This window comes from Bombina bombina, chromosome 7, assembly GCF_027579735.1.
Source record: "Bombina bombina isolate aBomBom1 chromosome 7, aBomBom1.pri, whole genome shotgun sequence".
NCBI lineage: Eukaryota > Metazoa > Chordata > Amphibia > Anura > Bombinatoridae > Bombina > Bombina bombina.
This window is the reverse complement of record NC_069505.1, coordinates 629,492,746-629,717,957: the sequence shown is the minus strand read 5'-3', so window position 1 is coordinate 629,717,957 and position 225,212 is coordinate 629,492,746. Positions and strand designations below refer to the sequence as shown.

General features: G+C 39.5%; 3 protein-coding genes across 9 annotated transcripts in view; 1 reads left to right on the top strand and 2 right to left on the bottom strand.

Moving 5' to 3' along the window:
* Positions 1–15,613: 15,613 nt before the first annotated feature.
* Positions 15,614–125,516, bottom strand: LOC128635655 (oocyte zinc finger protein XlCOF22). Of its 3 annotated transcripts, none has more exons than XM_053688746.1 (10): positions 125,406–125,516; positions 105,062–105,174; positions 104,807–104,925; positions 78,357–78,479; positions 75,207–75,266; positions 54,660–54,801; positions 53,331–53,438; positions 52,639–52,746; positions 28,067–28,174; positions 15,614–17,035 (listed from the first exon to the last, which is right to left on the bottom strand). In XM_053688746.1, exons 3-10 carry the CDS (start codon positions 104,891–104,893, stop codon positions 15,819–15,821), a joined length of 1,953 nt encoding a protein of 650 aa, XP_053544721.1. In that variant the 5' UTR covers positions 104,894–104,925; positions 105,062–105,174; positions 125,406–125,516; the 3' UTR covers positions 15,614–15,818. The 3 variants fall into 3 exon arrangements, with proteins under 3 accessions (XP_053544721.1, XP_053544723.1, XP_053544722.1); XM_053688748.1 differs by having other exon boundaries at positions 15,614–17,032; XM_053688747.1 differs by lacking the exon at positions 125,406–125,516 and adding an exon at positions 125,338–125,390.
* A 123-nt stretch (positions 125,517–125,639) lies between these two features.
* On the top strand, positions 125,640–161,013 carry LOC128635653 (gastrula zinc finger protein XlCGF26.1-like). The gene is made up of 4 exons (XM_053688740.1): positions 125,640–125,927; positions 136,636–137,147; positions 137,517–137,624; positions 159,340–161,013. The coding sequence occupies exons 2-4, from the start codon at positions 137,027–137,029 to the stop codon at positions 160,587–160,589; spliced, it is 1,479 nt and encodes a 492-aa protein (XP_053544715.1). The 5' UTR covers positions 125,640–125,927; positions 136,636–137,026; the 3' UTR covers positions 160,590–161,013.
* Positions 161,014–179,399: 18,386 nt separating this feature from the next.
* The window catches only part of LOC128635654 (zinc finger protein OZF), a 65,577-nt gene continuing 19,764 nt past the window's right edge, over positions 179,400–225,212 (bottom strand). For 4 of the 5 annotated variants that reach the window (XM_053688742.1, XM_053688743.1, XM_053688741.1 and 1 more), the window contains 5 exons: positions 219,210–219,320; positions 198,044–198,170; positions 195,998–196,124; positions 183,934–184,047; positions 179,400–180,798 (listed from right to left, as the gene is read on the bottom strand). In XM_053688742.1, coding sequence (XP_053544717.1) covers positions 179,687–180,798; positions 183,934–184,047; positions 195,998–196,124; positions 198,044–198,094 — 1,404 coding nt within the window. In that variant the 5' untranslated portion in view covers positions 198,095–198,170; positions 219,210–219,320 and the 3' untranslated portion in view covers positions 179,400–179,686. Of the gene's footprint in view, positions 180,799–183,933; positions 184,048–195,997; positions 196,125–198,043; positions 199,720–219,209; positions 219,321–225,212 lie in introns of those variants that run through there. The other variant, XM_053688745.1, reaches the window with a different exon arrangement.

Here is a 225,212-nt window from a genome sequence, read left to right as displayed (position 1 = left end):
CCTCAGTTCGAAGGAGGACATGCGGTGTAGCCATATTGATTAATAAATCTCTTGATTATAAGATTTTACAGGTAGAGGTAGATTCTGCCTCAAGGTTTATTATATTACATATTCTTATAAATACCACCAAATTTATTCTCTGTAATATCTATGGGCCAAATAAATTTAGCAATGAGTTCTGGGAGAATATTAAGGTTAAACTTTTTCCTTATATTAAAGCGAATCTGATGCTCTGATCAGATTTCAACATGACCATTATGTCCAGAACTGGACAGATTCTCACATAAAAATATTCCAGAGAACAAGAGAAGCTCAAAGTATTTTTCCAGATTCTGTAAAAAATGACAGGTTATTGATATCTGGCGCAGGTTAAACCCTGATGTGCAATGTTTCATGTGTGAATCTAAAGCTCATAGAACATTCTCCCGGATAGATTTATTCCTTATCTCTGAATCATTGTCGATCTGTAAATCGGAGGCTGGAATTGGGGAGATCTTGATCTCAGACCACTCTATTATATCTTTAGCCTTTTATCTACAGGATAGGTGTAAACCAAAAACATCCATATTCTATTATCCTCAATATCTATATAACAATCCTAGGTTCATATTATGGATAAAACAAAAATGGAAGGATTACTGTACTCATAATATATTATATCTTCACAAAATAGGGATCTTTTGGGAGGCGTCCAAAACAGTTCTACGTGGGTATATCAGTCTTATCTTGATGTTCGAAAAAAGAAAAAACGGGCCTGTGATATACAATTAACCAATCAGGTAAAAAATGCTCTTAAAAATTATCATAATACCCATTCAATTCTTAATTGGAATAAATATATTGACCAAAGGAAGGAAAGAGATGCTTTCCTATTACAAAGACATCAGGAAGAAGAGACTAAAATTAACTTATATTTTAGGAGCTTTCATGGCTGTTCAGCCAGAAATCTGGCTAGATTGGTCAAAGCTAGAAAAAAGTAAATTTATGCTTACCTGATAAATTAATTTCTTTTACGATATGACGAGTCCACGCATTTCATCCTTACTTGTGGGATATTAACCTCCTAACAGGAAGTGGCAAAGAGCACCACAGCAGAGCTGTATATATAGCCCCTCCCCTTTCCCTCCACCCTCAGTCATTCGGCCGAAGGTATAGGAAGAGAAAAAGGAAAGGCTAAAAGGTGCAGAGGTGACTGAAGTTTACAAAAATAAAATAAATCTGTCTTAAAATAACAGGGTGGGCCGTGGATTCGTCATATCGTAAAAGAAATTAATTTATCAGGTAAGCATAAATTTAGTTTTCTTTTACAAAGATATGAGTCCACGGATTTCATCCTTACTTGTGGGAAACCAATACCAAAGCAATAGGACACGGATGAAAGGGAGGGACAAGACAGGAACCTAAACAGAAGGCACCACTGCTTGAAGAACCTTTCTCCCAAAAATAGCCTCAGAAGAAGCAAAAGTATCAAATTTGTAAAATTTGGAAAAAGTATGAAGGGACGACCAAGTCGCAGCCTTACAAATCTGTTCAACAGATGCATCGTTTTTAAAAGCCCATGTGGAAGCCACAGCCCTAGTAGAATGAGCCGTAATTCTTTCAGGAGGCTGCTGTCCAGCAGTCTCATATGCCAGGCGGATGATACTTCTCAGCCAAAAAGAAAGAGAGATAGCCGTAGCTTTCTGACCCCTAAGCTTTCCAGAATAAACAATGAATAATGAAGATGATTGACAGAAATCCTTAGTTGCCTGTAAGTAAAACTTTAAGGCACGGACCACATCCAAATTAAGCAACATACGCTCCTTCTTTGAAGAAGCGTTAGGACATAAGGAAGGAACTACAATTTCCTGATTAATATTCTTATTTGAAACAACCTTAGGAAGGAATCCAGGTTTGGTATGTAACACCATCTTATCAGAATGAAAAATGAGATAAGGAGAATCACACTGTAGCGCTGAAAGCTCAGAAACTCTTCGAAATAGCAACTAAAAACAGAACTTTCCAAGATAACAATTTGATATCCATGGAATGCATGGGTTCAAACGGAACCCCTTGAAGAACTCGAAGAACTAAATTCAAACTCCAGGGAGGAGTAATTGGTCTAAATACAGGCTTAATTCTGGTTAAAGCCTGAGAAAAAGACTGAACATCTGGCAGATCTGCCAAACGTTTGTTAAACTAAATTGACAATGCAGAAATTTGTCACTTTAAGGAACTCGCTGATAAGCCTTTCTCCAATCCTTCTTGGAGAAAGGACAAAATCCTAGGAATCCTAACTTTACTCCATGAGTAACCCTTGGATTCACACCAATAAAGATATTTACACCATATCTTACGATAGATCTTTCTAGTGACAGGCTTTCTGGCCTGTATTAAAGTACTGATAACCGAATCAGAGAATCCTCGCTTCGATAAAATCAAGCGTTCAATCTCCACGCAGTCAGCTGCTGAGAAATTAGATTTGGTTGTTGGAGAGGACCTTGAATGAGAAGGTCCTGTCTCAAAGGAAGTTTCCACGGTGGCAGAGAGGACGTGTCCACTAGATCCGCATACCAAGTCCTGCATGGCCACGCAGGCGCTATCAGGATCACTGAAGCTCTCTCCTGTTTGATTCGAGCAATCACGCGTGGAAAGAGAGGAAACGGTGGAAACACATAAGCTAGGCTTAACAACCAAGACACTGCCAAGACATCTATCAATTCGGCCTGGGGATCCCTTGACCTGGATCCGTATTTTGGAAGCTTGGCATTCTGTCGAGATGCCATCAGATCCAATTCCGGTCTGTCCCATCGGAGAATCAATGAGGCAAATACCTCCGGGTGAAGTTCCCAATCCCCCGGATGAAAAGTCTGTCGACTAAGAAAATCCGCTTCCCAGTTCTCTACTCTTGGGATATAGATCACTGACAGATGACAAGAGTGGGCCTCCGCCCAACGGATTATCTTGGATACTTCTATCATCACTAAGGAACTCCTTGTTCCCCCCTGATGATTGATATATGCTACAGTCGTGATGTTGTCCGACTGGAATCTGATGAATTTGGTCGAAGCCAACTGAGGCCACGCCTGAAGCGCATTGAATATTGCTCTCAGTTCCAGAATATTGATTGGAAGTAGAGACTCCACTTGAGTCCAAACACCCTGAGCCTTCAGGGAGTTCCAAACTGCACCCCAGCCCAGAAGGCTGGCATCTGTTGTCACTATCACCCACAAGGGTCTGCGGAAACAAGTCCCTTGGGACAGATGATCCGGCGACAACCACCAAAGAAGAGAGATTCTGGTCTCTTGATCTAGATTTATCTGAGGAGATAAATCCGCATAATCCCCATTCCACTGTCCGAGCATGCACAGTTGCAGTGGTCCGAGATGAAAGCGAGCAAACGGAACGATGTCCATTGCCGCTACCATTAATCCAATTACCTCCATACACTGAGCCACTGATGGCCGAGGAATTGACTGAAGTGCTCGGCAAGTATTTAGAATCTTTCGCCTAGATTTAGAGTTCTGCGTTAGCCGTCAAAACCAGCGTTAGGGGGCCCTAACGCTGGTTTTGTCCTACCACTGGTATTTAGAGTCGTGTAGGTAAGGGTCTAACGCTCACTTTCCAGTCGCGACTTTTCCATACCGCAGATCCCCCTACGCCATTTGCGTATCCTATCTTTTCAATGGGATCTTTCTAACTCCGGTATTTAGAGTCTTGGCTGAAGTGAGCGTTAGAAATCTAATGACAAAACTCCAGCCGCAGAAAAAAGCCAGGAGTTAAGAGCTTTCTGGGCTAACGCCGGTTCATAAAGCGCTTAACTACTGTGCTCTAAAGTGCACTAACACCCATAAACCGAGGTCCCCCCACATCGCCGCCACTCTATTAATTTTTTTTAACCCCTAATCTTCCGACCGCAAACCGCCGCCACCTACGTTATCCCTATGTACCCCTAATCTGCTGCCCCGAACACCGCCGACCCCTATATTATATTTATTAACCCCTAATCTGCCCCCCACAACGTCGCCGCCAGCTACCTACAATAATTAACCCCTAATCTGCCGACCGGACCTCACCGCTACTATAATAAATGTATTAACCCCTAATCCGCCTCACTCCCGCCTCAATAACACTATAATAAATAGTATTAACCCCTAATCTGCCCTCCCTAACATCACCGACACCTAACTTCAAGTATTAACCCCTAATCTGCCGACCGGACCTCGCCGCTACTCTATTAAATTTATTAACCCCTAAAGCTAAGTCTAACCCTAACACTAACACCCCCCTAAGTTAAATATAATTTTTATCTAACGAAATAAATTAACTCTTATTAAATAAATTAATCCTATTTAAAGCTAAATACTTACCTGTAAAATAAACCCTAATATAGCTACAATATAACTAATAATTAATGCAGCCCCGGATCATGGACCTCTTCAGCTCCCGCTTGGATCAAGACTTCAGCCGGATCATAGACATCTTCAGCCCCCGCTTGGGCCAAGACTTCAGCCGGATCATGGACATCTTCAGCCCCCGCTTGGGTTTGGATGAAGACTTCGGAGCCTGGACCGATCGGTGATACCCGGCGTGGTGAAGATAAGGTAGGATGATCTTCAGGGGCTTAGTGTTAGGTTTATTTAAGGGGGGTTTGGGTTAGATTAGGGGTATGTGGGTGGTAGGTTGTAATGTTGGGGGGGGTATTGTATGTTTTTTTTTACAGGCAAAAGAGCTGTTTTCTTTGGGGCATGTCCCGCTAAAGGCCCTTTTAAGGGCTGGTAAGGTAAAAGAGCTTTTCTATTTTAATTTTAGAATAGGGTAGGGCATTTGTTTTATTTTGGGGGGCTTTGTTATTTTATTAGGGGGCTTAGAGTAGGTGTAATTAGCTTAAAATTGTTGTAATATTTTTCTAATGTTTGTAAATTATTTTTTTATTTTTTGTACTTTAGTTACTTTATTTAATTGTATTTATTTGTAGGTATTTTATGTAATTAATTTATTGATAGTGTAGTGTTAGGTTTAATTGTAACTTAGGTTAGGATTTATTTTACAGGTAATTTTGTAATTATTTTAACTAGGTAGCTATTAAATAGTTATTAACTATTTAATAGCTATTGTACCTGGTTAAAATAATTACAAAGTTGCCTGTAAAATAAATATTAATCCTAAAATAGCTACAATATAATTATTAGTTATATTATAGCTATATTAGGGTTTATTTTACAGGTATTTATTTAGCTTTAAATAGGATTAATTTATTTAATAAGAGTTAATTTATTTAGTTAGATAAAAATTATATTTAACTTAGGGGGGTGTTAGGTTTAGACTTAGCTTTAGGGGTTAAAACATTTATTAGAGTAGCGGCGAGGTCCGGTCGCCAGATTAGGGGTTAATACTTGAAGTTAGGTGTCGGTGATGTTAGGGAGGGCAGATTAGGGGTTAATACTATTTATTATAGGGTTATTGAGGCGGGAGTGAGGCGGATTAGGGGTTAATACATTTATTATAGTAGCGGTGAGGTCCGGTCGGCAGATTAGAGGTTAATTATTGTAGGTAGCTGGCGGCGACGTTGTGGGGGGCAGATTAGGGGTTAATAAATATAATATAGGGGTCGGCGGTGTTGGGGGCAGCAGATTAGGGGTACATAGGTATAATGTAGGTTGCGGCGGTGTACGGAGCGGCAGATTAGGGGTTAAAAAAATATGCAGGTGTCAGCGATAGCGGGGGCGGCAGATTAGGGGTTAATAAGTGTAAGGTTAGGGGTGTTTAGACTCGGGGTACATTTTAGAGTGTTAGGTGCAGATTTAGGAAGTGTTTCCCCATAGGAAACAATGGGGCTGCGTTAGGAGCTGAACGCTGCTTTTTTGCAGGTGTTAGGTTTTTTTTCAGCTCAAACTGCCCCATTGTTTCCTATGGGGGAATCGTGCACGAGCATGTGGCCGCGTCCGTAAGCACCGCTGGTATTGAGAGTTGCAGTGTCGGTAAATTATGCTCTACGCTCCTTTTTTGGAGCCTAACGCAGCCATTCTGTGAACTCTAAATACCAGCGGTATTTAAAAGGTGCGGGGGGAAAAAACCCAGCGTTAGCTACGCGGGTCGTTACCGTCAAAACTCTAAATCTAGCCGTTTGATTTTCTAACCTCCGTCAGAAATATTTTCATGGCTACCGAGTCTATCAGAGTTCCCAAGAAAGGAACCCTTGTCTGTGGGACAAGTGAACTCTTCTGAGAACTCATGGCTGGATGGTGAACATAGAGAAAAGACAACACTGTGTCCGTGTGAGATTTTGTCAGATGATATGTTGACGCCTGGATCAGAATATCGTCCAGATAAGGCACCACCGCTATGCCTCGTGGTCTGAGAACTGCCAAAAAAAAAAACCTAGAACCTTTGTGAAGATTCTGGGTGCTGTGGCCAACCCGAAGGGAAGAGCCACGAACTGATAATGTTTGTTCAAGAAGGCAAACCTTAGAAACTGATGATGATCCTTGTGGATAGGAATATGAAGGTAAGCATCCTTCAAGTCCACGCTAGTCATATATTGACCCTCCTGGATCATTGGTAAAATTGTTCGCATTGTCTCCATCTTGAATGATGGAACTCTTAGAAATTTGTTTAGACACTTGAGGTCTAAGATGGGTCTGAACGTTCCCTCTTTTTTGGGAACCACAAATAGGTTTGAGTAAAACCCCTGTCCCAATTCTGGAACTGGACAAATTACTCCCATAGTAAAAAGGTCTTTTACACAGCATAAGAACGCCTCTCTTTTTATCTGGTTTGCAGATAACTTTGAAAGATGAAATCTCCCTCTTGGGAGAAAGTCCTTGAATTCCAATTGATAACCGTGGGTCACTATTTCTAGTGCCCAGGGGTCCTGAATATCTCTTGCCCAAGCCTGGGCAAAGAAAGAGAGTCTGCCCCCTACTAGATCCGGTCCCGGATCGGGGGCCGCCCTTCATGCTGTCTTAGGAGCAGCAGCGGGCTTTTTGGATTGTTTACCCTTATTCCAGTTCTGATAGGGTCTCCAGACTGACTTAGATTGGGTAAAATTCCCTTCCTGCTTTGTGGAAGAAGAAGAAGCGGCGGGTCCTCCTTTAAAGTTTCAAAAGGAACAAAAAATATTCTGTTTACCCCTCATTTTAACCGACTTATCCTGAGGTAGGGCATGGCCTTTACCTCCTGTAATGTCAGAAATGATTTCCTTCAATTCTGGCCCGAAAAGGGTCTTACCTTTAAAGGGAATAGCTAAAAGCTTATGTTTTGATGACACATCAGCAGACCAAGATTTGAGCCACAATGCTCTACGTGCTAAAATAGCAAATCCTGCAATCTTTGCCCCTAATTTAGCAATTTGAAAAGCGGCATCAGTAATAAAAGAATTAGCTAGCTTGAGAGCCTTAATTCTATCTAAGATGTCATCTAATGGAGTCTCAACTTTAAGAGACTCTTCTAGAGCCTCAAACGAAAAAGCTGCTGCAGTAGTTACTGGAACAATGCAAGCCGTAGGTTGTAAAAGAAACCCCTGATTAACAAATAATTTCTTTAGTAGACCCTCTAATTTGTTATCCATAGGGTCTTTAAAAGCACAACTATCCTCAATGGGTATAGTAGTACGCTTAGCTAGGGTAGATATAGCTCCCTCTACCTTAGGGACCGTTTGCCATGAGTCCTGAATAGTATCTGAAATAGGAAACATTTTCTTAAAATTAGGAGGGGGAGAAAACGGTATACCTGGTCTATCCCATTCCTTTCTTATAATTTCCAAAATTCTCTTAGGAACCGGAAAAACATCAGTGTAAGTAGGTACTTCCAGATATTTATCCATTTTTTTTTTTAAACTTTTATTTATATCCAACAATACAGACATACATAAAAACATGATATTGTACCACGCAGGGTAGAAAAAGAAAACCGGTACATTACACAAGATGCAAATTGAGATATTTGAGGTTTCAATAAAGCTATGTTCATATGGCAATCATGTAAAATTTCAGTCTTCATTATGACTCTGCTTAGTGTCTTAAATATCTACATTGTTGGGGATTTTCTTTTTTAAACATATTAGGTATTCCTACAACCTAAACTAACTAAATAAAAGTAAATGTTAACAATTGGGCATCAACTTCTATATATTATGCAAGTGGATAAAGTTTAAAGCTATGGAGTCACAACAACCTTATAGCTGTGCTTTACTTGATATCTTGGGTATATAAGTAGGCTATAAAATTAGTTAATATTGCCTAGGTGGAGACCTTGGGTCCTGTTAAAGATTCACAGGACATGTTATGTTGGGTATACTTTGCGGAGTAATAATACTACCAACAATAAAATCACATTTGTCACCTAATGTGTGATATAAATTATAAAATAAATACTAAAGGTAAGGAAATATTTATGCATAATATCTAAGTAAGTGTGGTAACACTCTCAACGAATATAGACAAAACTTCTATTGGTTATGCAAGTAAATACATTCTGCTGGAAACTATGGAGTCACAATAACCTTGTAACTATGCACCACCCGATAATCTGGATATATAAGTGGGATATGAAGTGACCTAATATTGCCTAGGTGGAGACATAAGGCCCTGGGTCCTGTTATAGATTCGCTGGACATTTATGTTAGTTATACGTCACAGAATAACAGTAGTATAAACATTTACGTCTCCTAATATATGGTACAAGAGAAATACTGGAGGTAAAGAAATCTTCATGCATCGTTTCTGAATATGAGTGGTGACACTATCAAAGAGTATATAGGCAAAGCTTCTATTGGTTATTCAAGTAAATACATTTTGTTGGGAGCAATGAAATCACAATATCCGTAGAGCTATGCTCCACTCGATATTCTGGATATGTAAGTGGGATATGAAATGACTTAATATTGCCTAAGTGGGTACATATAGTCTTGGGTCTCATTAAAGATTTTCTGGACATTTTGTGTTGGGTATACCATGCAGAATAATAATAAAACAAACAATAGAGTCACATTTGTCTCCTAGTGTATGATACAAGATAAATACTGAAGGTAGAGAAATATTTATGCGTCATATCTGAATATGTGCAATGCCCCTATCAACGAATATAGACAGTCAAAAACTTGAGGATTCTGGCTTAAGGATAAGCTAGTAGCTGACTAGGGATAGTCTACCTAGAGACATAGAACTGGAGATCCCAATAAAGATTTACTTTGTCACATGGTGTTCAGATCCATTAGCTGTTCTTTGATATAAATGGTGGCCTATATAAGAAATGTACAATTTGCAGCATAATAGCACTACTTGCATGAAACATGTGAATTCCAAAAGTAAAAAAATAATAATAACATACATGCCCCATGACTGAGTATGTTGCCCAGCACTAATAAGAAAAAATAAAAATAAAATAACCCCCCCCCCAAAAAAAAATAATAATAATTACATAACTAAGTAAAGAACAAGGAAATAAAGCTTAGCACATTCTACAAATATGGACAGATTGTTAAATAACAGTATTAGTTGCTGTGTGAAGCACTTTTTTTGTCCAGTTCTACTGTTCAAAATACTATTATGCAGAGTTTTCAGTGATAGTCTCTTCTGTATGGAGACAACTTTATGTATAAGGGCACTTGTAGCAGAATGTGGTCCGGTGTACTTAGCAACTTCACTCTGTAAGATGCCATCTGCAAATGGGGTTTCTCTCACAGCTTAGCCAACCCCCATGCGTTCATAGTAGTGTGAAGATATTAATACATGAAAAATTTGCAGGATCCGATGAGTAATGCCCTCTTTAGATTGCTGCATAGTGGTTGTTGTGAATCGCTGAGGTTCTGTTATTTTAAGCGGGGTTAATCCTTGCCAAGATGAGAGTCTCTGCGTTATACTGCGCCAGAGTTGCAGCAGATCTTCTGCGATCAGCAGGGTAGCCTTGTTCTGGGTGTATTTGGATGAGTGACTGTGTCCATAACGGCCAGGGTAGCGCCACTGCGGTTCAGAGTGTCCAGAGAACAGGGAGAACAGGGATTACAAGAAAATCCAGGACCATATTTCATCTGGTATGTGAGCCGTGGTGCTGGATTGTATACTCCTTTATCATCTATAGAGTCAATCTTAATCGTTTGCAGGGGAACATACAATGGCGCTCCACGAGGAGCCGCAAGTTCTCTCATCGTCCGTTGATTTGATTGTTTCACTTCACACTGGAGAGCTTCAAATTGCTGCATGAGAGAATCGAGCGATGGCATCAAAATATTCACTGAATCTGAAATTTCACCCTCAGACAGTAATTCCCTCAGAACACTGTGAGGGTACATCGGAAATAGCTAATAAAGCATCAGAGGATTCAGTATTTACATTAATACCTGACCTACTGCGTTTACCCTGCAACACTGTTAATTTAGATAATACCTCAGTAAGGGTAGTTGACATAACTGCAGCCATCTCCTGCAGAGTAAGAGAATTAGACGCACTAGAAGTACTTGGCGTCGCTTGTGTGGGCGTAAGAGGTTGTGACACTTGGGGAGAATTGGATGGCATATCCTGATTCTCTTCAGACTGAGAATCATCCTTAGGCACACTTTCTTGACCTAATATATGGTCTTTACAATGTAAGGCTCTTTCAGTACAAGAGTTACACAATGTTAGAGGGGGTTGCACAAAAGCTTCTAAACACATAGAACAATGAGATTCCTCAATGTCAGACATGTTGAACAGACTAGTAATACCACAAAAATCGTTTAAGCACTTATTTATTGCATAAAATAAACATTTGAAAAAACGTGTACTGTGCCTTTAAGAAAAAGTGGACAATTTTTCCAAAATGCTCAATTAACGTTAAATTAATTCTAAATTTAACTTAAGATCGTTGGTTAATCCAAAAATTACTGCACCCAGAAGCAAGGGCAGAAATAAGGCTCTAAAGTACTTATATCAACAACTAGTCATTTTATAGACAAAAATACCCTCTGCACAAGTTTCCAACACTTCAGACCAGCTTGCACAATCCAGGAGCCACCAGAGTTACTGCTTGCTGCTGCTTAGCCTGAAGGAAGTGCGCATCTGAGCGCACGAAAATAAGCCCCGCCCCTTAAGGTCAATGCCGGCGTAGGCCCAAACACAACCGCATGGGAATGCGGTTTTGTACCAAAGTTATGCACAACACAGTATATAACCCCTCAAACCATAAAACAAATAAGTTTAAATGCCAAGAATAAAAAACGTAATACATCGTTTTTCATTGTCTCCCATGTCACATAATGCCCAAATAAAGTCAACCATTGATAAATATAATATAGGGACCCCAGTAATACCCCTCTTATAAAATAGGATTACTGCTTACCCCATTCCCATACAGGGAAATAAATGCCAGCCAGTTCTGATATACCAAGTCTCCTCAGAAAAAAGGCTGCACATACCTTAATGCTGCTTGTAGCATGAAACCGGTCTCCACACTGAAGATGTCTCATGGTTACCTTCAGAAGTCTTATGGGAACCAGCTTGGATCTTAGTTACAACTGCTAAGATAGTCAACCTCAGGGCAGAAATCTTCTTCCATATTTCCCTGAGGGAAATAGTACACACTGGTACCATTTAAAATAAAAAAACTTCTTGATTGAAGAAACTAAAACTAACACCTCACTTTACCATGTCTTCCTAGTATAACACAGGGAAAGAGAATGACTGAGGGTGGAGGGGAAGGGGAGGGGCTATATATACAGCTCTGCTGTGGTGCTCTTTGCCACTTCCTGTTAGCAGGAGGTTAATATCCGTGGACTCGTCATATCTTTGTAAAAGAAAAGAAGAACTTCAGACCTGTTATACAGTCTGGTGTTAACCGGTATACGGACACAGAAGAGATATGTGGATTTTTTTTTAAATATTATCAGCAGTTATATTCAGAAGGTGAGTTTAATCGTCTCAACCAAGAGAAGTTTTGGTCTCAGATTATCCTACCTAGGATACAGATCTAGAATTGCTTAATGCCCCAATTACAGTAGAATAAATTGGTAAAGCAATAGATCTATCTAAACTTAATAAAGCAGCTGGCCCAGACGGGTTTCCAAACAAATTTTATAAAAGTTTGGCTGAAGAAGTAATTCCAGTACTAGAAAAATTGTATAATAGCTATTATATATCTGACAATTCAATATCTCCTTAATTTAAAAAAAAAGGTAAGAACCCTGAAGATCCAGCCTCCTATAGGCCCCTTTCAGTACTCAATGCTGATTATAAAATCTTATCCTCTATTATAGCTCGAAGATTAATGTACTGTCGAGATAAACTCATCCACCCTGACCAGGCTGGTTTCATGAAAGCGCGCAGCCCTTCCAAAAATATTCGGAAATTAATTACCCTGGTGGACTATATTTGGAATTGTGATCAATTTAAAGATAAAAGTGACCTTAAAGATATAGCTGTTCTTACCTTAGATGCTGTCAAAGCTTTTGACAGCATCTCTTGGACGCATCTTTTTACAAAGCTCGCCAAATTTGGCTTTTTGGATAACTTCGTTCAATTTATAAAAAAAAAAAATCTATCGGAATCCGGTGTCATTCCTTCTTGTTAACCGTACACTATCGCTGAAAATAACTCTTCAGAGGGGAACAAGACAGGGTTGTCCCCTCTCACCTCTCTTGTTCAATATTGCTCTTGAGCCCCTGGCAGCAATGTTGAGAGAGGTGCTGCCAGGGATCCCAGTCGGCAGTCAAATACTTAAACTATTGCTTTACGCAGATGACATTTTAATATTTTTGAATAATACTGTGACCACAATCCCTAAGGTAATATACACGCTTAATGAATTTAGAGCTTTTGCAGGTTATAAAATTAATATGGAGAAGAGCAAACTAATGTGGCTTGGGAAACAAGACACAGAACATCCTAATATTATGTTCCGTATAGTCAATGCCATTAAATACCTTGGCTTAGAAATCCATAAAAACCATAAACACTGGCACCAGGCAAACTATGGATCTCTCCTTCAAAAGATCAAAGAGGATCTTGAGCTGTGGGCGACCTTCCCCTTATCCGTTACAGCTTCTATTAATTTAATCAAAACTATAATCTTTCCTCAAATCTTATATCCGCTGCAAAACCTGCCATTAATCATTCCTAATAAAGATGTGAGCAAGCTGACCTTATGGTTTTCCAAATTTATTTGGAAATCTAAAAAAGCGCATATATCTATTAGTAGATTGTCACAAAAATATTCTGATGCTGGTCTAGCCCTTCCCAAAATTAAACTTTATAATTGGGCCACGCTGCTTAAACTAGCTATTGATTGGATTGCCCAAACTAACTTGGTTACTTCCTTCGAGATGGAGTCATAGTTGGTTACTCCATGGTCCCTGAAGGCCCTTCTACATTGTCCATTGCATACTCTTCCTCTGAAAGTCTGCACTCTTCAGTCATTTAGAAATATAATCCTGGTGTTGTAAAAGTTTTGCCATCTCTTAAGAATTGATTTCTCTTTTTCCGAGTTTTTGCCCATCAGGGGTAATCCACTATTCTTACCCAGAATAGACCAAAAAAATATTCCTAGATTGGCAGCATAAAGGTCTTAGAGATATTTATCAAATGCTGAATAGTCAATACCAGGTACTTCCGTGGGAGACTATCGTTCAGCAATTTTCTCTACCTAGGTTGAATCGGTTTGCGTATTTTCAAATACGCCACTTTATTTGCTCTCAAAAATGGTATTTGTCTACTAGGTCTGAGTGGTCCGAGGTCAAGATCTGTATCCAAAAATATATAGCTGGGGATGCTTCGATCTCTTTAATTTATGATTATATCATGCTCACCAAACAAAGTATACTGCTGGGTGATAAAATAGTTAACTTTAGGTCATCTTTTATTCCCACAGTTGATTGAGAAAAGATTTCTAATAGTCTCTCTACCGTGGGCAGATACCCCCCATCCCGGTTAAATGGAAAGAATCGCATCTGAAATTATTAAATAATTACTATATTTCACCATCTAAATTTTTAATAAAGTGTCTGGGTGTGCTCGTTGTTCATATGCCAGAGCAGAGCTTTCCGCATATGCTATGGTTTTGTCCCAAAATGTCAATTATGGCAGAAAATCAAATACTGGTTTAATAGAGTTTATGAAGGGGCTTTCTCTTTTTCCCTGGAAGATATAGTTTTCCTAGCACCCAACCCTAGGGCTTGTTAAAAAGTATGAGTGTTAAATACCATTATATTGATAGTGAGATACAACATTTTAAAAAATTGGATTGCTAAGCGCCCACCTAGTTTGGTCCAAATCTTTAAGGATATTCAATCTCACATTATATATGAATCTTTCCATCTTCACCAGGTATCTGAGAAAAGAATCCAAAAATTCTTGATTGGATGGGCGCCTATTATTAAGACATATCCTATCCAATTACAAGGACAGATTCTGTCTCCATTTGTGTCCACTACTAGTTTTGCTGAAATGGTTTTGCTTCAGGTATTCCCACACAATTGGATCAGAAGTTTCAGAGAAATCAAATAAAGTTGGAGTTAAGAATCCTTTTGTTGGGGCTTGATTATCGACTCGTGTGGACCCTGGGGGGACATTCTTACCTCTCTTCCTCCTCTTTTTTTTTTCTTCTACTTTTTTTCAGTCTGTGTTTATATTTTTTTTAGGGTTATAGGATAAATATTAGCCAAAACTTGTTTTCAGCTTTCATAAGCATGGAAATCAGCCAAGGTTTTTCAGGATAGAAATGTGTATAATTGGTTTTCTTTTTTTTTTTGTATTGTTTCTGTTCCATGGATAAGATATTTTCTAACCAATTTTTCTTTCTTTTTCATCTGTATGTACTGATACTATAAAGGTTTAGATACATATCCGTCCTGCGTGAAGTCAACTGTTTTGATTCTCGAATTCTGTTTTATTGTTGGCTATGTATAATAAATATATTTAAAAAAAAAAAAAAGAACAATTTGGATTATTTTGAGTTTAAAGGAACAGTGACAGTCTATTTAATGTATTTATTGTTTAAAAATATTATCTCTTTATTACCCATTCCCCAGTTTTGCATAACCAACACAGGTTATATTAATATACTGTTTACCTCTATGATTATGTTGTATCTAAACATCTGCAGACTGCCCCCTTATTTCAGCTCTTTTGACACACTTGCATTTTAGACAATCAGTGCTGGGTCCTGCATAACTCCACGGGAGTGAGCACAATGTTACCTATATGGCACACTTGAACTAGCACTGTCTGGCTGTAGTCCACGGGAGTGAGCACATTATCATCTATATGGCACACATGAACTAGCACTGTCAGGCTGTAGTGCATGGGTGTGAGCACAATATTACCTATATGGCACACATGAACTAGCACTGCCTAGCTGTAGTGCACGGGAGTGAGCACAATGTTATCTATATGGCACACATGAACTAGCACTGTCAGGCTGTAAAAAGCACTGAAATAAGAGGTAGACTAGACTACATAGGCTTAGAAACAGGCACATTTTGAGATTATAAAAGTATATTACTATAACAATGCTGGTTATGCAAGACCAGAGAATATGTAATAAAAAGGAGTTATCTATCTTTTTAAACAAAAAATCAAGTAGACTGTCAGTTCAGTTTTCAGACATTGTATTGTTTTACATATTTCATGTTTTTGAGTTTATCTAAAGGACTAAATACAACAGCTGTCAAAAAGAATATTTTTATTCCTGGCATATACATAACTAAGCACAAACAAATACAAAAAATGGGTATATTACATTAATATTTATGGATAAATTGTATTACTTTTTTTGTTAGTGTCATAGTGAAACTACTGCAAGTATTAACAGATTCTACAGTTGGAACCATTCAAAACTAGAGGCAAAAACGTACAACAATTTGTTACTACTCATGAATCATCCTGTGTCTGTAGCTTATTGTCAGTGTGTGTTCGCAGATGTACACAAAGATTAGATTTGCTGGCAAAATGTCTCCCACATTCGTTGCACGTATGAGGCTTCTCTCCCGTGTGCGTCCGCTGATGTATAATAAGTAAATATTGATAAGCAAAGGATTTTCCGCATTCATCACATGGGTAAGGCTTTTCCCCTTTGTGCGATTTCTGATGTGCGATTAGATTCGATCTATCGGCAAAGTGCCTGCCACATTCGTTGCACACATGAGGTTTCTCCCCTGTGTGAGTTCTCTCATGTGTAATCAGATAATATTTGTAAGCAAAATTTTTCCCGCATACCGTGCAGCTATGAGGTTTTAACCCTGAGTGGGATTTCTGATGGGATATAAGGTTGGATCTATCTGCAAAGTGTTTTCCGCACTCTTTACACATATGCGGTTTCTCTCCCGAGTGCGTTCTTTGATGAACAGTAAGGTAAGACTTACTAGCAAAGCATTTTCCACATTCGTTACATGCAAACGGTTTCACACCAGCGTGGATTTTCCTATGCGCAAGAAGATTCGATCTAGAATGAAAGTCTCTGTCACATATGTTACACTGAAATGATTTCTCAGTTGAGTGCGATCGCAGATGTACAGTAAGACTACACTTGTAGGCAAACTGTATGCCGCACTCACTGCATGTATAATTATTTTCCCTTGTGTGTATTCTTTTATGAGACGCAAGATTTGATTTGTCAGCAAAGTGTTTGCCGCACACGTTACAGCTGTGAGGCTTCTCTCCTGTGTGTGATCTTTGATGTACTATAAGACGAGACCGATACTCAAATCGCTTTCCACATTCATCGCACTGATGCCGTTTTTCTCGATGAGCTCCTAGACGTTTTTTATAGCCTGTTTTTTTGTTACGTTTTTTAGTGCATTTTAATTTCTTTGGCGCCTTAATTTGCATTTTTTGCTTCAATGCATCATTGTTGTTAAGTGTATCACTTAGTGCAGACATTGTATGCTCCCAATAATATGATAATGAACTACGAATGGAATTTCTATTTGTATCAAGGTCAGATTCATTGCAGGAATTTACTCTGTCGCCTTGAAATCCTAGAAAAGGACTGACATTTTCAGCTATGATTTCCTCTGATGCCCGAGCAATTGTGCAAGAATCTTCCAAAATATTATAGCTCACAGATCCGTTTGTTGGGAAATAATCTTCTGTGGGCAGAAATAAAAGTTTATTTTATTATTTTCCAAATTTTAATCTGCACACACTTTAAATAATCTAAATATTATATATATATATGCAAATATACCAACATTCCTATTTATTTATTTTTTCCTTAAAGTGATGGCAAATAAAGGGGACTGTCAGTCATGAAGTATAAAATACTTCATGCTAAAGTTTATTTGTCTGCAGCGTTCCCGCGCTGAGCTTCTCAGGCCGCCCGCAGCAGGACGCTATTTTGTAAATGAGGTGACATTTCCACCGCTTAGCTAATAGCCGTGCGGGCCAGCTGACACCATGCGAGATAGCTAACATGCTATTGGCTAAGAAAACCTCACTGCAAAATAGTGTTCTGCTGTGTGCTGCCTGAGGCGCTCAGCGCGACAAATGCTACAGACAAAGGAACTTTCGGCATGAAGTATTCCTAAACACTAGGATTTACTATCACTTTAAACAAAGACATTTCTGGATAGACATTTTTTCTAAACTTTTCTTTATAGTTGTGTATAGAAAAAAAATTCAAAAGAGAACCAAAACTAAAGAGAGAGAGAAAGAGAGAGACAAAAGGCAGAAATAGTGAAACGTGTTACTAGTGAATAGCTTTCAGTTTAAGTGTTGAAAGAAAAAAAATAAACAACAAAATCGAAAAAAAAAGGCAGAGGCAGCAAGAGAAAAAGAGCGCGAGACAATTAAAAAGATCTTAGGAAAAAAGGAAATGTATGCTTACCTGATAAATTTATTTCTTTTACGATATGACGAGTCCACGGATTTCATCCTTACTTATGGGATATCGCCTCCTGGTCAGCAGGAGGAGGCAAAGAGCTCCACAGCAGAGCTGTATATATAGCTCCTCCCTTCCCTCCCACTCCAGTCATTCAATCAAAGTTAGGAAGAGAAAGGAAAAGCTAAGGAGCAGAGGTGACTGAAGTTTAACAAAAATAAAGACCTGTCTTAGAAAATGACAGGGTGGGCCGTGGACTCGTCATATCATAAAAGAAATAAATTTATCAGGTAAGCATAAATTTCCTTTTCTTTTACAAGATATGACGAGTCCACGGATTTCATCCTTACTTATGAGATACAATACCAAAGCTATAGGAGACGGATAAAAGGGAGGGACAAGACAGGAACCTAAACGGAAGGCACCACTGCTTGAAGAACCTTTCTCCCAAAAACCGCCTCAGACAAGGCAAAAGTATCAAATTTTGAAAATTTTGAAAAAGTGTGAAGAGACGACCAAGCTGCAGCCTTGCAAATCTGTTCAACAGAAGCATCGTTCTTAAATGCCCATGAGGAAGCCACAGCTCTAGTAGAATGAGCCGTAATTCGTTCAGGAGGCTGCTGCTGTCCAGCAGTCTCATAGGCAACACGGATGATACTCTTCAGCCAAAGAGAAAGAGAGGTAGCCGTAGCCTTCTGACCCCTGCGCTTCCCAGCAAACACAACAAATAATGAAGATGTTTGATGAAAATCCTTAGTTGCCTGCAAGTAGCACTTCAAGGCAATGACTACATCCAAATTATGTAACAAACGCTCCTTCTTAGAGGAAGGGTTAGGACATAAGGAAGGAACAACAATTTCCTGATTAATATTCTTGTTAGAAACAACCTTGTGAAGAAAACCAGGTTTGGTGCGTAAAACCACCTTATCAGCATGAAAAATAAGATAAGGTGAATCACATTGTAATGTCGAAAGCTCAGAAACTCTGCGAGCAGAAGAAATGGCAACCAAAAATAAAACTTTCCAAGATAATAGCTTGATATCTACGGAATGCATGGGTTCAAACGGAACCCCTTGAAGAACTCGAACTAAATTCAAACTCCAAGGAGGAGCAATTGGTCTAAACACAGGCCTGATTAGAGTCAGAGCCTGACAAAAAGATTGAACATCTGGAACATCTGCCAGACGCTTGTGTAGCAAAATAGACAAAGCAGAAATCTGTCCCTTTAAGGAACTTGCTGACAACCCTTTCTCCAATCCTTCTCGGAGAAAAGATAAAATCCTAGGAATCCTCACTCTACTCCATGAGTAGCCCTTGGATTCGCACCAATAAAGATATTTACTCCATATCCTATGGTAAATCTTTCTAGTAACAGGCTTACGTGCTTGAATCAAAGTATCAATGACCGCATCAGAGAACCCCTGCTTAGCTAAAATCAAGCGTTCAATCTCTAAGCAGTCAGCTGTAGAGAAAGTAGATTCGGATGATGGAAGGGTCCCTGAAGAAGAACGTCCTGCCTCAATGGAAGCTTCCAGGGTGGCAGAGATGACATGTCCACCAGATCGACATACCAAGTCCTGCGAGGCCACGCAGGAGCGATTAGAATCACCGATGCCCTCTCCTGTTTGATCCGAGCAATCACCCGGGGAAGGAGGGCAAATGGTGGAAACCCATAAGCTAGGTTGAACGACCAAGGCACTGCCAAGGCATCTATCAGTTCGGCCTGAGGATCCCTGGACCTGGATCCGTATCTTGGAAGCTTGGCATTCTGACGAGACGCCATCAAATCCAATTCCGCTCTGCCCCACCTGAGAATTAGGGATGCAAAGACCTCCTGGTGGAGTTCCCACTCCCCCGGATGAAACGTCTGTTGGCTCAAAAAATCCACTTCCCAGTTGTCCACTCCTGGGATGTAGATTGCTGTCAGATAACAAGAGTGAGCCTCCGCCCACCAAATTATCTTGGATACTTCTGTCATCGCTAAGGAACTCCTTGTTCCTCCCTGATGATTGATGTAAGCCAGTCGTGATGTTGTCCGACTGAAATCGGATGAATTTGGCCGAAGCCAACTGAGGCCAGGCCTGAAGAGCATTGAATATTGCTCTTAACTCCAGAATATTGATGGGCAGTAGAGACTCCGACCGAGTCCACACACCCTGAGCCCTCAGGGAATTCCAGACTGCACCCCATCCCAGTAGACTGGCGTCTGTTGTTACTGTCTCCCATGAAGGTCTGTGGAAGCACGTCCCTTGGGACAGATGATCCAGCGACAACCACCAAAGAAGAGAGTCTCTTGTCTCCTGATCCAGATCTATCTGAGGAGACAAATCTGCATAATCTCCATTCCACTGTCTGAGTATGCTCAGTTGGAGAGGTCTGAGATGAAAACGAACACACGGAATGATGTCATTTGCCACCATCATCAATCCAATTACCTCCATGCACTGAGCCACTGATGGCCGAGGATTGGACTGAAGGGTTCGGCATGTACTTAGAATCTTTAACTTTCTGACTTCCATCAAGAAGATTTTCATGGACATAGAATCATTAGAGTTCCTAGGAAAGGAACCCTTGTCTGTGGAATTAGTGAACTCTTTTCTAGATTCACCTTCCACCCATGAGTCCTTAGAAAGGACAGAACCATGTCGGTATGAGACATTGTCAGTTGGTAAGACGACGCCTGGATTAGAATATCATCCAGATAAGGCGCCACTGCAATTCCCCGCGGTCTGAGAACTAGCAAAGACCCTAGAACCTTTGTGAAGATCCTGGGTGCCGTGGCCAACCCGAAGGGAAGAGCCACGAACTGAAAATGTTTGTCCAGGAAGGCAAACCTTAGAAATTGGTGATGATCTCTGTGGATAGGAATGTGAAGATATGCATCCTTTCACGGTAGTCAAATATTGACCCTCCTGGATCAATGGAAGAATTGCCCGAATCGTCTCCATCTTGAAGGATGGAACTCTGAGAAACTTATTTAGACTCTTGAGATCCAAGATGGGTCTGAACGTTCCCTCTTTCTTGGGAACCAAGAAAAGATTTGAGTAAAACCCCTGCCCCTGTATTGGGACGGGATGAATTACCCCCATAGAGGAAAGGTCTTTTACACAACATAAGAACGCCTCTCCTTTTGTCTGGTCTACAGACAATCGTGAAAGAAGGAAAATTCCCCTTGGAATGGAATTTTTGAACTCCAGTCGATACACCTTGGATACTATTTCTAGTGTCCAGGGATCCTGAACATCTCTTATCCAAGCCTGGACAAAGAGAGAAAGTCTGCCCCCTACTAGATCTGGTCCCAGATCGGGGGCCGCCCCTTCATGCTGTCTTGGGAGCAGCAGCGGGCTTCTTGGTTTGTTTACCTTTGTTTCAAGCCTGGTTGGGTCTCCAAGTGGACTTGGCTTGTGCAAAGCTCCCTTCCTGCTTAGCTGAAGAGGAGGAAGGGATTCACTTGAAATTTTGAAAGGAACGAAAATTACTCTGTCTCCTTTGTTTAGAAGTCTTATCCTGAGGGAGGAGGTGGCCCTTCCCTCCCGTAATATCAGAAATGATCTCTTTTAATTAAGGCCCAAACAGGGTCTTTCCTTTGAAAGGGATGGTCAACAGCTTGGATTTGGACTAAACATCCACAGACCAAGACTTCAACCATAAGGCTCTGCGAGCTAAAATGGAAAAACTTGCATTCTTAGCCAACTTGGCGATCAAAAAAGCAGCATTCGTAACAAACGAATTGGCCAGTTTAAGGGCCTTAATTCTATCCAATATTTCTTCCAAAGGAGTCTCAGTCTTAAGAGCTTCCTCTAGGGCGTCAAACCAAAAGGCGGCCGCAGTTGTGACTGGTACTATGCAAGCCGTCGGTTGCAATAGAAACCCTTGATGAACAAATAACTTCTTTAGAAGACCCTCCAGCTTTTTATCTATAGGGTCTATCCCCTCAATAGGGATAGTCGTACGCTTAGCCAGGGTAGAAATAGCTCCCTTCACCTTAGGAATCGTCTGCCAAGAGTCCAGGACGGTGGAAGGTAAAGGGTACATTTTCTTAAAAATAGGCGAAGGAGAGAACGGTATACCCGGTCTCTCCCACTCCTTAGAAATAATTTCCGAAATTCTCTTAGGAATTGGAAAAACGTCGGAATAAGATGGGATTTCTAAATACCTGTCCATCTTGCACAATTTTTCTGGAGGGACTACAATAGAGTCACAGTCATCCAGAGTTAGCAGAACCTCACGCAATAACAGGCAAAGGTGTTCAAGCTTAAATCTAAAAGACATCACGTCCGAATCTGTCTTGGGAACTGCACTACCTGAGTCAGACAATTCCCCTTTCAACAGAACCGCCCTATCCCCCCCCTCAGATTCCTGGGAGGGGACATCGGAGATTGCCATCAAGGAATCAGAAGTTGCTTGCACTACTTGGGTCTCTTTTCTACAACGTTTACCCTGTAGCACTGGCAACTTAGATAATACTTATGTAAGAGTTGATGACATAACTGCAGCCATATCCTGCATAGTAAATGACGCAGACGCCGATGAGGAGCATGGCGTTACCTGCGTGGGCATTATGGGCTGAGACGCTTGAGGAGAAGATTGTGGTTTATCCCGAGTCTCCTCAGTCTGAGGATAATCATCAGTATCATTATCTAATAAAATTTGTTCTTTACACTGCAATGCCCTATTAATACATGAAGGGCAAAGAGTAACAGGGGCTTCCACAATAGCATTTAGGCACATAAGGCATGAATGTTGATAGTCATCCATTGTAATAAATTGACAAAAACCAAACAAGCTTGTCTAATTCCACTGAGAATAGAAAAATTAGCTCACAAACTTGTTATATAGAGGTTACTGTATCTTTAATAGAAAAAAACCCTGCACCGTACAATTTAAAAGTTGCTGTCTGCAATTATAGTAATCCCAATCTAGTCTAACTCCGAGAAAAATTTAGTCACCTCGCCGCAGCTCTGCTGCGGCTCCTACCAGCTCCCGAAACCAGACTCAGCAGACACAACTCGGTGCACCTAAGACGCTTGCAAATATCTCCCAAGCCGACTTAGGAACCGAGGTAAAACTAAGCCAACCGGAACCGCCAAAGTAACAACGCTGTCAAAGCGTGCGAGTAACAAGCCCCGCCCTTCTTGGGCGTAAACCTCAAAACACTATGCAGCCATGAACACGGAGCTTATTACAAGTCAAATATACCATGTAATATCACATAAATAGTCCTCCGCGTCAGCCAGCCCTAAGGAAAACTCAAAGTTAACCCCACACAGAATGACCCAGTGCTCCCCTAATCAATGCCTGAGTGCCTGGATATAAAAAACGCCCCCACACATTATCTCCTTGTTTGGAAAAATAAATATAACGTTTTCTGTGTTCATATCCCAGCGCTTCTGGATTTAACAAACTGCCAGAGTGTCTGAGTCACATATGATAAAGGGTCATCAATATTAACCCCCAACATCATAGCAGCAGTACAGTTAATCTGAGTATATCTTGTGTCCCAGAATAAAACAACTGCACCTACCTCCATGCTGAGGAACAGCATGACACATCACAGTATCAAGAGGTCCACTCTTCCTACTGTCAAGGTATATGTGAGATTAATAAATATATATATTTTAATCATATATTTTAAGGTTCATTCAGAAAAACTGACTTCAGCCATGTTCAGTTCTCCCCCCACTTAGTATGCAAAGTTATTCTAAACACACAAGTGAGGACAATAGAACACTTGGTTTATTTAACTTTAACAGCCATTTCAAGAAACCATATGTGTTACTGCCTGAAAATGTGTGATACAAATCTCTTACCCCTCACAAACGTTGCATAAAAGTCTGACCTAGGCGAGATATTTTGTGAGAAAAATGGATTCTCAAATATAGCTATAGGTTTCAACATTGGACCAAGATCCAGTCAAGTTGCAGAACTAACTGCTGTTCTAAAAACCATTGAAATGGCTATTGAACATGATATTCATGAATTTGTGATCATAACTGACTCAAATTATGTGCGTGACAGTTTTGTTGAATACCTGCCAACTTGGAAAAGAAATGGCATGCAGAAAAGTAACAACAAACCAGTCAAGCATGGCAAGTTGTTCTGCGAGATTGATAATCTGGTGGTATCCAATGATTTAACCATACACTGGAAAAAGACCAAGGGTCATTCCAGGGTTCTAGGCCCAGATAAGGAAGGCAATGATCTTGTGGATTCATTAGCCAAACAAGGAGCCATAACTGGAGAACTCCTTAATATTGACCACTTAATGGGTGCAATTCAGGTAGAAGCCATTACCAGAAACCAGGCAAAACAACAGAGTGAGCCTAACCTGGTGCAATGGAGTCAGGATTCTCCTAGCGAGGACCTGATCACTAGTCAAAAAGAAGACCCCATTGTAGGCATCTTCTATAAACACATAGAAGATCCCGAAAGCAACCCCATCTCAAAAGATGATTGTATTGGCAAAGAAGATCTTAGAATCTTAATGAAATCCCGATCACAATTCAAGTTACAGGAGGGTTTGTTAATTAGAACCTCCAAAACTGGCATCCAGCAATGGGAAGTACCCACCAAGTTCAGAGGTCTAATGCTCCAACATGCACATGATGCTCGCACATCTGGTCATCGTGGTGCCAAACTCACGTATGAAATATTGCGTGACTATGTTTTTTGGCCACAAAACATTCACAACATTTGAAATATGTTCAAACCTACTGTCAAGGTTGTTTAATCTGTCCACAGTTCCAACCAACTGCGCCAACGCATAGAGCGCCATTGCAGAAAAGGGGGATGGTAATGCCATGGTCAGATATACAAATTGATTTTATTGGTCCAGTAACAAGGTCATCAAGAGGTAACAAATACATGTTAACAGTGACATGCCTGTTCACTAAATGGGTAGATTACATTAGTGCACCTAACAATAGTGCTGAAACATGTGCAGCATTGCTCATCAACCACGTATTTTCCAGATTTGGTTTACCCCAAAGAATCGAATCAGATCGGGGGAACCCACTTCACTAGCGAAGTGATGACAAAAATGTGGAAAATACTAGGGGTAAAAAGAAAGCTCCATATTGCTTATAGAGCTGCCTCAAGTGGTGGTGTAGAGTGTTACAACCAGTCTATTGTTAAAATCCTCAAAAGGTTTGTGAGTGAAACGGGTAAAGACTGGGATGTAAAACTACATCTAGTCCCAATGGCATTAAGAACAACTCCAAGTAGTGCTACCAAGATGTCACCTTTTGAACTGATGACTGGTAGGAGAATGGTTCTACCTCAGCATCTGCTGTACCGTACATCAGACCAAAACTTGATAAACGCTGCCAATACACATCAATACGTGGAGAACCTAAGAAAGCACCTGCAATATGCCTTTGCATTTGCTCAAAGGAATTTAGAAAGAGCCGCAACTGCCACTAAAACCTATTATGATCTCAAAATGTCCAAAAAGGAATATAAAATAAATGATAAAGTTTATCTTTATAACTTTGGAAGAGATCAGGTTAGGGAGAATAAATTTCTTCCCTCATGGAAAGGTCCTTTTGTCATTACTGAGAAAATATCTCCAGTGGCCTATAAAATACAGATCCCCAAAAATGAAAGTTTCATAGATAAATGGGTCCATAACAATCAATTGTGAGCGTGTCATCCTAGGTCCCAACTACAAGTCATAGAGGGAGAATGAAGTGTCATATCCCTAAATGCACTAAACACATACTATAGTTTAAAGATGCCTAGCCGATGAACATGAAAGCTCAAAATTGACAGACTTTCTACATAGAAGACTGTCTATGATGTGTACGGTCAACATCCTCACCAAATACCATTGACTTTAAGCCAATTTAAATACATGTGTCCTACATCTATTTAAAATTGGAAAGGGGATTTATGTCAAGGTATATGTGAGGTTAATAAATATATATATTTTAATCATATATTTTAAGGTTCATTCAGAAAAACTGACTTCAGCCATGTTCAGTTCTCCCCCCACTTAGTATGCAAAGTTATTCTAAACACACAAGTGAGGACAATAGAGCACTTGGTTTATTTAACTGTAACAGCCATTTCAAGAAACCATATGTGTTACTGCCTGAAAATGTGTGATACAAATCTCTTACCCCTCACAAACGTTGCCTAAAAGTCTGACCTAGGTGAGATATTTTGTGAGAAAGTAACTATATACATTTCAAATGCAAATGGACCCATGCTGTGTAAGTGGGGCAATGAAAACCTGGCCAGCAAGACATATGTCATAGTGTAACTTTGAAATTTACTAAAAATACAACAAATAAACATATTTGAATGTATGTTTCAGAATGTATTAAATATAGAAATTTGGGAGATTGTCAAATTTTAAAATATTACATGAGTAGTTGCTAAGCTTGATATATATTTTGAAAGCATAAAATGTCTTAGCATCTGTATTATTTTAAGAATATTTATGGACCTAAAAAGAAAAAAAAGAAATGATTAATAACACTTATTTTTATTTCAGATGGACCATGGAGAAATTCATACATGCAGAATTTGTAGAACATGCTGTAATTGTGTGAATACATATATCTATCAGATATATAAATGCCATTAGTTTTAGAATAATTAGCAGTATTAATTGCTTTAATATAGTATAATGCTAAAGGCACATGATGTTTCATATCAAAATAATCAGAAAATTGATATGATACTACCCCATCTACAATTAATATTGTAATTTATTGATGCAATGTTATAATATTGTTTAAAATAATCATTGTATGGGATAACTGTTTAGAAATGATTAAATGTATTGCTGTGTTGTGCTGCCTGCTGCCCCTGATGGACAAGGTCCGGTGTTGCGATACAGATATTGCAGCCAGGAGACGATTGGTTGTTGCAAGAATGCATCTCCTTGGCAGATGAGAAGGGACAAGCACGTGGGTGTAACCAAACAAGATCTCCAATGATTATATAAAAGGAAAGTTAAATGTAAGAGGATAGTTTTTTGTGATTTGCTTAGACTGGTGATTGATAACTGGCGGCCATACTTGGAACACAGTCACTTAAAGCAAGGAGCTAAAACTAACCTTGATCTATGCAAAATAACTTTCCTTCAAATGAGGAGATCTAAAGATATTTGGAAAAGACTGAAATACAATTTGGTTCAAACTGGTGATGTATGATTGTCCTAACTTTTAATATTTTAAACAAAGGTTATTGGTAATATCATAATCAAATTGTAATTAACAGATTTAAATGAACACTCAGTATTTTAAAGCTAGTATTTCATAGCCTGTGTATTGTTAAACTAATCCTAAATTTTAAATTGTTTATCTGTGCAAATATATAGTTATAACTCAGAATTGGGTTTTGCATAAATAATATATTCAATTTCTGATGTTTTAAATTAGAATTGTGTTAGAATAAATTGTGGTTAAATAACTAAGTGTATTGCTTGAATGTTAGCAGCTAAATATCTTAGAATATCATTGTGTTAACTGAATGAAAGGCTATTTGTAAATAAGGCTGGTTTTAAAGGTAAACTTTTATGGGCTTTGTAAGAAGTATAGCATATCTTAATAGTTTTTAAACGTGTATAATATTGTTTCCTATTCTGGTATTACAAATATATTCCAATGTGTTCATAGATATTAACTAATAAAAAGAATTTGGGTATTTATATTAATTTTATGGTTTCTAGTAGATGCATATTGATTGAGGGTTTATGTTAAAGGATAATTATTCAAATATATTGTGTTACAACCCTGCCACAGACTAACATATTATTTGGAGAGCACTACTGAGATTCTTATAAATATACTGACACTCCTGAGGTCCTGTGAACGAAACAGGGTCTTAGTTAGCATACTCTAAGACCATCCACATAGAAGCAGCACAAGCGTGGGAGGCGCAGTGAAGACAAAACTCCACTAGTTCCCATAGCCAAAGGGCTAACACTCCAAATGCTGCCCTATAATAAAATAGTACACTTTGGTACCATTATTAAAATAATAAACTCTTGATTGAAGTATCTAAACTAACAACTCACTTTACCTCTTCCTATCACTAACACAGGCAAAGAGAATGACTAGAGTGGGAGGGAAGGGAGGAGCTATATATGCAGCTCTGCTGTAGAGCTCTTTGCCTCCTCCTGCTGACCAGGAGGCGATATCCCATAAGTAAGGATGAAATCCGTGGACTCGTCATATCTTGTAAAAGAAAATATTACAGTAACTCATGAGTAAGATAAACAGTGTTACACTTTTTCTGTAAATGTGACCTTCTCAAATAAATATGTGACAAGTATATGACTGTCGCTCACCTGTCACCGGCTCGGATTTGATTTCCACCCGCATAACGTCTCTTCTGCCTTTTTCATTCCCTTCTTCCTCACTTACTGAAATTATCTCTCTAGTGTCCTCTTGCAGATCTGTAAAATGTCAAAACACTTTGTAGTTATTAAATGTATAAACTCTGTGTCTAATATTGTTTATGCTATATCTGTAATCACTGCCAAGATCAAAGTCTTGGGTGAAGTAAGCAACACACGAAATGCGTCAGCCTGCTGATGTTTTCCCTCTTTTGTATGTGGACTGTTTAACCATTTGCAATTGCAAACTGTGAATGTTATTTTTCTCTTCAGTTCAAGCTGTAGTTTTTAGGACAGAATTAAATGGGATCATTTGGATTTCTTACATCTATAAAATCTGTTTCCATTTCCTTTATGAATGAAAAAAGGAACTATACTGATTTAACAATGTTACTAAATTTGTCAACATATATTCTTAAAGGGATAGTCTAGTTCAAAATAAACGTTCATGATTCAGATAGGGAATGTCAATTTACTTTTATCACCAATTTTGCTTTGTTCTCTTGGTATTCTTAGTTGAAAGCTAAACCTAGGAGGTTCATATGCTAATTTCTAAGCCCTTGAAGGCCGCCTCTTCTCTCAGCGCATTTTGACAGTTTTTCATAACTAGAGGGTGCTAGTTCATGTGTGTCATATAGATAACACTGTGCTCACGCACGTGGAGTTCCAGTGAGCCAGCTCTGACTGGCTAAAATGGATGTCTGTCAAAAGAACTGAAATAAGGGGGGAGTTTGCAGAAGTTTAGATACAAGGTAATCACAGAGGTAAAAAGTGTATTTATTTTATGTAAGTGGCAAGAGTCTATGAGCTAGTGACGTATGGGATACATTCCTACCAGGAGGGGGCAGTTTCCCAAAGCTCAAAATGCCTATAAATACACCTCCCACCTCACTCATACCTCAGCAAGTCGTGCTTGATTTCTTCTGTGATAGGCGCTTCTAAGCATATTGAAGCCCAGTTCCTCTCTAAGTACAGAGTTTGTCTGAGGGATGTGATGACACCATGTTTTCACCTATGGAAATCTATTCTAAGGCTCTCTGTAAATCGGTCGCAGGGATTCATCTGCCACCTCCCTTTACAGATCGACAATATACTCTAGTACCATTACCTCTGTTGATATGTTTCAGTACTGGTTTAGCTGTCTGCTATATACTCTTGTACCATTACCTCTGCCGATATGTTTCAGTACTGGTTTAGCTGTCTGCTATATACTCTTGTACCATTACCTCTGCTGATAAGTTTCAGTACTGGTTTAGCTGTCTGCTATATACAGGTAGCCCTCAGTTTACGCCGGGGTTAGGTTCCAGAAGGAATGGTTGTAAATTGAAACCGTTGTAAATTGAAACCCAGTTTATAATGTAAGTCAATGGGAAGTGAGGGAGATAGGTTCCAGGCCCCTCTCAAAATTGTCATAAGTAACACCTAATACATTATTTTTAAAGCTTTGAAATGAAGACTTTAAATGCTAGACAGCATTATAAATCTAATAAAATAATCACACAACACAGACTTCACTTGCATTTTTCTGCAAACAATTCTTTCTATGCATTCCAATCTGGACTGAGTTATAGACAGGAAGATCTTGTTCCTTTGAAATCTGCTCGATAGCTCAGGTCTAGTTAAACTGATTAATTTCAGCTTGCTTGGCTTTGCTGCAAAACAATCGGACAGCTCCACCTACTAGCTATTTTAATAAATGCACTGCTTATCAATGCTTTTCAATAGCAGTCACATGACTGGAAAAAAAGGTTGTTATTCTGAAACGGTGTAAATTGAACCGTTGTAAAATGAGGGCCACCTGTACTCGTGTACCATTAGCTCTGCTGATATGTTTCAGTACTGGTTTAGCTGTCTGCTATATACTCTTGTACCATTACCTCTGCTGATAAGTTTCAGTACTGGTTTAGCCGTCTGCTGTATACTCGTGTACCATTACCTCTGCTGATATGTTTCAGTACTGGTTTAGCTGTCTGCTATATACTCTTGAAACATATCAGCAGAGGTAATGGTACAAGAGTATATAGCAGACAGCCAAACCAGTATTGAAACATATCAGCAGAGGTAATGGTACAATACTGGTTTGGCTGTCTGCTATATACTCTTGTACCATTACCTCTGCTGATATGTTTCAGTACTAGTTTAGCTGTCTGCTATATACTCTTGTACCATTACCTCTGCTGATATGTTTCAGTACTGGTTTGGCTGTCTGCTATATACTCCTCTGCCATTACCTCTGCTGATATGTTTCAGTACTGGTTTAGCCGTCTGCTATATGTAGATGGGTGTCTTCTGGTAAGTATATATCATTTTTTAAGACGCTCTCAGCTATGTTTTGCACTTTATCTTATAAAGTTTTAAATGTATATTGTATACATTTGCCATGAGTCAGGACTGTGTATTTTGCAGTCTAACAGTTTCAGCATGGAAATTATGTTTATGGGAGTTTTTTAGGCTTACCTGAGGTTGCAGTCAGTTATAACGGAGTATATTTTTTTCAACATTTTCATGGGCTTAGGCTCGCGATGACGCAGAATGTTACTTTTTATTGCAACATTTTTGGCATAAATTTTTTTTGGCGCGAAGTCGCGTCATGGGAGTCGCAAAATTTCTTGACGCAAATTTTTTTTGGCACAAAGTTGCGCCCGTTATGACGCGAGTCGCGTCATTTAATTTGTTAATTTTTGGCACCAAAAATTTTTTTCTCTGCATTTGCGCCATTTTTGGCATCAAAATGTGTTATTTTAAGTCTCTCCCTCATTTGCTCTCTGCTCTCATTTGATTCATAGAGGGCTAGGTTGCTTGCTTTTGATTTTACTTTTGTATACATTTTTTTTTATCATAAGCATTTTTCCCCATTCCTGAAACTGCTATTTTGAGGAAATTGGATATTTTGTTTAAATGTTATTTTTTCTTTTTTGTTACATTTTACAAGATGTCTCAGACTGATCCTGCCCCTGTTACTGTAGGAACTAAGCTGCCTGAACACAATTCTACCAAAGCTAATTGTGTATGTTGTAAATTAGCTGATCCTACTTCTTCAGCTGAAATATGTGGCACTTGTTATGAAAAATTATTACATGCTGATAATGTTTATATAAGTACAAATACATCTACTGTTAAACCTTCACAGTTTAATGTACATGATATTCCTGTAGATTTGAAAAATGATATTGCTGCAGCCATAGAGAGGGCTATAACGGCTATTCCGCCTACAAATAAACATAAAAGGTCTCTCCTAACTTCTCATAAATCTGATGAAGTTTGTATTGATCGACAGCATACTAAAGTATTTTCTGCTGATGAGGATTTCTCTGGCTCAGAGGATCCTACTTCAGAAACTGAAATTGATAAATCAACCTTTCTTTTCAAGATTGAATATATTCGTACTTTGGGTATTGAGGAATCTAGTCCTCTTGATAACAAGCATAGCAAATGTTTGAATTCTGTTTCTAAAACTTCTGAGGTTACTCCTGAAGTTTTTCCTATTCCAAATGCAATCTCTCATATGTTTACTAAGGAATGGTCTAAACTTTGTGCTTCTTTTAACCCTTCTTCTAGGTTTAAAAAGCTATATCCTTTACCTGTGGCTAATTTAGAGTTTTGGAAAAAAGTCTCTAAGTTTGATGGGCTATTTCTACTCTTGCCAAATATACTACTATTCCTATGAAAGATAGTACTTCCTTTAAGGATCCTTTAGATAGGAAGATTGAATCCTATTTTAGAAAAGCATATTTACATTCTGGCTATATTCTTAGACCTGCCATTTCTATGGCTGATGTTGTTGCTGCTTCAACTTTTTGGTTGGACAGTTTAGCTCAACAGTTAATAGATCGTGAATTGTCTAGCATTGTTCTTTTACTTCAACATGCTAATCATTTCATTTGTGATGCTATATTTGATGTCAGTAAGATTGATATTAAATCTATGTCTTTAGCTATTCTTACTAGAAGAGCTTTATGGCTTAAATCTTGGAATGCTGATATGGTGTCTAAATCTAGATTACTATCTTTATCATTTCAGGGTAGTAATTTATTTGGTTCTCAATTGGATTCTATTATCTCCACTATCACCGGGGGAAAGGGCGTTTTTCTGCCCCAAGATAAGAAATCTAAGGGTAAATTTAAAGCTCCCAATCGTTTTTGCTCCTTTTGTCAGAATGGAGAACAAAAGACCTCTGCTTCCCCTAAAACCTCTGGCTCTAATTGGAGACCATCTCCAAATTGGAATAAATCCAAGCCTTATAAAAAAACAAATCCATCACCTAAGACTGCATGTGCTGCGGCCCTCAAACCAGTTCAACTGGTGGGGGGCAGATTGAAATTATTTCAACACATTTGGACAGTTTCTGTTCAAAATCAGTGGATTCAGAAAATTGTTTCCCAGGGGTATCAAATAGGTTTCAGAATAAGACCTCCAATGGGAAGATTTCTTTCTTTATCATGTTCCAACAAACCCTGTGAAGGCTCAGGCTTTTCGGAAATGTGTTTCAGACCATGTCATACTCTGCAAGGGAGCAGGTTCAGGTGTTGGGAGCTGTTGTGTAAAGGTATCAGGTTATGGGGTTAAAGTTGTGTTTTGTCTGCCTGAGTCTTTCCTTTTTGGCATAATTAAACAGATACAGGGGTTTTAGAAAATAAAGGTGAAGGTTTTATTGATAGATGAATTAGCAATGCAGAGAGATGCAAACTAGATACAAGGCAAAGTCTCTGTATAGACAAGAATACAAAGTAACTTGGTTTAGACAAAAATGTAAATAAACTGTAGACAAGACTTGGCAATAACAGGCAGGATACGTAGATATACTGTAGACCAAAACTTGGTAGTAAGAGGCAGGATATGAAGAGATGCTGTAATCAGGTAACTTATAATAACAGGCAGGATACTTGCATATGCTGTAGACTGGAACTCTGTAGTAACAGACAGGAATGCAGATCTTTGTAATAACAGGCAGGGTACTTGCATATGCTGTAGACTGGAACTCTGTAGTAACAGACAGGAATTCAGATCTTTGTAATAACAGGCAGGATACTTGCATATGCTGTAGAATGGAACACTATAGTAACAGACAGGAATGCAGATCTTTGTAATAACAGGTAGGGCACTTGCATATGCTGTAGACTGGAACAATATGCTGTAGACTGGAACTCTGTAGTAACAGACAGGAATGCAGATCTTTGTAATAACAGGCAGGATACTTGCATATGCTGTAGACTGGAACAATATGCTGTAGACTGGAACTCTGCAGCAACAGGCAGGAATACAGATCCTTGTAATAACAGACAGGAAACTTGCATAGACTGCAAACTGGAACTCTGTAGTAACAGGTAACAAGCAGGCAAAAGTACCTGAGGCAGTCCTTAGGAAATATCAGGGGATTAGCCAAGATCAATTGCCAGGAAATCAGCCCAGAAACGGAACACAGTGCCAAGGGAAAATCAAGAAGAGCAGTCTGTAAATGAAGCAGGAATCAGGCACCAGGAAATCCAACAAATCTGTATTCACACAGGAATCAGGACCAGAGGCTCTGTCAGAGTGCAACACTCAATGTCAAGGCCCAGAACTGAAAGCAAACCTCCCAGATATAGGAGGCTGCTGATTATTTGATTTGTTTCAGCTGGTAAGCAGGTGGAGCCAGAGAGCCAAAGTTGCAGCAAACAGAAAACCCAATATTCTTAGCCTGTGATCAAGCCATCTGGTGGCAAAGTGGTAAAACAACAGGCTGGGGAAGAACAGCAGCAGAAATAGAGACAGGTCCCAGGTTCAATTCTAGGCTGGATCATGACAGACCTAGAGCTTTCAGGGGTGATTGCTCCAGTTCCTCTGCAGGAACGGGGTTTGGGTTTTTATTCAAATCTATTCATTGTCCCAAAGAAAGAAGATTCGTTCAGACCAATTCTGGATCTGAAATTTTTAAATCGTTTTGTAAGAGTCCCAACTTTCAAGATGGTGACCAAGGATTATTCTGCATGTTGTTCAGCGAGGTCATTTCATGTCCACAATAGACTTACAGGACGCTTATCTTCACATTCCAATTCATCCAGACCACTATCGTTTTCTGAGATTCTCTTTTCAAGACAAGCATTACCAATTTGTCAATCTTCCGTTTGGCCTAGAGGCAGCTCCGAGGATCTTTTCAAAGATTCTCGGTGACCGACTTTCTGTAATCAGAAAGCAGGGTATTGCGGTATTTCCTTATTTGGACGATATTTTGGTACTAGCTCAATCTTTTCATTTAGCAGAATCTCACACAAAACAACTAGTGTGGTTTCTTCAAAACCATGGTTGGAGGATCAATTTACAAAAGAGTTTCTTGATTCCTCAGACAAGGGTCACCTTTTTAGGTTTCCAGATAGATTCAGTGTCCATGACTCCTCCTCTGACAGACAAGAGACAATTGAAGTTAGTTTTAGCTTGTCTAAACCTTCAGTCTCTATCATTCCCTTCAGTGGCTATGTGCATGGAGGTTTTAGGTCTCATGACTGCAGCATCGGACGCGATCCCCTTTGCTCGTTTTCATATGAGGCCTCTACAGCTTTGCATGTTGCACCAATGGTGCAGGGATTATACTCAGATATCACAACTGATATACTTAAATCGCAACACTCAACTTTCTCTGACTTGGTGGTTAGACCATCACTTATTGTTCAAGGGGCCTCATTTGTTCATCCTACCTGGACTGTGATCACAACAGATGCAAGTCTTACAGGTGGGGAGCTGGCTGGGGGGTCTCTGACAGCACAAGGGGTTTATAATCCTCAAGAGGCGAGGTTACCAATCAATATTTTAGAACTCTGTGCTATTTTCAGAGCCCTTAAGGCGTGGCCTCTGTTGAAGAGAGAACTTTCCATTTGTTTTCAAACAGACAATATCACAACAGTGGCATATGTCAATCAAAAAGGAGGGACTCGCAGTCCTTCAGCAATGAAGGAAGTGTCTTGGATACTTTCTTAGGTAGAATCCAACTCTTGTCAAATTTCTGCGAATTCATATCCCAGGTTTAGACAATTGGAAAGCGGATTATCTCAGCCGTCAGACTTTACATCCGGGGGAGTGGTCTCTTCATCCAGATGTGTTTTTTCATCTTGCACAGATGTGGGGTCTTCCAGAAATAGATTTGATGGCCTCTCGTCAAAACAAGAAGCTTCCCAGATACCTTTCCAGGTCCAGGGATCCTCAGGCGGAGATAGTGGATGCTTTAGCAGTTCCTTGGTTTTACCAACCTGCTTATATTTTTCCGCCTCTGGTTCTTCTTCCAAGGGTGATCTCCAAGATCATAATGGAATAATCTCATGTGTTTCTGATAGCACCAGCATGGTCTCACAGGTTTTGGTATATGGATCTTGTCCGGATGTCCAGTTGCCAGCCTTGGCCACTTCCTTTAAGGCCAGGCCGTCTGTCTCAAGGGCCGTTTTTCCATCAGGATCTCAAATCTCTACATTTGAAGGCATGGAAATTGAATGCTTAGTGCTTAGTCATAGAGGTTTCTCTTACTCAGTGAAAGGCACTATGACACAGGCTCGTAAGTCTGTTTCAAGGAAATTATATCATCGGGTTTAGAAAACCTATATTTCATGGTGTTCCACTAATAATTATTCTTGGCATTCTATTAAAATTCCTAGGATTATACAGTTTCTTCAGGATGGTTTGGATAAGGGTTTGTCTGCAAATACTTTGAAAGGACACATTTCTGCTCTGTCTTATTTCATAGAAAGATTGCTAAACTTCCTGATATTCACTGTTTTGTTCAGGCTTTGAATCGTATCAAACCTGTTATTAAATCTATTTCTTCTCCTTGGAGTCTCAATCTGGTTTTGAAGATTTTACAGGTTCCTCCTTTTGAGCCTATGCATTCTCTGGATATTAAATTACTTTCTTGGAAAGTGTTATTTCTTTTGGCTATCTCTTCTGCTAGAAGAGTTTCTGGATTGTCTGCTCTCTCTCTTGTAAGTCTCCTTATCAGATTTTCCTTCAAGATAAAGCTGTTTTGCGGACTTCATTCAAATTTTAGCCTACAGTTGTGAATTCTAAGAACATCAATAGGGAAATTGTTGTGCCTTCCTTGTGTCTTAATTCTAAGAATACTCTTGAAAGGTCTTTACATTCTTTGGATGTGGTAAGAACTTTGAAATATTATGTTGAGGCTACTAAAGATTTAAGAAAGACTTCTAGTCTATTTGTTATTTTCTCTGGCTCCAGGAAAGGTCAGAAAGCTTCTGCTATTTCTCTGGCATCTTGGTTGAAACTTTTGATTCACAAAGCTTATTTTGAGGCGGGGCAGTCTCCACCTCAGAGAATTACAGCTCATTCTACTAGATCAGTTGCCACTTCTTGGGCTTTCAAGAATGAAGCTTCAGTTGATCAAATTTGCATAGCGCAACTTGGTCTTCTTTGCATACTTTTACTAAATTTTACCATTTTGATGTGTTTGCTTCTTCGGAAGCAGCCTTTGGTAGAAAGGTTCTTCAGACAGTTGTCTCAGTTTGATTCTAGTGCCTTTGATTTGAGTTTTTTTTTAATTTTTAAAGAAAACGATTATTTTTTTGGATTAATTTTTTCAGCGGATTTAGCTGTTATTTTATCCCTCCCTCTCTAGTGACTCGTGGATTTCCACATCTTGGGTATTATATCCCATACGTCACTAGCTCATGGACTCTTGCCACTTACATGAAAGAAAACATAAATTTATGTAAGAACTTACCTGTTAAATTAATTTCTTTCATAGTGGCAAGAGTCCATGAGGCCCACCCTATTTTTTGTAGTTATGATTTTTTGTATAAAGCACTTTATTTTTTCCCAGTTCCTGTTTTTGTAAGCTTTTTACTCCTTTTTTACACCTCACTTCTTGGCTACACGTTAAACTAAGGTATGAGTGAGGTGGGAGGTGTATTTATAGGCATTTTGAGATTTGGGAAACTTTGGCCCCTCCTGGTAGGAATGTATATCCCATACGTCACTAGCTCATGGACTCTTGCTACTATGAAAGAAATCAATTTATCAGGTAAGTTCTTACATAAATTATGTTTTATATAACTGTGTTGGTTATGCAGAACTGGGGAACGGGTAATAAAGGGATTATCTATCTTTTTAAACACAAATCCATTCAATAACTAGTGGGAATTCAACTCCTGGCAACCAGGGGAAAGCAAAGAACTCCCAACAGAACTGTTAAGTATCACTCCTACTTCCCATAACTCCATCATTCGGCTGAAGGAATATGGAAAGAGAAGACAACACAAGGGTATAGAGGTGCCTGAGGTATAAAGACAACCACCGTCTTAAAATTAAATTAAGGGCGGGTCGTAGACTCTCCATACCAAGAAAGAAAATAATTTATCAAGTAAGCATACATTTTGTTTTCTTTCCAATGGCATGGAGAGTCCACAAACCCATTCAATTACTAGTGGGAACCAATACCGAAGCTAGAGGACACAGAATGGAAGGGAGGGAGAACAAGACAGGCAGACCTAAATCGAAGGCACCATCGCTTGAAGAACTTTCCACTCAAAAGCTGCCTTTTTTTTTTTATATAATCTAAAAAGAAGCAACAAGGACTCAGTGGACCGTGCAAAACTGTTCCACAGAGGCCTTATCTTTAAGGCCCATGAAGAGGAGACAGCCCTAGAGGAGAAAACCAGAGATTCTTTCAGAAGGCTGTTGTCCAGCTGACTCATAAGCCAACCGAAGAACACTTCTCAACCAAAAGAATACTAAAAGAAGTAATCTACTGGCTCCTATGATAACCAGAGAAAAAAAACAATCCTTAGATGCCTGCAAATAAAATATCAGGGCATGCACAACATCCAGCTTGTGAAAACAAAGTTTCTTCAGATAAGAAGAATTAGGACAGAATGAAGGCACGACAAGTTCCTGAGAATTATTGAAGACCGATAGCATCTTAGGAAGAAAACCTAATTTGGATCGAAGGGTAGCCTTATCCGCATGAACAACAAAGAAGGCGTATCTGCAAAATTCCCAAGATAAAACTTAACATCAACAGATTACAGAAGCTCAAAACGGAGCCTGCTGCAGAACCCTAAGAACAAGAATACGGTTCCATGGAAGAGCAACCAAATAGATACAGGCCTGATCCTGATCAAAGCCTGAACAAGGGATAGAATATCTGGCAATCCGCCAGACGTAGAATCGAAAGGACAGAAACCCGACTTTCAGATAACTGATTGACAAGTCCTTCTCCAGGCCCTCCAGAAGAAAAAACTGAATGTGGGGAAAACCAGCACTTTGGCGACCCTAGCATCTACCCACCTAGGCCAAAGGCAGGAAGACCCTATTTCCACCAGAAGCCGTGGAAATGACTCAGCCAGAATAAGACCAAATACAGTTTAGCTGTAAGCCACCAGGTCTTGCTCTTAATAAACCTATTAATATCCTTGAGTAAGCTACATGAAAATATACAGTTCACAGACATTTGCAAATGTCACCTCAATAAGAGGGAATAAAAATAGTTATAAATAAAACCATATTAATAAATATAAATTAGTGTCCTAAGAGCACTAAGAGAGTATAATACGGAATCCATACAAGTTCCAGACAAGAACAATAATCACCTCAAAATGATGGCTATGGAAAAAAGAATAATTAAATTTGTGTTGTAAAAAACACTAAGATTATGATACATGAGACCATACATGTTGAAATAAGATCCCTACAGAAAATGGGATAATAAACATGAAATGGAAGATAAAAAAAATAAATAGGGAAAAAGTCATCAAAAGACAATAAATCCCTAATATCCTCTTATGCATATTAGACAAAGAAAAGATGATAAAATCTCCAGAATACGCTCTACTGAAAAGAAGGGGGATAGAAATCTTATTAAATACTGCCAAGATAAAACATCCAGCATATAACTAGACAAAAAATGATTTCCATGATTAAAGAAAGAAAAATATCCTCAGTAGAGAAGCTACTGTAAACGGTGACTAGATGGCACCTTAAACCAGGGAAAAACAAATCCTGAAAATATCGAAAAAAAGTTTCTAGGAAATAAACACTGAGAACACCAAAATGTGCGGCAATATAGATCAGCACATCTATTTGATATATATAAGCTTGAACTTACAAAACAACCAATCCACAATTAGGGAAACACTGCACTAAAATTAGACCAGCCTCTCTAAAGGACTGGATACGATAGAACGTGCAGACCATACAGATAAAAATGATGGGGGCGTCCCAAAAAACTCAGAGGGAAAAGATATAAAGCGAGAAATACCAACAGATAAGGCAATAGGTCTTAGAAGACAATCTGCTCATAAAAGAGAGATAGGATTATCGACTCAAAGTATAGGCAAGAAAAATCATGTACCGGGAAAAAGGTACTATAAATAAATACAGTCTGTATCAACTCAAAAACTCTTTCAATAAGAGATTCTGAAAGGCATAGACCCCAAAATTAGGCACAGCCTAATCTGGATATAAGACACAGAATACTGTGCCTGAAGATGACCCGGGGACCTCTGGTCCCTGTCCAGTTGCCTTTTGTCTGAGCCAGAGATTTGTAGACCACTAACCTTCAGCTTGCTAGGCAGCTAAGATAATCAGTGGACCACTTCTGCAGGCTATCTAAGAAGGCCCCCCTGCAAGAAAAACGTGCTGGAAATTCCTCCTAGAAGGAAGACTCAGTAAAAACAAACATATGTACAATACAGAGAACAAAACATGCCCTCGTACAGAGAGTATCGAATCTGAAAGACAGAATTAAAAACGCTACTCACAATAAGAGAAAAATTCATTGCATCTATATATACATAAAATATATAAGGCAAATATATATATATATATATATATATATATATATATATATATATATATATACACACAGTATATATATATATATATATATATATATACTGGTGTCCAAAAAGACACCAATAAATTAAATTGCATATAATAAAATAGATGCAGGAGTCAAAAACAGAGAGCAAATTATCTATGACAAGTATTATATTATTACTCCTACATACTTAATACAGAAGGAGAAAATAATGTTATTAGCAACCAAACATACAGCAAAGACAAGAAAATCTTAACAGAATATATATATATATATATACATACTGATAAGGTCTGAAAATCTACTCATTAAGAGATAGAGCCAATATCAAAAATATGAAATATACTAAACCTGTGCTGAGGATTGGACCTGGGACTCTAAGTTTACAGTCTGTTGCTATCTCTTACATCATCTACAGATGCAGACGAAAGAGAAAAAACCTTACTAATAGAGAGATAATATAATATCCTAATGCTAAAATAGCATCACAGACAGAAAAATATCCCCTCAGAATAAGAGACATAACATACAGGGATCCCAAAGATATTAGGCAAGAAACAAATTATTATAAAATAATTATATTGCACAACACAAATAGATTAAATAACAGCAACCACCACCTAAGACCAATTTTAGGAACGTATTTGTAATTTTGGTTTTAATATCAATTTCGATATAAAGTTTAATGTTTTAAAATTGCCTTGTGATTAGTCTGTTTAATGAAGCCTCAGATTTGGGCAATTTATAATAATATATCTATGACATCATTTTAGTTTAGTCATTTTGTACATAATTCTTTAGTTAAGCCTCAAACAAGAGGGACTGTAAACACGGACACATATTCACTTTGTCCTTATATATGCAGGACATATAACTGTAAAACACTGTCACATATTATATTGATTTTCTGGTTTTAAGTGCCACACCAATTTTCAACAAATTCTATTAGGGAGATTTTAGTAACCCTTTTAATTATTGTATTTTTTATGAGTGCTATACACTATTATGTCACTATGAAAAATAGAGTGTTATAAAGCGCATATATAAAAAAATATACTCTTTTCACTTATACCTTAAGCTAAATCTTAGCGCACCTACTAATCTCTTTTTACTATACACCACAAGATGTCGCCAAACATCAAGGATACTTGGAAAACTAAGATATTATAAGTCTACTATAGAATATAAATATAGGTACAAACTAATTCCTTAGCATGAAAGAGGAAAAGAAAAGTACCCTTTTATATTATAAAACATAATAAAAAATATTATGGGGGGCGGAGCTAGCCACTGATCTGACTAGACGTGTGCACACTGAGCTCCGTGAAATAACTTTCTAAAAGAGACTTATAAAGCATTAATTTCGGTTTAACCCAAAGATAAAATCATCCATTCTGCTGCTGGACATTACTGTAATGCAGAGTGACCTCTTTTATACACCCTGGTAGCAGCCGAAAACCATCGCAGAAGGGGACGAGTGGTCCCGCTACCCGCTAAGGAGAGTGCAGACGGGTGTTAACGACAACTTGAGGAGTCTATGGTTCCCTCACCGGACTTTCTGCAGTTATCCGGACTAGCCTGATTAGATACAACTCTGCCTCTGCTGCCACCCGTTTGTGAACCGTGGTCCACACAGCAACCCCTCACCTCTGGCGGCAGCCGTTTCCTAACTCCGGAGGGTCGGGGCTCCGCTCCGGAGTTGCGGCCTTCCCTCACACCAGCTAGCATCGAACACCTGCCGTCGCCGACTGACTTCGCTCCGGAGGGCCGGTGACCCGCTCCGGAGCACTCAGCTGTAGCCAATTCCTGCGGGAGGAAGAACGGAATACTAGCCTCGGGACTTACCTGGAAGTCTTGAGATACATACCCGCATACCTCCAGTGCCAGTCGGATTCAAGAGAGAGCTCAAAACGCCTAGATTCTCAGCGGCCAACAAGTTCTTGCCGTGCGGTGGATCCGGTAGCCACCTTGGAAGACTGCCCATTACCGGAGCTGGTGTTACTCACGTCTTGGCCCCTACTGTGACCCGGGGGACCCGGGAACGGCCCTCACAGGCCGCTTCATCTAAGTTCCGATTTGGCACGAAAGATCGCCATTTTGAGGCCTATGTGGAGGACTCACCAGTGTTCTACGCCTGGCCACAACTCCATACACTGCTCGCATAAGCATAGCTAGTCCGTGGATGGTTAGGACATAAACGGCTCCATTGCAAGCATAATTTTTGGTACAAGCAAGCTGCAGGCAGGTCTGAATAAAGTAATCTGTATCTTCACTACATGTGGGTGTTACCAGCTGGATCTACTGAATAAAACTCTGACACTAGCTCTGATATTTAATATTTAACATTTGCTTCCTTTGCCTATAAGCCCACAGAGCTAGATTTAACTAACTTGCTGTCAAGGCAGGGTACTGACACCCCTCCATATCTTACATAACATTCTGCCATCTAGCAGACAGATTACCTAACAGTAACTGAACTCAAGCCTGCATTCAGAGCAATAACTTGGGACACTAAGTGATATTTTCATACAGCTGCTGCGTCAGCCAAATGTTCTCTGTTACAAACAGAGTGGAGTGTAACTTTCTTCAGTGTATTGCTGTATATGTGTGCTGTCTCTGCTTATGGTTTAAGAGTACTGATTATGTACAATAGTCTCACTACACACCTTCTCCTTTTTAAACTCTAAGATACCCCTCACAACTGGTACAACATACTGACAACCTTTTAGAGCCCGCACTACACTCCCCCTACTGTAAAAGACCTTCTGCAATCTTATATCCAGAAGAACATCATCTTCACCTACACTCCTGAACTAACAATCTAAGGACTCAATAGCAGGGTACCTTATCCACCCCTGTCTGTTAATTCTCTCTGGCACCTCTCCCTTTCCGGTCCAGCCAGTCTGGGCTGGTCACTTCCTTTCTCCCTTTTCCCTTCTATATAGTCGTATCCCACCACTCCCTGGGGTGCCAGTGACTCACATACTTGCATTTACATGTTGGGACCGAAGGGTTCAATTACTACCTACTATTTGATGTTGTAACAAAATGTCATAAATATAGAAAGTGTTATTGACCCCTGCTCCGCAGTCTAGCAATACATAACAGACCTAGTAAACTTTACTGTACGGTGCTTTATACTTTTCAGATTGTTTTCAGAGCGCTCTATAACAGAAGGTTGGTGTTAATTTTTAACCTATAGACATACCTAACAGTCTTAACACAATGCCCCATGGGCCCAGACGTCAGGGGAAACCCTCCACTAACACTCAGAAGACTGTTTATGATCATTTTACTCAATCAGGAAAGGAATCTAACCCTGTCACCAACGAGGAGATGAGCGACCCTGAGTCGATCGATGCTGAATCTCATTCCAGTGTGCGCTCAGAAGCGCCATCACATCATTACATTACTAAGGCTACCCTACAACATATGTTGGCCAGTCAAACACGCTCTATCACCCAGGAAATTCAACGGTCCCCTGCGGAACTGAAAAAGGAAATCTCAGAGATTGGAGAAAGAGTTGAAGCACTAGAGCGGAAACAGGATGATCTAGCAGTAGATCAATCAAACCTGCTCACTTACTCTGAAACCCTAGCGGATCAGATGACTCAACTTGAATTTAAAATGGCAGACATTGAAGACAGATCTCGCAGAAATAATATCCGGTTTAGGGGCATCCCAGAAACCGTGGAAAATACTCATCTCCAACCCTACCTTAAGGAGCTGTTTACAGTACTCGTGGGCACCCCAGATGGACACACTGATACAATGGAGAGAGCCCATAGAGCTTTAAGATCACGACTTACTCCTGCCGATAAACCAAGAGATGTAATTGTCTGCTTCCACAGCTACATATATAAAGACAAACTTATGCAAGCAGCCTTCAAAAGACCGCCTATGCCAGAAAAATTCAAGGATGTTCAACTCCTGCCTGACCTCTCAACTCATACACTACAGTACCGTAAAACCTTTCAACAAATTACTCTGACACTCAGGAAGGCTAATATTAAATACAGGTGGGGCCACCCCACAAACCTAGTGGTCACCAGAAATAACCAGAGCCACACAATTAACTCCATACCTCAAGGTATGGCTCTCCTGGCCACATGGGGCCTACACCAGGAACAACCTCCACCGTTACAGCCAACTTACCCAAAGCTGAGAGCTTCGGCTCCCGAATGGTCTATTAAAGAGCAAAGAGCCAAGAAACCTAAAACTAACCCACCGTAAAAACACGTCTAGTAGCCTTTAACGGAACTTACCTAGACTCTATTTAACCTGGAAGTTTGACCTGTCTCCAACAGATCATAACTGAGACTGAGCTAAAGTTTAAAAAGTTTACTACTAGATAGTACAATTAAGTTATGTGTTTGATTGTTATTTTAAGGTTGTTGTCTTAATTTAAGTATTGCACATATGTAATAGCAAGTTAATTTACAATGATTACTGCGGAGCAGGGTCCATTCCAAAGACCCCTGTTTCTATTAGCTTCTCGCCCCCCCACGGGCAGCCCACACTAGGGCTCCACCATAGCGAACTATTTTCGCTAACTTTTCTTTACTCTATCTGTTGTCTATTTCCCTCCCCCTATCCTCCCCACCTACACTAACTCTCATTGGTAAAGGACCTGACCTACTTCCAATACTTCCCCATGCCACCCCTCAAAATACTAACCCATAATGTAAGAGGCCTAAACTCCCCACATAAGCGTAGCCTTTTAGCTAGATCACTCAAATTCCATAACCCTGACGTAGCATTCCTTCAGGAGACACATTGGTCGTCAGACAATCCTCCTTGCACAATATCTAAAGACTACACTGTCCTCGAATACACCTCTTTTTCAAAAAAAGCCAGAGGTACGGCAATTTTAATACATAAAAGAATAGCTTATGAACCAATCCAAGTTCTAAAAGACCCCCAATCTAGATTTCTCATACTAACATGTAAGCTGGACCATATTGATCATACCTTAGTTTCTATCTATCTACCTAACTCACATCAGCCTAGATACCTCAAACGGATCCTACACACAGTTGACCGGATAAAAATAGGTAGAGTCTTGCTAGCGGGGGACTTCAACATGACTTGGGATCCAGCACTGGACAGAAAAAGAACTACCCGGACAAAACACACCACCCCTCCTGCTCAACTCTCCCAAAAGTTCAGACAAATTATTACCCACTTCTGCTACTTCGATGTATGGCGTTCACTCCATACTAGAGATAGAGACTACACTCACTTCTCATTCCCTCATAAAACATACTCCAGACTTGATTATGTTTTTTGCTCAGCAGAAACCCTTGACCAAGTCAAACATTCTAACATCTCCCTATGCCCATGGTCAGATCATGACCTAGTTTCAGTAACTCTCCGCTCAGCGGAGCGACACCATGTGAAGCCTTCATGGCGCCTCCCACATGACATCCTACAGGATGCTGCATTTAAGGAAACCTTGAGAAAAGACATAACCTTCTACTGCCAAACTAATGATAATAATCAGGTCAGAGATGACACGCTATGGGGGGCGGCAAAGGCCACCTTTAGAGGTCTCATAATTAAAAAGCAAGCTCATCTTAAAAAACTATCTGGCCTACCCCTTTCCAAATCTCATATTGAATTGCGTCGACTAGAACTCCTAAATAGAAGTACACCCTCAGATGAAACCACAGCTCAAATTACACTGATTAAAAACCATATTAACCAACTAGAGCTAAAACGCACCCAGGCTAACTTATTTAAACTGAAACAGATTACTTACCATAAGAGTAACAAAGCAGATACACTACTAGCAAATAAACTTAAAAACAGGGCGGGTACCTCAAGAATTCACCAGATTCAATTTGAGAACCAGACATACCGCAAACCCTCAGACATTGGTACTTGTTTTGAGAAATTCTACTCAAACCTGTACAATCTAGAAAAAAATGCAAGCGACAAACTAACTCCTGTTGACAAAATATGCTCCTTCCTTCGCAGCTTAAATCTCCCCTCATTGTCGCCTGACGACCAAGAAACACTCTCATCCCCCTTCACCTCTATGGAAATCAAACACGTAATAAAGCATCTAAAGCCTTTCAAAACTCCGGGTCCAGATGGCTACTCAGCAGCCTTCTACAAAACATACACAAACGAACTAACCCCACTACTCCTAAGATTTTTTAACCACGCTAGAGATCAGGGTAGGTTTAGTCAGGAATTCTTGGAAGCAACGGTGATTACTATTCCTAAGCCCCAAAAAGACCCATCCTTATGCTCCAATTACAGGCCAATCTCCCTGATTAATTTAGACATTAAAATTTATGCTAAATTATTTGCTACACGCATCTCTAAATTACTCCCGAAACTCATAAACTTAGATCAAGTAGGATTTATCCCTCACCGCGAGGGACCAGACAATACTAGACGTCTCCTAAACATCTGCACTGAATCCACCAGACTAAATAGGCCATTCTCTGTCATCTCATTGGATGCAGAGAAGGCTTTTGACCGCGTTAGATGGTCCTACTTATGGGAAGCTCTTAAAATCTTTGGTTTCCCAGATCAAATTATCAAAGCGATACAGGCTCTTTACTCCACTCCCACAGCAGTAGTTAGAGGCCTAGGCTTTGCCTCACCCCCCTTCCCAATATCTAATGGCACCAGACAAGGATGTCCACTCTCACCCCTTCTCTTTGCCCTGGCAATCGAGCCACTAGCAGAACAAATCAGACAAGATAAAAAAATTGATGGCATTCGCCTACATGGCACTATTCACAAAATTGCACTCTTTGCAGACGACATTACTATATTTTCAGCAGACCCCCTATCTTCATTCCCGAGACTGATAGAAATTTTAAACTCCTTTGGAGACATGTCACTCTACAAATTAAATCTAGATAAAACAGAAATCTTTACCTGGGGAATTCCACAGAACACAGTAGACACCCTCAGGGTCCAATACAGAGTACATTGCGTCAATAACTTCATCTCCCACTTAGGTGTTAAGATATCGAATAATATCCCTCAGATGATCAAAGACAACTACCTGCCCCTTTTAACCGAACTGCGTACCCTGAAAGACAAATGGGACTATACTCACATCTCATGGATAGGTAGGTTAACAGCCCTTAAGATGTCTTTTCTACCTAAAATTACTTATCTATTTAGATGTCTTCCTCTCCGCATCCCGGGATATCTCCTTCACCAATTTCAGAGTGAATTTACAAAATATATATGGCAGCACAAACCCCCCAGAGTGGCGCACAAAATCCTTCAAAGCCCCCTTAGTAGAGGAGGTATAGCCTCCCCATCAATAACTAGGTATTATGAAGGAGCCATGCTCACCCACATCTCACAATGGGGTGCTAAAGACTCCCCTAGCAAATGGAAAACCATAGAACAAGCCTCCCTCCCAAATCAGATATTTTTACCCGACTTAATTTGGATTCCTGCCCACCTAAGACGTACCACAGACATCAGAAATGACATAATACGAGAATGCCTCGCCATGTGGGACAAGCTTAGACACTATCCACACATCGCCCCACACCCTTCACCTATTACTCCCTTGACAGGTCTCCTACGAGGCTTACCTGACTCTCATCCTTATGGCTGGACTAGATTTGGAATACAAACAGTAGCTGACCTTTGGGTTACTTCACCAACCCCGCGCTTCATGACACTTTCAGAAATAAAGGCTGGCTCCAATTTACCCAGATACATGACATACGAATACACAAGACTAAAGAGCTTTCTTACTAGTTGGGGATTTCAACCTGAGTTACACCGACCCCGTACACTCTGGGAAACGACTTGGCAACAAGGTAACAAACTACACAGACCGTTATCAATGCATTACACCTTAATAGGAAACACAGACCCTGAGAATAAACTTCCTCACTTACTCACTTGGGAATCAGTTCTAAACCTGACTCTACCCCCACAAGTATGGCAACATGTAATTTCCCTCACTAAAAAAGCACTGCACTGTGTCACACTCTTCGAAACATATTACAAACTCTTAACGAACTGGTACCTTACCCCTGCGAGACTTAATAAAATGTTTGTCTCTACCTCTCCCCTATGCTGGCGTAATTGTGGCAAAAAAGGAGACTCTCTACACATATGGTGGGAATGCCCCAAGTTAAAACCCTTATGGAGTACCTGCTTCCGTACGCTAGGGAGATTAGGCATAATACTTCCTGCAACTCCCTCTAATGCCCTCTTACACATAGGCATTACTAAATTACCTAAACACCAAGCATTTCTAGCAATTTATTTGCTAACCGCTACTAAAGCGACAATAGCCAAGGCATGGAAAACTGAGACGCCCCCAAAATGGTCATGCATCCTAAACTATATGGCATACATCTACAATATGGAGAAACCTATCTTTTACTCTCTAAATAATTCAGATCTATTTGAATTAGTGTGGGCAGATTGGCAATCTAACCACACCACTACTTGGGCCCCGTACACTAGAGCAAACACACACTAGGTAACCCTCTCCAAGTACCACCCGCATACGAACCAAAGCTCTGCCTCTAACAACTACCCTTCCTTTCCTCTCTCCCCAGTCCCTTCCCCCCACCCCAGTTAACCCACCCCATCTGACTTGAGATATATTTTGTTCACCTTTTCATTTTAGGAACACATTCTAACCTGACATATTTTTAATGTTCCAATTTTTCTGTTCATACTTTCTGTAGGAGCCTACGTGCTCCAAATCATCTAATATGTCATTGTTGTATTTGAGAAATCTTTACCAATAAAAATTTGAAACTTTAAAAAAAAAAAAAAAATAATAAAAAAAAAATATTATGTTTACATATAAATTACCACCAAATGGTGGCAATTTCCAGTGCTTAAATAGATCCCATCCCCAGGATTAACCTCTAAACGAGAGAATGATATCCTATCTGTGGGGCATCAGAGAAGGAATAATTATATAACTTATTCTTCCTAAGATATCTGTAGTAGTCAAAATACCATGAACTGGCACAAGATGGCAGCAAAGGCTAAGAGATCCTAGAAATATTCAAGATTTTTGAAAGGTACAGAAAATTAACTGTACACATATAAAATCATAAACACCTAAAAGTGCACCAACAGTCCCGAAGCCAGGGAAACCACCCACCAGACCGGAGAACTACTGACCCATTTCACTCCTGAACTCAGACGTGAAAATTTATGCCAAGACCCTGGCTAATAGGCTGAACCCTTTACTAAAGCAACTGGTCCATACGGACCAGGTCGGTTTTATCCCAGGGAGGGAAGACAGGGATAACACCCTGAAAGTAACACAATTGATATCATACTCCCGAAATAAACATATCCCACTGGGAATAATTTCCACTGATGCCGAGAAGGCGTTTGATAGGGTGGACTGGAGATTTCTCAGAGCCACCCTGTCTGCCATGAATGTAGGGGATGGATTCATTGGAAGGGTTTTTGCCCTGTATTCATGCCCAACAGCCAGAGTTAGGGTTAATGGCCATCTCTCGGAACCCTTTAAAATCTCCAACGGAACACGACAGGGATGCCCCCTATCCCCTTTACTATTCGCCCTCACTATAGAAATATTGGCACATAAGATTAGATGCAACCAACAGATCCGGGGAATCACAGTAAACAACACGGAATATAAAACGGCCCTTTGTGCCGATGACGTGCTGCTGACCCTGACTGACATAGATGAATCTGTGCCAGCCCTGCTTAGGGAATTACAAACATATGGTAGAGTTTCCAACTTCCTCCTCAATCTGGCAAAATCCGAGATACTCAATGTAAATATACCTCACCCGGTCATGGAGAGGGTTACCTCCCACTGCCCCCTCAAAATTCAACCCAGATTTAGGAGTTTTTCTTACAGCTGACCCAGCGGACATGACAGAGCCTAACTATATTCTCATTCAAAATTAAATTATAAATGACCTCTCCAGATGGCGCTGAAAAACATTCCTTCTCAGTGACACTGCCCTTAAAACCTGACATTGTTATTTCACTCTCTGCCTAAAATAGAAGACACTGCCACACAACTGCTCCTTACGATTTTCCTGAATAGCGCTAAAACCCTTATCCCCCAGATGTGGAAGTCGGCATTGATGCCCACACTAGAGCAGTGGAAGGCTCAGGTGACACTCATTCTTAACTTAGACAGGCGGCATTACTGGGATTCAGGCAGAGCAGTGACACATGAGTTAATGATGATTAAATGGAAAGAAGCTGTGGGGGGGCGACGCCGGACATGGTGTACAGACATAGATGATTGGTTGAACAGTGGCGGGGGGTCGTGCCGGCGCGTTCCCGTTCCCCTTTATCTCTCCTCCTCACCTAAATCTCCCTCCCTCTCTTACCTTTTTTTTTTTCCTTCTCTTCCCCTCCCTCCACCTCATCCATCGCCTACCCCTTCCCTTATTCCTACTCTCTTGGCATTTACTGCACTACTATAATACACGGCCCAAGGGTCCACTGTATGGTTACAATTCAAACTTTGAGCTTTGGGCCATTCCTTTAAATCTGTTCGTTATTATTGTTAACATATTCTTGCAAATGTTCCAGGTTTACCCTGTTCTAAATAATACTGTTAATGAATGAAACAAAGAAAACAGGGAAGAAGAGAAAAAGAAAAAGAAAAGAGAAGATTACATAAAGTACAGATGGACTTAGTTGCAAACATTATATAACTGTCATGAGCATTGTATCTTAGCTAAATTTTGACTTTGTAACTTCTTGAAAGTCCTAAACCTGTTGTATCTTGTACTTTTTGTTAATACCTCAATAAAGCTCTTTTGAGAAAAAAAAAAAAAAGTGCACCAACAGATTTGATGCCTATTTAGGATAAAAACAAAATAAACATAGTTCATAAAACTAAAGATCACCAAACACACAAATTACGGCTGAAAAGACAGACCGCAAATAAATTAAAATGGCGGCTATAGTCTGACGTACTGAGGAAGAAAAACCTGATAATCTGACCTCTATATTTGCGTTGCAATATTAACCCACTTTGAAATGCTGGAGGAGAGGCCAACAGTTGGAAAATATTTTCAGCCCGCTTTACATCACCGGCCGTTTTCTATTAGAGGTATCTCTTACCTCCTCCTCCACAGTGGCGTCAACTCTTAGGAGCGATCCGAGAAAGAACAGCTGTTATGGAGAAACTACTGAAAAAAGAGGTCATTAGATAGTTAAGGTCCTCTTACGGATCGCTCCCTTAGATCAAGTATAGAGATCATTAGGAACTGCTTACCACTCTAGGACTGCGCCAATACCACGTAGGTGAAATTAAAACTGCAAATAAACTTCCCAACATGTCTTGAATAGGGATATTAGTAACCACACTTAAAAGGTTGATGTAAATGATTTTCGGGTTGTGTAAAACAGTGGCGCAATCCTAGGGTAGCTATAAAGGATAAATTGCAGTGATAAGGAACCCTGACTGCTCAGGGAACCGCGCTACGGTCCGTGTAAAAAAGCCCTTAGATCTAAAAAGGCATCATAATGAGGACTTAAATAAATCCCATCTGAAAAGATTATAGCAGACTCCTCTACCGGTGAGCTTAGTCTCCATTTTAGACAGTTGCCGGCATAGGGGGATTGTACACTTTTAGCCCCTAGAAAGGGCCCTCAATGTCCACCCACACAGAGTATAATAGGAAAAAGTCTCTTACCCTCATCAGCCCTATTAGACAACAAGCCATGAGGGCAGGGTACAGGACTCGCGGTTAGAAGTCTTCTTTCTTCTACACCAGCTTCTGGTCTTTCAGTTTCGCCGGCTTCTGACAGTGACACTGGAACTTCAGCTATGGGCAGACATTTAATCCAGGGTGTGACAGAATCATACAACTTCTGACAGGGACCTGGAGAATAAGAAAAAACAGAGTAACCAACCCTGGTTTTCTATATATGGGTAGCATAATTGTTGGAAGGTAGGCAAGGACTACCTCGCCATCTTCCAACTGCTAAAAGCCGCCAATACTCTTATTAAAGAGATTGAAATGGACACAGCATAGCCCCAATCCTTGCTTGCACAGAAAATTACCCATTATAGGATTAAAAGTTGATTTCTTCAGACACAATCTTCACACACCCCATACGATGTACGAAGCAAAGAATGACTGGGAGTTATGGGAAGTGAGAGTGATATTTAACAGTTCTGTTGGGTGTTCTTTGCTTCCCCCTGGTGGTCAGGAGTTGAATTCCCACTAGTAATTGAATGGATTCGTGGACTCTTCATGCCATTGGAAAGAAATGTAAATTTAATGCAGTATTTAGGAGACAAAAAAAGTTAAAAAGGACATACTTGAAATCCCAGGACATACTTGAAAACGAGAGAAATCTCAATGTATCCTTCCTGGTAAAATATTTTATAAATAAATATATGGGTTTAATTAAAGTACACTGCCTGGCATGTCACTTTAACATGTACCAGATAGTGGGCTTGCAGGGCTAAGTATGTTAAATTACCATGCAATAAAAAGTAGCTGAACACTTCTCCTTGCAACTCAGAAAAGGTGCTGAGAACACTGTACTGTGTAGAGTAGGGATCAGACCCAAACAGCCCCAATACCTTTTTTTTATTTTAAACACTATCTAAATATCTCTCTTCTCCCCTCAATAGATCGATCCCATCAAGGTACCCCTGGTACTGAAGCGGTTAATAATCAAGGATGTGCAATTTAACTGTACGGTGCAATTATTAGAATTATCCCATTTAAAACATTTCCACTGTCAAGTTAATCATTACCTGCCCATGGTTCGGATTTGATTTGCACCTGCAAGATATCCTTTTGGCCTTCGCCATTTTCTTCATCGTCGCTTATTGATATAACGTCATGGCGTTCAGCTTCCTGCTCTGTATATTCCAGAGTAGAAAAATAAAATAAATAGGGCTGATGTACCTCAATTATATTTCTAACTGTAATAAAAGTCATGATAGTTCTACAATAGTGGAGCTTTATGATTAAATTCAACACCACAACTGAAATTCGTCAGGATGTTATTGTCAGACTATGGGGACTATTTATCAAATGTCTGTCCGAAATGATCCGATCAGCGGATCATGTACGACAGACATCGCTGAATGCGGACAGCATTACGCTCTCCGCATTGCACCAGCAGTTCTTGTGAACTGCTGGTGAAATGCCACCCTCTAGCCGGGGGTGTCAATCAACCCGATCGTATTCGATCGGGTTGATTTCCTGCAATGTCTGTCCGCCTCCTCAGAGCAGGCGGACAGGTTATGGAGCAGCGGTCTTTAGACTTCATAACTGAAGGCTCGCCATAAACACGGGCCTTTAAGCTCAGAACGGAGCTTGATAAACCGGCCCCTATATGTAGACTCAATCCTTTAACATTATTTATAAGTATTTACATAAAGTTCTTTTTTATTTCAGTGCACAACATGTGGGTTAAAGGTTTATCATAAATATTACGCACCTGCACACGGTTCAGTTTTGATTTTCACCTGGATAATATCCTTTTCATTTCTTTCACCAACTCTTTCTTCAGTAATTGACACAGTCTTAAGAGATTCGTCTTGGTTACCTTAGATTTCCAAACAAATGAAGCAAAAAAAAACAAAAAAAAACGAAAAATTGAGAAAGAAAGAAAAACCCAAATTGAAAACGCATTAGAGTTTAGCTTTCAGATCTTTTATTTTTTTTCTTTCTTTCTTTAATAATGCTCAAAATGAAGATACAACAATGATATTACTAAATGTTAAAGTGTTATGTAGCAGATCTTTTTACAATTGTGCATACGAGTAATCGTGCTCTCTCAACTCTGAGCCTATTTATATGTATGAGCAATATAATAACAAGGGGGTTGGGGGGGGATGGGTCTCCCATTATTCTTTTTTAAAGTTTTATTCTTCCTGCGCTAAAGGTCTGAGACTAGTTCTGACCTTTAGCGCAGGAAGAATAAAAACCTTTCTAGTATTCCTCTGGGGACTATTAATATCATCCTGTTTTCCTTTTTGGTGTGGTCTTTCCCTCTCTGCTTTCAGCGCTCTCTCATCTCTCTCCCATTATTCTTGCATAGGTGAATGAGGTAGTGGTATGGTAGTCTGGAATTTGGGGTATTAGAGATAGTGGGAGAGGAAAGGGTTAACAACAAGGTTAGGGGTATGTTAGGGACTACTTGCCAAGGTGCCGTAATCACCCAGCTTTACTTTGGTAAATGTCTGAGGTGAGTTTAGCTTTCAGCTTTTATTTATTTTCAGATGTTTGATCACAAGACACAGTTTTAAGGGACACTGTAATATAAAAAGGATATGCTATAAATCACTAGCAGTACTAACATTAGGTAATAAAGTTTAACCCCAGCAAACACATGAAAGGCAAAAATAATAGCAAATTTAGCAAGACAGGTCTCTGTTATTTAAATAAATGTGTAACTGTAACAGAGAACTGAGGCTCTGCCAAATGAAATAGCAACTTCACTTATATTTTATATTACACTGTTGAACGTTAATATTTTCTATATAAACTGTATGTACTGTACCCCAATATCTAGTTTTTATTTGCCTTTCTGTATATATTGCAATATTTGCCAACGTGTCCATAAATAATCTTAAAAAACGATTTAAAAAATTAAAAGAGTTTTTCTTAATATATGGGTTAGGCTCAAACTGAGTTACTATAAAGTCCTGAGACGCCACCTAAAAGCTTTACTTCTGGTTCCTATTAAACTAAAATCCTTTGTGTTTATATATAAATATATGGAGAATAGGCAAATTATTCTTTATAGGGAGTTGTGTAGTTTTACCTAGGTTCTCATTTGCTGGGACTTCCAAACTATTAACAGTCTGATCTTCCATAACATTTTTGTACAGTTCCTTGTGTCCATCTATATATTTCCACTCCTCCACTGAGAAATAAACGGCAAGATTATCACCCTTTTTAGGGACCTGAAACATAAACATCACATTCAGTTCTAACACAGCGACTCGCTTAAACGGACATAGCTAGAACATGCAAAGACAAACAGATCACATGAAATCTGGCTAAAACAATTACAAGAAGAAATAAACTACAAAATGGTAGCATTGTAGGTTTAGTTCCTTTACCAGCTGATGGATCAAGATAAAAGATTTTCCTTTAATAAATAGTTACCCTACATTTCCAAAGCAATAGGGGGTGGAAAAACAATGACTAAAGAAGGGCGGAAATCCAAGTAAAGCTGCCGTAGGCTAGAGTCAAAGAGATCATACGCTGCATATGAAAACAGTTGTTGTGCAAACCATAAAAACATCAGTTTTGTATTTTGTCATTTATTCTGATCTTAGATTCTCTCTCAATGTGCCACACCCTATTTGACCTATTTCTGGAGCCACCAGACAAAGCTTCCGTCACGTCATTAGCAACAGATTTGTGCTTTCATACGGTTTATGAATAGCAACTCCAGACAATATGGTTGCACAAGGTGTGAAAACTAGCAACAGGCAAAGCGTCATGTATGTCATACTTCTGTTGTCATTTCCAATAACGTGACACTATTTCATACAGGTTTTACTTGGATGTAACAATACTAGAGGCAAAGCGTCATGTATGTCATATTTCTGTTGTCATTTCCAATAACGTGACACTATTTCATACAGATTTTACTTTTATGTAACAATACTAGAGGCAAAGCGTCATGTATGTCATACTTCTGTTGTCATTTCCAATAACGTGACACTATTTCATACAGGTTTTACTTGGATGTAACAATACTAGAGGCAAAGCGTCATGTATGTCATACTTCTGTTGTCATTTCCAATAACGTGACACTATTTCATACAGGTTTTACTTGGATGTAACAATACTAGAGGCAAAGCGTCATGTATGTCATACTTCTGTTGTCATTTTCAATAACGTGACACTATTTCATACAGGTTTTACTTGGATGTAACAATACTAGAGGCAAAGCGTCATGTATGTCATACTTCTGTTGTCATTTCCAATAACGTGACACTATTTCATACAGATTTTACTTTTATGTAACAATACTAGAGGCAAAGCGTCATGTATGTCATACTTCTGTTGTCATTTCCAATAACGTGACACCATTTCATACAGGTTTTACTTGGATGTAACAATACTAGAGGCAAAGCGTCATGTATGTCATACTTCTGTTGTCATTTCCAATAACGTGACACCATTTCATACAGGTTTTACTTGGATGTAACAATACTAGAGGCAAAGCGTCATGTATGTCATACTTCTGTTGTCATTTCCAATAACGTGACACTATTTCATACAGATTTTACTTTTATGTAACAATACTAGAGGCAAAGCGTCATGTATGTCATACTTCTGTTGTCATTTCGAATAACGTGACACTATTTCATACAGGTTTTACTTGGATGTAACAATACTAGAGGCAAAGCGTCATGTATGTCATACTTCTGTTGTCATTTCCAATAACGTGACACTATTTCATACAGGTTTTACTTTTATGTAACAATACTAGAGGGAAAGCGTCATGTATGTGATACTTCTGTTGTCATTTCCAATAACGTGACACTATTTCATACAGGTTTTACTTGGATGTAACAATACTAGAGGGAAAGCGTCATGTATGTCATACTTCTGTTGTCATTTCCAATAACGTGACACTATTTCATACAGGTTTTACTTGGATGTAACAATACTAGAGGGAAAGCGTCATGTATGTGATACTTCTGTTGTCATTTCCAATAACGTGACACTATTTCATACAGGTTTTACTTGGATGTAACAATACTAGAGGCAAAGCGTCATGAATGTGATACTTCTGTTGTCATTTCCAATAACGTGACACTATTTCATACAGGTTTTACTTGGATGTAACAATACTAGAGGCAAAGCGTCATGTATGTCATACTTCTGTTGTCATTTCCAATAACGTGACACTATTTCATACAGATTTTACTTTTATGTAACAATACTAGAGGCAAAGCGTCATGTATGTCATACTTCTGTTGTCATTTCCAATAACGTGACACTATTTCATACAGATTTCACTTGGATGTAACAATACTAGAGGGAAAGCGTCATGTATGTCATACTTCTGTTGTCATTTCCAATAACGTGACACTATTTCATACAGGTTTTACTTTTATGTAACAATACTAGAGGCAAAGCGTCATGTATGTCATACTTCTGTTGTCATTTCCAATAACGTGACACTATTTCATACAGGTTTTACTTTTATGTAACAATACTAGAGGCAAAGCGTCATGTATGTCATACTTCTGTTGTCATTTTCAATAACGTGACACTATTTCATACAGGTTTTACTTTTATGTAACAATACTAGAGGCAAAGCGTCATGTATGTGATACTTCTGTTGTCATTTCCAATAACGTGACACTATTTCATACAGGTTTTACTTTTATGTAACAATACTAGAGGCAAAGCGTCATGAATGTGATACTTCTGTTGTCATTTCCAATAACGTGACACCATTTCATACAGGTTTTACTTTTATGTAACAATACTAGAGGCAAAGCGTCATGAATGTGATACTTCTGTTGTCATTTCCAATAACGTGACACTATTTCACACAGGTTTTACTTTTATGTAACAATACTAGAGGCAAAGCGTCATGTATGTCATACTTCTGTTGTCATTTCCAATAACGTGACACTATTTCATACAGGTTTTACTTTTATGTAACAATACTAGAGGCAAAGCGTCATGAATGTGATACTTCTGTTGTCATTTTCAATAACGTGACACTATTTCATACAGGTTTTACTTTTATGTAACAATACTAGAGGCAAAGCGTCATGTATGTGATACTTCTGTTGTCATTTTCAATAACGTGACACTATTTCATACAGATTTTACTTTTATGTAACAATACTAGAGGCAAAGCGTCATGAATGTCATACTTCTGTTGTCATTTCCAATAACGTGACACTATTTCATACAGGTTTTACTTTTATGTAACAATACTAGAGGCAAAGCGTCATGTATGTCATACTTCTGTTGTCATTTTCAATAACGTGACACTATTTCATACAGATTTTACTTGGATGTAACAATACTAGAGGCAAAGCGTCATGTATGTCATACTTCTGTTGTCATTTCCAATAACGTGACACTATTTCATACAGGTTTTACTTGGATGTAACAATACTAGAGGCAAAGCGTCATGAATGTGATACTTCTGTTGTCATTTCCAATAACGTGACACTATTTCATACAGGTTTTACTTGGATGTAACAATACTAGAGGCAAAGCGTCATGAATGTGATACTTCTGTTGTCATTTCCAATAACGTGACACTATTTCATACAGATTTCACTTGGATGTAACAATACTAGAGGCAAAGCATCATGTATGTCATACTTCTGTTGTCATTTTCAATAACGTGACACTATTTCATACAGATTTTACTTTTATGTAACAATACTAGAGGGAAAGCGTCATGCATGTGATACTTCTGTTGTCATTTTCAATAACGTGACACTATTTCATACAGATTTTACTTTTATGTAACAATACTAGAGGCAAAGCGTCATGTATGTCATACTTCTGTTGTCATTTCCAATAACGTGACACTATTTCATACAGGTTTTACTTTTATGTAACAATACTAGAGGGAAAGCGTCATGCATGTGATACTTCTGTTGTCATTTTCAATAACGTGACACTATTTCATACAGATTTTACTTTTATGTAACAATACTAGAGGCAAACCGTCATGTATGTCATACTTCTGTTGTCATTTCCAATAACGTGACACTATTTCATACAGATTTCACTTGGATGTAACAATACTAGAGGCAAAGCGTCATGTATGTGATACTTCTGTTGTCATTTTCAATAACGTGACACTATTACATACAGATTTTACTTGGATGTAACAATACTAGAGGCAAAGCGTCATGTATGTCATACTTCTGTTGTCATTTTCAATAACGTGACACTATTTCATACAGATTTTACTTGGATGTAACAATACTAGAGGCAAAGCGTCATGTATGTCATACTTCTGTTGTCATTTCCAATAACGTGACACTATTTCATACAGATTTTATTTGGATGTAACAATACTAGAGGCAAAGCGTCATGTATGTCATACTTCTGTTGTCATTTTCAATCACGTGACACTATTTCATACAGATTTTACTTTTATGTAACAATACTAGAGGCAAAGCATCATGTATGTCATACTTCTGTTGTCATTTTCAATAACGTGACACTATTTCATACAGGTTTTACTTTTATGTAACAATACTAGAGGCAAAGCGTCATGAATGTGATACTTCTGTTGTCATTTTCAATAACGTGACACTATTTCATACAGATTTTACTTTTATGTAACAATACTAGAGGCAAAGCGTCATGTATGTCATACTTCTGTTGTCATTTTCAATAAAGTGACACTATTTCATACAGATTTTACTTGGATGTAACAATACTAGAGGCAAAGCGTCATGAATGTCATACTTCTGTTGTTATTTCCAATAACGTGACACTATTTCATACAGGTTTTACTTTTATGTAACAATACTAGAGGCAAAGCGTCATGTATGTCATACTTCTGTTGTCATTTCCAATAACGTGACACTATTTCATACAGATTTTACTTTTATGTAACAATACTAGAGGCAAAGCGTCATGTATGTCATACTTCTGTTGTCATTTCCAATAACGTGACACTATTTCATACAGGTTTTACTTGGATGTAACAATACTAGAGGCAAAGCGTCATGAATGTGATACTTCTGTTGTCATTTCCAATAACGTGACACTATTTCATACAGGTTTTACTTGGATGTAACAATACTAGAGGCAAAGCGTCATGTATGTCATACTTCTGTTGTCATTTTCAATAACGTGACACTATTTCATACAGATTTTACTTTTATGTAACAATACTAGAGGCAAAGCGTCATGAATGTCATACTTCTGTTGTTATTTCCAATAACGTGACACTATTTCATACAGGTTTTACTTTTATGTAACAATACTAGAGGCAAAGCGTCATGTATGTCATACTTCAGTTGTCATTTCCAATAACGTGACACTATTTCATACAGATTTTACTTTTATGTAACAATACTAGAGGCAAAGCGTCATGTATGTCATACTTCTGTTGTCATTTCCAATAACGTGACACTATTTCATACAGGTTTTACTTGGATGTAACAATACTAGAGGCAAAGCGTCATGAATGTGATACTTCTGTTGTCATTTCCAATAACGTGACACTATTTCATACAGGTTTTACTTGGATGTAACAATACTAGAGGCAAAGCGTCATGAATGTGATACTTCTGTTGTCATTTCCAATAACGTGACACTATTTCATACAGATTTCACTTGGATGTAACAATACTAGAGGCAAAGCATCATGTATATCATACTTCTGTTGTCATTTTCAATAACGTGACACTATTTAATACAGATTTTACTTTTATGTAACAATACTAGAGGGAAAGAGTCATGCATGTGATACTTCTGCTGTCATTTTCAATAACGTGACACTATTTCATACAGATTTTACTTTTATGTAACAATACTAGAGGCAAAGCGTCATGTATGTCATACTTCTGTTGTCATTTCCAATAACGTGACACTATTTCATACAGGTTTTACTTTTATGTAACAATACTAGAGGGAAAGCGTCATGCATGTGATACTTCTGTTGTCATTTTCAATAACGTGACACTATTTCATACAGATTTTACTTTTATGTAACAATACTAGAGGCAAACCGTCATGTATGTCATACTTCTGTTGTCATTTCCAATAACGTGACACTATTTCATACAGATTTCACTTGGATGTAACAATACTAGAGGCAAAGCGTCATGTATGTCATACTTCTGTTGTCATTTTCAATAACGTGACACTATTTCATACAGATTTCACTTGGATGTAACAATACTAGAGGCAAAGCGTCATGTATGTGATACTTCTGTTGTCATTTTCAATAACGTGACACTATTTCATACAGGTTTTACTTTTATGTAACAATACTAGAGGCAAAGCGTCATGTATGTGATACTTCTGTTGTCATTTTCAATAACGTGACACTATTTCATACAGGTTTTACTTGGATGTAACAATACTAGAGGCAAAGCGTCATGTATGTCATACTTCTGTTGTCATTTCCAATAACGTGACACTATTTCATACAGATTTTACTTGGATGTAACAATACTAGAGGAAAAGCGTCATGAATGTCATACTTCTGTTGTCATTTTCAATAACGTGACACTATTTCATACAGGTTTTACTTTTATGTAACAATACTAGAGGCAAAGCGTCATGAAAGTGATACTTCTGTTGTCATTTTCAATAACGTGACACTATTTCATACAGGTTTTACTTTTATGTAACAATACTAGAGGCAAAGCGTCATGAATGTGATACTTCTGTTGTCATTTTCAATAACGTGACACTATTTCATACAGATTTCACTTGGATGTAACAATAATAGAGGCAAAGCGTCATGTATGTCATACTTCTGTTGTCATTTTCAATAACGTGACACTATTTCATACAGGTTTTACTTGGATGTAACAATACTAGAGGCAAAGCGTCATCTATGTGATACTTCTGTTGTCATTTTCAATAACGTGACACTATTTCATACAGATTTCACTTGGATGTAACAAAACTAGAGGCAAAGCGTCATGTATGTCATACTTCTGTTGTCATTTCCAATAACGTGACACTATTTCATACAGATTTTACTTGGATGTAACAATACTAGAGGCAAAGCGTCATGTATGTCATACTTCTGTTGTCATTTCCAATAACGTGACACTATTTCATACAGATTTCACTTGGATGTAACAATACTAGAGGCAAAGCGTCATGTATGTCATACTTCTGTTGTCATTTCCAATAACGTGACACTATTTCATACAGATTTTACTTTTATGTAACAATACTAGAGGCAAAGCGTCATGTATGTCATACTTCTGTTGTCATTTTCAATAACGTGACACTATTTCATACAGGTTTTACTTGGATGTAACAATACTAGAGGCAAAGCGTCATGAATGTGATACTTCTGTTGTCATTTCCAATAACGTGACACTATTTCATACAGGTTTTACTTGGATGTAACAATTCTAGAGGCAAAGCGTCATGAATGTGATACTTCTGTTGTCATTTCCAATAACGTGACACTATTTCATACAGATTTTACTTGGATGTAACAATACTAGAGGCAAAGCGTCATGTATGTGATACTTCTGTTGTCATTTTCAATAACGTGACACTATTTCATACAGATTTTACTTGGATGTAACAATACTAGAGGCAAAGCGTCATGTATGTCATACTTCTGTTGTCATTTTCAATAACGTGACACTATTTCATACAGATTTTACTTGGATGTAACAATACTAGAGGCAAAGCGTCATGTATGTCATACTTCTGTTGTCATTTTCAATAACGTGACACTATTTCATACAGATTTTACTTTTAAGTAACAATACTAGAGGCAAAGCGTCATGAATGTGATACTTCTGTTGTCATTTTCAATAACGTGACACTATTTCATACAGATTTTACTTTTATGTAACAATACTAGAGGCAAAGCGTCATGTATGTCATACTTCTGTTGTCATTTTCAATAACGTGACACTATTTCATACAGATTTTACTTGGATGTAACAATACTAGAGGCAAAGCGTCATGTATGTCATACTTCTGTTGTCATTTTCAATAACGTGACACTATTTCATACAGATTTCACTTGGATGTAACAATACTAGAGGCAAAACAAGAGCCATGACATTTGCACAATAATGCAATTTTGTTTATTTTAGGCCCTTGAGATGATCCCACAGTTATTTTAAATGATTGGAATAGACACCATTATTTCCCTCTAATAACTAATAGCAGGTCCTTGGTTTTGTCTGTGATCTACGCACCTCATGGTATTTTGTGCCATTTTCTCTGTATACAAATCTACCTACAGAATTTACTTCTAGATAAATCATAAAACAGTTTGTCATGAGCTATAAAAACATAATTTATGTAAGAACTTACCTGATAAATTCATTTCTTTCATATTAGCAAGAGTCCATGAGCTAGTGACGTATGGGATATACATTCCTACCAGGAGGGGCAAAGTTTCCCAAACCTCAAAATGCCTATAAATACACCCCTCACCACACCCACAATTCAGTTTAACGAATAGCCAAGAAGTGGGGTGATAAAAAAGTGCGAAAGCATATAAAATAAGGAATTGGAATAATTGTGCTTTATACAAAAATCATAACCACCACAAAAAAAGGGCGGGCCTCATGGACTCTTGCTAATATGAAAGAAATGAATTTATCAGGTAAGTTCTTACATAAATTATGTTTTCTTTCATGTAATTAGCAAGAGTCCATGAGCTAGTGACGTATGGGATAATGACTACCCAAGATGTGGATCTTTCCACACAAGAGTCACTAGAGAGGGAGGGATAAAATAAAGACAGCCAATTCCTGCTGAAAATAATCCACACCCAAAATAAAGTTTAATGAAAAACATAAGCAGAAGATTCAAACTGAAACCGCTGCCTGAAGTACTTTTCTACCAAAAACTGCTTCAGAAGAAGAAAATACATCAAAATGGTAGAATTTAGTAAAGGTATGCAAAGAGGACCAAGTTGCTGCTTTGCAAATCTGATCAATCGAAGCTTCATTCCTAAACGCCCAGGAAGTAGAAACTGACCTAGTAGAATGAGCTGTGATCCTCTGAGGCAGAGTTTTACCCGACTCAACATAGGCAAGATGAATTAAAGATTTCAACCAAGATGCCAAAGAAATGGCAGAAGCTTTCTGGCCTTTTCTAGAACCGGAAAAGATGACAAATAAACTAGAAGTCTTTCGGAAAGACTTAGTAGCTTCAACATAATATTTCAAAGCTCTAACATCCAAAGAATGCAACGATTTCTCCTTAGAATTCTTAGGATTAGGACATAATGAAGGAACCACAATTTCTCTACTAATGTTGTTGGAATTCACAACTTTAGGTAAAAATTCAAAAGAAGTTCGCAACACCGCCTTATCCTGATGAAAAATCAGAAAAGGAGACTCACAAGAAAGAGCAGATAATTCAGAAACTCTTCTGGCAGAAGAGATTGCCAAAAGGAACAAAACTTTCCAAGAAAGTAATTTAATGTCCAATGAATGCATAGGTTCAAACGGAGGAGCTTGAAGAGCCCCCAGAACCAAATTCAAACTCCAAGGAGGAGAAATTGACTTAATGACAGGTTTTATACGAACCAAAGCTTGTACAAAACAATGAATATCAGGAAGAATAGCAATCTTTCTGTGAAAAAGAACAGAAAGAGCAGAGATTTGACCTTTCAAGGAACTTGCGGACAAACCCTTATCTAAACCATCCTGAAGAAACTGTAAAATTCTCGGTATTCTAAAAGAATGCCAAGAAAAATGATGAGAAAGACACCAAGAAATATAGGTCTTCCAGACTCTATAATATATCTCTCTAGATACAGATTTACGCGCCTGTAACATAGTATTAATCACAGAGTCAGAGAAACCTCTTTGACCAAGAATCAAGCGTTCAATCTCCATACCTTTAAATTTAAGGATTTCAGATCCTGATGGAAAAAAGGACCTTGCGACAGAAGGTCTGGTCTTAACGGAAGAGTCCACGGTTGGCAAGAGGCCATCCGGACAAGATCCGCATACCAAAACCTGTGAGGCCATGCCGGAGCTACCAGCAGAACAAACGAGCATTCCTTCAGAATCTTGGAGATTACTCTTGGAAGAAGAACTAGAGGCGGAAAGATATAGGCAGGATGATACTTCCAAGGAAGTGATAATGCATCCACTGCCTCCGCCTGAGGATCCCGGGATCTGGACAGATACCTGGGAAGTTTCTTGTTTAGATGAGACGCCATCAGATCTATTTCTGGAAGTTCCCACAGTTGAACAATCTGAAGAAATACCTCTGGGTGAAGAGACCATTCGCCCGGATGCAACGTTTGGCGACTGAGATAATCCGCTTCCCAATTGTCTATACCTGGGATATGAACCGCAGAGATTAGACAGGAGCTGGATTCCGCCCAAACCAGAATTCGAGATACTTCTTTCATAGCCAGAGGACTGTGAGTCCCTCCTTGATGATTGATGTATGCCACAGTTGTGACATTGTCTGTCTGAAAACAAATTAACGATTCTCTCTTCAGAAGAGGCCAAAACTGAAGAGCTCTGAAAATTGCACGGAGTTCCAAAATATTGATCGGTAATCTCACCTCCTGAGATTCCCAAACTCCTTGTGCTATCAGAGATCCCCACACTGCTCCCCAACCTGTGAGACTTGCATCTGTTGAAATTACAGTCCAGGTCGGAAGCACAAAAGAAGCCCCCTGAATTAAACGATGGTGATCTGTCCACCACGTTAGAGAGTGTCGTACAATCGGTTTTAAAGATATTAATTGAGATATCTTTGTGTAATCCTTGCACCATTGATTCAGCATACAGAGCTGAAGAGGTCGCATGTGAAAACGAGCAAAGGGGATCGCGTCCGATGCAGCAGTCATAAGACCTAGAATTTCCATGCATAAGGCTACCGAAGGGAATGATTGTGACTGAAGATTTCGACAAGCTGAAATCAATTTTAGACGTCTCTTGTCTGTTAAAGACAGAGTCATGGACACTGAATCTATCTGGAAACCCAGAAAGGTTACCCTTGTCTGAGGAATCTATGAACTTTTTGGTAAATTGATCCTCCAACCATGATCTTGAAGAAACAACACAAGTCGATTCGTATGAGATTCTGCTAAATGTAAAGACTGAGCAAGTACCAAGATATCGTCCAAATAAGGAAATACCACAATACCCTGTTCTCTGATTACAGACAGAAGGGCACCGAGAACCTTTGTAAAAATTCTTGGAGCTGTAGCTAGGCCAAACGGCAGAGCCACAAACTGGTAATGCTTGTCCAGAAAAGAGAATCTCAGGAACTGATAATGATCTGGATGAATCGGAATATGCAGATATGCATCCTGTAAATCTATTGTGGACATATAATGCCCTTGCTGAACAAAAGGCAAGATAGTCCTTACAGTTACCATTTTGAACGTTGGTATCCTTACATAACGATTCAATATTTTTAGATCCAGAACTGGTCTGAAGGAATTCTCCTTCTTTGGTACAATGAAGAGATTTGAATAAAACCCCATCCCCTGTTCCGAAACTGGAACTGGCATAATTACTCCAGCCAACTCTAGATCTGAAACACAATTCAGAAATGCTTGAGCTTTCACTGGATTTACTGGGACACGGGAAAGAAAAAATCTCTTTGCAGGAGGTCTCATCTTGAAACCAATTCTGTACCCTTCTGAAACAATGTTCTGAATCCAAAGATTGTGAACAGAATTGATCCAAATTTCTTTGAAAAAACGTAACCTGCCCCCTACCAGCTGAGCTGGAATGAGGGCCGCACCTTCATGTGGACTTAGAAGCAGGCTTTGCCTTTCTAGAAGGCTTGGATTTATTCCAGACTGGAGATGGTTTCCAAACTGAAACTGCTCCTGAGGATGAAGGATCAGGCTTTTGTTCTTTGTTGAAACGAAAGGAACGAAAAACGATTATTAGCCCTGTTTTTACCCTTAGATTTTTTATCCTGTGGTAAAAAAGTTCCTTTCCCACCAGTAACAGTTGAGATAATAGAATCCAACTGAGAACCAAATAATTTGTTACCCTGGAAAGAAATGGAAAGTAGAGTTGATTTAGAAGCCATATCAGCATTCCAAGTCTTAAGCCATAAAGCTCTTCTAGCTAAAATAGCTAGAGACATAAACCTGACATCAACTCTGATAATATCAAAAATGGCATCACAGATAAAATTATTAGCATGCTGAAGAAGAATAATAATATTATGAGAATCATGATCCGTTACTTGTTGCGCTAAAGTTTCCAACCAAAAAGTTGAAGCTGCAGCAACATCAGCCAATGATATAGCAGGTCTAAGAAGATTACCTGAACACAGATAAGCTTTTCTTAGAAAGGATTCAATTTTCCTATCTAAAGGATCCTTAAACGAAGTACCATCTGACGTAGGAATAGTAGTACGTTTAGCAAGGGTAGAAATAGCCCCATCAACTCTAGGGATTTTGTCCCAAAATTCTAATCTGTCAGACGGCACAGGATATAATTGCTTAAAACGTTTAGAAGGAGTAAATTAATTACCCAATTTATCCCATTCTTTAGAAATTACTTCAGAAATAGCATTAGGAACAGGAAAAACTTCTGGAATAACCACAGGAGATTTAAATACCTTATCTAAACGTTTAGAATTAGTATCAAGAGGACCAGAATCCTCTATTTCTAAAGCAATTAGTACTTCTTTAAGTAAAGAACGAATAAATTCCATTTTAAATAAATATGAAGATTTATCAGCATCAATCTCTGAGACAGAATCCTCTGAACCAGAAGAGTCATCAGAATCAGAATGATGATGTTCATTTAAAAATTCATCTGTAGGGAGAGAAGTTTTAAAAGATTTTTTATGTTTTCTAGAAGGAGAAATAACAGACATAGCCTTCTTGATGGATTCAGAAACAAAATCTCTTATGTTATCAGGAACATTCTGCACCTTAGATGTTGAAGGAACTGCAACAGGCAATGGTACATTACTAAAGGAAATATTATCTGCATTAACAAGTTTGTCATGACAATTAATACAAACAACAGCCGGAGGAATAGCTACCAAAAGTTTACAGCAGATACACTTAGCTTTGGTAGTTCCAGCACTAGACAGCGATTTTCCTGAAGTATCTTCCGACTCAGATGCAACGTGAGACATCTTGCAATATGTAAGAGAAAAAACAACATATAAAGCAAAATTGATCAAATTCCTTAAATGACAGTTTCAGGAATGGGAAAAAATGCCATAGAACAAGCTTCTAGCAACCAGAAGCAATGAAAAATGAGACTTAAATAATGTGGAGACAAAAGCGACGCCCCCATATTTTTTAGCGCCAAATAAGACGCCCACATTATTTGGCGCCTAAATGCTTTTGGCGCCAAAAATGACGCCACATCCGGAACGCCGACATTTTTGGCGCAAAAGAACGTAAAAAAATGACGCAACTTCCGGCGACACGTATGACGCCGGAAACGGAAAAGATTTTTTGCGCCAAGAATGACGCAATAAAATGAAGCCTTTTCAGCCCCCGCGAGCCTAACAGCCCACAGGGAAAAAAAGAGTCAAATTTTTAAGGTAAGAAAAAATGTTTGATTCAAATGCATTATCCCAAATATGAAACTGACTGTCTGAAAATAAGGAATGTTGAACATTCTGAGTCAAGGCAAATAAATGTTTGAATACATATATTTAGAACTTTATAAACAAAGTGCCCAACCATAGCTTAGAGTGTCACAGAAAAACATAATTTATGTAAGAACTTACCTGATAAATTCATTTCTTTCATATTAGCAAGAGTCCATGAGCTAGTGACGTATGGGATATACATTCCTACCAGGAGGGGCAAAGTTTCCCAAACCTTAAAATGCCTATAAATACACCCCTCACCACACCCACAATTCAGTTTAACGAATAGCCAAGAAGTGGGGTGATAAGAAAAAAGTGCGAAAGCATATAAAATAAGGAATTGGAATAATTGTGCTTTATACAAAAAAATCAAAACCACCACAAAAAAGGGCGGGCCTCATGGACTCTTGCTAATATGAAAGAAATGAATTTATCAGGTAAGTTCTTACATAAATTATGTTTTCTTTCATGTAATTAGCAAGAGTCCATGAGCTAGTGACGTATGGGATAATGATTACCCAAGATGTGGATCTTTCCACGCAAGAGTCACTAGAGAGGGAGGGATAAAATAAAGACAGCCAATTCCTGCTGAAAATAATCCACACCCAGAATAAAATTTTAATGAAAAAACATAAGCAGAAGATTCAAACTGAAAACACTGCCTGAAGTACGTTTCTACCAAAAACTGCTTCAAAAGAAGAAAACACATCAAAATGGTAGAATTTAGTAAAATTATGCAAAGAGGACCAAGTTGCTGCTTTGCAAATCTGATCAACCGAAGCTTCATTCCTAAACGCCCAGGAAGTAGAACTGACCTAGTAGAATGAGCTGTAATCCTTTGAGGCGGAGTGTTACCCGACTCAACATAGGCATGATGAAATAAAGATTTCAACCAAGATGCCAAAGAAATGGCAGAAGCTTTCTGGCCTTTTCTAGAACCGGAAAAGATGACAAATAGACTAGAAGTCTTTCGGAAAGACTTAGTAGCTTCAACATAATATTACAAAGCTCTAACAGCATCCAAAGAATGCAATGATTTCTCCTTAGAATTCATAGGATCAGGACATAATGAAGGAACCACAATTTCTCTACTAATGTTGTTAGAATTCACAACCTTAGGTAAAAAATTCAAAAAAAGTTCGCAGCACCGCCTTATCCTGATGCAAAATCAGAAAAGGAGACTCACAAAAAAGAGTAGATAATTCAGAGACTCTTCTGGCAGAAGAGATGGCCAAAAGAAACAAAACTTTCCAAGAAAGTAATATAACGACCAAAGAATGCATGGGTTCAAAAGGAGGAGCTTGAAGAGCCCCCAGAACCAAATTCAAACTCCAAGGAGGAGAAATTGACTTAAAGACAGGTTTTATACGAACCAAAGGTTGTACAAAACAATAAATATCAGGAAGATTAGCAAACCTTCTGTGAAAAAGAACAGAAAGAGCAGAGATTTGTCTTTCAAGGAACTTGCGGACAAACCTTTATTTAAACCATTCTGAAGAAACTGTAAAATTCTCGGTATTCAAAAAGAATGCCAAGAAAAAAGATGAGAAAGACACTAAGAAATATAAGTCTTCCAGACTCTATAATATATCTCTCTAGATACAAATTTACGAGCCTGTCACATAGTATCAATCACAGAGTCAGAGAAACCTCTTTGACCAAGAATCAAGCGTTCAAACTCCATACCTTAAAATTAAGGTTTTGAGACAGAAAGACTGGTCTTAACGGAAGAGTCCACAGCTGGCAAAAGGCCATCCGGACAAGATCCGCATACCAAAACCTGTGAGGCCATGCTGGAGCTACCAGCAGGACAAACGAGCATTCCTTTAGAATATTGGAGAATACCCTTGGAAGAAGAACTAGAGGCGGAAAGATATAGGCAGGATGACACTTGTAAGGAAGAAAATAATGCATCCACTGCCTCCGCCCGAGGATCCCGGGATCCGGACAGATACCAGGGAAGTTTCTTGTTTAGATGAGAAGCCATCAGATCTATTTCTGGGAGTTCCCACATTGAACAATCTGAGGAAATACCTCTGGGTGAAGAGACCATTCGCCCAGGTGCAACGTTTGGCAACTGAGATAATCCGCTTTCCAATTGTCCATACCTGGGATATGAACCGCAGAGATTAGACAGGAGCTGGATTCCGCTCAAACCAAAATTCGAGATACTTCTTTCATAACCAGAGGACTGTGAGTCCCTCCTTGATGATTGATGTATGCCACAGTTGTGACATTGTCTATCTGAAAACAAATGAACAACTCTCTCTTCAGAAGAGGCCAAGACTGGAAAGCTCTGAAAATTGCACGGAGTTCCAAAATATTGATCGGAAATCTCACCTCCTGAGATTCCCAAACCCCTTGTGCCGTCAGATACCCCCACACAGCTCCCCAACCTGTAAGACTTGCATCTGTTGAGATTATAGTCCAGGTTGGAAGAACAAGAAGCCCCCTGAACTAAACGATGGTGATCTGTCCACCATGTCAGAGAGTGTCGTATAATCGGTTTAAAGATATTAATTGAGATATCTTTGAGTAATCCCTGCACCATTGGTTCAGCATACAGAGCTGAAGAGGTCGCATGTGAAAACGAGCAAAGGAGATCGCATCTGATGCGGCAGTCCTAAGACCTAAAATTTCCATGCATAAGGCTACCAAAGGGAATGATTGTGACTGAAGGTTTTGACAAGCTGATATCAATGTTAAACTTCTCTTGTCTGACAAGGACAGAGTCATAGACACTGAATCTATCTAGAAACCTAAAAAGGTTACCCTTGTCTGAGGAATCAATGAACTGATTGGTAAATTGAACCTCCAACCATGAACTTGAAGAAACAACACAAGTCGATTCGTATGAGATTCTTCGAAAATGAGAAGACTGAGCAAATACCAAGATATCGTCCAAATAAGGAAATACCAAAACCCTGTTCTCTGATTACAGAAAGAAGGGCACCGAGAACCTTTGAAAAAAATTCTTGGAACTGAGGCTAGGCCAAACGGTAGAGCCAAAAAACTGGTAATGCTCGTCTAAAAAGAGAATCTCAGACACTAAAAGTGATCTGGATGAATCGGAATATGCAGATACACATCCTGTAAATCTATTGTAGACATATAATGCCCTTGCTAAACAAAAAGCAGGATAGTCCTACAGTAACCATCTTGAATGTTGGTATCCTTACATAACGATTCAATATTGATAGATCCGGAACTGGTCTGAAGGAATTGACCTTCTTTGGTACAATGAAGAGATAAAATAAAACCCCAGCCCCTGTTCCAGAACAGGAACTGGCATAATTACTCCAACCAACTCTAGATCTGAAACACATTTCAGAAATGCTGAGCCTTTGCTGTGTTAACTGGGACACGGGAAAGAAAAAAAAAATCTCTTAGCAGGAGGCCTTAACTTGAAGCCAATTCTGTACCTTTCTGAAACAATGTTCTGAAACCAGAGATTGAGAACGGAATTGATCCAAATTTCTTTGAAGAAAACGTAATCTGCCCCATACCAGCTGAGCTGGAATAAGGGCCGCACCTTCATGGGTACTTAGGAGCTGGCTATAGATTTCTATAAGGCTTGGATATATTCCAAACTGGAAATGGTTTCCAAACTGATACTGCTCCTGAGGATGAAGGATCAGGCTTTTGTTCCTTGTTGTGAGGAAAGGAACGAAAAAGACTATTAGACCTAAATTTACCTTAGATTTTTTATCCTTTGGTAAAAAAAAGTTCCCTTCCTTCCAGAAACAATTGAGATAATAATTTAATACCCTGGAAAGAAAGGGAAAGCAAAGTTGACTTAGAAGACATATCAGCATTCCAAGTTTAATCCATAAAGCTTTTCTAGCTAAAATAGCTAGAGACATATACCTGACATCAACTCTAATGATATCAAAGATGGTATCACCAATAAAATTATTAGCATGTTATAGAATAATAATAATGCTATAAATTATGATCTGTTACTTGTTGCGCTAAAGCTTCTAACCAAAAAGTTGAAGCTGCAGCAACATCCGCTAAAAATATAGCAGGTCTAAGAAGATTACCTGAACATAAGTAAGCTTTTCTTAGAAAGAATTCAATTTTCCTTAAATAAAGTACTATCTGCCGTAGGAACAGTAGTACATTTAGCAGGAGTAGAGACAGCCCCATAACCTTAGGGATTTTGTCCCAAAAAAACTCTAATCTGTCAGATGGCACAGGATATAATTGCTTAAACGTTTAGAAGGAGTAAAAGAATTACCCAAATTATTCCATTCCCTGGAAATTACTTCAGAAATAGCATCAGGGAGATTAAACACTTCTGGAATAACTACAGGAGATTTAGAAACCTTATTTAAACGTTTAGATTTAGTATCAAGAGGACCAGAATCCTCTATTTCTAATGCAATTAATACTTCTTTAAATAAAGAACGAATAAATTCCATCTTGAACAAAGACAAAGATTTATCAGTATCAGAATGATGATGTTCATTTAAAAATTCATCTGAAAAAAGAGAAGTTTTAAAAGACTTTTATGTAAACTAGAAGGAGAAATAACAGACATAGCCTTCTTAATGGATTTAAAAAATAAAATCTCATATGTTTATCAGAAACACTCTGAAAATTAGATGTTGACGGAACAGCAACAGGTAATGTAACAGTACTAAAGGAAATCTTATCTGCATTAATAAGTTTGTCATGACATGCAATACAAACAACAGCTGGAGAAACAGATACCAAAAATTATAGCAGATACACTTAGCTTGGTAGCTCCAGCACTAGACAGCGATTTTCCTGTAGTATCTTCTGACTCAGATGCAACGTGAGACATCTTGCAATATGTAAGACAAAAAAAAAAAACAACATATAAAGCAAAATTGATCAAATTCCTTAAATGACAGTTTCAGGAATGGGAAAAAAATGCCAAAGAACAAGCTTCTAGCAACCAGAAGCAATGAAAAATGAGACTAAAATAATGTGGAGACAAAAGCGACGCCCATATTTTTTAGCGCCAAATCAGACGCCCACATTATTTGGCGCCTAAAATGCTTTTGGCGCCAAAAATGACGCCACATCCGGAACGCCGACATTTTTGGCGCAAAATAACGTCAAAAAAATGACGCAACTTCCGGCGACACGTATGACGCCGGAAACGGAAAAGAATTTTTGCGCCAAAAAAGTCTGCGCCAAGAATGACGCAATAAAATGAAGCATTTTCAGCCCCCGCGAGCCTAACAGCCCACAGGGAAAAAAGAGTCAAATTTTTGAAGGTAAGAAAAAAATGATTAATTCAAATGCATTATCCCAAATATGAAACTGACTGTCTGAAAAATAAGGAAAGTTGAACATTCTGAGTCAAGGCAAATAAATGTTTGAATACATATATTTAGAACTTTATAAACAAAGTGCCCAACCATAGCTTAGAGTGTCACAGAAAATAAGATTTACTTACCCCAGGACACTCATCTACATGTTTGTAGAAAGCCAAACCAGTACTGAAACGAGAATCAGCAGAGGTAATGGTATATATAAGAGTATATCGTCGATCTGAAAAGGGAGGTAAGAGATGAATCTCTACGACCGATAACAGAGAACCTATGAAATAGACCCCGTAGAAGGAGATCACTGCATTCAAATAGGCAATACTCTCCTCACATCCCTCTGACATTCACTGCACGCTGAGAGGAAAACCGGGCTCCAACTTGCTGCGGAGCGCATATCAACGTAGAATCTAGCACAAACTTACTTCACCACCTCCATCGGAGGCAAAGTTTGTAAAACTGAATTGTGGGTGTGGTGAGGGGTGTATTTATAGGCATTTTAAGGTTTGGGAAACTTTGCCCCTCCTGGTAGGAATGTATATCCCATACGTCACTAGCTCATGGACTCTTGCTAATTACATGAAAGAAACATTGTTTTCTATAACTGAATGGCTTCATATCCAGACTTATATCACCACTATATTAGCTAGCCACTATCCAAAATGGTATAGGCACAGGACAACGTCAAGCTCTCTTCCTCCCTGGGTCTCTAATCTACAGTCACACAAAATGCAATTCTAATACAAACAAGTGTAGCACAGGCCTGTTGTAATTTCCCTAGACACACATAAAACACGGAAATGGACTACACTCTCAAACCGGACTGGGTACACATCCCATATATTTAAAGCAAACAGGATCAGCAATTTGGCTACCTGTATTTTGAAATGTTTGATTAGTGAAATAGCCCATCCCATTAACAGGTGATTGGTTACCTTTTTAGACATCTACCCTATATAATGTGTGTTAATACCCTTGTTGGTTAGCTTGAGAAAGGGGCAGGAACCCCGAAACGTTGCTCGTCTAAATAAAGGTTTGCTTGCGTATCAGTGTGCCACCTTCATCTCTTCATTTGATGGGTACACATCCCATGACCCTGCAAAACTCACAGCCCTGTACAGCTTGTGGCAACTCAGGCAGTCAACCCCAGACCAGCCTGGGTGCAAAGCCCAGAGGGAAAATTACAAAAGAAAAATAACAATACATAGATAGGTACCCAGTCCAGTTTGAGAGTGCAGCCAATTTCTGTGTTTTGTATGTATCTGTATAGGCTGCTGAGATTGGCCTGTTTACATGCCTGTGGTGACAATCTTGCAGTTAAAAAAAAAAAAAAACAACTAAACAAAGTTGTTTATAAAAGTTTGTTTAGGATATGGAGCAAGAAAATACCCTGTATTAGAGTATCAGTTTAACCTCATAGTAAAACAGTCTGAATTATTTTATATAAACACATTTAAAACTGTTCTTTGCTTCAGCCAATCAGATGCCAAATCTAAATGAGATTGTGCACTGTTCTACAGAATCACTGTGTAGGATGTAGCAACGTCAAGACATGCAGCATACTTGAGTATGCATTATACACTCTCCTACAATTAGTAGACATGAATTACAGGAAAATTAGGCAAAACAAACAATGAATGTACACTGCAGTATTATACCAATCTTAAATATTTTATGGGGGTTCTACGTTTTAGTTTTATGCCCCTTGCTGATTCACACTGAAGCACAATTTGAATTATACTTTATAATCTCACACAAAGCGATGTAATGTGACTAACTCATACCTCTTCAGACAGCAGGCGAAGGTTCTGGTCAACAGAACATTTACTGGCAATGATGGGTTCCTAAAGGAGACAGAGACAGAAAACGTTATATAGCAATAGTGTTAGACTGACCTCATGAACAGCCTTATGGGAAATCATTTAAAGCGAAATTATGATGGACGATTACATTATGTCAGTCATTAGATCATGTAGTATTTACATTACTGACCCTGGATAACTGTGTTTAAAGGGTCACTAAAGTCATTATTCAGATAGAAAACACTGTTTTAAAACATTTTCCAGTTTTTATTTTCATTATTAAAATGTGCACAGTATTGTTATATACACACACTGTCTGAGGCACCAGTTACTACTGAGCATGTGCAAGAGATCACAGTGTATACGTATATGAGTCTGTAATTAGCTGATGGCTGTCACATGATACAGTTATCTGCACACTGTCTGAGGCACCAGTTACTACTGAGCATGTGCAAGAGATCACAGTGTATACGTATATGAGTCTGTGATTAGCTGATGGCTGTCATATGCACACTGTCTGAGGCACCAGCTTCTACTGAGCATGTGCAAGAGATCACAGTGTATACGTATATGAGTCTGATTAGCTGATGGCTGTTATATGCTACAGTTATATGCACACTTACTGATGCACCAGTTACTACTGAGCATGTGCAAGAGATCACAGTGTATACGTATATGAGTCTGTGATTAGCTGATGGCTGTCACATGATACAGTTATATGCACACTTACTGAGGCACCGGTTACTACTGAGCATGTGCAAGAGATCACAGTGTATACGTATATGAGTCTGTGATTAGCTGATGGCTGTCACATGATACAGTTATATGCACACTGTATGAGGCACCAGTTACTACTGAGCATGTGCAAGAGATCACAGTGTATACGTATAGGAGTCTGTGATTAGCTGATGGCTGTCACATGATACAGTTATATGCACACTGTCTGAGGCACCAGTTACTACTGAGCATGTGCTAGAGATCACAGTGTATACGTATATGAGTCTGTGATTAGCTGATGGCTGTCACATGATACAGTTATATGCACACTGTCTGAGGCACCAGTTACTACTGAGCATGTGCAAGAGATCAGTGTATACGTATATAAGTCTGTGATTAGCTGATGGCTGTCACATGATACAGTTATATGCACACTGTCTGAGGCACCAGTTACTACTGAGCATGTGCAAGAGATCACAGTGTATACGTATATAAGTCTGTGATTAGCTGATGGCTGTCACATGATACAGTTATATGCACACTGTCTGAGGCACCAGTTACTACTGAGCATGTGCAAGAGATCACAGTGTATACGTATATGAGTCTGTGATTAGCTGATGGCTGTCACATGATACAGTTATATACACACTGTATGAGGCACCAGTTACTACTGAGCATGTGCTAGAGATCACAGTGTATACGTATATGAGTCTGTGATTAGCTGATGGCTGTCACATGATACAGTTATATGCACACTGTCTGAGGCACCAGTTACTACTGAGCATGTGCAAGAGATCACAGTGTATACGTATATGAGTCTGTGATTAGCTGATGGCTGTCACATGATACAGTTATATGCACACTTACTGAGGCATCAGTTACTACTGAGCATTTGCAAGAGATCACAGTGTATACGTATATGAGCCTGTGATTAGCTGATGGCTGTCACATGATACAGTTATCTGCACACTGTCTGAGGCACCAGTTACTACTGAGCATGTGCAAAAGATCACAGTGTATACGTATAGGAGTCTGTGATTAGCTGATGGCTGTCACATAATACAGTTATATGCACACTGTCTGAGGCACCAGTTACTACTGAGCATGTGCAAGAGATCACAGTGTATCTGTATATAAGTCTGTGATTGGCTGATGGCTGTCACATGATACAGTTATATGCACACTTTCTGAGATCACAGTGTATCTGTATATATGAGCTGGTGGCTATCTCATGATACAGGGTAGTAAATTAAAACTAAATTCTGACTAAGTGCTATTGCATTGTGCACTTGTTGTTTACACAACTCTATAGTATTTAATGGGCCTTCAATTGTTCTTATACGTATAGCAGACTTAATGACCTTTAGTCTGGTGTGTGATTCTCACCTGTACCTACACTGATGGAGTAAGAGAATTGATGTAACAGCTCACCATACTATACCAGGTACCTTTTCCCAACTAAGCAATAGTCAACCAACCTTCTCTGTGTCAGACACAAAGTACAATTATTCCACCACAGTGTAGAAACTACATTGACCACGGAATGATCTCACCTATCCAAATAGCCCCACTGATCTGCAGTAATGTATTTTCACAACAAATCACACACACAACCATTTAAAAAGGGACGTGAAATTCAAAACAAAACACTTTCATTAGTCAGAAAAGTTCCAGATTAATTATTTTATCAAAACCACCCCTTTCTTAGTATCCTTTGAAGAAATGTAGCATGTTTGCATACTGAGGTAGACCTGTTAGTGTGCACATGTCTTCATCACTATACAATGGATCCATAAACCGCTGCAATATAGTGCTCCAGTCACATGAACACTCCTGAGCCTACCACAGTATGCTCTCATGGAAAGAAACCAAGTGTCAACAAAAGGAGACCAAGATATAGGTAAATCTGGTAAAAAGTTAATTGTTATGTTTTGTTAAATTTGCATACAATCTGGCTGATTTTACTGACCACCCACCTGAAATTTAAGATGATATTGAGCTAAAATTTGTAAATATGAAATGTTTATTGCACAAATTATTGTTAAATCAATTTATGTTTAATTATGCAATTAAATTGTGCTTTGGATAGCTTAGGTAACAATTATAAATAACAGGAAATGTTACATTACACCTGGTCACTTCCTAATGCCACCAGCTGGCAAAGGTATTTGTGGAAAACACTGATCATAAAAGGTTAATTCTGACTTCTATGTCACTTAAATGTCCAGTAGTTTTCTAAATCTACCATTATAATGGCAAGTGAATAGTAACGTATATTCTCATTCTTTACCACATCATTTGTTTTGTCTTGTGACTGTTAAAAGTTAGCGGGTGTGAGTTACCAGTCACTGTTGTACATAAATACAAAACATGCGCCACAGTGCAGGACGTGTGACGTTCTCCAGCAGGTCTCACCTCTCCTGTCAGCAAGCGGATGATCTCCCGAGCATGAGTTAAGATCCTCTCTGCTATTTTCTTGCCGTCCTTTTTCATGACGTTCTTCATTGTGGATTGATTTAGATTATGCAACTGTGAAACCTAAGAGATCGGGATAAAGGTCAGACGTAATATGGTAGAACACGGTACAGTCTACATGTACTGACACAGGGTGGGATAAAGGTCAGACGTAATATGGTGGAACACGGTACAGTCTACATGTACTGACACAGGGTGGGATAAAGGTCAGACGTAATATGGTGGTACACGGTACAATCTACATGTACTGACACAGGGTGGGATAAAGGTCAGACGTAATATGGTAGAACACGGTACAGTCTACATGTACTGACACAGGGTGGGATAAAGGTCAGACGTAATATGGTGGAACACGGTACAGTCTACATGTACTGACACAGGGTGGGATAAAGGTCAGACGTAATATGGTGGAACACGGTACAGTCTACATGTACTGACACAGGGTGGGATAAAGGTCAGACGTAATATGGTGGTACACGGTACAATCTACATGTACTGACACAGGGTGGGATAAAGGTCAGACGTAATATGGTAGAGCACGGTACAATCTACATGTACTGACACAGGGTGGGATAAAAGGTCAGACGTAATATGGTGGAGCACAGTACAGTCTACATGTACTGACACAGGGTGGGATAAAGGTCAGACGTAATATGGTAGAGCACGGTACAATCTACATGTACTGACACAGGGTGGGATAAAGGTCAGACGTAATATGGTAGAACACGGTACAGTCTACATGTACTGACACAGGGTGGGATAAAGGTCAGACGTAATATGGTAGAACACGGTACAGTCTACATGTACTGACACAGGGTGGGATAAAGGTCAGACGTAATATGGTAGAGCACGGTACAATCTACATGTACTGACACAGGGTGGGATAAAGGTCAGACGTAATATGGTGGAACACGGTACAATCTACATGTACTGACACAGGGTGGGATAAAGGTCAGACGTAATATGGTAGAGCACGGTACAATCTACATGTACTGACACAGGGTGGGATAAAGGTCAGACGTAATATGGTGGAACACGGTACAGTCTACATGTACTGACAAAGGGTGGGATAAAGGTCAGACGTAATATGGTAGAGCACAGTACAGTCTACATGTACTGACACAGGGTGGGATAAAAGGTCAGACGTAATATGGTGGAACACGGTACAGTCTACATGTACTGACACAGGGTGGGATAAAGGTCAGACGTAATATGGTAGAGCACGGTACAGTCTACATGTACTGACACAGGGTGGGATAAAGGTCAGACTTAATATGGTAGAACACGGTACAGTCTACATGTACTGACACAGGGTGGGATAAAGGTCAGACGTAATATGGTAGAGCACGGTACAATCTACATGTACTGACACAGGGTGGGATAAAGGTCAGACGTAATATGGTAGAACACGGTACAGTCTACATGTACTGACACAGGGTGGGATAAAGGTCAGACGTAATATGGTAGAGCACGGTACAGTCTACATGTACTGACACAGGGTGGGATAAAGGTCAGACTTAATATGGTAGAACACGGTACAGTCTACATGTACTGACACAGGGTGGGATAAAGGTCAGACGTAATATGGTAGAGCACGGTACAGTCTACATGTACTAACACAGGGTGGGATAAAGGTCAGACGTAATATGGTAGAACACGGTACAGTCTACATGTACTGACACAGGGTGGGATAAAGGTCAGACGTAATATGGTAGAACACGGTACAGTCTACATGTACTGACACAGGGTGGGATAAAGGTCAGACGTAATATGGTAGAACACGGTACAGTCTACATGTACTGACACAGGGTGGGATAAAGGTCAGACGTAATATGGTAGAGCACGGTACAGTCTACATGTACTAACACAGGGTGGGATAAAGGTCAGACGTAATATGGTAGAGCACGGTACAATCTACATGTACTGACACAGGGTGGGATAAAGGTCAGACGTAATATGGTAGAACACGGTACAGTCTACATGTACTGACACAGGGTGGGATAAAGGTCAGACGTAATATGGTGGAGCACGGTACAGTCTACATGTACTGACACAGGGTGGGATAAAGGTCAGACGTAATATGGTGGAGCACAATACAGTCTACATGTACTGACACAGGGTGGGATAAAGGTCAGACGTAATATGGTGGAGCACAATACAGTCTACATGTACTGACACAGGGTGGGATAAAGGTCAGACTTAATATGGTAGAACACGGTACAGTCTACATGTACTAACACAGGGTGGGATAAAGGTCAGACGTAATATGGTAGAACACGGTACAGTCTACATGTACTGACACAGGGTGGGATAAAGGTCAGACGTAATATGGTAGAACACGGTACAGTCTACATGTACTGACACAGGGTGGGATAAAGGTCAGACGTAATATGGTAGAGCACAGTACAGTCTACATGTACTGACACAGGGTGGGATAAAGGTCAGACGTAATATGGTAGAGCACGGTACAGTCTACATGTACTGACACAGGGTGGGATAAAGGTCAGACGTAATATGGTAGAACACGGTACAGTCTACATGTACTAACACAGGGTGGGATAAAGGTCAGACTTAATATGGTAGAGCACGGTACAGTCTACATGTACTGACACAGGGTGGGATAAAGGTCAGACGTAATATGGTGGAGCTGTCAGACACAGGGTGGGATAAAGGTCAGACGTAATATGTAGAACACGGTACAGTCTACATGTACTGACACAGGGTGGGATAAAGGTCAGACGTAATATGGTAGAGCACAGTACAGTCTACATGTACTGACACAGGGTGGGATAAAGGTCAGACGTAATATGGTAGAGCACGGTACAGTCTACATGTACTGACACAGGGTGGGATAAAGGTCAGACGTAATATGTAGAACACGGTACAGTCTACATGTACTAACACAGGGTGGGATAAAGGTCAGACTTAATATGGTAGAGCACGGTACAGTCTACATGTACTGACACAGGGTGGGATAAAGGTCAGACGTAATATGGTGGAGCACGGTACAGTCTACATGTACTGACACAGGGTGGGATAAAGGTCAGACGTAATATGGTGGAGCACAATACAGTCTACATGTACTGACACAGGGTGGGATAAAGGTCAGACGTAATATGGTGGAGCACAATACAGTCTACATGTACTGACACAGGGTGGGATAAAGGTCAGACGTAATATGGTGGAACACGGTACAGTCTACATGTACTGACACAGGGTGGGATAAAGGTCAGACGTAATATGGTGGAGCACAATACAGTCTACATGTACTGACACAGGGTGGGATAAAGGTCAGGCGTAATATGGTGGAACACGGTACAGTCTACATGTACTGACACAGGGTGGGATAAAGGTCAGACGTAATATGGTAGAGCACGGTACAGTCTACATGTACTGACACAGGGTGGAATAAAGGTCAGACGTAATATAGTGGAGCACGGTACAATCTACATGTACTGACACAGGGTGGAATAAAGGTCAGACGTAATATGGTGGAGCACGGTACAGTCTACATGTACTGACACAGGGTGGGATAAAGGTCAGACGTAATATGGTGGAACACGGTACAGTCTACATGTACTGACAAAGGGTGGGATAAAGGTCAGACGTAATATGGTAGAGCACAGTACAGTCTACATGTACTGACACAGGGTGGGATAAAAGGTCAGACGTAATATGGTGGAGCACAGTACAGTTTACATGTACTGACACAGGGTGGGATAAAGGTCAGACGTAATATGGTGGAGCACGGTACAGTTTACATGTACTGACACAGGGTGGGATAAAGGTCAGACGTAATATGGTAGAGCACGGTACAGTCTACATGTACTGACACAGGGTGGGATAAAGGTCAGACGTAATATGGTAGAGCACGGTACAGTCTACATGTACTGACACAGGGTGGAATAAAGGTCAGACGTAATATGGTGGAGCACGGTACAATCTACATGTACTGACACAGGGTGGAATAAAGGTCAGACGTAATATGGTGGAGCACGGTACAGTCTACATGTACTGACACAGGGTGGGATAAAGGTCAGACGTAGTATGGTGGAACAAGGTACAGTCTACATGTACTGACACAGGGTGGGATAAAGGTCAGACGTAATATGGTGGAGCACGGTACAGTCTACATGTACTGACACAGGGTGGGATAAAGGCAAGACATAATATGGTGGAGTACGGTACAGTCTACATGTACTGACACAGATTGGGGAAAAAGGTCAGACGTAATATGGTGGAGCACGGTACAGTCTACATGTACTGACACAGGGTGGGATAAAGTCCAGACGTAATATGGTAGAACACGGTACAGTCTATATGTACTGACACAGGGTGGGATAAAGGTCAGGCGTAATATGGTGGAGCACGGTACAGTCTACATGTACTGACACAGGATGGGATAAAGGCTAGATGTAATATGGTGGAGCACGGTACAGTCTATATGTACTGACACAGGGTGGGATAAAGGCCAGACGTAATATGGTGGAGCACGGTACAGTCTATATGTACTGACACAGGGTGGGATAAAGGCCAGACGTAATATGGTGGAGCACGGTACAGTCTACATGTACTAAAGGCCAGACGTAATATGGTGGAGCACAGTACAGTCTACATGTACTGACACAGGGTGGTATAAAGGTCAGACGTAATATGGTAGAGCACGGTACAGTCTACATGTACTGACACAGGGTGGGATAAAGGTCAGACGTAATATGGTGGAACACGGTACAGTCTACATGTAGTGACACATGGTAGGATAAAGGCCAGAAGTAATATGGTGGAGTACGGTACAGTCTACATGTACTGCCACAGGGTGGGATAAAGGCCAGACGTAATATGGTGGAGCACGGTACAGTCTACATGTACTGACACAGGGTGGGATAAAGGTCAGACGTAATATGGTAGAGCACAGTACAGTCTAGATGTACTGACACAGGGTGGGATAAAGGTCAGACGTAATATGGTGGAACACGGTACAGTCTACATGTACTGACACAGGGTGGGATAAAGGTCAGACGTAATATGGTAAAACACGGTACAGTCTACATGTACTGACACAGGGTGGGATAAAGGTCAGACGTAATATGGTGGAACACGGTACAGTCTACATGTACTGACAAAGGGTGGGATAAAGGTCAGACGTAATATGGTAGAGCACAGTACAGTCTACATGTACTGACACAGGGTGGGATAAAGGTCAGACTTAATATGGTAGAGCACAGTACAGTCTACATGTACTGACACAGGGTGGGATAAAGGTCAGACGTAATATGGTGGAACACGGTACAGTCTACATGTACTGACACAGGGTGGGATAAAGGTCAGACGTAATATGGTAGAGCACAGTACAGTCTACATGTACTGACACAGGGTGGGATAAAGGTCAGACGTAATATGGTGGAACACGGTACAGTCTACATGTACTGACACAGGGTGGGATAAAGGTCAGACGTAATATGGTGGAGCACGGTACAGTCTACATGTACTGACACAGGGTGGGATAAAGGTCAGACGTAATATGGTAAAGCACGGTACAGTCTACATGTACTGACACAGGGTGGAATAAAGGTCAGACGTAATATGGTAGAGCACGGTACAGTCTACATGTACTGACACACGTAATATGGTAGAGCACGGTACAATCTACATGTACTGCCACAGGGTGGGATAAAGGCCAGACGTAATATGGTAGAGCACGGTACAGTCTACATGTACTGACACAGGGTGGGATAAAGGTCAGACGTAATATGGTGGAACACGGTACAGTCTACATGTACTGACACAGGGTGGGATAAAGGTCAGACGTAATATGGTGGAAAACGGTACAGTCTACATGTACTGACACAGGGTGGGATAAAGGTCAGACGTAATATGGTGGAAAACGGTACAGTCTACATGTACTGACACAGGGTGGGATAAAGGTCAGGCGTAATATGGTAGAGCATGGTACAGTCTACATGTACTGACACAGGGTGGGATAAAAGGTCAGACGTATTATGGTGGAACACGGTACAGTCTACATGTACTGACACAGGGTGGAATAAAGGTCAGACGTAATATGGTGGAAAACGGTACAGTCTACATGTACTGACACAGGGTGGTATAAAGGTCAGACGTAATATGGTAGAGCACGGTACAATCTACATGTACTGACACAGGGTGGGATAAAGGTCAGACGTAATATGGTAGAACACAGTACAGTCTACATGTACTGACACAGGGTGTGATAAAGGTCAGACGTAATATGGTAGAGCACGGTACAGTCTACATGTACTGACACAGGGTGGTATAAAGGTCAGACGTAATATGGTAGAGCACGGTACAGTCTACATGTACTGACACAGGGTGGGTTTAAGGTGAGACGTAATATGGTGGAACACGGTACAGTCTACATGAACTGACACAGGGTGGTATAAAGGTCAGACGTAATATGGTAGAGCACGGTACAATCTACATGTACTGACACAGGGTGTGATAAAGGTCAGACGTAATATGGTGGAAAACGGTACAGTCTACATGTACTGACACAGGGTGGGATAAAGGTCAGACGTAATATGGTGGAAAACGGTACAGTCTACATGTACTGACACAGGGTGGGATAAAGGTCAGACGTAATATGGTAGAGCACGGTACAATCTACATGTACTGACACAGGGTGGGATAAAGGTCAGACGTAATATGGTAGAGCACGGTACAGTCTACATGTACTGACACAGGGTGGGATAAAGGTCAGACGTAATATGGTGGAACAAGGTACAGTCTACATGTACTGACACAGGGTGGGATAAAGGTCAGACGTAATATGGTAAAACACGGTACAGTCTACATGTACTGACACAGGGTGGGATAAAGGTCAGACTTAATATGGTAGAGCACGGTACAGTCTACATGTACTGACACAGGGTGGGATAAAGGTCAGACGTAATATGGTGGAAAACGGTACAGTCTACATGTACTGACACAGGGTGGGATAAAGGTCAGACGTAATATGGTGGAAAACGGTACAATCTACATGTACTGACACAGGGTGGGATAAAGGTCAGACGTAATATGGTAGAGCACGGTACAATCTACATGTACTGACACAGGGTGGGATAAAGGTCAGACGTAATATGGTAGAGCACGGTACAGTCTACATGTACTGACACAGGGTGGGATAAAGGTCAGACGTAATATGGTGGAAAACGGTACAATCTACATGTACTGACACAGGGTGGGATAAAGGTCAGACGTAATATGGTAGAGCACGGTACAATCTACATGTACTGACACAGGGTGGGATAAAGGTCAGACGTAATATGGTAGAGCACGGTACAGTCTACATGTACTGACACAGGGTGGGATAAAGGTCAGACGTAATATGGTGGAACAAGGTACAGTCTACATGTACTGACACAGGGTGGGATAAAGGTCAGACGTAATATGGTAGAGCACAGTACAGTCTACATGTACTGACACAGGGTGGGATAAAGGTCAGACGTAATATGGTGGAACAAGGTACAGTCTACATGTACTGACACAGGGTGGGATAAAGGTCAGACGTAATATGGTAGAGCACGGTACAATCTACATGTACTGACACAGGGTGGGATAAAAGGTCAGACGTAATATGGTAGAGCACGGTACAGTCTACATGTACTGACACAGGGTGGGATCACAGGACACTCCTTATGCACAAATCAACCTCTGTGTTAATTAAGATCAGATATAAAGAAGAAATGTTTATTTGTAATATACAGTGACCCCTCCTCTATATAAGTTAAACAAGTTCCCCTTGACAGCTATACCAGAGTTAGTATTTCAGACTGTTCTTGGTAACCACCAAATAAGCAGAATCAATACATACCCCTTAACAACATTACATACCCTGTACGTTATGTGTCATTAAGGGTGTTTTTTTAACCCAGTAATAGCACAGGTCTCAATTCCCGTAGCGAGAAGCACTTTTTCTTCTCGTCTCACTCCAGGAGGCATTTAGTTTTAGTGAGGTTTCCCCCATTGGTGGGCGAGACCCGCACTAATTAACCACTTAGATTAAAAACGACAGCAAGGTATGGTATATCAGCTGTTGTTAAGGGGTTAATAGAACATTAGAGAAAAAAACAACTAAACACTGAAACGCACATACAGTAAATATATTTCAGTTTTGAACAGAAACATAAATGATTGAAACAGCTTCTAGTAAAGTTTACCGCTATTTCATGAACAGCTTTGTCACTGCGTATGTGCCCTGTGCACTCATTTACACACGGTCTGATCAGAGAGCGTATATTGTATCGGCAGTTTGTAGAATTGCTGAGGAATACGTCACTGCTGTCTTGTGTTTGCACGAGGCTTGTGTATATATACTCTGTGCACAGTAATAAAACAGTAATGTTTACTGCAGTATTTACCTTACACAATTACATTTTTATTTGTATGTCCCTTTAACTTTAATGCATCACTTCAACGTCCCTAGATCATCAGTATATAGAAGCATTTAAAGGGACTTTAAACCAAAATAAAATCTTTGTGATTCAGATACAATAAAAAAAATCCTATTTACTTCTCTTGGTATCCTTTGCTGAAAGGCAGCAAACTATCTAGCTAGGCTCAGAAGCGTTCACATGTCTGGAACACTAAATGGCAGTAGTTTTGCAAGAAAGTTTTTAAAGGACAATTAAACTTGACATTTGCAATATACATTCATTATTTATTTTGCAGCCTTTTGTTATAAAATACATCTAAAAATTGTGTTTGTTTCACTTTCTCCCAAGGAGGTTTGGGTTAATGCTTGTAGGCAATTTCTGTGAGCTTTTGTTTACTTTCCACCCCTACCTAAGCTTCTGTGGTGTCACATGTTTTCACAAGGTGAATTCTCCGTGTTGCATAAGCAAATCATTCTTTGCAATAGTAACTAAGCTGAATCAGTGCTAAACCACTTAAGGGAATAGCAGAGGCCAGGCTAGCCCAGTCTGCACATGTGCAGAGTTTGTGCTATATCTGAATATTAGTGTGTGATTGGTTAGCAGGGGGTCTTTTGTTCCGGGGGGACAGGAAAATCAGTGAAAAGAATGAATATAAAACAATATACTCATGTGACAAAATAAAGCTGTAGTTTTCATTGCAACATTACTCTTAAACATGAAGGTTTATAAATCATGTAGTTTACATTTTGTGCTTAGCGTCCCTTTAACGGTTATACATTGTGAGAACGCTGCTGCCATCTAGTGTTGACCAACACCCGCGTGTGGCGATGACCAACACCCGCGTGTGGCGATGACCAACACCCGCGTGTGGCGATGACCAACACCCGCGTGTGGCGATGACCAACACCCGCGTGTGGCGATGACCAACACCCGCGTGTGGCGATGACCAACACCCGCGTGTGGCGATGACCAACACCCGCACACTGTGCACACGCAATGCTAGCGTTTCATGAATCAGACAGAACACACAATTTTAAACAATTGTTAAATTTACTTCTGTTATTAAATTTTGTTCCATTCTCTTGGTATCCTTTGTTGAAAGAGCAGCAATGCATTAATGGGGGCTAATTCCTATGCCTACTTAGGTATGCTTTTCAACAAAGGATACCAAAAGAATGAAGCCAATCCGATAATAAAAGTAAACTGGAAACTTGTTTAAGATTGTATGCTCCATCTGAATTATGAAAAAGTTTAGGGGGTTTGTGTCCCTTTAACCCCTTCCAGCTGTTAGGACGTTCCATGCCGTACTAATTGCGCTGGGTTTCCTAGGAAGGAAACTCTTGTGAGGGGGGAGAGAGAACTCTTTTTGATGTTCACCTTCCACCCGTGAGACCTCAGAAAGGCCAATACAATTTCCGTGTGAGACTTGGCTCTTTGGAAAGTCGACGCCTGAATTAAGATGTCGTCTAGATAAGGCGCAACTGCTATGCCCCGAGGTCTTAGAACCGCCAGGAGGGACCCTAGCACCTTTGTGAAAATTCTGGGAGCAGTGGCCAACCCGAAAGGAAGAGACACAAACTGGTAATGCTTGTCCAGAAAAGCGAACCTGAGAAACTGGTGATGATCTTTGTGGATAGGAATGTGCAGATACGCATCCTTTAAATCCACTGTGGTCATATATTGACCCTCCTGGATCATTGGTAAGATTGTCCGAATGGTCTCCATCTTGAATGATGGGACTCTGAGGAATTTGTTTAGAATTTTTAGATCCAGGATTGGTCTGAAAGTTCCTTCTTTCTTTGGAACCACAAACAGGTTTGAGTAAAAACCCAGCCCTTGTTCCGCAATTGGAACTGGGTGGATCACTCCCATTGTATGTAGGTCTTCTACACAGCGTAAGAACGCCTCTTTCTTTGTCTGGTCTGAAGACAGACGAGAAATATGGAACCTTCCCCTGGGAAGGGAGTCCTTGAATTCTAGAAGATATCCCTGGGATACAATCTCTAAGGCCCAGGGATCGTGTACATCTCTTGCCCAGGCCTGAGCGAAGAGAGAGAGTCTGCCCCCTACTAGATCCGGTCCCGGATCTGGGGCTACCCCATCATGCTGTCTTGGAGGCAGCTGCAGGCTTCTTGGCCTGTTTACCCTTGTTCCAGCCCTGGTAAGGTTTCCAGGCTGCCCTTGGTTGTGAAGTGTTACCCTCTTGCTTTGCAACAGGGGAGGATGAAGCGAGACCGCTCCTGAAATTCCAAAAGGAACGAAAATTATTTTGTTTATTCTTTGTCTTGAAGGACTTGTCCTGGGGGAGAGCATGGCCTTTTCCCCCAGTGATTTCTGAAATAATCTCTTTCAATTCAGGCCCGAAGAGGGTCTTTCCTTTGAAAGGGATGCTCAATAGTTTGGATTTTGACGACACATCGGCCGACCAGGACTTTAGCCATAGCGCCCTGCGCGCCAAAATGGCGAAACCTGAATTTTTTGCCGCTAACTTAGCTAGTTGGAAAGCGGCATCTGTGATAAAAGAATTAGCCAGCTTAAGAGCCTTAATTCTGTCCATAATGTCCTCATATGAGGTCTCCGTCTGGAGCGCATCTTCCAGCTCCTCGAACCAGAAAGCAGCTGCAGTGGTTACAGGAACAATGCACGCAATAGGTTGGAGAAGAAAACATTGTTGAACAAAAATTTTCTTAAGTAAACCCTCTCATTTTTTATCCATAGGGTCTTTGAAAGCCCAACTGTCTTCTATAGGTATAGTTGTGCGTTTAGCAAGTGAAGAAACAGCCCCCTCCACCTTAGGGACCGTCTGCCACGAGTCCCGTATGGGGTTAGATATGGGGAACATTTTCTTAAAAACAGGAGGGGGAACGAAGGGAATACCTGGTTTATCCCACTCCCTAGTAACGATATCCGCAATCCTCTTAGGGACCGGGAACACATCAGTGTAAACAGGAACTTCTAGGTACTTGTCTATTTTACACAATTTCTCTGGAACCACCATAGGGTCGCAGTCATCCAGAGTAACTAATACCTCCCTGAGCAATAAGCGGAGGTGTTCTAGTTTAAATTTAAAAGCCAACGTATCTGAATCTGTCTGAGGAGAAACCTTTCCCAAATTGGAAATTTCTCCCTCAGACAGCACATCCCTCGCCCCCATTTCAGAGCGTTGTGAGGGTATATCGGATATGGCTACTAAAGCGTCAGAATGCTCATTATCTGTTCTTAAAACAGAGCTATCACGCTTTGCAGGTAACACGGGCAGTTTAGATAAGAACACTGAGAGTGTATTATTCATAACTGCCGCCAAGTCTTGCAAGGTAAAAGAGTTAGACGCACTAGAGGTGCTAGGCGTCGCTTGAGCGGGCGTAACTAGTTGTGACACTTGGGGAGAGGTTGACGGGCTAACCTCGTTACCTTCTGTCTGAGAATCATCTTGGGCCACATTTTTAAGTGCAACAATATGTTCTTTAAAGTGTATAGACATATCAGTACAAGTGGGACACATTCTGAGAGGGGGTTCCACCATGGCTTCTAAACACATTTAACAAGGACTTTCCTTGGTGTCAAACATGTTTAACAGACTAGTAGTAATATAAACAGGCTTGGAAATCACTTTACTCAAGTAAAAACACACTTTGAAAAAAACGGTACTGTGCCTTTAAGAAATAAAAAATGCACACAATTTTGCAAAAACAGTGAAAAAATGCAGCAAACTTTTCAAAATTTTTACAGTATGTACCTAAAGCATTAGTAAGATTGCACCACTAGCAATATAAACGATTAACCCCTTAATGCCCAAACCGGATCGACAGTAGTCAAAAAAACGGTTAAAGAAACTTCAGCACCTTGCCACAGCTCTGCTGTGGCCCTAACTGCACCCTTAGGACCAGATTTGTGGGGGAAAAGCTTCTTATAGGCCCTCAAACTGCAGCAGGACCCTCCATGTGAAACAGCCTGAACTTCTAGTCAAAATAACTGCGCATCTGAGGCGCGAAATTAGGCCCCTCCCACCTCACTCCGGTGCTTGTGAGGCCTAAAGAAACACTCCCAAGTGTTTTAGTAATAGCCATGTGGGTAATAACCACTGAAAGAAACCCAAAGGAACCTTCAAAGTGTCTAAAAAAACGATAATTTCAATAAAAACCGTTTGCCCTGAAGTAGTGTCAACCAGCATAAACTAGCCCTGTTATGTAAGCTTGAAATTCCATACTTAGTCTCTGAATACAGCTTACCCTTCCCTCATGGGGATATTAACAGTCTTTTCTAGCATTATCACAGTCTTGTCTAGAAATAAATGACTGAACATACCTTATTGCAGCCTAACCTGCAAACCGTTCCCCAACTGAAGTTCTCTTGTACTCCTCAGTCCTGTGTGGGAACAGCAGTGGATTTTAGTTACAACATGCTAAAATCATCTTCCTCCCTGCAGAAATCTTCATTCCCTTTCTGCTAGAGAGTAAATAGTACACACCGGTACCATTTAAAATAACAAACTCTTACTTGTAGAAAATAAAAACTACAATTCTAACACCACATTCACTTTACCCTTCCGATTGCTTAGAGCCGGCAAAGAGAATGACTGGGGGGTGGAGCTAGAGGGGGAGCTATATGGACAGCTCTGCTGTGTGCTCTCTTTGCCACTTCCTGTTGGGAAGGAGAATATCCCACAAGTAAAGGATGAATCCGTGGACTCGATACATCTTACAAGAGAAACATAAATGATTGAAAATGCTTCTAGTAAAGTTTACCGCTATTTCATGAACAGCTTTGTTACTGCGTATGTGCCCTGTGCACTCTCATTTACACACAGTCTGTATATTGTATCGGCAGTTTGTAGAATTGCTGAGGAATACGTCACTGCTGTCTTGTGTTTGCACGAGGCTTGTGTATATATACTCTGTGCATAGTAATAAAACAGTAATAATATTTACTGCAGTATTTACCTTACACAATTACATTTTTATTTGTATGTCCCTTTAACTTTAATGCATCACTTCAACGTCCCTAGATCATCAGTATATAGAAGCATTTAAAAGGGACTTTAAACCAAAATAAAATCTTTGTGATTCAGATACAATAAAAATTTCACTTTCTCCCAAGGAGGTTTGGGTTAATGCTTGTAGGCAATTTATGTGAGCTTTTGTTTACTTTCCACCCCTACCTAAGCTTCTGTGGTGTCACATGTTTTCACAAGGTGAATTCTCCGTGTTGCATAAGCAAATCATTCTTTGCAATAGTAACTAAGCTGAATCAGTGCTAAACCACTTAAGGGAATAGCAGAGGCCAGGCTAGCCCAGTCTGCACATGTGCAGAGTTTGTGCTATATCTGAATATTAGTGTGTGATTGGTTAGCAGGGGGTCTTTTGTTCCGGGGGGACAGGAAAATCAGTGAAAAGAATGAATATAAAACAATATACTCATGTGACAAAATAAAGCTGTAGTTTTCATTGCAACATTACTCTTAAACATGAAGGTTTATAAATCATGTTGTTTACATTTTGTGTTTAGCGTCCCTTTAACGGTTATACATTGTGAGAACACTGCTGCCATCTAGTGTTAAAAATGTATAACATTATAAAAAGCTAAATAGTGCCCTAGACCAGGGCTTTGTAAAACCTTTTTCACATTGGAAAATGTATTGCGACCCCCATTATAATAATATAGTTCAAAACAAAGCCCTTGTCAGATGGACACATTGTTTTTATAGATCACTGTACCACACAGGTGAGGGGAAGATAAGTTTATTCTACTCTAGTGGTCATTGCTAAACACTTACAATAAGACTACTTGTCTAACTCCCTGTAGGCTTCTCCCCTGCATGTGGCGATGACCAACACCCGCGTGTGGCGATGACCAACACCCGCGTGTGGCGATGACCAACACCCGCGTGTGGCGATGACCAACACCCGCACACTGTGCACACTCAATGCTAGCGTTTCATGAATCAGACAGAACACACAATTTTAAACAATTGTTAAATTTACTTCTGTTATTAAATTTTGTTCCATTCTCTTGGTATACTTTGTTGAAAGAGCAGCAATGCATTAATGGGGGCTAATTCCTATGCCTACCTAGGTATGCTTTTCAACAAAGGATACCAAAAGAATGAAGCCAATCCGATAATAAAAGTAAACTGGAAACTTGTTTAAGATTGTATGCTCCATCTGAATCATGAAAAAGTTTAGGGGGTTTGTGTCCCTTTAACCCCTTCCAGCTGTTAGGACGTTCCATGCCGTACTAATTGCGCTGGGCTTTAGAGCCTATATGACGTCATGGAACCCCCTAGCCGTTTGGCTATCCTGAAGCCTCTGCAGCTTATTTAAATGGGATCGTGGTCTGGAGGGCGTGCCTAGCGTCACTCCCCCCTGACCCAATCATATAACTGAAATCACGTGATCGCATGAATGATCACGTTGATTTAAATTTTTACTTATTTGTTTATATTGGAACTGTGGTCCAATGTAAATAAGTCCAGGCGGAAAGGGGATAAGCAAAATACTGAAAAAAAACAACCATACTCATACACAAACACTCACTCACATAAACACAAACTCACATACACAAACACATATACACAAACACACACTCACACACACAAACTCACATACACAAATTACACACACATATACACAAACACACACTCACACACACAGACACACACAAACTCACATACACATATACACAAACACATATACACAAATTACACACACATATACACAAACACTCACTCATATATACACAAACACTCACACACATATACACAAACACTCACTCATATATACACAAACACTCACTCATATATACACAAACACTCACATATACATAAAGCCCGGGTGTCCCATGACATTAATACAAATAAATGCATCTGCATTAATTCTGCTTTATGAACAAGGCTGTGTAACAAGACATTTAGCTAAATAAAAATGTACTCGCTCTAAAACAAACACTCAGATATACACAAACACTTAATCACATATACACAAATCACACACACACATATACACAAACACTCACATATACACAAATCACACACACATATATACACAAACACTCACTCACATATACACAAACACTCACTCACATATACACAAATCACACACACACATATATACACAAACACTCACTCACATATACACAAACACTCACTCACATATACACAAATCACACACACATATACACAAACACTCACTCACATATACACAAATTACACACACATATACACAAACACTCACATATACACAAACACTCACATATACATAAAGCCCTAATGTAGCATGACTTTAATACAAATAAATGTATCTGCATTAACTCTGCTATATGAACAAGGCTATGTAACGAGACATTTAGCTAAATATAAACATACTCGCTCATGCACAAACAGTCACACATACAAAAAGACTCACTCACACATACACATACACTCAGTCATATACAGGGAGTGCAGAATTATTAGGCAAATGAGTATTTTGACCACATCATCCTCTTTATGCATGTTGTCTTACTCCAAGCTGTATAGGCTCGAAAGCCTACTACCAATTAAGCATATTAGGTGATGTGCATCTCTGTAATGAGAAGGGGTGTGGTCTAATGACATCAACACCCTATATCAGGTGTGCATAATTATTAGGCAACTTCCTTTCCTTTGGCAAAATGGGTCAAAAGAAGGACTTGACAGGCTCAGAAAAGTCAAAATAGTGAGATATCTTGCAGAGGGATGCAGCACTCTTAAAATTGCAAAGCTTCTGAAGCGTGATCATCGAACAATCAAGCGTTTCATTCAAAATAGTCAACAGGGTCGCAAGAAGCGTGTGGAAAAACCAAGGTGCAAAATAACTGCCCATGAACTGAGAAAAGTCAAGCGTGCAGCTGCCAAGATGCCACTTGCCACCAGTTTGGCCATATTTCATGGTGAACAGATCAAAACACTGACAGAATCCATGGATGGCAGGCTTTTGAGTGTCCTTGCAAAGAAAGGTGGCTATATTGGTCACTGATTTGTTTTTGTTTTGTTTTTGAATGTCAGAAATGTATATTTGTGAATGTTGAGATGTTATATTGGTTTCACTGGTAAAAATAAATAATTGAAATGGGTATATATTTGTTTTTTGTTAAGTTGCCTAATAATTATGCACAGTAATAGTCACCTGCGCACACAGATATCCCCCTAAAATAGCTATAACTAAAAACAAACTAAAAACTACTTCCAAAAATATTCAGCTTTGATATTAATGAGTTTTTTTAGGTTCATTGAGAACATGGTTGTTGTTCAATAATAAAATTAATCCTCAAAAATACAACTTGCCTAATAATTCTGCACTCCGGGGGGCGGAGCCGACTGCCGAGCTGAGCGGATGCAACTAGAAGGAGCTCCTGAGAGAAATATCAATTAATTAAGATAAACGGCATATATTTTAGTTAATAAGGTGATTTTAAGGGACCCCTAACACCCTTACTCCTACTTCAGCACTTAAGTGAAAGTTTCCTGCCTAAATGGAGGACAGCCGTTTACAATTTGGGCACTAGATTGGAGGTGACCGACGGAGAACTTCTGAGCGCCTAGTACAGCAGCATCAGCCCACGCAAGTAACACCGCTTGCAGAGTCAATCAATCTGAGGTGTTTTAACCTGCTCCGGAGGGTCGGGGATCCGCTCCGGAGCCTTGCAGGACTGATCTCAGCACCAGCAGTGGGAACCGCTAAGGAGACCTTGCGCCAGTACAGACCGGAAGGTTAAAGTAAGTGACAACCGGACAATTACGAGCCAATAGTCCCATATACTCGGACATAACCACCTACATATACAATTTGGGCAAGTGACTGATCCGCAATTGCAGAGGTTAATAGACTTTGGAGACTCAGTGTGCAGAACCTGCTTTGGCGCGCGCCGCCATTTTTCATAAGCGCCACAGTTTCATAGTGCAGTTTGTTATCTGGCCCTGATCCACCCAAAACCCTGGTCGCTTTAACAGAAGAGACATGTGAAGAGGGGCCTTGCTTATTTTTACTGAAATAAACAAGCACAACCTAGATCTGGAGCGCTAGTGTTTAATTGCCATACAGCCTCGCTTCACTCCCCAACTCCGCTGCCCACGTGGAGTCTGTATTACCTAGGATTTTGCTCTCTGGCAGTAAAGAGAGTCCTGGCACTCAATTTAAACCCATTCGACCGCCTGAGAGACCCTACATATTGACAGACTTGCAGCTATTAGCTCTCAGACATACATTTAGGCCAATATAGCACACTGTGCTGTCCGCAGGGTACTACAAGCCGCAGACACCGGGAGCAAGCATAATTATAATTATACTATTATTACTGAGAAACCCTTCGCTGTAGTTTGCCTGAAAGATTAGCACTTGTGATTGAGTGATTAGCCCAGACATAAGCATAGGGCTGTAGACATCTGCAGCAGACCCTACACAGGCTTGCACCATAACACATTCTGTCAGTACCATTTGCAAAGATAAAGAAGTTTCACCAACTAATCAATTTGACATAGACTTTAAACGAGGGACACAGTTGAAATCCATCACCTGCAGGAGATAAGATATTCGGCCCCAAGCCTTTAAGAATAAACTGTCCTCATTTGAATACTTCTTTCTCTCTGTGGGGATCAGCCTATGACAGCATGTAATTAGACCCTAAGTGTCTATAACCCCACCGGCCAATGTACCCCCATTAACATAAGTGAAATATACATCTCCATATAAAATAAGGCACCAGATATAAAGACTCCCAGATTAAGCTGCCCTCACCAGAGTGCCCTCTTCATTTGGAGGAAACAGAACATAACAGCATGTAATTGAACACTAGCTGTCCGTGGCCCCGCCGCCAAATGGGTTCATAATAGCATATGCAAAATAAAGAAGCAAGCTCTCAACAGTAGCTCACATATATCACTTGATAGTCTTGCATCCCCTTATTGTGAGATGTCGCAGGCCCAGAAAAGGAGACAAAAGACCCAAGCTACACCAAAAAGAACTGTGGTAGATCACTTTCAACACCGCTCTAATATGGCCCAGGTGAGATCAGAGGATGAATACTCAGACACAGGGAGTGCCTCAGACACCCAGACCGGTTCAACCTTAAAGCAAAAGGCCTCACAGGCCCTGAAGATATCTAATAGTACTGACAACAATATGATAGAAACCATCCAATCCCTATTAACCTCACATCATGATTCCTTGACTAAGAGATTTGATCGATCGCATGCCGACTTGAAGAGAGATATCGGTCTCATAGGAGAGAGAACTGATGCACTGGAGCGCAAACAAGAGGACTTGGCAATAGATCACACCAACCTTCTCAGCTATTCCCAATCCCTGGCCATTCAGATTACTGATTTGGAATTGAAGCTGGCAGATCTAGAAGATAGGTCGCGCCGCAACAATATACGCATCAAAGGCGTGCCAGAATCAGTTGTACCACAGGACCTTGAGAAATACCTGCATGGCCTATTTGAAGCTATACTGGGGTCAGCGACAGGAGATGAGAATCTCATAGACAGAGTACACAGAGCCCTTAGGGCACGGACAGCGGATGGTGGTCAACCAAGAGATGTGATAGCGAGGCTTCACTACTATACCTACAGAGAAAAAATTGTCAGAGCTTTAGCCAGAAACAAACTATTACCTGAAGAATATGCAGGTTTACAAATTTACCCAGATCTTTCTACCCACACGCTACAGATCCGCAGACACTTCCAGCCTTATACCAAAATACTAAGAGAGAGAGATCTGAAATACAGATGGGGGTTCCCAGTAAGGCTCTTTATCACCAAGGACAGTCACCAATACATGGCCTCTACCCCTCAGCAGGCACGTGAGTTACTGCAAAAGTGGAACTTGCTCCCTCCGGATAGAGAAGATCGAGCCCCCGACATGGAAATAAGCAATGGACTGAGGGCATCAGCCCCGCCATGGAAGCCACTACCACAAAGATCTTCTGGTACCTCTGGAACATCTAATGAAGCCTTTAAGAAGTGCAGAGATTCTACTGATCCTCAACGAGATGCAGACAAATAGAGAGCTTGTCTGCCTTTCTTTCCCTCTTGTTCTACTTGTATTACTTGTTTTGCTCTTTCTATTTGCTGGACCCTCTGAAAGAAGAAGATGACTCACCATAGGAGGGACTGCTCTACAATGCTTAAGGACTGTCATGCTGACTAAGCAAGATGAAGATGGGTGAGATCTAAGCAATTATATATTATAGTTTGTTTGCTTGCTTGCCCAGGTGATGGACATTTGCCATAATCCTTAAACATTTCTGTTTTCTTGCTTTGCTTACATTTCAACAATTGTTTTGTTGTATTGAGTAATTGACCACATACATGTTAGCAATTTATTACACAGTTCTATATATTTAGGCAACTGAGCACCCATAAGTTTATTTATACTACTCCCTTACATTGAGAGCATAGAGGCGTCTAACTTAACTTAAATGCGGCCATCTCACCAGGTGAATAACCTGTCCTTACCGATACTCCTAGCTGTAAGTTCCTAACTCCTAAGACACATAGATCCACAGTTAGTATCCTAAAAGATTAGGGATAATTTTATGTCCTGTAGTGATCCACCCTCGTTAGACATAAACCACCACCTTAAGTAATGTCTACATCGATTAATGACCCAGCTATCTGTCATATAGAGGATCCTGAGATATAACCCTAATCCCCCCTCAGCTAGTTCAGCTGCGATAAGACGCAGGTCAGGTTCCTAACGAGAGTAGGAGTATATAATCAATAGAGCTCTATATAAGGTACAGGGAGTTAAGTAATACCTAGAAAAGCAAAGGAAGCTAATATGCCGCCAATCATTCTATGAAGTATCGCCTAGTTTTATTCATGATTCCTCCTATTGATGTTGAGGTTAATGTTTATATTATGAGAGTTACAGCATTGAATGTTTTATTTTATATGAAGTACATATGCAATATATATGCTTTTTCACTCCACAGACTTATAACCCGTTTTTTAAGTCGGCGGGGCCAAGGACCCCTCTCCGCTTAGCTCCCCCCCACTACATTAGTTGTGCCCCACTGGCAAAGACCGGTTGGTGCACTCATTGCGAAAGTGTACACTTATCACTTTTATCCAGTCATAGTGATTTCCTTTTATAAATACTTCTCAGTTAATACATATCACGTTTTCCTAGCCCCCACAGCATCGGACTGATTTGTCACACTTGACTGCTAGACTGATTTTTCACCCCAAGTAACCCGGGCATCCCCCCGCCACCCCCAAAATGACCCCGATACGTATAGCTACGCTAAATGCGCAAGGCTTAAACTCCCCCACTAAGAGGAAATTGTTACAGCGATATCTCCTAACACATAAAATACATATCATGTTCCTACAGGAGACACACTGGATGGGGGAACCCCGACTCTCTGGAATTTCCCGATACTTCCCAGTATGTGAAACTGCCTCCAATCCTGAGGGCAAGACTAAAGGAGTTGCCCTCTTGGTTAGTAGAGACTTGCCCTATACCATGGAGTATATTGAAAGAGATAGTGAAGGTAGGTACCTGATACTTATCTGTACACTTAACAACACACTGTTCACACTAGTCTCATTATATGCACCTAACTCCAAACAAGTCCCCTTCCTCCGCAAACTATTAGCACACGTAGAACAGATCAAAAGAGGACACCTAATCATTGGGGGAGATTTCAATATGGTCTGGGACCCAGCCAAAGACAAGAAATCCACCATCACGACACACTCCGACAGGAACATCTCCTCTACTTCCAACGCTTTCCGGAAACTCATATACCAACACAACCTCTATGACGCTTGGAGATGCTTAGCACCTTCCGAGAAAGACTTTACACACTACTCAAAAGCCCACAATTCATATTCCAGACTTGATCATATATTCTGTGACTCGTGGTCTCTGGACCAACTTGCCAACCCTTCCATCAGGCCGTGTACGTGGTCAGACCATGACATGGTCTGCTTAGATTTCACTCAGCTACAAGCCCTGACTAATAGGCCGCCATGGCGGCTTCCTGAGCAATGGCTCTCTGATATAGAACTTCCAGCACTCCAGAAGGTTGTGAAGGAGTTTGTCACATAATGACACAGGAGCCACTGATATTGACATGGTTTGGGCCGCTCTTAAAGCATTCCTACGGGGTCACTTTATTAAGAAAATGGCCCGACTGCGTAAAGAGAATAGCCAGCCATTAGCAAAACTATATGGGGATCTTCGCGCTCTTGAGCAGACAAACAAAACGAGCCCTAGTGTTCAGGTCGCCAGCCAAATTGGACTTATTAGGGAAGAAATCTCCAAGAGAGATCTAACCCGGGTCCAGGAAACTCTACGTAATCTCAAACAATTGTATTATCACAAAGGCAATAGGGCAGACAAACTTCTAGCTAACAAACTGCGCATGCGCACATTGCAGAAAAGGATACCTCACATAGCGACTTGCAATGGTGTGGTACATTCTCCTAAAGAAATAGGCGCTGCGTTTGCTAGTTATTACTCTTCCCTATACAATCTTGGGCAATCTGAAGCAGCTGGCAGACCTGGCCATGGTGACATCCTCAAATTCTTAGAAACCCTACCTATACCCACACTAACTGAGGAATCTAGAACCGAATTGCAGCGACAGTTCACATTAGAAGAGGTTAAAACAGCAATAGAGGACCTCGCACCTCACAAGGCTCCTGGGCCAGATGGGTTCACGACAAAGTTCTATCGAACACTTAGCCCGATCATAACACCGATACTGCTCCGACTATTCCATAAAGTAGCAACCACAGGCGCCTTCCTAGCAGAATTCCTGGAAGCAAACATTACTACAATTCATAAGGAGGGTAAAGACCCACTACTGTGTTCTAGCTACAGACCCATCTCACTCATTAATGTAGATGCAAAAATCTACGCTAAAATATTAGCTAATAGGCTAGGGAAGCACCTACAGACATTTATACACCTAGATCAGGTGGGCTTTGTACAAGGAAGACAGGGTTCCGATAATACTCGGCGCCTCTTAAATATCTTCTCAGAGGCCGCAGATATGGGACTTCCGGTACTCACCCTGTCATTTGATGCCGAAAAGGCCTTCGACAGGGTGAGATGGGACTACCTATTTCAAACTCTATCAGCATTTGGAATACCAGATTCCTTCATCACAGCGACCAAGGCGCTGTACTCGGCCCCCACTGCGGTTGTTAGAGGATTAGGATTCTGCTCTCCCAAGATCACGATTAGTAACGGAACTAGACAGGGATGCCCCCTCTCCCCTCTGCTGTTTGTCTTGGCTATTGAGCCCCTGGCGATCGCAATTAGAGAATCGAAACAGATTCATGGAGTGCAGATGCATGACACCCCCCAGAAGCTCGCGCTATTTGCCGACGATCTTACGTTTTTTCTTTCCGACCCAACTGACTCTATCCCCCCATTAATGGCCCTTTTCGCACAATTCGGAGAAATCTCATATTACAAACTCAATGTGACCAAGACGGAGGCCTATTCCATTAATATTCCGCAGCATGAACGGGAAGAGATCCAGCTTGCCTACTCTTTCAAGTGGTCTTGCAAAGCAGTTCGCCACCTAGGAGTTTTTCTCTCCCATAAAAAGTCAGTGGTGATCAAGGAAAACTTTGAAAAACTACTAACAGCCGTCACATCGGAGCTTCACTCTAAAAGATACAGTGAAATATCCTGGATGGGTAGAATAGCGGCTCTTAAAATGATGATCTTACCAAAGATCACTTACCTGTTCCGCTGCATTCCGATGCCAGTCCCATACACATTGATTAGAAAGTTTCAGACCCTCTTTAATTCATACACTTGGCAAGATAAAAGACCCAGAGTAGCTGCACACATCCTGCAGATGCCGATAGAGAAAGGAGGCCTTGGTCTCCCTAGCATTCGGAAGTATTATGAAGCGGCAATGCCAACTCATGCTACAGCGTGGGGTAAAGATCTCCCCCCAACGAGGTGGAGAGATTTAGAGCAGGCCTCACTACCAGCTTACATCTATCTCGAAGATTTGCTTTGGCTACCCCCACACTGGCAAACCAAAGTACACGTCGCTAACAATATAGTGAAAGGGTGCCAAGAAGCTTGGTACAAGCTACGCCATAACAAATTGGTGTCCCCGCACCCCTCACCAATACACCCAATAAGGGCCCTTTTGGTGGGGCTACTCAATACACATCCTAGCACATGGGCTACTACGGGTATAAACACAGTGGGCGACTTTTACTGTAACAGACAATTAAGAACACAGAGACATGCTGAGCCTCCCTACGCTAACTCCCAAACACCAATTTGACTTACTGAGACTCCGTACATTGTTGAAATCCTGGGGCTTCTTAGGCGAACCATTGAGAGATCTGACTATCTGGGAGACAAGGTGGACAACCAATACCCAACAACATAAACCCCTCACAGTACACTATCACTGTCTAATTGAAGAAGAGACTATTCCAAAAACAATTCATATGGCCGCATGGGAGAGAGATTTACAGGCCATATTCCCACCAGATGCCTGGGGCAAGGCCATTAGCTTAACGAAAAAAGCAACCCATTGTGTCACTCTCTATGAGTTATACTTCAAAATAATCACCAGATGGCACTTAGTACCCACAAAACTACAGAAGCTTTTTCCTGACCACCCACAACAATGCTGGAGGGAGTGCGGAGAGTCGGGGTCCCCCATCCACGTCTGGTGGACCTGTCCTAAACTGACGACTTATTGGCAGAAAATCAAAAAGATCTGTACAGACCTAGAGCTAACGCCAACCTTGAGCCCAGCCCTGGCCATACTACACCTAGGTGTGGACAAGCTCCCCAAATCCAAACAAAAGCTTTTGGTATATATCCTCATCTCTGCTAAATTACTAATAGCTAGGAATTGGAAAAAAAGAGCCAACCCCCCAGGATACAGAGTGTAATTGAGGGAGTGAACTATATCAAAAATATGGAAAACTATGTAGCCAGGGAACAAGGGCAGTTACACAACTACTGCCTGATTTGGGAACCGTGGGAAACCATGCTGACTCGCCTCACCCCCACTTGAACACTCAGAAATAGGAAGATAAATAGGAATACGCCTCTTCCAACTACCTCAACCTCCAACCCCTACATATGCCCTTTTCCCCCACACCTTCCCAGAACCCGAGACGGAAGCCCAATATTCCCACTAGCAGATAATGAGTGGAGAGGGGTCTGAGGGCCCTCCATATCTATAGGAAACTGTGATGTAACATAACAGTTAAAACCACACTACTCAATTACTTCCATTGACTGGATTGTTGTTCTAAGATTAACACCTTTGTAGAATGATGATATACGATGGTATACTCATGAAAGTTTACTATATATGTACAAAAGGTGACCTCTGTAAAAACGAGGACTCCCTTGCAGGGAGAAATTTACACTATCATTGATATTCTGCAGTTACTGAACCTTGCACATGTAAATGTACTTTTTATGCTTTATTGATTTTTGATGTTATATATACCTCTACTTGAGAAAAGTACTCTGTTAACAATATGTCCTCAATAAAAAACGTTTTATAAAAGAATTCTGCACTCCCTGTATACACAAACACTCAGTCATATATACACAAACACTTAGTCATATATACACTCACACACATATACACAAACACTCACACACATATACACAAACACTCACACACATATACACATACACTCACACACATATATGCAAACACTCACACACATATACGCAAACACTCACACACATATACGCAAACACTCACACACATATACACAAAGCCCGGGTGTCCCATAACATTTTTACAAATAAATGTATCTGCATTAACTCTGCTTTATGAACAAGGCTATGTAATTAGAGATTTAGCTAAATAAAAACCTACTTGCTCATGCACAAACACTCACTCACATATACACAAGAGATTACATAGGTGTGAGGGTTTATTTTCGCTGAGGTACAATTTCAGAATCCCTCCTCATATATTCCACTAAATGTCGTGTCTTACCACTCAGAAGATCTTTGACCCAGGGAATCAAATGACCCTTCAATTGAAAGAGGAGATTTTCCTTATCTCCTATAAGGGATTATAGGCCCCACTAGCTTGTACTGTGGCCCATTTAAAGCTTATTGAAATGTGTCAATGTGGGGGAAGGGGGTCATTTTAATTTATTTTCAACCTCCTGTGGATGCTCGAGAGTGTTAATGGCAGCCAACTGTTTAAATCACTAAGCTATGTCTTACTGAAAGCCAAAGGGTTAAATCACTAAGATGTGAGTGTAGCTGGCAATCATCAGGTTAAATTACTGGTCTGTTTGTTACTGAACATGTTTCCTGTATGTGTCATTTTAAATAACGATTATAAACTAATATGTCACACCCTGGCACAGTCATTCCCAGGGGACTAGAAACCATAAGGATTAAAGGAAATGAGGCGAAAAACATTCTAGAAAGATATATTAAAACATTTCTGTTGCTCCTATTTTTAATATTAAAGGGGCAGTCTAGTCAAAATTAAACTTTAATGATTCAGATAGGGCTTGTAATTTTAAACAACTTTCCAATTTAGTTCTATTATCTAATTTGCTCAATTCTTTAGATATCCTTTGTTGAAGAAATAGCAATGCACGTGTGAGCCAATCACACAAGGCCTCTATGTGCAGCAACCAATCAGCAGCTACTGAGCATATCTAGATATGCTTTCAGCAAGTGATATCAAGAGAATGAAGCAAATGAGATAATAGAAGTAAATTAGAAAGTTGTTTAAAATGACATGCTCATTCTAAATCGCGAAAGAAAAAAATTGGGTTTCATGTCCCTTTAAACTGATCTCACTTTTATCTCTATATAACCCCTTAGATGCTGTATAAGCAATAAAACGGAGGTCTGGTAAGATCTGCCAAACAGCTTATATCACTGTACATTTACAAGTTGTTTCCCCTACATACACCTGTACACAAGCAAACCTATGTATATTCGGTATCAATATATATTGTACAGGAGCTCTCACCTCCTCAGTCAATAAGTAGACGATCGCCAGAGCGTGGTTCAGTAGCTTTTCACTTAGATTATTTTTCTCCTTACTGGACTTATCCATGATCTGTTATGAAGAAGTTGAAAGGCTGCAACCTACAAGGAAACATATAATAGGTGTATTTACATTTGATCAGAAGAAGGGTTCTATTTGTAGGTACAGACATTATAGGTTCAGCAAGAGGAGGAGAGGGGAAGATATAAACAATATTGCACGTCTGCTGAATTATACCCTTCATTTTTCTATCTCTGGTTTGTTCTTGCACCGAATATTAAATGTATGTGTGTCAATGATGGTCTATGGTCAACACTCTCCACAGTGGTGGTATTGTTGTAAAGAATCACCTAAATAGGGAAGAGAAAAAAGGTTATTTTCTACAACACATATACATATATATCTATATATCTATATATCTATATATATATATATATATATATATATATATATATATATATATATATATATATATATATATATACATACATATATACACACACACACAGGGAGTGCAGAATTATTAGGCAAATGAGTATTTTGACCCCATCATCCTCTTTATGCATGTTGTCTTACTCCAAGCTGTATAGGCTCGAAAGCCTACTACCAATTAAGCATATTAGGTGATGTGCATCTCTGTAATGAGAAGGGGTGTGGTCTAATGACATCAACACCCTATATCAGGTGTGCATAATTATTAGGCAACTTCCTTTCCTTTGGCAAAATGGGTCAAAAGAAGGACTTGACAGGCTCAGAAAAGTCAAAAATAGTGAGATATCTTGCAGAGGGATGCAGTACTCTTAAAATTGCAAAGCTTCTGAAGCGTGATCATCGAACAATCAAGCGTTTCATTCAAAATAGTCAACAGGGTCGCAAGAAGCGTGTGGAAAAACCAAGGCGCAAAATAACTGCCCATGAACTGAGAAAAGCCAAGCGTGCAGCTGCCAAGATGCCACTTGCCACCAGTTTGGCCATATTTCAGAGCTGCAACATCACTGGAGTGCCCAAAAGCACAAGGTGTGCAATACTCAGAGACATGGCCAAGGTAAGAAAGGCTGAAAGACGACCACCACTGAACAAGACACACAAGCTGAAACGTCAAGACTGGGCCAAGAAATATCTGATTTTTCTAAGGTTTTATGGACTGAATAAATGAGAGTGAGTCTTGATGGGCCAGATGGATGGGCCCGTGGCTGGATTGGTAAAGGGCAGAGAGCTCCAGTCCGACTCAGACGCCAGCAAGGTGGAGGTGGAGTACTGGTTTGGGCTGGTATCATCAAAGATGAGCTTGTGGGGCCTTTTCGGGTTGAGGATGGAGTCAAGCTCAACTCCCAGTCCTACTGCCAGTTTCTGGAAGACACCTTCTTCAAGCAGTGGTACAGGAAGAAGTCTGCATCCTTCAAGAAAAACATGATTTTCATGCAGGACAATGCTCCATCACATGCGTCCAAGTACTCCACAGCGTGGCTGGCAAGAAAGGGTATAAAAGAAGAAAATCTAATGACATGGCCTCCTTGTTCACCTGATCTGAACCCCATTGAGAACCTGTGGTCCATCATCAAATGTGAGATTTACAAGGAGGGAAAACAGTACACCTCTCTGAACAGTGTCTGGGAGGCTGTGGTTGCTGCTGCACGCAATGTTGATGGTGAACAGATCAAAACACTGACAGAATCCATGGATGGCAGGCTTTTGAGTGTCCTTGCAAAGAAAGGTGGCTATATTGGTCACTGATTTGTTTTTGTTTTGTTTTTGAATGTCAGAAATGTATATTTGTGAATGTTGAGATGTTACATTGGTTTCACTGGTAAAAATAAATAATTGAAATGGGTATATATTTGTTTTTTGTTAAGTTGCCTAATAATTATGCACAGTAATAGTCACCTGCACACACAGATATCCCCCTAAAATAGCTAAAACTAAAAACAAACTAAAAACGACTTCCAAAAATATTCAGCTTTGATATTAATGCGTTTTTTGGGTTCATTGAGAACATGGTTGTTGTTCAATAATAAAATTAATCCTCAAAAATACAACTTGCCTAATAATTCTGCACTCCCTGTGTATATATATATATACAAATACAACAAATACATGTGTGCCCCTCATGCACAATACATAAGTATGCCCTCATATAACAGTGCACCCCAAATACACAAAATATAAATATACCCTCATATTACACACACTGTACCCCTCATACACAATATATAAATATACCCTCATATTACACACACTGTACCCCTCATACACAATATATAAATATACCCTCATATCACACACACTGTACCCTCATACACAATATATAAATATACCCTCATATTACACACACACTGTACCCCTCATACACAATATATAAATATACCCTCATATTACACACACAGTACCCATCATACACAATATATAAATATACCCTCATATTACACACACACTGTACCCCTCATACACAATATATAAATATACCCTCATATTACACACACAGTACCCATCATACACAATATATAAATATACCCTCATATTACACACACTGTACCCCTCATACACAATATATAAATATACCCTCATATTACACACACTGTACCCCTCATACACAATATATAAATATACCCTCATATTACACACACTGTACCCCTCAAACACAATATATAAATATACCCTCATATTACACACACTGTACCCCTCATACACAATATATAAATATACCCTCATATTACACACACTGTACCCCTCATACACAATATATAAATATACCCTCATATTACACACACTGTACCCCTCATACACAATATGTAAATATACCCTCATATTACACACACACTGTACCCCTCATACACAATATATAAATATACCCTCATATTACACACACTGTACCCCTCATACACAATATGTAAATATACCCTCATATTACACACACACTGTACCCCTCATACACAATATATAAATATACCCTCATATTACACACACTGTACCCCTCATATACAAAATATAAATATACCCTCATATTACACACACTGCACCCCCCCCCCATACACAATATATAAATATACCCTCATATTACACACACACTGTACCCCTCATACACAATATATAAATATACCCTCATATTACACACACAGTACCCATCATACACAATATATAAATATACCCTCATATTACACACACTGTACCCCTCATACACAATATATAAATATACCCTCATATTACACACAGTGTATCCCTCATACACAATATATAAATATACCCTCATATTACACATACTGTGCCCCTCATACACAATATATATATATACCCTCATATTACACACACTGTACCCCTCATACACAATATATAAATATACCCTCATATCACACACACTGTACCCCTCATACACAATATATATATATATATATATATATATATATATATATATATATATACCCTCATATCACACACGCAATATATAAATATACCCTCATATCACACACACTGTACCCCTCATACACAATATATAAATATACCCTCATATTACACACACTGTACCCCTTATACACAATATATAAATATACCCTCATATTACACACACGTGTACCCCTCATACACAATATATAAATATACCCTCATATTACACACACTGTACCCCTCATACACAATATATAAATATACCCTCATATTACACACACAGTACCCCTCATACACAATATATAAATATACCCTCATATTACACACACAGTACCCCTCATACACAATATATAAATATACCCTCATATTACACACAGAGTGCCCCTCATACACAATATATAAATATACCCTCATATTACACACAGTGTGCCCCTCATACACAATATATAAATATACCCTCATATTACACACACTGTACCCCTCATACACAATATATAAATATACCCTCATATTACACACACTGTACCCCTCATACACAATATATAAAATATACCCTCATATTACACACACTGTACCCCTCATACACAATATATAAATATACCTTCATATTACACACACACAGTACCCTCATACACAATATATAAATATACCCTCATATTACACACACTGTACCCTCATACACAATATATAAATATACCCTCATATTACACACACAGTACCCCTCATACACAATATATAAAATATACCCTCATATTACACACACTGTACCCCTCATACACAATATATAAATATACCTTCATATTACACACACACAGTGTACCCCTCATACACAATATATAAATATACCCTCATATTACACACAGTACCCCTCATACACAATATATAAATATACCCTCATATTACACACACTGTACCCCTCATACACAATATATAAATATACCCTCATATTACACACTGTACCCTCATACACAATATATAAATATACCCTCATATTACACACACTGTACCCTCATACACAATATATAAATATACCCTCATATTACACACACAGTACCCCTCATACACAATATATAAATATACCCTCATATTACACACACTGTACCCTCATACACAATATATAAATATATCCTCATATTACACACACTGTACCCCCCATACACAATATATAAATATACCCTCATATTACACACACAGTACCCCTCATACACAATATATAAATATACCCTCATATTACACACACACTGTACCCCTCATACACTATATAAATATACCCTCATATTACACACACACACTGTACCCCCCATACACAATATATAAATATACCCTCATATTACACACACTGTACCCCTCATACACAATATATAAATATACCCTCATATTACACACAGTGTGCCCCTCATACACAATATATAAATATACCCTCATATTACACACACACTGTACCCCTCATACACAATATATAAATATACCCTCATATTACACACACGCTGTACCCCTCATACACAATATATAAATATACCCTCATATTACACACACGCTGTACCCCTCATACACAATATATAAATATACCCTCATATTACACACACACTGTACCCCCCATACACAATATATAAATATACCCTCATATTACACACACTGTACCCCTCATACACAATATATAAAATATACCCTCATAATACACACAGTGTGCCCCTCATACACAATAGTATAAATATACCCTCATATTACACACACACTGTACCCCTCATACACAATATATAAATATACCCTCATATTACACACACACTGTACCCCTCATACACAATATATAAATATACCCTGATATTACACAAAGTGTACCCCTCATACACAATATATAAATATACCCTCATATTACACACACTGTACTCTCATACACAATATATAAATATACCCTCATATTACACACACTGTACCCCTCATATACAATATATAAATATACCCTCATATTACACACAGTGTACCCCTCATACACAATATATAAATATACCCTCATATTACACACACTGTACCCCCATACACAATATATAAATATACCCTCATATTACACACACAATATATAAATATACCCTCATATTACACCACAACTGTACCCTCATACATAATATATAAATAGTACCCTCATATACACACACTGTACCCCTCATACACAATATATAAATATACCCTCATATTACACACAGTGTGCCCTCCTACACAATATATAAATAGATCCTCATATTACACACACTGTACCCCCATACACAATATATAAATAGATCCTCATATTACACACTGTACCCCTCATACACAATATATAAATATACCCTCATATTACACACACTGTACCCCTCATACACAATATATAAATATACCCTCATATTACACACACTGTACCCCTCATACACAATATGTTAAATATACCCTCATATTACACACACACTGTACCCCTCATACACAATATATAAATATACCCTCATATTACACACACTGTACCCCTCATATACAAAATATAAATATACCCTCATATTACACACACTGCACCCCCCCCATACACAATATATAAATATACCCTCATATTACACACACTGTACCCCTCATACACAATATATAAATATACCCTCATATCACACACGCAATATATAAATATACCCTCATATCACACACACTGTACCCCTCATACACAATATATAAATATACCCTCATATTACACACACTGTACCCCTCATACACAATATATAAATATACCCTCATATTACACACACTGTACCCCTCATACACAATATATAAATATACCCTCATATTACACACTGTACCCTCATACACAATATATAAATATACCCTCATATTACACACACTGTACCCCTCATACACAATATATAAATATACCCTCATATTACACACACAGTACCCCTCATACACAATATATAAATATACCCTCATATTACACACACTGTACCCCTCATACACAATATATAAATATATCCTCATATTACACACACTGTACCCCTCATACACAATATATAAATATACCCTCATATTACACACACAGTACCCCTCATACACAATATATAAATATACCCTCATATTACACACACACTGTACCCCTCATACACAATATATAAATATACCCTCATATTACACACACACTGTACCCCTCATACACAATATATAAATATACCCTCATATTACACACACTGTACCCCTCATACACAATATATAAATATACCCTCATATTACACACAGTGTGCCCCTCATACACAATATATAAATATACCCTCATATTACACACACACTGTACCCCTCATACACAATATATAAATATACCCTCATATTACACACACGCTGTACCCCTCATACACAATATATAAATATACCCTCATATTACACACACGCTGTACCCCTCATACACAATATATAAATATACCCTCATATTACACACACACTGTACCCCCCATACACAATATATAAATATACCCTCATATTACACACACTGTACCCCTCATACACAATATATAAATATACCCTCATATTACACACAGTGTGCCCCTCATACACAATATATAAATATACCCTCATATTACACACACACTGTACCCCTCATACACAATATATAAATATACCCTGATATTACACAAAGTGTACCCCTCATACACAATATATAAATATACCCTCATATTACACACACTGTACTCTCATACACAATATATAAATATACCCTCATATTACACACACTGTACCCCTCATATACAATATATAAATATACCCTCATATTACACACAGTGTACCCCTCATACACAATATATAAATATACCCTCATATTACACACACTGTACCCCCATACACAATATATAAATATACCCTCATATTACACACACTGTACCCCTCATACACAATATATAAATATACCCTCATATTACACACACTGTACCCTCATACACAATATATAAATATACCCTCATATTACACACACTGTACCCCTCATACACAATATATAAATATACCCTCATATTACACACAGTGTGCCCTCCTACACAATATATAAATATACCCTCATATTACACACACTGTACCCTCATACACAATATATAAATATACCCTCATATTACACACTGTACCCCTCATACACAATATATAAATATACCCTCATATTACACACACTGTACCCTCATACACAATATATAAACCCTAATATTACAAACACAGTACCCCTCATACACAATATAAAATATACCCTCATATTACACACACTGTACCCTCATACACATTATATAATATACCCTCATAGTACACACACTCGTATCCCCTCCATACACAATATATAATATACCCTCATATTACACACAATGTATCCCTCATACACAATATATAATTATACCCTCATATTAACACGACACGTACCCCTCATACAGCCAATATATAAATATACCCTCATATTACACAAAACACTGTACCCCCATACACAATATATAAATATACCCCTCATATTCTCACACACTGTTACACCTCAGTACACAATATATAAATAATACACTCATATTTACAAACACTGTACCCCTCACTACACATTATATAAATAATAACCCTCATATTACACACACTGTACCACCTCATACACAATATTTAAATATACCCTCATATTACACCACACTGTACCTTCCCTCATCACAGCAATTATACTAAATATACCCTCATATTACACACACTGTACCCCTCATACACAATATATAAATATACCCTCATATTACTCACACCGTAACCCCTCATACACAATATATAAATATACCCTCATATTACACACACTGTACCCCTCATACACAATATATAAATATACCCTCATATTACACACACTGTACCCCTCATACACAATATATAAATATACCCTCATATTACACACACTGTACCCCTCATACACAATATATAAATATACCCTCATATTACACACACTGTACCCCTCATACACAATATATAAATATACCCTCATATTACACACACTGTACCCCTCATACACAATATATAAATATACCCTCATATTACACACACTGTACCCCTCATACACAATATATAAATATACCCTCATATTACACACACTGTACCCCTCATACACAATATATAAATATACCCTCATATTACACACACTGTACCCCTCATACACAATATATAAATATACCCTCATATTACACACACTGTACCCTCATACACAATATATAAATATACCCTCATATTACACACACTGTACCCCTCATACACAATATATAAATATACCCTCATATTACACACACAGTACCCCTCATACACAATATATAAATATACCCTCATATTACACACACTGTACCCCTCATACACAATATATAAATATACCCTCATATTACACACACTGTACCCCTCATACACAATATATAAATATACCCTCATATTACACACACAGTACCCCTCATACACAATATATAAATATACCCTCATATTACACACACTGTACCCCTCATACACAATATATAAATATACCCTCATATTACACACACTGTACCCCTCATACACAATATATAAATATACCCTCATATTACACACACTGTACCCCTCATACACAATATATAAATATACCCTCATATTACACACAGTGTACCCCTCATACACAATATATAAATATACCCTCATATTACACACACTGTACCCCTCATACACAATATATAAATATACCCTCATATTACACACACTGTACCCCTCATACACAATATATAAATATACCCTCATATTACACAGTGTACCCCTCATACACAATATATAAATATACCCTCATATTACACACACACTGTACCCCTCATACACAATATATAAATATACCCTCATATTACACACACTGTACCCCTCATACACAATATATAAATATACCCTCATATAACAGTGTACCCCTCATACACAATATATAAATATACCCTCATATTACACACACACTGTACCCCTCATACACAATATATAAATATACCCTCATATTACACACACACTGTACCCCTCATACACAATATATAAATATACCCTCATATTACACACACTGTACCCCTCATACACAATATATAAATATACCCTCATATTACACACACTGTACTCCTCATACACAATATATAAATATACCCTCATATTACACACACTGTACCCCTCATACACAATATATAAATATACCCTCATATTACACAGTGTACCCCTCATACACAATATATAAATATACCCTCATATTACACACACTGTACCCCCATACACAATATATAAATATACCCTCATATTACACACACAATATATAAATATACCCTCATATTACACACACTGTACCCTCATACATAATATATAAATATACCCTCATATTACACACACTGTACCCCTCATACACAATATATAAATATACCCTCATATTACACACAGTGTGCCCTCCTACACAATATATAAATAGATCCTCATATTACACACACTGTACCCCCATACACAATATATAAATATACCCTCATATTACACACACTGTACCCCTCATACACAATATATAAATATACCCTCATATTACACACACTGTACCCCTCATACACAATATATAAATATACCCTCATATTACACACACTGTACCCCTCATACACAATATGTAAATATACCCTCATATTACACACACACTGTACCCCTCATACACAATATATAAATATACCCTCATATTACACACACTGTACCCCTCATATACAAAATATAAATATACCCTCATATTACACACACTGCACCCCCCCCCATACACAATATATAAATATACCCTCATATTACACACACTGTACCCCTCATACACAATATATAAATATACCCTCATATCACACACGCAATATATAAATATACCCTCATATCACACACACTGTACCCCTCATACACAATATATAAATATACCCTCATATTACACACACTGTACCCCTTATACACAATATATAAATATACCCTCATATTACACACACTGTACCCCTCATACACAATATATAAATATACCCTCATATTACACACTGTACCCTCATACACAATATATAAATATACCCTCATATTACACACACTGTACCCCTCATACACAATATATAAATATACCCTCATATTACACCCACAGTACCCCTCATACACAATATATAAATATACCCTCATATTACACACACTGTACCCTCATACACAATATATAAATATATCCTCATATTACACACACTGTACCCCCCATACACAATATATAAATATACCCTCATATTACACACACAGTACCCCTCATACACAATATATAAATATACCCTCATATTACACACACACTGTACCCCTCATACACAATATATAAATATACCCTCATATTACACACACTGTACCCCCCATACACAATATATAAATATACCCTCATATTACACACACTGTACCCCTCATACACAATATATAAATATACCCTCATATTACACACAGTGTGCCCCTCATACACAATATATAAATATACCCTCATATTACACACACACTGTACCCCTCATACACAATATATAAATATACCCTCATATTACACACACGCTGTACCCCTCATACACAATATATAAATATACCCTCATATTACACACACGCTGTACCCCTCATACACAATATATAAATATACCCTCATATTACACACACACTGTACCCCCCATACACAATATATAAATATACCCTCATATTACACACACTGTACCCCTCATACACAATATATAAATATACCCTCATATTACACACAGTGTGCCCCTCATACACAATATATAATATACCCTCATATTACACACACACTGTACCCCTCATACACAATATATAAATATACCCTGATATTACACAAAGTGTACCCCTCATACACAATATATAAATATACCCTCATATTACACACACTGTACTCTCATACACAATATATAAATATACCCTCATATTACACACACTGTACCCCTCATATACAATATATAAATATACCCTCATATTACACACAGTGTACCCCTCATACACAATATATAAATATACCCTCATATTACACACACTGTACCCCCATACACAATATATAAATATACCCTCATATTACACACACTGTACCCCCATACACAATATATAAATATACCCTCATATTACACACACTGTACCCTCATACACAATATATAAATATACCCTCATATTACACACACTGTACCCCTCATACACAATATATAAATATACCCTCATATTACACACAGTGTGCCCTCCTACACAATATATAAATAGATCCTCATATTACACACAATGATGATAAAATAATATCCCACATATTACACACACTGTACCCCCTCATACACAATATATAACTATACCCTCATATTACACACACTGTACCCCTCATACACAATATATAAATATACTCCTCATATTACAACACACTGTACCCCCATACACAATTTATAAATATACCCTCATATTACACACACTGTACCCCTCATACACAATATATAAATTATACCCTCATATTACACACACAGTACCCCCTCATACACAATAAAGTATATAAATATACCCTCATATTATCACACTGTGCCCCTCATACACAATATATTAAAATATACCCTCATATTACACACACTGTACCCCTCATACACAATATATAAATATACCCTCATATTACACACACAGTAGCCCCTCATACACAATATATAAACTGTACCTTCATATTACACACACACACAGTGGTACCCCTCATACACAATATATAAATATACCCTCATATTATACACACTGTACCCCTCATACACAATATATAAATATACCCTCATATTACACACACAATATATAAATATACCCTCATATTGCACACACACAATATATAAATATACCCTCATATTACACACAGTGTATCCCTCATACACAATATATAAATATACCCTCATATTACACACACTGTACCCCCCATACACAATATATAAATATACCCTCATATTACACACACTGTACCACCCATACACAATATATAAATATACCCTCATATTACAAACAATGTACCCCTCATACACAATATATAAATATACCCTCATATTACACACAGTCTGCCCCTCATACACAATATATAAATGTACCCTAATATTACACACACAGTACCCCTCATACACAATATATAAATATACCCTCATATTATACACACTGTACCCTCATACACAATATATAAATATACCCTCATATTACACACACAATATATAAATATACCCTCATATTGCACACACACTGTACCCCCCATACACAATATATAAATATACCCTCATATTACACACAGTGTATCCCTCATACACAATATATAAATATACCCTCATATTACACACACTGTACCCCCCATACACAATATATAAATATACCCTCATATTACACACACTGTACCCCCATACACAATATATAAATATACTCTCATATTACACACACACTGTACCCCATACACAATACATAAATATACCCTCATATTACACACACTGTACCCCATACACAATATATAAATATACCCTCATATTACACACACTGTACCCCCATACACAATATATAAATATACCCTCATATTACACACACAGTACTCCTCATACACAATATATAAATATACCCTCATATTATACACACTGTACCCTCATACACAATATATAAATATACCCTCATATTACACACACTGTACCCCTCATACACAATATATAAATATACCCTCATATTACACACAGTCTGCCCCTCATACACAATATATAAATGTACCCTAATATTACACACACAGTACCCCTCATACACAATATATAAATATACCCTCATATTATACACACTGTACCCTCATACACAATATATAAATATACCCTCATATTACACACACACTGTACCCCCATACACAATATATAAATATACCCTCATATTACACACAGTGTATCCCTCATACACAATATATAAATATACCCTCATATTACACACACTGTACCCCCCATACACAATATATAAATATACCCTCATATTACACACACTGTACCCCCCATACACAATATATAAATATACCCTCATATTACACACACTGTACCACCCATACACAATATATAAATATACCCTCATATTACAAACAATGTACCCCTCATACACAATATATAAATATACCCTCATATTACACACACTGTACCCCCCATACACAATATATAAATATACCCTCATATTACACACACTGAATCCCTCATACACAATATATAAATATACCCTCATATTACACACACTGAACCCCTCATACACAATATATAAATATACCCTCATATCACACACACACTGTACCCCTCATACACAATATATAAATATACCCTCATATTACACACACTGTACCCCCATACACAATATATAAATATACCCTCATATTACACACACACTGTACCCCTCATACACAATATATAAATATACCCTCATATTACACACACTGTACCCCTCATACACAATATATAAATATACCCTCATATTACACACACAGTACCCCTCATACACAATATATAAATATACCCTCATATTACACACACACTGTACCCCTCATACACAATATATAAATATACCCTCATATTACACACACACTGTACCCCTCATACACAATATATAAATATACCCTCATATTACACACACTGTACCCCTCATACACAATATATAAATATACCCTCATATTACACACACTGTACCCCTCATACACAATATATAAATATACCCTCATATTACACACACTGTACCCCTCATACACAATATATAAATATACCCTCATATTACACACAGTTCATCCCTCATACACAATATATAAATATACCCTCATATCACACACACAGTACCCCTCATACACAATATATAAATATACCCTCATATTACACACACTGTGCCCCTCATACACAATATATAAATATACCCTCATATTACACACACTGTACCCCTCATACACAATATATAAATATACCCTCATATTACACATACTGTGCCCCTCATACACAATATATAAATATACCCTCATATTACACACACAGTACCCCTCATACACAATATATAAATATACCCTCATATTACACACACTGTACCCCCATACACAATATATAAATATACCCTCATATTACACACACTGTACCCCCATACAAAATATATAAATATACTCTCATATTACACACACTGTACCCCTCATACACAATATATAAATATACCCTCATATTACACACACAGTACCCCTCATACACAATATATAAATATACACTCATATTACACACACTGTACCCCTCATACACAATATATAAATATACCCTCATATTACACATACAGTACCCCTCATACACAATATATAAATATACCTTCATATTACACACACAGTGTACCCCTCATACACAATATATAAATATACCCTCATATTACACACACTGTACCCCTCATACACAATATATAAATATACCCTCATATTATACACACTGTACCCTCATACACAATATATAAATATACCCTCATATTACACACACTGTACCCCTCATACACAATATATAAATATACCCTCATATTACACACACACTGTACCCCTCATACATAATATATAAATATACCCTCATATTACACACAGTTCATCCCTCATACACAATATATAAATATACCCTCATATTACACACACACTGTACCCCTCATACATAATATATAAATATACCCTCATATTACACACAGTTCATCCCTCATACACAATATATAAATATACCCCTCATATCACACACACAGTACCCCTCATACACAATATATAAATATACCCTCATATTACACACACTGTGCCCCTCATACACAATATATAAATATACCCTCATATTACACACACTGTACCCCTCATACACAATATATAAATATACCCTCATATTACACATACTGTGCCCCTCATACACAATATATAAATATACCCTCATATTACACACACAGTACCCCTCATACACAATATATAAATATACCCTCATATTACACACACTGTACCCCCATACACAATATATAAATATACCCTCATATTACACACACTGTACCCCCATACAAAATATATAAATATACTCTCATATTACACACACTGTACCCCTCATACACAATATATAAATATACCCTCATATTACACACACAGTACCCCTCATACACAATATATAAATATACACTCATATTACACACACTGTACCCCTCATACACAATATATAAATATACCCTCATATTACACATACAGTACCCCTCATACACAATATATAAATATACCTTCATATTACACACACAGTGTACCCCTCATACACAATATATAAATATACCCTCATATTACACACACTGTACCCCTCATACACAATATATAAATATACCCTCATATTATACACACTGTACCCTCATACACAATATATAAATATACCCTCATATTACACACACTGTACCCCTCATACACAATATATAAATATACCCTCATATTACACACACACTGTACCCCTCATACATAATATATAAATATACCCTCATATTACACACAGTTCATCCCTCATACACAATATATAAATATACCCTCATATTACACACACACTGTACCCCTCATACATAATATATAAATATACCCTCATATTACACACAGTTCATCCCTCATACACAATATATAAATATACCCTCATATCACACACACAGTACCCCTCATACACAATATATAAATATACCCTCATATTACACACACTGTGCCCCTCATACACAATATATAAATATACCCTCATATTACACACACTGTACCCCTCATACACAATATATAAATATACCCTCATATTACACATACTGTGCCCCTCATACACAATATATAAATATACCCTCATATTACACACACAGTACCCCTCATACACAATATATAAATATACCCTCATATTACACACACTGTACCCCCATACACAATATATAAATATACCCTCATATTACACACACTGTACCCCCATACAAAATATATAAATATACTCTCATATTACACACACTGTACCCCTCATACACAATATATAAATATACCCTCATATTACACACACAGTACCCCTCATACACAATATATAAATATACACTCATATTACACACACTGTACCCCTCATACACAATATATAAATATACCCTCATATTACACATACAGTACCCCTCATACACAATATATAAATATACCTTCATATTACACACACAGTGTACCCCTCATACACAATATATAAATATACCCTCATATTACACACACTGTACCCCTCATACACAATATATAAATATACCCTCATATTATACACACTGTACCCTCATACACAATATATAAATATACCCTCATATTACACACACTGTACCCCTCATACACAATATATAAATATACCCTCATATTACACACACTGTACCCCTCATACACAATATATAAATATACCCTCATATTACACACACTGCACCCCCCATACACAATATATAAATATACCCTCATATTACACACACTGTACCCCCATACACAATATATAAATATACTCTCATATTACACATACTGTACCCTCATACACAATACAGTATATAAATATACCCTCATATTACACACATTGACCCCCATACACAATATACCCTCATATTACACACAATATAACCTCATATAACACACAGTGTACCCCTCATACACAATATACTCTCATATAACACAGTGTACCCCTCATACACAATATATAAATATACCCTCATATTACACACATTGACCCCCATACACAATATACCCTCATATTACACACAATATAACCTCATATAACACACAGTGTACCCCTCATACACAATATACTCTCATATAACACAGTGTACCCCTCATACACAATATATAAATATACCCTCATATTACACACATTGACCCCCATACACAATATACCCTCATATTACACACAATATAACCTCATATAACACACAGTGTACCCCTCATACACAATATACTCTCATATAACACAGTGTACCCCTCATACACAATATATAAATATACCCTCATATTACAGTGTGCCCCTCATACACAATATATAAATATACCCTTATATTACACACATTGACCACCATACACAATATACCCTCATATTACACACAATAGACCCTCATATAACACACAGTGTACCCCTCATACACAATATAACCTCATATTACACACAGTGTACCCCTCATACACAATATATAAATATACCCTCATATTACACAATATATAAATATACCCTCATATTACACACACAGTACCCCTCATACACAATATATAAATATACCCTCATATTACACACACTGTACCCCTCATACACAATATATAAATATACCCTCATATTACACACACTGTACCCCCATACACAATATATAAATATACCCTCATATTACACACACTGTACCCCTCATACACAATATATAAATATACCCTCATATTACACACACAGTACCCCTCATACACAATAAAGTATATAAATATACCCTCATATTACACAGTGTGCCCCTCATACACAATATATAAATATAGCCTCATATTACACACACTGTACCCCTCATACACAATATATAAATATACCCTCATATTACACACACAGTACCCCTCATACACAATATATAAACATACCTTCATATTACACACACACACAGTGTACCCCTCATACACAATATATAAATATACCCTCATATTATACACACTGTACCCTCATACACAATATATAAATATTCCCTCATATTACACACACAGTACCCCTCATACACAATATATAAATATACCCTCATATTACACACACACACTGTACCCCTCATACATAAATATATAAATATACCCTCATATTACACACAGTTCATCCCTCATACACAATATATAAATATACCCTCATATCACACACACTGTACCCCTCATACACAATATATAAATATACCCTCATATTACACACACACTGTACCCCTCATACACAATATATAAATATACCCTCATATTACACACACTGTACCCCTCATACACAATATATAAATATACCCTCATATTACACACACTGCACCCCCCATACACAATATATAAATATACCCTCATATTACACACACTGTACCCCCATACACAATATATAAATATACTCTCATATTACACATAGTGTACCCTCATACACAATACAGTATATAAATATACCCTCATATTACACACATTGACCCCCATACACAATATACCCTCATATTACACACAATATAACCTCATATAACACACAGTGTACCCCTCATACACAATATACTCTCATATAACACAGTGTACCCCTCATACACAATATATAAATATACCCTCATATTACAGTGTGCCCCTCATACACAATATATAAATATACCCTCATATTACACACATTGACCACCATACACAATATACCCTCATATTACACACAATATAACCTCATATAACACACAGTGTACCCCTCATACACAATATACTCTCATATAACACAGTGTACCCCTCATACACAATATATAAATATACCCTCATATTACAGTGTGCCCCTCATACACAATATATAAATATACCCTTATATTACACACATTGACCCCATAAACAATATACCCTCATATTACACACAATAGACCCTCATATAACACACAGTGTACCCCTCATACACAATATAACTTCATATTACACACAGTGTACCTCTCATACACAATATATAAATATACCCTCATATTACACAATATATAAATATACCCTCATATTACACACACAGTACCCCTCACACACAATATATAAATATACCCTCATATTACACAGTGTTCCCCTCATACACAATATACCCTCATATTACACACAATATACCCTCATATTACACACAGTGTACCCCTCATATTACACACAGTGTACCCCTCATACACAATATATAAATATACCCTATTACACAATATATAAATATATCCTCATATTACACACACAGTATCCCTCATACACAATATATAAATATATCCTCATATTACACACACTGTACCCCTCATACACAATATATAAATATACCCTCATATTACACACAGTGTGCCCCTCATACACAATATATAAATATACCCTCATATTACACACAGTGTGCCCCTCATATACAATATATAAGTATACCCTCATAATACACACACTGTACCCCCATACACAATATACCCTCATATTGCACACACTGTACCCCCATACACAATATACCCTCATATTGCATACACTGTACCCAATACACAATATACCCTCATATTGCACACACTGTACCCCCATACACAATATACCCTCATATTGCACACACTGTACCCCCATACACAAAAGACCCTCATATAACACACAGTGTACCCCTCATACACAATATACCCTAATATTACACACAATATACCCTCATATAACACACAATATACCCCCATACACAATATACCCTCATATTACACAGAATATACCCTCATATAACACACTGTACCCCCATACACAATATACCCTCATATAACACACAGTGTACCCCTCATACACAATATACCCTAATATTACACACAATATACCTCATATAACACACACTGTACCCCAATACACAATATACCCTCATATAACACACAGTGTACCCCTTATACACAATATACCCTCATATTACACACAATATACCCTCATATAACACACACTGTACCCCCATACACAATATACCCTCATATTATACAGAATATACCCTCATATAACACACTGTACCCTCATATAACACAGTCAGACTGTACCCCCATACACAATATACCCTCATATTACACACAATATACCCTCATATAACACACAGTGTACCCCTCATACACAATATACCCTAATATTACACACAATATACCCTCATATAACACACACTGTACCCCCATACACAATATATCCTCATATTACACAGAATATACCCTCATATAACACACTGTACCCCCATACACAATATACCCTCATATAACACAGTGTACCCCCATACACAATATACCCTCATATAACACAGTGTACCCCTCATACACAATATACCCTAATATTACACACAATATACCCTCATATAAAACACACTGTACCCCCATACACAATATACCCTCATATTACACAGAATATACCCTCATATAACACACTATACCCCCATACAACACAGTCAGTCTGTACCCCCATACATACCTACCTAGCACATACATGAGCCCCCACCCTGTATAACAATGTCCTCCTATTACACAGATACCCGCCCCTTACCTGCTCCCTATGAGACAGCTGTTCCCCTTGTGGTATCTGCAGTATCCGCCTCTAACATCCCCTGATTGGCTCCGTCTATAATCCCTAGACTAATCACATTCTTGCTCCAGGTCACATGGGCAGAAGCTCAGCCCCGCTTACAGTGAACGTGTAATATGTGAGTGGGGCGGTGCTACGTGTGTCACGAGGGAGATCGTGAGGGCTGTGAGAGGAGACACATACCCTGCACAGTCCTGCCCTCTATGTCACTGGTGTGAGATCGCCACACGCTGTAGTGGGAAAAGCTGGTCTGCAAGTCTTTCTATTGTGCACGTGTCTGCCATCTTGGTGGTTGGCGAAGCAGGAAATCTAAAGTCAAAATCAATAAATATAGATTGCCCAAAACAAAAATGGCCTCCAACGTGTTTCTTTTGCAGACATATGCCCTTAACAAAGATGGCAGACTCTGGGCTGTCATTTCCTGTCTGCCAACCACAAACATGGCTGCCACAGCTAACTGCTTTATATATACACTAACCTGAGGTAAGGGAGAAATAATGTTACTATATGGTGTACAGTGATGTATTACTGTCTATTACATGACTGATATAACTGCTTTATATATATACTAACCTGAGGTAAGGGAGAAATAATGTTACTATATGGTGTACAATGATGTATTACTGTCTATTACATGACTGATATAACTGCTTTATATATACTAGTAACCTGAGGTAAGGGATAAATAATGTTACTATATGGTGTACAGTGATGTATTACTGTCTATTACATGACTGATATAACTGCTTTATATATACACTAGCCTGAGGTAAGGGAGAAATAATGTTACTATATGGTGTACAATGATGTATTACTGTATATTACATTACTGATATAACTGCTTTATATATAACCTGAGGTAAGGGAGAAATAATGTTACTATATGGTGTACAATGATGTATTACTGTCTATTACATGACTGATATAACTGCTTTATATATACACTAACCTGAGGTAAGGGAGAAATAATGTTACTATATGGTGTACAATGATGTATTACTGTCTATTACATGACTGATATAACTGCTTTATATATACACTAACCTGAGGTAAGGGAGAAATAATGTTACTATATGGTGTACAATGATGTATTACTGTCTATTACATTACTGATATAACTGCTTTATATATACTAACCTGAGGTAAGGGAGAAACAATGTTACTATATGGTGTACAATGATGTATTACTGTCTATTACATTACTGATATAACTGCTTTATATATACTAACCTGAGGTAAGGGAGAAATAATGTTACTATATGGTGTACAATGATGTATTACTGTCTATTACATGACTGATATAACTGCTTTATATATAACCTGAGGTAAGGGAGAAATAATGCTACTATATGGTGTACAATGATGTATTAGTCTATTTCATGACTGATATAACTGCTTTACATATTCACTAACCTGAGGTAAGGGATAAATAATGTTACTATATGGTGTACAATGATGCATTACTGTCTATTACCTGACTGATGTAACTGCTTTATATATAACCTGAGGTAAGGGAGAAATTATGTTACTATATGGTGTACAATGATGTATTACTGTCTATTACCTGACTGATGTAACTGCTTTATATATAACCTGAGGTAAGGGAGAAATAATGTTACTATATGGTGTACAATGATGCATTACTGTCTATTACATGACTGATGTAACTGCTTTATATATAACCTGAGGTAAGGGAGAAATAATGTTACTATATGGTGTACAATGATGTATTACTGTCTATTACATGACTGATATAACTGCTTTATATATAACCTGAGGTAAAGGAGAAATAATGTTACTATATGGTGTACAATGATGTATTACTGTCTATTACATGACTGATATAACTGCTTTATATATAACCTGAGGTAAAGGAGAAATAATGTTACTATATGGTGTACAATGATGTATTACTGTCTATTACGTTACTGATATAACTGCTTTATATATACTAACCTGAGGTAAGGGAGAAATAATGTTACTATATGGTGTACAGTGATGTATTACTGTCTATTACATGACTGATATAACTGCTTTATATATAACCTGAGGTAAGGGAGAAATATTGTTACTATATGGTGTACAATGATGTATTACTGTCTATTATATGACTGATATAACTGCTTTATATATAACCTGAGGTAAGGGAGAAATAATGTTACTATATGGTGTACAATGATGTATTACTGTCTATTATATGACTGATATAACTGCTTTATATATATATATACTAGTAACCTGAGGTAAGGGAGAAATAATGTTACTATATGGTGTACAATGATGTATTACTGTCTATTACATGACTGATATAACTGCTTTATATATATATATACTAGTAACCTGAGGTAAGGGAGAAATAATGTTACTATATGGTGTACAATGATGTATTACTGTCTATTACATGACTGATATAACTGCTTTATATATATATATATATACTAGTAACCTGAGGTAAGGGAGAAATAATGTTACTATATGGTGTACAATGATGTATTACTGTCTATTACATGACTGATATAACTGCTTTATATATATATATATACTAGTAACCTGAGGTAAGGGAGAAATAATGTTTCTATATGGTGTACAATGATGTATTACTGTCTATTACATGACTGATATAACTGCTTTATATATACTAACCTGAGGTAAGGGAGAAATAATGTTACTATATGGTGTACAATGATGTATTACTGTCTATTACATGACTGATATAACTGCTTTATATATACACTAACCTGAGGTAAGGGAGAAATAATGTTACTATATGGTGTACAATGATGTATTACTGTCTATTACATGACTGATATAACTGCTTTATATATACACTAACCTGAGGTAAGGGAGAAATAATGTTACTATATGGTGTACAATGATGTATTACTGTCTATTACATGACTGATATAACTGCTTTATATATACACTAACCTGAGGTAAGGGAGAAATAATGTTACTATATGGTGTACAATGATGTATATTACATTACTGATATAACTGCTTTATATATACAGGTAGTCCCCAGGTTACGAACAAGATAGGTTCTGTAGGTTTGTTCTTAAGTTGGAACAGGCACTTTATTTAGGTGAAACTCTAGCCAAACATTTTTTTAGTTTTGGAAAGCATAGGGAAAAGTTTGTTTTGCTATCTGTGCCCCTGTTCAGAAAATTTCACATCACTTTCTGTCCTTGTGACAATTGGATTTTGAGTATTTTGGTTTATCCTGTAAAGAAGGATTGGCAATAAAGCTCTATTTTCTCTGTTTGTAAGTATGAGTTGTACTTAAGTCGGATGTCTGTAACCCGGGGACTGCCTGTACTAACCTGAGGTAAGGGAGAAATAATGTTACTATATGGTGTACAATGATGTATTACTGTCTATTACATGACTGATATAACTGCTTTATCTATAACCTGAGCTAAGGGAGAAATAATGTTACTATATGGTGTACAATGATGTATTACTGTCTATTACATGACTGATATAGCTGCTTTATCTATAACCTGAGGTAAGGGAGAAATAATGTTACTATATGGTGTACAATGATGTATTACTGTCTATTACATGACTGATATAGCTGCTTTATCTATAACCTGAGGTAAGGGAGAAATAATGTTACTATATGGTGTACAATGATGTATTACTGTCTATTACATGACTGATGTAACTGCTTTATATATAACCTGAGGTAATGGAGAAATAATGTTACTATATGGTGTACAATGATGCATTACTGTCTATTACATGACTGATGTAACTGCTTTATATATAACCTGAGGTAAGGGAGAAATAATGTTACTATATGGTGTACAATGATGTATTACTGTCTATTATATGACTGATATAACTGCTTTATATATAACCTGAGGTAAGGGAGAAATAATGTTACTATATGGTGTACAATGATGTATTACTGTCTATTACATGACTGATATAACTGCTTTATATATAACCTGAGGTAAGGGAGAAATAATGTTACTATATGGTGTACAATGATGTATTACTGTCTATTACATGACTGTTATAACTGCTTTATCTATAACCTGAGGTAAGGGAGAAATAATGTTACTATATGGTGTACAATGATGTATTACTGTCTATTACATTACTGATATAACTGCTTTATATATACTAACCTGAGGTAAGGGAGAAATAATGTTACTATATGGTGTACAATGATGTATTACTGTCTATTACATGACTGATGTAACTGCTTTATATATAACCTGAGGTAAGGGAGAAATAATGTTACTATATGGTGTACAATGATGTATTACTGTCTATTACATGACTGATATAACTGCTTTATATATACTAACCTGAGGTAAGGGAGAAATAATGTTACTATATGGTGTACAATTATGTATTACTGTCTATTACATGACTGATATAACTGCTTTATATATACTAACCTGAGGTAAGGGAGAAATAATGTTACTATATGGTGTACAGTGATGTATTACTGTCTATTCCATGACTGATATAACTGCTTTATATATACACTAACCTGATGTAAGGGAGAAATAATGTTACTATATGGTGTACAGTGATGTATTACTGTCTATTACATGACTGATATAACTGCTTTATATATAACCTGAGGTAAGGGAGAAATAATGTTACTATATGGTGTACAATGATGTATTACTGTATATTACATTACTGATATAACTGCTTTATATATATATACTAACCTGAGGTAAGGGAGAAATAATGTTACTATATGGTGTACAATGATGTATTACTGTCTATTACATGACTGACACTCATGTTTTATAGTTTATTGTGGTCATTTTGCGGTTTATTAATCAGGGGGTTGGAGAGCAAGCTGATTCTGAGCAGGTGGAGGAGGGATAGAATTCGTTAGGGAATAGGTAAGAATGGGGAAGAGTGCGAGATAAGTGGTTGCATTGAAAGGGTTAATGTGGGGACTGCACAGTGAGGAGCATAAATGGTGACTGCACGGAATGGGGATAAATTAGAGATGACGCAGGAGAAAGATGGTTCTTAATTTGCTAAGGAAAGGGTTAATTTAGGAAATGTAGTTAAAGGGAGGGATGGGGAGAAAAGGGGTTAATGTAGTTCTTGCAGGGTGACTAATATTAGCATTGCATGGGTTTAAAGACTACACTGGAGAAATATACATAGTTTGCTGAAAGGAAAGGGTTAATGTAGCAAATTTACTTATAGTGATGGGTAAGGGAGAAGGAGAGGTTAATATGGGACAGATAGACTAATATTGTCATTGCAGGGGTTAATAGGAAAAGGGGTTAATAACTAATGGCATTGCAGGGGTTAATGGCAAAAAGGATTGCATTCAGTATGTTAATAAGCTGCAAATCAGCAATGATCAGCAGTACCTGATAATTTACAACACTTGGGTACATTGCATGACCCTAATATAATGGAATTGTATTTTAAGAAAAAATAAAGTGCTACTGAAGCGGGTTCCCTACACTACAGAAAAAAACAAACAAATACATATTAAAAAAAAAAATCACACAAGAGAGTGAGGATTGATCTCTACACTACAGGAAAAAAAATACATATTAAAAAAAAAAGCACATAAGAGCGTGAGGATTGATCTCTACACTACAGAAAAAAACAACAAATACATATTAAAAAAGCACACAAAATATATACGTTTGTTCTTGGCTGAATCAGAGGCTGAAAATGAACACATTTTGAGATTGTTTTTCTATAGTTAGAAAGCTACGGCTACTTTTACTTTTTTACTATTGGTAATTTTACAATAATTTCTTAATACTGTGAATAAATAGCTACAATGAAAAAGAACACTATACTGCTCTAAATTATAAGCATGCCCTAGGTTGAATGAAGACTTGTAGCCGGACTGAGGATTAAATATGTTTATTATAGCTAAAAACTCATTAGAAACTTAGGGTACACATTACACACTGAAAGGACTTAATTGCTAGAGTCCCAACTGCTTAAAGGCCGCTATAATGTAAATACCGAATACGGTTCCAATAAAGCTTTAATGTTCAGGACCCAATATGGGATAGTGTCCACAACAAGCAGTGAGATGTATTCACCCAATAGCCCTTCAACACGTGTTTCATTGCTGTTATAGCTTTTTCAATGATGTCTAACGCCCTTGGTATACAGATTAGTTAACCCCCCAAAAAAACATACGCCATGCTTAGAATATAGTGCTCTATTACACGTGAATACTCATATGGCTTCTTTCCAGTCACCATCTTGTTATATTAACAGAATTACACTATTTTGTGTCTTCTCTTTTTATTCAGAGGATACATTTAAAGGGACACTGAACCCAAATGTTTTCTTTCATGATTCAGATAGAGCATGACATTTTAAGCAACTTTCTAATTTAATCCTTTTATCAAATTTTCTTAATTCTCTTGGTATCTTTATTTGAAATGCAAGAATGTAAGTTTAGATGCCGGCCCATTTTTAGTGAACAACCTGGGTTGTCGTTGCTGATTGGTGGATAAATTCATCCACCAATAAAAAAGTGCTGTCCAGAGGTCTAAACCAAAAAAAAGCTTAGATACCTTCTTTTTCAGATAGAGATAGCAAGAGAATGAAGAAAAAATTATAATAGGAGTAAATTTAGAAAGTTGCTTAAAATTGCATGCTCTATCTGAATCACAAAAGAAAACATTTGGGTTCAGTGTCCCTTTAAGGATTTTCTTTAAAAGGATAGGAAACTCAAAATTAAACTTGCATGATTCAGATAAAGCATGAAATTATAAGACACTTACAAATGTGCTTGGTTCTCCTGATATCCTCCACTAGTGGGAGCTAGCTGGTGATTGGTACCTGCACACATTTGTCTTTTGTTATTTGCTATTTGTCTAACTAGATGTGTTCAGCTTGCTGCCAGTAGTGCAATGTTGTTCCTTCAGCAAAGGATAACTAGAGAATGAAGCATATTTGATAATAGAAGTAAATTTGAAAGTTGTTTAAAATCGCATGCTCTATCCAAATTATAAAGGAATGTTTGGTGTTTCCTGTCCCTTTAAGGGACTACAGCTTGTAATTCAATATCCTTTAGAATAAATAGCTAGTTGAAACTGTCATCCCCTGAAAGCTATTTTTATGCCCAAAATAATGTGTGTGTGTGTATGTGTGTTTGTATGTGTGTATGTGTATATATATATATATATATATATATATATATATATATATATATATATATATATATATATATATATATATATATATATATACACAAAATCTCCCCTTTTAAGATACGAGCCAGGGTTTTCATAATCGATTAATCAGCCGATTATTTTTTCGACTAATCGGATAAAAAATAAATAACTTTTTCCTGTATTTAAAGTAAAATCCACATACTGCGTGTTATAAATATAAACTTCAGACTAAAACTTTACAACTTTACTTTAACACAACTGTTGGTCTAATAATAAGAGGTAGACTACAACTGTTTATAATATTCTGTTATTCAATATTTCAGAAACTTTGCATTGAAATGCAAAAATGTCAACGTGTCCACATGCTGTCGGCATTCAGCGATGTCGGGCGGATATTATTGCTTCAGCGCATCATGTCCGTCCGACAGTAAATCGGCCCCTATATATCAGTAACAGGACACAGCCTTACACATTTATCTATATAGAGAACATATAATCAGCAACAGCAAGCAATCCACTAAAAACTGTGCAAACAGGTGATAGCGACCAGTGGCGTAGCGTGGGGGGGGGCAACAGGGGCGGTTGCCCCGGGCGCATAATTCTGAGGGGCGCTTCCAGCATCAACTTAGCAAAGGGAAGAAGGGAGGCTAAAAATTCTGACAGTCCCCCAGCTCTGTTCTGCGACCCGTCAGGAATGTGGTGATGACGTGACTAAGGTAAGGTATCAGGACCAGACTTACTTATAGCCCTGTTTTTGCCTGATACTAGCAACACGCAAAATGCAGCTTAATTACGGTTCTATTATTACCCAACAAGTAAGTTCCCTTCCAACAAAGGACCCAGAGCCAGAATGCCATGCATTGCCTGGGACACTTTTTAAGGATCTCTAAGCAGAGGTGGGGGGGAGGAATCCTTAAAAAGTGCAATAAATCTCTTTCAAACCTGTGGCACTGGTGGCAGCATGGCTGGGCTCTGCCTTTCTGTTAACCCCAGTTACCTAGTTAGTGGGATGGTGGGGTGATCAGAGTCCATACTTTCATGTTTGGCCGGATTCTGATTACAACTTATGCCATCTTGTCCTTGCACAAAAAAAGTATATTTGTAACAGTTGACAAAAATGAGACCTTGTTTCCTGTATTTGATTTTTCCCCTCCATGATCTTCCTAGGGCAGAAGTAGATTTAGGGATTTGTGTGCTGTCTGGCACCAGGATTGTGCTGCTCACCAGGCATTTCACTGTGTTTTTCTCCTATCAAAGAAGTCCTATGAATTCACTATCTTGAATCTATTTCTTGCTGGACTCCTGAGGTGTGGACTTTTACCGATTTTTAGGGTTTGGGTGCTCATTGCCTTTTTTATTTACATTAAACCCACCCTTACTGCATTTAAAGTTAAAAAAAATAACTATATAACTATAATTTGTGTTAGTAAATAAATTTAACAGCACCCCCCTAAATACCATACACCCTCCCCCCATATATGTATGTAATGCTGGGTTGTCTGTCCCATGCCCCTTTTATATTGATTACTTACAATTGTTATATTTATTAAGGTAGAATATATACCCCACTTTTATATGCCATTGGCACCCAAAAGACAGTCTGCCCAGCAGGGACAACCTTATGTAACAGCTGCCAACCTGTGTGTCCCCTTTTCCTCTTTTTAACGACTTACCAAAAACCTATTGCACCACATATACAATATGGGTTGCTGCAATGTGGGGGTGGGTGCACCCTGTGGTCTGCAGTATTTGTACCATGAAGTTTTACAGATCAGGACATGTCACCACCAGATGGGGGTTAAGGGGGGCTTTCCCCCATGTGTAAAACGAGAATAAATCTTAAAATGTAATATTGTATATATTTGCCCAGCTCTGGAGAGCTGCAGACAGGGTTTGATCACAGGGGGATAGCGCATAATGCTTGCAGGCTTCACCCACTGCCTCTTGTATTGCCAATATATTATTTTCATGGCTTTGTTTGTAAGGCGCTACTGATTAGCAGCTGCTTATGACAAGGGACATATTTTGGGGATAATGGGTATCATCAGCAATAACTGTTAGTTATCCAGTAAAGATGGTTAAGGGAGCATTTTGTGGGAGAGGAGACAGTGTCCCTTGCTTTATGTGATCTACCAGGCTTGGGTCTTTGCTTGGTTTCTCCCAAATGTAAGAAGAAGCAGCATATCTAAAATGGGGTTGGGGGGGCGCAATACTTGCCTTGCCCTGGGCACTGACAACCCACGCTACGCCACTGATAGCGACATCAATTCATATAACATGCCATCAATCTAGGGCTAGGTATAAATAACAAGCTTGGCACTATATCGTGTAAAGCATAGTCCCAAATCACCTGATTTAATATAAACAATCCAAATTATGACTCCTATTTTATTTTGGGTTGTTGTAAACTTAAAAAGAAACTTAGTGTCCTGAAAAAGTAAAATGTCTGTAGATGTCCTTTAGGCTAAGGGCATAACCATAAAACACAATACCATGTGCAGGAGCTCATTGGAGTAAAGCAGCTGGTGCTGTGCACAGACCAACTAATTGCAAACCAACTAATCGATTATAAGATTCGTTGACAACTATTTTCATTTTCGATTATTATCGATTATGCCAATTAGTTGTTGCAGCTCTAGCTATTACGATAAACTAATGCAGTTAAAATATCCCTGCAGTGCCCCCTACAGACAGAAATCAGTTTTTATTTGCATTTTGAGAATTGTACTCTCAGTATTTGAATTGTATTCAAGCACTTGCTTATCTTCTGTATACAGTAATTGCAGTGATTTGATACTTTACACTGTATACAAATATAACTGATCTTCATTTGTTCAATGTCCTGAAAGCTTGCTATGTTATCCACTATTAGTATCACATTGCTGTTGTTATTTTCTTGCAAAATGATTTCTGATTTGCCATCTATGTCTAAAGGAAGCATTTAAAGGGTCATTATTGTGAAAAAAATTACATTTTCAGTTTCTTTAGAGCATATCATTTTATCACTTTCGATCCTATAAAGTACTGCTGGCAAAGTCAAGAACGCTCTCCGGAAAGTATAATTGTCAAAATACATCCATCATGAAAGTAAATGCAGAGGTTTTATCACAAGGTGCAATATAAAGCTAAGCATCAAAAATAGTCCGGATTAGACTTTGCCAGAAAACATATAAAAAGCCTGACCAGTCCTGGAACAATATTCTTTAGACCAACCTGTACCAGAATGAAGAGAAGAGTATGGAGAAGGGAAGGAGCGGCTCATGATCTGACGCATACCACATTAGCTGTAATACATGATAGAGGCAGTGTTATGGCATGGGCATGTATGGCTGCCAATGGAACTGCCTCACTAGTTTTATTGGTTATATAACTGACAGAAGTAAAAGGGTTAATTCTGTAGTGTATAGGCCTATGCTGTTTGCTCAGACTAAGCCCAATGTTTCAAAAGTGAAAGGGCGGCACTTCACAGATGAACAATGACCCAAAGCATAAAGTAAAAGAAATAAAAAGCTCTTTGAAGAAAAAAAGTGAAATATTCTTCTCACCTGACCTCAACCTAACTGAACATGCATTGCACTTACTGAACACAAACAAGCAGCAATGTAAGACAGCTGTAGTATAGACCCGGTAAAACCCAGAACCTGATCATGTCTATAGGTTCCAGACTTCAGGCTGTCATTTACTGCAATTGATGCTTCAACCAAGTATGAAGAGCGTTCATTTTAATTATAATTATGTTATTTTGTCCAATTGCTTTTGAGCCCCTGAAAATGGGGGGGACTGTATGACTATTGCCCCAATTCGTAACGGTTTGCACAATATTTTTGTTAAACCTATTGACTTGAAGCTGAACGTCTGCACTTTAATAATCGCATGTTGATTGCTTTATTTCAAATGCTCTGTGGTAGTGTACAGAGAAAAAATTCTGAAAATTGTATCACTGTCCTAATACATATGGACCTAACTGTGTGTGTGTGTCTGTATGGATATATATTTATAGGTGTATATGTTATCTCCCTATATAACTGATATACCCTTCTCTCTCTTTATAGGTGTATACGCATTAGAAGATATTGGGCAATCGCCAAATGCAATCATCAATTCTTGAAGTATTTGGTAAATAAACTTTGATGACGAAGACTTTGCTAAATCAAACATCTGAGGTCTGCACAAGGTCTAATAATTCTTTAAATAATGTTCTTATGTGTACAGTTAAGTATTGAGCTTGGTGATATCTCAAGAAACGATCTATAGTGACCACTGGTTATTAACTATAAATAAATATCTCTGAGAGCCCATGGACACACTCACCCACATGACCAGAAAAAGGTCCCTGGAGCAAAAGTGTTTTTTTCATTTTACAGGTCAATTTATGTCCTTCGTTGGCACTGTATTTATGTAAATAAAAATTCTAGGCCAAAATTATATCGTCCTAAGGAAGAAATGGAATTTGATGACATCGCAATTTACTTCTTCAAGGAGGAGTGGGAGTGTTTAAGCGCACAGCAGAAGGAACTTTACAAGGATGTGATGCTGGAGAATTATGAAAACCTCCGATCTTTAGGTAACACTTATTCAGACTAATTGTAATATAAGAAATGTGTCGGACAACAAACAGTATATCAATAGTTTTATTGCTTCTTATGGAAACAACATTCTAGTTTGGTTACAGCTTAATATGTTACCCCTATTTGTTATTCTCAATGTTAGCTACTTAGGTTTTATTTGTGCCACAACTTTTTAAAAATATCTTACAACGTAGTAAAAAACATTTAGACCTGGATCACCTAAATGTTTCCTCTGCATGTCCTCCGTATAATACAGGGTTTGTAATCCCTTTTACATCATCTTTCAATTGTTTGATGTATGAGTTATTGCAAACAACTTCCATTTGTGTATATAACTGAGAAAGCCTTGCAATATATCTGTACAGGTCATGTGAAATTGAAGCCTTCACTTGTTTCAAAGATAGAACAAGGTGAAGAGCCGTATGTGACGCGCCATCTAACAGAAGAGAAGCCTTCTCTGGATACGTACAAAGGTAAATATCTCATTTCCATATCTACCCAGAAAGAAAGATCTCAAATATTGGTACTTTTTGTTCCCAGTCTCCAGATACATATATAATCAATCAAAACATTAAATCCTCCTAGTTCCATCCAAAATGTGACATAAAAGGCAAACGTGAAGTAATGTCAACTACGTATAAAACAGATAAGGGGGCTCCCAAAACCTGAAAGCCTAATGTATTTAAGGTCAATGAATCCCAAAGATTAGGCAGCTCCTCTAGAGACATGGGATATTGTATAAAAAAAGAATAAAACTAATTACCAAGCCAAGAGAAAGGGTGTACAGGGAGAAAGCTAATCACCCAGAGATAGTCTCAGGATTCCTCAATCTGTCCATGATTTGCTACCACCAAGACGTCAGGAAGATACAATATACCTCTAATGGCAACATTTTAAAAAACGTTCAAAGACCCATAAAACCCTCCAGAAAGCTCAACTTTCTTTGTCTGTGCCTCCATTCTCTCTCACTATAACTATCACTTTCTTTGTCTGTGCCTCCATTCTCTCTCACTATAACTATCACTTTCTTTGTCTGTGCCTCCATTCTCTCTCACTATAACTATAACTATCACTTTCTTTGTCTGTGCCTCCATTCTCTATCACTATCACTTTCTTTGTCTGTGCCTCCATTCTCTATCACTATCACTTTCTTTGTCTGTGCCTCCATTCTCTCTCACTGTAACTATAACTATCACTTTCTTTGTCTGTGCCTCCATTCTCTCTCACTATAACTATAACTATCACTTTCTTTGTCTGTGCCTCCATTCTCTATCACTATCACTTTTTGTCTGTGCCTCCATTCTCTATCACTATCACTTTCTTTGTCTGTGCCTCCATTCTCTCTCACTATAACTATAACTATCACTTTCTTTGTCTGTGCCTCCATTCTCTCTCACTATAACTGTAACTATCACTTTCTTTGTCTGTGCCTCCATTCTCTATCACTATCACTTTCTTTGTCTGTGCCTCCATTCTCTCTCACTATCACTTTCTTTGTCTGTGCCTCCATTCTCTCTCACTATCTTTTTAATTTCACCAAAACTTACATAAAGGGACATAAAGGTCAAAATAACTTGTATGATTCAGATAGAGCAGGTCATTTTAACCTTTTTTTTTTTTTAACTTTCCAATTTACTTCTATTCTCATTTGCTTTGTTCTCTTGGCATCATTTGTTGAAAAGCATATTTAGGTAGGTTTAAGAGTAGCAATGCACTACTGGGGACTAGCTGCTGATTGGTGGCTGCACATATATGCCTCTTGTCATTGGCTCACTCAATGTGTTCAGCTAGCTCCCAGTAGTGTATTGCTGCTGCTTCAATAAAATATACCAAGAGAATTAAGCACATTGAATAATAGAAGTAAACTAGGAGCTTGTTTAAAACTGTATTTTCTATCTGAATCATTAAACACAATGAGGTGGTAATATAAAATGATAAACTGTATATATAAAAAAAACTCTGCAAAATACTTTCATTATTTATTTTGTTCCCTTTTCCTGTAATTCCATTCTGACATTGTGAGCTTTTCAGCTCCTGTTAGAAATGGAACTGCAGAACACTGTTATATTCCACACAGCCATTGGCTGCACACTCCAGTGACCTATTTATAACTGTCCCTAATTGGCCACAGCAGAGAAGGTAACCTAAGTTATAACATGGCCGCTCCCATTGTTTTATAGACACTAAAACTTACACTTATTTTGTCACTATTTAAACAGCTAAGGAAACTTTATAAATACAGCTACAGGTTATTCTCAGACTAATCTTTTCTTTGAATGCATCATTCTATCTAGTATTTATTTAGTGTTTAATGTCCCATTAAAGGGACATGAAACCCATTTTTTTTTCTTTTATGATTCAGATAGAGAATACTATTTATTTATTTTTTATTGTTTATTTATATCCATCAATGTGTACAATCAAATAATTTCAACCTTTTTATGCCACGCAGGGCCAGGTACAACAAAATACAATACAAGTCAAAAAAAATGCCAAAACATCAAGTTTTACTTTCTCTTAATGATTCAATAATGCCCTTTTATGTGATATATGTACATATAGTTGGATTTTTTATATTTTTCTTCTTTTTTTTATATACATGACACACTTTAAACTTTCGTTAACTAAACAGAAACAAAGCAGGGTAAGAAAGATAAAAGAAAGGAAGAGAGGGAGAAAAGAAAAAAAAAAAGGAGGGGAGGGGGGGGGGGGGAGAAAAAAAAAAGGGGACAAGAAACTCAACTTTTGGCTGTGGAGGATCACCACATTCCTAGGAGGACCAATTCCGAGTCTCTAAATGGGTAGATTAAATATTCAACCTCACTAGGGGGGAGGCTTTTGATAAAATTCGACCACTTGGAGAAGAAAGTCTTCACTTCTTGATTATCTCGGGGTTCCTTTCAACTTCCATTTTTTCAGAATCAAATATCTAACTGCTAGTATTACTAAGGTGACTAGTTTTAGTTTATCCTGGGGGAGGCCAAGGTCTGTGACAGGGAAAATTATGTTTGAAGGGGATAAGATCAAAGAGGGAATGCACACTGTGTTATTTAACCAGTATTGGATCTTTAACCAAAAAATTCTCACTTTTGGACAGTGCCAAAACATATGTATGAGGCTGGCCGACGTAAAAGAGCATTTTGGACATTTATTAAAGCTAGGGTTCCGACCTTTAGTTCCTTTCTCTGGAGAAAAATGTCATATGCACTAGTTTAACATGTGCCTCCCGCCAGGAGGCGGCGAGGGTAGCATTCAAAATCACTTGAAATGATGAGGTTATCACAGAAGCCTCCAGTGAGGTATCCTCTAAAGCTGCTGCCCATTTAGCCTGTAGTTCTTCTATTGTAACTGGGCCTTTAAAAGAAATTAATTTTTGGTAGATATATGAAATTGAGGTTATACCACTTTTAACTAAATTAAGCCAATTTTCAAGAATACCTAGAGACCACACCCAACCATAATCATTTATTAATTTAAAAGCATAGGGCTCCATGTACTAAAGCATCAATTTTTTCGCCGACAACGTGTCTTCTCGACTCGCTTGAACTCGCAGCTAGCGAGATGTTGCCCGCCCGCCATATGTACTAAAAACTATCCAAAAAAAAGGCGCGTCTAATCCGCATCGAGCACTGGCGAATGATTCATACATATGACGCCTCGCTATTTGCGAATGTACTATTAATCGCTTACAACCTGTCAGTCATGTTTGTCCCACGTGACTGCAAGGTGTCAGAAACGTCAGCTTTGTCGCGGGAACATATTGCAGCACTATATAAACTCGATTTAATAAAGTTTTTCAGACTGCATATTTCAAGAACTTGAAGCTTTACTGACTGTTATTCTTATCGATAAATTAAGTATGGCTACTTCTCGATCTGATTCACAGTCCAAATCGAAGAATCCCCACTTTTCACATCAGCAGAACCTGGTTCTTGTCGATATGGTGCTAGACTCGTATGACTATTTATTTGGTTGTCGTGCGAAGCAAACTTCTAGTATCCGTAAAAAAAGTATATGGACCCGGATAAGTGATGCTGTCAGTGCTCAGGGACCTGGGAAAAAGGACGTTGACCAAATCAAAAAACGGTACAACGACATCAAACGATTTGCAAAAGCCAAATTGGCAAAAGAAAAAAATTCAACTCGTGCTACCGGAGGTGGAACAGCTTATGTCGCTGATCTTAATGATTACGAGCAGAGACTGGTGCAGCATCTAGGCCCAGAAGTAATCGTCGGAATCACAGATGATTGTGATAGCGACCTAAGAGGTAAAACATTTATCGAATTACTATTATTTAAATTGAATGTTGATCATATTGTAATTATCCATTAGAGTTGGTTTATCCAAATATCTATCTTGTAAAGATATTTTGTCAAATCAATTTTTTGGTGCGTCAATTTTGATTACGTTAAAGCAATGCAGATTACTGCTAGATTTTTGTATAGCTTAACCAATAACGTATGTAATGTAATATTCATGATCACAGATGATTGTGATAGCGACCGAAGATGTAAAACATTAATATAATTACTATTTTTTAAATTGACTGATGATCATATTGTAATTTTCCAGTGGAGTCGGTTCATTTGCATCAGACGAATAATATAAAGTTGAAGAAGTGTCTCCATAATGGCTAACAGGATCAAAAGTGAGTAACCATTCAATTGTATACCTCTTTTAAATCAGTTGTAGGCGTTGATCTGATAGACCCTATTGTTTATTATGGTGCTCGCCACCTATTAGCTGGCGAGGGATTTTTAACGAGGTAGGTGCGGATAAATTCACGAGCGTATAAATAGATAGTTTAGTAATTACTGTTTTGTGCGAGATTTATGTCGAGCGAGTATTTTCTAGCTACAAAAAAGACGAGAATTCAATTTTTGCGGGCAAGTTCGCTCGACGTTTGTTAATATAAGGTTTTCAATGGATTTGTGGGATAGTACATACGGTTATTGATCCGCACGCAGAAATTTAGACGGAAATAGTGACGAAGACCTCGCAGACAGCTTAGTACATGGAGCCCATAGTGTAGGTAGGCATAGAAATTTTTGTTGGAAAGGTGAAATTCCTCTTTAAGAGAGTTAAATGTTCTAATACATCTTCTCTCAGTATCTAATAGCTGAGAGACATTTATAAGGCCCAAAGATTCCCATTTAATAAAGAGGGCAGATTGTATCCCAGCTTGAAATTGTGGGTTATTTGTGAGTGGTACATACCTTGAAATCCTTGATTCAATATGTAAAAGAGAACATAATTTCTTCCACATCAGAATTGGGTTATAAATAGATTTTAACTTTTTTATTTCAGAAGGAATTATATTATTGTTGCAGTGTAATAAAGCTATAAGGGAGGATAGGCCATGTTGTTTTCCAATTCATAATTTGTTACATAATTAGAATTAGTTAGCCAATCCATAACCACTCTGGCTTGAAACACTACATTATACATTCGAATGTCTGGTAGACAAAAGTCCCCCGTACTCTGAGGGGAGCGCTAATTTGGACAATGAGATCCGAGGTTTCCTGTTCTGCCAGATGAAAGAGCGAAGTGCTGAATTAAACGATAAAATGTCTTTTGTTTTCAAAACAATTGGGGTGTTCTGGAGCATGTATAAAATTTTAGGAAGCAGGGACATTTTGTAAAGAGCTATACGTCCTGATAGAGAGGGAGTTTCTGCCAATTTTTAAGGGCTTCCGTAACTTTCTTGAAAACAGGTAAAACATTCAAGTCGTACCATGCCTTAGGATCAGGAGAGATCCAGATACCTAAGTACCTGAATGCTTCCTGTACTATCGAAAACGGTATATTTTCACATGAATCTTTGGTTTGTTTAAGCCAGCATAGTTCAGATTTTAATATATTTACTTTGTAGCCCGAAAAAGAGCTGAATTGATCTATAATTTTGAGAAGTTTGGGGATATTCCTAGCTGTATTCGATATATAGACCAAAACGTCATCCGCATATAATGTGATTTGTAGTACTTTTTCTTTTACCTTGATCCCTTCCAGTTGGTGTCTAATTTGTAAAGCCAGAGGCTCGATGGCCAAGTCAAAGAGGAGAGGAGAGAGAGGACACCCCTGCCTTGTCCCTCTTCCGAGACTTATGTCGTGGGTCATATCACCATTTACCAGAATTTTCGTGGAAGCGTAACTATATAAGTTATTAAAGAGACGTAAAAAATTACCTTTAATACCGAACTGCTGTAATGTGAAAAACAAATGATCGTGATGTACCGAATCAAACGCCTTTTCAGCATCTATTGATATAATCGCCCTGTCGGGAGTGTCCTCCCTCTCCCGTCCCTCCGGTTCCTCCATCTTTTTAGAATATTCTATAGTCAGAAATACCTCTCTGATTTTAGCTGCTGAGTTTCGCTTCAAAAGGAAACCCGCTTGGTCTTTGTGGATAATGGTGGGGAGAAGGGATTGAAGTCTGTGTGCTAAAATTGCTGTAAAGAGTTTGTAATCTGTGTTTAAAAGCGCAATAGGCCTATATGACTCTTTTCTGTTCGGTTCTTTGCCTGGCTTGAGTATAAGAGTTGTGTATGACGTGACAAATTCCTTGGTGGGAATGCTTCCGGAAATATAAATGTCATTGAAGTAAATGTCATTGAAGTAAGCCAATAAAATTCAAAAATTGGCTTACCTGGAAGTAAGCCAATTTTTGAATTTTAAATCGGTTGCTAAGAACCGTGGGAAGGAAAATCCAATATTCCTATTCCTTAAAGGATTTAATTGAAAGTCAAGGGTAATCGGGGCATGATCTGAGATAGTGATGGGTAAAATCCCGGCCGTAATTTTCGTTTTACATACTCTTTCATCTAGCAGAATCAGGTCTATTCTTGAAAGGGTTTTCTGTGCCCTAGAATAACATGTAAATTCCCTGAGATCAGGGTTTTGGACCCTCCAGATATCGCAAAGTTTCCGGTTCTGGAGCAATTTTGTAAATAACTTTGATTCTAGATTATCTCTCTTAGTTTTATATGGGACAGGGCTCTGCCTGAGTCTATCAACCGGGTACTGAGGGGCCATATTAAAATCACCTCCAAGTATTAAATAACCTTCTGAAAATAAAAGAAGCTTGTTTTGTAAAGTTTCCCAAAAGGGAAGACTGAAAACATTGGGAGCATAAACGTTACAAAGTGTATATATTGTTTTTAATACTTTAATTTTGACCATTAAATATCTCCCCTCATGGTCTGTATCTATCTGAATGACTTCATAAGAGAGTTTCTTCCCCAAGAGGATCGCAACTCCACTTTTCCTTTTTGTAGTAGAGGAAAATAGGACTTCTTTAACCCAAGAAGCTTTAAGTTTTAGTACCTCCTCTGGTTTCAAATGTGTCTCTTGTAAAAAGGCTATGTCCGTTTTAATTTTTCTTAGTTGAGAGAGTATTGTCTTTCGTTTTATGGGGGAGGTTAGACCACCTATGTTCCATGAGGTCAATTTAAGGTTATCCTCCACAGCCATTTTCTAAAGAACAGAGAAAACGTAAAATGAGGAAAAAAAAAAAGAAAGGGAAAGAACAAAAAAATTTCCCATTTTGCAACCTTGTGTACCCATAAATAGCAACCATATAACAAGGTCTTATCTTCACCTCTTATTTTTTCACTAACTATAATCAGTTTTTTCATTTTAATTCAATCTAGCTACATGCTTAATCTAAATATATTTTTACTTCCCACAGTTTCTTTTTATTCTGTGGGGAAGGATTCAGAATAAAATTTTGCTGCCTCGCTGGCTGTTTAAAAAAAATGTACACGTCCATCTATTGTGAGTTTCAACCTAGCTGGGTAAAACAAGGTTGCTTGGACCCCTTTTTTGATCAAATTTGTGCAGTGTGGGGCTAACTCTCGTCTTTTTGTGGCGGTGCCCGCTGAATAATCTTGAAACAAGAAGATCTTTGCTTCCCCTAAAAAAATGGGTTGGTGTTTACGAAAAGCTTGGAGTAAAGTAACTTTGTGTTGAAAATTTAACAGTTTAGCAATAATTGGTCTTGGCCTTGTATTGGTTCTATGTGTATCCATTATGCCAACCCTGTGAGCCCTTTCAATAATGATGGGTGGGTAGGTTTCTGGTATCTGCATTAGACGAGGGAGTGTGACAGATATTAATTTGTATATATCTTCAAATTGCCTCTCTTCGGGGACCCCTTTTATTCTGAGGTTATTCCTCCTTGATCTGTCCTCAAGATCTTCAATTTTATTTTGCATTTTCAATATGATATTATTTGTGGACTCAAGGTTGACTTTATAGTTTACGGTCAAATCCTCAAGATCAGAGATTCTTTGTTCCGCCTCAGATATTCTAGAGGCGAACTGTTTAACTTCATTAGATAGGGCAGCAATGTCTTGTTTAATTTCCAGTTTTAAGATGTCAAATTTGGGTGTTAAAGCCTCTGAGATGCTTGAAACTAGTGTGTGAATATCTAACGGATCAGAGCTACCTTGAAGAGAAGAGATGGGTGAATGTGCATCAGTTGATGTTTCCAGAACATTTTTGTTCTTTTTCTCTCTTTGTCTCCCTGTCATAGTTGCGGGAGAAGTTTTAGAGTGCCTGTGTAAGTATTTATCCATATACAATTATGTGACTTAGAAAATCTTCTGGAATATTCACCAGAGAGTGGGAAGGCGTGAGTGAAAGCGTGCAACGTATGTGAGTTAATTAATAAAGGGTATTATTTACCCAATAGAGATCTGTGCAGGGGAGGGGGGTGAATAGAAAGAAGAAGAAGAAAAAAAAAAACTAAAATTAAATCAAGAAGATATTGGTGAATTCCGTGCCGTGAAGTTGTGTAATATTAGGAAAAAGGAGAGAAAGAGAAAAAAAAAGAAAAAGAATTTTAGTTGTGAAGGTTTTATATATATTCTCCTTAATAACTATGGGAGGAAGCGCCGAGAGAAGGGGAAATAGAAAAAGAGATTTCCTTCCCTTAATTCTATTTTAGATGAATAGAAAAAAAAAAGCTGGGTAGCTATATTTTACTAAGTAGGTTAATACTACTTAATGTGAATGGAGGCTTGTTTAAAGATAAGTTAGATACTTAATAGACTAAATAGGATTTGCTGTTTTTTTTAAAAAAGAAAAAACTAAGTTAATTTGTCTATACAGTGTATGTGTTTTTCCTTGAGGAAATAAGAATTTGAGCACTCTACAATATTACTGCAAATACCTGTAGATATTCAGGGGCTATACTATTTAAGGGGCCCCAAGAATGTAATTATTAATACATCTGTAACAATTTAATTTGCAGCAGTTCTATAGATTTTTTAACTTTATTAACTTTCTAGTGTTTATGGACACAGAGAAGGCACAGAGCTATAATTTCCCTAACAGAATATAGTTAGCTTAAACTTATTTGTGTTATTCAAGGCTTTAGCTTAGTTAAGACCAGGGAGGAAAAGAGGCCCTTTCAAGAAAACCCATTTTCCCCCGCTTTTAAGACAGAGATATCTAATATTAGGCAGCACGAAGTAAAAATAGAGGACCGGTTTGAAATCTGGTTTCAGCACTTATTCAAACAGCCTCTTAATTATTTTACTTAACAATTATCAGCTTATTATTTCTATTTAGCCCTAATATATTTAGAGATAGTATTGTTTATCAAGAATTTATATATTAGCTTACTCATCTAACTTCTAAACTAGAAATGTTGATTTTCACAGTTCTCCTTTCCAGATACTTTGCTCTTGAAAGACAGTGATTTCACTATATTTGTTAAAAAGACATAAACTCTGAACACATTATGCTGTATGTTCCAGTAATGTATCCAATCCTATATAATTGGGCATTACATTTTGTGTTTCACCAAACATACAAAAGTAAACCTGATTAGAACATAACCTCCTAGCACACTTTATACTTGAATTAGATTTTGTTAGTGGAGTTAACCAGCATAGTGTGAAAGGGAGGTGATTAGTATCAAGGTGCAACAGTATGAGATGAGCCTGTAGTGTAAAGGTTTATGTAAACAGGATTGCAAATTGAGTATGTTGATTAGTTCTTAAGTGCCTTTTAGCTTTTTTCTGTTTACTCTCCAGAAGGTATAATAAAGCCAGTATGCTAAAGGCAAAAAAGCTAATGACTCAGAAAAATATATAGACTATATAGAACAATAATTCAGGGTATAACAGTTGAAATTTAAAAAAATCTTAATACATGTATAAAATGAAAAAAAAGTGAAAAGAACACTGCTTTCTGTAACTAAAGTCTCTGATATTTGAAACGAATACAGCCTATTAAGCAGTTATACTTTGTATAGATAGGTTAGATCAAGTATTCCACAGCTAGGAGAGTCCTTTAAATTAATTTTATGAGACCAGGCAATGGGGGGAAAAAAAAAAAAGTCCAGAAATCACTTATTGAAAAACAAATGAAAACAGTCACTCAGTCCTGTTGTTTCTCTTGTAAGGTGTATCCAGTCCACGGATCATCCATTACTTGTGGGATATTCTCATTCCCAACAGGAAGTTGCAAGAGGACACCCACAGCAGAGCTGTAATATAGCTCCTCCCCTAACTGTCATACCCAGTCATTCTCTTGCAACTCTCAACAAGCAAGGACGTTGTAGGAGAGAGTGGTTAAATATAGCTAGTTTATTTTCTTCAATCAAAAGTTTGTTATTTTTAAATAGTACCGGAGTTGTGCTATTTTATCTCAGGCAGTAAATAGAAGAAGAATCTGCCTGAGGTTTCTATGATCTTAGCAGGTTGTAACTAAGATCCCTTGCTGTTCTCACATATGTCTGAGGGGATTACACAGATGAGGTAACTTCAGCAAGAGAATGGCGTGCAGTTTATTCTGCTATCAGGTATGTGCAGTTATAATTTTTTCTAGAGATGGAAAACACTAGAAAATGCTGCCGATACCGGATTAATGTAAGTTAAGCCTGAATACAGTGATTTAATAACGACTGGTATCATGCTTACTCCCAGGGGTAATACCCTTATGATATTGCAATATAAAACGTTTGCAGGCATGTTTAATCGTTTTTATATATGCTTTGGTGATAAAACTTTATTGGGGCCTAGTTTTTTCCACATGGCTGGCTTAAATTTTGACTAGAAACAATTTCCACTGTTGTAGTATAAAAGTTACAGTTGGTGCAGTTAAAATTACAAACTGTGACATCCAGCTTCCCTCAAAGGCCCTCTGAATGCTATAGGACATCTCTAAAGGGCCCAAAGGCTTTCCAAAGTCGTTTATTGGGAAAGGTAGGGCGACAGTTTGCTGTGGCAGTTGGTTGTGACTGTTAAAAAAACGTCTATTTCGTTTTTTTATCCGTTTTTTTGAACTAAGGGGTTAATCATCCATTTGCAAGTGGGTGCAATGCTCTGTTAGCCTATTATACACACTGTAAAAATTTCGTTTGATTTACTGCATTTTTTCACTGTTTTTCAAATTCTGACAATTTGTTTCTCTTAAAGGCACAGTACCGTTTTTTATATTTGCTTGTTAACTTGATGTAAAGTGTTTTCCAAGCTTGCTAGTCTCATTGCTATTCTGTATAAACATGTCTGACATAGAAGAAACTCCTTGTTTATTATGTTTAAAAGCCATGGTGGAACCCCCTCTTAGAATGTGTACCAAATGTACTGATTTCATTTTATGCAATAAAGATCATTTTCTGTCTTTAAAAAATTTATCACCAGTGGAATCTGACGAGGGGGAAGTTATGCAGGTCCAAATCTAGGGCCAAACAGTCTAATTTTCGTGCCTTTCAAAACTTCAAGGCAGGTGCGGCATCAACTTCCTCTAATAATAAATAAGAGGGAACTTTTGCTCAATCCAAGACGGTCTGGAGACCAAACCTGACCTGGAAAAAAGGTAAGCAGGTAAAAAAGCCTGCTGCTGCCTCTAAGACAGCATGAAGGAACGGCCCCCTATCCGGGAACGGATCTAGTAGGGGGCAGACTTTCACTCTTTGCCCAGGCGTGGGCAAGAGATGTTAAGGATCCCTGGGCGTTGGAAATTATATCCCAGGGATATCTTCTGGACTTCAAAGCTTCCCCCCCAAAAGGGAAATTTCACCTTTCACAATTATCTGCACACCAGATAAAGAGAGAGGCATTCTTACACTGTGTACGAGACCTCCTAGTTATGGGAGTGATCCATCCAGTTCCAAAGGAGGAACAGGGACAGGGTTTTTACTCAAATCTGTTTGTGGTTCCCAAAAAAGAGGGAACCTTCAGACCGATTTTGGATCTAAAGATCTTAAACAAATTCCTCAAAGTTCCGTCGTTCAAGATTGAAACTATTCGTACCATCCTACCACTGATCCAGGAGGGTCAATATATGACTACAGTGGATCTAAAGAATGCTTATCTTCACATTCCGATACACAAAGATCATCATCAGTTTCTCAGGTTTGCCTTTCAAGACAGGCATTACCAGTTGTAGCTCTTCCCTTGGGATTAGCTACAGCCCCAAGAATCTTTACAAAGGTTCTAGGGTCGCTTATGGCGGTCCTAAGGCCGCGGGGCATAGCAGCAGCCCCTTATTTAGACGACATCCTGATACAGGCGTCAAACTTCCAAATTGCCAAGTCTCATACGGACGTAGTACTGGCATTTCTGTGGTTGCATTGGTGGAAAGTGAACGAGGAAAAGAGTTCTCTATCCCCACTCACAAGAGTTTCCTTTCTAGGGACTCTGATAGATTCTGTAGAAATGAAAATTCACCTGACGGAGTCCAGGTTATCAAAGCTTCTAAATTCCTGCCGGGTTCTTCATTCCATTCCGCGCCCTTCGGTGGTTCAGTGTATGGAAGTAATCGGCTTAATGGTAGCGGCAATGGACATAGTGCCATTTGCACGCTTACATCTCAGACCGCTGCAACTATGCATGCTCAGTCAGTGGAACGGGGATTACACAGATTTGTCCCCTCTACTAAATCTGGATCAAGAGACCAGGGATTCTCTTCTCTGGTGGCTATCTCGGGTCCATCTGTCCAAAGGTATGACCTTTCGCAGGCCAGATTGGTCAATTGTTACGACAGATGCCAGCCTTCTAGGTTGGGGTGCAGTCTGGAACTCCCTGAAGGCTCAGGGATCGTGGACTCAGGAGGAGTCTCTCCTTCCATTAAATATTCTGGAACTAAGAGCGATATTCAAGGCTCTTCAGGCTTGGCCTCAGTTAGCAACTCTGAGGTACATCAGATTTCAGTCGGACAACATCACGACTGTAGCTTACATCAACCATCAAGGGGGAACGAGAAGTTCCCTAGAGATGTTAGAAGTTTCAAAAATAATTCGCTGGGCAGAGATTCACTCTTGCCACCTATCAGCTATCCATATCCCAGGTCTAGAGCACTGGGAGGCGGATTTTCTAAGTCGTCAGACTTTTCATCCGGGAGAGTGGGAACTCCATCTGGAGGTATTTGCACAACTGATTCATCGTTGGGGCAAACCAGAACTGGATCTCATGGCGTCTCGCCAGAACGCCAAGCTTCCGTGTTACGGATCCAGGTCCAGGGATCCCAAGGCGACACTGATAGATGCTCTAGCAGCGCCCTGGTCTTTCAACCTGGCTTATGTGTTTCCACCGTTTCCTCTGCTCCCTCAACTGATTGCCAAGATCAAGCAGGAGAGAGCATCAGTGATTCTGATAGCACCTGCGTGGCCACGCAGGACCTGGTATGCAGATCTAGTGGACATGTCATCCTTTCCACCATGGTCTCTGCCTCTGAAACAGGACCTTCTACTTCAGGGTCCTTTCAACCATCCAAATCTAATTTCTCTGAGGCTGACTGCCTGGAGATTGAACGCTTGATTTTATCAAAGCGTGGCTTCTCCGAGTCAGTTATTGATACCTTAAGACAGGCACGAAAGCCTGTCACCAGGAAAATTTACCATAAGGTATGGCGTAGATATCTTTATTGGTGTGAATCCAAGGGTTACTCATGGAGTAAGGTCAGGATTCCTAGGATATTATCTTTTCTCCAAGAAGGTTTGGAAAAAGGATTGTCAGCTAGTTAAGCGTCTGGCAGATGTTCCAGACGTTCAGGCATTTTGTCAGGCTTTAGTTAGAATCAAGCCTGTGTTTAAACCTGTTGCTCCACCATGGAGCTTAAACTTGGTTCTTAAGGTTCTTCAAGGAGTTCCGTTTGAACCTCTTCATTCCATAGATATCAAGCTTTTATCTTGGAAAGTTCTTTTTTTGGTAGCTATTTCCTCGGCTCGTAGAGTCTCTGAGCTATCTGCCTTACAATGTGATTCTCCTTATCTGATTTTTCATACGTAGTCCTGCGTACCAAACCTGGGTTCTTACCTAAGGTGGTATCTAACAAGAATATCAATCAAGAGATTGTTGTTCCATCCTTGTGTTACACAATCTGGACGTGGTCTGTGCTTTAAAGTTTTACTTACAAGCTACTAAAGATTTTCGTCAAACATCTGCTTTGTTTGTTGTCTACTCTGGACAGAGGAGAGGTCAAAAGGCTTCGGCAACCTCTTTTTCTTTTTGACTAAGAAGCTTAATCCGCTTGGCCTATGAGACTGCTGGACAGCAGCCTCCTGAAAGGATTACAGCTCATTCCACTAGAGCTGTGGCTTCCACTTGGGCCTTTAAAAATGAGGCTTCTTTTGATCAGATTTGCAAGGCGACAACTTGGTCTTCGCTTCATATTTTTTCAAAATTTTACAAATTTTATACTTTTGCTTCTTCGGAGGCTATATTTGGGAGAAAGGTTTTTACGGGCAGTGGTTCCTGCCTTGTCCCTCCCTTCATCCGTGTACTTTAGCTTTGGTATTGGTATCCCACAAGTAATGGATGATCCGTGGACTGGATACACCTTACAAGAGAAAACACAATTTATGCTTACCTGATAAATTTATTTCTCTTGTGGTGTATCCAGTCCACGGCCCGCCCTGTCATTTTAAGGCAGGTAATTTTTCAATTTAAACTACAGTAACCACTGCACCCTATGTCTCCTCCTTTCTCGGCTTGTTTTCGGTCGAATGACTGGCTATGACAGTTAGGGGAGGAGCTATATTACAGCTCTGCTGTGGGTGTCCTCTTGCAACTTCCTGTTGGGAATGAGAATATCCCACAAGTAATGGATGATCCGTGGACTGGATACACCACAAGAGAAATAAATTTATCAGGTAAGCATAAATTGTGTTTTTATAGAAAGAAGCAGTTAGGGGTTACCTGCTATGAACATTTAACATCCGTAGCCAGCACAGACCAAGGCAGCTCTCCCTCACACAGCACCGGTGAGGGAAAGCGTCCATTCAGGGGAGTAAAGGAAAGGAGCTGGCTTCAGTTTATCCTTAAAGACAGGCCCATCCGTGGAACCTGCAGCAGACCATGGAGGCAGACAACCGAGGATCCGGAGAGGCACACCAAGGTGCTGTGTCAGCTCTCTCCCCTCACGCAACACCAGTGGGAGGGGGGAGCGAGAGAAACAAAGCCGGACCACACAGGCTCCTCAGCTGAAGCCGATTGTATTCAGGCACTTCGGCACGTCAGCCAGCATCGCTCACCCAGCTAAGGGACCAAACAGGCGCACCAGGGCGCCAGCGCAAACCTCACCCCTCGCGCAGCACCGGTGGGAGGGGGAGGGAGAGAAAACAGGACCGAGTTACCCAAGCTCTTTCAGGTATGTTCCCTTGTGCAGAGGTTGGAAGGTATAGGCACCGGTAACACCCCAGATGGTTCAAATATATTCAGCTGCTCACTTCTGTTGCAAACCAGGATGCTAATAGCGAAGGTGACCGGGAGTTAGCCTGAGTTATTAGAGTATGCCGGACCAAGGTTAGTAAGCTTCTCCTGTCTTAGCACAGTCAGCAAGGTTACTTTAACGCTGGGGGAATGTACGTTTTTAGGCAGGTTCCCGGTATCAAAGACAGAGGCAAAAAGTATTAAGCTTAGGCAGGCTCCTAATAATCATCAATTAGCGTTTAAGGCAGGATACCTTATGTACTCAGGTTAATGTGAGATGAAAAACTGGTGTAGCAGTGAATAGCCATAATTTGTCCGTGTTATAGGCAACATTAGTGCATTGTTGTGGCACTATTGGGATTCCAGCAGCGGTAGTTTTTTGCTTCAAGCCGCCCAGTGTCAAAGGGTTTAGGCGCGAATCTCGCCAGCAGCTTGTGGGAAAGGTAAGATCAGCACAGGTGCAGCCCCTGACCACACACCTGTGCTCCTCCTCCGGAACCCAGAGAATACCTAGAGCCAGAGAATACTATTTTAAACAACTTTCTAATTTTACTTCTATTATCTAATTTGTTTTATTATCTTGGTATCTGTTGAAGGTGCAGCAATGCACTAATGGTTTCTAACTGAACTCATAAGTCAGCCAATCACAATCGATATATATATATATGCAGCAACCAATCAACAGCTAGAACCTAGGTTATCTGCTGCTCATGAGCTTGCCTAGATAAACATTTCAGCAAAGGATAACAAGAGAAGGAAGCAAATTAAATAATAGAAGTAAATTGCAAAGTTATTTAAAATTGTATTCTCTATCTGAATCATGAAATACAATTTTTAGCTTCCATGTCCCTTTAACTTCCTCTTTGTACTGGCACTTACAATTATAGCAAAGGCCAGCAGAGTGCACTCTTCAGATACGTTTGTCAAATTCAATTCTAAACGTTAAAGTGCCATAAAACAGGTTGAGATCTGTGCATATCCTAAAAGGGCTAATTCATTTTAAAATAGTCTGCATACAAAAATTGTTTAAAAATTGCTGGCAAGTATTTTAAAATAATTTTCAAAAATAAGCAAAATTAGTTACATAGCTAAGCCGCCTGGAGCAGCTAACTTCACCCCTCTTATCAGTGTTTAGACACAGACAATGGCCTCTAGTTATCAACGTGTCTACTTACCTGCCTTCGCCGGCCCCAATACGCCCGCCTAAGCTCGCCTCACATCGCCGCCGCGGACCTGAATACGTTCGCCAAAGTTATAAAAAAAGCTGTCAAAAAGCCGCGCACCAAGTACGGGGCGATGAGCAGCGGACTGTGATAGTTATCACTTATCCGATCTCGCTGCTCTTCGGCTTTTTCCCAGCTTTATTGATAAGCTGTCACTAAGCACCCACACTAAACTACACTGTTTTACCCCCTATACCGCCCCCCCACAACTAAATAAAGTTATTAACCCCTAGACCCCTCCGCAACTATAATAAATGTATTAACCCCTAAACTGCCGCTCCCCGCCGCCACCTACATAATACCTATTAACCCCTATAATGCCCTCCCATACCACCGCCACCTATAATAAATTTATTAACCCTTATCCTGCGGATCCCGGACTCCGCCGCAACTAAATAAATTGTTTAACCCCTAAACCGCTGCTACCTATATTAAACTTATTAACCGCTAATCTGCCCCCCCCCACACTGTCGCCACCTATAATAAAATTATTAACCCCTAAACCTAAGTCTAACACTAACCCTAACACCCCCCTAACTTAAATATTAAATAAATCTAAATAAATACTACTCTTATTAAATTAATTATTCCTATTTAAAACTAAATACTTACCTGTAAAATAAACCCTAAGATAGCTACAATGTAATTAATAATTACATTGTAGCTATTTTAGGATTTATATTTATTTTACAGGTAACTTTGTATTTATTTTAACTAGGTACAATAGTTATTAAATAGTTATTAACTATTTAATAACTATTGTACCTAGTTAAAATAAATCCTAACCTAAGTTACAATTAAACCTAACACTACACTATCATTAAATAAATTAAATTAATTAACTACAATTACCTACAATTAAATAAACTAACTAAAGTACAAAAAATAAAAAACTAAGTTACAAAAAATAAAAAAAGATTACAAGATTTTTAAGATAGTTACATCTAATCTAAGGCCCCTAACAAAATAGCAAAGCCCCCCAAAATAAAAAAATGCCCTACCCTATTCTAAATTACAAAAGTTAACAGCTCTTTTACCAGCCCTTAAAAGGGCCTTTTGTGGGGCATGCTCCAAAGTAAACAGCTCTTTTGCATGTAACAAAAAATACAACCCCCCCAACATTAAAACCCACCACCCACATACCCCTACTCTAACCCAAACCCCCCTTAAATAAACCTAACACTACCCTTCTGAAGATCACCCTACCTTGAGACGTCTTCACCCAGCCGGGCACCAGTGGTCATCCGATCCGTCCAGTAGTCTTCATCCGATGGGCCAGAAGAGGACATCCAGACCGGCAGAAGTCTTCATCCTATCCGGGCAGAAGAGGACATCCGGACCAGCAGACATCTTCATCCATCCGACGAGGAGCGGCTTCATCTTCAAGACCTCCGGCGCGGAGCATCCTTCCAGACCGACGACTAACGACGAATGAAGGTTCCTTTAAGGGACGTCATCCAAGATGGCGTCCCTCGAATTCCGATTGGCTGATAGGATTCTATCAGCCAATCGGAATTAAGGTAGGAAAAATCTGATTGGCTGATGCTATCAGCCAATCAGATTGAAGTTCAATCCGATTGGCTGATCCAATGAGCCAATCGGATTGAACTTCAATCTGATTGGCTGATAGCAGATTTTTCCTACCTTAATTCCGATTGGCTGATAGAATCCTATCAGCCAATCGGAATTCGAGGGACGCCATCTTGGATGACGTCCCTTAAAGGAACCTTCATTCGTCAGTCATCGGTCTGGAAGGATGCTCCGCGCCGGAGGTCTTGAAGATGAAGCCGCTCCTCGTCGGATGGATGAAGATAGAAGATGTCGCTTGGATGAAGATGTCTGCCGGTCCGGATGTCCTCTTCTGCCCGGATAGGATGAAGACTTCTGCCGGTCTGGATATCCTCTTCTGGCCCATCGGATGAAGACTACTGGACGGATCAGATGACCACTGGAGCCCGGCTGGGTGAAGACGTCTCAAGGTAAGGTGATCTTCAGGGGGGTAGTGTTAGGTTTATTTAAGGGGGGTTTGGGTTAGAGTAGTATTTTTTGTTACATGCAAAGGAGCTGTTTACTTTGGGGCATACCCTGCAAAAGGCCCTTTTAAGGGCTGGTAAAAGAGCTGTTAACTTTTGTCATTTTGAATAGGGTAGGGCATTTTTTTATTTTGGGGGGCTTTGTTATTTTATTAGGGGCTTAGATTAGGTGTAATTAGCTTAAAAATCTTGTAATCTTTTATTTTTTATCTTTTTGTAACTTAGTTTTTTTTATTTTTTGTACTTTAGTTAGTTTATTTAATTTATTTTATTTGTAGGTAATTGTAGTTAATTAATTTAATTTATTTAATGATCGTGTACTGTTAGCTTTAATTGTAACTTAGGTTAGGATTTATTTCACAGCTAATTTTGTATTTCTTTTAGCTAGGTCGTTATTAAATAGTTAATAACTAATAACTATTGTACCTAGTTAAAATAAATACAAAGTTACCTGTAAAATAAATATGAATCCTAAAATAGCTACGATGTAATTATTAATTACATTGTAGCTATCTTAGGGTTTATTTTACAGGTAAGTATTTAGTTTTAAATAGGAATAATTAATTTAATAAGAGTAATATTTATTTAGATTAATTTAATTAATATTTAAGTTAGGGGGTGTTAGGGTTAGTGTTAGACTTAGGTTTAGGGGTTAATCATTTTATTATAGGTTGCGGCGGTGTAGGGGGGGCAGGATAGGGGTTAATAACTTTATTATAGGTGGTGGCGGTATAGGGGGGCAGGATAGGGGTTAATAGGTATTATGTAGGTGGCGGCGGGTCCGGGAGCGGCGGTTTAGGGGTTAATCAGTTTATTATAGTTGCGGCGGGGTCCGGGAGCGGCGGTTTAGGGGGTAATACATTTATTTAGTTGCCGTGGTGTGGGGGGGGCAGATTGGGGGTGTTTAGACTCGGGGTACATGTTAGGGTGTTAGGTGCAGACATCTCCCATAGGAATCAATGGGATGTCGGGCAGCAGCGAACATGAACTTTTGATATGGTCAGACTCCCATTGATTCCTATGGGATCCGCCTCCTCCAGGGCGGCGGATTGAAAACTAGGTACGCTGGGCCGGAAAAGTGCCGAGCGTACCTGCTAGTTTTTTGATAACTAGCAAAAGTAGTCAGATTGTGCCGAACTTGTGTTCGGAACATCTGGAGTGACGTAAGAATCGATCTGTGTCGGACTGAGTCCGGCGGATCGAAGCTTACGTCACTATATTCTACTTTTGCCGGTCTGTAGGGCTTGATAACTAAGGCGAATCAGCCTCGCCACAAATACGCTGTGGAATTCCAGCATATTTGAGGTTGACTGCTTGATAACTAGAGGCCAATGTATTTCAACTGAGTTTACAGCTTCTAAGCAGCTCCAACAGATAATACCTATTCACTTCTGCATTTTACCAAAACAACAAAATATATGGGTACAGCCATCAAAGGAATTGTGTGGGGGGGAGTTAGAGCTTTACAATTCAGAAACTAAAAAGAAAGGGTTAATGGCGAGGCACTGCAGTATGAATTTGCAGGTAAAGACACTACTATAAAGAATAATATGCACAGATACTGATATAAAAATCCAGTATAAAACCGTTTAAAAACTTACTTAGAAGCTCCCAGTTTAGCACTTTTGATTTGGTTGACTGAAACACTCACTGAAAGTAGACACTCCCCCCTCCCCTTCCTCGGCATATCAAAAGACCCCTTACACAAACAGGAATAGGTATATGTCAGTATTCTCCTAAAACTTTGGGGCTTGGTTAGGAGTCTTGAAATCAGCACAATGTTATTTAAACATAAGCAAAACTATACATTTTTACAAAAACACTCCCAGACGTGCTATATAAATATATCCTCTACAAAACATTTATGCAAAGAAAAATCTAGTGTATAATGTCCCTTTAGCCCCATGAGTGCTAATGACGGCTCTGAGCCATCACAAATTGTCTCAGTCAGGTGCTAATGACGGCTCAGAGCCGTCGCTAGCACTCTTCCACTTTGAGGGAGATCTGGGGGCTCCCACCGGCTCCTACCCTGGCGATAGTGACAGTGTTAATTATAGGAGCCGGGGGCATGCTGCTTAGAAGCCTGTATCTCCGGCATCTAAGCAGCTACAGACCCCCAAGACCCACCGTTAGAAAGGTAATCGCCTAACCTTTCCAACAGTCTTGAGGATCTGAAATAATTAAAAAAAAAAAAAGTTTAAAAAAAATATATTTTTAAAAACTTAAATAAAAAAACCTTAGCACCCAGGTAGTAAAGTGTTTAGCACTCAAACGGTTAAAGTAACACAAAACTCAATTTTGCCCTTTCATGAGACAGAGCAGCAATTTTAAATAACTTTTCAATTTACTTCTATTTAATTTTTTTGGTCTCTTGCTATCCTTTGTTGAAAGGGACACCTAGGTAGATTCAACTGCTTCTGATTGGTGGCTGCACATATGTCTCATATTATTGGCTTACCCAGAACATTCAGCTAGCTCTGAGTAGTGCATTGCTGCTTCTTCAACAAAGGATACCAAGAGTGATCCAAATTAGATAATTATATTCTCAGTTTAATTAATGAAATAAAAAATTTTGGGGTGTCACGTCTCTTTAATATATATAGCTTAGAGTCGAGAAAGGGATTTAATAATACTGAGGCTAAAAGCATTTGTCACAAAAATAGCAACACTGGAACAAGAGTCTACAATCTCAGGTTTATGGTTGTAAGTTGATTTGTGGAATAGGTTTCTAGTAGTGGTGGTAAGGACAATGACTGTAAGGGAATTCAAGAATGCCTGGGATATGTATAAGGATATCCTAAGAATGATCCATACTCTGCAGAAGGAAATAAGCACAGGCTTGATGGGCCTTCTGGTTCTTATCTACCATCAGCAGCTATGTTTCTACAAATTCTCGAGCCACCTGTCCCTGCAGCCACCACATGTAAGTTTAGTGAGCTTTAAAAATTAAAATGCTGGTATACTGAATCATCATTTGTCTTTCTCTCTCCCTCTCTTTTTTTTTGTATCTTTCCCTTCCTCTTTCGTTCCTCCTTTCTGTTTTACTACCTCCTTGTTCATTATCCTTTCTACCACTACACAGTGTACTCAAATTACCTCGTTACTAGACCCGAGGGATCTGAAGTGCGACCTATTTTATTGATGCAATATAAACACAAGATAAACAATTAGATTCCTAAAAACTGTAATAATTTTAATTCAACACAAATATCAGAAGAAGAAAAAATAGACATTTAACACTGTTTAATGCTATATGTATTTTCTTTTAGTAGGTGGCTCAGCAACGTGGGAAGCTGATATGGCTATTAAGAAATGTGTTCAAGAATCCAGTGAATTGTCAGACTGTCACAAAACCATAAATGTGATGCCGCATTATTACAGAGAGTATAAGTCACAACAGGTTGCACAGGAGAATGTTTATGCAGAAGAGAACACATTGACATGTTATGAATGTGGAAAATGTTTTACTCGAAAGACAAATCTTCGTGCACATATGATCATTCATACAGGAGGGAAGCCATTTACATGTTCTGTATGTGGAAAATGTTTTAAGAATAAATCATATGTTCTTAGACATCAGCGCATTCATTCAGGGGCAAAACCCTATACATGCTATGAATGTGGGAAATGTTTTAGATTGAAGGAATATCTTCTTGTTCATCAAGTGAACCATACTTTAGAAAAACCATTCTTATGTTCAGAATGTGGAAAATGTTTTACAGATAAAAGATCCTTTCATAAACATAAAAGATTTCATACTGGAGAACGATTACATTCCTGTTCTGAATGTGGAAAACTTTTTACCAGCAACTCTGCTCTCATTGTACATCAGAAGATCCATACAGGAGAGAGACCCTTTGCATGTGTGGTATGTGGGAAATGTTTTAGAGTGGAACATTCTCGTGATTATCATCAATCGACCCATGCAGGAGCAAAACCTTTTTCTTGTTTAGAATGTGGTAAATGTTTTAGAGTTAAGAAATCGCTCCTCAACCATCAAACAATCCATACAGGAATGAAACCGTTTTCATGTTCAGAATGTGGACAATCATTCACTGTAAAACAATCGCTTCTTCATCATAAAAGATTGCATACTGGAATGAAGCCATATTCATGTTCTGAATGTGGGAAAGGCTTCACAGTGAAAAAGTCTCTTGTTGAACATAAAAGAATTCACACAGGAGAGAAACCATTTTGTTGTTCTGAATGTGGGAAATGTTTCACGGTAAAACGATCTCTTGTTAAACACACAAAAATCCATATGGAACTTGACCTGTTTGAATGTTTTGAATGTGGAAAACACTTTAATAGTAGGTTATCTCTTGTTCTGCATCAGAAAAATCACAGAAAGGACAATTTACTTAGCTGTAGTGAATGTGGGAAATGTTTTTTTAAAAATACAAAACTTGTTATTCATCAGAAACTCCACACAGAGAAAAAACTATTTGAATGTATGGAATGTGGGAAATGTTTTAAATTAAAAAATTATCTTACTAAACACCAGAAGGTTCATTTATAAGTACACTTTAGGGAATGTTTTATTTAAAAACATCATGTTGTCTTGTATATAATAATTTATTATAACGTGAACCCTTTTACTAAGATGTAAGGACAAGGAAATAATAGACTATATTTAAAGGGATATGAAACTCAATTTTTTTTCTTTCATGATTAAGAAAGAACATGCAATTTTTAAACAACTTTACAATTTACCTTTATTATCTAATTTGCTTCATTCTCTTGATATCCTTTGTTGAAAAGCATATCTAAATAAGAACAGAAGCTGCTGATTGGTTGCTGCACATAGATGCCACGTGTGATTGGCTCACCCATGTGATTTGCTATTTCTTCAACAAATGATAGTTGAAAAATGAAGCAAAGTAAATTAGAATTTCTTTCATGTAATTAGCAAGAGTCCATGAGCTAGTGACGTATGGGATATACATTCCTACCAGGAGGGGCAAAGTTTCCCAAACCTCAAAATGCCTATAAATACACCCCTCACCGCACCCACAAATCAGTTTTACAAACTTTGCCTCCTGTGGAGGTGGTGAAGTAAGTTTGTGCTAGATTCTACGTTGATATGCGCTCCGCAGCAGGTTGGAGCCCGGTTTTCCTCTCAGCGTGCAGTGAATGTCAGAGGGATGTGAAGGGAGTATTGCCTATTTGAATTCAATGATCTCCTTCTACGGGGTCTATTTCATAGGTTCTCTGTTATCGGTCGTAGAGATTCATCTCTTACCTCCCTTTTCAGATCGACGATATACTCTTATATATACCATTACCTCTACTGATTCTCGTTTCAGTACTGGTTTGGCTTTCTACTACATGTAGATGAGTGTCCTGGGGTAAGTAAGTCTTATTTTCTGTGACACTCTAAGCTATGGTTGGGCACTTTTATATAAAGTTCTAAATATATGTGTTTAAACATTTATTTGCCTTGATTCAGGATGTTCAACGTTCCTTATTTTCAGACAGTCAGTTTCATATTTGGGATAATGCATATGAATAATTCAATTTTTTCTTACCTTAAAATTTGACTTTTTTTCCTGTGGGCTGTTAGGCTCGCGGGGGCTGAAAATGCTTCATTTTATTGCGTCATTCTTGGCGCGGACTTTCTTGGCGCAAAAATTTTCTTGTCATTTCCGGCGTCATACGTGTCGCCGGAAGTTGCGTCATTTTTTTGATGTTTTTGCGCCACAAAATGTTGGCGTTACCGGATGTGGCACCATTTTTGGCGCCAAAAGCATTTAGGCGCCAAATAATGTGGGCGGCTTTTTTGGCGCTAAAAAATTCGAGCGTCATTGTTGTCTCCACAATATTTAAGTCTCATTGTTTATTGCTTCTGGTTGCTAGAAGCTTGTTCATTGGCATTTTTTTCCCATTCCTGAAACTGTCATTTAAGGAATTTGATCAATTTTGCTTTATATGTTGTTTTTTCTTTTTCATATTGCAAGATGTCTCAAATGGACTCTGAATCAGAAGCCACTTTTGGAAAAACGCTTAACTGAGTTTCAGTTCTACCAAAGCTAAGTTCATTTATTTTAAATGTTATAAATGTTTATCTTTAGCTATGGTTTGTAATAAGATATTATGTTATACTTTTACATGCGGAATCAATTAGTATTTATGCTTTATATATTTTCTTTTCTTACAAGAAATATTTAGAAGACTTATAAGAAATATTTTTCTGATTCTATGTTAAAGGCTTTGTCTGACTTCGTGCCTTCTAATAAAATTTTTAGGTCTTTTTCACTTCTTTTTTAATTATTGAAGTTTCAAATGACCAACAACATACTGATTTATCCTTCTCTGATGATGTTTTTTTCAGAAATTTTCTTCATCAGATATTGACACTAACAAATCTACTTTTTTATTATTTTTCAATTATTAAAGTACATTTGTTCTTTGTTGAAAAGGTGTTGATTATTTTGGATATTAAGGTAACTAGTTCTTTAAGACTAGCTGACATTATTTCTGCCTATTTATTTCTTTAGAGGTTTTCTTTCCAATTCCCTATACTAGGGAATGGAATAGGCTGAGAATTTTCTTTTTCCTTCTTCAAAGGTTTTAAACTATATTCTTTGCCAGCAGTTAAATTCAATTTGGAGGGTTCTCCAATTTATTGGGGCTATCTCTAATTCTACTAATTATGCTATTGTTTCTATAGCAAAATAGTATTTATTTTCCTTTAGATAGTTGTATCTTATTTATGGAACATTATTTAGTTTCAGGTACTTTTCTTGGTCCTGTGATTTATTTGGATATTGCAATTGCTTCATTTTCTCTGTTTACTTTAAGATCAAGTATCAGATTATGATTTATTTTAGCATTGTTAAAGGGACAACATTTACTAGACTAGGTGCTGTTGCATTTGTCTTGTTGTTTTGCATTTATTGATTATGCAAGTCCACTGTATTGGCTGGTCCTTTAAACCGGACTATCATGCTAATAATTTCATTTGTGTCTTCATTTTATTGAATATTTTCGCAAATGAGGGTTAATCTATGTCTTTAGCTTTTTTAGCTAGAAGAATTTTGTGATTTTTAAAAAAAAAATAATCCATATTTCCTTTGTTCTAAGATAATCAATTATTTGTTTTATAATTGGATTCAATTCTTAACTGTTACTCTGAGCTTCAAGGTTGAGTTCTAAGACTAAAACTTTAAGCTTATACTAGTTTGGTTGTTCTTATTAAGGAACGAATTCCTGAGTTCTTTCCCAAGTAACATGTCTATAATTGGAGTTCGAAATCAGCTCCCTAATTTTGCAATGTAAGTGCCGTATTCCAGCTTGGCTGGTAAGGGGCAGGTTAAGGCTTCTTTGAAATTTATTTTGTCCAAAATTTCTTTGATTTTATTCCAGCAAGGCTAACACTTTCTTTAACTGTGTTTCTGTCCTATATATTTTGGGTACTGTTGAAGCATGGCTGGGCACCCATGGGGTTCAAGCGCTGCTCAGACCTGGAATCTTCTGGGGTATTTCTTCCAGTTTCTTTTGAGGAACCGGGTTTTGGAGTTTTATTCAAACTATTTTGCCTTTTTATGGTCTTTGATAGCATTATTTGTTTTCATTAGATACAATAAATGCATATTTTCATTTTTCTGTTTTCATTCAGATTATTTTCTGAGGATGCGGAATCTCATATGATTCACTTACTCTTCAGGACATAGTTAGAGGATCTTCTTTTCTAAAGCTCTTGATCCCTCACACAAGGGTCACCTTTTTTAGCTTTCCAGATAGTTTGTGTCACTGTCTTTGTCTCTATCAGACAAGGGATAATGTTATTGGGTTCCGTCTATCGGTACCTTTAGTCTCTATTATTTCCTTCAGTTGCTATATATGCATAGAAGTTTTAGGTCTTATGGCCACAGCATTGGATTCAATTCCCTTTGCTCATTTTCTCTAGAAAGAACCTTTTCAGTCTTTTATAAGTGTTGTTTCTTCAAGAACATGGTTGGAGGATCAATTTACCAAAAAGTTTGTTTGATTCCTCAGACAAGGGTAACCTTTTTAGGTTTCCTGATGGATTCAGTGTTCTTGATTCTGTCTCTGACGGACAAGAGGCGTCTGAAATTGGTTTCAGCTTATCGAAACCTTCAGTCTCAATCATTCCCTTCGGTAGCCTTATGCATGGAAATTCTAGGTCTTATGACTGCTGCATTGGATGCGATTCCCTTTGCTCGTTTTCACATGCGACCTCTTCAGCTCTGTATGCTGAACCAGTGGTGCAGGGATTATACAAAGATATCTAAATTAATATCTTTAAAACCGATTGTTCGACACTCTCTGACGTGGTGGACAGATCACCATCGTTTAGTTCAGGGGGCTTCTTTTTGTTCCTCCAACCTAGACTGTGATCTCAACAGATGCAAATCTGACAGGTTGGGGAGCTGTATGGGGGTTTCTGACAGCACAAGGGGTTTGGGAATCTCAGGAGGTGAGAGTACCAATTAACATTTTTGGAACTCCGTGCAATTTTCAGAGCTCTTCAGTCGTGGCCTCTTCTAAAGAGAGAGTCGTTCATTTGTTTCTAGACGGACGATGTCACAACCGTGGCATATGTCAATCATCAAGGAGGAACTCACAGTCCTCTGGCTATGAAAGAAGTCTCTCGAATACTTGTATGGGCGGAATCCAGCTCCTGTCTAATTTCTGCGTTTCATATCCCAGGTATAGACAATTGGGAAGCGGATTATCTCAGTCGCCAAACACTTCATCCGGGCGAATGGTTTCTTCACCCAGAGGTATTTCTTCAGATTGTTCAAATATGGGGACTTCCAGAAATAGATCTGATGGCTTCTCATCTAAACAAGAAGCTTCCCAGGTATCTGTCCAGATCCAGGGATCCTCAGGCGGAAGTAGTGGATGCATTGTCACTTCCTTGGAAGTATCATCCTGCTTATATCTTTCCGCCTATAGTTCTTTTTCCAAGATTCTAAGGAACGTTCGTTTATTCTGCTGGTGGCTCCAGCATGGCCTCACAGGTTTTGGTATGCGGATCTTGTCCGGATGGCCACTTGCCAACCGTGGACTCTTCCGTTAAGACCAGACCTTCTATCGCAAGGTCCTTTTTTCCATCAGCTTCTCAAATCCTTCAATTTGAAGGTATGGAGATTGAACGCTTGATTCTCAATCATAGAGGTTTCTCTGACTCTGTGATTAATACTATGTTACAGGCTCGTAAAACTGTATCTAGGAAGATATATTATCGAGTCTGGAAGATTTTCATTTCTTGGTGTTTTTCTCATCTTTTTTCTTGGCATTCTTTTAGAATTCCTAGAATTTTACAGTTTCTTCAGGATGGTTTGGATAAGGTTTGTCTGCAAGTTCCTTGAAAGGTCAAATCTCTGCTCTTTCTGTTCTTTTTTTCACAGAAAGATTGCTAGTCTTCCTGATATTCATTGTTTTGTACAAGCTTTGGCTCGTATAAAACCTGTTATTAAGTCAATCTCTCCTCATTGGAGTTTGAATTTGGTTCTGGGGGCTGTTCAAGCTCCTCCGTTTGAACCTATGCATTCGCTAGACATTAAATTACTTTCTTGGAAAGTTTTTTGTTTCTTTTGGCCATCTCTTCTGCTAAGAAGAGTTTCTGAATTATCTGCTCTTTCTTGTGAGTCTCCTTTTCTGATTTTTCATCAGGATAAGGCGGTGTTGCGAACTTCTTTTAAATTTTTACCTAAGGTTGTGAATTCTAACAACATTAGTAGAGAAATTGTGGTTCCTTCATTATGTCCTAATCCTAAGAATTCTAAGGAAAACTCGTTGCATTCTTTGGATGTAGTTAGAGCTTTGAAATATTATGTTGAAGCTACTAAGGATTTCCGAAAGACTTCTAGTCTATTTGTTATCTTTTCCGGTTCTAGGAAAGGTCAGAAGGCTTCTGCCATTTCTTTGGCATCTTGGTTAAAATCTTTGTTTCATCATGCCTATGTCGAGTCGGGTAAAACTCTGCCTCAAAGGATTACAGCTCATTCTACTAGGTCAGTTTCTACTTCCTGGGCGTATAGGAATGAAGCTTCAGTTGATCATATTTGCAAAGCAGCCACTTGTTCTTCTTTGCATACTTTTACTAAATTCTACCATTTTGATGTGTTTTCTTCTTCTGAAGCAGTTTTTGGTAGAAAAGTACTTCAGGCAGCTGTTTCAGTTTGATTCTTCTGCTTATAATTTCAGTTTTTTTCATTATAAGATTTAAACTTTATTTTGGGTGTGGATTATTTTCAGCGGAATTGGCTGTCTTTATTTTATCCCTCCCTCTCTAGTGACTCTTGCGTGGAAGATCCACATCTTGGGTAGTCATTATCCCATACGTCACTAGCTCATGGACTCTTGCTAATTACATGAAAGAAAACATAATTTATGTAAGAACTTACCTGATAAATTCATTTCTTTCATATTAGCAAGAGTCCATGAGGCCCACCCTTTTGTGGTGGTTATGATTTTTTGTATAAAGCACAATTATTCCAATTCCTTATTTTTTATGCTTTCGCACTTTTTTCTTATCACCCCACTTCTTGGCTATACGTTAAACTGATTTGTGGGTGTGGTGAGGGGTGTATTTATAGGCATTTTGAGGTTTGGGAAACTTTGCCCCTCCTGGTAGGAATGTATATCCCATACGTCACTAGCTCATGGACTCTTGCTAATATGAAAGAAATTAATTTATCAGGTAAGTTCAAAAATTATGTTTTTGTTTAAAATTGTATTCTCTATCTGAATCATTAAAGAAAATGTTTGGGTTTTATGTCCATTTACAAACACATGAACAGTCTCAATAATCTTGTAGCTTAAAGGGACAGTCTACACAAAAACTTGTTTAAAACGATAGATGATGCCTTTACTATCCATTCCCCAGCTTTGCACAACCAACATTGTTAGAATAATATACTATATAACATTTAAACCTCTAAATTTCTGCCTGTTCAAAGGATCTATTAACAGCCTCTTAATCACATGCTATTTTATTTGCTTTTCACTACAGCAGACTGATAGTTCACGTGGGCCATATAGATAACAATGTGTTCACGCCCGTTAAGTTATTTAAGATTTAGCACAACACAATACTAAATGCAACTCAATAGATAATAAACAGTCACAGTCATGTGATTAGGGGGCTGTCAGAAGATGCTTAGATAGGTTAGCACAGAGGTAAAAATAACTGTGTTGGGGAATGGGTAATAAAGGAATAATCTATCTTTTTAAAACAATAAAAATTCTGTTGTAGACTGTCCCTTTATGCTTTCCACTAAGAACTTTCTTGACATATATCAGTCTAATCTTACCTAAAAAGAGGACGGTTGAGCCTTAAACATACCAGGCAATTCTACTTTGAAGGAGGGACAAAGACATAAAGATTGGCCTACTGTAGGCCAAGACAGAAAGGTGCAAAATGTATTTATTGGGATATGGTTTCACATTTATCTCAGCACTGTGGATTTATGTTATCACAATCTTATTCACTGGCCAAGTAAAGATGACTTAGACCTCTCCCGTCTCAATAGAACAAAAATGTCCTTGAAAAGAAGACACTTTAGGAAAGGTGTAGGGTGACTATTAGACAGCATTCTCCATTTTTCAACTCCTAGTCATATAGATCCTTATAAGGAAGAGAGAACAAAGGCTGGACATGATTAATGGGGATACTGGTTTGATCTACTTTGATTTGGAGGTCACAGTTGTTCAGGAGAGGATCTGTGTTTTGTACTGGGTAGTCCTTGATTTACAAATGTGTATTAGCAGATACAATGACTAAGAAAGACTTTCTGTGGAGTCCAATAAATAATTGTCCACAATACAAAACAATAGTTTAAAGTTTATTTACTTTTTCTGCAAGATATAGACCGGTCAATGTCTTCTACCTAATGGATGAAGAACTCTGTAGTGGAAAATATATGTTGGTGTATTTATGTGGTGAACACACAGAACAAGCCTGTTGTGATAGATTTCCTATTATGTAGACTTGTTAAAATGAGTTATTTATGTGATTCATTGTTAGAATATATATATTGTATTGTTGTTCAATAAATGTTAGATCTTGGTAAATCACAAACTGTATATTCCTAATACACTATTGCTCAGAAAACATTTATTACAACCTAAAACATACACAGCAATGTAGTTAGATCTCAGTTAGTATGATGCAAACATGAGCAGAGCTGGCAATAAAATAAATAAGTGAGACGTAGCTAAGTAGAAGAAATGCATGATGGTCTATCAAGGCAAGATCTAAATTAGTAACAGATGGTGAATTTCCTATCCATTCTATTTACCTAAAGGTAAAAGAGATGAGTATTATTATTATCGGTTATTTGTAGAGCGCCAATAGATTCCGCAGCGCTATTGAGTAAGAATTAAATAGGAACGTTAATAGCTATTGAAATTGAAATGTTCAGTCTAGGTGATAGTTTCAACATGCAAAAGCAGCTATTTCAAATGAAAAAATAAAGGTGAAGGATAGATTTGTAAATTGCAGCAATATCCAGAATGCCGTGCAGCCATAGTCCTAACTCTAAGCAATAATGTCACCTATCTAGATACTGGTGACTTGCATCATTGATGTTATAAGTAGTTTAAGTGAGCTCTCAAAGCTTAACAATACAACAGACTACAACTAGGGTTGCCTCTGCTTTTGTTAGGGCCAGAGAAACTTGCCTTGTACCTTAATGAAAGAATTGATGTGGTCAGAATATCTCTTACACACTGTTTGATCAAATGCTATGTTATATCCTATTGACCAACCTTACCCAGTACAGCAAATGTAAATATGAAAACAGTATCCAGAAGCAGAAACCTCCACATCTCCTCTAATGTATTAATCTATGTTCAGTCTTGTTTTCATGATATATTTATTGTACCCTTGTACAAAGCTTTGTGTTTGAAATAAATAAAGTATATGTGTTTTGTAATATGCATCTTGAATCTCCTATTTTGTTACACATAGAGTTTTTATGTAATATTTACTGGATATGCATATTGTCTAGTTCATTTAGTCTTCTCTGTGTAGTCCAAGGATTCACAGGTTGATTTATTATCAGTTTTTTTTAGAGCGCCAACATGTTCCGCAGCGCTAAAGACATGGGTCTAATATGCAAGGTGACAGTTATGAGAGACAAATGGATGTAGGGCCTTACCAAGAGTTTCACTGTTGTAAATCATCTCTCATGAAAGTGATCCACAAAGCAGATAGGCTCATAGGCTTATAGGCTAAGGGGGTTCAATAGGAAAATGTTAGTGTATATTATATGCATCCCTAAACAGTAGTGTCTTTAAGGAGCGCTTGAAAGTTTGAAAACTAGGGGAGAGTTGTGTAAAGTGAGACAGTGAGTTCCACAAAATCAGACCTCCTTGAGGGTATCTTCCAAAGCTAGTCAACTAAAGGCCAAAGACATGTAAACATGAATGCGCTAATAGATGAAAGAAGCCTCCTAGCTTTAGCTAGAACACAACGTTAACAGTAACCGGGCAAGGTAATGGGCTAGCAGTTACTATAGGCAGATAATGGCTAAATATGCAGTAAGCAAACAGTGGACCTAGAGGAACCATCAACTGATGACTGTTGCTGTTCTGCTCGTTGCCTAGGGGGGAATTGGCTCCTCTCTGCATGCGGCAGTGACGTCATCGTTGCATGCTTCCTCTGCGCCTATGTAAGTTACTCACTTACGCTACCTATCACTGCCCAAATAAAGGTGTTACTTAGTGTTCTCCTGGGTGTTATTATTGCTGTATGCTGAACTGCTATATTGTTGCTGACCTCTGCTTGTCTAACCTCTCTGCCTGTTAACCCCTAAACTGCTGGATTGATTTACTGTTGCCAAACCCTGCCTGCCTGACCATCCTTGTGGCTTACCTCTGGACTGCTTTACCGTTGCCAAACCCAGCCTGCCGGACCATTCTAGTGGTTTACCTTTGAACTGCTGATTCCCTGCCTGTTGCCACCGAAGACTATCCTGCCTGTTGTGAGTGCCGCTTACCTCAACTTGCGAACTTTCTCTGCTCTGGGATATTCCCTATCATTTTGTCTTGACACCGGGATAAGAAGACTACTGGCTGGTCTGATAGTGGAGTATTCCACGAGCTTTGCAATGACAGGTAAGCAGATACAGTGTTCAGGACACAAATTAGCAGGTACGATGGACATGTAACAGGCCAATCAGAAAGCTAGCTGAATGCTACCAATGATGCCTGCTGCACAGATGATCAAAGTGTTGTGTAAATACAGGGATCCCTTTTATAGGAAAACATGATGATGAATGTACAGAGAAGGAAGAGGGAGCTCTATGCCATGAGCTTATTCTAAGAGATAGAAAAAGGGCTGATGAATCAGTTTGCCAGTTTTTCTGGAACAACAGACACTTTCAGGTGGTTTGAGGATAACTAAACTAGATCTCCAGCTTATAAGCTGGGCCCAGGCACAGTGACATTATTGGATGTTTTGAAACTAATGGCTTCTTTGTTGGTCAGATTCTCGTGTGAGTCGGCAACAGACCAAAAGATTAGATGTCAGACCTAGAAATTATTATGGAGTAAATATGGGAAGCTCAGAGAAAGTGTCTGTTGCCAGGGAAATACAGGAACAGGTTCTAATGTGCTGTTAAGAAACCAGAATTTCACAGGATGTACCACACTAGGAGCAAAAACAGAAAACAGGAGAAATTGAGAAGAGAATCCATAATCACATTCAAGTCTAGAGGATGGAAGCCATAATCACATTCAAGTCTAGAGGATGGAAGCCATAATCACATTCAAGTCTAGAGGATGGAAGCCATAATCACATTCAAGTCTAGAGGATGGAAGCCATAATCACATTCAAGTCTAGAGGATGGAATCCATAATCACATTCAAGTCTAGAGGATGGAAGCCATAATCACATTCAAGTCTAGAGGATGGAAGCCATAATCACATTCAAGTCTAGAGGATGGAAGCCATAATCACATTCAAGTCTAGAGGATGGAATCCATAATCACATTCAAGTCTAGAGGATGGAATCCATAATCACATTCAAGTCTAGAGGATGGAAGCCATAATCACATTCAAGTCTAGAGGATGGAATCCATAATCACATTCAAGTCTAGAGGATGGAAGCCATAATCACATTCAAGTCTAGAGGATGGAAGCCATAATCACATTCAAGTCTAGAGGATGGAATCCATAATCACATTCAAGTCTAGAGGATGGAATCCATAATCACATTCAAGTCTAGAGGATGGAAGCCATAATCACATTCAAGTCTAGAGGATGGAAGCCATAATCACATTCAAGTCTAGAGGATGGAAGCCATAATCACATTCAAGTCTAGAGGATGGAAGCCATAATCACATTCAAGTCTAGAGGATGGACACTTTTCATGGCAACATTCTCTGATGGTCTATTTGTATCACATCAGCCAAAACGATCAGTGCCCCAGTTATGATTAGGTAATTAAACGGAAACTGAACCCCACAAAATGCTGTCATGATTCAGATAGAGCAGCCATTTTAAGCAACTTTTTAGTTTACTCCTATTATCAAATTGTCTTTGTTGTTTATTTGAAAGGCAGGGATGTAAGCTTAGGAGCCAGCCCATTTTTGGTTCAAAAATCGGCCAGCTCCTAAGCTTACATTTCTGCTTCTTAAATAAAGATACCAAGAGAACAAAGAAAAAATTGATAATAGGAGTAAATTAGAAAGTTGCTTAAAATTGCTGCCTTTTCTGAATCATGAAAGGAAAATGTGGTTTTCATATCCCTTTAAGACAGATGAATCAATCTATACCCAAGTCCTTGATGTTATCCAGCAGTTGGTACAATTAGCGAGTACTGGATAAAGTGCCATAGTATACTTGAGTACAGATATTTTACTGATCACATGCTGTGCCTCTGACACTATTTAGCCGGTCATGAAGGATCTAAGCTAGCTCACCATACATCAGCATTGCCGTAAAGAATACTGGTTCTCACCAGGTTCCTTTTGTGCATAGCCAGATGAACCAATATTGCTAAATTACGCAATCTGATCAGGTGAAACAAAAATTCTCTGGCTTAATTGTGATTTAAAGGAACTCGCTATTGCACAAAGAAATCTGGTGATTTTGTTTTACTTATACGGACTGTTTTAGGGAAGATTAATCTACACTTATATTCACAATAAACGTGTATATGTGAAGTCAGTTTTGGGAACTGGTCACTTTCATTGTATGATGGTGGTTTAGTAATGTACAAAATGTTTATTCAGTGTCTGAGTGCACCTTTACTGGTCTTAAAAAGGTAACTAGCTGTGATAAAAAAAAAATATCAAACCCACAACTTACAAAAAAAGATGTTTTTACCAGATGGGAAGGAAAACAGATGATGGGACCTTTGTCTATAATTCCGGCAGAGTTCTGTGAATATCTATAGTCATCTAAAGGATATTAAGGGACACACTGACGCCTGAGACATGACATAAAGATCTAGCATACTTTATTAAATAATATATCAGAATATATATTATACAAGCAATGGAAGCATACATAACTCAATAAGATGGTAGTTCTTTTTGGCCAGTGTTTAGTAGGGCTACGTTAGAAGGTACCAGCTTACTAATGAAGCTTTAGTGATAAGTTGGTGGCTGAGACCAAGAGCTATAATAAGGAGCAGAGAGGGGCAGGAGATGGTGATAGCAGTCCCATGCTCTGAAATTATTTCTATATCAGTAAACATAATTCTCTGCTAGGACTGTGTGTGAATGTTTTGAGAAAATACAATTTTATAACGTTCCTCTTAAAGGTTATGCAGAAGTAAAAAAAAAAAATATAGACAACATACAATTATGAAACACTTTCCAATTTACTTCTTTTTGCAAAGTCCTTCTCTCTCATGGTATCCTTTGTTAAACATGAGATCATACTGAGAAAAAAAATAATACTGACCATTTAACCCACAGGTTTAAGAGCATAAAGTGTTTAAAGGGGCCGTGTACTGTAAAATTGTTTTCCCCTAATGTGTCTACAATGAATTGCTATACAAGCTGCAGAGTATAAAATGGGAACTTGCTCCTTTATTTTTATTTTTGTATATGAAATAATTGTCGGGTAATTGAAACCACAACCTCATTAAATAGTCTGAGCTTACAGAGAGAGCAGACCTCATTTGCTTCTCTCTATATATGTACACACAAAATCCTCCATATCTGTCTATACACAGTGAACCTAATACTTAGAACAATGGAAGATAATCATTTTATTATCACTCTGTCCTACCACCCACTAGGAGTGTGATTACTTCTAAACCTTCTTGTTTACATATCTTTTCTTTAACCAGAACATAAGTATTGAAAGATTCAGTATAGCTGCAGATACAACAGGAAAAGCTAGTTATTTCACATGACAAAATAAAGGTAAAAAGAGCTACATGTAAACAATTTAATACACTCCAGCTGGCATATAGGTTCATCGGAAACACATTAAATGGGAAGGGAACAAAGTACACTTTCCCTTTAAGAATATAATGCTCCTTGAAATTACATTGTAAAGTCTGGGGTTGGCTGTTTTACATGTTTGGAGATATTATGCACCTTATAGGATCAGACTTGTATATTACAGAAGATTACTCTGTAACAAATAAGACTAGTATATTACAGAAGATTACTCAGTAACAAATAAGACTAGTATATTACAGAAGATTACTCTGTAAAGGATCTGACTTGTATATTACAGAAGATTACTCAGTAAGAAATAAGACTTGTATATTACAGAAGATTACTCAGTAACAAATAAGACTAGTATATTATAGAAGATTACTCAGTAACAAATAAGACTTGTATATTACAGAAGATTACTCAGTAACAAATAAGACTTGTATATTACAGAAGATTACTCAGTAACAAATAAGACTTGTATATTACAGAAGATTACTCAGTAACAAATAAGACTTGTATATTACAGAATATTACTCAGTAACAAATAAGACTTGTATATTACAGAAGATTACTCTGTAAAGGATCAGACTTGTATATTACAGAAGATTACTCTGTAAAGGATCAGACTTGTATATTACAGAAGATTACTCAGTAACAAATAAGACTTATATATTACAGAAGATTACTCTGTAAAGGATCAGACTTGTATATTACAAAAGATTATTCTGTAAAGGATCAGACTTGTATATTACAGAAGATTACTCTGTAAAGGATCAGACTAGTATATTACAGAAGATTACTCTGTAAAGGATCAGACTTGTATATTACAGAAGATTACTCTGTAAAGGATCAGACTAGTATATTACAGAAGATTACTCTGTAAAGGATCAGACTTGTATATTACAGAAGATTACTCTGTAAAGGATCAGACTAGTATATCACAGAAGACTACTTACTCTGTAAAGGATCAGACTTGTATATTACAGAAGATTACTCTGTAAAGGATCAGACTTGTATATTACAGAAGATTACTCTGTAAAGGATCAGACTTGTATATTACAGAAGATTACTCTGTAAAGGATCAGACTAGTATATTACAGAAGACTACTTACTCTGTAAAGGATCAGACTAGTATATTACAGAAGACTACTTACTCTGTAAAGGATCAGACTTGTATATTACAGAAGATTACTCTGTAAAGGATCAGACTTGTATATTACAGAAGATTACTCTATAAAGGATCAGACTTGTATATTACAGAAGATTACTCAGTAACAAATCAGACTTGTATATTACAGAAGATTACTCTATAAAGCAGGGGTGGGCAAGAGGTAGATCACAGTCTACCAGTGGACCGCGAGTGAATTTTGAGGTGACCCCCTAGAAGATTTCAAAAGTCTGCATAAGAGAAACATTATCAGACTTGTATATTACAGAAGATTACTCAGTAACAAATCAGACTTGTATATTACAGAAGATTACTCTGTAAAGGATCTGACTTGTATATTACAGAAGATTACTCAGTAAGAAATAAGACTTGTATATTACAGAAGATTACTCAGTAACAAATAAGACTAGTATATTATAGAAGATTACTCAGTAACAAATAAGACTTGTATATTACAGAATATTACTCAGTAACAAATAAGACTTGTATATTACAGAAGATTACTCTGTAAAGGATCAGACTTGTATATTACAGAAGATTACTCAGTAACAAATAAGACTTGTATATTACAGAAGATTACTCTGTAAAGGATCAGACTTGTATATTACAAAAGATTATTCTGTAAAGGATCAGACTTGTATATTACAGAAGATTACTCTGTAAAGGATCAGACTAGTATATTACAGAAGATTACTCTGTAAAGGATCAGACTTGTATATTACAGAAGATTACTCTGTAAAGGATCAGACTAGTATATCACAGAAGACTACTTACTCTGTAAAGGATCAGACTTGTATATTACAGAAGATTACTCTGTAAAGGATCAGACTTGTATATTACAGAAGATTACTCTGTAAAGGATCAGACTAGTATATTACAGAAGATTACTCTGTAAAGGATCAGACTTGTATATTACAGGGGTGGGCAAGAGGTAGATCACAGTCTACCAGTGGACCGCGAGTGAATTTTGAGGTGACCCCCTAGAAGATTTCAAAAGTCTGCATAAGAGAAACATTTGTCACACAACTAGATTCTGAGTGAAGAGCCTCACCACCGTATGTATGAGAAATGTATCTCTTATGCAGACTTTTGAAATCGGCTATGAGTCTATGACAGCGGTATGTTTACTTCAGCATGCACGACGCGACTGTAGCTGAACCCGCTGCCCCAGCTTTGGTTACTGCCTGTCCCAAACTCTCCTACTTTTTGTCTCAAGAGCAGTCAGTCCATAGTACAGACTCTTCATGCGCCAGGCTGAGATGCTGCTCGGTATCCCTGGGTTTGGCAGTTTCAGGTCCTGCTCTGTCTGATATTCTGCTGCTACTTCTAGTTCTGTCCTCCGTTACTGTCACCAGGCTCTGCTCTGTCTGATATTCTGCTGCTACTTTCTAGTTCTCTCCTCCGTTACTTGTCACTAGGTTCTGCTCTGTCTGATATTCTGCTGCTACTTTCTAGTTCTCTCCTCCGTTACTTGTCACCAGGTCCTGCTCTCTGATATTCTGCTGCTACTTTCTAGTTCTCTCCTCCGTTACTTGTCAGCAGGCTCTGCTATTCTGCTGCTACTTTCTAGTTCTCTCCTCCGTTATTTGTCACCAGGTTCTGCTCTGTCTGATATTCTGCTGCTACTTTCTAGTTCTGTCCTCCGTTACTTGTCACCAGGTCCTGCTCTGTCTGATATTCTGCTGCTACTTTCTAGTTCTCTCCTCCGTTACTTGTCAGCAGGTCCTGCTCTGTCTGATATTCTGCTGCTACTTTCTAGTTCTGTCCTCCGTTACTTGTCAGCAGGCTCTGCTCTGTCTGATATTCTGCTGCTACTTTCTAGTTCTCTCCTCCGTTACTTGTCACCAGGTCCTGCTCTGTCTGATATTCTGCTGCTACTTTCTAGTTCTCTCCTCCGTTATTTGTCACCAGGTTCTGCTCTGTCTGATATTCTGCTGCTACTTTCTAGTTCTCTCCTCCGTTACTTGTCAGCAGGCTCTGCTGGGTGAATGGTCTGGTGTTGTTTTTTCCCCCCAGGGTCTGTTACTCCCCCTCAGATTCTTTTACTTACTCTGTACCCCGATGCTGCTCTGATACTTTCTCTGACACACTAATATTAGCTATACTTTGTGATAGTTTCTGCAGCTTTCTGTCCCCAGAATTTGTTGTCACCAAATTGTGCAGATCAGTGCTGTTGCTGCTATACCAGTCTCTGGTGGCTGTTTAAGGTGGTACAGAGCCTGCAGGTCCTGCCGCTGTCACTGTCCCAACTATTGGAAGTAGTCTTCAGATAGTAGCGGACAGATGGAGAGCAGCCAACAGAACCTGCCCACCAAATCAACCTGACATGGTGTCCAGCCAATAAAATTACATTGTAGAGTGAGTCTGTCTATGATTGGCTGAGAATAGTTCATTGTCATTGTTGTACCATTGTACCTGAGCTGTGGGTTTCCCATGTGTTCCAGCCTTGACTATTTCGCTAGCCCTAGACTCTAACCATCTTAATTGCGAGACTACTTATTTATACGCAGTCGCGGTACACAGATAAGGTTGCTTGATGATCCCAGCATGACGTAAAGAGAGAGCTCTTGCAGTAAGTAAAGAGAGCGGCTGTATTTATTATTAAAGAGTGTGGATGATTTTTAAAGCTGTATTATCTGTGGCAAAAATGCAATTTTCAGCCAGCAGGTCCTATTTGTGGCAAAAATACAATTTTCAGTCACTGACTGGTGTTTTGTTTTGTTTTTTAGTTAGGTGACCTGGTCACTTGGAATAAAATTAGAGGTAGCCCTTGCCTTACAAATGTCTGCCCACACCTGCTATAAAGGATCAGACTTGTATATTACAGAAGATTACTCTGTAAAGGATCAGACTAGTATATTACAGAAGATTACTCTGTAAAGGATCAGACTAGTATATTACAGAAGATAACTCTGTAAAGGATCAGACTTGTATATTACAGAAGATTACTCTGTAAAGGATCAGACTTGTATATTACAGAAGATTACTCTGTAAAGGATCAGGCTTGTATATTACAGAAGATTACTCTGTAAAGGATTAGACTTGTATATTACAGAAGATTACTCTGTAAAGGATCAGACTTGTATATTACAGAAGATTACTCTGTAAAGGATCAGACTTGTATATTACAGAAGATTACTCTGTAAAGGATCAGACTTGTATATTACAGAAGATTACTCTGTAAAGGATCAGACTAGTATATTACAGAAGATTACTCTGTAAAGGATCAGACTTGTATATTACAGAAGATTACTCTGTAAAGGATCAGACTAGTATATTACAGAAGATTACTCTGTAAAGGACCAGACTTGTATATTACAGAAGATTACTCTGTAAAGGATCAGACTAGTATATTACAGAAGATGACTCTGTAAAGGATCAGACTTGTATATTACAGAAGATTACTCTGTAAAGGATCAGACTTGTATATTACAGAAGATTACTCTGTAAAGGATCAGACTTGTATATTACAGAAGATTACTCTGTAAAGGATCAGACTAGTATATTACAGAAGATTACTCTGTAAAGGATCAGACTTGTATATTACAGAAGATTACTCTGTAAAGGATCAGACTAGTATATTACAGAAGATTACTCTGTAAAGGATCAGACTTGTATATTACAGAAGATTACTCTGTAAAGGATCAGACTAGTATATTACAAAAGTCTCTTTACAGTAGGGTGTGAATACTTAGGAAATGTTGAGGTAAATATTGTCCTTTTTTACATATAGATGATCTATTTGTGCCATCTGTGTATCAATTTCTAGTCAGCTTTTTACAGATATGCTGCATCACTTTCATGTGCTTCATCATTTGGGTTTCACGTCCCTTTAAACATTAGTAGCCAGGGCAGCCAATCAGAGGTTGTATTGTCAACCAATTTTCGGAAAAAGAAAATTGTACTCTCACTAACGGCTGGATACAACTACAGTACCAGGTTACTATTTTAATTATGTGTATGCAACTCTTTTAAAAGCCATTCCCTTAATTTAACCCTTTACAAGTGCTGGTTGTTGAATCTCTGAATCTTCTCCTTGGGTGCCACCATCTTTGAGTTTACGTATTCTTGCACACTTTGAAAGAAGCAGTGTCAAAAAGCCAGAAACGTCACAGATCAGTGCGTTGCTTCTATCAAAGGATACACCAATACGCCTGTTACAAGATAAAGATACCCGCAATAAAGATGCAGAGCTTTACCAACTGGCTTCCATAATGGGTTAAAATACGAGAAGACTTTAAAGAGAGCCGCAGGCTCAGTAGGAAAAACTATCACAGTGAGTAGTAATTTTATTTACATTTTCTAGTAATAAGAACTAGAATAAGATACCCCTTATAAGCACACAGGGTCCCGATAGTATGTGTTTACAACAAAAAAACTTTATGGTGTCATTAAATAAAAAACTATTGCAAAGAAAATAACTCTATGTATGATTAATCTGGGCTAATGAGTTATTTCTATCTCTGTAGGAGTAAATAATCTCTTGGTGGTTCAGACACTACAACTAACCCTGATACTGTATTTGTACCCACCAGTTTAATGTACCTTTAAGCAGTTATGCACATCAAATTTCTAAATAAGAGGTACAGCATTGTGATATCTGTTTCTTCAATAGGGCAGGCCGCAAGGCAGTTATTAGTACCAGAGGAATTTCACGGAAAAGACCACCCATTTACACTCTTCATTTGTGCTGGTTCAAGGGTTCCGTCACCTGTTCTGAGGATATAGATAGATATAATTCAGTCATGTTATTTTACTAGCACAGAAAAATATCCTCAAGTCGATACCTATTTGCAGAGGATTTATTTTTTAACACCATCTACATTTTGAAAATGTAATAAAATGTTATATCAAAACTTATACATATTAGCATGCAGAAGAAACTTTCTTGCATAAATATTCTTATGCTGAACAAATTGTTTTCAGTATATAAAAAAAGTTTACCTCCTGGGGGTATATGTTAAGGGATACACTTAATATGAGGGGCAATGAAGGACATTTTCACCATTTACAATATGTACATATTATAGTGATCCAAAAGTCTTGCATTACTTGTAAAATATTTCTCATATCCTAAACAGAAGAATCATTATCATCTGTCTGATATGTAAGAAGCGATGAGCTGGAGTTAAAATGTTCCTCGCTATCAGAAGACACTAAAGGGTTTTGTGCTAAATGTATTTTTTTATGTTGATTTAGAGACCGTTTAGCTGCAAAACATTTCCCACATACAGGACAAGCAAATGGTTTCTCTCCAGTGTGGGTTAACTGATGCTGAACTAAAGTTTGTTTCACTGTGAAACTTTTGCCACATTCAGAACAGGAATATGGTTTCTCTCCTGTGTGAATTCTTTTATGTTCAATAAGGGATTGCTTCACAGTGAATGATTTCCCACATTCGGCACATGAATAACGAGAAGCTCCTGTATGGATTGTTTGATGATCGGCAAGAGAACGCTTCATTCTAAAACATTTACCACAATCTGTGCATGAATATGGTTTTGCGCCAGTATGTATTGTTTGATGATCAACAAGCGATCGTTTCTCTCTAAACGATTTACCACAATCTGAACATGTAAATGGTTTCTCTTCTATATGAGTCCTCTGATGTTTAACAAGATATGCGTTACTGGTAAAGCATTTTCCACATTCATTACAAGTAAATGGTTTGTCACCAGTATGCATCTTCTGATGTATAGCAAGAGACGTGTTGCTAGTAAACGTTTTACCACAATCAGAACATATCAATAGGTTCTCTGCTGTATGATTTCTCATATGTTGCATGAGAGAGCGTTTCGCTGTAAAACTTTTTCCACATTCAGAACAAACAAATTGCTTTTCTTCTTTATGAGTTAACTGATGAGCAGTGAGATTTGATTTTCTAGCAAAACACCTCCCACATTCATAACATGGAAATGGTTTCTCACCCGTATGTGTTCTCTGATGCGCAACAAGTTCAGAATGGTAAGTATAACATTTCCTACATACAGAACACAGATAGGGTTTCTCTCCTGAAATGATGTGCCATTGTGCTTTCTCTTGTGGTTGATACTCTTTGTAGTAACACTGCATTACTGTTAAAAATTCTTGAAAGTTTGACATTGTAGTGGTTTCTTTACAACATTTTGTGATAGAAGTTACTACATTTTGGTCTTGTCCAGAGATATTTGCCCTCATTGATCCATCTGTCGAAAGACAAAAAATACATAACATATCTGAGCAATATCATTCTCATACTAACAAGAAGACAAATATTCTGATAAATTGAGGCACACAATTTATATATTTGTACCACTTTTAGCACAATCTTTAAGAAACATTAAATTCTAGTTCCTCATAAAATGCTTAGTTATGCACATGGACACCTAACACTCTCTGTTGGTGGCTATGTCTCCAATGGCATCAATAATACAAGTAACTCTGGGGACTTACGGGCAGCCGGATGAGTTCAGATGGATATTTCTGAGCTTTGGATGAGCTATACCTGATCTAAAGGGTATCTTTCTTCATGGTGGTCATCCTTACAGGATATCTTCAATCCATGGTGGTCAAACTTAGCATCTAAAAAAAACTTGTGAAGTCTCAGAAGCAAGTTGCTAAGAATATTGTTATAAGACCCAGTTATTACAGTTCTCTGGGAGCTATATAGAGGCTTGAACCTTTCCTAACTGGTGTCACCACAATCTAAGTCCCCCGCCAGTAAGGATGCCTGTGTGACCTTACTGTTTAGCTACCAATATACACTAATGTTGACTTATGCTGTCTTGGCTAACCCTTTACTACTTTTATAAGTGAAATATTTTGCCCAGACATTAAGGACTGTACTGTTCATCAGAGGCATCATCTGGAAAGTGCCTTATGCTGCCAGCAACATCCTTATCAATATGGAAGTAGCTGGTGAGGAGCCTCTTTTGTGAGAGTTCTCCTGACTGAATGTCCTAACAAGATTCAAATAGATCTGAGGGTCCTGGGTAGGGTATAAACCTATTTAAAGGGATACTAAACCCAAATTATTTCTTTAATGATTCAGATAGAGCAGCAATTTTCTAATATACTCCTATTATAATTTTTTCTTCGTTCTTTTGCTATCTTTATTTGAAAAGCAGGAATGTAAAGCATAAGAACCGGCCCTACTACCCAGCGTGCTGAACCTAAAATGGGCTGGCTCCTAAGCTTTACAATCCTGCTTTTCAAATACAGATAGTAAGAGAATGAAGAAACATTGATAATAGGAGTAAATTAGAAAGTTGCTTAAAATTGCTGCTCTATCTGAATCGTGAAAGAAAAACATTTGGGTTTAGTGTCCCTTTAAGGCAATATTTAACGTGTTACATGCCTATATCAGATATTGTAATAGTTCATGTTCTGCATGTGTTTTCTTTAGTGCTTGCAATGGTGGGTTGTTGTTTTTTTTGGCAAAGAGCTTTATTTGAAAAAGACAATATGCATACATCTTGAGTGTGGTTTTGGGTTTACAGAACTCACCCGTACAATGAAGACAAACACATTACATTGTAAATGGAAGATGGAGGTCTCGTTGGTTCTGAGTCTTTGATTCTAGGCTGAGCCAGCTATCCACAACATCAAAACAATTGAAGTCCAGTACAGATGTACAGTAACAATATAATTATATTCAATGAAGCTCTACATTGTCAATTTTTTATTTTTTTTTCCTGTTTTATTCTTTATAAAGTAGGTATCATATCAGTACGGTAGAAAACAACAGTAACTAAGATGAGGTTTTTAGAACATATATTAAAACAAGTAATAATAATATTATAATACAATAACGTATGAATGAAAAAGCGCTGAGTGATGTTTGCCGCTAACACACTCAGTAGTTGTAGAAAGTATCCTTATTTAAGACATAGTCAAGAGAAACAGGAAAGAGAGTGTGAGAAGGAGGAGGAGAAAGAGGGGAGAGGGAGAGAAAAAAAAGGGAGGGGAGAGTAAATGGGGGCAAGAAAAGGGTATGCAACAGGTTTTATCGTACACTAGCCTATTGCAACTGTACACCCTCCTGCTAGAAAATACTTTTAAACCGCGGTATCGTCCCCATTCCACAGCTGGATGCAATGGTTTTTATATGGCACAGATGTTGCTTTGCATAATGTCCTTGAGCTGGGTTACTGATATTGTACTTCTAACTATTTTATAATTTTAGCATACTAAGTTGTGGCAATTAATGTATTTCTCTCCTGAGAACCTCACTTTTACTGAGAGCTTTAAAGTAGTTTTAGGTCCTCGAACCACCATAACATTCTAACTACAAAGAAGGAAATGGCATCATCTCTTAACGACCTAGTTCTTAAACAATAGCTAGAACAACATATCTAAAATTGTGCATCCTCTCATTTTATTACTGTTTTTTGATGGTCAGTTGACTGATCCCCGTCTTTACATGAGTTGTCATTTGAGTGTGAGAAATGATGTCATATGAGCTGCTCGTCTTCATGACCCGTCGTCTTTTCTATCTTCATGTGTGCGAGGTACCTCTGATGTTATATTAGCTAGGGATAGCAGGTTCCTTCCTATTGTATCTAGATGTCATTTATACAACAATGATGTTTCGTTTATATTCCTGGTTTAGACCATCATATATTAATCCCAAAAGTTTGGATCCCGCAGTGTCTACTTTAAACTTTTCCTAGTTGTTTTCCCATTTTTGATCTACACTTTATATATGTGTTGGGGGTAAACAAGTGACCTTATGTATGCAAGGTGGTTATAAATATTGAAAATAGATAGAGATTTATAATGGTAAAGTTATAAGTTTTATTAAACTACAGGCAATTATTACTTTATAATGTTATTATCTAGATGAATGACTGATTCTCTGTTGTACTTATTTGTGATATACCTAGAGGTTTTTATAATGTTTTGTCTGTATCCAGCTGTCTTTTAAACCTCCAAAAAAGTAACTTTATTCAGGTCAGTAACAATCATTAAACAACCCCAAAAGAAACATACTTTTAAAAGACCATATTTATGGTGCAACAAAAAGAAAGTGACCTTAATATTCCTTTAACAGCAGGTCAAGGCAGTAAGAGAATGGCTAAGATGACCGGGCTGAGATCTGAACCTGCAACCTAATTTATGTAAGTATAAATTTCTTGTTTTAATCTTGTTGGATATCACCGTTTGCTTTCCAAGAGAAAAGGATTAACAATGGTGTACAGAGAACCCACTGCAGTTATAGAGAAACTGATGCACTAAAGTTTAGTACATTTTCATGGATACAGTGAATAAGAAGCCGGTGGAGATCATAAAATACCACAAAGAGGCATCACCATATAAATTATATTTATTTTATTACTTACCAGTATTGATACTAATCGGAATTTCCTCTTGCTCCATTAACTGGTAATCTGTCACATATGGCACCTCTCCACGCTCCAGCTTTGAGACAAGCAATGGCTTCAATTTGACACAACCTAAAACAATATATTCCAACCCTTTGTTAAGAATATTTTTATTTCATGTTTAGTGATGGCGTAAATAATCATAGATATAGTGTGCACAGTCAGTCTGCCCAATGACTAGAGTCACACAAAGCAAGACTGAAATAAAAAAAATAAAAAATTTCTGTAAATAGTCATTTTTTCTTAGAATCTTCTTATGTATACATTTAGGTAAAATAGTAGAGAGAGAGAAAAAGAGAGAGAAAAAAAAATGTATGCTTACCTGATAAATGTATTTCTTTTTTGACACGATGAGTCCATGGATCATCTTAATTACTAATGGGATATTCACCTTGTGGTCAGCAGGAGGAGGCAAAGAGCACCACAGCAGGGCTGTTAAATAGCTCCTCCCTCCCACTCCAGTCATTCGACCGAAGTTAGGAAGAGAAAGGAAAAGCCAAGGTGCAGAGTGGTCTGATGTTTACTTAATAACCCACAACCTGTCTAAAGGAACAGGGTGGGCCGTGGACTCATTGTGTCAAAAAAGAAATAAATTTATCAGGTAAGCATAAATTTTCTTTTTTAAGACACGATGAGTCCACGGATCATCTTAATTACTAATGAAATCCAATACCCAAGCTAGATGATACGGGAGGGACAAGACAGGGAACCTAAATGGAAGGCACCACTGCTTGAAGAACCTTTCTCCCAAAAGCGGCCTCAGCCGAGGCAAAAGTGTCAAAGTTGTAGAACTTTTAACAAGTGTGAAGAGAGGACCAAGTTGCAGCCTTGCAAATCTTTTCCACAGAAGCTTAATTTTTGAACGCCCATGAGGAAGCAACAGCCCTCGTAAAATGAGCCATAACTCTCTCGGGAGGCTCCTGTCCAGCAGTCTCATATGCAAAACGTATGATACTCTTCAGCCAAAAAGAAAGAGAAGTAGCCATAGCTTTCTGTCCCTAACGTTTTCCTGAGAAAACCACAAACAAAGAAGAAGACTGACGAAAGTCCTTAGTCGCCTGTAAGTAAAACTTTAAAGCACGGACCACGTCCAAATTGTGCAGAAGTCTTTCCTTCTGAGAAGAAGGATTAGGACACAACAAAGGAAAAACAATATCCTGATTAATGTTCCGATCAGAACAACCTTAGGAAGAAATCATAATTTAGTACGTAAAACTACCTTATCTGAATGGAAAATAAGATAAGGAGACTCATACTGTAAACTTTCCGAGCCGAAGAAATAGAAACAAGAAATAAAACTTTCCAAGATAACAACTTAATATCTAAGGAATGCATGGGCTCAAACGGAGCCCCTTGAGGAACTTTGAGAACTAAATTAAGACTCCATGGAGGAGTAACTGGTTTGAATACAGGCCTGATCCTGACCAAGGCCTGACAGAATGATTGAACATCTGGGACATCCGCCAGACATTTGTGTAACAAGAAGTAGAAAAGAAGAGGCGGATCCATCCAATACTTCCAAAACACTGTGAATTTATTGTAATTTTCTTTCACAAACATCAGATGGTCTATGATTAAGGCGGTCTGGATCCGCCGAAACATGTAAGACTGAAACCGGACCTCACATCAGCTCCTATGGTTTTAAGTGTGTGTCTCTGAAGTTTTTTGCAACAATTGTTTGTGAAAGAAAATTACAATAAATTCACAGTGTTTTGGAAGTATTGGATGGATCCGCCTCTTCTTTTCTACTTCATGTAACTTGCAAACAGGAAGGAGTTTGCTCTCAGGATCACATCCCAAATTGGAAGGCAGCATCAGGTGCAGCTGTGACCAGGCGAGCTGTGAAATTTGGGACGCAACAGGAACCGCGACTGTGGAGGTTGCAAGCGGACACTCTACACCAGGTAAGACCTCTTCCTTCTGTTTTGAAAGGAGTCAGATCCGGGAGGACAGACCAAGTGAGGCTGCCGCATGAAGAGCGGGGTGAGTGAGAGTGTATCTAACCGCATTTAGCAACCTGTACCTGTAGTTCATATAAAGCTTGCTATATATATGAAAAAAGGGGAATAACACACTGCACCTTATGTACTTGTGGCTAAGGGACTAAAGACATTGCACAGGGCAAACCTGGTTTTGCCATTTTTTCAGAAAATTTGTGTAACAAAATAGACAAAGCCGAGATCTGATCTTATAGGGAACTTGTCGATAAACCCTTCTGTTACGGTTACCCTTAGTCTCGCTGAGAGATGGACCGCTTAGTAGCCTGGATCCCTATTGCTAAAGAGGGGAGAAGCTGCTTTCCATAGTATTCTATATGAGTCTCGCAAATATAGAATAATCTCCCTTAGCTGCAGTACAGCTAGGATACCCTTCTGCCCACAAAAACGAGTCAACGCTGCGATTGAGGGTCAAAACAAGAACTCAGGACTGGGATGCCCAGCCTGCTTTTTATTAAGGTTACATGCACACAGGGCACTCCCAGGGGGAGAGGGGGGGAAGCACAAAATCCCCCATCACACATTTAGATAGAGAGCACTGTCCTTTGACAGGCCACAATAGGATTACAGTACTTAAGATAACAAGTTTACAAGTTCATCTTATCAATTAGCAGTCTGGCTCCAGAGGTGATTAGACAATAGTTTCTAAAAGCTGAAAAAAAAGAGTTAACTCTTTATGAAATGAAACTTGTTATGGTTTTCTTGGAGCCCTTCTTAGGCGCTGGCTTGCTGGTTCAGGCATTGCTGCTGGGAAATAAGCTTTTCACAACAAAATAACTAATGCTTCTGTAACATTGCTCCCTTTCTGTGGAACACTCTGGCAGACACGGTCTGACCCCTTTTCGGGGCAGACTAAGGCTGTCCAGACCGCTGGTTATGCGGGGCTGAGGTCGGTTTGTCTGGACAACCCGTCGGCGTTGCCATTCTGTTTCCCAGGTCTGTAAGTAATGGTGAAATTGAAGGTTTGCAACGATAAGCTCCAACGTAATAGCCTGCCGTTATCTCCAGAGACCCGGTTCAGCCACACCAACGGGTTATGGTCGGTGACCAGAGTGAACTCCTGACCATATAAATAGGGAGTCAATTTCTTTAATGCCCACACCAAAGCCAAACACTCCTTTTCGACCGCTGCATAGCTGACTTCGCGGGGCAGGAGCTTCCGGCTGATGTAGGCAACTGGATGCTCCCCTCCATCTTCGCCTACTTGGCTGAGGACGGCTCCCAGCCCGAACATGGAAGCATCGGTATGGACGATAAAACGTTTGTTAAGGGCTGGGGCCGCCAAGACAGGAGCGTTAATTAGAGCATTTTTGAGAGCCTGGAAAGCCGTTTCACAGTGGGGAGACCACAGGACCTGTCGAGGTAAGTTCTTCTTGGTCAAGTCAGTCAGGGGTTTGGCAAGTGTGCTGTAGTCTGGTACGAACCGTCTATAGTACCCTGCCGTGCCCAGGAAGGCTAGGACCTGAGTCTTAGTGATGGGGGTGGGCCAATTGGCGACAGCTTCTATTTTGGCCGGCTCTGGTCGCTGCTTTCCACACCCCACCCGGTGACCCAGGTACTGTACCTCGGCCATACCAAAGTGGCATTTTTCTGGCTTCAGAGTCAGGCCAGCAGCCCGGATCTGATCCAGAACCATTCCCACATGAGCTAAGTGGTCCTCCCAGGACTCACTGTGGATCGCTATGTCGTCCAGGTAGGCGCAAGCAAAACTCTGGAAGCCATCCAGGAGCCTATCCACCAAGCGCTGGAATGTAGCTGGGGCATTCTTCATCCCAAACGGCATTACCCTAAACTGATATAAGCCGAATGGGGTGACGAATGCCGACTTGGGGATAGCCTCCGGGGCCAGGGGAATCTGCCAGTAACCTTTGCAGAGGTCAATAGTGGTCAGGTAATTTCCCCTGGCTATACGATCGAGTAGCTCGTCTACCCTGGGCATAGGGTAAGCGTCCGTCACGGTATTTTCATTGAGCCTCCGATAGTCTACGCAGAACCGGGTGGTCCCATCTTTCTTGGGCACCAAGACAACTGGGGAGGCCCAGGGACTATCGGAGGGCTCAATTACCCTGAGCTGGAGCATCTCATCGATCTCCTTCTTCATTCCTGTCCTAACTGCTTCGGGGATTCGGTACGGAGCCTGGCGCAAGGGAGCTTGTCCCGGAGTATCTACCTGGTGGGTGGTTAAAGTAGTGTACCCTGGCTTCGGGGAGAAGGTGAGGTGTTTGGACTGGAGGAGTTGGTTGAGCTGCTCCCTTTCAGTGGGGCTAAGTCGGTCCCCTATCTGAACCTGAGCCACTATACCTGTGGGGAGGCTCTTTTCTAATAGGTCTGGAATGGGTAAACTGTCGGGGTCTTCCTGAGGGGAACAACATATGGCCGTCACGTTCTCTGGTCGCTCAAAATATTCCTTGAGCATGTTTACATGGAATGTCTTTCTAAGATTGTTGTCGTGGCAGCTAGCTATCACATAAGTGGTGTCTCCCCTTTTCTCTACGATCTGGTAGGGACCCTGCCAGGACGCCTGCAATTTGTCTGTCTTCACCGGCTTAAGTACTAACACCTTTTGTCCTATGGTGAAGATTCTCTTTCGGGCCCCCCGATCGTACCATACTTTCTGTCTTCTCTGGGCCAACTGGAGATTAGCCCGCACGGATTTGGCTAATTGCTCCATTCGGTCCCTGAGTTCCAGCACGTATGGCACAATTGGGACACCGTCAGCCTCCATCTCTCCCTCCCAGTGCTCCCGGATCAGGTTTAGGGGTCCCCGTACCTTTCTTCCGTAGAGCAACTCGAAGGGAGAGAACCCTGTCGTTTCCTGGGGCACCTCCCGATAAGCAAATAGGAGGTGCGGCAGGAAGCGTTCCCAGTCTCGGTATTCCTGAGTGAACGTCTTGAGCATTTGCTTGAGGGTCCCATTGAACCTCTCACACAGCCCGTTCGTCTGGGGGTGGTATGGGGAGCTTAGGAGGGACTTAATTTTGCAAACCTGCCAGAGTTGTTGGGTCAATTCAGCCGTAAATTGGGTGCCTCGGTCGGATAGGATTTCTTTTGGAAATCCTACCCGGGAGAACACCTGTACTAGTGCATTCGCTACCGTATCCGCTTGTATGTTGGATAGGGCGACAGCCTCTGGGTACCTGGTAGCGTAGTCCACTACGGTAAGAATGTATCGCTTACCGGAGGGACTAGGGGTAGCCAGTGGTCCCACTAGGTCAATAGCAACCCGGCTGAAGGGTTCCTCTACAATGGGCATATTTACTAGCTGGGCTTTAGGGTGATCGCCTCGCCTTCCTACTCGTTGACACACATCGCAGGTGTTACAGTAAGTTCTAACGTCAGCGTGCACCCCTGGCCAAAAGAACGTGTGAGTAATGCGGTGTAGGGTACGGGTAACGGCTAGGTGGCCTGCTAAGGGGATGTCGTGGCCTATTTTGAGGATTTCTTGACGGTATTTGTGGGGCACTACCAGCTGTCGCCTACGCTGTCCCCTTTTCTCTGTCCAGCGGTATAGTTTCCCTTTTTCCCATAAGAATGTTTCGTTATCTGCCCCGCCCCCTCCGGTCTCTGCTCGTTCCCGGTACTTTTGTAAGGTCGGGTCAGTCTTAGACTCTGCCTCGAAAGCATCTGGGGTGTCCCAGGGTATGGGGCCTAACCTGTCAGGCAAGGTCGGGGTAGGTCTTACCTGTGTCTCCCGCACTGGTGAAAGCTCTCGCTCCGTCCGGGCTTGGGCCCGTGTAGTCACTGGGTCCGCCTCGTTGTTGCATACTGGAGCATAGGCAGAAGTCATGGGGCCCAAATCGTTGCCCAGTAGTACTTCGGCAGGTAAATTATCCATTAGGCCCACGTTCACAGCCCCCTTTCCCGCTCCCCAATCAAGATGCACTTTAGCTGTTGGAATTTTGTACACATCCCCCCCCGCCACTCTAACGGCCACAGTCTGTCCGGATCGCTTGTGCTCTGGCACCAAATGACTCTGTACCAGCGTGATAGTAGCCCCTGTGTCTCGCAATCCCTCGGTAGATCGCCCCTCGAGCCATACCCTCTGCCGATGGTGCTGGCGGTTATCTGAGGCAGCATATACAGGGTCTGCCTCGTGAAGCGGCCCCACATATCCCTCCATAGGGGCCTCTTGGTTAACACAGAGGGCCCGGGCCGGACGATAGGACCCAGAGGGGTCATTGTAATTCCTGGGTGTCTGGTGCGTATTAAGGGGGCAGCTAGCCATGAAATGCCCTGGTTGCTTGCATCGGTGGCAAGTCGGTCTGGGACGCTCAGAGCTGTTATTGGGTGGTCCTGAGTGTCGGACGGGCCCTGTGGGCACCGGGGCTCGGAATTCAGCACGAGGGGGTGCACGGTAAACCTCTCTGGGTTCGACCCGTGCTGGAGCTCGGTAGTTCATGGGTTCGTGAAGACGGGAGTCATAATGTTCATCGGCCAATTTGGCTGCTTCTTCTAAGGTAGAAGGCCGCCTGTCTCGCAGCCATTCCTTCCCTTGCTGTTCCATGCCATTATAAAAATGTTCTAAGAGAAACAATTGTAAAATTTCCTCCCCAGTCACCGCTTTACTTCCGCTCAGCCAGTGATTTGCCGCTCTCCGCATTCGGTGCGCCCATTCCATATGGGTATCGTTAGGCTTCTTTTCCGTGCCCCGAAACTGTCGGCGATACGTGTCCGGAGTTACAGCGTACCGTCGCAACAGTGTCTCCTTAACTAGCTCATACTGTGTCACTTCCTCAGCACCCAGAGTACGAAAGGCTTCCAGGGCTCGCCCGGATAGTTTCCCAGACAATATCGTGGGCCACTCTCTGTTGGGAATCTGGTGCAGGGCACATTGCCTTTCGAAGTCCGCCAAATATTCATCAATCCCTGTCTCGCTCTCTAGGAAGGGTCGAAATGCCGCATAGGGTATCTTGGGCCTCCCAGCATTTTCGACAGGGATGATTACCTGCGGGGCTTCAGCATTGCGGTGTGCGTTCGCTAGGTTGAGTTCGTGGGCTCGAGTCTCTCGTATATCCTCGTCCGCCTCCGCCATCAACTGCTGTACCAATTCCATGGAGGGGTTCGGCCCGTATAATGAGAGCCTTTCCCGAACAATCCTGGTTTTTTTCGTCACTAATCGTGGTCGGTGTTTCCGCCATTGTGAAGCTCTGATCCAGTTCGGTCAATTCTGCGATCAGCTCTCTCCTCGGCCGGTTGCTGGCGTACCCCCCTCTGCTTTCAAGTAAATCCTTTAGGGTTGTACGCTTCAATTTTTCGTAAGCGCTCTCCATCCGTTCTGTACCTCTCCTAGGAAATCCAGGAAAATCCCGCCGCTGCCGCCAAATGTTACGGTTACCCTTAGTCTCGCTGAGAGATGGACCGCTTAGTAGCCTGGATCCCTATTGCTAAAGAGGGGAGAAGCTGCTTTCCATAGTATTCTATATGAGTCTCGCAAATATAGAATAATCTCCCTTAGCTGCAGTACAGCTAGGATACCCTTCTGCCCACAAAAACGAGTCAACGCTGCGATTGAGGGTCAAAACAAGAACTCAGGACTGGGATGCCCAGCCTGCTTTTTATTAAGGTTACATGCACACAGGGCACTCCCAGGGGGAGAGGGGGGGAAGCACAAAATCCCCCATCACACATTTAGATAGAGAGCACTGTCCTTTGACAGGCCACAATAGGATTACAGTACTTAAGATAACAAGTTTACAAGTTCATCTTATCAATTAGCAGTCTGGCTCCAGAGGTGATTAGACAATAGTTTCTAAAAGCTGAAAAAAAAGAGTTAACTCTTTATGAAATGAAACTTGTTATGGTTTTCTTGGAGCCCTTCTTAGGCACTGGCTTGCTGGTTCAGGCATTGCTGCTGGGAAATAAGCTTTTCACAACAAAATAACTAATGCTTCTGTAACACCTTCTCCAAACACTCTTGGAGTAGCCCTTGGATTCACACCAATAAAGGTATTTACGCCAAATGTTATGGTAAATCCTGCTAGTCACAGGCTTCCGAGCCTGAATCATGGTCTCTATGACCGAATAAGAAAATCCCGCTTGGATAAAATTAAGCGTTCAATCTCCAAGCAGTAAGCTTCAGAGAAACTAGATTTGGATGAAGGAAGGGCCCCTGAATCAGAAGGTCCTTTCTCAACGGAAGTGTCCAAAGAGGCAGAGATGCCATCTCCACCAGATCCGCATACCAAATCCTGCGAGGCCAGGCCGGAGCTATGATAATAACCGAAGTCCTCTCCTGCTTGATTCGAGCAATTACCCAAGGAAGAAGAGCAAACAGAGAGAATAGGTATGCTAGACTGAAGGTCCAAGGGACCCCCAGAGCATCTATCAGTTCCGCCTGGGGGTCCCTGGACCTCAACCTGTATCTTGGTAGCTTGGCATTCTGACCCCACTTGAGAATCAGATTGGAAAACACTTCTGGATGGAGTTCCCACTCCCCCGGATGAAAAGTCTGACTGCTCAGAAAATCCGCCTCCCAATAGTCCACTCCTGGGATGTGGATCGCCGACAGGCAGCAAGAATGGCCTCCGCCCATTAAATTATTTTTTATATCTCTGTCATCTCCAAGGAACTCCTCGTTCCTCCCTGATGATTGATGTAAGTCACTGACGTTATTTTGTTCGACTGGAACCTGATAAACTGGACCGAGGCTAACTGAGGCCAGGCCAGAATAACATTGTAGATTGCTCACTGCTCCAGAATGTTTATAGGAAGAACAGACTCTGGCTGAGTTCAAACCCTCTGAGTCCTTAGGGAGCCCCAGACTGCTCCCCACCCTAGAAGACTGGCGTCTGTTGTCACAATCACCCAAGATGGTCTGCTAAAGCAGGTTCCCTAGGAGAGATGATCCAGAGACAACACCATTGAAGAGAATCCCTTGTCTCCTGCTTTTTAGGAGACAAATCTGTATAATCTCCGATCCATTGCCTGAGCATACTTAAATGCAGAGGTCTGAGATGGAACCGAGCAAACAGGATGATGACCCTTGCCGCCACCATCAGCCCGATTACCTCCATGCACTGAGCCACTGAAGGCTGAGGGGTGGACTGAATGACTAGACAAGTATCGTTAAACTCTGATTTCCTGACATTCTGACAGAAAAATCTTCATTGATATGGAATCTATTATGGTTCCCCAGAAAGTTAGCCTTGTGTTTGGGACTGAGGAACTTTTTTCCAAATTTACCTGCCACCCGTGATATCGCGGGAAGGATAACACCATGTCTGTGTGACATCTTGATATCGCGGGAAGGATAACACCATGTCTGTGTGACATCTTGCTTGCTGTAAGGATGGCACCTGGACTAGGTTATGTCGTCCAGATAGAGCGCCACTATAAAGCCCCGTAACCAAAGCACCGCCAACAGCGATCCCAGAGCTCTTAAGACGATTCTTGAGAATGGCACATGAAGGTACGTGTCCATTAAATCCACTGCAGTCATAAATTGACCCTCTTGGATCAAGGAAAGAATGGATCGAATAGTTTCCATCTTGAAGGACGGTAAACTAAGAAATCTGTTTTAGACTCCTGAGATCTAAAAATGGTGTGAAGGTTCCCTCTTATTTGGGAACCACAAACCGATTGGGACAAAAAAAAAACCAGACCCTGTACCTGTAGTGCAACTGGAACAATCACTCCCCTGTCTGAGAATCTCCTACGCAGTGTAAGAATGCCTCTCCCTTTATCTGATCTGCAGATAATCTTGAAAGCAGAAACCTGACTCTGGGAGGAAAACCTTTTGAACTCTGATTTTTTGTCCCTGGGACACTATTATCTATTGCTCAGGAATCCTGAACATCTCGAACCCAAGCCTGAGCGAAGACGGAAAGTTTTTTATTAAAAATTGACAGATAAATAAACGTTACTGTCTCTTTAAATTTAAAAAGTTATTAATTTTTGTGTGCTCTTGTTTCATTCTAAGATACAAAGGTTGGATTAAACAAATAAACAGCTGAAATTATTTCAATAAGATTAACAGATAAAAAACGTTCCTGTCTCTTTAAATTTTAAAACTGAAACTTTTATCTTTGTGTGCAGAAAAGTACTTAGATTAGCACGCAAATATTGTAGCACTGACTTAAAGGGATATAATACTCATATGCTAAATCACTTGAAACTGATGCAGTATAACCGTAAAAAGCTAACAGGAAAATATCACCTGAGCATCTCTATGTAAAAAAGGAAGGTATTTTACCTCACAATTTCCTCAGATCACCAGAGTAAGTGTTGTGTAAAAAGTTATACTCAGCTGTTGCCCAGCTGTAGGTAAAAAAATAAAAATAAATAAGAAATGAACAGCAGCCAATCAGCATCAGCAGTGCTGAGGTCATGAACTCTTTTACTGTGATCTCATGAGATTTCACTTAACTCTCATGAGATTTCATTGTAAAGTTTCTTATACTGAATAGGGAAATAACATGAGAGTGCACAGGCTTCAATCCCTTAGCTGTCCCGGGACAGACATACTGATTTGCTGCTTAGACGTCCTTTACAATGGGATGTGGCTACTGAGAAACTTTTGAGGTAAAATATCTTTCTTTTTTACATAGAGATGTTCAGGTGATATTTTCTAGTCGGCTTTTTATAGCTATGCTGCGTCACTTTCAAGTGTTTAAACATTTGGGTATTATGGCCCTTTAAACCTCAGTAAAATCTTGCAGAGGTGCCCTCCTAATGCTCATTCACCCTTAGAACTTCATGTATCTAAAAAAACATGACTTAGATCCAAAACAGATCCGGAGCGCAGTTGCAGCGCTATCCGGACCCACAAAAGTGAAGAGTACTGTATTAGCAAGGAATAACCAATCTACCTTCCGATGAACGGAAGAAAAATAAAGCGAGTGCAGCCTAAGTCAGCCCCAAACATAGCTCTGCCCCTTGTGGGCGTGATAACACACATCTCAGAGATTCCAGCAAAGTTAAACCTAGAGAATGGCAATTGAGCCGCTCAAAAATGGCGCCAAACATAACCCTGCCCTTCGTGGGTGTAACAATACATGCTCTCCCGGTCGCCATTATTATCTTAGAGACAGACTACCGGGAGATAACTGAACCCTTCTTTGTGAACCTGGGGCAAATTGTAATACTGAATGTAAGGTATAAAATGTGCATTACATATAAAAAGTATACATCATGCAGATTAGCCTTCTCTGCTATTGGGCATATCTCCTGAGACCTTTTGTATCCAGCTCGGTTCAAGTGCCTCCAGAAAAGCCACTCTCCTCAGCCCCAGTGCCTGCTATTAACATGCTGTCACAGAATCCTCCTTAATATATATATATATAGGAGTTATATGTCCCAGTAAAGTGCTACACTTCCTCTGTCCTGAATCCTCTTCTTGCTTCAGACACAGAATAAAAAAGTCAGCACTTACCTTTGAAATCTGCCCGACAGCAGGGCAGCTCAGCAGGTTTAAGAGGTCCTCTCCCTCTCATAGCCCTGTGGATAAAGATAAAGCCTGAGTCATCTTACTTAGGATATCAGAGTTAGGGCAGCATCAATGTATGGGAGGCGCAGTGAGAATTATGTCCCACAAGTTCCCATTGCTCTAAAGCCACCACTGCTCTACTGAAGAGACTGACATGGACTACGGCTACACCCTAGAACAAAGCAGCACAATCTTGCACTACTTTAAAAATAATAAACTCTTGATTGAAGAATCTAATTTAACACCTCACTTTACCTCTTCCTATCACTAACGTAGGCAAAGAGAATGACTGCGGTGGGAGGGAAGGGAGGAGCTATTTAACAGCTCTGCTGTGGTGCTCTTTGCCTCCTCCTGCTGACCAGGAGGTGTATATCCCATTAGTAATTAAGATGATCCGTGGACTCATCATGTCTTAAAAAAGAAAAGAGAGAGAGAGAAAGAGAGAGAGAGAGAAAGAGAAAGAGAGAGAGAGAGAGAGAGAGAAAGAAAGAGAAAAAGAGAGAGAGAAAAAAAGAGAGAAAAAAAGAGAGAGAGAGAGAGAGAGAGAGAGAGAGAAAGAAAAAAATGAGAGAAGCTTAGAGTAACAGTATAGAATTGTTACCTAGCAAACAAAGACTATGATAATTCTCTAGCATCACATTCTTGTAAATCTCTTTCTGCTCTCCTGTTAGTGTGCCCCACTCCTCTTCGGAGAAGTAAATTGCGATGTCATCAAACTCAATGCGTTCCTATAAATATAATAATTTCAGTTAATAAATAACAGTCTTTAAATTTAACTGAATGTTTGGTGACCTTCTGCTGCTCATAAGGCTGGTGTTTGCCAAACAGCACAGAACAGCAAGTACAAACAGCGCAGAACCACAGGTACAAACAGCACAGAACAGCAAGTACAAACAGCGGTTCCTGAGATGTTTGATGAACTCTCTGCATCATCTTGTTCTTTAAAATTGGTCAAAATCTGGTGTAAGTATCAGCAAGTACAAACAGTGCAGAACTGCAAGTACAAACAGCGCAGAACCGAAGGTACAAAACGGTGCAGAACCGCAGGTACAAACAGCGCAGAACCGCAGGTACAAAACGGTGCAGAACCGCATGTACAAAATGGCGCAGAACCGCATGTACAAACGGCGCAGAACCGCAGGTACAAACAGCGCAAAACTGCATGTACAAACAGTGCAGAACTGCAGATACAAACAGCAGAGAACCGCAGGTACAAAACGGTACAGAACCGCAGGTACAAACAGCGCAGAACAGCAGATACAAACAGCAAAGAACCGCAGGTACAAACAGCAGAGAACCGCAGGTACAAACAGAAGAACCGCAGGTACAAACAGCGCAGAACAGCAGGTACAAACAGCAGAGAACCGCAGGTACAAACAACAGAGAACCGCAGGTACAAACAGCAGAGAACAGCAGGTACAAACAGCGCAGAACAGCAGGTACAAACAGCGCAGAACCGCAGGTACAAACAGCGCAGAACCGCAGGTACAAACAGCACAGAACAGCAAGTACAAACCGCGCAGAACCACAGGTACAAACAGCACAGAACAGCAAGTACAAACAGCGGTTCCTGAGATGTTTGATGAACTCTCTGCATCATCTTGTTCTTTAAAATTGGTCAAAATCTGGTGTAAGTATCAGCAAGTTCAAGTACAAACAGCGCAGAACCGCAGGTACAAAACGGTGCAGAACCGCAGGTACAAAACGGAGCAGAACCGCAGGTACAAAACGGTGCAGAACCGCAGGTACAAAACGGCGCAGAACCGCAGGTACAAAACGGCGCAGAACCGCAGGTACAAAACGGCGCAGAACCGCAGGTACAAAACGGCGCAGAACCGCAGGTACAAAACGGCGCAGAACCGCAGGTACAAAACGGCGCAGAACCGCAGGTACAAAACGGCGCAGAACCGCAGGTACAAACAGCGCAGAACCGCAGGTACACATAGCGCAGAACCGCAGGTACAAACAGCGAAGAACCGCAGGTATAAACAGCGCAGAACCGCAGGTACAAAAAGCGCAGAACAGCAGGTACAAACAGCACAGAACCGCAGGTACAAACAGAGCAGAACCGCAGGTACAAACAGCGCAGAACTGCAGGTACAAACAGCACAGAACCGCAGGTATAAACAGAGCAGAACCGCAGGTACAAGCAGAGCAGAACCGCAGGTACAAGCAGCGCAGAACCGCAGGTACAAACAGAGCAGAACAGCAGGTACAAACAGAGCAGAACTGCAGGTACAAACAGCGCAGAACAGCAGGTACAAACAGCGCAGAACCGCAGGTACAAACAGAGCAGAACCGCAGGTACAAACAGCGCAGAACCGCAGGTACAAACAGAGCAGAACCGCAGGTACAAACAGCGCAGAACTGCAGGTACAAACAGCACAGAACAGCAGGTACAAACAGCGCAGAACCGCAGGTACAAACAGCGCAGAACCGCAGGTACAAACAGCGCAGAACCGCAGGTACAAACAGCGCAGAACCGCAGGTACAAACAGCGCAGAACCGCAGGTACAAACAGCGCAGAACAGCAGGTACAAACAGCGCAGAACCGCAGGTACAAACAGCGCAGAACAGCAGGTACAAACAGCGCAGAACCGCAGGTACAAAAAGTGCAGAACCGCAGGTACAAACAGAGCAGAATTACCTCTTCATTCCTTATGGAGACCTGAGATGTTTGATGAACTCTCTGCGCCATCTTGTTGTTCAAATTGGTCAAAATCTGGTGTAAGTATCAGGTGTCTGCTCTATTTGTTCTTCAGAGGAGCCCCATCCTAAAATTACACACATGCAACTGAGGTGGAATTCACTGTGTTATTCAGACCCTATATAGAATGGCTCCATACATAGGGCAGGGATCAGCAAATGCTGGCACCAGGATATAAGGTAAAGGGCAATTAAAGGGTAAACTTATGAATGCATTTGTTGCAGACAATCACGCGGTAAAATAACTGCTGCAAGTGCTTTTTATTCTGGCAATCATGGGTTTTAATCACTGACGCATGTATTTTCTGAGCAATCGAGGAGTTACCCAACAGCTATATTTTGTTTCTGGAAACACATTGTTTAAATCACTACAGAGGTGATTAAAGGGACAGTTCACCCAAAAACTTTCTCCCCTTTAAATTATTCCCAATGATCCTTTTTACCTGCTAGAGTGTATTAAATTGGTTGCAAGTAGCTCCTTTACTCCTATTTCAGCATTTGAAATAGCTGATTTAGTTTGTGGTTTCCCAACCTATACTGAAAGCTTTGATACTGGCGTATATGCTATTGACAAGCCTAAGTATACACAGCCAGCAGAAGAGATTACACCGTCAGTGAGGGGCATGATAGTTAAGTAATAAAATGATAATTTTCCATTGTTCTCTCTATGTATTGAGCTTTGGTGTTCCAGACAAATATAAGATAGGGAAGCAAGTGTGTGTACACAAAGTGATAACATAATGAGATCTGATATTACCTGAAGCTCAACCCATTGTAATAGGCTGTGGTTTCAAAGCACAAAACCAGCTACTTCAAATACACAAATAAACCCGAAAATGCAATTTCTCAAATATTTTATACTCTGCAGTTGGTATAACAGGTCATTTAAAATACATTTATGGAAAAACAATTTTACAGTGTACTGTCCCTTTAATCTTATCATTGCCTGGAGCATATATGAGCTATCAAACTTTAAACCAACAATAAATTTGTGTTACTGACATTCAAACTGCTAAATCACTGTGCACATTATTGTTAATCAAGGCATTATGGCACTCAGGGGGTTAAAGCAAAACTGCACGCTTGCTTCTGCTAATCACGGGATTATATCACTAGCTCATAAGCATTTTGAGACACTAAGGGGTTAACCAACAGCAATACGTGTTTCTGGCAACAAAGGGTTTAACTCGTTTACACAGAGGTGCTTTTTGCTATGTTTGTCTGAAACTGGCACAGGCTATTAAAGAAATATTACTGGCAACCAAAAGAATAAATCACTACTTACAATGAAAGTGTTATAGTGCTTAGGGGTTTAAATTACTTCTATATGTATTGCTGCCAATTACGGGGGTAAATCCTTTTTTATGCTAATAACAAAGAAACTGAATCATAGTATGCAATGATGTTAATCTAGGAGTTAAACTACTGCTTGTACGTGTGTTACTGGCAACAAACGGCTTGAATCACTGTTTACTGCAAGTTTAATTTACATATAAACAATCACATTTAATAAACGTTACTCATCCCTGGGGTCAGTGGCACCTGGAAGACTCCAACCCTCCCTCATTCTCCTTTACGCTTACCTAGATGCACCTAAATCTGAGTCACTTATTAACCGTTTCTTCCCCAGGGGTAAGTTTAGCTGTACGTTACTAATAGCAGATTCAGACACAAGTAGATCTGATATAAACGCTTCTTCATAAGTCTCAGGGACGCTGCTCGCTCTGCTGCACCTAAATCTGAGTCACTTATTAACCGTTTCTTCCCCAGGGGTAAGTTTAGCTGTACGTTACTAATAGCAGATTCAGACACCAGTAGATCTGATATAAACGCTTCTTCATAAGCCTCAGGGACGCTGCTCGCTCTGCTGCACCTAAATCTGAGTCACTTATTAACCGTTTCTCCCCCAGGGGTAAGTTTAGCTGTACGTTACTAATAGCAGATTCAGACACCAGTAGATCTGATATAAACGCTTCTTCATAAGTCTCAGGGACGCTGCTCGCTCTGCTGCACCTAAATCTGAGTCACTTATTAACCGTTTCTCCCCCAGGGGTAAGTTTAGCTGTACGTTACTAATAGCAGATTCAGACACCAGTAGATCTGATATAAACGCTTCTTTATAAGTCTTAGGGACGCTGCTCGCTCTGCTAAACCTAAATCTGAGTCACTTATTAACCGTTTCTCCCCCAGGGGTAAGTTTAGCTGTACGTTACTAATAGCAGATTCAGACACCAGTAGATCTGATATAAACGCTTCTTCATAAGCCTCAGGGACGCTGCTCGCTCTGCTGCACCTAAATCTGAGTCACTTATTAACCGTTTCTTCCCCAGGGGTAAGTTTAGCTGTACGTTACTAATAGCAGATTCAGACACCAGTAGATCTGATATAAACGCTTCTTCATAAGCCTCAGGGACGCTGCTCGCTCTGCTGCACCTAAATCTGAGTCACTTATTAACCGTTTCTTCCCCAGGGGTAAGTTTAGCTGTACGTTACTAATAGCAGATTCAGACACCAGTAGATCTGATATAAACGCTTCTTTATAAGTCTCAAGGACGCTGCTCGCTCTGCTGCACCTAAATCTGAGTCACTTATTAACCGTTTCTTCCCCAGGGGTAAGTTTAGCTGTACGTTACTAATAGCAGATTCAGACACCAGTAGATCTGATATAAACGCTTCTTCATAAGCCTCAGGGACGCTGCTCGCTCTGCTAAACCTAAATCTGAGTCACTTATTAACCGTTTCTTCCCCAGGGGTAAGTTTAGCTGTACGTTACTAATAGCAGATTCAGACACCAGTAGATCTGATATAAACGCTTCTTTATAAGCCTCAGGGACGCTGCTCGCTCTGCTGCACCTAAATCTGAGTCACTTATTAACCGTTTCTTCCCCAGGGGTAAGTTTAGCTGTACGTTACTAATAGCAGATTCAGACACCAGTAGATCTGATATAAACGCTTCTTCATAAGTCTCAGGGACGCTGCTCACTCTGCTAAACCTAAATCTGAGTCACTTATTAACCGTTTCTTCCCCAGGGGTAAGTTTAGCTGTACGTTACTAATAGCAGATTCAGACACCAGTAGATCTGATATAAACGCTTCTTCATAAGTCTCAGGGACGCTGCTCGCTCTGCTAAACCTAAATCTGAGTCACTTATTAACCGTTTCTTCCCCAGGGGTAAGTTTAGCTGTACGTTACTAATAGCAGATTCAGACACCAGTAGATCTGATATAAACGCTTCTTCATAAGTCTCAGGGACGCTGCTCGCTCTGCTAAACCTAAATCTGAGTCACTTATTAACCGTTTCTCCCCCAGGGGTAAGTTTAGCTGTACGTTACTAATAGCAGATTCAGACACCAGTAGATCTGATATAAACGCTTCTTCATAAGTCTCAGGGACGCTGCTCGCTCTGCTAAACCTAAATCTGAGTCACTTATTAACCGTTTCTTCCCCAGGGGTAAGTTTAGCTGTACGTTACTAATAGCAGATTCAGACACCAGTAGATCTGATATAAACGCTTCTTCATAAGTCTCAGGGGACGCTGCTCGCTCTGCTAAACCTAAATCTGAGTCACTTATTAACCGTTTCTCCCCCAGGGGTAAGTTTAGCTGTACGTTACTAATAGCAGATTCAGACACCAGTAGATCTGATATAAACGCTTCTTTATAAGTCTCAGGGACGCTGCTCGCTCTGCTGCACCTAAATCTGAGTCACTTATTAACCGTTTCTTCCCCAGGGGTAAGTTTAGCTGTACGTTACTAATAGCAGATTCAGACACCAGTAGATCTGATATAAACGCTTCTTCATAAGCCTCAGGGACGCTGCTCGCTCTGCTGCACCTAAATCTGAGTCACTTATTAACCGTTTCTTCCCCAGGGGTAAGTTTAGCTGTACGTTACTAATAGCAGATTCAGACACCAGTAGATCTGATATAAACGCTTCTTTATAAGTCTCAAGGACGCTGCTCGCTCTGCTGCACCTAAATCTGAGTCACTTATTAACCGTTTCTTCCCCAGGGGTAAGTTTAGCTGTACGTTACTAATAGCAGATTCAGACACCAGTAGATCTGATATAAACGCTTCTTCATAAGCCTCAGGGACGCTGCTCGCTCTGCTAAACCTAAATCTGAGTCACTTATTAACCGTTTCTTCCCCAGGGGTAAGTTTAGCTGTACGTTACTAATAGCAGATTCAGACACCAGTAGATCTGATATAAACGCTTCTTTATAAGCCTCAGGGACGCTGCTCGCTCTGCTGCACCTAAATCTGAGTCACTTATTAACCGTTTCTTCCCCAGGGGTAAGTTTAGCTGTACGTTACTAATAGCAGATTCAGACACCAGTAGATCTGATATAAACGCTTCTTCATAAGTCTCAGGGACGCTGCTCACTCTGCTAAACCTAAATCTGAGTCACTTATTAACCGTTTCTTCCCCAGGGGTAAGTTTAGCTGTACGTTACTAATAGCAGATTCAGACACCAGTAGATCTGATATAAACGCTTCTTCATAAGTCTCAGGGACGCTGCTCGCTCTGCTAAACCTAAATCTGAGTCACTTATTAACCGTTTCTTCCCCAGGGGTAAGTTTAGCTGTACGTTACTAATAGCAGATTCAGACACCAGTAGATCTGATATAAACGCTTCTTCATAAGTCTCAGGGACGCTGCTCGCTCTGCTAAACCTAAATCTGAGTCACTTATTAACCGTTTCTCCCCCAGGGGTAAGTTTAGCTGTACGTTACTAATAGCAGATTCAGACACCAGTAGATCTGATATAAACGCTTCTTCATAAGTCTCAGGGACGCTGCTCGCTCTGCTGCACCTAAATCTGAGTCACTTATTAACCGTTTCTTCCCCAGGGGTAAGTTTAGCTGTACGTTACTAATAGCAGATTCAGACACCAGTAGATCTGATATAAACGCTTCTTTATAAGTCTCAGGGACGCTGCTCGCTCTGCTGCACCTAAATCTGAGTCACTTATTAACCGTTTCTTCCCCAGGGGTAAGTTTAGCTGTACGTTACTAATAGCAGATTCAGACACCAGTAGATCTGATATAAACGCTTCTTCATAAGTCTCAGGGACGCTGCTCGCTCTGCTGCACCTAAATCTGAGTCACTTATTAACCGTTTCTTCCCCAGGGGTAAGTTTAGCTGTACGTTACTAATAGCAGATTCAGGCACCAGTAGATCTGATATAAACGCTTCTTCATAAGCCTCAGGGACGCTGCTCGCTCTGCTAAACCTAAATCTGAGTCACTTATTAACCGTTTCTTCCCCAGGGGTAAGTTTAGCTGTACGTTACTAATAGCAGATTCAGACACCAGTAGATCTGATATAAACGCTTCTTCATAAGCCTCAGGGACGCTGCTCGCTCTGCTAAACCTAAATCTGAGTCACTTATTAACCGTTTCTCCCCCAGGGGTAAGTTTAGCTGTACGTTACTAATAGCAGATTCAGACACCAGTAGATCTGATATAAACGCTTCTTCATAAGTCTCAGGGCCGCTGCTCGCTCTGCTGCACCTAAATCTGAGTCACTTATTAACCGTTTCTTCCCTAGGGGTAAGTTTAGCTGTACGTTACTAATAGCAGATTCAGACACCAGTAGATCTGATATAAACGCTTCTTCATAAGTCTCAGGGACGCTGCTCGCTCTGCTAAACCTAAATCTGAGTCACTTATTAACCGTTTCTTCCCCAGGGGTAAGTTTAGCTGTACGTTACTAATAGCAGATTCAGGCACCAGTAGATCTGATATAAACGCTTCTTCATAAGCCTCAGGGCCGCTGCTCGCTCTGCTAAACCTAAATCTGAGTCACTTATTAACCGTTTCTTCCCCAGGGGTAAGTTTAGCTGTACGTTACTAATAGCAGATTCAGACACCAGTAGATCTGATATAAACGCTTCTTCATAAGTCTCAGGGACGCTGCTCGCTCTGCTGCACCTAAATCTGAGTCACTTATTAACCGTTTCTTCCCCAGGGGTAAGTTTAGCTGTACGTTACTAATAGCAGATTCAGACACCAGTAGATCTGATATAAACGCTTCTTCATAAGCCTCAGGGACGCTGCTCGCTCTGCTGCAACCTAAATCTGAGTCACTTATTAACCGTTTCTTCCCCAGGGGTAAGTTTAGCTGTACGTTACTAATAGCAGATTCAGACACCAGTAGATCTGATATAAACGCTTCTTCATAAGTCTCAGGGACGCTGCTCGCTCTGCTGCACCTAAATCTGAGTCACTTATTAACCGTTTCTTCCCCCAGGGTAAGTTTAGCTGTACGTTACTAATAGCAGATTCAGGCACCAGTAGATCTGATATAAACGCTTCTTCATAAGTCTCAGGGACGCTGCTCGCTCTGCTGCACCTAAATCTGAGTCACTTATTAACCGTTTCTTCCCCAGGGGTAAGTTTAGCTGTACGTTACTAATAGGCAGATTCAGACACCAGTAGATCTGATATAAACGCTTCTTCATAAGCCTCAGGGACGCTGCTCGCTCTGCTGCACCTAAATCTGAGTCACTTATTAACCGGTTTCTTCCCCAGGGGTAAGTTTAGCTGTACGTTACTAATAGCAGATTCAGGACACCAGTAGATCTGATATAAACGCTTCTTCATAAGTCTCAGGGACGCTGCTCGCTCTGCTGCACCTAAATCTGAGTCACTTATTAACCGTTTCTTCCCCAGGGGTAAGTTTAGCTGTACGTTACTAATAGCAGATTCAGACACCAGTAGATCTGATATAAACGCTTCTTCATAAGTCTCAGGGACGCTGCTCGCTCTGCTGCACCTAAATCTGAGTCACTTATTAACCGTTTCTTCCCCAGGGGGTAAGTTATAGCTGTACGTTACTAATAGCAGATTCAGACACCAGTAGATCTGATATAAACGCTTCTTCATAAGTCTCAGGACGCTGCTCGCTCTGCTAAACCTAAATCTGAGTCACTTATTAACCGTTTCTCCCCCAGGGGTAAGTTTAGCTGTACGTTACTAATAGCAGATTCAGACACCAGTAGATCTGATATAAACGCTTCTTCATAAGTCTCAGGGACGCTGCTCGCTCTGCTGCACCTAAATCTGAGTCACTTATTAACCGTTTCTTCCCCAGGGGTAAGTTTAGCTGTACGTTACTAATAGCAGACTCAGACACCAGTAGATCTGATATAAACGCTTCTTTCATAAGTCTCAGGGACGCTGCTCCGCTCTGCTGCACCTAAAATCTGAGTCACTTATTAACCGTTTCTCCCCAGGGGTAAGTTTAGCTGTACGTTACTAATAGCAGATTCAGACACCAGTAGATCTGATATAAACGCTTCTTCATAAGTCTCAGGGACGCTGCTCGCTCTGCTAAACCTAAATCTGAGTCACTTATTAACCGTTTCTTCCCCAGGGGGTAAGTTTAGCTGTACGTTACTAATAGCAGATTCAGACACCAGTAGATCTGATATAAACGCTTCTTCATAAGCCTCAGGGACGCTGCTCACGCTCTGCTACACCTAAATCTGAGTCACTTATTAACCGTTTCTTCCCCAGGGGGTAAGTTTAGCTGTACGTTACTAATAGCAGATTCAGACACCAGTAGATCTGATATAAACGCTTCTTCATAAGTCTCAGGGGACGCTGCTCGCTCTGCTGCACCTAAATCTGAGTCACTTATTAACCGTTTCTTCCCCAGGGGTAAGTTTAGCTGTACGTTACTAATAGCAGACTCAGACACCAGTAGATCTGATATAAACGCTTCTTCATAAGTCTCAGGGACGCTGCTCGCTCTGCTGCACCTAAATCTGAGTCACTTATTAACCGTTTCTTCCCCAGGGGTAAGTTTAGCTGTACGTTACTAATAGCAGATTCAGACACCAGTAGATCTGATATAAACGCTTCTTCATAAGTCTCAGGGACGCTGCTCGCTCTGCTAAACCTAAATCTGAGTCACTTATTAACCGTTTCTTCCCCAGGGGTAAGTTTAGCTGTACGTTACTAATAGCAGATTCAGACACCAGTAGATCTGATATAAACGCTTCTTTATAAGTCTCAGGGACGCTGCTCGCTCTGCTGCACCTAAATCTGAGTCACTTATTAACCGTTTCTTCCCCCAGGGGTAAGTTTTAGCTGTACGTTACTAATAGCAGATTCAGACACCAGTAGATCTGATATAAACGCTTCTTTATAAGTCTCAGGGACGCTGCTCGCTCTGCTAAACCTAAATCTGAGTCACTTATTAACCGTTTCTCCCCCAGGGGTAAGTTTAGCTGTACGTTACTAATAGCAGATTCAGACACCAGTAGATCTGATATAAACGCTTCTTCATAAGTCTCAGGGACGCTGCTCGCTCTGCTAAACCTAAATCTGAGTCACTTATTAACCGTTTCTTCCCCAGGGGTAAGTTTAGCTGTACGTTACTAATAGCAGATTCAGACACCAGTAGATCTGATATAAACGCTTCTTCATAAGCCTCAGGGACGCTGCTCGCTCTGCCTGCACCTAAATCTGAGTCACTTATTAACCGTTTCTTCCCCAGGGGTAAGTTTAGCTGTACGTTACTAATAGCAGATTCAGACACCAGTAGATCTGATATAAACGCTTCTTCATAAGCCTCAGGGACGCTGCTCGCTCTGCTAAACCTAAATCTGAGTCACTTATTAACCGTTTCTTCCCCAGGGGTAAGTTTAGCTGTACGTTACTAATAGCAGATTCAGACACCGGTAGATCTGATATAAACGCTTCTTCATAAGCCTCAGGGACGCTGCTCGCTCTGCTAAACCTAAATCTGAGTCACTTATTAACCGTTTCTTCCCCAGGGGTAAGTTTAGCTGTACGTTACTAATAGCAGATTCAGACACCAGTAGATCTGATATAAACGCTTCTTCATAAGTCTCAGGGACGCTGCTCGCTCTGCTAAACCTAAATCTGAGTCACTTATTAACCGTTTCTTCCCCAGGGGTAAGTTTAGCTGTACGTTACTAATAGCAGATTCAGACACCAGTAGATCTGATATAAACGCTTCTTTATAAGTCTCAGGGACGCTGCTCGCTCTGCTGCACCTAAATCTGAGTCACTTATTAACCGTTTCTTCCCCGGGGTAAGTTTAGCTGTACGTTACTAATAGCAGATTCAGACACCAGTAGATCTGATATAAACGCTTCTTCATAAGCCTCAGGGACGCTGCTCGCTCTGCTGCACCTAAATCTGAGTCACTTATTAACCGTTTCTTCCCCAGGGGTAAGTTTAGCTGTACGTTACTAATAGCAGATTCAGACACCAGTAGATCTGATATAAACGCTTCTTCATAAGCCTCAGGGACGCTGCTCGCTCTGCTGCACCTAAATCTGAGTCACTTATTAACCGTTTCTCCCCAGGGGTAAGTTTAGCTGTACGTTACTAATAGCAGATTCAGACACCAGTAGATCTGATATAAACGCTTCTTCATAAGCCTCAGGGACGCTGCTCACTCTGCTAAACCTAAATCTGAGTCACTTATTAACCGTTTCTTCCCCAGGGGGTAAGTTTAGCTGTACGTTACTAATAGCAGATTCAGGACACCAGTAGATCTGATATAAACGCTTCTTCATAAGCCTCAGGGACGCTGCTCGCTCTGCTGCACCTAAATCTGAGTCACTTATTAACCGTTTCTTACCAGGGGTAAGTTTAGCTGTACGTTACTAATAGCAGATTCAGACACCAGTAGATCTGATATAAACGCTTCTTCATAAGCCTCAGGGACGCTGCTCGCTCTGCTGCACCTAAATCTGAGTCACTTATTAACCGTTTCTTCCCCAGGGGTAAGTTTAGCTGTACGTTACTAATAGCAGATTCAGACACCAGTAGATCTGATATAAACCCTTCTTCATTAGCCTCAGGGACGCTGCTCGCTCTGCTAACCTATATCTGAGTCACTTATTAACCGTTCTTCCCCAGGGGTAAGTTTAGCTGTACGTTACTAAATAGCAGATTCAGACACCAGTAGATTCTGATATAAACGCTTCTTATAAGTCTCAGGGACGCTGCTCAGCTCTGCTGCACCTAAATCTGAGTCACTTATTAACCGTTTCTTCCCCAGGGGTAAGTTTAGCTGTACGTTACTAATAGCAGATTCAGACACAGTAGATCTGATATAAACGCTTCTTCATAAGTCCTCAGGGACGCTGCTCGCTCTGCTAAACCCTAAATCTGAGTCACTTATTAACCGTTTCTTCCCCAGGGGTAAGTTTAGCTGTACGTTACTAATAGCAGATTCAGACACCAGTAGATCTGATATAAACGCTTCTTTATAAGTCTCTAGGGACGCTGCTCCGCTCTGCTGCACCTAAATCTGAGTCACTTATTAACCGTTTCTTCCCCAGGGGTAAGTTTAGCTGTACGTTACTAATAGCAGATTCAGACACCAGTAGATCTGATATAAACGCTTCTTCATAAGTCTCAGGGACGCTGCTCGCTCTGCTGCACCTAAATCTGAGTCACTTATTAACCGTTTCTTCCCCAGGGGTAAGTTTAGCTGTACGTTACTAATAGCAGATTCAGACACCAGTAGATCTGATATAAACGCTTCTTTCATAAGCCTCAGGGACGCTGCTCGCTCTGCTAAACCTAAATCTGAGTCACTTATTAACCGTTTTCTTCCCCAGGGGTAAGTTTAAGCTGTACGTTACTAATAGCAGATTCAGGACACCAGTAGATCTGATATAAACGCTTCTTCATAAGTCTCAGGGACCGCTGCTCGCTCTGCTCAACCTAAATCTGAGTCACTTATTAACCGTTTCTTCCCCAGGGGGTAAGTTTAGCTGTACGTTACTAATAGCAGATTCAGACACCAGTAGATCTGATATAAACGCTTCTTTATAAGTCTCAGGGACGCTGCTCGCTCTGCTGCACCTAAATCTGAGTCACTTATTAACCGTTTCTTCCCCAGGGGTAAGTTTAGCTGTACGTTACTAATAGCAGATTCAGACACCAGTAGATCTGATATAAACGCTTCTTCATAAGTCCTCAGGGACGCTGCTCGCTCTGCTGAACCTAAATCTGAGTCACTTATTAACCGTTTCTTCCCCAGGGGTAAGTTTAGCTGTACGTTACTAATAGCAGATTCAGACACCAGTAGATCTGATATAAACGCTTCTTCATAAGTCCTCAGGGACGCTGCTCGCTCTGCTGCACCTAAATCTGAGTTCACTTATTAACCGTTTCTTCCCCAGGGGGTAAGTTTAGCTGTACGTTACTAATAGCAGATTCAGACACCAGTAGATCTGATATAAACGCTTCTTCATAAGCCTCAGGGACGCTGCTCGCTCTGCTAAACCTAAATCTGAGTCACTTATTAACCGTTTCTTCCCCAGGGGTAAGTTTAGCTGTACGTTACTAATAGCAGATTCAGTACACCAGTAGATCTGATATAAACGCTTCTTCATAAGTCTCAGGGACGCTGCTCGCTCTGCTGAAACCTAAATCTGAGTCACTTATTAACCGTTTCTTCCCCAGGGGTAAGTTTAGCTGTACGTTACTAATAGCAGATTCAGACACCAGTAGATCTGATATAAACGCTTCTTCATAAGTCTCAGGGACGCTGCTCGCTCTGCTGCACCTAAATCTGAGTCACTTATTAACCGTTTCTTCCCCAGGGGTAAGTTTAGCTGTACGTTACTAATAGCAGATTCAGACACCAGTAGATCTGATATAAACGCTTCTTCATAAGCCTCAGGGACGCTGCTCGCTCTGCTAAACCTAAATCTGAGTCACTTATTAACCGTTTCTTCCCCAGGGGTAAGTTTAGCTGTACGTTACTAATAGCAGATTCAGACACCAGTAGATCTGATATAAACGCTTCTTCATAAGTCCTCAGGGACGCTGCTCGCTCTGCTAAACCTAAATCTGAGTCACTTATTAACCGTTTCTTCCCCAGGGGTAAGTTTAGCTGTACGTTACTAATAGCAGATTCAGACACCAGTAGATCTGATATAAACGCTTCTTCATAAGTCTCAGGGACGCTGCTCGCTCCTGCTGCACCTAAATCTGAGTCACTTATTAACCGTTTCTTCCCCAGGGGTAAGTTTAGCTGTACGTTACTAATAGCAGATTCAGACACCAGTAGATCTGATATAAACGCTTCTTCATAAGCCTCAGGGACGCTGCTCGCTCTGCTAACCTAAATCTGAGTCACTTATTAACCGTTTCTTCCCCAGGGGTAAGTTTAGCTGTACGTTACTAATAGCAGATTCAGACACCAGTAGATCTGATATAAACGCTTCTTTCATAAGTCTCAGGGACGCTGCTCGCTCTGCTGCAACCTAAATCTGAGTCACTTAATAACCGTTTCTTCCCCAGGGGTAAGTTTAGCTGTACGTTACTAATAGCAGATTCAGACACCAGTAGATCTGATATAAACGCTTCTTCATAAGTCTCAGGGACGCTGCTCGCTCTGCTGCACCTAAATCTGAGTCACTTATTAACCGTTTCTTCCCCAGGGGTAAGTTTAGCTGTACGTTACTAATAGCAGATTCAGACACCAGTAGATCTGATATAAACGCTTCTTCATAAGTCTCAGGGACGCTGCTCTCTCTGCTAAACCTAAATCTGAGTCACTTATTAACCGTTTCTTCCCCAGGGGTAAGTTTAGCTGTACGTTACTAATAGCAGATTCAGACACCAGTAGATCTGATATAAACGCTTCTTTCATAAGTCTCAGGGACGCTGCTCGCTCTGCTGCACCTAAATCTGAGTCACTTATTAACCGTTTCTTCCCCAGGGGTAAGTTTAGCTGTACGTTACTAATAGCAGATTCAGACACCAGTAGATCTGATATAAACGCTTCTTCATAAGTCTCAGGGACGCTGCTCGCTCTGCTGCAACCTAAATCTGAGTCACTTATTAACCGTTTCTTCCCCAGGGGTAAGTTTAGCTGTACGTTACTAATAGCAGATTCAGACACCGAGTAGATCTGATATAAACGCTTCTTCATAAGTCTCAGGGACGCTGCTCGCTCTGCTGCACCTAAATCTGAGTCACTTATTAACCGTTTCTTCCCCAGGGGTAAGTTTAGCTGTACGTTACTAATAGCAGATTCAGACACCAGTAGATCTGATATAAACGCTTCTTCATAAGCTCAGGGACGCTGCTCGCTCTGCTGCACCTAAATCTGAGTCACTTATTAACCGTTTCTTCCCCAGGGGTAAGTTTAGCTGTACGTTACTAATAGCAGATTCAGACACCAGTAGATCTGATATAAACGCTTCTTCATAAGCCTCAGGACGCTGCTCGCTCTGCTGCACCTAAATCTGAGTCACTTATTAACCGTTTCTTCCCCCAGGGGTAAGTTTAGCTGTACGTTACTAATAGCAGATTCAGACACCAGTAGATCTGATATAAACGCTTCTTCATAAGTCTCAGGGGACGCTGCTCGCTCTGCTGCACCTAAATCTGAGTCACTTATTAACCGTTTCTTCCCCAGGGGTAAGTTTAGCTGTACGTTACTAATAGCAGATTCAGACACCAGTAGATCTGATATAAACGCTTCTTCATAAGCCTCAGGGACGCTGCTCGCTCTGCTGCACCTAAATCTGAGTCACTTATTAACCGTTTCTTCCCAGGGGTAAGTTTAGCTGTACGTTACTAATAGCAGATTCAGACACCAGTAGATCTGATATAAACGCTTCTTCATAAGTCTCAGGGACGCTGCTCGCTCTGCTGCACCTAAATCTGAGTCACTTATTAACCGTTTCTTCCCCAGGGGTAAGTTTAGCTGTACGTTACTAATAGCAGATTCAGCACCAGTAGATCTGATATAAACGCTTCTTCATAAGTCTCAGGGACGCTGCTCGCTCTGCTGCACCTAAATCTGAGTCACTTATTAACCGTTTCTTCCCCAGGGGTAAGTTTAGCTGTACGTTACTAATAGCAGATTCAGACACCAGTAGATCTGATATAAACGCTTCTTCATAAGTCTCAGGGACGCTGCTCGCTCTGCTAAACCTAAATCTGAGTCACTTATTAACCGTTTCTTCCCCAGGGGTAAGTTTAGCTGTACGTTACTAATAGCAGATTCAGACACCAGTAGATCTGATATAAACGCTTCTTCATAAGTCTCAGGGACGCTGCTCGCTCTGCTGCACCTAAATCTGAGTCACTTATTAACCGTTTCTTCCCCAGGGGTAAGTTTAGCTGTACGTTACTAATAGCAGATTCAGACACCAGTAGATCTGATATAAACGCTTCTTCATAAGCCTCAGGGACGCTGCTCGCTCTGCTGAACCTAAATCTGAGTCACTTATTAACCGTTTCTTCCCCAGGGGTAAGTTTAGCTGTACGTTACTAATAGCAGATTCAGACACCAGTAGATCTGATATAAACGCTTCTTCATAAGCCTCAGGGACGCTGCTACGCTCTGCTGAACCTAAATCTGAGTCACTTATTAAACCGTTTCTTCCCCAGGGGTAAGTTTAGCTGTACGTTACTAATAGCAGATTCAGACACCAGTAGATCTGATATAAACGCTTCTTCATAAGTCTCAGGGACGCTGCTCGCTCTGCTGCACCTAAATCTGAGTCACTTATTAACCGTTTCTTCCCCAGGGGTAAGTTTAGCTGTACGTTACTAATAGCAGATTCAGACACCAGTAGATCTGATATAAACGCTTCTTCATAAGTCTCAGGGACGCTGCTCGCTCTGCTAAACCTAAATCTGAGTCACTTATTAACCGTTTCTTCCCCAGGGGTAAGTTTAGCTGTACGTTACTAATAGCAGATTCAGACACCAGTAGATCTGATATAAACGCTTCCTTTCATAAGTCTCAGGGACGCTGCTCGCTCTGCTGCACCTAAATCTGAGTCACTTATTAACCGTTTCTTCCCCAGGGGTAAGTTTAGCTGTACGTTACTAATAGCAGATTCAGGCACCAGTAGATCTGATATAAACGCTTCTTCATAAGTCTCAGGGACGCTGCTCGCTCTGCTAGCACCTAAATCTGAGTCACTTATTAACCGTTTCTTCCCCAGGGGTAAGTTTAGCTGTACGTTACTAATAGCAGATTCAGACACCAGTAGATCTGATATAAACGCTTCTTTCATAAGCCTCAGGGACGCTGCTCGCTCTGCTGCACCTAAATCTGAGTCACTTATTAACCGTTTCTTCCCCAGGGGTAAGTTTAGCTGTACGTTACTAATAGCAGATTCAGACACCAGTAGATCTGATATAAACGCTTCTTCATAAGTCCTCAGGGACGCTGCTCGCTCTGCTAAACCTAAATCTGAGTCACTTATTAACCGTTTCTTCCCCAGGGGTAAGTTTAGCTGTACGTTACTAATAGCAGATTCAGACACCAGTAGATCTGATATAAACGCTTCTTCATAAGTCTCAGGGACGCTGCTCGCTCTGCTGCACCTAAATCTGAGTCACTTATTAACCGTTTCTTCCCCAGGGGTAAGTTTAGCTGTACGTTACTAATAGCAGATTCAGACACCAGTAGATCTGATATAAACGCTTCTTCATAAGTCTCAGGGACGCTGCTCGCTCTGCTGCAACCTAAATCTGAGTCACTTATTAACCGTTTCTTCCCCAGGGGTAAGTTTAGCTGTACGTTACTAATAGCAGATTCAGACACCAGTAGATCTGATATAAACGCTTCTTCATAAGTCTCAGGGACGCTGCTCGCTCTGCTGCACCTAAATCTGAGTCACTTATTAACCGTTTCTCCCCCAGGGGTAAGTTTAGCTGTACGTTACTAATAGCAGATTCAGACACCAGTAGATCTGATATAAACGCTTCTTCATAAGTCTCAGGGACGCTGCTCGCTCTGCTGCACCTAAATCTGAGTCACTTATTAACCGTTTCTTCCCCAGGGGTAAGTTTAGCTGTACGTTACTAATAGCAGATTCAGACACCAGTAGATCTGATATAAACGCTTCTTCATAAGCCTCAGGGACGCTGCTCGCTCTGCTAAACCTAAATCTGAGTCACTTATTAACCGTTTCTCCCCCAGGGGTAAGTTTAGCTGTACGTTACTAATAGCAGATTCAGACACCGGTAGATCTGATATAAACGCTTCTTCATAAGTCTCAGGGACGCTGCTCGCTCTGCTGCACCTAAATCTGAGTCACTTATTAACCGTTTCTTCCCCAGGGGTAAGTTTAGCTGTACGTTATTAATAGCAGATTCAGGACACCAGTAGATCTGATATAAACGCTTCTTCATAAGTCTCAGGGACGCTGCTCGCTCTGCTAAACCTAAATCTGAGTCACTTATTAACCGTTTCTTCCCCAGGGGTAAGTTTAGCTGTACGTTACTAATAGCAGATTCAGACACCAGTAGATCTGATATAAACGCTTCTTCATAAGCCTCAGGGACGCTGCTCGCTCTGCTAAACCTAAATCTGAGTCACTTATTAACCGTTTCTCCCCAGGGGTAAGTTTAGCTGTACGTTACTAATAGCAGATTCAGACACCAGTAGATCTGATATAAACGCTTCTTCATAAGTCTCAGGGACGCTGCTCGCCTCTGCTGCACCTAAATCTGAGTCACTTATTAACCGTTTCTTCCCCCAGGGGTAAGTTTAGCTGTACGTTACTAATAGCAGATTCAGACACCAGTAGATCTGATATAAACGCTTCTTCATAAGTCTCAGGGACGCTGCTCGCTCTGCTGCACCTAAATCTGAGTCACTTATTAACCGTTTCTCCCCCAGGGGTTAGTTTAGCTGTACGTTACTAATAGCAGATTCAGACACCAGTAGATCTGATATAAACGCTTCTTCATAAGTCTCAGGGACGCTGCTCGCTCTGCTAAACCTAAATCTGAGTCACTTATTAACCGTTTCTTCCCCAGGGGTAAGTTTAGCTGTACGTTACTAATAGCAGATTCAGACACCAGTAGATCTGATATAAACGCTTCTTCATAAGCCTCAGGGACGCTGCTCGCTCTGCTGCACCTAAATCTGAGTCACTTATTAACCGTTTCTTCCCCAGGGGTAAGTTTAGCTGTACGTTACTAATAGCAGATTCAGGCACCAGTAGATCTGATATAAACGCTTCTTCATAAGCCTCAGGGACGCTGCTCGCTCTGCTAAACCTAAATCTGAGTCACTTATTAACCGTTTCTTCCCCAGGGGTAAGTTTAGCTGTACGTTACTAATAGCAGATTCAGACACCAGTAGATCTGATATAAACGCTTCTTTATAAGCCTCAGGGACGCTGCTCGCTCTGCTGCACCTAAATCTGAGTCACTTATTAACCGTTTCTTCCCCAGGGGTAAGTTTAGCTGTACGTTACTAATAGCAGATTCAGACACCAGTAGATCTGATATAAACGCTTCTTCATAAGTCTCAGGGACGCTGCTCGCTCTGCTAAACCTAAATCTGAGTCACTTATTAACCGTTTCTCCCCCAGGGGTAAGTTTAGCTGTACGTTACTAATAGCAGATTCAGACACCAGTAGATCTGATATAAACGCTTCTTCATAAGTCTCAGGGACGCTGCTCGCTCTGCTAAACCTAAATCTGAGTCACTTATTAACCGTTTCTTCCCCAGGGGTAAGTTTAGCTGTACGTTACTTATAGCAGATTCAGACACCAGTAGATCTGATATAAACGCTTCTTCATAAGTCTCAGGGACGCTGCTCGCTCTGCTGCACCTAAATCTGAGTCACTTATTAACCGTTTCTTCCCCAGGGGTAAGTTTAGCTGTACGTTACTAATAGCAGATTCAGGCACCAGTAGATCTGATATAAACGCTTCTTCATAAGCCTCAGGGACGCTGCTCGCTCTGCTGCACCTAAATCTGAGTCACTTATTAACCGTTTCTTCCCCAGGGGTAAGTTTAGCTGTACGTTACTAATAGCAGATTCAGACACCAGTAGATCTGATATAAACGCTTCTTCATAAGTCTCAGGGACGCTGCTCGCTCTGCTGCACCTAAATCTGAGTCACTTATTAACCGTTTCTTCCCCAGGGGTAAGTTTAGCTGTACGTTACTAATAGCAGATTCAGACACCAGTAGATCTGATATAAACGCTTCTTCATAAGCCTCAGGGACGCTGCTCGCTCTGCTAAACCTAAATCTGAGTCACTTATTAACCGTTTCTTCCCCAGGGGTAAGTTTAGCTGTACGTTACTAATAGCAGATTCAGACACCAGTAGATCTGATATAAACGCTTCTTCATAAGCCTCAGGGACGCTGCTCGCTCTGCTGCACCTAAATCTGAGTCACTTATTAACCGTTTCTCCCCCAGGGGTAAGTTTAGCTGTACGTTACTAATAGCAGATTCAGACACCAGTAGATCTGATATAAACGCTTCTTCATAAGTCTCAGGGACGCTGCTCGCTCTGCTGCACCTAAATCTGAGTCACTTATTAACCGTTTCTCCCCCAGGGGTAAGTTTAGCTGTACGTTACTAATAGCAGATTCAGACACCAGTAGATCTGATATAAACGCTTCTTCATAAGCCTCAGGGACGCTGCTCGCTCTGCTGCACCTAAATCTGAGTCACTTATTAACCGTTTCTTCCCCAGGGGTAAGTTTAGCTGTACGTTACTAATAGCAGATTCAGACACCAGTAGATCTGATATAAACGCTTCTTCATAAGTCTCAGGGACGCTGCTCGCTCTGCTGCACCTAAATCTGAGTCACTTATTAACCGTTTCTTCCCCAGGGGTAAGTTTAGCTGTACGTTACTAATAGCAGATTCAGACACCGGTAGATCTGATATAAACGCTTCTTCATAAGTCTCAGGGACGCTGCTCGCTCTGCTGCACCTAAATCTGAGTCACTTATTAACCGTTTCTTCCCCAGGGGTAAGTTTAGCTGTACGTTACTAATAGCAGATTCAGACACCAGTAGATCTGATATAAACGCTTCTTCATAAGTCTCAGGGACGCTGCTCGCTCTGCTGCACCTAAATCTGAGTCACTTATTAACCGTTTCTTCCCCAGGGGTAAGTTTAGCTGTACGTTACTAATAGCAGATTCAGACACCAGTAGATCTGATATAAACGCTTCTTCATAAGCCTCAGGGACGCTGCTCGCTCTGCTGCACCTAAATCTGAGTCACTTATTAACCGTTTCTTCCCCAGGGGTAAGTTTAGCTGTACGTTACTAATAGCAGATTCAGACACCAGTAGATCTGATATAAACGCTTCTTCATAAGTCTCAGGGACGCTGCTCGCTCTGCTAAACCTAAATCTGAGTCACTTATTAACCGTTTCTCCCCCAGGGGTAAGTTTAGCTGTACGTTACTAATAGCAGATTCAGACACCAGTAGATCTGATATAAACGCTTCTTCATAAGTCTCAGGGACGCTGCTCGCTCTGCTGCACCTAAATCTGAGTCACTTATTAACCGTTTCTTCCCCAGGGGTAAGTTTAGCTGTACGTTACTAATAGCAGATTCAGACACCAGTAGATCTGATATAAACGCTTCTTCATAAGTCTCAGGGACGCTGCTCGCTCTGCTGCACCTAAATCTGAGTCACTTATTAACCGTTTCTCCCCCAGGGGTAAGTTTAGCTGTACGTTACTAATAGCAGATTCAGGCACCAGTAGATCTGATATAAACGCTTCTTCATAAGCCTCAGGGACGCTGCTCACTCTGCTAAACCTAAATCTGAGTCACTTATTAACCGTTTCTTCCCCAGGGGTAAGTTTAGCTGTACGTTACTAATAGCAGATTCAGACACCAGTAGATCTGATATAAACGCTTCTTCATAAGCCTCAGGGACGCTGCTCGCTCTGCTGCACCTAAATCTGAGTCACTTATTAACCGTTTCTTCCCCAGGGGTAAGTTTAGCTGTACGTTACTTATAGCAGATTCAGACACCAGTAGATCTGATATAAACGCTTCTTCATAAGCCTCAGGGACGCTGCTCGCTCTGCTGCACCTAAATCTGAGTCACTTATTAACCGTTTCTCCCCCAGGAGTAAGTTTAGCTGTACGTTACTAATAGCAGATTCAGACACCAGTAGATCTGATATAAACGCTTCTTTATAAGTCTCAGGGACGCTGCTCGCTCTGCTGCACCTAAATCTGAGTCACTTATTAACCGTTTCTACCCCAGGGGAAAGTTTAGCTGTACATTACTAATAGCAGATTCAGGCACCAGTAGATCTGATATAAACGCTTCTTCATAAGTCTCAGGGACGCTGCTCGCTCAGCTGCATCTAAATCTGAGTCACTTATTAACCGTTTCTCCCCCAGGGGTAAGTTTAGCTGTACGTTACTAATAGCAGATTCAGACACCGGTAGATCTGATATAAACGCTTCTTTATAAGTCTCAGGGACGCTGCTCTCTCTGCTAAAGCTAAATCTGAGTCACTTATTAACCGTTTCTCCCCCAGGGGTAAGTTTAGCTGTACGTTACTAATAGCAGATTCAGACACCGGTAGATCTGATATAAACGCTTCTTCATAAGTCTCAGGGACGCTGCTCGCTCTGCTAAACCTAAATCTGAGTCACTTATTAACCGTTTCTTCCCCAGGGGTAAGTTTAGCTGTACGTTACTAATAGCAGATTCAGACACCAGTAGATCTGATATAAACGCTTCTTCATAAGTCTCAGGGACGCTGCTCGCTCTGCTAAACCTAAATCTGAGTCACTTATTAACCGTTTCTTCCCCAGGGGTAAGTTTAGCTGTACGTTACTAATAGCAGATTCAGACACCGGTAGATCTGATATAAACGCTTCTTCATAAGTCTCAGGGACGCTGCTCGCTCTGCTAAACCTAAATCTGAGTCACTTATTAACCGTTTCTTCCCCAGGGGTAAGTTTAGCTGTACGTTACTAATAGCAGATTCAGGCACCAGTAGATCTGATATAAACGCTTCTTCATAAGTCTCAGGGACGCTGCTCGCTCTGCTGCACCTAAATCTGAGTCACTTATTAACCGTTTCTTCCCCAGGGGTAAGTTTAGCTGTACGTTACTAATAGCAGATTCAGACACCAGTAGATCTGATATAAACGCTTCTTTATAAGTCTCAGGGACGCTGCTCGCTCTGCTGCACCTAAATCTGAGTCACTTATTAACCGTTTCTTCCCCAGGGGTAAGTTTAGCTGTACGTTACTAATAGCAGATTCAGACACCAGTAGATCTGATATAAACGCTTCTTCATAAGCCTCAGGGACGCTGCTCGCTCTGCTGCAAGTGGCTTCACCTGCGTTTTGCAAGGACATTGGTTGAGGACGATGACTTTGATTTATATCTCTCATTCTTCCAAAACCAACAGTAATCCATCTCTGCTTGTTCACTTCAGTGGTTCAGTGTCCTACGGAGGAATCAGACACATTATCAAAGCCCTAAAGTGCCATAAAACAACTGCAGATAAATATAACTGCAAAATATGTGTAACAACTGTGACTGCAAAACTAAGCTTACTGATTAAAGGGACAGTCTAGACAAAACTAAACTTTCATGACTCAGATAGGGTATGTCATTTTAAACAACTTTCCAATTTAGGGTTATCATCAAATGTGCTTAGGCACAAATGCTAATAACTTAGCCCTTGAAAGCCGCCTCTTATCCTGGTGAATTTTGACTGTTTTTCACATCTAGACAGCACTACTTCATGTGTGTCATAAAGATAAACATTGTGCTCACAACTGTGGGGTTATTTATGAGTCAGCACTGACTGGCTAAAATGCAAGCCTGTCAAAATAACTGACATAAGGGGCAGTCTGCAGAGGCTTAGATAAAAGGTAATCACAGAGGTAAAAAGTATATTAATATAACTGAGATAAGGGAGCAGTCTGCAGAGGGTTAGATACAAGGTAATCACAGAGGTAAAAAGTATATTAATATAACTGAGATAAGGAGCAGTCTGCAGAGGCTTAGATACAGGATAATCACAGAGGTAAAACGTATATTAATATAACTGAGATAAGGGGCAGTCTGCAGAGGCTTAGATACAAGGTAATCACAGAGGTAAAAAGTATATTAATATAACTGAGATAAGGAGCAGTCTGCAGAGGTTTAGATACAAGGTAATCACAGATGTAAAAGTATATTAATATAACTGAGATAAGGGGCAGTCTGCAGAGGCTTAGATACAGGGTAATCACAGAGGTAAAAAGTATATTAATATAACTGAGATAAGGGGCAGTCTGCAGAGGCTTAGATACAGGGTAATCACAGAGGTAAAAAGTATATTAATATAACTGAGATAAGGGGCAGTCTGCAGAGGCTTAGATACAAGGTAATCACAGAGGTAAAAGTATATTAATATAACTGAGATAAGGGGCAGTCTGCAGAGGCTTAGATACAGGGTAATCACAGAGGTAAAAAGTATATTAATATAACTGAGATAAGGGGCAGTCTGCAGAGGCTTAGATACAGGGTAATCACAGAGGTAAAAAGTATATTAATATAACTGACATAAGGGGCAGTCTGCAGAGGATTAGATACAAGGTAATCACAGAGGTAAAAAGTATATTAATATAACTGAGATAAGGGGCAGTCTGCAGAGGCTTAGATACAAGGTAATCACAGAGCTAAAACGTATATTAATATAACTGAGATAAGGAGCAGTCTGCAGAGGATTAGATACAAGGTAATCACAGAGCTAAAAAGTATATTAATATAACAGAGATAAGGAGCAATCTGCAGAGGCTTAGATACAAGGTAATCACAGAGGTAACATGTGTATTAATATAACTGAGATAAGGAGCAGTCTGCAGAGGCTTAGCTACAAGGTAACCACAGAGGGAAAAAGTATATTAATATAACTGAGATAAGGAGCAGTCTGCAGAGGCTTAGATACAAGGTAATCACAGAGGTAAAAAGTATATTAATAAACTGAGATAAGGGGCAGTCTGCAGAGGCTTAGCTACAAGGTAACCACAGAGGGAAAAAGTATATTAATATAACTGAGATAAGGGGCAGTCTGCAGAGGCTTAGATACAAGGTAATCACAGAGGTAAAAAGTATATTAATATAACTGAGATAAGGAGCAGTATGCAGAGGCTTAGATACAGGGTAATCACAGAGGTAAAAGTATATTAATATAACTGAGATAAGGGGCAGTCTGCAGAGGCTTAGATACAAGGTAATCACAGAGGTAAAATGTTTATTAATATAACTGAGATAAGGTGCAGTCTACAGAGGCTTAGATACAGGGTAATCACAGAGGTAAAAAGTATATTAATATAACTGAGATAAGGAGAAGTCTGCAGAGGCTTAGATACAAGGTAATCACAGAGGTAAAAAGTATATTAATATAACTGAGATAAGGAGCAGTCTGCAGAGGCTTAGATACAAGGTAATCACAGAGTTAAAATGTATATTAATATAACTGAGATAATGAGCAGTCTGCAGAGGCTTAGATACAAGGTAATCACAGAGGTAAACAGTATATTAATATAACTGAGATAAGGAGCAGTCTGCAGAGGCTTAGATACAAGGTAATCACAGAGGTAAAAAGTATATTAATATAACTGAGATAAGGGGCAGTCTGCAGAGGCTTAGATACAAAGTAATGACAGAGGTAAAAAGTATATTAATATAACTGAGATAAGGAGCTGTCTGCAGAGGCTTAGATACAAGGTAATCACAGAGGTAAAAAGTATATTAATATAACTGAGATAAGGGGCAGTCTGCAGAGGCTTAGCTACAAGGTAACCACAGAGGGAAAAAGTATAATAATATAACTGAGATAAGGGGCAGTCTGCAGAGGCTTAGATACAAGGTAATCACAGAGGTAAAAAGTATATTAATTTAACTGAGATAAGGAGCAGTCTGCAGAGGCTTAGATACAGGGTAATCACAGAGGTAAAATGTTTATTAATATAACTGAGATAAGGTGCAGTCTACAGAGGCTTAGATACAAAGTAATCACAGAGGTAAAAAGTATATTAATATAACTGAGATAAGGAGCAGTATGCAGAGGCTTAGATACAGGGTAATCACAGAGGTAAAATGTTTATTAATATAACTGAGATAAGGTGCAGTCTACAGAGGCTTAGATACAAAGTAATCACAGAGGTAAAAAGTATATTAATATAACTGAGATAAGGTGCAGTCTACAGAGGCTTAGATACAGGGTAATCACAGAGGTAAAAAGTATATTAATATAACTGAGATAAGGAGAAGTCTGCAGAGGCTTAGATACAAGGTAATCACAGAGGTAAAAATTATATTAATATAACTGAGATAAGGAGCAGTCTGCAGAGACTTAGATACAAGGTAATCACAGAGTTAAAATGTATATTAATATAACTGAGATAATGAGCAGTCTGCAGAGGCTTAGATACAAGGTAATCACAGAGGTAAACAGTATATTAATATAACTGAGATAAGGAGCAGTCTGCAGAGGCTTAGATACAAGGTAATCACAGATGTAAAAAGTATATTAATATAACAGAGATAAGGAGCAGTCTGCAGAGGCTTAGATACAGGGTAATCACAGAGGTAAAATGTTTATTAATATAACTGAGATAAGGAGCAGTCTGTAGAGTCTTAGATACAGAGTAATCACAGAGGTAAAACGTATATTAATATAACTGAGATAAGGAGGCAGTCTGCAGAGGCTTAGATACAGGGTAATCACAGAGGTAAAATGTATATTAATATAACTGAGATAAGAGGCAGTCTGTAGAGTCTTAGATACAGGGTAATCACAGAGGTAAAATGTATATTAATATAACAGAGATAAGAGGCAGTCTGTAGAGTCTTAGATACAGGGTAATCACAGAGGTAAAATGTATATTAATATAACAGAGATAAGAGGCAGTCTGTAGAGTCTTAGATACAGGGTAATCACAGAGGTAAAATGTATATTAATATAACAGAGATAAGAGGCAGTCTGTAGAGTCTTAGATACAGGGAAATCACAGAGGTAAAATGTATATTAATATAATAGTAAAGATAGAAAAATACCAGGGTATAGGATAATGCCCTAGAACAGCAAGGGATTAATAAACCGCACACAAAAAAAAGACTTTCAAAAATTTGTAATTTATTCCCAAGAATACAATTCAGTATATAAAAATATTTAGAGTTAACATCATAAACAATAAGGGGTTAACCAGCTAAATTACTGTTTACAACAAGATATATGATGAATCCGCTGTGGGACATACGTTAGATAGGCAATAGACACGCATAAACAGGTAGCTGCAGTCCATACAAAAGTGAACTAGATGATATGTAGAAAGCGCTTTAACGCTCATTATATGCACAGGTGAATCTCCTCTTTAGAGCAGACAGACATTCCGCAGCTATTCCTGCTGCATAGAGTCAATAGCAAGTATTATTTCTCGGTTGGAAAGCACAACATATACTTAGCTTAGATCCTCCGGTTATGTTGTGTCCACCTGTTTTCAGCTTGCAGTGATTTCTTGGCGTGTGACGTCAACATCAGTAGGAGTGGCGGAGCGTCACCAGGGACTGGGAGTGGCTGTAGAAAGGAAGCTTTTCATTGGTCAAGAGACGCCCAGTTGATTCGGTATTTCGCCGTGAACTTTGCCAAGAGTTCTGACAAAGTACGATAACAGAAAGTACTGTGTATAATCACTTCTCATGCAGGCACGTCCTTTATTGCATTCCAATAGCACACCTTTAGAACCACTCACTCCACCACCGGAGTCACATCAGCAAATCGATAGCTCACTTGGATTGTACTGCTGCATATATAAAGCCAGAATGTCTATTAAGAAACAGAAGATTCAGGGAATAGGTCTAGACTGATGCACTAGAAATCCTGACCCATGGTACAGTCGACAGGTACCTGGGTATCACAAACACATAGTGCCAACGCACGTTTCTCCCGCACCTCCAGTATGTGTTACAGAGGATCATCAGGGCATATAGAGTCCTCACCGGACTTCCTCTTTTATGCAGATACCGGATTGCTTACAGATGATTTTCCCAAGCAGCCTTGCAACACCTTAAAGCTGTATCGCCTTTAACCCTGTATACATAAAAATCACAGAGCTCTATATTGTGTGAAGAAGTAATAGTTAGTTACATTGGTTCAACCTAATTCCTAGTTACCCCCAATATTTTCAATACACACAAAAATAGATAGAATTTACCCTCTGTCCTGGCGCACACAACAAATGGATGCTTATCTCATTTTAAATAGTTATTTATAAAAAAGTGGACAAATTCAGGCTTATCATTCAAACCTTTTGGTAATCTAGTTCCAGATTGGGAACTAGATTACCAAAAGGTTTGAATGATAAACTTGAGGTAATCACAGAGGTAAAACGTATATTAATATAACTGAGATAAGGGGCAGTCTGCAGAGGCTTAGATACAAGGTAATCACAGAGGTAAAAAGTATATTAATATAACTGAGATAAGGAGCAGTCTGCAGATGCTTAGATAAAAGGTAATCACAGAGGTAAAAACAGAATTTATGCTTACCTGATAAATTACTTTCTCCAACAGTGTGTCCGGTCCACGGCGTCATCCTTACTTGTGGGAATATCTCTTCCCCAACAGGAAATGGCAAAGAGTCCCAGCAAAGCTGGCCATATAGTCCCTCCTAGGCTCCGCCCACCCCAGTCATTCGACCGACGGACAGGAGGAAAAAATAGGAGAAACCATAGGGTGCCGTGGTGACTGTAGTTAGAGAAAATAATTCATCAAACCTGATTAAAAAACCAGGGCGGGCCGTGGACCGGACACACCGTTGGAGAAAGTAATTTATCAGGTAAGCATAAATTCTGTTTTCTCCAACATTGGTGTGTCCGGTCCACGGCGTCATCCTTACTTGTGGGAACCAATACCAAAGCTTTAGGACACGGATGAAGGGAGGGAGCAAATCAGGTTACCTAAACGGAAGGCACCACGGCTTGCAAAACCTTTCTCCCAAAAATAGCCTCCGAAGAAGCAAAAGTATCAAATTTGTAAAATTTGGCAAAAGTGTGCAGTGAAGACCAAGTCGCTGCCTTACATATCTGATCAACAGAAGCCTCGTTCTTGAAGGCCCATGTGGAAGCCACAGCCCTAGTGGAGTGAGCTGTGATTCTTTCAGGAGGCTGCCGTCCGGCAGTCTCATAAGCCAATCTGATGATGCTTTTAAGCCAAAAGGAAAGAGAGGTAGAAGTTGCTTTTTGACCTCTCCTTTTACCAGAATAGACGACAAACAGAGAAGATGTTTGTCTGAACTCTTTTGTAGCTTCTAAGTAGAATTTTAGAGCACGGACTACATCTAAAT

Bases quoted from the DNA above. Each gene is read 5' to 3' on its own strand.
- LOC128635655 (XM_053688746.1), bottom strand. From the start codon at position 104,893: ATGGATAAGTCCAGTAAGGAGAAAAATAATCTAAGTGAAAAGCTACTG. The intron at 75,267-78,356 runs GTGAGACCTGCT...TGTCTCCTTTAG, and splicing joins TCCGCTTGCTGACAGGAGAG to GAACCCATCATTGCCAGTAA. The intron at 53,439-54,659 runs GTAAAACTACAC...TGGAAATCTAAG, and splicing joins CCCAGCAAATGAGAACCTAG to GTAACCAAGACGAATCTCTT.
- LOC128635653 (XM_053688740.1), top strand. From the start codon at position 137,027: ATGGAATTTGATGACATCGCAATTTACTTCTTCAAGGAGGAGTGGGAG. The intron at 137,148-137,516 runs GTAACACTTATT...ATATCTGTACAG, and splicing joins TGAAAACCTCCGATCTTTAG to GTCATGTGAAATTGAAGCCT. The intron at 137,625-159,339 runs GTAAATATCTCA...ATTTTCTTTTAG, and splicing joins TTCTCTGGATACGTACAAAG to TAGGTGGCTCAGCAACGTGG.